At 47.3% G+C, this 206576-nt stretch overlaps 1 long non-coding RNA gene across 1 annotated transcript; it reads left to right on the top strand.

Moving 5' to 3' along the window:
- Nucleotides 1-10304: 10304 nt before the first annotated feature.
- LOC142065996 (uncharacterized) lies at nt 10305-157393 on the top strand. Its single transcript, XR_012663593.1, has 3 exons — nt 10305-10448; nt 149638-151255; nt 155955-157393. It is a non-coding gene; the product is annotated as an uncharacterized LOC142065996 (long non-coding RNA).
- Nucleotides 157394-206576: the final 49183 nt, after the last annotated feature.

The raw sequence follows: 206576 nt of genomic DNA, 5'->3' as shown, positions 1-206576 counted from the left end.
GGAGACTGAATCAACCTCTGCTTGTGGTGGGGACAGGTAGAGAAATGGGCTCTGTCATGGTTTAACCCCAGCTGGCAACTAAGCACCATGCAGCCGCTTGCTTACTCTCCCCCTGCCCCGGTGGGATGGGGGAGAGAATAGGAAAAAAAAAGTAAAACCCATGGGTTGAGGTAAAGACAGTTTAATAGGACAGCAGAGGAAGAAATAATAATAACAATAACAACAACAACGATAATAATGTTAAAAAATATACAAAGCAAGTGATGCACAATGCAATTACACACCACCCGCCAACCAACGCCCAGCCCGTCCCCGAGCCGTGGTCACTTCTCCCTGGCAAAATCCCCCCAGTTTATACGCCGAGTATGACGCCATATGGTATGGAATACCCCTCTGGCCAGTTGGGGTCAGCTCTCCCATCTGTGCCCCCTCCCAGCTTCTTATCCATCTCCATCCTTCTCAGTCAGTAGAGCCTGAGAAGCTGAAAAGTCCTTGACTAGTGTAAGCACCACTTAGCCACAACTAAAACATCAGTGTGTTATCAGCATTATTTTCATACTAAATCCAAAACACAGCCCTGTACCTGCTACTAGGAAGAAAATTAACTCTATCCCAGCTGAAACCAGGACAGGCTCTCAGCCCCTGGGCCTAGCCGAGGCAGAATCCCGTTAGTGCCAGAAAACTCCTCTGAAGACAATGCTTTTCCCTCCCTCCTCCTGTCTATGGGCAGATACAAATTGTCCCACCATGCTCTGTGGGTTTAACTTCATTACAAAAAGTGTCCCTGCTGAAAGCCAATGCCCTTCACAGGTGCTAAAGGAGAAAAATGTGTCTGAAATAGCCCATCTGGTACGTGTATTTTGATTACTTCCCCCCTTCCATCTCACTGCCCTCATTACTAAGAAATGCCCAAATGCTGTTAACAGTCCATTCCCTAATAACGGTGCTGCTTCATCAAGTGCAGCCTCCATTAAAGGAGAAAGCGAAGAAGCTTTTTTCTTCTTGTGATGGGGAAGGAGGAAATCGCGTTGGGAAATCGTGTTTGGACCCAGAGGAGGGTAGGGATGGGAAGAACAGCCCCAGGGCAGTGGATAGCAGAGTTGCTGTTCTGTCAGTGCGATGGACCAGCAGGTTTAGAGCAGGCAGTGCAAAAATGCTGAGATAACACATACTGGGTTTGGTTGTTCACATGTCACGGGCATGTTGTGCTATGCAGCAGCAATTTCCTCTGCTCTTACAGGACTGTAAAACTACCCTGTTGTTTTGGGAGCACACACGATCTCTCCCTCAATAAAATGTAGTGCTGCGCTTAAGAAAAAACACTTATGTTTGTATCAGGAACTGTAGATGTTTGAATGCCAGTTAGATGGGCCAGTGATTTTGTAACTAGCAGAAGAAAAGTTATCACTAAGAGTTAGAGCTAGCTAAATGAGGAAATTAGTTGCTTATGTAGTCCAAAGCCCTACAAAACATTTGTGCTACCAAATCAGATGTCAATTTAGTCGCTGCCTTGTCTGGTTGTGTTCCAAAGTTTCTGTTTCTTCCTGCTCATTCCTCATGCTCCCAATATGACCATATCATAACCCTTTGTCTTGGCAGTTAAAAAAAAATCTAGGTGTAGCGACCTATCATCTCTGGCCTTTGTCTTGAAACAATAAATTGCACTGTCTGGACATCTGTGCTGAGCAATAAATTTGCCTCTCGGGTTAAGCAGAACTGCAGTTTTGGGGGAAGGAGGGAAGGAAACAGTGAGTGTGTGAGTTTGTGAATTGTGGGGAGATCTTTCTATTTATCTCCTCCTGATTTGCTGCTCTTCTCTACATCTCCCTGCCTGGCTTTTGGGTTGTCACTGGACAGCTTAGCCTCTTCTTCCCTGTGTGAATTACCAATAAACCAAAAGTGACTTTTTCCTGTGTCCTGACTGTCTGGAGGTGGCTGTAGCCAGCACCTGATGCTTGGGAGGGGAAAGATGTGACTGTATTTCAGTCTCTGTACTACATTTGCTCATGCCACGCACACACATCTGGTACGTACCTTCCACACCTGCGTGTGCTTTCCGTCGGCACAGAGCAACAGGCTGCCCATTAACTGTGGGTTTCCCACATGAAGTGTGGCCCTGCAGCCTCTGCAGAAGTTAGAGAAGCATTTTCCTAACTGGGCACTGAGCAGATCTTTCTACCAGCCATATCAGGCCTTAGTGTTACCCAGTAATAAAGCTGGTGAAAAATATCATATAGCTGTGGCTGAATGGAAGTTGGGACTGTACTAGGTCTGTGTCCCGTAAGGCATACATCCTTGTTCTGTAGGTTGCAGGTCTTGGTTGCTTTTGTTAAATGTTTTGGTATTTCCGTGGCATCTTCTGTTCTTACTCCATAGCAGAAGTGAGCCTCTTTCAGGACCTTGTTTCTCTTACAGGAAAGTTCGGTTACACTTGCATCTAAAGCAGCCAGCAGCATGAACAATGGCATCATATTGTTGTAAATAACTAAAGGGTTAAACTTGCAGCTTGAGCCATTATTAACCTAAACCCACATCCTGAGAAATACAAATGACTCAATGACCCAACTTGTGAAAGGAATTCATGGTTCACAAGCTGAGAAACTCCAAGGACTGATAACAGAAGGAAACATTCTCCTGCAAGGATGATCGAGGAATGGCACAACCATGAAACAATGAAACCAGTGAGAGTCACAGTAACTGAGGGAAAGGTAGTTCTGCAGGGGGAGATTGTGACCACTGACTCAGTTGAGGGACGAAAGGACTAACCCCCCCACTCCTTTTGAGCATGCACAGTGAATTAAAATCACACTGTAGCTCTAAATTTAAGCGCAGAAGATACAGACCAGTGGAAGAAAGGGATGCTCAGTCAGGTCAATAATTACGTATTAGATAGGCGTGGTGTGTTAACTTTCATGTATAAATGTCAAAAAGGAGTTATAGTACGTGTGCATGCTAGCAGGAGAGATCCCCATGCACCCAGCGCCGAATAAAGTAATGCCTGCTCTTTAGTACATCCAGTGTTATGGAGTTTTATTCCTGGTTTTTGGTGACAATATCATTAGTTGGAAAAGAAGCTTCAACATTTGATTTAATGCCTTTATGGAGGAAGAGACAGAACTAGTGTGGTGCGGGACCATTGGAGTCAACTTGCACTTGCCAGGAAAACATGCTAAATTTCTCTCCCCGTGTCATAATTTTTTGGTGTATTAAAAGCATTCTGAGTTTGTTCTCTCTTGCCTGGCTAGCAGGAATCCTCATTTCACCTTTTTCCTGGTTCTCCCCCTTTGGTGTTAATGCTCTGCAACCTCCTTTAGGACTGTGTGCCCCCTCACACTTTGACTTCAGCACAGACTTTGTTTTTCAGCTCTATCTGCCAGATGTGGCACACAGAGCTGGACTGTAGGTGCTGTGCTGCCTTGGAAATAGTGCAAAGCTACAGTTACCTCTGACAGCCCTCTCATTCTTCATTCCCTTACAGCAAAGGGGTTCTCAGTTCAGCCTGGACAGCCCAAGTGTGGGTAGCCACCTCCCCACTTCAGACCTCTCACTCAACTGCAATGCAAGAAGCCTAAGGTATCTGGTTGTTTTGCTCACAAACCCACCAGGAGCCATCCTCAAAGTCTAGGTCCTGCTTTGGATGCCCAGACTTCTGGGCAGTCCACCACCATCTGCTGTTGTCTCCATCACTGTTGCTGCTGTTTCATTCATTGGGCCTGATGAACCTTCTTCCAAACAGACTTTAGGAGCTAGCAGTTTCCACTTGAGATGCAAGGACCATTATGCAACACAAGCACTTTTTACATGGAGGATTAGTGCCTATTAGGCAGTGCTGGAAGAGGAGCAGCTATCGATCTCAGTAAATGTCCATGATGATGCAGAGCCCGGCCCTGGCACAGGCAATGCCATTCTGCAGGAGACAGCTTGGTTACTGCTGCCTGTGTGCTGCTGCCAGAAAATGGTTTGCCTCTACTTTCAGCCTGTGCTGTAGATTACATGCTCTCAGTATTCCCCCAGCCAGGCGAAGGCAGGTCCGAGAAGAGGTGTTTGTTGGTGTGGATGAGGAAGGACAACGAAGTTGGAGGGGAAGATGCTGTGATGCACTTGATACAACTCCCGGCATATTCAGCTCTTTACTATTCACAGAACAGGCAGGATGAAGGTACAACACCAGGAATACCACTGGCGGGTCTCTTGACGCATTCAGGGACACTGTCAGGGGGATTTCCTGCACTTCTTGCAGATGGGAATCATTTCGGGTGTTCTCTTCATGGGCATTGCTAGGCTGAGCCAGATGCACAGACAGCAAGAGGAAATCTCATATTTCGAAGTGGTGTGATACCATTACACAGTGAGTAGGTCAGCAGGCAAATGATGGCTGTGGACAGCAGCCTAGATGTAGTGGAAGGGAGAGCAGAGCAAATATTTGAGAGATTTGTGCCCTAACACAGCTTTTCAGGGCCAGGGTTGGCACTTACATTGGGTACAGTGGGGTTCATCCCCAAAGAGCTTTATAAAGCTTGCTGAAATCTTTGTAATTCTGTCTTAATAGTGATGTGCACTAGTGGCATGATGGAGGTTATTGTACAAAACAAGAATTAGCAGAGTTTATTCATTATCAAGATAATATAACCAAGATGAGACTAGCCAGGACACGTGAAAATAGAAAAATTAGCCATTATCTTCTAAACGACCCTGTAAACTTGTTACATGCATACCAAAATATTCGCTGAGATCTTTACCAGCTAAAAACCAGTAGAGCCACCACTTACCAGGGTAGAAAACTTTATCTGATTCCTGCTCTGCTTCCCACAAGTCCTGCTGTCCTGTAGCCAACCAGTGACAAAAGCTGGGTCCTAGCCTGCCTGGTGGGCTGATGAGCCTAGCACCAGGCCACCTCCCACAGTAAGCATCTGAGTCCACATAATGTGTCTTGGTTCTTTGGTCACCCCAGTAGCTCCTGGCTACTCTGTGAGAGGTTGGTGGGGATGGAGGGAAGGAATACAGTAAAAGAAGTTGAGGCAAAGGAGCTTGTCTTCTTAGAGTTGTAGAACTGACAGGAACCACCAGAAAGTCCCAAATTCCTCCAAGTTAGCTCTTGCCCAGCCACCTTGGAGCTCTGCTCACTGCCCCTAACACTCCTCTGTCCCCCCCGCCCCTGCCCTCCCCAAGCACAGCTCAGGGGTTTCCCATGGGGGTGCTGCTCAGAAGGGACTTGGAGCATGACCTCCCTGTTCAGTGTGCTGTCACTGTGCCACTGCAGTGAAACTAATATCCTTGTTTCAGTTCCCTGACCTTCACCAGCCAAATCATTTACTGTCATTTCCTATTCTCCCCTCTTCTCTACCCTGGCAATAATGGTGTGTGCACATAAAAGCTTAGTGAATGCTGATCAGGAAGAATGTAACAGCATTTCTAGCCCTGTGAACACGTTTTATGACTATTGTGGGCTTTGGGGTTTTTTGTGTGTTTTTTTGTTTTGTTAAAAAAAAAATCACACATTTTTTGTTAACATAATTCTGTTAAGCAAATTTGAAATATTTGAAAACTTTTAAGTGCCTGTTACATATACATCCAAGGTTTGTCTTGGAACATGCTAGGTTGCAACAGACATTTTCCAATTAAGTGAAACAGCAGTGAGGATAATGGGTTTATGGAAATGGAAGAGCCATGCTGGAGGGAGTTGGAGAGCCAAAAAGCATTAATCTTAATAGGATCCTTTTTCTTTTTCTTCTTCTTTTTTTAGCTTTGCTTTTCCTTTAAACTTTTAAAAATTTTCCCTAGGCGTGTCCCTGTTTCTGCAGTGGCATGTTTGGTATCTAAAGAATCTCTTCCCTTTTTTTCCTTCATTTACGTCAAATTTCTCTCCTTTTTTTTTTTTTTAACTTCTCATTTCTCTCTAAGACATCATCTGCACTATCCTTTCCACAGTGATGGAGGCTCGTGCACACATACAGTCATCTGTCACTTTAACTGAGCGTGCAGTATGGGAAATGGGGAATTCACAGCCTTCTGCTCTGGAAGGCAGAGTAACCCTCCAGAGAGCTAATCTCCCCCTCCCTCTGCCTCTGGTAGAGGAATACCTCTGGGAGAGGTCTGGGCTCTGGTCCAGTTCTGCATGCAGCCCAGTCACCTTGGGCCAGGCTCCTCCCTTCTGCTCGCTCGGTGAGTAAATATCTTTTCCAGGACGCTTCCCAGTGAATGAAGCAGAATCCAGGGTGGAATCAGTGCCTAGGAGTGGCATCTTTTTATGCTACTATGATTTTCATGTTGTGCCCTGCTGGGTCAGTGCTTTGCTGAGAAGTCTCTGTGGACTGAAGCAGCCAGGTGGGTAGCGAGTCTGGCCTAGGAAGGTAGCAGTGAGCTCTGCTGTGGGGGGGCATTGTCTTTGGGAGGAGGCTTTTTGAGGTCAAGGTGGGACCAAAGGGGAATTTGATACAACCAGAAATTGGGACTCTGAGGCCTTGGCCAAATTTCCTAGGAGTAACTGGAGCTTGAAGAAAGTAGGGAACTTGTGGGTTGCACATGGCTATGCAGAGGGAGCACTGTGCCATCTCCCAGAGGGGATGCTGGGCTTAACCCACCGCTTTCCTCTACCTGTCACCTCTTCCACCATTTCTAAATTGATCTGCAAAGCATTCCCACTCCCAACTCTCATGCCTGCTTTACCTTGATTGTGTGACTACCAGCACGGATTTCTGTCAGATGCTTAACTGACCTGCATCTCTATAGAAAAGATCACCTTGAGCCTGGCATGGACTTTTTCAGTTTCCTTCCTATCCCTGGCTGTAAAAGTGGATTGTGTTTCTTTAAATCCACTCACTTCTTTACAGTTGCTGTTTTGCAGGAAACAGTGCTTAGATCTTTAATCTGAAAACAAAACAGCTCAGAATCCCTGACTGTATTTATCTTTGCCCAAATCAGAAGGGCTGGAGGCTTAGACACCAGGAACCTCTCCCTAGAGGTAGGTGCATTTCACCAGTGGATGAAGGGATCTATATATAACATTCAGGTGAGATAGGCTTTTGCATGTGAAGGGCCCCGAAGGTACTACATAATTCCACTCTATTGAGGTTCTAATACTGCACCTGTCACTGCGGTGTCAGTGTGATATTAGAGCGAGTCACTGGGGAGAGCATATTGATCCCATCTGTATACAGTTTACAGCATCCTTTGCATCCTTTATGTCCAATGCATCAGTCCTTGCCCAGTTCTCCCCCTCCTCTAACAGCAAAATCTTTCAGCCATGAGCCAAAGCAAAACGCCTTCACCGGCTCTGATGTCCTCAGGAAACGTGTTGGGCTTCTGCCACGAGTACAGAGACTACTTCCACACCCAGAAGCTTTCAAGCAGTAAGCAGGATTAAGACACACAGCCGTAGGCTTTTCTGTGACCTTTGGGTATTTAAACAATCTTGGCTTGGCTTCATGAATATGAGTAGACTTCTATCTGGTTTCCAACCCAGCACTCTCCCTGCACGGAAATACTTGAAAAAGCTGTTTTGACTATGTTTTTAGATGGCTTTCTTGGCAAAGTAAAAAATAACACTGTAAGTGATAACCAGACTTTATACCTTTACTTCCCCACGATGTTTCCCTCTGTTTTCAAGCCCATTCTGTTTGTCTTATGCTCACTCTCAGTGCATTTTTTTTTGAGATTGAAAATCCTGCGTTTGTGTGTGTATGTAATGATTTTAAAGGCTTTCTCCAAGCTATTCTCCCACTAGAGGGTACTCCTGCTACATCAGAAATAGACATTGAGGGCTGGACTTAGTTCGCAATGCGTCCCTCTTCTTTCGGAGCAGGCTGTTCATTGACAGCCCAACCTGGATGTGTTCCGTTGTGCTGCTTCCCTGCTTCAGCAGCCATGGAGCTGCCTTGTTGCTGGTTGTGCAGGAGCCCAGAAATGCTGCAGGCCCACTTTGGCCTTTCCTGTTTCCACCCTGTTGGCTACACAACACTGCTCCCCTGTCAGCAGAGGCAGTTTGTCTGACCCACTGGCCCTCAGGCTGGGGGCCTGAGGTTAGTGCCAGGTCCAGCGAGCATGTGGAGAGCCCCGTAACTCACACCACCAGATTCTGAGTTGAAAATGCTCTAATGGCTACGTGGTCTTGCAGAGGCAGGGCTGCTGCTGAGCTGAGGGGTAGGGTTTGTGTGCTCTTGATTTTGGGGCATGTTACTGGGGTCAGGAAAGAGAAATTTTGCTGGCCACCCTTTTTTAGACAGGAGATCAGACCACATGGTCTATGCGGGCCTTGAACTCTGTGCTGTGTTGGCTGTGGTTGGATGGGAGGTTCCCTTAGGAGCAGATTTATTTGGCTTTCATGTTGCAAGACTGCAAAAGTAGCTTTGGGAATGGCTGGACCCCATCCTTTCTCCTCCATGCCCGATCGACCCTACTGTTTATGGCAGGTAGGCTGCCTGTGGACAGGCTGGCAGGACACGGCACATGCTGTGGTTTATGCTACTCTGGGGGCTGTTCTTTCATTGCAGCACAGTTTCAGCCTCTGAAACCGCACAGCTAGTGGAGGTGATTTTTTGTTTTCAGCTCTCATCCAAGGAAAAGCCCCAGGTTTCTTCCCTGTGGTCCTTCATATCCTGCCAGTATCTCCCCTTGATACCTCCCTGGTCAGTAGAGCTTCTGGGATTTCCACTACTGCCTGCTGCTTTTTCATTTGAGCATGCTCATGCTTCTGTCTGTTCACGCTCATTAAATGAGTAGGCAGGAATTACAGTCAACCATCTATCACCAGAGCCAGTGTTTCCTTGACCCAGTCAAGATGAAAGAGGTCAAAATCCTTCTTTCCCAAGCTCTTGCTAGCAGCGAGATAGCCAGCTATGGTTTTCTGGCAGTGCAGATCTGAGACTATGCTGGGGGTGGTTCTCCATCCTAAAAGAAGCCCAAGTGGGCTCTGTCACCAGCTACACAAAGTGATACCTTTAGAACATCATCTTTTGCAAAAGAGAGGGCCTGTGGCATATGCTGGCATTTGGAGCAGTAAATCCCAAAGGTGGACCATGAAAGGGAATGACACTGTCTCATCAAGTCTATCTTAGGCCTCTCCGGAGCAGCTCTTATTTATACGTGCTGCCTATAGGTGGGTCTTCTAAGGGTGTGCTGCCAAACACAGGTGAGAAGATAATCCAAGACACTAAATGCTCTGCCTGAGTATTTGGTCTTCTTTGGCTGAATCCATAGGCTGTGGGATCTCGCAAGAAGCCTAGTGGTGGTTGGGATGTAGTTGTTCCTGGAAGCATCAGTAGAGCTGGCTCCTCTTCCGATACCTGTGTAGCTGCCAGAGTAGGGGTAAGGAATGACATTGATGAAGCTGGAGAGTAAGTTATACTCTGAAAACCAACAAAGCCTTCTCTCTTCCTGGAGACTGAGCACTGAGGTAGCAGAGGCCATGCTGGGAGGCTGGAATAGCACTCTTTGCTCCCCAGGACTGGAAAGGAAGTCGGGGTGACAATCAGGAAGGGGAAAAATGGAAAACAGAGCCTATAAAGGGGAGTAACTCACCACTGTGACTAACTATTTCTCTTGGAAAACCTGAAGAAAGTAATCTAGCAGCTCAGAATTACAGTAAATTACAGACCTGGCTTAGTCTGTCTGCTGAGTGCTCTCAGCCTCTATTGATTTCAGAACCAGGCTATGAATTGCTGCCAGGTAATGAGCTGGCTGGTGGCTGAACTCTTATATACTCCCCTGGACCCAGTCCTTCTCTTTGTCCTAGTTCCTATCAGTGGCTGTAGATGCTATCAGTCAGTCCAGCTGAGTGGAGTATCTACTCCATTTTACCCCCATGTAAATCCAGAGGAATTTCACAGATGCTGTAACAGCCCTTTCAAGCTTGCATCAGTGTAACGGAGCCCCTTTTTCTCTTGAGTACATCCGATTTCTGGTCATTATCCAATATGCTCCTGAAGGCAGCAGGACATCTTGAAGCTCTGTTGGAAGGAGGAGTCTCTATTTCTTTCTGCCACCCTCAGCCACACACACTGAGGGCAGCCTGCTGAGCGTCCCCATACCGTGCGCTTCTGATTCCTTCCCAGCTGAGACAATCAGTCTGGGAGGTGGAGAAGAACATCTCACCCCACCTTGTGCACACAGAACTGCCAAGGCTGCTCTGGAGAGTTGTCCAAACAAACATCTCTTTGTGCAACCCATAGCAATTATGACATGCTGAACTCTGTATTTTTTGAAGCAGGGGCATGCTGCTTCTGAGGACAGAGGACCATTTGAAACATCCCCAGCTGGGGGACATGAGTCAGCTCCCGCTGGCCGGCCTCATCTGTTGGTGCTGACAGGTCTCTGACAAGCTGCTGCTTCTCAGACAAAGGGGGAGTCTATTGAGCCAGAGCTCCCTAATGGAGAGGTTGCGAGAGGGTGGATGAGACTTGCTAATCAGGAGGTGTCTGGTGCCCTGTGTTGGGACAGCTTTATTTATAATGGTGAGTCATGCGTGCTCAGGTTAGCAGCCTTGGGGGTAGGCAGATGTAAACAGAGGGAAGACTTTCCCTTAATAAGAGCTGCAGCCCTATAATCGAGGCAGCTCCAGTCCACAAGATGTTCCCAGCCTCCAGCTGCACTTTGTTCAGCTAAAAATCTGCTGGATTTGGTCTGTTCTCCAGCTTTTCTTCTCTTATTCTCTTCTGACCTTTTCACATCATGCCGTGGCATGCAGCTCTTCCTCTCCCCTGTTTTATGTGCCTTTGCTTAATCTGTGATGCCTATTTTGAGGCTTTTGGTGTGGTGATCTCCGAGTTGGGAGGCACGTTGCTCTGTGTTTCAAAGTAAATGATAAAATACATGGTGAGGTACAGAGCAAAACTAGCAGGGAACCTTTGTGAAAGAGCTGCTCTCTTGGGTGATCAGACAGTGAGGGATTCAGGATGTGTTCTCCAGGGCTCAGAAGCTTGGAGACCATGGGTGGCTGGGCTTTGCTGGAGGTCTGTACGAGCTGTGTTGGAGGTCTGGAGTGGGAACAAGGCTGGTGTTATGGCTGGGGAGTGGGGCTGGCAAGGAGAGATGGGAGGAGGGAGAGAGGCAGAATAAAGCCAAGCTGCTGCTCCATTGAGGTTGGCCCATGAGGCTTTGGAGGGGGGACATCGAAGAAGTCTATGGCTAGGGGAGAAGTGTGGAAGAGCACCATTTTGGGGTCTAAATCTAAATTGCAGAGGATGGACCAGCATGTGAACACATCGCATGAGGAAATCCTCAGTACCAGCCTACAGTGTGTGGGGGAAGGGGAGGCGAAACTAATGAAGATAGATGTTGTACCTGGAGGGATGTTTGCTCTTGCTTCCATTAGGTATTCAGACATATGAGAAGAGTGAAGAGCCTCAAAGACCCAGAATAACCTTGGGAGCTTTATCAGGACCTGTGCCTGTGGTTCCCTCCCTATGGGCTGACACAAATGAAGTGACTAATGATGGTTACCCTTAATTACCACAAAACAGCTTAAAAATTGAGCACCTTTAAAAAATGGAGCTATGTCAAATCCTTACTCCAGCATGTGCTGTCTGTTGCTGTGCCTGCTGAGCTGTTTGTTTGTCTGATGAAGGGGGAAAAATAACATGAAGCTGGAGACAACCAGGCTGAGAAAAGGGGCTTTTTTGTTTGTTTGCAGTCTCAGCCTTTCCAGGAGGGTTCCAGTAGGTGCCAGTCTCACCTTGTGGAGCAGGAGAGAATGGAAACTGCTAGCAATTCTTCACAGAAGTATGAAAAAATACAGCACAAGAGGGGGTAGGAGAAAAATGAAAGCCTATAGGAAAGAGCTCTGTTCTCTGGGATGCTCACTTCATTACTTTTTCCCTACTCAGCAAAGTTTGTCTAGGGCTCGGCAGCACAGACCGGTCCCCCTCCCGCTCTTTAATTAGTGTGTAGTAAAGGAAGAAGGCATTGGGGGAAGGAAAGGGAAATGGGATATTGGGTTTTGATGCCCCAATGGGTAGAAAAATGCATGATTTCCAAATATGATAGTTAATACTTAATCTGAAAGACTGTCTCTTATCAACAGGCTGTATGTGACACCCCATTACGTGATAATGGAATCCTATATGGAGACCACAGGAGACCCAGTTCCATTCAATTAACTTAGAAAACAGCAAACCTCTGAAAGTATCTTTGTCTTCTCTTTTCCCCACCTTTCTCTCGTTTTTTTTACCCTGAGAAAATGAGAGAGTGAATATTTCTATTTTGTTTTGCAGAGGATTAGTACCAACTAATAGGATTAATATCCCGAGTTGTGTGGCAAATGGAACATTGTTAATAGGGTGATTATTAGAGAATTATATGGAGGGGCAAAAAATTTATAACAGTTGAAATGAAAGCATCACTGTGTTGGGGAGACTGCCATTTCTGTGCAATATCCCAGCTGCTGGCCTGCCTGTTCTGGCTCATACTTCTTTGTTTCTCAGGCTTGCTTTGCCTCTGGGATTGACTTCAACATCAACACAGGGCAGGAAGCAATTTCAGAGGCTGGAAGTGCTGGATGCAGAGAGCTGGCATCTCCTCCAGGGCTAGCTACCAGGACCCTAAAAGTAAAAGGAAGGTAAAGGATTTACAAGTACCAGATAGTCAAAATTCCAGCTGGCATCCCAGGGAAGCCGTCCAGCTGTCAGGTGGACTTATGATGAATAGCTCCCATCTCTCCCTCCTGCTTCCTTCCTTTCTGGTCGGTGTGGCTTTGCCCATGGGTTCTGACTGCAGGCAGGCAGCAGTGAGAATCGCAGGGTGTGTCTGTGCCCATGTCCTCTGGGAATGTTTAGCACTTGAACACTGGTGGCTGCATAACACATGCAGGAGAACTTTACTCTGTATGAGTTTGCAGGGCCAAATACAGCTGGCAAACATTTTGTAGTGGTTGTGTGCCATTTCCAGCAGGTGTAAATAGGCAACTTCTGCAAACCAGTGGGTAGAAAGGCCTGGAGTCCTGGTTCACAGCTGGGAAGGCATATAGCTACATTCTGCTCAGAGCTTCCATAGTCCTTAGCAAATTAAAGGACACTTAGTTGTTTCCCAAAGTCCATATGTGTGTGTGGGTCACATTTCCCTAAAAGAACGTGTGAGTGTGAGGTCCTCAGGGTGGGACTTTGGGGAGGGAGGTTTCAGCAGCAGCTGACCAGAGTTGATGCATGGAGATTTTTTCTGACATCTGTCTGGGAGTGTCCTGATGCACTGCATAAATCCTTCTGTTCCAGGCCACAAACCAAAGCCGTCCACAGCAGTGGATGGTTAGTAGACAGGGGACTGGCACAAAGGGCTTTCTGCCTGAGAGGTATTATCCCAACCTCTGTATTTCCAGATTCCTAGAGGCCTGCACCATTCAGAGGTGTTTGGTGTAGAGGGCTTTGCCTGAGCAACTGTTAGGGAATTGTTTCTCTGAACTGGATCGCCATTACACCATGAGTCACTACTATTTATATCAGCTGTCGATCTCTCCCAGTGGCAGCTATTTCTGGCTACCTGCCTTGTATTCAGCAGAGATTTAGCACTTTTTTTTAATTGAACCTCCTTTTAATTCTTTTCCAAACATTTCTTTTGTTAGATTGTTTTTCAGCAGCTGACGAGCTGTCTGGAGTTGAGTTGCCCTCACCTGCTGCATGTTGTTCTGCTGAAAATGGGATATCCAGTGCTACTTTTCAGCAGATTCAGCTTTGTCTAAAAGAGTACTTTGCCACAGAGTAAGACTGTCATGCCATCTAGAAATGAAAGGCTACAATACGAAACAAAGCACTTTGCATCAAACATGCATTTTAAACACTGTAGAACTGCAATCCAAAGTAGAAGGTTTGCTTTGTTTATGGCTCTTGTTACCCAAGGAACTCTGCAAGGAAACAGTAAATAATCGATTCTTGCAAATAGATAAAAAAAGACCGACCCAGTTTATTGAAAAGAGAAAAGAAATGGGCCATGTGAAGGGCTATGTCTCAGCCATACTGAGGAAAGTATGTAGCAGAGCTGAGGGTCTGACCAAAATCTCCTGAGGTCCATTTGGATGCTCTGCCCATGAGGCTGTGCTTTCTGCTGTGGTCTGGTTTCCCTCCCTGACCTTCCTGTGCATACTCAGAATTTCCAACCTATCATCATCGGTTAATAAAGCACAGTCATTCTCCTGTCTTTTATCAGGACCAGGATTTTCCTTTTACTCCCCACATCCCAGTCAACCAAGGGATCTCCTGCCTGCCTTGGGCTCTCCCTGTAGCAGAGCAAAGACCTAAACTGGAAGAAATTGTGTAGGATCTGTGTGCACTTCCAAGAAGGAGGAGGTCCTCTGGGACCTGCTGGGACACTTCTATAGCATAGCTGATTTTCTGTGTTGTGTGAGGCGGGGGCACAGTTGTTGTGGCACCTGGCCACACCTGCAGACTCAGTGTGAGTGGTGCGTTACCCATTTTACAGCTAGGTCAGTTGAGGGCAGGTAAGACAGGAGTGTCCTGAGGAGCTCAGACTGTTGGATCATGTACCCTGACCCTCTCGCAGAGAGGTCTGAGGAGCCATCTCTGCTCATGCATGAAGCCAGCTGCTCTAAGGCAGGACATGTAGGAGCAGCAGGATGGTGTTCTACCTTCACCTCCGTGGAAGGTAAAAGTCTGTGTAATTTAAAGATGAGTTCCCTTATGCCAGGCTATGAAAACAGTCTTCAGAACACCCCCAAGGTTTCCATTTAATTACCAATTGCAGCTGATTTCACACAGCAATTTCTAAGCCTCCAGCAAGGCCTTGTGGCAGTTCTTTCATCTCTCAGGCTTATTGGGAAAAGCTGTATTAAATGTCTTTTAATCCTGCCTTGGATACACTACCTTTGATCACCTACAATTTTATACATCTGTGCTCAGGCTCACGTTCCTACATACGTGCTTCCCCATCCAAAATGCTTTAAACTGTGTCCGTTGATTAGAAAGTCTCTCCTGACTGATATAAAGCATCCTGCAAACTTGACTGAAATACCCTGATAGCTAATGATGATCCAGGGTGTCTGGGCGATCCACCCGTAAGTTTTGGCATTGCTGGGTAGACTGATGAATGTCCATTCCTCATTGTGTTTTATTCCATGTTTTCTTCGTAGAGAACAAGTTTCTGCAGGGAGAAAAAACACAGTAAAGGTCCTTTCATGAAAAGAGTGAGCTTTAGTTGGATCTGGGATGAGACACTTTTATGTGTTAATGTAACTTCAGTCTCAGTTGAATGTGGGACGTGAGAAGGTAGGATGTTCCCAGAGATGATGCAGAAGTCTATACCCTAAAAACCAAGGGTGCTCCAGTTCATTGAGGACAAGGTCAGTGTGAGGAGCTGGAGCTCTGAGCTCCTAGTCTCATGTTCAGGGTACAGGACACTGTGCCCCTTATGATGCTTCCTGTCTGAGGAGAACCTGATCTCTTTTTCGGGAGGATCATAGTGGTAACAATAAGGGATTGTATTTGGGATCCAGCTGGACTCCCAGTGCTCCTGAGCACTGCAGATGTGCCATGGGAGTTGTGCCACTTCACATCAGCTGGAAGGCTCTCCCTTGTGCATGTCATGGGGGCCTCTGTGAGAGCACTGTCATTCAGAAGAGTCCCAATGTCCATCAGGGAAGGAAAAGAAAAGCCAGGAAAAGGCGTTCTGGGGAGGATACCGGCAAAAGTTCCGTGACATACAGACAAGCTCTATATCACAGCCATGAGAGCAGCCAGAAATCCACACGAAGCACTGATGGGATTACCTGTCTGAAAAAGGCAAACAAGCCATGCCCTAAAACTGCTGTTATATAAATGGGGACATCTGCCTACACCAGCAGCTCTGTGTGACCACCTGGACTTAGACTTGCATCAGTGCTGTTGGAACATATGTTTATTTCAACTACGACAAGAAAACTGAGTGTGGGGTCATGTTGTGGAGGCCTTGGGTTTGCGTACTGGAACAGGAACAATCTTTTTCCCAGAAAGTCATTATCTTGATACTCAAAGAGAGAACAGCCGGAGAGGTTTGCGATCTAAACAGCCAATCTGAAAATAGCTTAGCTCTCTAGGAAACGCAAGGTCAACTGCCAGATGGGTCAACTCCAACCCTGAGCTCTGCCAAGACCAGTATGTTTTGCACTCTGCAGCTTTTACACGGGATCTTCAGGATGTGACATTACCAGGCAGAGGCCCTTCTACTGAGGTGTGCCCACTAGAACCCTAAGAGCCTGCCTCTTTATAAGCATCATGCTTATAAAGAAAACATGATATGTTTTCTTCTCTGCATGTGACACTGCTTTTTGTACAGTGGGAATGTCATGAGATCCTCCATAAACTTCTCTTTCTACACAGCAGACGAACCTGTGGTTTTGGCTGGGGCGGGTAGGGGATAAACTAGGCTAATTTCCTTTTGCTTGCTCTATCAGACAAGAGAGTGAATCCTAAAGGAGTCTGATCCAAGAGTTAGATGTGAAGATCCAGCACGGGCACGCTTGCCAGGTCTGATACAACTGTGATCTGATGTGTCAAATGCATTTTAGGGTCTCAGCTATGTGACAGCTTGCTAATGACTCTGAGCTTCAGGAAGCTTTGACTGATCCCACTGGGAGCTGGCAGAAAAAACTGTGGGAAAACTTTTTTTTTCCCTAAAACATTTTTGTCAAAATCAAAACATTGAATGGAAGCATGTCTCTTCCAGCATCATTTTAAACTGGAATGTGTCAAAACAAATGCTTTTATTTTGATATGAGTGAGACACAATTTTTACTTTACATTGCAATAAGGAAACAACACATTTACCATATTTTTATTTATATCTCTGCTTTTTGGATAATTATCAGGAACGAGGAACTACATGCTTCCAAAGTGAATTCTTGGCATTTCTATTCAGAGATTTTCAATTTTTTGTTCATGATGAGAGCAGACAAAGATGTTCAGCCAGTACTACCTACAGGAGGGAATTCCCTTTCAGACTCTCACCTCTGGCCGTGATGTTTTTTCTTTAGCTGCAGTCTCATTGTGCAGACATTTGAAGGGGTCATCTTACAATCTGGGTTCTCTGGCTATTTAATGGTCGTGCAATTGAAACCAAAAGCCAAAATAAGTGGAGAGTATTTGGTAATATTTAAGTGTGCTCTGGGCAACCAAATACCGAGCTGAAGGCATAAGTGACGATCAAAATAGAAGGCAGAGGGATGCACTTCTGCCTTCAGAAAAGAGTCAGGCAATGACCCTGGAATCTCGGTGTAGCACATTAATCCTCTGGTTCCACCTCGAGCTGTCTCTTTCCTTGAGACAGGAGGAAGACTTTTCCTTCTCTTCTGCCTGGCAGCCCTACAAGGGCTGGTTTAAGTTGCAGTCAAACATGGCTGCAGAATATAATCATAACCTTAACCACCGTTTTAATTTCTTTCCAGCCAAGCATAGCAGCTGCTGTGAAAATACCGCTGAAATTAATGTAGGACATTTTACTTTGCTCTTCCTTTTGCTGCTGGTTTGCTAGGTGAGTCTGGGTGGGTGGTGCAATGGCTGTACCTCAGTTTCCCTTTGTGTCTGGTGGTCTGCAATCTCATGCTGTAAAATGGGTAACGCATCACTCATGTGTACTGTCTCTGTCTAAAAGAGATTCCTGTCCATACAGTTTGGGAGTGCAGCTCCAGCAACTGAAGTAGTTTTGGTGCAAAAGCTTGGAGTGAGATAAGCTGTACCAGCTGAAGGATCTTTTTCTTTTTTTGTGAACAGAAGGGTGCTTACCCCACTGGCCTTCTGTTTGAACACCCAGGCTGTGAACTGGTGCTCAGGACTGTTTGGATGGGTGGATGATGGGGAGCTGAGACAGGTCACTTGGGAAATCTCTCTTTCCAGACTGGTCTGACAATTTTTCTGCCTACTTTGAAGTTCCCACCTGGAGGAAAAAGAGCAGCAAAGGTGAAAGGGTGTGAGTGGAAAGCAGGAAAGACATGAAAGGAAACAAAAATATTATCTTCTTTCCACCTGCTAAACAGCCCTGTTTAGCCCCAAAGGGGGCAATCAGCATGGTGCTTGCCCTGTTGCTTGGGTCCCTGCTGATGGAAGCAGTATCATCTGTGAAGATCCATTCCTATTTCTGGACTGGAGCCACAGAAAAGCCTTCCTTGGCCCCACTGAGACAGGGCTGACATGCCCATCCCTTCCTGGTAGATGAATCAGGGAGCTGGAGACATCCAATGAGCCTGGTAGAGGAAGGATGCCCTGCCGCTTGCCTGCTTGTTTCATGCAACCTGTTCTCTGAATTCAGTTGTTTTAGGCCCCAGAATTTCAAAACTGTGTAAATAAATCATGGTCCTGTCACACATCAAACTGAGCTGCCCACAGATAGCAGAGCATGACTGAGCTTGATCAGAAAAAGCCAGTCCGTGTTCGCTTTCCTGTGCGTTGAACAGCTCTGCTTTGGAGGACAGACTCAGCCTGGGCTTCGAGGCGGAGGATGCTCTGGTAGCCATGCTGACCACAGGGCTTGGGGTGGCATTGCCCCCAATTTTCTTGCCTGCAGGCTGAAAACAGCTTGTGGGTTTTTTTTCATGCGTTTGCCCCTAGGCTAATGGTGATTCTTGTCTTAATTGCTTTTTAAAGCATGCAAAGCTCAGTGTCTACCTCAGATAGTACTGAGCTCTGTGATGCACTTTTCATTTTCCCAAATACCTTTTTAATTAAATTGGAGCAGAACACTCCATTTTCTAGAGCTATCCGTCTTGGCACGTTTCTTGTTTCTGCTGGGCAGGCATTATCCTGTTTATCACTGGCAAAATCTGGTGAGTTTTTCATAGGCTTTGGGATTTGCAAGGAAATTTTCCTGCGGTAAGCAGATAGCTGCTCACACAAAAGTTACTCTGGCTGGCTGATGTGGGTTAAGCATGTGCTGCATCAGTCCAGGGAGGGTTTGTTGTAGGGCTTAGCAAGAAAAATGTGGTGCCTGTGATATAAAGGAATGAGGTTTTGCACTACATTACGCCTTCTCTGTCCCTGAACTCTGCAAATCTGTGTAGGACAAAAAAAGACATTTTCTTCTGGCAAAGATAATGGCTTGGAATTTGGTTAAAAGGATAAACCCAACCCTGTGACTTTGGGAAACAGGCAGCTATTCTGCTCCATCACAGGCACCTGCGATACTGGTGACCTCTTCTACTCAACATGGAAAATTTGTTCTCTGCAGCACGTGTTGGCTTGACAGACCCTTTGTTGCACTATGCCATTTCAGATCTCCCTCCTTGCTCTGGGATTCAATGGTCGAGCACCTGTCCTGCCCCAGCACACGCAGCATCGCTTTAAAAACCCAAACCCAGATCACGCTGTTGGAGAGATGAAGGTCAGCAGAGTGACTCTGTAGAAATGACCCTTTCTTCCTCTGAAAGCAAACAGCGAGCATCTGAGTCACATTTGCTTTTCTGGAGGAAAAAAACAGAGGCTCTTTTCACTATCTTTACCACTGTTATCCCTGCAGAATCAGCTCCGCTGTGGGAGAGCACAGCAGTCTTCTCTGCCTTGTGAACCAACAGAATTACGAACTTTCGTCCAAATGAAGGCTGTCTACATACCCTGATTGACTTTGTGCCTATGCCTTGAGCTACAGCTGTGCTATCCTTTTATGGGAAAGGGGTTGTGGAGGTGTCTGACATGGCCCAGGGAATCTTTTTATGGCTGGTGATGATGACTGAGCCGAAGAGAAAATTATTTGATCTCCCCAGCTGAGTTCATGGGCATTTTCTCTTGGCAGAGGGGTTTGAGGAGTCATTTTTAACATGTGAATTGAGCAGATTTGTTGCTGACCTTGAGAAAATGCAGGTGGTGCCCCACAGTGAAGCTTTGGAATCACAGCCTTTAAAAACTCCAACACTGTGTGAGAGCTCTGGATTTTCCTCTGATGAATTAATTTCATTTGATAGAGACAATGCAGCTGTTTACTTAGCTGGGCACTCCTCACTTCGAGTTGAAGTGATCAGGTGGGAACTGAGAGTTAGTGCCTGGCAAGGGCTAACACTGCCAGCACGAGAGCAGACAGGAACCCAGAGATTTAAGTGCAAGTTGCTCCAACACCCATGGAAGGAGCTGTAACACCAAATCCTGCATCAGTGTGGAACAGAGAGGTCAGTGCACACCTCCAGAGAGGGACACTGACACGGTGTCACTGTTCTTGTTCCTGCATTTTAAGGTTGGAACTTGGAATCTCCTCTGTTAAAGTGGGGAAGTTGCTGTAAGAACTGCAGTCTCGGGAAGTCTCTGCTTGGCTCTGAACATATTTGAATGTATCTCTGGCCTCTGGGGTTCAGGTTGTTTTCATTTCTCTTTTGTGGTTACCTAAGAGGAACTTACATGCTCAACCTTGATGTGTCGTACCAATGTTCTGGGACTCACCCAAAGAAAGGTTTTGCATCTTTGAGACATCTCTTTTGTCAAAGACAATTGGATCAGAGATGTTCAGGTTTGAGTTTTGGTTTGGATTTTTTTTTTGTCACAATAGTTTTGTCTTGAAAAATGTCATTTTGATGAAACAGAAATTGCTCAGGAAATCTTACTGATTTTGACAATTCTGCTTGGAAGGGAGCTGGGGAGGAATATCTTGAAAGTGCTGGAGCTCCCAGTTATGACATTTTCTGAACGGAAAGAAGTTTTGATTTATTTCTTTTTCTCTTTTCAAAATGTTTCAAAAATACTGTTTTGTGGGGGGAAAAAAAAGCTGAGCCTGAATGAAGTACCTGAAAAAAAGAAATCAAATATTTTGACTGATCCAAGACAGTTCTTCAGCATTTCGTTTTGCAGCTTCGTTGGCTTTTTGGACAACATAGGTTGATTTAAAAATTGTTGGTTGTTAAGCTCTGCTATCCATACTCACAGATGTGTTTCTAGGTTGAGCCAGTGATGTATGAACGTGCTTCTTTTTGTGGTGATAAATTACCTGGTTTCATAGCTGAAAAAAACTGTTTTAATCCATTAACTATAGAGAACAAAATACGCCAAGACTCTCAATTCATGGAACCATGCAAGGATCTTCCACTTTATGAATTATTCAGGAGCAGTGGTGAAAATGAAGTACCCATTACATTTACAAATATTCCACAAAGAGTTCAAGGCTGAGCAGGAATAGATCAGACAGCATTTATTGTAAAGCCTTGCTGAGTATTACAGTAGATGTAATTTCCCGTAGTAATTAACGCAGGATCTGCAATCCAGCTTTGAAAAGGCGATTGAACCTTTCCCTGTGAATTTAGGAATCATCTGCATTATTACACGGTATAGGTGACTTGGAGCGTTGAGCCTTTGTCTAAAATTAGTCCTCAGTGTGGTGGATGATTAAAGAGGGATTGTTCCTTCGGGCTACTTGGGATTGATGTTTCCTATTAAAAAATGCATTGCTAAGGATTTGTGAAATATAGAGAGCTCCTCTGGTTGCGTGTAACTTATGCAGATATGCTTAAGCTATCAGATAAATGATAAATGATTTCTATAAGTTGGATGGGTAGCATGACCCAAGGGTAGGGTTTTTTTTTTTATTATTTTTCTTCCACTCTAAGAATCGGAGAGCGCCATTTGTCAAGGCAACCAAGTGAGGTGCCCGGAGATTGTATGTCAAAGACTGTTCTGTCTGGAGTGGGCACAACAGGAGTTAATAAAGTTGCACCTCCTCAGACCTCTTCATTTCTACTAAATTTCCCTGCCCTTTTCCTTGTTTTTGAACTGTGCTTTCTTCTGGTTTCTGATGGTGTGACTGCCTCTGAGTGCTGCCTGCTGGGAAACTTGCCAGCAGCACTGGAAATGAGCAAAAGCACCATCTAATGGTGTCTGAACGACCTCCTCTCTGCCCCCGAACCAAAGCTGAGCTGACAACAACCGGGAACTAGGAGACAAAGTAATCCCTTCATCTCCCATTCCTCTGAGAGCAGTCAGTGCTTTCTTCTTGATCATCTGTCTCTCTCATGTGTGTCCTAAGCACCTTTCCAACCTGAGGAAACAGCTGCTTAACAGGACCTGGTTAAATAAAAGCCTCCTGAACGCTGGCGGCTGTCCTGCCTTGAGCACAGCACCTTCCATTTCCACCGGGGAGCACAGGTTGTGTTTCAACTGATGCAAGACCCTCTCTGAAGGGGGAAGCCAGAGGAGTGGGGTGGGTGGAACATGGAAAGAGCAATGTCCTGTGTGGGTCTCATACTTGTGTTGGAGATAAGTGTAGATCTTTGTGATTTGCATTTAACTTCCTTCTCCACAGCTGCAGAAAGTAGGGGGCTAACAGTGCCCTTAGGCAGAATTAAGGCTGCTTGGGATGTGTTAGGTTGTGTTAGCTGTATCATTCGATGGTTTGTGGGGTTTGGATTTGGTTTGTTTTTGTTTTTGTTTTTTTTTAATACTAAGAGAGTCATTGACCTTGGGTTGGAGAAAACGTTGTGTTGGAGTGTTTTTGGAGGAATGAGACTCAGAGTTTGTTCTTGATGGAGTTCAAACATCTCTAGCACCACACAATCCTAAATCAGGATTTTAAAAAACAAGACTTTTTCTAATTACTTCCAGAACATTAATTCACTGTTGGAAATTGGGATTCTGTTGTGTATAAGTCCGTACATAGACTATAAGAGTCACTGGCTTGAAGAATTATCTACTTAACAAAATAGAGTAGGGGAAAAGTTATTAAAACTCCTCCCAGCTTTGAAATATGTGAAAACTTTTAAAAATCAAAATTTCAGTGGAAGAAAGGCTAAATCGTTTGGAAAGGCAGTTCTTACCTTTCAGTTACCTTGGACTCTTCTTATCTCATTGGTGAAAAGATTGACAAGAGATAGTGAGTTCTGAAGGAATGTGGAATTTCTCAATGGAGAAAAATGACAGTTCTGCAAAAATGACCCTTTTCTCTAGTTATCTATTGGACTGGATGTTTCGCTGGACTCTTTCATGTTGGCAAAATAATAGTTAAATCACTTCCCAACAGTTTTACTCTTTGAAAATTGGTGTTCTTTTGCAAACTTGAAATATCTTAAGCCGGTTCAACAAACAATTTAGCAGTATTTCCTCAGTAGTAGAATACTTTATAGGAGCTATTTGGGCCTTTCCTTTACTGTTGCTGGCTAGACCCCTCTGCAAGACTTTAAATCATAGGCCTTCCAGTCAAGCTGCACCATGTCTCATCAAAGAGAGGATTAGAAGGCCTAAGAGACGTCTGTGTCATTAGGGCAAGGGATGTCTTACTCCACATTTTTATAGCACCTAGCACAACAGGGCTGTGATCAAGGCCAGGGCACACTGATACTACTATAAAACTTCTTGTTTGTGTTTTTAACCTAATCTTGGAATTATGGTACAGTTTAATTTTATTTGGCTTTCCCAAGAACATTTTCTTTTCCTAAACAAAATGTAAATAGCCCAGGATATGCTAAGAAGAGAAGGTCTGGGGATTTGAACAAATTGTGCTGGATTTGGGTAGTAGGAGATAATCCCCACTCCGTAAAAAGCACCTTTCATCTTGTTGTATTAGTCTTGTAGACAGCAATCACTTGACTCTAGGCTGAACTGTATGGGACAGCAGCTCTGTACCTTGCTACCTACTCCAGCAAAGAGTGTGGCAGGCTTTTTAATTACTGTAATCCACTGTGCGTGATACTGGTGTGATACAGTGATGACTGCATCCAAAGGGTAAAGCATCTTGGGAGGGGAGTGAGCAACAGGCACTGATAAGCTCTGCAGAAGTTCAGACGCTGCCCACCCTGAAACTGCACTGACTTCAGGAGCAGTTCAGCTCCCTTCTCAGGGGGCTTCGTTGCTTTCTGTTCTCCAGGGACATCAGCTGCTTTTCTTGGCGTCAGCTGCTTCAGAGCTTCCCTTGCTAATGCTGAAGGACAAGGGAGACTCTGCTGCCAGGGCTGATATAAATATGTAATAACTTGTTTTCAATCACTAATAACAGTGCTGGGATTACAAAGTCAGATCTACTCATATCACAGTATTGGGGTAACAAGAAACAGTCAGTGGCATGTTGGTTGAGTTCCTTCTTTCTAACAAAGCATATAGATGAGTATAGATCATAAATGCAAAATCAAAGACAGTGTGCACAGCTTCTTTGGGAAACTCCTATTCCAACATCTTTGTCAACAGTGTGAGTTTAATTGTACACACAAGTCTCTGAAGGCTCAGAGAGCCCAGCATTTAATTTGTTTGCAAAGGAAACTTTGGGCTTGTGTGTGTTGAAAATTTGCCTTCATTAAAAGAAAAAAAAGCACCTAATAAAACAAAGCAATGTATTGTTTTCTTAACTCTGGCAGGTACCTATCTGATTGCACAGGTGGACTCAGTGTTGCTGTTTATCCCTTAATGGCTTTGACAAGTTTCCAAATCAAATCAGGATGGACAGGAATGCACAAAGATGCCTTTTGCATTTGTGCTTCCTTCCCCGCTTCAGGCGCAGCAGTGAGGCATGCTGCAAGGGAGCTCCAGCCTTGCTCCTGAGCACAGATTCCTGCGTGGTTTCCAGGTACTCTTGCTATGAGTTTAGTAGTTTGGTGCCCATCTTCTGGCTGTAACTCCTATTTTGACTGTGATTTTGTCTTTTCTGCTAATTTATTTCTTTTTTTGGGGTGGGAGGAAGTGGATGGGTGACCTCACTGCACATCCATTGCCAATATCTTCTTCCTGCTGAGACACCCTGAAACCTGAGTGTCTGTAAATGCTGGCAGCCAAACTGTGGTGCAACTGCTGGCTGAGTGGAGCTGGTTGACCATTTGCTGCTTCATCATTATAGTCCAGAGCATCCACGTACTGAGTGAGCCAGTGTGTAATGGGGGGGACAGGAAACCTGCAGCCCTTTCTCCCATGCTTTCCACTCTTTGATTACCTCTACAGCTGGAGCCAGCAGGGACATGCAATTTGTTGGCCATCACAAAGATGGGTCTTGCTCAAAATCACGTGAGGCCTGTTACTAAGCACACAAAGTAGAGGGAGCTAAAGAAAACCCCTTGTAGGTACCTCAAGCCCCTTTCTTCTTCCCCGAAGGCTGCTCTGCCTATTGTTTCTCTGCAGAAGTGTGTGATGGGCACAGATTTCCCTGCATGCACGTCTTCCTGGTCACGCTCAGCAGCTGGGGCTCTGGCTGCACTCTTCAATAAATGGAATTAAATTAATAGTTTTGAGGGCCAGGGAAGGAGCTTGGGCTCCAAGCATTTGGCCTTTGAAAACCTTTCTTCAATGTCTGTTCCATTATCCACAAAACAAAAGCGAATCAGCTGAGGAACCCTGGCCAACAGTCCCTGCAGCGCCTCTGCACGCCCCGCTGTTTGTAGCAGTGCCCTCCGTGGGGTCAGCACTGTGGCCCAGCCAGGATTCCCTGCAGGTTTCAGGGCTGGTTACTGCAAGGGGGGGCTGCAGCAGGCTTCTCCAAGGTATGAGTCTCACTTTTACCTGTGGACTTGCTGAGCAGCTGGGAAGGAGCAGCTGAAGCAGGGCTGCAATTTCTCCCCTTGTCTCCTCTCAGAGCTTGTACCTTCCTAGCTTGGTTTAGTAGCCATCTATCTCAGGATCTGCTTCTTTTAAAATTATTGGTGCTTCAGGCTGGGCAAGGGCCTGTGGCATGCTGAGTGTGGACTAGGTCTCCATTCCCTTCCTTCACTTTCCCTGCATTCATTGCTATATAGAGAAACTGGCCTGTCTTCGTCTCTTGCCCTGACAGTGGGTAACTTCTCAGTGGTTTCTGCTCCACTGTTGGATGAACAGGGAGAGTGAACAGGCCCTCGTGTTCAGGGGCCTCACAGATTACACTGTAAAAATATCCTTGTTGAAGAAATCCTGTCTTTCCACATGTCTCTACATTTTTAGAATTTCACAGGCTGCTTTTCTTCTTTTACTGCTAAATTTTGCTTGGCTTTAGCTAAGTTCTTTTATTCTTTTACAAAAATAACTATTTTCTTCCTGGGACTTGTCTGTCTTTCTTTGGGAAAAATTCCTTATCTTCAGAAATAACCAAACAGGATTTTTTTTAAAAAGCTGGGCCCACACTGTCTCCCAGGAATGGTGACCCCATGGTGCCATGGGAGGGGTTGGCTGCAGCCATGTGGGGCTGCTGCTCTTTGGACCATGCGTGGCGCCAGCACTGTGTCTCCTGTCCTGGGCACCAGATTGGGCTCATCACAAACAGCTCTGGGCCCAGCCGCTCTGCCCTCTTTACTTAATAAGTAGCAAGACATCTCAGCAAGGCATTGAAATCTGCGCTGCGTGTTCAGACTTCAAATCCCTGCCAATAATGCAGAGTTAAAGAAGGGGATTATAATGGTGCATGACAAATAACAAATGTTGACACCATCTTTGGAACACTGTACTCAGAAAAAGAGGGATTGTTTGGATGGTGAAGCCCGCAGGTGTTAAGAAAGTCTTTTATTTCATGTACCCTGCTGTGTGATATAGGTTGTTATCATGAACTTATCCTGAACTTATGCATTCCTCTTGCTCTAATACATGTGGCTGTGGTCACTTTCTGCTTCCTTCAAAGCTGCTCAGTCTTATTCAGGAGCAAAAATAAGAAGAACAAGCAGATACCATGGGCGAAAGGCAATGTGGAAATCTGCCCTTCCTGACCTTCTTCCCATCCTTTTCCCTTGGTTCATGCCCAAGCAGATGGACTTTCAGCAGAGCTCACCTCTTCTGGTTTGCATCTCCCTCACAGCACGTGTGAACTGCTTTCTACCGAGCCCATCCTGCCTCGACTGAGGCAGTAGATCCCAAATGACCTGTCTGTGGTGAGCTGCTCTATGCAGGACCTCGGGGCTCTTTGAAAAGCCTGGGAGCCATGCACACTTGTGTCTCTTCATGCGGGGGAAGGCCTGAGTGATTTAAATCTCAGTGTAAAACAAGACTGTCACATGGGAGACAGAAGTGAGGGTGTCAGAACATGTTAGTGCTGCTTTGAGCATCTGCCTACCTTGTAAATCCCCTCTTCTGAAATCCCACACAGACGTTGGTTTGTACAAAGGGAACTGGCAACTGCAGATGCTTGTTTGTTTTGTGTTGAACAAAGCTGCTTTTTCCCCTCATCTTTTTGAGTAGTTGCCACATGTGGCAAGAGAAGATGGGGAGGAGGAACCTTGTTTCTGAAATAAGAAAACCATCTTAAAAAGCAAAAAATGTGTAGATCTGAGGCATATAAGAGAAGTGTTTATTTAAGCCAGTGTGTGGTTTGCTTTGTGTGTTCCCTTTTTACAATGCTGAAACATCTGGATTTTTCTCATTTGCCAAATTAGAATGGCAGGCAGCAGAGGTGACAGGGATTATATACAGGCTTAAAGTAAACAAGCAAAACAAACCAGTTGCTATTTAAGTGCTGTTTCAAAGCCAAAGGTATCCCTGCCTTAACCACCCATTACTGTGGCGCAGACTCTGATACTTGCTCTCTTCTGGTATAAATCAAGCATTGCTCTCCTGCAGTTTATGTGGATCTTTTTTGATGGAATCTGACTTTTCCTTGCTGGCTTCAAAGAGAAGTGATTCCCCTCCCCAACCCAGTACTAAATTAACTCCTGCAGGTTGATCTCTTCCTATTTTTAGGGGCATGTACACTGAGGTCTAGGTTGGCTCCTCTATCATACGTTGCATGTGCCTACTAGTTCTGCTGGGTGCCGCATTATAGTGGTACCCACCCACTGGTACGCCGTAACCGTGACGCTATCCCAGAGGTGCCCAATTATGGATGAAAGTGGTCCAGCTGGTGCATAGATTAGACAGAAGAAAACGTGATTTGCCATCCTTGTAGATCTTCTGACATGCAGTGTTCACAAAGGGCAGGGTGTTGAAATGCTTTGACTTGGAAAAAAGGAAGAAAAAAGCTAGAAAATGGGCCATAATGAAAAGAATTAGGTTGGAGAGGGAAAATGCATTAGAGATGCTGCAAAGTTCTGTGCTGCTCTGCTGCTTATTAGCTTGTCTTGTGGAAATTGGGAAGTTTTTGAACACTCTTAAATACCCAGAAGGGCAACTTTTTTGTATAATTCTACCTCTTGAAGTGTGTATATTTCCACTGAGTGTGGAAATAATTTTTTGTGCCCTGCACAGGATGTCTCAGAGGGAAATTCCCAAGTAGATGTGTATGCAAGTTTATTGGTAGCAGGACTCAAACTTGCCTTCCTAAGTCCATAACAACTTTCCATCCTGAAGAAGTGCAGAATACATCACTTACTAGATATGCACAGAATACAGTTGAAAAGCAGCTAGATCTGTGAAGAAGATGGCACAATCCTTTGTATGTTGAAGGTTTTCACTGGAGAAAGAGGCTAAACAAGGCACAGCCCTCCCAGGGCCTCTTGGGACTCCACGCGGCACGGAAAAACGTTCAGGGACTTGGGAAACCCTGGGAAGTGCTTTATTTATGCCTCATAAGCTCAGACACATGCAGCATAAGGCATTTCCAAGACTTATCCAGATTATGTGACCACTTGGCCCCAAAGATGGAGATGCAGGATGAACTGAACTATAATCAATAAAGGGCACACTGAGTACCCATGTCCTCCTTTCTCTCTATGTCTCTCACTGTGTATAGTGCTGACAGGCTTCTTAGTAGCTTCCAGGCATTAGGATGCCAACTAACGTTGCCCAGAGAAGCAGCTGCAGTGGTTGTTTTTGTGTGTTGCTGTTGAATGGCCCACATGCTGGTCTCTAGCAGGCTCTGTAGGGGAGGGGAGGAAAGACTCCCTCACCTATTTCTCCAGCTTCTTTACTCCCAGCCTTCCTTCCTGTTTAGGCTTCTCGCTTTACTCTAAAGCTGTCCTTTTTCTTGCAGAAAAGCAGTTCAGCTGGCAGGAGATCTCTCCAGGCATTTTGAGGATTGTCATCACTCTGTGTTCAACCCAGGGAGCTTTTGGCCATTGTTAGCTAGATTCACAGTTCAGCTCATTTTCATCTTCATCCAAAATAGGGAGCTAAATACAGAAGTGCAGCTCCTCTATTAATATCCTCTGCGTTATGGTAGGACGAAGCTGCCAGGTGCTGTACGTTGTGCATAGGGAGGGAGACTATTGTTCCATTGAGCTTGAAGCAAAAGCACAGAGAGAAGCCAGATTACTCAGGAGAGCCGAAAAATCAGCTTTGGTTTCCTAAGCCTCAATCCAATCTTTGATCCATCAGGCTATGCTGTGTGTTATTTTGAAATTGCTCACTTCCATGAAGGCTGAATCTGCCCCCCTGCAATAAAATGTGAAGCTCTTGATGTCTGACTCCAAACTTTCACTGCCTCAGGCCTCTCCTGAGGGTGCTTTCTATTCTAGCAGCCCAGAGCCACTAGTTTTTAATTTTTTGCACACATTTTATACATGTCAGAGCATCTACGTGACTGTATGCTCTCAGATTCATGATCCAAGGGCAAATATCCTAATTACTGTCAGGCTTCATGGAAGGGTAGGACTTCATGGAAGTGTCTAAATCACAGATTTATTTCCTGATGATGTGACCAATCCCCTTCCTTACCCCTAGTGTTTGTATCTTACTGGATTTGGGTTGGTTTAAATTTGGTGGCATTGTTATGTTCCATGAAAAGGCAGCTGATAGGCAGCAAGTTCTCACCTGGCATGAATCACACTAGACGTGGGCCTGGCTTGCTCTGGTGGCGAATGGCCACAAATTTCCTGACTAATTCCCGAAACAGAGAACCTCTTAGAGATGCACAACATACCCATAATGCCCTTGGCAACCTCTCTTGCCATGATCTTCTCGTGGGCTCCCAGTTTGTGGTGTTGTAGGCTGGACTATATAGTCTTACCAGTTGGACTTTCCTGTATGTCCCCAGGCGACACCTGGACCCTGTCTTCTGATATGGTTAATTGATGCTTCAGACGGAATGGGTTTCCTCCACTAGCAGCAATTTCAGTCTGTTGATTGCAGCTCACAAAGGTGTCTGAGAGGGATTAAAGAAGGTATCACTCAGAAAAGAGACCAGACTTAGTCCTTTAAGGAAGGGTGAGGGTGATGTAGGCATCAGAACAGCTCCTGATGGCCTACCAGCTGCACAGTTTTGCTGGCTGAAAAATTACCTTTTCCCTTGATAAGGTTAGAAACAAACAAACAGAAAAACACCCCAAGCATTAACAGTCATAATCCTGAATTCACTCTGAGAGCACACTCAGATTTGAACACACTGGAATAATTCTAGAACTTTTTAAGGTTAATAATTGTGTGTTTTTAATTAGAAATTGCTGTTGCATCTGCATGGAGTTCTAGCACATTGCATCTTATTAAAGCTGTAATTGGAATGTGTTATTTATTTGTTTCTTTTGTCAATGTTCATATTCCTGGCTCCTCAGGTCACTAGAGCTGCAAAATAAGCTTGTTTAAAATGAAATGCACCAAACTCCCAACAGTAAATATTCCTATATGATAGTAATTGTTCCTGTTTCTCCATGTTCTGGCTTGGTACTTTGAGATGCAGGAGATAGTTATGTGGTGTCTCTGCTTGTGGCTGAGGGTCTAATACGGCATAGATTCAGCTGCTCACTAGGTGCTCACTATGTACTTCACGAGTCCATGGTTAACCCCTGGTTCTCTCCCATGGAGAACTGAGCAGGCTTTGCTGTACCTGGCTATCAGACAGCAATGTAGACATAAGCCAGATGATGACTATGTTGCCAGGATGGAAGTATTTCAAGCACTCCCAGAAGCCATTCTGATAGCTGGGAGTGCCGCTGAATGGGTCTGAGTTCAGCCCTGTCCCCACTTCCAGGTGAGAGATGTGTAGATCTTACTCATTCCTGTAAACCCAGTAGGAAGATTTCTTGTGCTCATCAGCTCCACTGTTCCTTCTGGCCCTTCTGCATCCTCTCCTCTTATTTCAGTTACTGGAGGCAAGCCCAGATGAAGAGCAGAGACTCATTGCTGGGAAAGCTCTGCTTCACGTCCAGTCCAGGCAATCTGGACAGCTCTTGTGCTGGCTGCAGGGAATTGAATAGGCTGGGAAGAACGGCTGGTGTGGCTCAAAGCAACTGCTGAGGTCAGACCTAAATAGCAGGTAGATACAGCATGACAACTATGCTAAGGAACAAAGCTGGAGACCTGCATAGGCTTTGTAAAACTGTAAAGAAGTAAATCAGCATAAGCATAGCCGGAGCAGTCACAGCCGAGCAGAAGGGAAAGAGAAAACAAAGGCACAGATGCTTCTTAAAAATGGCACAAGCGGTCAGTGGTAGAGCTGGCATTACAGCCACTGCCTCCCAAGGCCACTTGGCCTTTCTGGATATCACGCAACAGGATGCAGCTGAGAAGTGCTGAGACCTCTCAAGTTTTCAGCAACACAACTAGAAGTCCTGTTTTCCCTTGTGACTGCAGGGCAATGTATCCCAGGTACGAGTCCTTGCAGCTCGGTGCTGAGCAGAGCCGATATGACAGGCCTTCCCCGGTGGAGGTGAATTCCAGCTGGCAAGCCTTTACATTTGTTTCACACGGTGCCTTGGATCAGCTGCCAAGAGCAACACAAAGTCTGAGATGGCGAAGTCCACAGCATGTTGCCTGTCTGACTACATTTCTTCCCTCTGGGATTTAGTGCCCAAATGAGACTGTGGCCCTGTCGCAGGTGAGGGTGGATGTGAATGGTGTGATGGTGAGAATCCAGAGCAGGGCTCTGGGAAGGTCTCAGTGAGGGGGAGCACAGTCCTCCAGGGAGTGCTGTGCTGGAAACTCCTTTGGGTCAGTCCAGTAAAGGCCTGTGGAAGAAATAACAGAGATCATAAGAAAGAACAGGTGCTCTTTCAGTTACAAACAAAATTACATTTTGTTCCACTTATTCCATTTGTTTCATTATCCGCTGAGAGAATTGACTCAGAAATCCTATGTTGTGTAGAGAGAAATGAGATAATCTAAGGACCCGTTGTAGCCTTCTAAGCAAAAGTGTGTGTGTGAAAGCTGACACCTAAAACCTGCCTTCATTAAGACAGTTGAGAGATTACGCGTTGCAGGCCACCCAATTTGCCTGTAAATATTCAAGAAGTTGAAGTAAACTCTGCAGATGTGAAAAGCCAGCATGTCAAAGCAACAGCAAAACCTTTGGCACGCGTTCAAATAATCTTTCGAACACCAGGATTTGGGTTGATTAGAAGAGAAAACCAAAGCAATTTTAGGAAGGGTTCGGGGCGGGGGGGAGAAAGAAGTAAATTTAGACAAGAAAAAGCAATTACAGGCTTAAAAGGAATAATAAGCATCAATTAGCAGCAAGTATCTCTGCCTACAATGAAAGCATTTTCAAGTACATACACGGTGGAATAGAGAAAGTGAAAAGACGGCTCTGTCAATGAATTGCAGCAGGGATTCCAAGATAAAGGGGAGCAAATGCTGCGGAGATATGAGACAATTACTTAGCATTAGCCTTTTAGAAATTAAAAAGGTGGAGGTTGCCCTGAGTTGAGGAGCTTTCCAAAGAGACTAGATAAGACTGTGGATGTCAGCTGATAATGCTGCGTGGCTGATTCGCTTCCGAGGGCTTCCTGCATTTGGCCAAACACCAGCTTTCCGCAAAGCGCCGCGGAGGCGGTACGGCGATAGCTGAAGATGGTGGGCTACACAGGAGATGGGTAACGAAGTGCCTGCTTTGCACTGGTGTTGCTGGCCACCTGTCAGGATGTGTGCAATTGCCTCCTGTGGAAAGGGGTTGGGGGAAAGGTTTGGGTTTGTCCATCTGCTTCTTGCTGCTTGTGGTCCTTGGTGAATGACTGCTTCCCATTCCCCTAGCCAGGATTTTACGCTCAGTTGTGCCTGGTGGGGAGCTAAGCGACGGACAGCTGTGCTGAGGAGTCCAGGCTTGGCATCTGTTATGAAAGGAGAGCGATGACAGGATTCAATTGGCTTCACTTCTCCTTTGCTGTGGCCATGTTCCTAGAACAGGCCACTAATTGGATCACACCAGTTACTCTGTGGAGCATAGCTAATCCTTTTCTGTCTCTCTCCTTCTCTCCTGCCCTAAAATAATGGAGGCTGGGGGTGGACCCAAGATTGCAGGGAGGTGTTTTGTGTCTGGGGCACTGACTTTTTAGCCTTTGCTTAGGAAGATCTTGCTCAGCCCCTTTTTCTGTATAGCAACAATTGCAGAGATCAAATATGTCTTCTACTTTCCACCCTTCTCTTCTTAGCAAAGACGCATCAGGAGCTGTAGCACTGCCCTAGAGATAATCACAGTATACAACAGGGATGTGGGAACTACTGCCAAGTGAGTTAATTTTGGCAGCCCACCGGCATCGTGCATTTCTGGTCTTCTCATTTCATAAAGGATCTAGGAAAACTGGGAGAGGTTCAGAGGATGGTGACAAAAGCGATCAGCAGTCTGTAATAGCCTCTGTGCAAGGGGTGAGCCGGTAGCTCTGACAACTCCAATTGTAAGAGTACTGGTTGCAGGTGTGTATGAGAAAGGTCTACAGGGTCGTGAGTGGTCTGCGGGGGTTGGTTGTGCACTATGGCTTCCAGCACAAGAACTAGAAAGGACCAGGTGAAGCATCCCATTGTAGGTGGCAGGATCAGAAGAAACAACAGGAAGTTGGTGCATGCAGTGGTGGTTTAGCTGAGGAACTCCTTGCTGCAGGATGGTTTATACAATATCAAGGGGGCGCTAGCCTGATTAATGGAAATCTGCTCGGGGATACTATGTGCAGGGAAGCACTGTCCAACTATGAATGTCCCTGAGACACAAAGGAGACTGTTTGGGGTAAGACTATATGTTTGCTATTCATTCCTGTGCTTTTCCCAGGTGTCTATTTCTGGCCACTGTCAGAGATAGTTACACAGATGTTTGGGCTGACCCAACTGCTCTTTATGCTGTATGTTTTTCTGTTCCTCTGTTCTAGTGGTAATAGTCTCACTGCAGCAGCAGCAGGATTACAGAGCTGTTTGGAAAAGCAAGATCAGTTTTAGTCTGTGTGGCTTTCTCTGCTGCCGCAGCTGGGATGGTACAGGTACACATGACAGACAATAAAAGCCACCATGGATCTTCCTTTCCAACACACTGCAGTCATTTCTGTGACCTCAATGCAAGCATGATCCTGCTAAGCATTAAATGGAGCTGAAAAATATTGGTAATACTCCTAAACAGTAGCTATTTCAAGAGTGAAACAAGTGAAGGAAATCACTGATGCTTCAGTTGGTAAATGAGCAGTGTAACCCTTTGTTCCCTCCTTCCCCAAGATCCAGTGGGTCTCTACAGCAATCCAGAATTAGGCAAAGAAAGCAATTAGTAATGTAGACTCTTTCTGCATTTTTCTGTAACTACCTGGAAAATTTAAAAAATCGTATCGTGAGATGACTCATTCTAATGTGATCGGGGAGCAACTCCCTTGACATCAGTAGCATTTCCCAGATTTGTGCCAGTTTCATTTGCAGCTACTGGCATCTCGGCTTGCACATGTTTTCATGAGGCATTTGCACTCTCCCTTCTGCAAACAGTCTCTGCAGCAACGCTTAAGGCCATGTCAAGAGTAGGTGTGAAACTGGGTCTCATTAGGATCTTAGCAAATGCCAAGTGAGCCATCCTGACAATGATTTCTTTCCTTTCCTCCCAGTCATCTAAAACGCTGTACCAGGGCAGAATGGGTAGTGGAAACAGGAAGGCTCATACCTCCTCTTAAAATTGTTCCTCTGCAAAATATAAAGGGTCTGATCCTGTCTAATCCTGCAGAGGTGAGAATGCCTTAAAAGCGTGAAGTGCTCATTTCGTTGCATGTTGAACGTATTTACTCAAACGCACTACAGCTCCCGCTCCCTCTGGGACAATACCTGGGGCAGGTTCATAGCCAAAGCAGGGTTTCTCTGGGAGGGACCAGTGTGACACACCTGTGCGCTGAGAGGATCTGCTTGGAAGTCAGTCAGCAGTTGACATCCCGGGCGAATCTGGATCAACTTTTCCATGCTGAAGGCTTGCTATTGTGATGGCAGTGTGCTGAGATGGCAGAAGGATCCTGCAGGATTATTGTGGGAGGAGCTCTCTGGAGGGAGAGGAAGATGGGGAAAGGAATGCTTCAGCGAACTAATTCAAAGCTGGTTTTTAATTAAAAAAAAAAAGGAGTGAAGACAGAATGAGATAAAAGTCAAAGACAAGAAAAATCTGCTTAAGGCTGGACAGAGCTATCATGCAAATAAGGACTTTAAGTGGAAAATTAAAACCAAAATAGCAATAAAGAGAAGAGAAGCAAAAAAGTAGCCAGCATAAAAATTAAATTGCTGAGTCAGTTCTGGAAAGAGTTCAGAAGAGAGGGCTTTTTTTTTTTCCCAGATTGATCTTTTCCTGTAAATAATAGATGAAATAGGAACCAATAACACAAAAGCACTGGAGTTTGTGAATGCTGAGCGTGCTTTCCCTCACTAAACCTGATTTTTTTAAAAGACATTTATGGGGGACCCACCCTGTCCCAGCAGCTGGCAAGTTCTAGAGCACCTTGCAGCCACCTGTGGCCCAAGGGTTTTGCTGAGCTCTCTTTGCTTTCTCAAGTTAGTGATTATGAGGCGTAAGGGAGAGGGATGGAACCAGTAGGGATGAAGTTCTCATGCCCTTTGGCATGTCAAAGCCAATGCGCTAGGTGTATTAAAGCATCATCTCAGTGAGACATGGAGTGGGACTGATCTGTAGCATCAATCCCAACTAAGCCAAGGAAACGCTGAGAAAAGTCTAGTCTCCCAGTTGGAGTTGTAAGTCTGAGTTTGGCAGCGAACAGCTTGGAGAGTTGCCACTTAGTTGTGTCTGTACAGCTCCATGAGGGGTCCAACCCCTATCCACGGCTGCTGGGTACTATCGCCGACAAGCAACGCAACCCAGCAGCGGTTCAGCTGAGAGAGCCCAGACCCCGCTGCATCCTGAGGGTCGGGCAGGAGACAAACTTTGCTACATTTCCTCAAGGTTGACTTCTTCCATGCAGAAGCACTGTCCCCCAGTGCTTCTCTTTTCAGCCAAGAGTGTATTGGCTCTGGGCTAAGGAGATGTGGCAGGCTTTGGTCATAGGTGTGATGTGTCCCCTGGGAGAATTGCCCTGTGAGGCACCATGGAGACTGGGGTGGTGGTGTAGTCCATCAGTCCATAATCTCTTGCTTCTGATGGCAGAGAACTGAAGCTGCTGTGTAAACAGGGAAACAGCTTAGCCTGATTCTACCTTTCGTCTTCCTCCTGGAAGTCTCCAGTAGCAATCCTAAAAGCTGTTAGCCTTTCACAAAGCATCCACTGCAGGAGATAAGCAAATCTTCTGAGAAGCCAATCTGGCAGCAGCATTAATAACCAGCTGCGTATAGGTACTAAGCAAGTGGAAGAAGCCTTGCAGATTCACAGCTTGCTGTGCCAATAGAAATGTCACATAAAACCACCCTACCATCTGGCCAGTGCTGCCTTTTTCACACCTCTTCTCCTACCATCATCTCTGTCCTGTCTCCAGGTGTGATAACCAGGGTGCCAAGGATTGAACTTGTGATCTTCAGCACTGAAAAAGATGTAATATTGCTAAATCCTGCTCTGAAGCCATCTAGCAGAGCAACTAAAACCAACTCGTGTTTGTGATTGGGTTTGGTGCCATCTGAAGACTCACTGTATTGTGTCCAGTTGGCTGGGAGATTCTGCTCCAGCCTGCCAGATGATGACCTGACCTTGGTTATTGGTGTCTTTGTCCCGTTTGGGCTGAGCAGTGCAGTGATGTTCCTGGGCATGGAGCCCTTCATAATTTTGGAAATTCCAAGTAAAGGATGCTGTAATGTGTCTCCTTAGCAACACAGGCTACTCGGAGTTCATTGGCTCTGTAGCTTTCTCTCCCTCTACTTCCCAGGATGACTTCCCATGTGATTTGAATTAAGCTCATGTTAGTCCTGATCTTCTTGCTGTTGTCTGAGCTCACATCTGGGGTATCTAGGACACATCTAACACTTTCAGGAAGACCCTGAGAAGTGGCTGTGGTCCTCTGGCACCAGAGGAGTCTGTGCAATAGATTCACCCTGTCTATAGTTTATACTCATGCTAAGCAGGTTTTAGCTTTTAAGAACCTTCTGATGAGACAGGCTGAAGTGCCTGTCCCCTCAGTGTCCAAATAATACGTGTGTTAACATCCAGCTTTTCTATTTCACACTGCACTACAGATGTCCCTCTGTCTGCCCTGCCAGTACAGGCTGTAGCCTGCTGTTCTCTTGTACTTTCAAAATACGGGTATGTGTCACTTCTCCCTATGTCCTGCTGTTTGATCTTGTGTATCCCCAACGTGACATTGCTCCCTTCATGGAAAACATCTTCTGACTCTTCAACATCCCAGACTGGCCTTGGGTTGAGGCTGCCCAGAAGCTTTGTTTGGGCTTTGCATTTCCTTGTGCTTGCTGTGGTCACTGGGAAAAGGACAAATCATCCTTTTCCAGTTACGTTCTTCTCTGCAATACTGGGACTACAGCAAGAGAGAAGACACAAGGCCAAGAAAAGCAACTGGCAATAAATCTATTTCCTAGAAGCTGATATGAAGGTCTGATTTTCTTTCTGTTTTCCTAAAAGTTACCTAGGCTGAGGACTCAGTTCAGAGGGTGATCCCCTGACAGCACTGTGCCAGAGGAGAGGGGCTCATCCTGGGACATCTGTCCCTTGCTTGAGCTTGGTGGTTTGTTTGTTGTTAGTGTCAACACACAGCTATTCCTGAGTACCCCCACATTCCTCTGCTGGCTTTGCAAGCCATGTTGTGGTGTCACCTTATGGTAACTGTGAAGATCCTCAGGGAGAGATTTAAAGAATTTCACCTCTCCCCTCTGGCAGGGTGAGTGGATTGTAGCTATAATTATGTGATTATTAGAATGCATTGCAAGTCACGTACCAGCAAATGTCTGTTTCTTGCAAACGTACAGCAATTTCAAATGTCCTTTACTTCTTAGTAGCCATTTACGAAGACATGCAGGATGTGTTAATGTGCACATTAAGGTCACAGTGTCACATGCAGTGCTGGCCTTGGGGTGAAACTTCTTGTAGTTCATGTCATAAGATGGGATTTATGATGAACTCCCCCATGACCAAAAGATTGATGTAAACTTTTCCCCCTTCTGGGCTGAGTGGTGGGATATACGTGCCAAAAAAAAAATCTCTGTCATAAAATAAATGCACAGATCACCTATTTTTCCCACTGGGAAAAGAACCAGAGGTTTAACAACCTTTGTAATGGTGGCCATCTAGATGGAAGGGTTTTTGGATTTCAGGGGACTCAGGCAAACCATGAAGTCTCTGCCCTGTATTGTCAAGGATTATGGACTCTCAGAACCTCCTGAGATTGTCTTGGATGGTGCAGAAAGTGTAGTTGAGATCAACTTATGGTCTGGAGCATCCTTATAGGTAGTACGTGGCTACTGGGATTCTATTAACAAGATAGGGGAAACAGAGGGAACGCATGTAGAGCTAAAGACAAGGAAGTTGATTTCTGTTCCTCCACGTCTGTATTTTAACTTTCTGAAGTAGGTGATGGGGACAGGAATTTTGTTAACTCTGTACATGGGCCACTTGCTTGCAGGATAATGGAAGCATATGTGAAGCCCAAAGTGCCTCTCTCATGCTGGAGTGGCGTGGAAGTCGCTCTGGGTACCTGCCATACTACAGGACTGATGGGAGCTAGAGCAGCCATAATGCCTTAACCAACACCAGTGCTTGATCACGTCCCTGGGTGTACAACTGTAAAAAGAAACTAGTGCCCTTCCAGACTTTTCTCCCTAATATAAATCACCTATTTTTAATTTAAATGAAAAAAGCATCCCAGAATATTATATTTTAACTGTTTTCCTGTTGGGAGACAAATCTGAGTGGAAAGCAATCCATTGAGTTGTGACATGAGCTATACTGCAGAAGCAGGCCATCTGGGACTGTTTGTTATCCCAGGGTGTCCTGTTTGTGTCCAAATACCATGAGTTAGTGGTGTACCACTGGGATGCAGGGGGTAAATCCATTGCTGAAGACACAACGAATGTAATTTTCTTCTTCCCCCTATCTGTGCAGTAAAGGCAACTCACTTTAATATTTTTTTTCCAAGCACAAATTAATCTTCTAGTGACAATATTTGGCCTGGCATGGTGGGTGGTTACTCATGCAAATGAGATGTGTCTCCCTTCTCCCTTTCTTCCATCAACAGAGGACAGGACTGAGCCCCGCCGTCTCAGACCACAGGCCAGTGTCAAGACAATGACACAAAGGAACTGACTTTGCCTTGTGCGGAGACACTGTTGGACAGGTCTGAGACCAAAAGCTTAATTCCAGATGACTGGGCAATTAGTAGACCGTTTTGTTGCAGCACTAACATCAGCTGCAGAGTATCTGCTTTGATAAAATCCTTAGCATTAGAAAACCTTAAACCCAAAGAAGCAAAGATGGAAGCAATAAAGTGAGAGTTAGGTACTGCTCGGTTAATGAAGTGAGTTTCAGTAAGAAGAAATGTGTGTCAGGTCAGAGGCCCTCAGAGAGGAGCGACAGAGTTCCCTGTGAAGAAGCGGGCGGCGGAGTCCAAGACCTAAGGATTTGGTAATTGAGTGAGTTTCATACTGCCAGGGGAACTAGCTGCAAATACAGGCATCCACCCTGGCAGCTGAGGAGGAAAAATAGCTGAGCAAGATGTTGACTTATCCCTGAAAGAACAGAATTAGTTGTCTGGGAAGGCAGAGCATAATAGAGGGGGGTGAAAGGTCGGTGAACACTGCCCTTTCTCTTCACTTAAATTCCTCCCCTATCACTGCAGCATTTGGATGTAAGATTAGACCATTCCTATTCAGGCCTTACCCACTCTATTATAAAGTTAAGCACTACCATATATCCTCTCCCAGGCCAATGCTCGTGGCCACAATTAGAGAGCAGGATCCAGAGCTGGCCAGACCGGTCGGAGCCATTGCTGTGCTTCTCTGCTTATGGCTTCGTTGCAGATAAATTGAAGCTAATCAGCTCCATCACCGTGTAGGGCCTCGGGCTTATAGGTCCGAGGGCAAGGAAGGCCACCCTGGTTGTCTCAGGGGCTGTAAGAGTGTGGTCAGAGATGTCTGACTCCTGCTGTTTAACGTGGGCTTGCAGCTCTTCCAGTCAGGAGTTTGGTGGGCAGGGGTAGGAGGGGTAGGCTGCACTGGCACTGTGCCCAGCCGGCCGTGCTCCAGCAGCAGGAAAGCTGGGTGGCTGCTGAGCTGGTCAAGCCTCCTGCAACAGCATAAAATGTCATCCTGGCAGCTGCATCTCTTTCACAAGGATGTCCAGCCTTGATTTAAAGGCTGCAGGGAACGGCAAAACTAGCTTGTGCTGATGGTAACCTTCACTGGTTAACATTTTTCACTATTTCTCAGTGAACGTGCCCAGCTTCCACCCACTAGTTCCTGCCCTATTCTGCTTTCTCAGCCTGAGCAACTTGAACCTGTTGCCAGCAGCCCACAAGACCTTGGCTCCCTTGGTCTTCTCTCAGAGGCAGCTACTCTTCTTGCTCCAGGGAGTGCTTTTTTAAATGCTTCTGTCTTTTCTGCATCAATTGTGGGGCTGGATGAAGCTTTTTCACTTCTTCTGTGCTCTGATATTAACAATACTTTTTACAATGACTCCCTGGTTTGCTGCCCTAGCTCCCAGTATATGCCAGTGGCCTTCCATCCAGATCATTTAGTGGGCACAGGATGATCTAGTGGGATCAGGCGTATTCAGTCTGTAAGGGTATTGCATACTCACTGCCCATAAACCTGTTGAATGCCATCCCCATTAAGCCTTGGCTTCAACATGGAAAAAGCTGTGATATAGTTCCACTCTGTAACAAGTGGCTAGTTCTAAATTAGGATAATCATTTAGTTAATAAACACCCATTAAAGGTTAGATTAAACTATGATTTCTTCCTTTCCTGATCTGTCATTGTTTCTTATTTAGTAGCTGCATTCAGGAATATTCACACATGACTGCTTATGATGTTTTAATTGTCTTTGAAATGTTGTTTCACAGCTTAGGTTGAAACCTGGGTAAAGTGATGCACACAGTGATCCTGAAAAGCAATGCGTCTAATTGGTATCTGGCTGCTTAACAGTGATGCAGGGTTATCTTTTCTTCCTTTTGACCATTTAATTGCTGGTAATAGTCAAACTTAGTTTTCTGCTTGCTGAGACTGGAGTCCTTCATCTTGTTAGGAGCAATGAGGAATCACCAGGAAAAAGCTCTGCCGTTAATATCCAAGGAATATGGCTAACCAGCTGCTATTAATCTTAATGCAAACCAGACATTCAGGCTTAAATCATATCATCCTTAATGGAGTGATGCAGTCAAAGCAAGCATCAAGTGGCCTCGGGGCAAAGATGTTTTGGTTTCATTGAGCTTTTTTTTGATCTGGCAAGGGACAAGTCTTTGGTTTGATAATTTTGAGTCCTACAGAAAGTGATGCTACAGGCAAACCTCGAGGAGTGGATGGGGTTGCACGTGTGTGCGGGTTACAAATGGCTTGTGTGACCTTGGGGGAGGGAGATGGCTGGACTTCGCATAAAGCTCCCCAGAGCACCTGAGGAGTTCTCCCATTGCTGGATCAGTATTTCTGCTCTCTTGGGCCCTTCCTCTTGCTCTGCGTGGAGGCCGTCTTGGCGAGAGTAGCAAAAGTGACAGTTTCATGTGGTTCCTCATAGTCACTGTCAAGCAGGGGGGAGTTTCTAGCCTTGATGCTTTGATGAAGGGACTCGGCATCACCGTTTTGCTCAGAACAGCTTGTCTGGCATTCCTAGTGCAAACAGGGCCCCTTCTCCCTGCAGGACGATTATAACTAACTAGGGAAACAAGGGATCCCTCTGAGCAGCCCTGACTGCACTGGGGAAAGAAAAATCAGTCTGTGAAAAACCCAGCTGAAGCATGGAAGAGAGTATCTAAATTTAGCTACAGCCTGGCTGGGGCTCCCGAGGTTTGTGACTGCTGGGACAGTTGCTCACAGAATTGTGCAGCTTACAAGCTGAGTCTGCATCCAAAGGCTGCAGGCAACACAGGAGAGCAACACACTTGCTCTGTTGTATTTCCAGGTACCTCTCTTTAAGTCTTTGGGGCTCACGGATTCATGTGGTGCATTTGGTGGTTGTTTTTTTTTTTTTTAAAAAAAGGTGTTCTACATACGTGGGAAGAGTGAGAGTCTGTGCTCCACGGGGCTTGCAGTCTGTACAGGAAAGTTGAACAAGGGCCTAGATGAACAAAGCTCTTCATAGCCTTGCTTCACAGCTGGGTAACTGGAGTTTGGTGAGATGAAGTGATTTGCCTGTGGTTGTATGGGAGGTGGGGAGGCTGAGTATGGAGCTGGGTCTCAGGAGATCTGAGTTCTTTCTGTAGCTTCAGATAAACCAGGTGATTTTTCAGTGACCTGTTATTTTGCCCTTGGCATTCCCCAGCAAAAGAATCAGTGGGTTAGCATCTCTGTGAAAACCAGATGCAGTACAGCCACTGCTTGTGACTGAGAAATGTTGGGTCTTTTTAAGTAAAAAAAAAATAAAAACCCCACACTTCCTTTAGACATTGCTCGTTACCTTTTCTCAATACACAATTTGTAGATGCCACATTTAGGCCTGGAAGCTAAAGGCTAGGAAACTAGAAACTATCATATGTCTCACAACTGCAAATTATAGGAGAATATGCTTACTGTGGCTGATAAAAGCTTACTTGGACTCACTTTTTTGAAAGCTAGCAGCACTGAAAATTGAATTCCTGGAGAAAAGAAACCAAGTAGTTGTGACCAGAGAAAATTGCTACTGTTGGGTGAAGATGGAACAGCTATTGCTGTGAAAATGTAACCCTAGATTTGGCGGGATCAGTGCCAAAACCAGCACATTGCTCCCAGCATTAGGACCAAACTCCTGCATATTTTGTTCAGTGAGTGCAGCGGTTGCATGATGCAAAGCAATCATACCCTCAGTGCTCACAGAGTGGTGCAAAGGACTGCTAAATGAATGAGAGGCAGAAATGAAAAGTACTTTGAGTGATCTACTTGCCTGTTAAATGTTCTCTGGAAGGGGTCGTTGTTAATGGTGCTGCTTCCCACCTAAACAGAAACACACTGCCTCCTTGACAGGGAATTTAGCAGAAGCTGAAGGGATTACTGGGTGTTACAATATCTCACTTCTAAAAAGTTAATGTATTAGTAACGTGTGAGTCTAGACACGTATTGCAAGACTGATTTAGGATCTTAAAGAGGATTCTGCCTTTCATTCTGGCTTTTATTAAAAGCTTTGTAGTACATCTTTAAAGAGCCACTAAAGCCACACTGAAAACATAAAGGAGGAAAGAATAGAAGCAGAAAGGTTTTAAAATTTATTTCTTCCCCTATTTTCTCTCTTACCCCTACCCAAAGTTTAAGGCTATTTGCATAAAAACCTGATGTTCATTTTTTTCCCTCTAAAAATACAGCTACACTTCTTCTTCACTTTCTTCCCCTGAAAGCTGTGGGCCAGTGTGTAAGACTAATGGCAGACTGTGGAGAAGCAGAATGCCTCAGATCCGGAAGTTCATCCAAACTTCATCTAACTGCAGACTGGTTGAGATAGGAGCAAGCGTGATTACACTACTGGTGGCATTTGGGACAGGGTAACTGGTCCTCAGTAGGAGTTGGAGTAGCTTCCAAGAAATTGGGAAAGAGGTGATGGACAAGGGAGCTATATAGATTTATGGAAGATGTGGGTTTTACTGCATATGCCTGTATGAACGTACTGCTTTCTGCAAAACCTTGGGGAATATAGTAGATTGTATGGGCAGATCCTGCTGAGTTCCTGCTGTATTTCACCTCTAATTTTGGAAAGAAGAATAGTGTGGCACACTGTTGTTGGGATGCTTGAGGCCGCCTTCTGCAGGGAACCATCCTGACCTGGCTGTGGGATGGAAGAACATCCACCATTCACTTTTGCTTTATTTTTTTTCTCCCAGTCTCTTAGGTCCTTTCAACTCACAGGCACCCCAAACACTGCAAGTGGGACTGCCTGCCTTCAGGTGAGGAGGGAACAGCAGGAACAGATGGATTCCTCAGCACCAGAGGCTGGTTTCCATGCAAATACAGCCTGATGGCAAAGAACAAGGAGGCAAACTCCTGCTGACAAAGGGTGTAGGAGCTGATGTCTGAAAGTTTTCCTGAGGCTTTGGTGATTCTGTAACAGGTGGTAGCCAAATGGAGCTGCTTTCTAATCAGAAGGGATTTTTTTTTTTTTAAATACAACCTAAGTCACTGAACAAAGCAGAGAGAAGTTCCTAACAGCTTCTGGTGGAATACAAATCCACTGCTGTTATCGTGCACGTTATAGCCAGCTCACCTGCCTTCAAAGAGGAGGAAGGAGGCTCCCACAATTTGCATATAGATAAGGTCAGATTGTGTTCCTCTGTAGGCATTAAGGTGGGTTTATTATCCTGTTTGTTCTTTGCAAAGCTGTTCACCCCATCACCCCACTCCGACCTGCTCCTGACAACCCAGTTGTCCTTGGCTGGTGAAAAATTTGCCCAGAAGGTCTAACATGTGGCAATCTGCCCAGCATCCTGCCATGCCTCTCAACTTTGGCTCTAAGGAGAAATGGGGAAAGAGGCCCTGGAGCCTGTGGTTCAGCTCTGGACCTCAGCCACACCAGGGAGCTGTATCAATGCTTAACTATTAGGGTTAGGGCAGAGAAGGAAACTGAGGCACAGCGTGAAAGAAAAGGTGGCTAAGTTCGAAGAGTGGAAGCAGGACCGACACCCACCTTTTGATGCAGAGAAGCTGGTCCTTACTTTCACTGTGGAAAACTTGCTTTACTGAACCGCAGTTGGAGGCCGTGCAACCGCAGAGTCTGAATCAAATGTCTTCTTTCTTCATTCCTCAGTAGATCTGTACTAGCTCTGATGACTTTGAAATTACTCTGACTTCACATCAGCAGAATCAGGCCTAGTGCGTGGCACAGGATAAAACGCTAGTGAGTGAAGGTTTTATGTTGTTTGACCCTCTGAAGGGGGTCTAGGAGCCAGCTGGATCAGGTGGGAACAGGTCTGCTAAAAGCTAGTTAAAAGACTTCGAGTGGTTTTCTGTCTCGCTTTCTCTTTGGAACAATCACTGAGCCATATCAAAATGCTCTGCCACAGCATTTCAGAGCATTTAGTGTTCAGAAATTACAGGTGACTGTGCTTTGCTCTAATAAATGCAGTAGGAGTGGGGGTGTCCCTCCCCCCATTATTTATAATAAAAGGTAGCTTGAAGCCAAACCTCAAAGTTCCCAGATTTGTTTTGATTTTTACAAAATGCCTCCATTCAGCAGACTTCTCTTAAAACATGGAATTTTTATCAAAATCAAGTTGACATTTTCTGTTGTAAAAAGTGTAGTAGGGAAATTTAACTATAGCTAACGCAACAGAAGCACTCACAGACACAGTAGGATTAGAACAAAAATGTATAGAATGAGGGGAAATGCATTCAAATCCGCCTGCTGGTGGCTACTAAACCTTTTCAACAGACTTTGTGGCCCTCTAATTCACACCAAATGCTCTACCTGCAGCAAGCTACGTACATACCAGTACAGCATCTCTGTATCCTAGCTAGCACTGGGGAACGCCTGGCGTTAGACTGAAATAAAACTGTGCTTGCAAAGTGTCTGCTCTTTTTAATAAAATACAGGCTTTCATTTTAACAAGTGCTAAGTATTGTAAACAGTTTTCAGCAAGACATTTCAGGTGCTAAAAACTGACTACTTTAGGTAGCTGCAGTTGACAAAAAGCAAATGTAAAAGCAGAAGCCTTCTCACTGAGGTCAGTGAAGGCAATATTCCGCTTTCTGTGGAGTTTTCTGCTCAGATACCTCTGGCTGACCACAGTCAGCTGTGTGACTGGTGACTCCAGCTCGTCATCTGTCCATGAGTTATGTCTAAAGTTAACAGCTGTCTTTTGAGCGTTCAATCCTAGGCATGGGGTCTCTTTGTTTAGCCTGCTTTGTTGGCAGTCTGGGCTTCGATGAATTTCTGCTGTTCATTGAGGAGTAACAAGAGTTTGTTCCGTGTTTGCCATGGACTAGGAGCATTTCTGTAGATGATTAGTGTGCCTGGGATAATGCCGGGTAACTGATTGGTTAAGTTTCCACAGCTTGCGCGTCTGACCCCCACAGTGTCACACTTCAACGTATTTAATTTTCCACACCTTTAAAAGGAGGAGATTAATTTCTGTTCACAGAGTCACAGAATCCCAGACTGGTGGGGGTTGGAAGGGACCTCTGGAGATCATCCCATCCAACCCCCTGCTTGAGCAGGCACACCCAGAGCAGGGGGCACAGGACCGTGTTGTCATGGTTTAGCCATACCAGTACAGCATCTCTGTATCCTAGCTAGCACTGGGGAGCGCCTGGCGTTAGACTGAATTAAAATTGTGCTTGCAAAGTGTTTGCTCTTTTTAATAAAATACAGGCTGGGCTTTATATACTGAGCATGACGCCATATGGTATGGGATATCCCGTGGGTCAGTTTGGGTCAGCTGTCCTGGCTGTGTCCCCTCCCAGCTTCTTGTGTACCTGCAGAGCACGGGGAGCAGAAAAAGTCCTTGACCAGTGTAAGCGCTACTTAGCAACAACTAAAACATCTCCACATTATCCCCGCTGTTTCCAGCAAAAATCCAAAACATAGCCCCATACTGGCTACTACTCTACCCCAGCTGAAACCAGGACACATGTCCAGATGGGTTTTGAATGTCTCCAGGGAAGGGACCCCACAGCCTCTCTGGGCAGCCTGTGCCCCTGCTCTGGCACCCGCACAGGAAAGAAGTTTTTTCTCATGTTCAGCTGGAACTTCCTGTGTTCCAACTTGTGCCCGTTGCCCCTTGGCCTGGCGTTGGGCACTATTGAAAATAGTCCCATCCTCCTGATACCGGCCCTTCAGATATTTATAGGTATTGATGAAATCCCCCCTCAGTCTTCTCCAGGCTGAACAAACCCAGCTCTCTCAGCCTTTCCTCATAAGGGAGATGCTCCAGTCCCCTGATCTTCTTGGTAGCTCTCCGCTGAACTTGCTCCAGCAGTTCCCTGTCCTTAAAGTGGGGGGCCCAGAACTGGACACAGTACTCCAAATGTGGTCCCACTCTACACTGGCTCCCGTTCTTCCTTTTCTCTTATTGAAACGGTATGTAGCACAGAGGGAAAATATCAGGGACTGACCTAGGACTAGCTGTTCTGGCTGTAGCAGGTATTTGCTATACAGCTATGTGATGTACAATTTGGGCTGTTGATATGAAGCAATGACCACCGTTGCCCTTAATTTCACTGTATGACCAGATTCCTAAAGTGTTAATCCTTTGAATGCTAAGGTCAAATGGGTGACTGAAAGACAACAGGATGTGTCAGAGAAGAATCCAGATTTTCACAAAGTCTCAGCACTAAATTAGTGGTTGTTCTTGCTCACGTCTGCTCTCGTGGGACTGGCTGGGGCAGGGTAAGTGTGCACAGTCTTGCACCTTTCATTTATGTGCTGGAAGTGGGAAGCTCAGAAGGGCAACAGAGGTTACGATCATGGTCATATGAGCAGGATCACTTGTGGCAAATCAAGCCACCCCGAATTCCAGCAATAGCTGAAATTTCAGCAATAGCTGAAAGAGAGTTCAGCTACTTTAACCAAGGGAACCCCTGCATTCACAGCTGGTTAAATTCAGAACATACTTTCAGTCATGGGGCCAAGCTGCTTTAGAGCAATTTTACTCCAGGTTTATGCTTAAACTTGCCCCCTCCTCCCCACCCCATTGTACTGCTACTGGCCAAAGAGGTGAATGCAACACAACTGCCAAGGCCTCTGAGGTGCTGACATTGATGTTCTGTTGGGAGTTGTTCTGTACAAACTGCTTAAGGTCTCCCATCCTCATGATCTCCTGGGTTGTGCTAGCCATAAAAAGAGATCCCAGCTAGGCATGAGTGACTTGGCTCAGGATGTTTTAGGGGCTCTCTTGCAATTAGATGCAAGGCAGAGCAGAGCATGGGCTTGAAGACAGTCCTTCCCTGGGTGGCAGGGGTGCTGGGGCTCTCAGATGCTTTTCTTCACTGCTGTTTGTTACCCTCCTCACCTAATTGTCATGCCATTATCTCCTGTTCTGTCCATCTGTTTGACATATTTGCCAGCTTTTTCCTTACAGGCTTGAAGTGCAACAGAGACAGGGGTTGTCCTGCTGGACTTGTGCAGAGGCAGCTTCAGATACACAGGGAAGCATCAAGTGAAAAGAGGTGATGGCAGGTTCAAACCAAGCAAAAGGAAATACTTCTTAGGCAACATTTAATTTAAGCTGTGGTACTCCTGGCTGTCAGGGCACTGTGGTACAAAAAAGCCTATGTGGATTTGAGGAGGGATTGGACACAGTCAAGGAATAAAGATCTCTTGAGGGCTATTAAAGACAGACACAAAGCTCTCACATGGAAAGTTCCTGTGAGGCAAATTGCTGGGAGCAGGGGCAGTACTCTGGGGAAGGGTTGCTATGTGTTTGTCCTGTTCTAATGTTGTTTCTTGGGTATCTGTTATTAGACATTGAATAGTGGACTGGCTTGATCTGTGGTCTGGCCAGCTGCTTCACTCCTGTGCTGTGAGACCCCCAGACCGTCGTCTTTCCAGTGATCAGAATTCAGTAATGCCTCTGTTCCTTGCTTGTTTCTGCCCTCTGGGTCCTTTCAAACATCATCTTCCACCTAATGAGAACAAGAGGAAATTGAGCTTACTTGTCCAGTCCTGTGGAAGTGACAAGGCTGAGAGGCTGCCCTAAAACACACCCCTGGGTGACGTACTGTGAGGGCACAACCAGAGCGTGGGAGTGAAGTGGTTAAACAGAGAGGGTTCTACCAGGCAGTGAGTAAAACGTGGCTGATTCTCGCCCTAAAGTTGAAGTGCTAAAACTACCCGCAAATACTTCAATAAATAGCAAGCTCATAAATAACTTGCAACATTGCGCTTCATAATAAACCAGTGACAAATGTTACATCTTTCTACAACATGGATTAATGGTAATGGGGGTGGGAAGAAGGAGTGATGTCTGTGAGGTGGTATTAAAAATCACTTACATTTCACAGGTTCCCATAAAAGGGAGACTTGTGCAAAATAATTAATCATGCATTATAAATGCAGCTTTTATTAAAGACAAGCAAAAGCATAAATACAGCCAAGCCCTTAAGCACTTGTTCTTTGCAATGGTTAGAAAGTGTTTGGAAATATGAGCCAACACTTTGGATCCAGTTTAGCTCTGTTGCTGGTGCTGGAAGAAAAAGCTGGGATGCAGAGGTGGCTTTGCTGCCTTATTCTTGTCTTTCTTACATTCTGAAATGGACTACACTGGATATCCACAGATTTTCCTATACCTTGCAGTACGTGAGGTCTAAGAGCAGCCCAGAAAGATCCTTCCAAGGACTTGTCCTGGACGTGAGCTCTGCAGAGCACTGTCACACAGCTCTCTATGCTGCCCTTGTGCTGGCTGGAGATTCCTCCAGTCACAGAAGACTAAAACCTTTGCCAAAGCCAGTGCAAAATAACCCCAGAGTGTCCCACCAAAGCAGCAGAGAGTGTTAGGAGGAGGAGAGGGAGTTGTTTCCCCTAAATGTTCCCCGTGGAGAGCTGTCACAGAAGTTTCCCCATTGCATTAGGAAAGATGAGTTTGTTGATTAGAGTTGTGGTGCTATTTTGCTCCTCCAAATCCTGGACCTGAGGAATGGAAACTTTGGGGGATGTTTTTTATTCTCCTTGGGTTAGATCTGCTCTTTCAAGTTAAGTCTAAGCTTTGAAAGAGAAAAGGTGGCAGAACTAGAAGGTGATGCAAGAAGAATATTAAGGGGAAGGGGGATTTTATGACAGCACAGTAAGAGAGATGATTTATTTTGTCCTTCAAGCACTTTCTCTTGAAGGCTGCTAAAGCCCATTAAAACTTCTCTCTGAAGCTATGGTGAGATTCACTCCCTGGAAAGGACAGAGGTTTTACCATGGGGAGCCAAAAGTGGTGATGGCTCTGATTTCATTAGCAGAGCAGTTATCTGAGCTAAAAAGGTTTCTGCTAAATTAGCAGGGGCCCTTGTTGCAATTAAAGTGCTACTGTTTTGTTACCAAAGTCACTGTCGTTTGTTCGATTTTTGAGGGTGAGCCAGAAGACCATATTCAGAGTCACAGAGCTGTCAAACAGCAGGTACCAAAGGGATTTCAGGAGATCATCATATTCACAAATCCTCCCCAGCTCCACCTGTGCTAGTCCTTTCCTTGGACTTCTCTGATATTCAGCACCCCAGGGTTCAATGTCTAAGGTTCAACAACAGACATATCCAGCCTACAGAGTGCATATGGTACAGAGTTAGGATGCAGTGTATAAACAGGACCATTCCTTGCACGTACAAAGCAGAGTATTTTCTTGCTTGTTCAATGCAGCATTTCTTTGTGTGTGAGTAGGGAATTAGTCACCATGCTAGCTCTTCTGTGTGACTTGCAGCCTCTGAGTTGTTTCTCATGGCCCTGAGCTCTCATGGTACAGGAATGTATGGAGACATACACAATGGAATAGACACTGGGTAAGTCTTGCAAGAACCCCCTTTGTAAAGTGGTGTCATCCCAGAAAATACTGTACATTCTGGAAAAGCACGAATCCTGGTGTTAAAATCCTCCCCTTCTGCTCAGATCCATCCTTTTGGCTGCCAGGTCCTGGTTCTTCCAACTGTAGAGCCTGTGGCTCCAGTTCTTCTCTGGACATCAGCCAAAGATGCTGCTAACTCTCACCATTGCTGCATTCCTGTGTCTGCTGACTGCTCCGAGGTATGTGGGGGCCTTTCAGGACTGTTTTGACACAGCAGCTGTCCTGAGCTGTCACATAGGCTATTAAATATTTAATTCATCCATGACTTGAGGACCAGCATGATCAAAGGGACAAAGTAGCTGGTGTTCAGTAATGCTTGTTAATCACGGCAGTTCTGATGAGCAGCTCTGACAAGATCTTGAGAGTATTTTTTTAAATTTCCATTGGGGTCCTTGGATCTGTCACCCTGGGAAGAGGATACCTGTCAGCTCAGAGCTGAGCAGAGCGTCCTCCTCTTCATCCAAGTCCCTAAAGACCAGATCTCATCTGGCCTAACAGTGGGGATGCCACATATATCATGCCTTTTGTCTGGCTACCAGAACTGTTGCTAAGCTTTGAAGAATGGGTCAACTTTGAACGATTCTGGTGAAGATGAGTTGACAAGAAACTCCTGCATCACCCAAGCCTAAACTTGATGTTCCCCCTTTCATTTGGAGACAAGCCATGATGTGGAGTGAAACCACAACTCATGCTCTGCTTTCACTTAATGTTCAAGTAAAGTGAATTTTCAGCAACTTGTGAAATGGGATATTAGTTTTCCTGTTGTTCTCACTAAATATGGGGTACCACAGAACAACTCTCTCTCTGTGTCTTATCTGTGGCCTTGGATCTGCAGTCAATTCTCAACTGTCCCAAGTCTTTCTTCCCCTTCAATCTGAAAACTGGTTTCTCCGTCCATGCTGGACTATCTCCAAACATTGCCACTGCCTGAAGGGTCCCCAGGCTCCAGCATCAAATCCAGCTCTAATTGCCTTTTCCTGGTCTTCATCACCTTGGAATGAAAGAGGTCCGAAATGCTTTCCTGCCCATCTGTTTCCTCCAGCCCCTGGATGAAGCTGTCTTCTTTGTCACTGCACAGTTTGACATGAGTAAGGCTACGAGCATATGCATGGAATACAAGTCACTGAAGTTACAGCACCTGGGGCACACAGGGAAGAGCAGGAATGGTGCAGAAATCCCTTGTTCTCAATCTCTTTAGGTGGTGAGAGATCTTACAGCTGTCACCTCTTTTATTTCTTGCCATAAATGATGTCTAGGCTTCTCTTGCCTGTCAAGTTGCTTTGCCAACATTGTAAATACTTTCCATTACCCATTCAAACACCATTCAGCCAGCTGTTTCTTGTATCTCTCTTGCTTACAAATCCTACCCTTAGTTCATATATTTATTTAGGGCAATTAGTTCTACAGCTCCAAACACTGCTTCCTAGGTCAGCCTGAGTTAACAGTGCTTTTCATTCTCTTTCCCCCTTCTTTTCTTTTTGCATTCCCTCTCCATGCTGTCTTGCCTGATTTTCTTTCTGGGCTGTTTTACTGTTGCTAAATTCAGAATCCTCTTTTTCCTACACCTCAGTTTCTCTTTGAAATGCCACCTCCGCTCACCAGCCCACCTTGAACCCTAGATGTTAGCTAGCTTGTTTGCTCGTGGGTAAGATGGCCACCAAAACCACAGCCTGTCGAATACAAACCATCCCCTTTCCTTGCTGGATGTGCTGCGTGTCCCCAGACCTCCGCACTGCCTGGCCTCCAGCTTCCTTTGTGAGCATCTTGTGCATTTGAGTTCTAAAAAGCCTTATGCCCGTGACAAGCGAAGGCTCCCAGTTTGACTGTTGTCCTTTATACCTCTGGATCTTTTCCAGGTCCTGGAACACCATCCCATAAGCTTCTAATTAAAATCTTCAAAGAAGCAGAGAGGACGTATGGGGAGCTGAGAACAGCCGAGTGAACTCTGGACGCCTATTCCCTGCTGCCTTCTTTGTCCTTAGCTTCTGTGGGCTGGGGTGTTTGCTAGATAGTCAGTTCTGATCACAGGAAGAACATTTTATACAACCACCGCTATTAGTGATAATGAGAATAAATGATACAATAATGAAATCTTATAATACACTTTTCGATGAGGGCCTTTCATCTGAAAGACTTCCAAGTGCTTTACAGGCTACTGAACATAGAAATCATTTTACTCACCAGGGAAATTCAGCCAGTGCACGAATGGTAAGTGGGGAACTGTTGGAAAACATACACTGAGCACGCAGGACAGTTCAGTAGGGGGAGCAAACATACTGGATTCAAACAGAATTGCTGCCTAAAATTAGGGGAAGCAGCAGGCTAGAATGCCTTTTACATGGAGGATTAAACAGCTACCCCTTGGCTAATACTTGTCGTTGGAGTGAGACACATATGAGATTTTATGATCAAGGCTGGTATTTTCTTAAAGGAACTCAAATGCTTGACTGTAATTTAATTCTGGTTTGTAACTCCCTTTGGATCATTCAAAGATGCTAGCCTACCCCAGTTTTACATTCCATAGTGGGAAGGAACCTTCTGAAGCTGTGATTGCCTTTTAAACCCTGCCTGCAATGGGGATTTAGGGCTGGCTCAGAAGAGCATTACTCCCTAAAAAAGCCAAGTCACAAGTATTTCTCTTCCTCCTCTGCTGTGGATTTTGTTTTCCCTTAAGACTTCCCAACGAAGTACTGACCAATGCTTGACCCTGCTTAGTTTATGAGAGGTCAACAAGATGAAAATCCATAGCAGAAAATTTCCTGAGCATGTTTATCTTTTGTAAAGGGGAAAAAAATCAACACAACCCCCTAACCTCTAAAGACACCAGCTACCTCCTGCTTATTAAATGGTCCTTGTTTCTGTTTACAGAAGTAGATTGAACAGGGCTAGCCTCGGTGCTCCCTGTGAATGGGAGCTGTGTGCATTCCCCTGTGATATATGAGGTTAATAATATTCGCAGTACAAGCATTATGCAAAGCAGGACATCCGTTCTGCTGGTTGGCAACCAAGGAGCGGTAGGCAAAGGTGACAATGCAATCAATCTCCAGGCTCTCTGCACTCCGTAGCTGCCTGGGCTGACACTGGCCCTGCTGAACACTGGAGTGTGGCTGAGCACGCTAGCCATCTCCCGGGACTCTGTGCATGTGTTGAAAGCTGGATCTGTCATTGGGAACCCAGTATCTTGAGCTCAATGTTGCAGACAGTTGGCGTTGGTGAAAAGATGGGCCTGCTAATAACGCATGAACCTCTTGCAAAACCTGTTGCTTCATGGGGCTGGGTGTGAGGCCTTTGGAAGGAGGAGAGAAAGGAATTCCCTGCCTTTGCTGCTTTGATGGTCTGAAGAGGAACATAATGGTCGCTCCAGGGCTCTATAAAAGCCCTGAAAGTCTGGAGGGAAACAGAAGTGGGTATTTGGGATGCAGTCTATGATGCCCCGTGGTGGACATGGTTGGCCTGTGAGAGCTCTTAACCTGGAGGAAATCACAGAGGGAGCAGCATTTGCAGACAGTTTGAGTATGGCCTTTCCTGACACACCAGAGGACTGAAAACCCCATCATGGATTGACTCATTCAGCAGGAAAAACACCATTAGTCTTACAGGACTCTGGCAGCAGGTGACCATATGAACGACAGGAAGAGGGTACGTAATGGCAGTGTAGCAGCTCTGTCACCAGAGGTATTTAAGAACAGATTAGACAGCTCTGACAAATGTGTGAGGTGTTAAGACTCCTGCCTTAGAGCAAGTGGAATGGACAAGAGGTCTCTCAAGTCCTTCCCAGCCCTGCCTGCTACTGCCTGTGATCGACGCTGGAGGAGTGGACACTTACACACCAAGGCCCTTACTCATCCTGCTGGAGAGCAGGATTCATCTGGGGCAATAAATTATTCAGGGTAATTTGTCTGCCTGGAGAGAGCAGAGCCTAGCTCCGTATACTGATGGCTGTCTGAGGGTGATCCCACATCCACTGAGGGGATGTGAGCTGCTCTGCTGGCTATTTCAGAGGCAGAGGTGGGTAAGGAGCTGCTGAAGCCATTATATGAGCTGTTTGGAACTGCCATCTGCTTTCAGAGAGTCAAGTTTGAACCCGTGATTCAGAGCAGGGACTGGTTACACACAGAGCTCCCTCCCTTTCCTCCACAGAGGCTGTGATGGGGAGAGCTGGCAGTATGGATAATTAACAGCAGTTGTTGTTGGGGAGAAGTATTTGGGGAGCATTTGAGTCAGGGGTCATTCTGAGGAGTTCCTGCCTTTAAACAGCCAAGGGCAAGAGGGAAAAGGAGCCATGAGAAACTATCATGAAAATTACGTCTTGACCAAATTTCATCTAGGATCAGTGCTGAGCTATCTGAGGGAGCAGTTAGTTGTGTTAGGAGTCAGGAGACTTATAAACAAGCAAAGGTGAGTTTTAAGAAACGAACGCATCTGGTCTGGATTTTCTGGCAGCTGTTGCAGGAGTGGGGCTCATCAGCAACCCAGTTCCACTGCACTTGGAGGACTATAGCATTTCCAAACACTTTATTCCTGTGATGAATCTCAGAAAAATCGGCCAGGAGATTCAGGAGCTATTAGGAGGAAATGACTAATGCAGAGCAATAACAGCCCTTTTTTTTCTTTTCCTTGGGAAACCTAGGCTAAAAAGAAGCATGAATAAATGCACATAGTAGATTATTTACTGTAAGCTATTCACCTACCTCAACTTTAAACTAACTAGTTGAATGACTTGCCTGTGCTTAAAATAAATGTTTATTTTAACCTAAGCACATTGTAGAAAGCCTCAAACCCCCAGTGCTGCTATCGGCTAAATATATTTTCTCAGAGTATATACAAGACTCTAATTAAGGTTTTGTCAGACATTCCATTATATGTCTCTCATCTCCATCTCTTAATATTTATCACCCATTTTCACATCACTACAGCCTTACTCTAGGCAATCATTCAGACCTGGCATGATATTGCCCCCTGAAATGGATTTAATCCACCAGTGATGGTTTCAGACCATGCTCTGAAGAGCATGAGTAAAGGTTGTTTCCAGTTGGCTTTAAAACAGCTCTTCAGCCGTCGGCTGCCTGCTGCCTGCCCCTGCCACATGCAGTTTGCTGTGGGCTGGGCTCATTTCCCAGCATGGGGTCTCTCATTTGTCTCCAGCCATGCAGGGACAGGAGGGAGTGCTTCCCATCACACCCTTGCCCACGGTGCCTACACAGAGATGGTCTTGGGATGGAGCCGTTGCTGACAGAGGTTGCGTGTCACATCTTGGCCCCAGTGTTGGTCAAAAGTGTCTGCCCCATTGCAGCTACAGCTGAGTCCGTGTTGACTGGAGCCGGTTTCCATCACAAAATAGCAGTGTTTCCATGCTAACCTTCATGGCAGGTGCTGGTTTGGGTTTCCTAGGATAAACCTGGCTTCCCATAACTCTCCTGCTACAGCCCAAGGTCTTGAATGTCCTTCCAGCCTGGCGTCAGGGCTGCAGTTTGTCTGTGATTGGTGTGAAGGACTCCCTGTGAGTTGCGTGAGGGTGACTGCTCCATGACTGTACATTCACCATTCTCTGGGCTGTCTTGGACCTGTGTATTGTGGTACCAAGCGAGTGGCTCATCCTCATATCTTGAATCTTGCAAAGTAGGGTGCTGGTGAGACATTTCTGTCTGGGCTCTGAAACACCCTAGTGGGGCTCAGAAATGCCGTTTCCAGTTCTGCTGCTCACCTGCCAGCTCCCGTCCTCAGGGAGGAAATGGTGATTAGCATCTCTCATGGAGGTGGCAGGAAAGAAGGCTTCAGAGAGCAAAGAGCAGAGTAATCTGTGGGCATTGGTATGTAAGCGTGCTGTGTCGACTATGCTAATTCATTTTAGCTGAATGAGAAGCATTTATTATATGGCAGGGGGAGTGTGATGAATGGGAAGTCAGGTTTTCCCCTGTATTATTTCAGCTCTCTGGTCTGTGGGTGATTTATTCAGTAGCGTTTATGGTGTTACTAGTCTAAAACCAAAGGGGAAATTTATTCAACCCTTTCCTGCCTTTCTTTTTTTTCCCCTTTCTGTTTTATTACATTTCTGCCCTTTTTTTTCTTTTTTCTTTTTTTTTTTCCCCTCTGGTTTAAAGTCTTCCTTGCTTTTTGGGTAGATGGATCACACTCCTACACCAGGCAGCTTGCTTTTCTGCTGTTCAGCTCTCCCAGACAAGTGCAGCTTTTCCAGGGACTTCAATGCCCAGCTTGGGTGATGGGCTCTTTCGGGAAGTCCCATGTGTCACCAGAGGAGCCGCTGTGCATCAAGCTTTTCTGGAAGGCTTTCCCCAGTGGTGAGTGGCTGAGCTTTTAAAAAACAAACCATATGCTCTTTGAAAATAAAAAAAATACTGTAGCCTTTGTCGCATAAAATCTGATCATGAAGCAGATGGGATAGTTTGGGGCAATTGGCTTGCCCCTGTGTTTTGTGTTTTAATCTTGTTTGACAGGAAAAAAACACTTTTAAATATCTTAAAATAAAAATTACTGTGTTCAACCACAGACCTATGTATGGGGAAGCTGGAAAGGCTCCGGAGATTTTGGGTACCTTTTCCCCTTACTGTTCAGAGATCAGTGCATATTGCAGGACCTGCCTGTATTTGCACGCTAGCTTAAAGCAGCATGCAAATCAGTTCAGCTCCTCCAATTTAATCACAAATGAAGGACGAAACCTTTATCTATAAGGCTGCAAACCACACCGGCATTCTTCACGTCCCTCAGGCACAGCAGCCTCTGAACGTGCCCACTGAATCAAATCACGGAGTGATGCAACACCCGTTTACCGCATTGATACCAATGTCTCTTTCTATCTACAGAAAACCTGCTTCCCTTCATGCATAGCCTATAGGGAAGCATCATTCATGTCTTGCAGTTTATAAATTGTGCATGCTGGGTTCGATCTTCTTCTGGTGTAATTGTACTTGGTTTAGTGTGGCTGCCCGGGAGACAGCAGTGGAGGGTCAGACCCTATCCCGGGACCAGTAACCCCCCTGTCTCTGGGGGTACTGGCAGGGTGTGTGGGTAGCACTCGCTAGTCACACTGAGACACGATTCTTTTGCTTTTGAGTCAGAGCACACAGAAACTTGTTGAAGGAAGTTTGCTGCTAGTAATAGGTTGGTTTTAAGTGGCACATAAACCTGCCGGCTCTTTATGGAGGCTGTCGGGCAATAAGGACACGGGGAATTATGACAGTGGAGGCATCGTACGATAGTGCTTTGCAGATGATGTCTCACAGGGGATGTGCTATTTATTTGTCTAAAGGAGCAGGTTTGCAGTGCTTTTTCAGAAGAATGGCTTCCAGGCCAGGATGTCTCAGTGCCTGTACCCACTTCTTCATGTTAGCTTTGACAGGCTCTAAATCTGGGGCAAAGAGGGGTTGGAGGGGCAAGGGAGCGCCCCAGGAGAGCTCAGAATGATGTCGAGGGGAGCAATTTCTCGCTGGAGACCTGTGGCATTTTGCAAAGAAATCTGGGCTGCTTTTGCTGAGGGCTGCATTTTTTTGTTGCTATTGTTTACAATCCAAGCCGTTCATTTAGGAGTGAAACATTTAATTGCAATTGGCTTTTCTCAGTCTTGTAGAGTCTTGTGCTAGCCAGGGAAGGAGGGGAGAGGATGAGAGGCTGTAAAAAAAGAGAAAAATTAGTTTCTGTCTGGCTTTAACAATTGCAAAGGACTTTTACTGCCGCTGCAGCAGGAGACAGTTTCTTTCCTCACGTCTGTCCTGAGCTCGGATGTGGTGTGGCTCTGCCTTGTTGAGCAGCTGCAGTGGTCCCCTTCGGAGACTGCTGCATGTCAGCAGTAGTGAGCAGATTCCTGCCTGCAGCGCGGAGGGCAGGACTGGGGGTGGACACGAGGATGGCGCTGGTCCTGTGCATGTGCAGGGCCTCTGTGCTGCCCTGTAATGCTGACACAGCTGGGCAGTGGCTGAAGTCTCACCCGTTTCAGGGGACTTGCCTTTAATTGTAATTGCCAGAGCCCTATAGTGCTTGTAAAGAAAAATCTCGGTCCAAGCTGGCAACGCTGATTCTCGTTTCCTACTGGATGGTGTGCCTGCTTTCATAGCTTTTGTCTTGGAAAAAATCATCCTTTTGTGCTCCCGAGTGGGAGTTGGTGAAACCCATCCAATCTGCCATGCAGTGTGGGTCTGCAAAATAGCTCTGCATTTCTACGTGGCGTTCTCCTTCCATCTGAAACAGGGCCGCAGATGGGTGGCACATAGAAGGAAGGGGTGTTTGTACCACTTACCATAGGTGTTTGACATCCTGGACTAGAAGGAGAGAGGTTTCTTCAGAGAATGATGCAAAGCTCCTAAATTCAGCTCCTGCTGATCAATCTAATGGATTAAAAGGAGCCTAGAGCAAACCCCCACCCTTTTCATGGCAAGTTTTGCAGTGTGAATACCACTCTGCACTGGCTTTTGCAGGGCAGAACACCCTCTGTACAGGGTGGGGTATAAAAGCATGGACTGAAACCAATTCCACTAACATGATGCAGATAGATTTCCCATAACATCCCTGTAAAGCAGGAGAATTACCATTCCCCTTCCTTTACTGAGGAGGAAACAGAGGCCCAGAGGAATGGCCTTTACCAGGTTCTCTGGTGAGAGGTGAGATGCGCTTGAGTTGTCTTCCTTCCTTCACTTCTCCCTTGTTATATGCTGCATTTGACCCATGACAATCTGATCTGCCTCCTATCTCCTCTATCTCCTTGACTTCTGGGTAGTGGCTCATCCTAGACTCCTCTCCACCTGGTCCCACAGGCACAGCCTCTTAGCTGTCTCCTTTGAGAAGCTCTTTCTGCACACCGAGCGGGCTGCAGGGATTTTTGTCCACACAGAAGAGCTGGCTCTGGTTCTGCAGGCAAAGATGAGCCAGTCTGCAGTCCCTGCCTGCTCCTAATGCTCCATTTACAGCTGCTGCTTTCTAATAGAGATTCAGTACAACCGTTTTAAGATGGACACGAAAGAGTAGCGCCGCAGTGCATAAAAGCCAAAGAAGGACAAAGTAACAAGTCAGGATGTGACCAGTTCCTCAAATAGCTCATGTTATTGCTTTGTCTTTCTGTGTTTCTCAAGTGAATAAACTGAGGTCATGATTATAAAAAGAACAAATAAATTAAATCCCAGGATCCTGAAGGCTGCCGAGGTGGGTTGGTTTAACTGACTCCCATGTGAGGGCTCTGTCACCCTTCCCTAGGGGTGCAGGACCTCCAGCATTAGGCTAGGGGCTGGCTCCAGAAGTGCAGCAAGTGGAGGGCAATGAAGAGGGGATGGTTACAGCAGAAGGAGTTATGTGTAGGGAGGCAGTGAAATTTCAGCCCTTCTGAGATTAGTGATGCTATTTGTTATCCACCTGGCTTGAGAGCTCAGCTGGTGTCCCTCATTGCATGCACGACTTGCAGTGGAGGCCAATGAGCCAAGTTTCCCCCAAAGCTTGGTCTCTGGTTTTGTTTGTGTTTTTGCAATAGGATTTGAAGGTACTTTACGAGTCAGACAAAAAAACCCAAGGAACAGGCTCTTCTTAGAGCCAAGAAGAGCAAAGCTTTTTGCTTGGGGTGCAAGCCAAAAACCTTTCATCTGAATCAAAATTGAAAACTGGAAAAATTTTGCTCCATGCAACTTTCCTTCGGCCATTCAGTAAACCTGAAAATGGCAGCCTCGAAGTGAAGTGCTGAATCGCTCTTAGGAACTGTTGCAATAAAATGGTTTGGTATTTCTGAAACAAAATAAAAGACCTTTCCCACATCTGGGAGAGGAATAGTACCACAAAAAAGCTGTCATTCAACATATTTGTTCTTTTTCTGAAAAATATGGTCTCTTTCTGCTTTCTACTTGCTGAGATCTGATTAAAGGCCCTTCACATCCCTCTGTCAGACCCTGCATTGAGTCCTAATGCTCCCTCAGCACCAGACAGACCTTTGTGAAATTATGATGTCCTCAGGTCACTAAAATGTGCATGATTTCCAGCCTCTGCAGTCAAGATGCAATGGCTGCTCATGTCCCATTGCAAATCCTGGGCACTGGGGTCTTTAGGCTCCTTCCTGCTGAGTTCATTTGGGTCTTTCCTGGCTGGTATCTGCCAGCTTTAGCCCCAAGGCACATGTGGATGGTACTTACAATAAACTGCTGCTCGGTGTCCTCATAGCAGGGAATGCCAAGGAAATGTAGGAATATGAATCTAGGGAAGATGCACAATGTGGGAGGCTGGAGCCTTGCACGTGGGACAGGTCTCCTCAGCTGCCCCTGGAGTCAGCAGGCAAGGCAGAAGGGATGTTTGGCACACAGCGTTGGGCTGTGGGATGGTCTGGAAGGCTGGAGGAGGGAAATTCTTTTTCCATCCCACAAAACAGCTGAGATTTTTAGAGTTGATCTCCATATGGCTGTAACTATGATACTGTGATAGCTTTTGTAAAAATGAGAGACAGCAAGCCTGGGAGATCCTGGGTAAGAAATTGTGGCATGGAGGAGGGGGAAGGCTCTTAAATCCCTCCTTAGCTTTTCTCCTACCTGAAAGGGAGTAGGCAAATATCCTTATGACAGGATTGCTGACTATGCTAGAGCCTCATCTTTCCTGCAAAATAAATAGAAAAATGAAATTAAGCTGCGAGGGATTGGCATATTTTGTAATAATGATTTAGAGGCAAATCCTTTTAGCTAGGCATTTCTAATTGTCTCCTTTCTGTGTACAGCTGCGTTACCTTGCTGCTGAGCAATTCTCTTGCAGATACGCAGGGGCGTGTGTCTGTGTCTGTGTACATGGCTGGGGGATCCTGGCATCCCCTTCCCAGGGTAACACTTGTGTGAGGGGCAGGCACAGAGGGCTGCCTCATGCATCCAGTACATTGGGATGCTCATCCAGCCTGTCTGAATGCCTGTGCATATCAGGCATTGGAACAGGCTGCCCAGAGAGGTGGTGGAGTCACCATCCCTGGAGGTATTTAAAAGATGTGTAGACATGGCACTTCAGGGCATGGTTTAGGAGGCCTGGGAGTGTTGGGTTGACAGTTGGACTTGATGGTCCTAGAGGTCTTTTCCAACCTTAATGATTCTTTGATTCTACCTCTCCTAGAAAGGTTGGACTGGATGATCTCTGAGGTCCCTTCCAACCTGTGATTCTGTAGCAGAGGTGGTGGAACAAGACATGTGTCCCCTCCTGAGCTGTTGCAGGTCACCGTTCAGGAGATGGGGAGGAGATGAGCAGAGCTCTGTGTCATGTGCACCTTCAGGCAGGCTGGTACTTGGCATGCTTCATTCACCCCGGTAGGAGTTTCCAGCCACAGCGAGCACAAGGGCAGCTCTCCATTAGCATTGCTTCTCTGGCATGGAGAAGACTCAGCCTACACCTCTGCAGAGAAGTCTCACAGGTGCAAAGCAAGGTAAGAAGTCTCATCCCAAGTTCATGTAGGCAAGAGACCTCAGAGCTCATTGCAAGGGTTGAAAGACAAATACACTCACCACCTCCCTCATCAGGCCCATCCTGTGTATAATTTACAATACATCGTGTTACGTTTTTATTACTACACCATTTCTCAGGCTCCTGGCTGGCATGATTCCCAGAAGGCAATGCAGGAAGGCTTTTGTGTTGAGACCTTAAACAGGAGGAGCGATACTTCGTGAGTCTTTGTATCTATATGTGGATTTAACACGCAGTTCCTAAAATAAGCTTTAATAAAATGTGGTTTTGTGTGTTAATAATTATTTCCAAGACTTTTTTTTTCAATGGAATTGATACCAGAAAAAAAGGCTTAGAAGAAATCATAGAGGAAATGAGAGTCACCCCAGTCATCTGTGTATAATCGCTTCCAGTATAGATTGCAATTGTGTTTGAATTATAGGGCAATTAGTCTGTCAGGCTGGTAAGTATTATACAAGACCCCTGGAATTTCCTTGGAAGCTCTCAGTACCTCTTAGCCTTGAAATCTAGAGAGGTTTTAATATGAAAAGATGTGGTACTGGGCTGTGCTAATGCTGTGTATTGATTTACTACCCATAGCAGATGTTACAGGGCAGCTGACAAATTGGTGACATATAAATATTGAGGCCCCTGAAACATGGCTGTGAAGTGAGACTTGTGCAGGTGACAGAAATAGTCCTTCTCAGGAACAGGAGCTTCCCTCGCAGTAGCACATGCTGTGTACATGTGCGTGCAGGAAACTTCCCCTTGCTTCGGAGGCAGGAGTCTGGTGGCAGTGCAGGACTGAGACATTTGTTCTTGAGTGCTCCCCTAAGTGTGGTACGCATCACACTAGAATGCCTAAATTAACGAAATCTGGGAAGTTTTGGTGGAAAGTTATATTTGATGTCTGGCCTCATTCTGACATGAACGATAACATAAGTGCCAAGGCAGGTTAAAAATAGGCTGCATCTCCAGCAAAGTTCAGGAGACCTGGAGCTGCAGGAAGAAAAATCCAGCACAGAAACAGACTCTGAGGGCAGGGACTGAGTTGATTTCTTCTCAAAAATTATATTTTGCATCTTCTAACACCTCTGTCTCAAAGGTCATCTAATGAGTTAATAGCAATTGATGAGTTTCTTCTTAAAGGTTTCTCTTCCTGGTAATGGGCTAGATTAAATCCTGCTTGGGCCTGTGAGTAACCCTGTGTGCCTGGCTGTAGTGGATCAGTCAGAGGCTTGTGATACACTTTGCAGCGCCTAAGTGACCTTCCTGATTTCTGTGGTTTCCTATTGCTTGTCCCCCTGCCCTGTCTCAACTGTTTTGATTGCAAGCTCTTCAGAGCAGAGCTTGCCCTTTTTACAGCTCCTAGCACAGTGGAAGTGCCTTCACTTCAGCTGGGTTATTTCTAAGACACACACTTTATTTGCTTCTGGAGCTCCTGTTCCCTGTCCTTTGCTTTATCAAACTTAATGTCCCGCTCTAAGTGGGATTCAAACTTTGCTCTGAGTCCTTAGCAGGACTGTGGAAGGCTCATTCCCCCCAGCCTGAACAAAGGTTTTGGGAGGCTTCATGTGAGTCAACATAAATAGCCAATTCTCCCTCTCTACCTCTCTCTCCTGCTGTCCTTGGGAAGAGACCTCCTAAAAGCAAGGCAGAGAGAAGCGGGTTCTCTGCTCTCAAGCAACAATTACACTCGCAAAGGGAGGAGAAGTGAAACATCCAGCCAGGATCTCAAGGAAAGCCTGCCCCATGTGCTAGCAGGCTCCCAGAGATTTGTCTCTGCTTCCTCCAAGATACGGACATGAGGGATCTTTAATAAGAGTCTTGTTGCTGGCAATGTTCCCTATTCATTTTCTGCTCTAGGATTCACAAGGTGCTGGGCTCTGCACAACATGAAGAGCTTTAGAGATAAGGGTAGGAGGGACAGGAGAGAGAAATTCTGCTGTAGCCTTTAAACCCCACCATTGATGCTGAAATATCTCTGGGTTTCTCTTTGCCTCCGTTGGCATTTCTCAGAAGGATGTTGCCAACCTTGACTCCTAGGGAGGGAGATGCAAACTCTGAAAAAATCCACGTTAATGTGAGACACAGAAATATTTGGTAGATAAAGTGCTGTGGTTGTTCCTCACTTTCCTCTCTCTGTCTGGAATTGAAGGATCTCCCTCTCTGCTGTGAACCAGTCTGAGCTTTCACATTGCTCCTGTATGGATGGATCCTCTGTTTCTTCACACGGAGGTTCACCTAAGGTACTGCCTTCCCAAATTTGACTGGCCTGCAGGCAGTGAATCTAAGGAATGTATGCACTGTGGGTTGTAGTTCATGTCCTTGTTCCTCATCAAAGTGAAAAACACAAAACAAAGCAAAATAAAGGGCTGTGAGCAACAGCAGGGCTGTTGGGGAGCCAGGATCTTGGAACATCTGCAGTGAATCTGCATGGATTTGTAGCATCTCCTGCTTTCCTGGATCGGTTTTCATAGGGTACCAGTGTGCACCTCACTCTGCAGCAGATGATCACACACATGAAGCTATGTGTTTAGTTTGACTCATGATGTTGTCCTAAATCTATTTCTCCCTTCTGTCCTGACACTAAATAGACTTTTCTCTGCTCTCGCTACCTAGCTCCCAAACTCCCCCCAGATTTCATGGCAGGTATGAAGAAAACACCTTCTCCACAACCTAGTGCTCTGTTTGCATCGTTATTCCAATCCAGATTGTGAATGAAAAATCGTATTGCGTTTGAGGGTGTGCTTGTAGCTGGTAATTAACAGCCGGCACACTCTGCCAATGCATCTCATACTTGCTTTACAGAAACCTAGTGCTGGAACAGAAGCCACCCGGAAAAACAATGTCTGCCAATTGAGTTAAACCTTAAGTAAAATCCCCAGCCAAATGTCTGCAAAGTAAATCTGGTAAGTATGTTGGCTCCTGCACTGAGCTCAGGAGGTGTTTTCCAACTACAGGGCCCAGGAGATAACGAACATTAAGTGCTAATGGGACTTATGCAGATGTATCTCCCCCTCTTGTATGCTGTGTTCCAGCTGGGAGCGGATGCTTTATGGCGAGTTAACTCCTCGAAACTTGTAGTGGAAGTGCTGACAGAGCTGAGTTTTAAACGCTGCTAATGGAAATGTTTTCTTTCCAGATGAACCTGGGGACAGGGGTTAGACACAGTATACACAAAGGCAGAGAGTAAGTCCTGTACTAACAAATTAAGTTTGCAGCTTTCAACTGAAGAACTAATCTGTACATTAAATACGCCTGCCGGCCATGTGGCCTGGCTCCAGCATTATGGTTGCTCTCACCCACATGCTTTTTCCCCCTCTTTGTCATCCTTTCTGAACATGAGCTTAACAGAAAGGCTAAAACCCTTGTCCAAATGCCTCCCTAGCAAACATGCCTAAACCTGAGCCAAAGTGGCTGTCAGAGTCGAGAGTGTAAATTTTCACTGCCCTGAACTCCCTATACTTTTTGGCATGTACAGAGCTGGGGGAGAGGAGTTAAATGGAGTTGATATCATGGAGAGCAGCCTTGTCCCCAGTGGCCAGATTGCCCTGTGCTTCTCTGATGTGACACCACTTCCACTAAGGATGTGATCTCCAAATGTGTGGGATTTCTGGCAGTTATAAATTAAATGCCTGTCTGCAAGGGAATTGAGCAGCTGGTTCATGAACCCCTTCTGACAGCCACCGTCCTTACTGTGGGTTGTGTGTGGGGGTTTGTTTCTCCCAGTTCAGGGCTGAAGAGGTTACAGGCTGGTTTGCCTCCCCTCCATCTGCTTGCACTTCTGTGTGACTTTAGCTCCTGAGAAGTGTCTGCTGGCCAAGAGCACTCAGTAACCCTTCTAGATAGTCAGCAACCGCCAGGCCATCAGCACGGCTGTGCCCAGCTCCTGTCTGCTGCCAGGCAGGAACAGGCAAGGCCCCATGTGGACTGGGTGCAAAGTGGGAAGAGAATCAGATCCACAGTTTTGTAGCTAAAATGCAGTATTGCACCTGCAGTAGGAATCTGCAAGGTGGCCACAGGCCTGAGACTCCTGGGAGACAGCTTTTCGGTTTAGACCTCTGTAGCTCTTTGGTTACTTGTGCTGCACCGCAAGCCAGCAATGTGCATGTGCGTGCATACACAGACACTTATGTTTATATAGACAGTTATAGTAAGAGACAATTCGCTGCCCTGAAGAGTCTAAGGGCCAGATTTGGAAAGGCATTTGGATGCCCAAGGCTGCACTGAAATGGGACAAGACCCAAGTGAGTTAGGCACATAATTGCTTAGAACAATGTTAAATACTTCTGGGCACACACATGCAACTCAGGGGTCTATGTTGTCTTACAAAACCTGGTCCTTAAGCAGTAAGCAGCAGGGAGAGACACAGGAAGACCACAATGCTCATTTGCCACATGGGAATTTTGGCAGAGGAAGTACGTGTGACTTTCCCAAGGTTATATGAGAAGGCAGTGGCAGAACCTCCTCTTTCTTCCATTACGCTCCTCCCCAGCGCCAGCTCTTCCCTCTCCTGTTAGCACCAGGGCTGAAAGACATGAGACACACTCATGCAGCTCCCCAGCTCTCTCCTTCTTGTTCATTGCTGCTGGGTCTGCCTATAGCCACCATATGTGAACCTCAGACCAGCTCAAATAAGTTTCTCAGGAATCCTTGAGCTCTCAGAAGGGGCAGCTACAGTTGCAGGCTGTGAGTTTGCTTATATTCTCCAGTTTGGTCCCCTCCATCCCTCCTTCCATCTCCCCTCTTTGTTTGTCTGCTATTTTCGTTTGATTTGCAGCTTTACCGAGCACTGAGTTTGCAGCAGCATGTGATTACCCTGTATGGAGCCTTTCCCACTGACAGCATGATGAGCGGAGACAGTGTTCGGTGTGTATACAATTTAAGCCAAGCAGGAGGCTAGTCCAACACCTCACTTGCCAATTAACTGAGTCGATATTGTGCACAGGATAATGTTTGTTGTTTGCCTCTGTTGCTAAAACACTTCCAGAGTGTTCAGAGCAATATAGCAATATCCTCACTTCCCCCCTGTAGGGATGAGCTCTTCAGCTAAACCAGGACGCTATCGCTCTGAGAGGAACAGCCGGGGATGGGAAGAGGGAACCAGGGACCTCCACGACTCTGTGGTCCATCAGGGTTTTGTGTGAATACATCAGCAGCTGCTACAGGCTTCTTCAGGGTGTGGGAAGATGAGTCTTTTCCATTGATCAGCTGATAAAGTTTGTAGATGCCATGAACTGAAAAGGAAATTGCATCTATGTAGATAAAAAGGCCTTCAAGAAGATGTGAGGCAGTGGATAGACTGTCTGCAAAGCAACCACATAAAAGCACCACAGGCAAATCTAGTTCCCACCAGTATCCCTTGCTCTATATGTCATAGTAAACCATGCCTCACTGTCCGATTTACAAAGGCTGGTGTCTGTGCTGTTTCCACTGACAGCTCAAGGCAAAGGGAACCCAACAGAGAGGAACTACAAGTGGATGCAGGCTTCTCCCATGTACCAAGCACCTGTCCTGAGAGCAAACCTTCCATCAGCCCCGCGGCACATGGGCGGCGTGGGAGCTCACCTCAGAGGCGGCTGCGAGCCGGGGGAGCCAGGCTGCGAGCAAACAGCTCCTGCCAGAGATACTTGCTGGCTTACTTCCCATTCCCTGAAGGTGAGCTCCCACTTCTTTCTGGGGCTAGGTGGGATTTGGAGGCACCAGGATCTGATCCCTGCCCAGATCTCAGGTTGCATATCAGCGGGAATTGCTTATGCCTGCAGGGGAAGCAGAGACATGTTCTTGGCAAGGCTAGCCCGTCTGCTGGAGGACTTTGAGAGATGCCCCAGGCAAATTGCCGTTGGTTCTCTCGGGGCAAGTTTCTGCCTCAGGTTTATTTCCTTTCCCGAAGAACACAGACAACATTTTTCTGCCTCTCTACAGCGACATGATGATGTATGTCCATGGGGCACTTCCATCCATACCCAAGCAGAGGTGGCTGCAGCAGTAGGTTTGCACACAGGGCCATCAGCACACGGACTGTGGGATGCACCAGCCCTCCATGTGTGGTGGCAGCAGGGTCATGGCAGCACAAGAGAGGAGGAAGCACCACATACTATTTTGCTTTGGTATTTGCACCCTTCATCCATCATTATCAGTATTATACAACGTCAGTGTGCACAGGGGCCTTGCCTGAGCTCAGAAGGGACCTCTTTATAATGGTTACGGACAAAAAAAATCCCTGACTGGAGGGAGAAGCTGAGGCCTCATCACTCCATTCCTCTAACAGGTCCCAGGCCTGTGTTTCCTGGTTGGTCTCACCATCCTTCACCATGTGCCATGTTCTCTGAAAGTACCTGGTGACCACAAGCATGGGATGTCCCCCACCCTCCTTCTCTTTCTCTTTCCTGGGCTGCACCAGGAAGTATTTATTAAGTGTCAGAGTGATAAATGAAAAGTCATATTTTATTGTGAATTATTCCAGCCCTGCAGTGGAGCCCAGATCTATAGCCTCAGAGAGTTATTAACTGCTTTCCGCAGAGAGCTATAAAATCCTCATCATTTTCACCAGTCTGTGCTCTGTCAGGGTGAAGGAAAGAGAGCTGGATTATCACACAAAATTTTTGGGAAGCTGCTTCCAAAATTCCCCTTTGATTGGAGCCCAGTGGAATGATTTAATTAAAGCAAGACAGGTCTCTTGAGAAACACCTTTGCTGGGGTTGGTTCTTTCCGGCTCACTCTTCTCCTTTTCAGGTTGCACCACTCAAACTTCTTATGAGACGACAGCCCTTGGGAATCTCTCTCTGGAAGTGCTCAGTGGTGGTCGTATTTCTTCCCATGGTCGTTTTTATTTAGAGGCACAAAAGTAAATAAATGCCACTTAAAGGCGTAGTCAGTGATGTCTTTTGAATTTCTCTCATTGTCTTTCTCCAAAGACACTCCAAAGCTTTCCAAATAGGTCATGGTATTTGCACGTCCTTCACTGCTGCACTTGGGACTTAAATATGTCCGTCTGCTCCTTGCCCAGGCTGCAAAGCAAATTCCTGGTGCAGTTTCACCACTTCAAATGCCTGAATAGGAGCTGAATTCCTGTTGACACCAATTGAATTAGGAACATGCTCTTCCCTTCTTTTAGTTGATGAGAAATGATCTTGGGTCCTTGTGTCCTCCAGTCATCTCAGAACAAAGACTCTTCTGGGTTTTTCCATAGCCTGACTGCTGCCATTTCCCATCGGAGTTGCCTCAGCACTTTTGAGCCCTGTGCTGGCACGTGTTGGTTCCTAGGCAGCTGTAGACAGCTGAGTTGTGTTGGCTTCTCTGCCCAGAGAGGAACTGGGTCCCAGGGCCTGGCTGGCACAACAGCCTGGTGATGAGTATATTCCTTCTAACACTTACCGGTGGTGCTGCCGAAAGGACTCGCTGTTGTTTCCCTGGTGGTGCCAGAGTCATTGCTGCTCTTGTCCCAGTGGCCAGCGAGGGCTCACATCTCAGTCATCGTAGGGCTTGTTACTGGCTCCTGCAGCAGAAAGGCCAAAGATTGACTACACACAAAAGGCTGCTGAGGCCTTTCACTACGCCCTGGTGATGCAGGGCTGTGTACAGGGTGGTGCAGTGTGAAAGAAATATACGCTGACTAGGTTGGTTTGTTGTCACCTTTCTCACAGGTACTTTTTTTCTTTTCTGCTTTGGATTTTGCTCCTGCACTGTGGTAATGACTTCTTTTTGTAGTGCTGATAGTCCAGAAAAGATTGGCTTTAGAATCTACCAGGACATTAAAGGTTTAGGTTGATCAAGAGATGAAGACTGCACTCCATCTTTCTAAAGACATTTTACAGCTAAATTCGTAGGCACCCTGAATCTTCTCCAGAATTTGTTTGCTACTGGAGGATTGTCAAGAGGTAGAACAAACCTCTCAACAGAGTAAATATAACAAAGACTGGACCATCTTCTATGCCTTCATCTACAGGGGACTCTTCTCTACTGCCATATTCATTTCTACTTGAATTTGTGATGTGGAAGGGAGTAAAAGTGCATGCACTGAGTGTGCATTGGGTTTGGGCAGGCTTGCTTGGAAAAGGGAGGGATCTTAATATGGGAATAGTTGAAAGCCAGCATATTCAATCCATTGGCCTGTAAGGTCTGTTGCTGTCTTGTAAGATCTGTAATCATGTAAGATCATGTAAGATAGGCATAACGATGAGCTAAATTAATGTTTAGAGCTTTACTTCTTAGCTGGAGATGCAACATCCGAAGCAAAATCATCAGCATCATCTAGGTCATCCTCAGTACAACAGGCATTTTATGTGCTCCAAAACAGCAGCAGCAGCAGAGGGGAGTGAGGAGGAATCATAGCTTGCAGCTTGGTGGACTCTTGGGGCGCTTGACATGTTGCTGCCTCCATTAAATGAAACTCCACTTCTAATTATATCCCATAATTATAGCCTTCAACCAACGTGATTTGTAAAGAGAGGGGTCATAGATACTGAGATCACTCTGTGATTGACTGTGCAGTGGATATCAGTAAACATCCTTGACTGCCTACCAGAGTCTGACAGAGATGTAAAGGACTAATGCAATAAGGCAGGGCACGCAGCTGGATTGATAGAAGCAGTGGTGTGGCCTCTGGCCCCTGAAGATATTACGTGACAAGGCAGTGAAAGCTGCAAACACGAGGGCAAAACATCTATTCAGCGTGACAGTATTAGACAGAGGTTAAGAATCTTGTGGACTGCTATCAACATGGATGAATGGTCTCCAGCAGGGATCTACATTAACACATTGAGTGCCAGGCTCCCTTGTGTGCACAGCAGCTGTGTGAGACCAAACATCCCCATGTCAGAGACAGAGCCCATCGCCCTGAGACTGCGGCCAGGGCAGCAGGGCTTCTGTATCCCTGGAAGTGGGCATCCCATCTGAGGAGGCAGCTTGGGGAAGCTGGGCAGCCTGCGGAAGTTGGGCAGCCTGTGGGGGGATTCAGTTGCAGATGACTCGAGGGAATGGCAGGGAGATGTGCCAGGGGAGGTTTAGGTTGGGTATTAGGAAAATGTTCTTCCCCCAGAGGGTGGTGGAGCCCTGGAACAGCTCACCAGGGAGGCATCACGGCACCAGCCTGACGCTATTCAAGAAGCACTTGGACAAGTCCTTCAGAGACATGGTGTGAATTTGGGGTGTCCTGTGCAGGGACAGGAGTTGGACTTGATGATCCTTGTGGGTCCCTTCCAACTCAGGACATTCTATGATTCTGTGACATTCTATGAACTCTTTGAGAGAATGGGATGACAAAGAGATTTTTTTTGTTATCTAGAAAACCCTGCGGTCAGACTGGTTGTGTAGCCATGAATGATGCAGTTTTGGCTTGAAATCCTAGCCATGAGTCTCATGCTTTTTTACTGTGTATTTCTTTAGTTGCCTCCATCAGTGGTGCAAGTTAATCTCCCATGGTTGGTACTAGTGCAACAGAGACTCTGTATGAGTAAGAGTCAGTTGTCTAGGTTATCCGGTCAGGAAGGATGTGTGTGTTGCTCTGCTTTGGCCTCTGGCACCCATGAGGCTCAGAAAAGCTCAATGACCGACCTCTGCACTGAGTCTAGTAAGTTGTGGTTCCTCCTGTGCTCTTCTGGTTTGGATCTAAGTGATGGAGAATTAGCAATGCTCTTTGGTCATCTCTTCCAGGAAATAGTTACTCTCCCTGTTACTGTTTGTGTTTCAGATGCCATTTAAATATTTCAGTCTCCACTTGCAGTCACTGCGTCCTCGGTGTGTTAAGACAGCTAAGGTGATGGAGACAATGAAAATCAAAACCAGATTGTATTCTCATGTGCCTGGTGATGCAATTCCCCTTAGACTTAAATTGTATGGGAAAGGAGACAGGACTGTTTAGAGGACATAAACCGATCTGCTGATTGAGATGGCAGAGTTGGTTTGGCTTTGCTCCAGCCGGCTTGATTTTGAGTTTGTTTTCCCTGGAAATAGGTTGTGCAGCTGCATGTCCTTTGACTCACCAACTTCTGCACATCCCAGCAATTTCAGCCCTGTTGGATGGAGGGGTAATGGTCTTAAAAGGGATGATGCCCATGCAAGTTTCACAGAAGTGGGTTAAGGAAGAGGAAAGGGATTTTGTAAGGCTCAAAGGCCCTAGCTTCAATTTCATCAGTGTGTCTCATGGGAAAAAGAGGTCCAGAATATCTCCCCAGTTGAAAAAGCTTCAGTAAGAGCTCACATGTAGTTAACAGTGAGACACAAAATCATTTAGAAATTGGATTTAACTGTTCTGGTGTTCAAGAATTTCTTCTTTATTTACCTTCATAGAAATATGAGATTCTCTTGGCTAGGAAGTGGGCAGACATATAATGAGAGGCCATCTCTGACCCCACCCTCCCATAGACTAAACGGATAAGGTGACCAAGAGCCATTTCAGGGATGGGGAACTGAAGCAAAGAGAGATTAAATTGTGTTCTCAAAGTCCTGCAAAGCGTCTGGTTGACTGTCAGCCAGTTCTCTCTTCCTTTCTTGTCTCTAATTCGATTCTTTGATCAGAGGGTTTGGCTTTTGTTTCTAAAACTCTTCCAACCTTCTTCTTGTTTTCCAGAAGCCTCGTTACAGATTTTAGCAGGCTCTGTTGCGCTGGCACAAGCATTGTTCTTCTCTGCAGGGTGGGATGTACGTCTGAGTCATTCTTTGCATGAGTTGTCTTTCTTTCAGAGACGTTTCTCTGGTTTCTGTGATACAGAATAAATTGCAGTACATAACTTCTTAGAAAAACGACAAAAAATCCCCAAACCAACCTTCAAAATCAAGGTGGTTCAAAGAAGCAAGCAGTGAAGCCCAACATAAACAAGCTGTAGGAATACAATTAGAAACTCTCCAACTAGTTTCCAGGATAGACTTACCAACAGCCTCTGCTTCCTAGGTCATCAAATGCTGAAGTCTGGGTTTACATTCACGTTTTCACACTCTGAATCAAGTAGCAAAGGACATCTTGTCCTGCAAGGTAGAATCTGGGTGGGAATGCTCAGCTTGTAAGATGCTTCCCACGGGTGCCTGTGGCGAAATCCAGGCCAGCCGCCTTCCTCTTGCGGAGAGGAAACCAGTGTACAGATGCTTCTCTAGGAGACCAGCAGATCCCCTGGAGCGTGCACACTGACAGGGCTTACGTGCAGAGGCCTCTGTTGCATTAATGCAGCCAAGGCAAGAAGTTTGGAAAGCAGGACCTGGGTGCTGCACCAGTGTTAAAGCAGCCTGGCTTGAGCTACAGCTGTGAGTGGGTCAGACTCCTCAGCACAGAGTGATGAAACTCAGTGCTGCCGTTAAGAGAAGTTCAGGCAAACTCAGAAGTATGTTCTGGAAAGATTCCCCTGCTTCTGGTGCTTCTCACTGCACGCTGCTGCCTCCGAACACCGTGGGGGTTTGACAACCCGTGGGAAGATATTCCAGACCAGGAGACTTCCCATCTCTTGACACCTGAAGCGGAAAGCACTTCTCTCTGTGCCATGCTCTTTCTTAATTTTTGGAAAAAAACAGCTTCCCCCCCCCTGCACCTCTTAGCGATGCAGCTAAAATCTTTCCCAGCTAAAAATCAGATTTACCAAGAATGTCTTTATTGATTTACAAGGTTCACCTTTATGAACAACTCCAGTATTTCTCTTTGGACAAAATGAAGCAATATTAAACATTGTAACAATAAATCCAGGGGACCCTCTTCTCTCCAGGGTGTAAGGTTATCCAAATGTATGCTCTTGTATTTATCATTTACCAACAGAGCTATTTAAACTACAATATTTGACAGGATTGGTTGTGTCAGGTGTGATGGAGTGTGTGTTATAAAAGGCCAGTAAGAGAGTCTTTGCATTTGTCCTTCAAACACAAAGTCGATTTTTGCATGACTGGTATTTCAAAGATCATCTTCAGCACAAGATTAACTGGGGACAATATTCAATGAAGTCAGGTGACTGAGACCCAGTGGCTTTCGCTGTGTGCTGCAGTCTCCCGGAGGGCTGTGTACTTCTGCAGCGTACATGAAAGGTGCTTCAGAAGAGCAAGTTCGCCTGTGCTGTACTGCAACCTCCAGATGAGACATTTTCAGAAGAGTTCACGCCCTTCCTGGAAGATTTTGAGTTGGGGGCAAAAAGTTTAACTCCACCAGGAAATCATGCTTTTAATACATTCTGCAGGAGTGACCAGGGTCTGTAAACAGGTCCAAATCTGGCTAGTTTGAATTCTGCTTTCAGTCTGAGAGTTACTCTGGTGAGCACACATGTCTGCTTCGGTCCCGGGAGCCCTTCGGGGCACCACCGCTAGACAGCGGTGTTAATGCCTCATCACATGGCGGGTGGCTAAGGTCAGATGGGTCAGGAACTGACCCTTGCAGAAAGTATGATTGATAAGGGTTTCCTCCTGAGTTGGAGAAAAGATGTAGGGAAACTGTAGGGAAACCATAGGGAAACCATAAGCTCAGCGTGAGGTACAAGGTATCACACATGCACAGTTCACCAGTCTCTGCAGCATGCGGAGGCGTAACCTCTGACTGAGCACAGGACATGTGGAAAATACCCCCTGGATACAGTGCAGAGAATAAGGAAAATATGGTGTGATACTGGCTGGCAGAAGGGCAATGAAAAATGTTTCCATAGAGAGGCTTTTGCTAGAAACTTACAATTTCATTTGAAGAAATGGGGGAAAATGTAGCCCCTGGATAAACTGGTGTGGGCTTATACATGTCCACCCGGTTGTCACAACTTGCTCCGTATTTTGCACTTCTGGTTTTTGTCCTGGAAGAGAGACTGTCTGGCCAGAGAGGTGCACCCTGGCTGCTGAGCTGACAGATGATGTGCTGAGCCTGGAGCCAGGGAGCCATGGGCTGTAGCTAATTACTAGCATGCTTGCAGCTGCAGGCACCTTTTGACAGTGCTCTACCCCCTGCACTACATGTTGTACAAACAGAGAGCAAGAGCTCCGGGGTGCTACACAGCTAGGCAGACACAGTTAAGTGTTTTTCTCAAGTCTGGCAAGGCAACTGGTGGCAGAGGCAGGAATAGACAAGGTCTTCTCTGTTATTCTCCTGCAGGTTCCTTGCAGCTATACGGAAGAAGATGCAGTTCCAGGCTATAGGTAGGGTGGAGAGACAGAAATATTTAAAATCAAGACTGGAAAAAAGGAACAGTGCACTCAGGTGTTTCATTATTCCTTGGGTAACTCTGAGCTAAAGTGCCTAGATCATAGCAGGAAGAAGGTGTGTTTTGTAAGCCCCTGTTTGCAAAAATGCGAGCCTCTCTGTATGCTCAGCTGTTGAGCTGGGATCTTAAATGACTCTCATAATGTATTTACCAGCGCTGTGAAGTTCACCCTTTTATACTAGATTATGGTAATAATGGTATTGTGCAGCAGATGAAATTAGTTTTTCTACACAGTTTTGTTTCATCTCAGTGGCTAAATGTGTGAAATAAAAGGTGCAATTGGCAATATTTTCGTGGGTAAGCCAGTTTCCTCCCACACCCACCCTACAAACACAGATGCTTCCTCGTATCCTGGGGACAAGCTGACTGCCAAGCAATGCATGAAAGGACTGTGAGAAGCAAGGGCTTTTTAAAGACTTATTGCCATTAGGATAATTTTGGAGATTTATGAATTTTCAGACGACTGGGGACCATTAAGTGCATCTCACATGGGCTGGCATCTATCATGGACTGTAGCAGCCCCCAAGGGATACTGGTGTCACGATCACTTTCTTTCCCGCTTGGACACACCAGCAAAAAGTGCCCCACATAGACACAAAGGCTTGTATGTAGCACAGGAGACTCTGCTGTACCTCTGCATCCTCTTTAAATGAGCTCTGGGTGGTCGCAGCAAGCTAGTTGCCTCAGAATGGAACATGGGCAACCCTGCAGTGCTAACAGCACTCCTAAAACCTTCCCCAGGCATGGGCTCAAAACACTGAGGGAGCAGCACGCTGTGCGGGAGAGTGGCACATGTCCAGCGCTGGCCTGTGCACCAATGTGCGAGACTTCAACCAGGAACGTGACGGATGGATGAGGAGGAGCGTCGGAACGGTCTCAAGCATCTTGGGCCCCATTATATCAACAGTTGCACTATGTGAATGTTTAAGGGACTCACCTGTTGATTTCTCAACTCAAAGCCCTTTGTCCTGTGGGAAGTGTTTGCAGGAACCCTCTAGTATGAAAACCGACCTCTTTTCCCATCAGTTTCTGAACCTGAGGTTTGCTGTGAGAAGATGTCAAAAAACATCAAGAGGGAGGATATCCCTCAGCAAAAGTTCACATCTTGGTTCCAAAGACCAACTGAAACAAACCTGACCATGTGCCCATAATTTTGTTTGGGAAATATCAGTTTCCACTGGTTGGTCACATTGAGTCAATGCACCAGAGAGAATTAAGACTCCTGCCATGCAAACTTTACGTCCTGTGATGCATTTTGGTAACTTCCTGAGCTGCTAGAGTAGGTAAAAATTTAGGCTGTGGGTTTTTAGCACACATCCCAGATTTGCCTGGCTGAACATCCAAGGCAGGAGTCAGCTTAGAAATTTCCTAAGAAGGTTTTGTTGTTTTCATGTTCTAAGATATAAGCAAGCTTTAACTTATATTTTGCACGGAGTGGTCCAGTCCCGGCCCCCCACCTTAATCAGGGATATCTACAATCACCAGTGTCCCAACAATGAGACCAAGGTAGAGCAAAGTCTTTTCTTAGCTTCACTAGCAAGTTCTTTAAGTTTAATCTGAAGAAGCTTCATATCAGGAAACCAAGAGAGACAGGAAGGAAGTGCTGCTGCTCATTTTGGAGGGGGGGAGAAAGTAGGTGAAACAGAATTCTGTATTATTATTACCAATACGTTGCATGTCCTCCAGTAAAAAAGCTAGGCTTCACTGTGATGAGTACTACTTGCACTTGTGAACATTTCACAGTAAAAAGCCTTCAGAACTACACAAGCGAGTCCAGCCTGAGCTGAAACTCAGCCACCTCGAGGGCTGAACACAAAGGTGCTTTAACAGCTGAGCGCTGACCATTGGTGACCAAAGAGGTGGATGTAGCCTTAAAATAACGGGTTGGGAAGAAGTGAGTCTGAATATCTTACGCACACAGTGGCCTTAAAAGCCCCTTCCAGCACCCCTGTGAAGAGTGCTTATGAATTTCATCAGAGGAGCTGATACAGCTGTGAGAAGCAGCAGGCTGATTTCTCCATATCTGCCTCACGTGCCTGTAAGCTTGTTAGCTTTCTCACTAGGTTAATGAAAGATAACTGCTTCGCTCACCAGTCCTTGCCTTGCTGATACCCTCAGCCCCCCGCAGCACTGAGCCTGTAATGAGCTGATGCAGTCTGGCCTTGTTTTTTTGGTTTCCATTGAAAAGTAGCACCTGCAACAACACGCACGCCCTAACAGCACACAGGGGAGCTACTTCATCACAGCCTGGAAGGGAAGAGGGACACCCGCTGTGCTGCCAGTGCTGCACGGAGAGTTGGATAAACCATGTTTAACTTGTGAGATGTGACAAGATTATTACTCTGTGGTGATGGTGGGGAAGGAACCAGCTGCAGCGTGACAAACAACTTCTTTCACACCCGCATTGACAAGCTCACCCCATCATGTGTGAAGAGGGTGCATGAGTCCAGCCCAGGGATAAACACACGACACTCAGCGGCCTGGTACAGTACGAACCCACCTCCACTTGTATTCAGAGCTGTTGGTGGGTTTCAGATCAACCTTGGTGTTCAAACAGGATGGGGAGGTGTGTACATGTTTGTTTTCTTTCAATCTAATTTTTGGCAATAATCATACATAATTTTCCTGCACTGCCTTGCATCTCAGCTTCATTCATCACCAAATGATGGCCAATTAGTCATCTCTCACTATTAAGCAGTGCTAACAGCTACTTTAAATGCAAGCAGAGCCTTAATCTAGTTCTAACTCAGATGGACGGTGATACTTGTAATTAGGACATCAAACAGAGGAGAAATGTGATATGTTTATCGCTGAGGGAACTTTTGCATTGAACAATTTCAGCAATAATTATGTATTATCTTTATTAACATGGCCCGAGTTAGTAAATAATGGGTCATGCTTTTGCATTTGGGGTGTTAAAGATATATATTTTAGATTCAGGCTAAATTCCAGATTTCAATGCTGTCTGATTTGCTGTGAGATGCTGCCTTGCCAGAGCATCCATTACAGGTGCAGGTTTAGTAGGAAAGGGGTGTCAGGGCTTCCCCATGCCCCACCCTCGGTGGGTACAGTTGCTAGGGCATACGATGTAGTTGTGTGTTTCCTTTCCACATGCTCTAGCCCTTTCTGGTGCATCTTCCCAATGCAGCTGATCTGATCATGCCTTGATGTCTCATGCCAGGGGATGTTTGGATGCTGCATGCCAGATGCACACCGCTACCTGTTAAGACATGTGGTACCATTTGCAGATGGCAAGTTAACAAGTGCAGCACCAATCTCCCATTGGGGTATGTGTGTGTGTTTCTGTCTGAGAGATACAGATGCAGGGCAAAGTAATGGCATTTGTAGTTTTGCAGTGCGCCTCTCCAGCAACAAATAGAAACTACATTCCCCTCTGTTTTTCCTTTGCCCAACAGCCTACATGACCCTGCATCAGTGTTCAAGCGCTGCCCTTTGGGGAGCTGCCTGGCACATCCTCTCCTTCTGCTTTGGGCCTGGCTGGAGGCACCAGACTTGCTTTGCCAGCACCGCTCCTTTGCAGCACCAAACTGGGATGCTCCCAGTCAGGTACTAGGTACCTCGGGTGTTTGGTGCCATGGGGGTCCCTCTCAGCTCCCTTGTAGCCAGTTCCTATTACACATCTGTGCTACTCTGATTTGAACCTGGGGTTGATACAGTGCTTTCAATGCGGGGTGAAGCTGAATAAAGTTATTCCAGAGAGAAGAGCAAAGTAATAAAGGGTGAGGAAGCCATTACAATAAACATATATCGATATACACCATGAATATGCCTCCTCAGATATGCTTTGGCCTAAGTAGTGTGTGTGACAAAACCCAGATAAACACCTACAAGGTTTTGGTGAGAAAATTAAAACTGAACATTTCCCTCACTGGAGGAGCTGAGAACTTGCATACTCCCTTGTTCTGAGATTAATAAAAAGGAGAGGGGGAAAATGGAGAGAAGGCAGAAAGTTTCTATTTAAAGCAATAAATAGGAAAAGGCAAAAAGATCAGTGTCAAAATTCATTGGGTGGCAAAAAAAAATAGGGAAATGAATTTAAACAAAATGTATTTCTTTCTCTGGAGATGGTTCTCTGTTTTTCTGTAGCCTTATTTATCTGCCTGTTCCTCTCCCTCCTTTTAAAAGAGGTAAGGGAGAACAGAAACCTGGTGCGTGAGAATGTGAGAGTGACGCTAGAGGACCACTTTGCACATATATTTATAACAGTAGTATTGCAGTTCTTTGATTCCAGCTTTAATCGGCCTTCTTTTCTTCTAATGAGCCACTCAGAGAGATGTTTCCCTCTTGCAGTGAAGTGTTATACTCTCCTTCTCTTTCTGCCACTGGAAATCCACATTTAGGATCTCACTGAAAGAATCCCTTATCCCCTCAGTTCTCACATCTGGGCTGACGTACCCAGGAAACTCTTTGCTGAACGAAGAAGAGCCTTGGCTGTGCTGGGCATAAGAATTCTTTGAGAAACACAATCAATTCAATGCAATGGCCTCCGTCAGGGTCCTGAAATCTCAGGACAGCGTCAGCCACATGGCCTCCACTCCATCCTTGAAGCCAGACCAGAGACACCAGGCTAATGGTACCAAATTCCCTGATGCTCATTCATGCATCTTCTGTTTGGCGTTCGATGTGAGACTCCATGTTTTCAGGGTTACCTCAGATGACTACCTCTCCAAAGGAAATCCTTCAGTGGTGTATGTAGCAAATCAATAATGACTTTGGTGCGGTGCTCTCTCTGTTGGAAGGCACTAATAAGCCATCAGGTGGAAGGCCCATCTGATGTTCATTAAACCCAGGAAATGCCCTGCAGCACAGTAACAATTGCAACAGTAAAATAGAAGTGGAAAGACAAGGCCGGGTATCCATTCACTGGGCGAACTGTGCCTCCAGCCAGCCTATTCTGGACTCTGTCCAGAAGCATTGCCAATCAAGGGCAGCGTCTGGGCTGCAGGCGGCTTTTAGGGGTTTGGGAAAACATGGGTGAACTGTTTCCCTCTTCAAGTCCTGGACTAGACTCCTCTAAAGTGATGGAGAGGTTTTTCAGTGCCAATCAGTTTGTTGAAAGACAAAATAGGCAGAAGAAATTAAAGTTGATATAACGGTCGCTTAGGTTGCCATCTTAGGTCCTCTTAGGTCAACTCCTAGTTGGAGCCAGCTCCATGGTTTCACTCAGAAGTATGATATATAGACTGAGGGCTGTTATGGGTCCATGTCACGTACAGCAGCTTTGCTGTGACATCTGAAGTCTTGTCCTACACCGTTCAGCCATCCCTCAAGTTCTGTCCATGCTGCATTAAGGTCCATGTTGGATCCATGACCATATCGGGCTAAGATCCATCTAAGTTGCCCTCAGGTCTGATGCAGTATTTCAGCAGAGCAACTGGTTTATCCTGGTTGACAATTTGGACCATGCTGTTTCTCAGCTCAGGCCATTTCAGCTGGTAGAAGGTCTGCTTGCATGAGTGATGTGCAAGGCGCTGCTTTCCAGATGTGGCTGAACTCTCTTGTCATACCCTGTGTCCACTGCATATAAATTAAAGGGAACAATTTCCACTCTCCCTCAACCAAAGAAGGAAGCAAAAAGCATCCAATAAACTGTAATGGGACTTTCACAAGCATATTTCCTCAATGCACATAAACTGCTGCTGAATTTTATTGCGTATCAGTGATCACATGGACAAAGGCAGTTACCACTGTGAAACAGACTTTGAAGGACTAAGTGCTCTTAGAGTCTAAGTGCATCATCTTCACTTTAAAGAAATCAAAGAATTGAAAGACAAGGTGACAGAGAAGGCAGATTTTCAAACAAGCGTTTGCTGGGTGTCAGAGGCACCAGTAGTAAAACCAGAGCCACATTTTCAGCCTCCCATATTAACATTTTGATCAGAGCTATATTTTCTGGTGTCCTCAGCAGCTCCTTGTGGGATGGTTGAAGATCAGCCACTGCAATGATCCCAGTTGAATGGGTCGTATGGGTCCAATGCATGGATCGGTGGGTTGTACAGATAGTTGCTTCACCGAAGACCATCCATGAGACTGGGGATTGTTGCCAGTGTCTGTACAGCACTGCACTGGAAAGGAGCATCTGAACTACTGGATCTGCCCGTTTCTGTCCTAGGGAGCCTGTCAGACAAGGCTGCATCGCTGACAGATGGACCCCAGACTCAGCAGCTGTATCCCACCTGATGGCTGCTGATGTGGTGGTTGCTCTTTGCCCGGGTGGGTGCACAAGGACCTGAGATGTAGGAGGTCAGGCTGTTCTCTCCCCAGCCAGGCATCCCCTCCTCCTCCTGCCTTGTGCTCTTTTTCAAACACAGATCCACTCTCCTGGGCTCTTAAGACAATTATCTTGTCTGTAAAGAAGAAACCTTCTCCCTTCTTATGTTCGACACAGCAGAGCTGTGTATTTTGGATTGTTTGGGTTCTGCCTTTCATCCTGATCTCATTGCATTTGCTTTTACCTTTTCAGGAATGAATATCACATTTATCTCCATCTCCTCTTTTACGTATTATTTCTTCTTCTGTACTTTCTTTTATTCTGTTCCTCACTTCTCTTTCTGTTTACCAGCCCCTCCCCACCTTCTTTTCTATGTATCTTACAGGGCTGCTTTATCACAGCTTTCCAGTTTAGTGGATTAACTTTATTAGTTTCTTTTGTATGTGTCTAATTGACATGCAGTCTCAAAATCTATTTAATTTCAGAAGAACTGACCTTTATTCCCTTGCAGGCAGACTTTATTTTTTCCAGCTAATACCTTTGCTATGTTGCTGAGGAGCACAGAGAGGTGCAGCACTGTTTTGCTCAGAGGGAGCGGAGAGTTTAGGGCAGCAGCAGGAATCACGCAGCAATTGGACTGGAGAATAGATCTGAGCTTTCTACCCCGCGTAACTATGAATGAGTGAGCTTAAGGGGTTTTATTTTTCTTTCCACTTTTGTTTCTAACAAAATCTCTTTCCTCCCCTGAGAATGGCTTGCTGCAGAAGGAACACAGGGATATATGGGAGCACCTGAGCCTGGGCCCGGCGGTACAAGCTGTCTCTGACAACAGGAAGAGCAATTTGTTTCAAAGAAAAGTGCAAAACCTTCCTAAATGAGGCTTTAGGGATACTCCTTGCTTCCAGTTCCCTGTCTGCCAGGGCTTGTGCTTGTTCTCCAGCACAAAATTTTCTCCCTTCCCTGAGACCCCAGGGTGCTGCAGTTCCAGCGCACACTGCCATCGCTTCAAGCCTCGCTGGGGCTTTGCAGGAGGGAAATCCAAGCAGAAATTGCCTGCTTGTTTCTGCTGTCTGGCTGGTCAGAAGGACGTGAGACCAAACGTGAATGTAGGACAATGCTCCTTTTTTGTCTTAGCTCATTTGAAAGACCTGAAATAGGCATTTTGATGGAAAAAAATCGGTCAGCCCCCAGCAGCCCTTTAGCTCCCCCCGAGAGAGGCTCCTGTTCCAGAGCACCTGGCAGACAGATCCCGTTTGCTGTCCCTGCTCAGAGATGATGCATTTCTCTCTCCTCCTTATTTCCCCACCCAGCAGAGCAGAAATGGCAGTTGACAGCCTTTTTTATAATATGTTTTCATTGTAATTTTAATGGGCTAATTTCTTTCCCTGAATTGCCATAATTCAGATTTAATGAAACATGTCTTATAAAATTAAAAAAAAATACAATAATAAAGTGGAACGCCCCATTAAGCTGAAGAACAAGGAAATAACATATGTAGAGATCTGATCACACTGACCCTGCCATCCCAGCAATGCTAGCAGCCAACATGCACGTGCTTTACATCAACCCATATAACTGCTTCCCACCAGGAGAAAATATATAACAAAATAATATTAAATAAATGGAACTGGGAGGGGAACTGGCACCTCCTTTCTTTGTGCCCCTGCCCAAGAGCACTGTTCGGTCATTAGTCATTGCTACATAGCAGCACTGTCTAAATGGTCTCTTCCTTCTGTCTTCTGTGCATCCTGCTCTGAGATCACACACTTCTGTGTTCCAGGTGACCAGTGATCTGCACTGCAAGCAGCCCCCGGTGGGCACTGATCCTGCTGCCTGCAGTGCTCACTCCCAATGGCTCCTCTGGGCAGCAGAGCCCTGGGGGTGCTGCACGTCAGCAGCACGTGCCCAAGGTGTGAGATGACCCGAAAGGGGGTTTAGGCAGATCTTCCTCTTGTTGCTTGACACCTGCTAAGAATGATCTTCTGCCTTTGGCCTCCTTAAGATCCGCACAGGTAGAGAGGTGGTTTTTAAGGCAGATGTTATATGGTATTTGATGGTTTATTCTGAATCCCATTAACCGGGACCTCAGCGTGGCATGGGTGAGGAAGGCTGGGATGCTTATGAGACTGCTCTGTCTGTGATGGCTCCGGGATGCCTCACGCTGCATTAAGAGGGGAGAGCTGCAGCATTCGGCAATCCCTCAGAGCCGGGAGCCGGGAGAGGCCTGGCTGGGTCCGTGCCCGAGTTGCACCTGCCCAGGAATGCCATGTGTGAGCCTTGCGTATTGCAGCAGCCAGTTTCAGATAGCTTGTGGCAAAGATGCTTAAAAGAATAGCTCCTTGTAAAGACAGACATAATAATGAGGAATTTGGGATTTGCAGCCTCGGTTTGTGGAAGGCTTGCTCCGGACCCTGTGGGATGTCTCCCAAGTGTCTCTGCACTGGTATGGGAAGAAGTCTTGCACTACCAGGCAGGATACAGGTTTGGGCAGTGGTATGTTAGTGCTCTCGTACCAGTACAATGTCTTTTTTTGGGAGAATGCTGAAAATGCTGACCTCCAGCCAAGAGCAAAAGCAATCAGGGGATGAAATTTATTGTGATACTGAGGCAACATGAGAGATTAATGCTTCCCTTTCATCTCACGACCCTTCATCTGTGTGTTTCAAATCAGGTACCGTGTAAAATATAGCTCCTAGCACGCTACCTGTGCAAAAAAAATATCAACGAAAATAACCTGTCTGCAAGTGAAGGGCTGCACACTGGATCAGCTTGGGGAGAGTTATTAATTTTCCCTCCGTCCTTTGTAGTTGCATGGGCGGTCATGCCAGGGTGGCCTAGAGTTACATCCGAGAGCAGTGCAGTTCAGAGAAGGGATGTATCAGCTGATGGAGATACAGCTCGGCTCCTGAGCGTCTGTGCTTCTGTAAGGGCGAAGGGGGACCTTTGCTACTGAAAAAGCTCAAACATGCAATTGGGAAAGATCCAATGAAAGAAGGGAGGGATATTTTCAGATTTCTAACATGCTCAACCAAATCAGACTCTCAGAGGGCAGACAGCGAGCTGGAAAGAAACCTCCTGTTTCTGTGCAATTAATACCTCTTGCAGCTGAATTCAGCTGATCCGGGAAGGAGGTAGTTGTGAGTCTATCCAGCAGGTGAGTGAGGCATAGACACAAATTTAGACCAGCACTCCTTTTCGTCAGCCGCTGGAAAGCTTCCATTGCCCCATGAGCAAACTGGTGTCTGTTAGCCACGGAAGGAGAGGTATTCTTACGTATGACCATGTCCATACAGTTCATGTGGGAAGGCAACATGCTTTGGCCCTACAGATTTCTGAGACACTGTGAAAAGCAAAATGGAAACAGATAAGTTAGAAATTTCTTTAAAAATAAAGCCAAAGAAGGGAGAAGGAATCTTTATTCAAGCTTTAACGAGGTAGTTATTGCTGCGTAATTACGTACTAGCAACTTATTTACAGGAGAGGAAGGCTGCTAAAGTTCAGTTTACTTGTCTTGGTTAATTAGGTCCCATTCCTTGGGGATGAGCTAATTGGATGGTGACATTCAGTGAGATAATGAAATAAATGTCATGTCATATAAAGAGTTAATTAATGATAAAGAAATGTTCACCCTTGTAGAGGCGCAGAGCTGGAGTTGATGCAATATTTTGGATGCAGTGCTTTTCTGTTGAGACACACTGCTTGGCATAAGTGTGACTTGGCATAAATGTTTGTGGGAGCACATCTATTTGGATGGAAATTTTGCCAGGAAGATTTATGAGGTCAGAGAACAAGAAAGAAGAATGCAGGCTGTTACCTGGGCTGTAGGATGCTGTTTTTCAAATACTGGTTTAGGAGATGGCAGCACTCCCACTGCAAATGAAGACCTTGAACAGTAAAAGTGTTTTCATCCCTGGTAGTTGCTGGTTCCTATGTCCATTGCAGCCAAGTTGGGTGATGTGATTAAAACATCATTACCTTGTGTCCATGAACAGATAGGTTGCCCATGCAAGACTGAAAGGTCAACAATGTGGTGCCAGCCGACTCTTCCATTTTCCTTTATGAGTGCCATAGAAAACTTGCAGGAAAATGCTCAGATGGCCCATGTAGAAGAATATAATTTCTGGACAGATGCAGTAGGACAAAAACTTGCAAATCCACTGAGAAATTAATGGTAAGACTTGCATCTGATTGAAAGAGTGTTGCTTATGTGTGGACCTTATGCTGGGAATTGTGGAGGAAAAATCTATCACTGGAAAGCCTCTTGTCCATCTGCTTGTTCCTCTTGAGGGACAAATGGACTCTGGAAAGCCCAGCAGCAGTGTTGGAGATGCTGACCGCTCAGCTGGGAGGCACGGTGTCTGTCTGGGCAGAGGCTAGTGTCAGTGAGGGGGCGAATGGGACATGCAGCTTGTGTAGATGTGTCTGGAAGGCAAATCTTGCTGAGCACATCTGCTAGCACAGAGTTTATGGGTGAGAGCTCTGGCCTTACTATTGAAATGTAGCTAGTTCATTCCTAGTGAGTTCTTATTTCCTCAGCCTCATTGCATGAGCCACTGTTTTCTGCTGGAGCGAGGCTCTCATAAAGGTGTTTGCTGCATGGGGTCTGGTGCTAACTCATCAGCTAGTGAGGTTATTTAAATGGGCATATTACTGTATTTCTGGCACCATCTGCTCCTCTCTCTGATTACTGATGCAAGGAGGGATTAAGAGAAAGTCTTTTCCCTCTTTCAGCAGGAAGGGAGTTATTAGTGCTTTAAACACACGCATTGAATCTGTTCTGCGTGCCCAGCAGCATCTGGCATTTCCTCTTCGTCTTTCCCCATACAAATTGGTGGGGGAAATCTAATTGGTGAGTGGAGACCTCTGGCTGAGAGCTGAGCTGCTGTTTGCTTTTGTTTTCCCCGGGAGCATGTTATGTGTCCCAGATCCAAGGCTGTTTCTGCAGGTTATATCACCGGTCAACAGAGCTGACCCTGCCTCTGCATGTGCATTCCATGCTGCAAATGGTGTGGGAGCCATACACCGATGGGCAGAGTGGAGAGGAGGAGGCAGAGGGGGGTCTCTCTAAGTTCATATCCACCCTTTGCGGAAATCAGCTTGCTCTCAGGAGAGCCTCCTAACCCTGTGTAATTGTTATTCCATCCCACATGGGGAAGGTCAGGACTAACCGTGAGAGGGAAGCTGCGTGAGATCGCTCATGGGCTAAGGGGTGCCTGGCATAACGATGAGATGGCACAGCATCCATCAGGGCCAGCAAGGAGGAGATGCTGACACTCGTCAATAAAACATTATCTGCGACAAATTGCAGGGAACAGCAACAGGTGTCTGGGAAGCCACAAAGAGGTCATATGGGCAAATGGGGGAGCCATCTCCCCAAGGCTAATCCCCAGCTTTGGTCCTGTTTTCTGTTTTCTAGCCTACCTGATTGCACAAGGCATAGAAATTAGCGTGCACAACTGGGAAAAAAAGACTAACTAGAGTTTTGAAAAGCTGCAGCAAAATTCAGTGCCAATTCTACTCTGAGTGGGCTTGTTTTAATTGTGGATGCCAAGCCCACAGCAGAGGGAACAGGCGTGGATAGAAATGACACCTGGTATATAGCATGGCATGGGTATAACACAACATGGCATATCATGCAGGTCTGGAAGAGACCTGCAGGTGTCCTGGGGTGGACTGTGACTCTGTAGTGAGGATAGATCCTGTTATAATGACTTCCACATGGGAGAATTGTCTAAAGCTCTCAAAGTACAAGAGTTGGGAAAATGTGTTCTGCAAAGTTCTCTCCTCTGTGATGCTGTGGAATTTGTGTTGGTCCTTATTAACCTAATTCTCTGCTGCATTGATGGGAAAATGCAATGAAGATTTTGGGCAGCCATTGAAGGTTTTTCCAGGAAAGAGAGTAGAGGCCTGGACCTTACGGCAAGTCTTGGACAGCTACATGATGTCGAGTGACATTGGACAATACAGATGGGGTCTCCTGGGGGTTTCATGCTGCTAGTGGCTGTTCTGCACTGTTCACCACTGTGGTGGAACTGGTGACAGTTGTGACAGGAGTCTATTCAGAAAGTCGCTGCATCAGGGCTGGACAAACCCCTGAAGTCCAACATGAAAGAGAAGTATAAGAAATGGCAGGTCATTGCATATGCAGGGCTGGACTCAAGATGCAGTCTGAAGGACTTTGGGGTAATAGGAAATGCAGGGCTGACTGTAGCTTGTTTAATATTCGAGAGGCTGGCTGGTATTTACTAGCATGCATATTGTCTGAAAGGTCAGTACACAATCTTACGGTTTCTCTGCACGTTTTCTTTGGGCCTGGAATGAGCAGTTGTGCTCACTCACCCATAGCAAGCAGAGAAACCATTTATCAGCAGTAAGCAGTTAAAACAAATATGCTCAGCTGGTTGGAGGACTAAACCCAGACAGTAGAGGTGCGATCAAAGGAGCTACTTCTGGTTTTGTACCTGGCTTGAAATCGGCTTTTCCCTTGAGGGTTCAGCAGAAAATGGAGTGAAGATAACCCACCACTCAACACTGTAAGCATATGTCTCTAGTGGGTCTTAGTTAGGGGAAAGGGGGGCAAAGAAGGGAAGAAAGGACTTGCAGAGACCTGAGAGAGATAACGAACAGGAAGAAGGAACACAGACCTGGGATTTTACTTGCCCATAGCTTCTTTTGCATAACCTTAGCTCTCTAATTCTTCCTCTTGTCCATCATTTCCTTGTTGACTGTCCTGGTAATGTAAGAGCAAACTTGTCAGACTTCTAGGATACATGGGACTCCTTTGACTTGGCCGGAGCTGGGTCAGCCCTCATGGTACTTTATCTAATCTGGGTAGGGACGATCCCTATGTCTAGAGGCTTTGTGCAGCTCTCCACGTTGCTCGTTTCCTAAAGCCAGCACTAAGCAGGTTACACGTGCCTTCCCTGTCTGTAGGGGAATAGACAGGGATCGGCGACCAGAAGATCACAGGCTGTGACGGAAAGATAGACTTCTCCCCATAGGAGTGGCAGGAACAGGAAGCGCAAGAGCTATATAAGAGTGTGACGCAGCTAAATAAACGGACATTTTGTATCCATCATATTGATGTCTGTGCATCACTGTCCCCAGGGTGGGTAGAGCCCTGTGTCCCGGAGATATGCGGCCCAAGATAAGTTCTCCCGTAGAAGCATACAGCTACATCTGTCCCAGGGTGTGAGGAGCGTTTCGTCCAGAGGAGCTTCTCTGCATTGCTGCTGCGCTGGTGCTGGCGCCCGATCCTAGCCTGAGAGATCCCCTGTATTTCATGGAGGGATCCTGAACTCTTCCCAGAACTGCACAAGGTTTGAAGGCTGCATGGAACAATGTTCGTTTTATACAGTTGGTGTGCCTGAAACCTGCCCTCACGGTGTTTGAACACAGTGTGTGGGGGCTAGGGAACAGTTCTGAGACTTGTGCTTTACACAAAAAAAGGGAAGAAGGAAAGGGGCTGGGCGTGGGGAGAGATGGGTGTAGTTCTGAGGAGGCAGGCACAGATCACTGGGTGAACCAGGGGATCTGCATGGCAGAGCAGGAGAAGGGACCTACTGAGTCCCACCACATGCTCTTCCTGCCCGTGGCCAGCAGCAGCTGCTCTGGGGAGAGCACAGAAGGGAGCAGTCCGCCCAGGAGGCTCTCCCAGGCTCCAGTGATTTGCAGGACATGCTGAGATGGAGATGCTGCCCCAGTTCTTGGTACCCCATAATGGATTTTGTCTTCCAAGGCTATGTCCAGTTGCTTTTTGACAAGCTGCTGGTGGCAGACAGGACAGTAGAGATGGGAGTAGATAAGGGCAGAAGGTGGGATATATCACACATAACCTCAGACCCTTGCAGTGTCAGCATCTCCCTCTGATCCATCTGCTCACACTGCCTGGGTACTCTGAAGAGAAAAATGGGCACTTTGAGGGTCTGATTCATGTGCCTAGCTGCAGATGCCCACTTTAGAGGAGAGCAATCACTCTCCTGTCCCCGCTAGCAATGACAGGTGCTTTTGTGACTCCCAAGGTGACTCAAGCAGGGTAAACATTTACCCTGTAGAAACCTGTGTTTAGCCTGATAACTCCCATCCAGCTGGGAGAAGAGATGGATGGTTGAAGGGACAGGGAGATGTCACAGATGGAAATTCTTTGTATTTCCTTATAAACTGTGTCCTGCAGCACAGATAGATGGTGTGTCTGTGTATCTGACAGAGCACTGTAAGACAAAAAGTGAGAGATCTAGAGAGCCACTTACCCAACCGTGACGTGTAAGCTGTGGTGAGCTGCAGGAAGCCAGCTGGGCAGCGTGTCCCTCGCGGTGGATGGCTTGTCCCTGGCAGAGCCAGCTCTGTGTGAGCAACACACATCCAGCCCAACAGCAGCCCTGTTCAGCTGGTGTCTGCTTTCCCCTGGCTCCCTCGAGTGGGGCAGCTGGGTTCACCGTCATCCCTTTGAGGCAAGTCTTCATTGCTGCGTGGATATTTTTTAGCAGGCAGTTAGGGGAGGATGGGGCAATCTGCGCCTAGCTCCTGTGAATGAGATGAGAGGCAAACTCAGCCTGAGCAGAGGTTTGCTCAGAGACAGAGAGACCTCAGCTCACTGTGCTGCAATTTGATGTCTCAGCTGCCTAATGGAAAGAAGATGGAGTGAGGTCAGCTGAAGCCCAGCACTCACCATGATCTGCACAGGCATGGGGCTGGCATGAGGGTGTCTGGAGCTCAGTTTTGACCTTTCAAGTGTCCCATTCCGGTGGAGACCTCAGCCTACAGCACCCTCGCGGCCCTCATCAGCAGGGATCACCCCGGAGCTTCCCAATGGAGATCTGAGCAGCTGATCTTTGCCAGCAGGCAGCCAGTACTAACCAGGCTGGTGGGCTGTGACATCCGCACACCAACCATCCTCTTAACTCTGCCTGGCTTGGCTGCCTGGCATTTGGATGACTACTCTACCAGCACTGTGCTGCGAATCGGCTAAGGGAGCCACGCTCGTTAAATGATCTCCAGGGCAAAAGAGACAAGTCAGCTCAGGAGGTGATTAATTAGGAGCAGCAGAACTCTCTAACGTCTAGGTGTCTGATTTGAATCAGGCAAAGCTGAACAGAGGCTGGAAGCAATGCTAGAAGAGCAGGGAAGGCAGGACCAAAGTGTGTGAGTTATTTCTCACAAATAATTATCAGCTGTGATTTTTCTCTGCCTGACAAGGTACTTGTGACCTCTAGGGAAGGCTGTCCCTGAGATGCCTCCCTGGTCCCCACACCACCGGGAGTCTGCAGACAGCACAGAACTGCTGAAATCTGCCTTGGAAACCACCTCTCAACTTTGTGCTCCCTTTGGGGCTGGGCATTGATGTGAGGAGCTGAGCCATTCCCAATTGCTGTGGATCTTTGTCTGGATTTCTAAAATGGAGATCACCGCACATGCTCGTCTCAAGCAAGGTAGCTAAGAGCTGAGTGAAGTTTTCATTCAAAAGTTTCTTAAACTGAAAATTGCAAGCTGCTGCCCAATAAAGAACATAGGAAAAAAAGGATCAGAGAGATTTTCCCCTTGATTTCCACCTACCAGCCTCCCAGTTTTGAAATTTGATCAAAATACTGAAAGTTGAGAAAAATGCCATCACATAGGGACTTCAGTAAAATGTTTGATTCCATGCTGAATCATTCTTTTCAGAGTGTTGCGGAAATGAAACATGAGACAAAAATCAAAGCATCTGATATTTGTGAAGTGAAACATTTCCACTCATCAGTTTGGAACAACATTTGTATTTGAAGGCTTGCTAAGTTTCCCATTAAGAAAACCACACCCACATCTTAAAATATATCACTCAGAAATAATAACCACTTTCATTCTGGGTCAAAGAAATGTCTCAGTAAGAAAACACAGAGGCAAAATGCTTTAATTTTATTAGCAGAAAAGTCTTAGTCCAGCTATCAAAACATTTCTTCCAACGGCTTGTTTGAAACCCTTGCTTGTGGGTGCCCGAGCAGGGGCACAGGCTGCCCAGAGAGGCTGTGGGGTCCCTTCCCTGGAGACATTCACCCCCCGCCTGGACCCGGCCCTGTGCCCCTGCTCTGGGGGTGCCTGCTCCAGCAGGGGGTGGGACGGGATGAGCTCCAGAGGTCCCTTCCAACCCCTACAAATCTGTGATCGGGTGATTCTGTGATTCTGTGAAACCCTGACTGCACAGGTCTGCCTCTAAAATCACCTTTTTCCCCAGCTTTTAAACCCAGCTGAGGCAGCCTTGGTTCCTGCCGCGCCTCCAGACAACTGTCAGTGAGGTGACACATCTCTGGGTAAGACTGACAGCGAGCTCAAGTTGGTGGTTTGATTTACGGAAATAGTTTCAAATCAATTGTTCTGCTATTCAACTAATTCTTGATTGCAGTGTTACATGGATAAGAAAGACCCAGAATAAATTATGAGCTTTGCTACATGTTCCAGGTGCTCCATTTCAGTAATCACATTGCAGCTGGCCACACATCATATAAGAGTGAAGATCAAACAATGATACTGGACGCGAAATATCATCTCACATTTAATACCATAATTGCTCTGGTTTTGGAGCCTGAAATGCCTCTTTGGTGGGCAGATCCGCATCATCTGCCCCTGGGTGTTGGTAGCCTGATACATTTCAGCAGTACTTTTGAAGAAAAGATCAATTTAAAAGGGATATTGTAACCTGGGAAGCAGCCAAGATACTTCTTCTAACTGTGATTGTGCTTGACACTCGTAATGAAACAAAATTCAGATCACCGCAATAAATTTCCAAACTGTGAGTCTTCAAAAAAAAATGCTTAGCATTTCCCACAAGGCCCTACAAATTCAATCTGCATAAGCTCCAAAATAAGTATATTTTCTACCTTAAACTAATACTTGGCAGCAACTTTCAATTGGCTCATTTAATTAAGTTGGTGTGCAGATCCTATTTTAATGTTTTTAGTGCCACTAAATGACAGGCATACTGATCAAGGGGATTGTATTTTATTATTTTTATTTTTTTTTTCATTTAGACTCACTCAGATTTCTTTTCCTCCTCACAGTACTTGCTGCTGCAAGCACATGCCTCCGGTAGGTGACACAGCAGATCACCCAAAGCCAACCTGGGGGATAGAAAGGAGCAGGGCATGAAGCGAGGGAATAAAATTAATGCCAGTTAATCAGAGCATTTCATATCACAAGGATCTTCTGGATCAGGAAGGAGCAGCACACGATGACACTTACTTAATGAACCTTCTCTGCTGCTCAGCAAGAAATAAGGGGATTTGGGAGCGTTGGCCTAAAAGTAAGACAGCCCCTGGAGCCTGTGGGCAGGCTGTAGGTTTTGCCCAAAGGAAAAGAGGGTATAAAATCAACTTTGTGTGCATGTGTTTCTGCTTGGCACACTCCTGGTATACAAATTTTTAGAACCTCCTGGTTTTCAGACAAATTTGAAAAGCGCTGGAGAGCTCAGAGAGGTGAAATTCCTACACGTTTGGTGAAAATGGGCAGGGGGGAAAGGTCTAAATTAGTGTCCTGTTGAAGAAAAGGCAGTCTTTGGCGCTAAACCACATTATTAGATTCTGGAAAATTTGCACATGGGGAGCATGTGAAAGCAGGTGCAATGCTTTCTTCTACCCCTCAGTTGCTTTTTCTGTGTCACTGCCTTTCCTGAGGCTTCTTCAGTACTCCAGTTGCACTGAGCAGTCCCAGCTTGGTTTGGTTGTGCGGCGCTAGGTGCTGTACAAAGATGTAACAAGAAACAGCCAAGAGGTGATAGCTGGCTGCAGGCAGACAGGCAAAAAGAGGCCAGACACAGCAGTCCTACAGCCCAGGTGTTGCTTAAAGCCTTATCACTGGGGCTATTTGGATAAATTACCTGATTCAACCTGCAGCCGCTGGCTCTGTCCCCTCTGGACTGCCTCCACAGGCGTGGGGTGGGAGAAGGATTTCCACAGCGTGGTTGTGAGCAGGTGGTGAGATAGTTGAGGTGAATCCTGTTGTAACACATTGTGTAGAGGTTTGCACTGGAAGTGGTTAAAAATGGGTTGTTGTAAGTAATTGCAGTTGTAAGTAATTGGAAAGAGAGTTTAATGGCAGCCTCTAGCTGTCAGCTCTGGGGATCTAGTGACAAAGCAGAGGCAGCTTCTCGTAGCTCCAACTAACCTGGTATGATCTTGTGAATACATATATATTTTTATAAAAATTGGTCCTATCTGAGGGGAGAAATCTGTGACTTTTGTGTTACCAATTCTATTGCTCATACTTGCTTTGTGTCAGAGCATCTTTTGATTTTACTGTGATTACTTGGAACGATTTTCAGTTATTTTCACCTACCTGTGGTCCATTTGCTTCAATCCTCTGTCCTTACAGATACGCTATTTTTTTCCTTTCCTTGCTTTAAGCCTTGAAGTTAATACCTCCCTCTCTCTCTGTGAGGATTTTCTTCCTGAAGCTTTTGTGTGTGTGACTATTTCATCTTTTCTGAACACCACTTTGACATCATCTGAACCACAAAGCTATCAGCTGGCCTTGCCATTCCCGCTGTCCTCTCAGATCCCGCAGAAGGTGGCGAATTACCCGTAGCCCAGCAGTGCTGCAAAGACTTAGTTTTTGGCTCAGATCATGTCTCTTCTTGACTAATACTTCCCTAAACCCCCAGAAAGTGTGATGCTCGTGGACCGCAGAAGGAAAAGGATCTCATGGTTTGTATTATGCTTTCATTTGCAAGTGGCTTATAAAAGATTAATAAATGATTAATAGGCATTATAGACATGAGTAGCATAATTTAGCAGGTTATTATAAGCATGTCAGGAGAAGGTATTACAGAATATTATAAGCAACCTATTGACTGTTTGGGCTTTATAGTAATCTGTAAGCATTGATTAGTCGTTCATTAAAACACCTATTAATCATTTACGAACCTTCTATCACCTGTTTTGTGAATCCTTGACAGAAACCACAAGCAGAAATAGTCCTGTAAAAAGTGTTTTCTTCCATAGTAAGTCCTGAGAGATTCCAGAGCCAGAAGTGCCAAAATACAACCCTAATCCTGACAAGACCACTGCAGACACCTCGCTATTCTGCACGATGGCAGTAAGTTATGCGTAGGCAGAATCAGGGTCCCCGCAAACCTGCCATTTTATTCACACGAGAGATGCTGGTTCTGCACATCTACATGGGACAGAGGGCAGTGGGAGCTGACTCTCAGTCTGTTTTGCACTTTTCAGATAATTTTATACTGAAAATAAACAAGTGATAAAGGATTTTTTTTTCCTTAGGCCCATGACTGTAATCTGGCCCAGGCCTTCAGCTGTAAACCGAGCCAGTGTTACCTGTGGACCCATGGAGACAGATGAAGCCACTTTCCAGAGTGCAGCTTTCTCATCTCTGTCCCATCTTATTCAAAAGTTTGTCCACTGAGGTTAGCTGGAAGCAGTCAGGAGCTGCTTTTAATGAACCTTCCCCCCTGACTCACATGGGGTTTTTTTAGTAATACATTTTAAAAAACTGGATTTGGCCATTTCAGATGCTTTTTTCCTCTCCTGGTCTGAGTTTTCATTTCTCTTCTAAAAAGAGGGAAATATAAAAACAGGGACAAGTGTTTTGTTTGCTTTTCCTGGGGGAAGAAATCAGAAATACCTTGGTGCAAGAGAAACATGCAGAATTTCAGTGACAATCTCTATCTGATGCTTTCGGAGGCCTTGTGTGCTGTCTGTTTCCCTCTGGACCTACTTTCATCCTGGCCACAATTTTGCATTCTGCATTCTGTTTGTGCCAGCGTCCCTCCCTTGTCTGCAGAGAGTTCGTGTGCCGTGTTTCCTTGCCGCACCCTGGGGACACGAACCCTCCTCCTCTACCACATTTTGAACATAAAGACAGTTTCCATCCCAAAGAGCTTAGTTTGAGATGACAGGCAAGTCAACACAAAGAACACATGGACTTGCACGTGGGAACAGTGATACCCAATATCTGATTACGGTGATAAGCTTTGGTCCTGCAGCACTAGCTGCCTAGGCTCTGTCAGTGTTTTATAGGCATTGCAGTAGCAGTGATTTTTAAGGAGGGATGTGAAGAATGATAAGGGAGGCTTCATAGGTTTGTGCAGAGGATTAGCATAGGAGAAACTTTTCTCTCCATGGTCTCTTCTGGCCTCTGACCGAAGGAAACATGTCAGCCGCATGCTTACTTTCCAGCATGCATTTTGAGTGCTTTTCTCTGTTGGGACTTGCGTGGACCAATTACCGGCACCATCCCTGTGGAATGCTGCCCCTTTACATTTCCCACTTAATCGATTTGGATAAAATCTCCCTGAAAATCCTGTTTTCTTGCTGTTTTTTTTTCCCCTAATGCAGTCTGCTCTAATACCTCAACAATCCTCCTTCAGATCCCTGTGTAGCCCATTAGTGTGTTTGTACTGTAAGATTTTCTTCCCCTCCCATAATGCAGAGGAAATAATGTTTTCCCCTTTCTGAATATTGACATAGATGCTGCTGAAAGTGGCTCTCTCTGTTCCTGCTTGTACCCATTCACACTTGAGCTCACACTTTTGTTATTTGGCGCTTAACGGTTCCTCTCTTCCTCGGATGAGTGCTAATTGGCTAAAATTAAGCAGAGAGAGGTGAAATATTCTTCACACCCCATACTCATGCCCCCTTCCCAGCTTTTCAGCCTGCTGGTGCTTCAGTTAATCCTGTTCAACATGCTACATGGCTCCGCATCACTCCTGACCCCATCTGCAGTGTTCCAGGCTCTCAGAGATGTGCTTTAGCAACCCCCTGTCATTTTTGTTTATTCAATAGTCCCTAAATGCTGCCACTTCTTTCTGGTCCTGGGGTGAAGTGATTTGATCCTTGCTCCTCTGTTCTGGTTGCTCCTGTTCAGGGCTGGGTGAGCTGCTGCATTTGGAGGTCAACCTGCATCCTTCTGCCAGCTGCTGTCTGCCCTAGCATGAAACCTGCTCTGATGCACAGTACAAATTTGAAGCCTCTCCTGTGATTTCCTGGCTGTTTTCAGCAGGCCCCACAGGTGCTCAGGGGATATCCAGGGACTTGGCTGGAGCTGAGATGCTAATCTAGCATGTGTGGCTGGAAAAGCTCAAGGTGTCCATTCATTTGGTGACCGTACTCACTGTCCCACAGGGATGTTGTTTCCCAGGGCTGAGCACAGCCCACATGGTGTCCCTCAGTGAGAGGCGGCACAGCTGAATGCCATAGGTATCTGCTGGCTGACAGCCCTATAAGGTGGGAACAGGGCACCTGTGTCCCATTAGCTCCCAGCTGACCCAGGCCTATCTACAGAGCTGAGGATGAATCAACTACTTTCCTCCATCCGCTCCCTACTGTCCCATCCCTCAGCAAGAAGTGTGGCTCTGTGGTTGGCTGGGCTGCCAGGCTGATGGGGAGGGCAGGCTGAAAGAGAGCTAGAGAGGCTGGAGGGTCTGAAAGCTTGCTGGATGCTGGATCTGCTGCCTGACAGGTTGTTGCAGTTGACATTGCTTGATGTGGAGGAGGTGAAATGCACCAACTTCCCAATTAGTGTTTTGGGGGAGACATCATAGTAAGAGAGATCTTCCTGGCTTTTGAGTCTCCAAGTCCAATGTGGATTGCGGGGCTTGATGCTACCTGTACCCTCATACCTGATGTTCCCTTATGCAGACCTTACCTCCCCAAATTTCACTGTGTGCATGAGCCTCCTCCAGGGATGTGTTTGCAGGTAAACTCTTGCTGCCTGAGCTTTGCATCTAAATTTCTTCCTCTCTTACAGAAGGACTCTAAGCAAATAATCTGTGTGCAAAATGCGATCATGGGGGAATGCGGAGTTAGCTGCACTGAGTGATTTGGACAGTAAAGAGCCATAACCAAAGATGATTTCGTGCCCTGACCTAGATTCCTCTGGGAACCATGTCTACATCCAGTAGGTTCCCAACATTAAACAGGCAAAAGAGCACTGAGGATATATTCACTGCAGAGTATCAGCCATTCGGAGACCACAGTGATTCACGAGTGCCGTGTAAGTCAGACATGCACTGTATTTAGAGTCAAATTGAAGAGAAACACCACCCGGCCTCCTTTGTAGTTCTGCATTGGCTCAGACCAGCAGTCTCCACACTGATGGGACTGTTCTGAGAGATGGGGACTCTGATCCTGAATGTAACAGGGGAGTTATGTGGGAGTGTCCCCTGATTCTCTGCACAGCGCAGCTCGCTTCAGGCTTATCTGAAAGCAGATCTCATCTTTTTTCATACGTATTACGAGTGGTTTGTCCAGCAGGGAGGACCATTCCTCACGCAGATGATGGCACTGTCAGACATGCCACAGAGCACTCCCTGTCTCATATTTCACTTCTCTTGTTTGGCTGCGTTGCATCAGGAAGAGTTGCTCTCTAAGCCAGGCTGCTGGGAAGCCTTTTTTTGCCTCTGTTGAGCAGTCAATAATCTACTAAAATCAAAACTATCCATTTGCCTTGTTCCTATCAATATAACTCTCTGCTTTTATTGAATGTCTCTGTTGAGCTAGCTGGTGATTTGATCTTTGTCGCTGTAGCATCTGACTGTCGCACAAATATATATGGAGGACGTGGTCTCCTTGGCTTGAGAGATTTATCTGTCTTTGTTGGGCTGGTCAGTAGAGGTTAAAAAAAAGGAAGGCAGAAAGGAAAGAGACAGATGGTATGAGATAAAGAGAAACTGAAAAGTCAGATCAAAGATTGATGGGGAAGAAAGGAGGAGGAGAAGAAGGACTGAGCGAGGAAAGCAGCTGGAGGGAAAACTGGTCTCGGGAATAATGGGGTCGGAGGGGCAGAAGGGCTGATGCCACGGCAGTGACAGAATGCCCTGGTCAGGGTTAGGTCCTGCAGAGCTGGGCACTGTGCGGTGGTAAGGAGGGCCTTGCCCTGCTCTACCCTGAAAAGCTTGTTTACAGGAGGAAGGAAAAGAGGAATTTAAGACGCCGTCAGATGGTGTCTAAGGGGACCGCTAATGAGATCACATGGGGTCAGAGAGAGTGCGAGTGGTTTAAGGCAGCAGCTCCTTCCTAGGAAGCTGTTTAATCAAAAATATTGTATCTTGTCAGGAGTCAATGAAGCAAAGTTAAAATAGGCACGTTATTATGTAAATCCCTTCACAGCCTGCTGGGAGAAGACAGGCCTAAGAAAACCCAGGCTGGGGCTGCCGCTGTGCTCGCTGACAAACACAAGAAGCCGCACTATCATTACCCCATTCTCCAGTGCAGCAAGAGCAAAAAGCGTTGTGCAGCCCCTCGCTGCTCTGAGATCATTGAGCTTCCCACAGCACTAATCCTTCACCTTGCAGACCTCCAGCCCTTTGACAAGCAGGCAGTGAATTGCCTTTTTGTCTCCCTCAAAGCCAGCCTTGCTTGGCTGTGCAGGAGCTGGGAAGGCTTGGGAGTTCCTGGGGGAAGGATGTCCTCCTACCTTCTGCTATTAGTATGTGGGAGGTTCTGCTAAGCCATCTCCTCCCATCTGAGGTGGATTTGTCCTGTGATAGTATCAGCATCCCTATTCTACTAGCAGAACACGGGTTGTGCCAGGAGTTGAACTCAGAGGTTTATGTCCCATGTGAGAAGCTCAGCCTCTGGATTATTCCTGCTTTCTCATCTCTCAGCGTCTTTTGCTTCTGACATGCCCTTACATCTCTTTTCTTCCTTGATTTGGGGGAAATCCTCAGAAATAGGCTTCTTTTCCCCTTCCAAATGACTGAAGATGTGTTAGGGAATTTGTGGGTCAGAGGGTTTTTTTTAGGCTTAAGCTTTTTTCAGTCTGTCACTTTTCAGGCCCTGCCATCCTATGGAAAAGCAGCATGCACACAATTAGCAGGCACATCTCAGCCTTTGTCACCTGCTCCGAGTCCTCTTGCTTAGCTGAGCTGCTGAGATAAAACGTTGTCAGCTCAGGTGGTGGGATTCAGCCTCTAAGAAGTCTCAGCATAAAGCATCCACAGCAGGGATGAGAGACAGCATCATCAGAAGGATGTAAATGACAGGGGAAGCCAGTCAGCCCAAGCTTCAGTGCTTTTTACCCAATTCTAGAACTCCAAAGCTATTCTAATTGAAGAATTTCCAGACCACTCCTAATCCTTTTACAGCCTCTGTCTGCTCTTAGCGAGAGGGAGCTCCAGTCCTGGTGGCCTTTGTCAGACTAGTTGGGGGAGAGGTGGAGAGGGGCACATGTGGGTCAAAATTTTCTCAGCAGATGCCAACAGCCTCCTAATAGGGAATCACAGCCAGATCTTATTCAGCTGAAATCTCACTCACTGTCTCAATGCAGAGGTTTCACATTAGGTTTGGTGGTTCTTGGCCCAAGCCTGCTCCTATGTAGAGCAGTGGGCAGATTTTGCCCCATGACAGCAAGAAAGAGGTTAACCCAGGCAGCAGTTATGGAGCAGCTGGGAAGGATCAAGGAAAAGCTATTTGTAGAGGGCAGTTTGAGAGAGAGGGGAGCTGAGGAGCCTGTTTTTCAAAGGATACAGCTTTGGAAAGTCTAGGAGATTAGTCAGGACAGGTTTCCAGAAACAAATTCTCAGCGGGGAGCAAACTGAACTACTTTCTCAGGCAATGCCAATGCAATAGCGCACAGAGGAGTTAAACTTGCATACAAAATCTCTGCGTGCCTTTCATTTCCTATCCTTGTATATCCCTTCTTCTGCCAACTGGGTTCTCAGTTAATAACTTGATCTGTGTGATCTGTGGTAGGAGGGAGGTAGCAGGGCACTGAGCTGGCAGAAAAGATCTCTGTCATCTTCAACAGAGCCTTGGAGGACTTCAGAGCCAGAAGATGATCAGAAGGGATCTGGGGATTGTAGAGGGGAAAAGATTAGATGTGCTACGGCTGCAGAGAAAGACTGATGGCACTACATGCATAGAGGCAGGGGTCACACTCCCTTTCTGTGAGAGACAGTTGTAATATTGCATTCAGTTCTGCACACCTCATTATGAGATGGGTATTGACAAACTTGGGAAGTTCAAAAAAGAGCAACAAAATTATTGGGGGTAGGGGGAGTGCAAAGGGTCTGATTAATAAGGAAAGATTAAAAAAATCTAATTATGTACAGCTCGGCAAAGTGACAACTAGGAGGGACATGATAAGCGTCTGTGTCTTGAAATAGAATAAATACCACAGATGGGTAATATTAATGCTCAGTGACCTAAGGGAAAGTCTTAATAAGAGGAGGAATCTCTGTGGTTATCAGGAAAATATTCTTACATCTGTTTCATTAGGCAGTAGGGTAGTTTACTATGGGGAGAGGTGAAATCAGCTGGGAATTGTAGATCTGGCAAAGCTGCAGCAGTATAAAATATAACAAGGGAAACCATCCTGCGGTGGCCTGCTAGAGAACAAGGTGATGTGTATGTTCTCCTCCATCACTGTGACAGTGTGATTCTTTTGCCATTTCGGTTCAATTTCAGTAACACAATCTGTGTGACAGGGGAGTTGGCTTCATGTCAGATTTCCACTGGATGTCAAACAATTCCATAGATTTATGCCAGTCAAGTATTTGTTCCTGTTCCTCCAACTTTTCTCCCTCAAATCCCCGAGTGGATCCATCATTAAAATCATTCTAGTGTATTCTGTGTTCTAGCAAGCTGGGAGGTTCAATGGAGGTCCAGACTTTAACATAAGAGCACGGTTTAATGAATCCCAGTGCTAGAAATAGCCTGGGACATTTTTCAAAGGTCTAGGCTCTCCAGGTATAGAAGAGCTTTCAAAGGGGACTTGCATGAGACTTGTCCCGTGGGCACTTGGCCAAGCCGTGCATAATTGCAGTCAGTTTGAGATTGTGGCAAGACCATGAGTGGTCTGTGTAATGTGGAGGCCATTAAGACTGCTGGTCCCTTTCTCCGCTGAGCTGTGGAATGTATGATCTCTAATGGCCTCTGTTCTTCCCCTTCCTGCAAAGGAGGTTGATATTTTAGCTCCTGCTGGAGCACTCTGTGCCCTTAGTGGTAGAAGCCTCAGGCCTGGCTAAGATGACATCCATCGCACTTAGAAAGGAAGAGAATACTGGGGCAACCGTATCATGGCTTTTCAGCTCCTTTAAAGAAGGCTGGGCAGCTGGAAGTGCAGAAGAAAAGTCACATGAGCGGCAAGTGCTCCGTGAAGCAGAGCAGGTCTGCGGACCAGAATTTAGCACCAGCTGGTATGAGAAGCTATGAACTACACGCTTTTGTTCTGCATTGCATGGAAATTGGCAGCGGTGAATTTGGATTTCTAGCCCTCAACCACAGTGTGAGGAGTCTGTAGCACATATTAAAACTAATTGGGGGGGGAGAGGGGGGATATCAAATCAGGGCCTTATCAGCATGAAAGAACATGGAATACAAAGATACAAAGTTAAACTCAAAGACTAAGGGGCTGATTCTAATTCATCAAATATCCCCGCTGCTCACAGTCCCTAATGAAAACATGTGTAACAAGCCTGCAGGGTTAATTTTACAGGGGAAAAAATTCCAATAAAGCTCCATGAGATTTTCACATTAAATTAACGTAACGGATGCTTAAAAGCCTTTCTAATTAGGCATTGTTATTAACAGGAATGTCAGGTGAATGAAATCAACCCCTGAGCTGACATTTCACTCATGTGAACTTCGAAGTTGGTGTTTAATCTGTAGCACATTGCAGCTGCATTATAATATGATCACGAGTTCAGCACCGTAGCTGCAAAGCGTGGGTGTTTCTAAGACACTCGAGTGTTTTGTAGTCTTTTGCCGTACCATCCCTCCCTGCCACGAAGCATTCGCTGTTCTGTCAACCTGTTGAGGGAAAAATGGTGTAAATAAAGTAAAGCAAAAAAGAAAAAAAAAGGGAGAGAAGTGGTGACTTTGGGAGCTGAGATGAGCAGCTGTGTGATTCTTTTTCTGGAGGTGTGTCCTCAAGGGCCTGCCGCAAGACGTCAGCTGTGCAGCCTTGTGGTGGGTGGAATCGGTCTGGCTTCAGCTAGATGTGTCTTCCAGAGGAAGCAGGATTGCAGCTAATCGTGAATCAACACAGTTCCACGCAAGCTGGGTTTTCTGTCAGAAAAGCACTCACCCACATGAATGTTATAGGGAGGCAGAGACAAAATCTCTACCCTCCTGTGTCATTGCAGCAGGTGGAGCAATAAATTTGGCGCCAGAAATCTTTCAGGTGTAGTAAGCCCTGTTTGCCTCAGCATAGGGTCCGGAGGCTTCCTGGCACTGTGCATATACCAACTAAGAGACAAAGAATATTTGGTATGAAAGAAGATTAATAGGACGAAGGGTAGGAGAAGGGCACTTTTATTTCCTTAGGAAAGGAAACTAGGGCAAACAACTTACCCCAAGTCCTTCCTTCTACCTGGCAACTATGGGAGAATCAGGAGGCTTCTCAGGATGTGCTGATCCCCGAGCTCATACCTTAATCACAAGGTTATTCCTCCTCTCATGTCTCTCTGGCTGTGTGGCCGTGGGGTAGCACTGCCTTGAGATGTCCTCAGGTCTGTGGGACATCTGCTCCGCGCTTGGCCAACTATGCACAAAGCACGCACTGGTTCCTTACAGCCAATTTTATAAGCAGGTGAGAATTCGTAACCAGAGATTTGTTCTCCTTTCTCCTGAGCTCTGCACACACAGAGCTGTGTGACCAATCTCAGCAGGTTCCTGTTCTTATGTTTCAGCTATAATCACACCATGTTTGTGCCTTCCTCCATCTCTTCCCCAAAAGGAGCTGCGTACCAGGAGATGGTTTGCTGAACTCTTTTGTCTTGGGAATCTCATACCCTGGCTGCTGAAATCTTTAGGATTTCACTGCATTTTCTACATTCACATGTTTGTAGGCTGCCCAGAGTGGTCAGCTGCTTCTCGTCTTTCTTCATTACTGTTTCACCACCACCAGATTAATCCCAATATGATTTTTGTCTCAGTTAGTTTGTTGCCCTTATCCTTTCATGATGTGTTTCCACATCTCCCATCTGCATCTCACACCTTACACCCACAAGCTTTTTTCCCCCCACAGCACTTATTTGGAGCTAAACATTCTCTGAAAAAGAAAAACAACAGTTATTTCTGCTCAGTGTTTGGGCCTTAATTTCTCTCCTCATCAAACTTCTTTTAATTAATGCCTGCAGGAATTTAATCTGTCTACCTTGTTGATACCTCTGGCTATCAGCTGCTGAAAGAAGTGTTCAGAATCTTATCGGCTCACAAACATGCATTTGGCTTTATTTTGGCTGGTCTTCGCACCTGTATTTTCCTAATGGCTTCTTTTAAGATTTCAGACCTTATTCCTTATCTCTTTCCATAGCTGGTTCATTGGCAAATTAAGCAATGTTGGTACAGGCCACTTCAATTTCCTTTAGTTATAGATAAATTATCTAAGCTAACCAGAGAGCATGCCCTGCTCCTGGAGCCTCTTCCCCCTTGTTCCCAGGAAAGCATTTATGCTGCTGACCCACAGGCCAGATCTCACATCAACCTGTGGTTTGACCAGAGAGTTTCTGCTGTTTCTCCTGCAAATTCCTCAAGGAGTATCTGCAGACTCCCAGGGTGCCGGTCCCCGTCAGCCCCTTGCAGAAGCCTGAGACAAAGGGCAGAGCTGGGGTGGGAGGATGCTATATTGTTTCACAGTTGTTGGGAGGGGAGAGCGCACGGGCATGAATTACTATTTCATTCCTGGAGGAAGCTAGAGCATGTTGTCAGGGAGAAGGGGGAGGCAGAAATGCCAAATGAATTTTCTAGAGAAAGAAGGTAGATAAATCTGCCCTCATGGAGGAGTCCGACATGAAAACTTTGTATCACTTGTTTAACCTCTCATTTTTCTCTCCCACACCTGTACATCTATCTTTTTTCCCCCTGTGTACACCTCAGGGTCCCTTTGCACCATCCCATCACACCAATTGTTTTTCCTTCATGCATCTGCCAGTCTCAATTCAGCATTTCTCCAAGGAACTGCTGAATCCAAGAGAGGAGCATGGAATTCCCAATGCTGGATGATTTGGCATTGGTAAAGATTTTACCAGTAGCAAGACAATGCTGTGTGGCTTTTGAACGGGAGGCTTTGAAAAGCACCCCTGTCCTCATGCAGAGTGCCAGGTAGGGTCCAGGGACTCCTGAGGTGGTTTTGGCTTAACCCAGCGCTATAGGGAGGTGGGCTCCCTGGTAAGATGGGCTGTACGCTCAGATGAATGTGATCTGATGTCGTTCCTGCAGTATCTCCAGGTACACACTGATTTACACCGGCTGATGATGAGGCTCATATCTCCCACATCTTCACTGAGTCATTAGCGGTGGAAAAGGCCTATTAATTTGGATCTACTCCCCTTGGGGCACAAGGGCAGGAGAATTCCCTGCCTAGTCCTGTCTACTTATTTTCTCATTTCATTTTTTGATGAGGTCTGCATGAGAAAACGGTTTTCAGAGCCAGCTGGCTTGTTGCTATGCACAAGGTATCGTATTGCTCAGAATCCGATTGCTTTTCTTATTGAAGGTGTTCTGTGAAGCTGTCGGCACACACCTAATAAAGTTCATTGCCATTCTTAAATACAGCTTTTGAATAAGATACTGCTCTGTGCTGGGTCCAAAGGAAATTCAAGGCAAACATTTCACAGATCATCGACACTGAAAATCTCCCCTGACTAAGAAATAATATTAGTTCCCCAAGTGGCCTCCTGCTTATGACTAACCATGGGTGGATTGTTAAATCTCTTTCTGCCCAAGTTTTCCAGCTTGAGAGGTGGGAAAATTTCTCCTCCCACCTTCACAGGGGTGTCAGGAAAACAAAAAATGTGATGCATTCAGATGCTTCCAGCAAGGGGCACAGCCGCCCATTTGTGCTCAGCTTGGGCTGTATGGTCACTGCTGCTGGTCTATCTTTTTATGTGCACATGAGAAAACTCACAGAGGAGGAAATGGCTTCTATTAGATCAGCCAGCAGGTCCAAGCACAACAAATAAGCATTTGAGCCCTACGTGCTTCTTCAGAGCTTGGAGTTAGCAGAGTCTGTTCCAGCCAAGCTGCTCCTTTTTAAGTGTATGTTATGAACTGGACAATGCAGCAGAGGGGCACTTGGCATTTTTAGAGCAGAGGAGGTTGCAAACAAGGGGACAGACAATATGTGACCTCAGCCTTCATTCACCTGGAGTCTGATGTTCCTGTTCCTAATGCAAAGATTTGTATAATAAAAGATGACTCTTCCTTTGTCTTACCCATATCCATAGAGGCTCTCATCTGCAGCTGTTCTGCTGCTACCTGTTGTACGTAGAAATGTGAACCCATTAGGAGAAGTATCAGCAGACAGGCTGGCAGGTAACCCACTCAGCAGATCCTGACGGTTGGTTTAGGCGTCCATTTGAGCGGCTATTTCCTAAGTCTTTGGTTGAGTTTTGAAGTCTTTGCTTTTGCTTGCAGTGCTCATAGGTTTTGGTACCTCGGCCAAGCTGGACAGGGATGTTGCAATACCATGCAAGGACTTAGTATGGACTGAGGTTTGCATGCAGAGAGAGCAGCCCAAGCAGTGGTTCTGCAACCATAGCAGTATGTTTCCTGGTGTTCAGTACATTGTTTGCGTATGTGCATGCTTCAAAGAAGCAGCCTGTGTCTCAGCTTGTGAAAATGTCCCTCACAGGGGCTACATTTTGCTTTTAAGTGTTGCAGAGCAAGGTGAGACAGAAATAGATCCAAGGGAAACATTCAACCTGGCAAGGTTCAAGCCGAAATTCAGGGCCATCTTACTACACTCCATGTTTTCCAAGGGACCTTAGCAATCTCTCTATTTCTCTCAAAATGATTTTGACAAATGGGAGAAATGGTTTGGAAGAAAGAGAATGCAATTTAATAGAGGTAACTACTGGATTCTACATCTGGGCAGGAATAATGAACTGTTCACATGCAGGGTGCAGAAATACAGAGTTGACTAGGCAGCAATCCTGCAGAAAAGGCTGGGGCTCATATTTGATCACTCTGTCAGTCAGAAATGTCAAGTTGCTGTGAAAAATGACAAACAGGAGAGTCTAGACAGAATTATCACTGGCAAGACACACAAAATAGTGTTCCTGCTCTGCCCAGCATTACAGAGATCGCAGCAGGATGCCTGGGTCCAGTTTTGGGCACAACTGATCCAGAAAGATGCAAAGCAACAGAAGAGAGTCCAGAGCAAGGAGGACTGACTGAAGACTAGCAGACCTGATCTGCAAAGAAAGGGTGAGTAAATTGGGATGGTTTAGTCCAAAGAAGAGGAATGCAGGCAAGACAGGAGTAGTTCTTAAATGTGAAAGAGGCTGATGCAAACAGAATGGGAATAATCACTTTTCCATGTCCACGGGGAGCAGCACAGCTAGTGCTGTGCAACTGCAGTTCCAATGAAACACTTAGAGAAGCCTTCCTGAGCATAAAGAAAGCAAAATGTCAGACATAATGTCTCAGGAGGGGCACAGCTTCCATTGGTGCAGACCATCAAGAATGGCCTAGAGAGACAGCAGATAAAATTATGCAGTTGCATCCATCCTGTACGGAGACAGCAGGCTGGGTGAGGTGACTTCTTGAGTTCCTTTCCAGCCCTGTAATTCCAGGACCCTCAAAGTGCCGCCATGTAGATAGTGGCATCACTTCATGCTTATTCAGCATCTGAGTTTTGCAGCAAGCAATACCATTGAGTTGGCTTGCAAAGACGTCACCATCAATTTGGAGCACCGCTGCTCTTCTCTTGACCTCCCTCTCTAGCCTATGAGCCCTTGAAAGCAGTTTTTTTGAGTGACCACAAAACATCCAGCAGCCAGGAGACTTTTCCATAAATAGTAGTATCTGTTTTGGCTTTATTGTATCATGGCTGGTGGTGTGAGCCTTGCTCCCAACTCCTGGGTTTAGACCCTCTTAGAAATTTCTGTCAACAGTCATTCTAACGCACCAGCAGCTGAGGAGAGAGGTTTCCCTCCAGTCCAGTGGCTACTCACCGCAGCCATCAGCTTGTGTTTTGCAACATGTGATGATGATTTTCTTCAGCAACGTGTAATGTGTTCTTGCAAGGCCTTGCATTAGTGGCTTGAATTTAAACTCTCCTTTTCCCCGCTGTATTAGCTGAAATTGAATAATCCAATGCAACCCTTGAAGAAACAGTGCTGCAAACGGAGAATGTTACTGCATCTGCTCCAAGAACAACCTTCTCTGCATCTTCCCTTTAAATGCTTGCTTTCCCCTGTTTAACAGAACGAGTAATTAACAATGTTAATTTTAATCTCATTTGCTAATGAAGGCAGCCTAATTGCACAATAATTGGCAGCAGCTATAGCAGAAAACAGAAAATAAACCCTGCATATGTAATTCACTCTAACTTCTTTCTAATTGCCTCTCCAGTGGTTCTCCATCATCAATGGTGTCTTCGGGGGGTTTTGGTAATGAAGAGAAGCATGGGAGACAGAAGGAGATATTGCCACTAAAAGGAAGGAGCTGGCATGGCAGGCCAGTACCTGCCTTTTCCCAGCTGTCTAAGCTGGGAGGTGATGAATTTCTCGATGAGCCAGATAAAGAGCCAAGTCATGGCTGGATTCAATCACGGTAGTTCCCATGAACTGGGAGGGCTATGGTTTGGCCAAAAACTCACCTAAAGGATCTCTCAGGCTCCTTATCCTTCTCCCAGCTGTCTGTTCTCCTGCACACCTTCCCAGGGTCCCAAACAGCACTTTGCAAGAAGACTTGTTCTTCTGGAGTCTCTTTTGTCTCAACATCTCAAGATGTTTCTGAGTCCGTCACTGATCATTCCTGAACACAAGCAGAAATGGAATTTGATTTTTACAGAAGGCGGAAACTCAGGCCCGAAGGGCATCAGCAGCTTGCCCTGGAGTTCCGAGGGCACCTGGCTAGAAAGGCAGGCACAACCAAGAGATGGGTGGCAACCCTTGCTTTACTGTAAGGGTTAAGAGATGATTTACAAACTGTTAGCTCACGTACATCTTTGCTTTTCCTCTCCTCACTGTGGGGTTTTGCTGGTGCCACATGTCACTAACCTGCACTCCAAGGAATTGCTCAGTGTTGCTTTTTTAAACCCTGATGCTACACTCTACATCTCTCCCATTGTCCTGTCCCATGCTGCAGAAATCCAGGTGTCTGGAGCATTAGCAGCACATGATCCAGAACAGCTTTTTTCTTTCTTTTATTTTTTTTTAATACAATCCTGCTTCTTTGTTTGATGTCCTTTCAAAAACAGTTTTCCTGTGTACCATGGGAACTTCCCACAGTCACACAAGCACCAGAGGAAGTTAGGTTTCCCATTGAAATTGTGGTGAGCTGTTTCTTAACTTTCTAGCAATGCTGGCAGGTGCACCTGGCAGTTAGGTGCTCCTTATCTTCATTTAAGAATTAGGTTGTATTTGTGATTGAAAAGATGTGGCTCAAGGCCAGTTTAGCCAGCAGGAGCGGGACAGCATTTAGCCAGCCAGCCATAGCCTCTGTTAGCACAAACTGCAGTCAGAGATATCTGGGTTATCTGCAGATCTCATCTGCAACACAATGGATCGAAGGCTCGGGAGATCTCCATTTATCTATTGTAGAGCAGGAGCTGGTGCAGCACAGCTCTACAGCTCTGCCCAGAGCAGGTCAAGCCTTGGTCTTCTGGGAAAGCCGTAAAAATGTCTTTTCCAAAAAGGGCCCACCAACCTGGTCATGGCTTCTCCAAGGCAGCACAGGCTCCATTCCAGTGCGGGTGAAGTGATGCAGCTGGGTGGCGCAGGCCACATGGCAGGATCTGAACCAGCACTGCAGTCTAGGCATCTCTCCACTGGCAGCATGCGGAGTGCATGGCCCTGAGTCCTGGTGGCTCCGGGCCAGCTTGAGTCAGCCACCAGCCATGTACTCTGCTTTCCTCGTCATTCACCACATGGTCCATGTATTTGCTGCTCCTTTCAAGACTGATTTCCATTCCCTTCTCTACCATCCACTGTCTCCTTTCCCAGTTCCACCTCAGTTAATCTGCTTCCATTGTCTTCCTCTAATTAGCTCCTTCCCCGAGTTGTTTTTCATCTGTGCAATTGAATAACAGTTGAAGCAAACATATGAAGAGGGAACAAAAGAAGGACGTTCATTTAATTGGAAACAGCTATCATTTCATCCCTCAGAGAGGTCTGCTGGAGAACGGAGGGAATGGGGGTCTGTCTGGCAAGCTGGAGACCTTCCTGTCCATTTCTGGCCAAGGTCTCATTCTGGGGAGAGAGGTGGGAGAGGAGACATTTGCTACAAGACTCGTCAGTGGGCAGCTTGGAGGAATTAGGCTGGCTGGAAATCCCCTGATTCACATCTCTTTTAGCCTGCTGGCCTTTGAATTAAAACAATCTAATTAGTGGAGCTCATTATAATCAGCGTCTCAGGCTGCTGAAGATCTGGAACAGAGGCACATTCCTGAGCTTCCTAACAAGGGGTCTGAATTCAGATGGTGTTAGCGGGGTTTCTGGAGATCTCTGAGGACACAGGATGCTTTGTTGTCATCACAGTGTCACCCTGCTTGGACAGTCTCCCTTGGAAAGGCAGGCTTCCTCAGAAGGGATGCCATTGACTCAGCCTGGCTGTGAAATGGGGGATTCAGAGGAAGCCCCTTGGCTTTGAGACAGCTTAAGGACCAGTTGTCCACCCATCACAGATCCTCCATCCTAGGGAGCAGGGCTCTTTGGACTAAGCCAGGAGGGGAGGCTGGTTTTGACTTCTGTTTTGGTAGAGGAAAGGCAGAGTTTGTGCATACCCTGCTCAGAAGGCACATGATGTCTTCTCCTCCTTGAACCTGCTGGAAAGGATTGCTAAATCACTCATCTTCTCCCACCACTCCCTGCAGGATCTGCCCCAGCAGCTCTCTGTTGCTCCAGAAAGCCAAGCCTGCAAGGAACATGGTTATAGCATCGCTGTTGCCATCAGTGATTATCGCGGCACTCCCCCTTGCTGGCAGTGATTCCTGACAGCCTGCTAAGCACAACGAAACTCAAGACTTGCCGGCTGAGCTGATCCAAACCCAGCCTGCAGGATCAACACCTTCCTGCAGGAGGCCTGTGAATTGGGAAATCCACCGCTGACAGCTTCTGTGCTTGGCTTCGGGGTCCTCAGCTTGCCGCTCAAGCCAGAAGCAGCATCCATCCCTCCATCACCACCCACCTGCCCCAGGATGAGCAGAGCTCAAAAGGGGAGCGCAGGGGCTCCAGCGTTGGCTGATGCTGGATAGCACAGGTGGCAGCTTCGCATCAGGCATCAACTCCTACATAATTTAGCAAAAGCACAGGGCCTGATGCAAGTGCATCTGAAATGCCAAGCCCCCTCCAAGCAGTAGGATCTATTCTTTTTCTGACAGGCCTGTAACACTCGCTAACGTTTGTGGCTGACATGTGAGAAGGAAGGCCAAGCAGCAGGCAGCATAGGCAGATGCAAACTGGGAATGCCCTGAGGCTTGGGGTTTTTTTTGTTCTCAAGGGATTCTTCAGCCTGCCAGCTTGCAGGCAGGACAGGATGTGGGGACACAGGCTGGGACTGTTTGTCATTATCAGAAGGGGTCACTGCTGACAGATGTCCTCAGAGCTTTTAGAGCCGGCAAAGCTGCTAAACACTAATTTTTTAAATGAAGTTGTCAACTGATCTGTGATTTGATTGCGCAATTGCAGCGTTCAGGATAAACCATGCAGAAAATCATCTAATTAAATTAATAAGGAGTCCAAGGCGGGAGATGTTCTCCGATTGTTGCCTTGGTCACAGGAGGAGGAGAAAAGGCCCTTTTGGACAATTTTTCTTTCAAGGCAGGGATCGAAATGAGAGTAATATGTAATTTCACCTGGACCTTCCTGCAGCACGGGAGCCCCTGGACGCTGTGGTATACGTGGATCCTTGCAGCAGTGCAGCTAGTGCAGAAACTTGGCTCCCCATCTCTCATCACTGGGTACCTCACATACCGAGGCCAGGCCAGGGTGTGGGTAAGGGCAGGGAACGTTATTTCAAGGGCTTGCCTGCCCTGCTGACCTGCTGTGATCAAGGAAATACCATCCTCTGCATTTTCACCGTCTTGTATCGTGGCCATTTTCCACTGTGTTTTCCCTGGCAGGAATGTCTCTGTAGCTAGGTGAGGGATGGTGTGGGGCAACTTGTTCCATGTACTCAGCCGCCCCTGCTCTCCTCCTTAGAAGATGGCAGGAGCCGTATGTATTGATATGCGAGGTTCTGAAGCAGGATTTAGGCAGCAGCTGATTACCCCAACCCAGAATATGGACAGGATGGCAGTTCTAGCACTTTGACTCCTGTAAAAATGCAGCAGGAGCTTTACCGACAACAGCTCCTTGGGACCTGGTTTTTAAGTCATACATGAAAAAAAGGCACCCAGGAGCCCTGTGCTATCCGTGTTCAGTGCTCATGAAGAGAAACACCATTACTTTCCCCAGCTGCTAATTGCCCATTCCCAGGAGTGGGGGTTAATAGGTTCCCAGTGCTGAACATCACCTCCTGAATTACCATGTAGCCCCCTGGCACAATGGCACCAGCTATATATGTTGGTTTTTGAGCTCCCCTGGAGCAGTCTAGAAATGCAAGGGGTATTCAAGGCAGCTCGTAACTGTTTCATTCTCAGCCTACCCTCTGAGGGTCATGCATTTCCATAACTGCTGGGAAATACAGGGACACATCTGGAGGCGCCCTCAAAACATCTGGAGATTCACCAGTCTTCCCAGATGTTTTGTCTCTTTTTAAACGACCCATATGCTGAGAGTTGATCACTTTGGGGTTTTATTTTTAAATTTGCTGGAAAGTGCATTTTCATAGCTGTGGGATGGACTGACCCAGTTTGGGTTCAGTTCAGCAAGTGCAATAGTTTTCGCTCAGGAGCAGAAGGGGATGGGGAAGTGAAGCAGCGAGCTGAACAGCTTGTGCCACTGTTACACAAATCTGATGTTTCATTCTGAAGTAACACCTTTCCTCCACTGCTGCTTTTAACACACGAATAAAAATAAAGGAGTGGGAGTCAGCAGCTGTTAAATCGCCCCAAATGAAAAAGATAATATTTTGATTTTGCCTTACATAAAGCATGTAGGGTGGCCTGTAGCACATTTCTCTCTTTTTCTCATCTTTCTTGATTATTTTTGGTTTGGTCACTGAACTGAAAAATCCATCCTTTGCACTGCTTTAAGTAGAATTCCATGTCAAAGATTTTCTCAAGTAACGGCAGCAGCGGGGATGTTGGCGGAAAAGGCGGCAAGAACAGCGTTAATATGAGCTCCGTGCTTTGGGCCTAAGAGAGCTGTTAACTCACAATAACACCTTGGGGTATTATTGATTTTCAAAGCGACTGTCTTATTTTTGACAGCATAATTTTGTCACTCCCTGGGTCATTTTACTTTCTAATGGGAAAAAAGTCAGAGGATCAGACTGCTCTTTGATGGAAAAATAACATCCTGGTTATCCGGCTATTTTGTGACACTGGGAAAGAGGTGTACTTACGAAAGTTGGGAAGTTGGTTGAAAGTCATTTGTTATTTGTTTCCCACTTGTGCCAAACAGGCTTGGGTAAAGCTGAATCTTTCTACTAGAAAACTTTATTATAATTGTCAGTGTCCTCTGAAACTACATGGACTCTCCACTGAAATATCCAAAATGTACTTAATGGCAGTGGGAGGTAGGTAAATGACTGCCTGGAAGGCGAGGAAAATCTTTTTCTCCACTGTGGCCTAGCTTTTCAGCTCTCCACTGGGAAATCAAGGAAAGCAGAATACTCTTGCAAAACTGTCCATTAGTTCTTCTCATCAAGGAAAGGGTCTGACCCATTTGTGTGCTGGGAGGGGTCTCCCCGGGCTGGCAGAGAGAACAGGGTAAGCCAGCATCGCTGCCGTCTGCATCTCTTCCCTCTTGGTCCATCTGACCTCTGTGCTGCTCCACGTATTTTATCCAGCTCTACCAGCGTGTGTATGAAGGGAATGCGCAGAGCAGCCCCCCTCACCCACACATACCCATCGATACATGAATGTGTCTCCACTCCTGCACCCATTCATTTCTCTGGCATTGGGGCCTGGCATGGTGAGGAGCTGGAGAGTGAGGGATATCCCCTGCTCTTGGGCATATGCTGCTTATTGGGAAGATCACCTCCCTTTCTCATTATCACCCCTAGCAAGGCTCAAACTGTATCTAATCTCTTGTGAAGCAGATTGGCTTCTCATGTTACTGATGCCTTCAGCTGAGTGAAGGTAATCATCTCGGGAGCCTCTCCAGGGGAACGGCTGCTCAGGCCTGGTGTAGAGAATTCAAGTATTCCCCATGCAATGCTACAGGCTTGGGGAAGAGTGGCTGGAGAGCTGCCTGGCAAAAAAAGGTCCTGGGGGTGCTGGTCAACAGCCGGCTGAACATGAGCCAGCAGTGTGCCCTGGTAGCCAAGGGGTCCAACAGCATCCTGGCTTGTGTCAGCAATAGTGTGGCCAGCAGGAGCAGGGTAGGGATGGGGCCCCTGTGCTCGGCACTGGTGAGGCCACACCTCGAGTACTCTGTTCAGTTTTGAGCCCCTCAGGACAAGCAGGAACTCGAGGTGCTGGAGCATGTCCAGAGAAGGGCAGCGGGGCTGGGGCAGGGTCTGGAGCACAAGTGTGCTGGGGGGCGGCTGAGGGAGCTGGGGGGGTTTAGCCTGGAGAAGAGGAGGCTGAGGGGAGCCCTTCTCGCTCTCTGCAGCTGCCTGAAAAGAGGTTGTAGTGAGGTGGGTGCTGGTCTCTCCTCCCATGTAACAACTGATAAGATGAGAGGAAATGGCCTCAAGCTGCATCATAGGAGATTTAGGCTGGGTATTAGGAAATATTACTCCACTGAAAGAGTTGTCAAGCACTCGAACAGGTTGCCCAGGGAAGGGGTTTAGTCACCATCCCTGGAGGTATTTAAAAGATGGTTGGATGTGGTGCTCAGGGACATGGTTTAGTGGTGGACTGGCAGTGTTAGGTTTACAGTTGGACTCAATGGTCTTAAAGGACTTTCCAACCTATATGATTCTGTGTATCTTTGTATCGGTTTTAGTAACCTAAACATTGTTCTGTGTAAGTACTCACTGGTCCAGCTTCAAAATACACCTTCCTTCCTAAGAACCCCATCAGAGGATATTTCTTCACTTCTGTTTGACTTTGGCTACTACCAGAGTTCAAGACCCTGGACTGAGAAGCAACAAGGTCCTTTTTAATTTCGTTTAAGCATATAGTGTCAGTTTGACCTTCAGGTTGACTTTATTTGTTGGTTTAATTTGCCTATAGGCATTTCCTACTGACCACTTCAAAGTCAGATCTATCGGCATATTTTTTGTTCAAATCCAGCTAACAATCTCCATTGGAAGAACAATTTACACTGCAGGAGCTTCTTCAGGGTTTGTAGCTGTGCATCTTTGCCCATGCTGCATGGGGAAACCAGGAGGAAAATATGTACATGTAGACTTCTCCAGCAGTGCACGATGACTCGTCCTTTTGCTCTGCTGCTTCTCCACCCCTTCATCTGCGACTTCCAAGTATTGCAGAAACCTCTAATTTATCTAGCCTGTTATCTGAGCATGTGTGGCAGAAGGAAATACTCCACCCAGATTGGGGATCTTATCTAATCCAGTAACAGCAATGCCAGGGAGTTGCTTGGGACTGCTATAGGATGCTCCTACGGATAATGGCACTTCATAACCACTCAGATGTGTGGGATGGGAGTCTGGGCCAGCTGAATGGAGAGACACCGTCTTCAGGCATGGGGTTAGGTTCTTATGGCTAACAGAAAATGTGCCTCTACCAAAGTGGCCCTGTGAGAATGAGAAGGGATTTGTCACATTTGTATTGCCGAATTGCTGAAAGGCAACCCAGTTACCACAGATGCTGTGCAATTGCAGGCTGCATCATAAACAGGTGCCCTGGTGGGGTCATCCAGGCAGAATCCCTGTCTCTGAACTTGCTGGTGGGATCCTCTGCCCTGATGTTAAATCTGGCAGCAGGAACATACCTGGGGCCCTTGCTGATGCCCAGGGAGGTTTTGCTGCTGTGCCCCACGGTGACCAGAGTCTCACGCAGCTCATGAAAGAAGCCTTTTCCTGTGGCTCAGCTCCCAAACCAGGGAAGCAGAGATCCTGCATGATGATATGAGTTTGCCCATTTTCCATGGAAATGGAGATCGAGGCATCTCTCCATCCTGCTCTGCAGGGCATGAAGATGCTCACGAGGGCTGAAAAACCTTTTGTGCCTTCTCAGTACAGCTCCCCCACAGTGGAGGAGTTGTTTAGAAATGTTGGCCTGAGTTACTGTCCCTTTTAAGGACTTAAACCATAACTCTCGAGTTATCAACTTGCCTAGCGTTTACTTGAGGATCCCGGAGGGGAAAGGGGATAGGTGTGGCTGGGGAGAGACCTTTGGCAGATAAGTTTCCAGCAGCTCATTATCTGTTGGTGAGATTTCAATGCCTGTGAAATATGAAGCTGCTAATTTGTATTTTAATATTCCTCTTGTGTCCCATCGTCTGTATAAATTAAGTAAATTCAATCAAAGGCTATCCCTTATCTATTGCATGCGCGTGCCTTGCTGGGGAGCCGGATCGGTTACAAAGTGAGAGAGGACAGGAATAGAAATCTGAGATCTCTCCTGATATATCAAAGTCAGACAGAGGGAGAGCATTGATCGCAAGCAGCTAGACAACAGCCTGTGCAATAAAAAAAAAAAAAAAAAAAAAAGAAAGAAAAAAAGAGGAGGAAGAAGAAGCAGGCAGAACAATCTCTCTTTTCTCTTCCCTATCAGCATCCTGAGCTTTGAATTACAAGTGAATGAGAGCTGACTTATTCCTTTTTTGAGGGAGAAACGCACGCACAGGAGTCAGGGTAGCTAGAATTATGGCTCCCCTGGCCATCGTAGATTGGCCCCCTTGTGTGCGTGTAGTATTTTGTATTACTGTTTATGGGGCTAACTTTAATGTCTTAATATATATGTGCAGTGTGCCAGAATTACAGCTGGAGGGGGAACCATAACTTTGAACTTCCTGACTTTTGTGCGTGTAAAACCTCAGCTGTAGTGTTAATTTACTTGGAGATTTTTGGTTGTTGTTGTTGGTCGTTCCCTGCCCCATTTCTTTATAGATACAAGAAGGATGAGAAAGGAAAGTGGCAGTGTGCTTATTTGATGCTGCAAATGATAAATTAGCCCTGGGAATTCCCAGGCAGGCTCTGGCTTTTCGTGCTGCTGGTGGGGAGGTGGAAGTTCAAAGGCTATGCTGTGGCTCAGAGGAAGAAAAGCGAGGCCCGAAGCTATTGCAATAGCAAGGTGTAACAGTGCTTGTGGGGGCAGGAGCAGGACAGCTTAGGAGGGTTTGGTGTTGCTGTAACACTCATGTATATGTAAGGATGTGGGAAACAGCACTGTAAAGCTGAGGGGCAGCTCATCTTCCTTGTGGGACCAGGAAGGCAGAGCCAGGGAGGCAAGCCCAAGGGTGGCAGATCTTGTGCTAGCCTTAATATTAAAATATGGAGCGCCTGACTTTATTTACCACTTCCAGCACAGTTTTATGGCTCCACATTGGTTAGTCTGGAGTAGTCCGAGCCTTCTTGCTAAAGGAAGGGGTACCAACAGTACGTGGATGGTGAGGATGGTGAGGGCTTCCCCAGCTAACCAGAGATGGGCTGTTTGTCCAGGAGTGCAAAGCTTTGTTTAGTTTGCAGGTTGCGTAACTTTTTAAAGGCTTTTCTCTTCCTTTTCTTCATGAAAAAGCTTAGAAAGCCATCAAGTTGTAAGTGAAGAAATTGTTCCGTTGAATGATGTGTCCAGTTCCCTGCATCTCTAGCCCATGCTGGTTCCCTAATGACTTGATCAGAGAAGGCACATGGGGAGTGGCTCTCCTCCACTCAGCTGTGTCTCTTCACCTCACTCTTTGGCACCTCTGAGTTTTAAGGTCCCTAATTCTGTGTTGCATGCACTTGAAATCAGCTCAAAAGCTTCGAGGGAGGAAGGGCAGACAGACTGACAGATGGATGGACTTACACACTGAAACAGTTTGATTGCTCCAGTGTTATTTCCATCAGCAACTTGATTGGAAAATAAATTAAGGCAAATATGATTTTGAAGGGGGAAAAACCTATAAATTCTAGTTTAAGGAAAGTTGAAGTGAAAAATTTCAGCCCTCCTGAAAACACATTGTTCCTTCAGGTGCCAGAACCTGTCTCAGTTGGAGACTCTCATGTAGGCAGACCATGGAGGAGGCACGGAAAGAGTGGGTGCATGGCAGGTCTAACTGGGCTAGCTGTGGGTGGTTTCTTCTGGGTGTCTGGTGCAAGAGCTGTGCTTTCATTGCCTGCCAGGCACAGCCTGTGCTGTCAAACCAGGAGAATCTAACCCTCAAAGCAGGGCACTCGAGTGCTGCTGCAGGGCCATCATGCTGAAGAGCCTACAAGAACATTGTTTCTCTCCCTTTCCTCCTAAAAGTACCCCCTTTGCCATCCCTGCCCAAATCCCTCCCCTAAATAACCAAGAGCTCCAAAGTCCTGATAACCTCAGGTGGAAATCTTGAAAGCAACAGAGGTAGCCCAAGAGATTCTTTGGCCCTGATACAACCAGAAATGCAGAGAGAAGGAAACCCCAGGAAAACCATGCTGTCTGCCAGGAAAAAAAGCCATGCTCCCTCTGTCTCCACTCCCCTCTCCAAACTGCTTAGCAATGCTGAGTGTTTGCTGGCTGCTTCTGACTCCCCCTCTAGATAAAGCTGCAGCATAATGAGACATAGAAGGAGCGAGCCACTTGCCTAGAGGCACTTCTTTCCTCCCCTTCTCACTGTGCAAGGAGGGGGAAGGCTCAGAGGTGCCTGCACTGTCCCAGAGCCTTTCGCTTAAGCAGCGTGCAGCAAACACCGCACAGCCCTCCCAAAGATTTCAGCTCATTTTCCCCAAGGCTGGTGTAGCATTAAGTTCTTATATCCGAAAACAGCCTTTCAAACTGCTGCCTGGTGTGTTACATAAATCCTCACCAGGATCCTCAGAGACTGCAAGCAATTACACTAGGTGCTGAAGAAGCAAGCGTCAAAGAAAGGTTAAAAGAAGGAGAAAAAAAAAAGAAACAACAAAGATCCCAGCCCTGGTAGCAGCTTGGAGTGGGAGGGAAGCCCACATGCTCAAGACAAGACTGTGTGACTTTTGTGGAAATTGGTACATCTTGGCCCATTCCAGCCAGGGCCCAAGGAAATTTCACCCATTTCTTCACTGTGACACTATTTAGTAAAGGTCTGGAACATTCATTTAGGCCCTAAAAGAGGAGAAACAGTTGTCAGCAGAGCCCTGAGAGTCTGTAGATGGTTCCTTGAATTCCATGCTTATGTAGGCATTATCTGGGTGCTCTCCAGTCAAGGACATTCACCTCTGTACAGACCTCCCCGTCTCCTCTACCCACTCAGCTGGACATGCACAGGTGCTCTGGGAAGGGGTGTTCACACCATCTGACCTTGCTCTCCAACAATAAATGGCAAAGAGCTGAAGTCTGTCTCCTTACAGCCAGCAGAAAGCGTGAGAGGTTTCTCTGGAGACCAGTTCAAAGCTGAGAGTGGCTTGTGCCAGGCACACGTTGGAGGCCTTCCAAGGTCTGCCTGCAGCCTGAGATCAAGAGAGGAACCAGAACCCAGAAACCAAGCTTAAAGACCTGGAATTCGCCAGGGCAGGTCCATAGTGCAGATGACGTCTCCAGTCATGGGCTGAGGTCCCCTGTGATCTGAGCAGGCTTCTCAGCTCTGCCAATGCAGCAACTCCACTTTGGGTCTGGCTCAGTCAGAGCCAACTTGGGACTCTCCTCCGGTGCCTTAAAATCAGCTGCAAATTTAAGCCGTTACCTTCCTTGCCTTCCCATTTCCCCTCAGGGCAATAATCTCCATCAACGAACATCTCCAAAGTGCTTCCAGATCAGTGTGTGGAGCCTGATGTCTCAAAAGCTTCCCCCGCGCTTGATGCAGAAGTGCTGTTTTCCCAGAGCTGCCCTGTGCCTAATGCAAGCAGTGTGAAGCAAGCCTGCTTTCCCTGGTGTTTTGCTCTCTGTTAGCCCCATAATGTTGTTATCCTTCATGACCTGACAGCTCTAGTGCCTGGCCGATAGCTAACTTTTGGGGAAAGGCGGGGTTAGGGTTGAAGTGAATACATCAAATAGATTTAACAGGGGTGCCTGAATTCATGGTGCTCATAACACATGCATTTCCCTAATAGACATAGGCATGGATTTAACTGTCAGGCAGTTGCATTAAGAGAATGGATAGCAGATCCTGGAGACATCTGAGCTCTGGGTGGAGAGGAGGTTTAATCCAGGTACACTGTTCTGGCAAATGTGTCACTGACTGGTTGGAGGATTCAATAATAACTATCGTTTTTAGCTGTTCCCTGGCGGCAAGGCAGATCCTGTTAACCTGCATTTATCAGAGGTGAAAGCAAAGCGCAGAGAAGCTAGAACAGTAAGTCGGTAGCAAGAAAGGAGCCCACGTGCTAACCCACTGGAGTGCTCACGCAAGCCTGCTGTACAGTCGTGGACTCTGAGTGATCTTTGGGAGGGAGCACAGTCTATGGACTGTTGTCCATGGACAACTGAACGAGCAAAATGTCCAGACTTCTTCAGGAGGGGTGCTAGGGAGCTGCAAGACAAGTTGGTGATGCATAGCCATCGGTCAGTCCAGAGAGGGTGGCTGATGCTCCCCAAAGCATCCCACGGAGCAGCACTGATCAGCACTGGTATCAGGTCCTTTCCCTGTTTCTTTCCCAGGTGGGTGTAGCACGCAGAACTGCCTTGCTTCTCCTCAGCACAAGCTGACAGAGACAAGGAGCTGAAGAAGCTAAAGAAAATCTAAGAAAAGTAGGAGGAAAAAGAGGATCTGTGGGCCACTGACATTTTCCCTGGTATCTCGAAGCATCTTTGAAAGACTTGTCTATTCCTTTGACAGAGCCAGCTAGCCCTTCATCTGGGAACTGCACGAGTCTCAGACATCTTCAAAGCAGGATGGCCGCATTCGCATTCACATTCCCAGCTGCGGGGACTTTCAGAGTCTATATTTAGGTTTTTCTATAGGATAAGGGACAGACAGCATGGTTTCTGCTGAAGAAAATTCTGTTTCTCCGACCCGCTTAAATCCTTTGGATGAGTTAAGAGACCAGTGGATAAAAGAGAATGAGAGAGTACATATACACACACTCCTCCTTTTGAATTTCAAAAGCATTTTTTGATAAAGACCCTGACAGAGAGCCATCAAGGCATGATGGTGACCAGGGGGTGCAAGTTAAAATCCCTGTGGTAGATTAATGCTGTTGGAGAGAATAAGAAGAAATGGGCAATTCTCAGCAGGGGAAATTGTGATTGTCAAGGGGTTCTTGCAGGTCAGCATTGGATGGGAATATTGCTCAGTCTATTTACTAATGGCTGTGGCCAGGGCTGACTAGAGAGGTAGGTAAGTTTGCTGATGGCACGTTTTTGTATTTGTTTTCAAGACTAAAAGGGAGTGGAGAGTAGCTTTAACAGAGCTGGGAGTCTGGTGTCCTGATTCCCACCTCTGACTTAAGCTGGCCCAGCTCCGCTGCCAAGAAGTGCCTCTGGTTTGCACTCAAGGCCCTTTTGTTTGCAGGCGGCAAGGGAAGCAGACTGGAGAGGGCTTGTGACTGAGCTGGACTGCTCATTCCCAGCTGCCAGCATTTTCTGACAAGCCATGCTGCTTTGTCTGGCACATTCAGCTGCCATATGTCCCCAATCGGAGGGCTGAGGCCATGAATGCCCAAGTCAGGATAGCTTCCCAGCATAGGAGCGGGGTTTCTAATTAGTCTGCAACCCTGCCAGGATGTTGTGAGAAGGAAGTTAATTAGCAGAATCCGTTTGGGCAGCTTGCCATGGAAGTCGGACTTGCACTTCACCTCTTACAGTTTCTCTGTTCCTCTGTCCACCCTACCCATGCACATCAGTCAATCAGCCCCTCTGCATCGCTGTCTGCCTGTTAACTGTTCATCCAACCATCCATCATCATTGTCCTTCTCTCCATCTCTTGTACTTAGATCTTACTGCTCCTCCCATGGGAGCACTGCTTAGGATCACAGTTTTCCCTGCTAGCCAAGTCCTGCTTCTCAGGCTCTGGGAATTGTAGCTAAATTGGAGTAATTAAAAAAGAAGGGAAGTTAATTGAGATGAAAGGAGATGACATCAACCAACGAACTCTGGTTAATACGTGTTGGTGAAGCCCAGGCAAGTGTTGCAGTGTTTGCAGTGGTCATCGAAAACCTCTGACGCCTTATTTGTAGACCGTGTGTCATACAGTGCTCTGTATTTGGGGATGGGGAGGGATTCTCCTTTCTGGAAGGGGCTGTTGGTATTGAATTATCTTGTCATTTTTCTTCCCAAAATATTCTTTGCACCATGTTGATAATTACGCAATTTACATCTACACTGTGTGAATTCTAATTGGACAAGTTGTTTTGGCTTGATAGGCTCCAAACACTACCATAAACTCAAACATATGGGTGCTGTGCTGGTTTGAGAAGGCCTTGTGGAGCTGTTCCCTTTCCCTGTAAACAAGGATGTTAACCTCACCTCCCATCGCAGCTTCAAGACCCTCTGACATTTTGATCTGCTCCAGGATTTATGTGAGGGAAGATTTTGTCTCATCTGTTAAATGAAGTGCCTCAGATAAGGCATTCCTATTTATTAAGACAGTTATTATATAATAATTAAGCACCAGTTGCTGACAGAAAACATATTTATGGAGGTTTAACAACGCAGCCTGGGAGAGATAAATAGTTGCTGTGGAAGTGATTGGGGTTTCACACATTGCAGCTATCCATTAAAAATCAGAGAGGCAGAACCTAATACTTAGGACACTTTCATGACCAACAGTTGGATGAGAGCTGTTGAAAATGGAAATATTTTTCTGGAAGAGGAACTAGAGCTGCTCTGTTGAGAAAAGGCACTTTCCAAAGCCGGGGCAACCTTGTTCATGAGGGGTCACACTGAGAGTCAGGTGCCCTCTGCACCCCCCTGCTCCTGCTGAGAGCCTTGAGGTCCTGGGTGGTGTTAGCAGCTGGGCTGCATGATGGAAAGCTTCACATCTTCTTCCAAGAGTCATGCTGGGCATGAAGCGCAGGATCCCTGGAGCAGACCAGCTGCAGACACCGGTGTCATCTTTTGCTTCCACCATCCCCATGGCAGCCTACTCCTCCTGCCCATCAAAAAAATTTGCCCCAACCTTGTGCATGCATTGCTCCCCGTGATCACCAGTGTCAGCATGCCAGGGCAGGGAGTCCAGCATGCCACAGCAAGGACTCCTACTGGTGGGAGAGGAAGGAGGCTGCATTTCAGAATAGCTGGTTTTCATACAGGAGATTTTGGAAGGCATCTCAATTTCAGTGCCTGCTTGGCCTAATCTCAGTGCTCACAGGCTGAGATGTGCTCCTGGAGGGGGAAGAGGACAGTAAAGGGTGCAGGATCTCTCTACTCTCTAAAAGCTCCTTTAATTAAGATTTGCTACTCTTTATACATGTTAGAAAATATGCTGCAAGCAAGGAGATGAAGAACAACTCACTGCCTTCCACGAGATCTCAGGAGCCCGAACTCAGGTGGCCTGAGTTTCTCTGCATGACCCTGGCAAAAACCTTTGCTTTCAGTATGGCATGAGCAACCCCCAAAGATGCACACTGCAGCCCCTCCTAATCTGGAACCAGCAACATCAAACACTACCAGATACCAAGGTGATGCCGTGATGCAGTGTGTAGAAATACCTGCCCTTCCTTCAAGCCGTCATTGGTGACTCTTCGCAGGGCTGCATGGCTGCGCTGGCGTTCGCTTCTCTGACAGCCCAGCTCTGCTGCAGCAGCCGAAAGGGAGGGGGGTAAAGGGGAGCATGGGGAAATCAGGGGAAATGTGAAAAAGAAAGCCCTCTGAAGCTTGGTATTAGGCGGGGATTTGGGAAGGTTGGGAAGATATAAAAAGAACTTGAGGGTTGCGTTTTTTCTGGGATTAAGACCAGAGTCCATCTCACTGTGGCTTTTATCTGCCTTGAGGCTGTGTAACACAGCAGCTTCAAAGAGGAAGTCTGGAGAAACAGAAAATTAATGGTTTCCTCTCCCTTTGCCCCACCTGTCCTGCTGCCCTCAAAAGGGCGAACTTTGTAAAAACTAGGATGAGCAACTAATTTTAGGGCTGTGGTCCTGTTTGGAGGTCACAGGGAGCTTCACTCCTATTGGCATGTTTGGGCACAAGCTCCCTGTACATCCGTTACATATTCAACCAGACAAGCTTTCACGTGTTCCCTCCCATCCACATGCATCACCCAGGCATCCCCCCATGTCTGCCCGCCTGTGTGCAAACAGGAGGGTATAAGACCTTGCACACACACTCAGAGCATCTTTTCTCCTTCTCCCTTTCTTGGCGTGTCATTGCTGCAGCATCTCCTTTTTTTTAGAACGTAGTTAAACGCAATAAAATAATCATTATTGCTGCAATTATTTTCAAACAGATTAAATATCTGCCATGCTCCCAGTTACAGTATAAAACAGGAGGAACCATAAACCATCTCAGTGCATAAAAATGGGGAGGGGAGAAGGGAGGGATGACATTTCATCTGGCTTCCTCACAGGCCTGTGTAGTTACTGGGAACATTTGCATATTTTTAATGCAGTGCCTCTTTAATAAATTCCTCCCTCCAGACACATTAAAAATGGTGCGCTTGCCTGAACATCACTGAAGGGTAGGGAGTGTTAGCGATTCAGACTCTTATTTTAGCCGCAGAACAAACAAGAAGGGGTATGTGAGTGGTATTTGATGGTAGAGGAGGAGTGTAGGTATGGAAAAGGAAGGCAGATCACTTTTTATTTTGTACACACCGTCAGAGACCGCCATCTGTTTAATTTTTGACCTTTTTGTTGTCTGACCTCCTTTGAACTTCACCAGAATTCTCCAGGGTAATATATTTTCTTTGCGTTCAGGGGCAGGATTATTTGCTATTAAATTGGAATTCAGGAAAGAAGGAGACTTAAATTCTTCTCCTGACCTGTTAATCTTCTGCGGAGTAAAAATATTGCCTGTAATTACAGGGTTTGCTTTATTTTCTTTTTGGCTTGAGTTCAGGCCAGACCCCAAACTTCCACTTTAAGCTTCTTAAGGCAAATACCTCTTTTCCGAGAACAGGCTGTGCTGTTACATTCCCCTATCAGCTAGATATCTCAGCACAGAGGCACCGTGTCCTGTCCACTGTCACCAGCAATGCTGCTCTCTGCCTGCAGCTGTGGGCCCAGCAGCGAATATGAAGAGAAAGAGGCAAACCAGCGCTAGGCTTAAATGTGCTCCGGGAACTAGAGCTTGACAGTGACTGCCACACAAGCCCAAGAAGGTTGGAATAATCCAAGTCCATCAGGATGGTGTTTGAGGGATTCACACATGTAGTAATGATGAGTAGACAAGATCCCTTGTCCTGCCGCTGGCTCCCACTTTGACTTCAATAGGACCTCCTCATCTTATCTGTTTCCCTGGTGTCACAGATGCCTCTTTTCTTCTACCCTTTCACTCTCTTGTTCACTTCTGCTCACCCCGGTGGGGCTACCTGGGGAGAGGTTTATGTCGGTATGAGGGTGGGATGGCAGATGTGGTCTATAGCGGTAACTCTGGCCAATGCAGAGGGTGCTCCTCTGCAGTTCCTAATTGATGAGGATGGTTCATCTAAAACTTTTGGTGATTTTTTTTCTCAGAAATAGCTTATTTCCTGAACATTGTCATTTCTCCCCAGAAAAGTTGCTTTCACTTTTCTCCCAGGACACCTGAAAAGTGGAAGATGTCCAGTCCACAACTGCTGTAATTCCGGCAAAATGGAACAATGTCTATCTAGGTGGACTGGCATGATGCTGGGCAAGACCTGTAATTTGGAGGCAGTTGATTCTTCATGTCCTCTTTGGGCTCCCAAGTAGACGGCAATCTCAAATGATGCATTGCAGCTGCCATTTCTATTCCACTCCTGGCTACTGAGTGGGCTCCAAAGAGAGGGTGTCCACAGTGAACTCCACCTCTCATGGAGCGTTACAGCAGCCTCATGAAATTTAAACGCCTTGAGGTTGCTTGAAAACCCAGCATTCTCTTTGAGTTTCTTTCCCCACCCTCCTGTTGCCCGTGGTCCCTGGTCAGCTTAAATGCCACTATCAGACAGATGTTAATAAATCAAGAGAGCTACATTCTAGAGTCCTTTCTGCACCGTACACATACCGGGTCTAATTCTGCCTGGCAGGCCAAAGGCACACAGAATGCGTATCAAATCAAGAATAAGAAGAGTTTTAGTTAATGCACTCCAGGAAGTTGCTTTCCACAGCACCTCGACTGACTATTTTAGCAGCAGAACAGAGCACAAGAGAAATTGTAGATGAAACAAATACAGAAAATACATTAAGAGAGTAAGTAATGAGATCTGGGTGAAATTGCATCTTATGAAAAAGTAATCTGCAGCTTAGTGTGCAAGGAGGAGGAATTTGATGGAATAGAGGGACTCTCAAGAAAGGAATGAAGGAGCACATTACAAACAGACAAAGACAGCCAGGTGTGTCGTGCAACACGGGGAAGTAGTTAAATTAGGATGTAATGGAAAAGGTTATTTTAATATTCTCCTTTATGGATATTGGTGTCAATATTATCTCAGGGAAGGAGAGAGTGAGGGAGGAGGAAAGGGGTGTGTATTTGTAAAAAAGGCAAATAAATTGCATCATGTGCAAATTCAAAAGTCCTTTCATCAGGAAGAACAAAGATGCAAGCGGCAGATATTGCTGGTGGTATCGTGGTAATACGCAGAGGTCGCAGGGTTTGCAGCACTACCGTGCTCACAGCAGCACAGCCACAAACACACGCATTTCCCTGCACACACATGATGGGGTGGCAGCTCCTGCTTAGGAAGGTAGAGCCTGAGCTTCCCAAATCCAGGGCTTTTGTCTGGCTGTGATGGGAGGAAAGTGACCCCACATAGAACAGCATGGTTTAGAGATGTCCCATGGCACAGCAATACCTTCTTACTGCTTCAGTCTGTAGTTTGGTTATTTAACCTTTCCCTGCAGCAGGATTTCTGTGTGTTTATCCCAGTGCCACACAACAGGGTGGGAGAAGGGGAGGGCAAGGGCTGTGGGATACAGAGACCTGCTCTTAAAAGAGATTTTCCCACTCAAGGCTGCTGTATGGAAGGGCTTAGCTGGAAGTGCTTTTTCTTTAACCATCCCAATCTCAAACACAAGGTAGCCCCCCTGGGCTTCCTCTGCAGGCAGTGGAGAGGCAGAAGCAGCTTCCCCAGACGTTTTTTCACCCCCTTCATCTATAGCAAATGTCCACTGCGAGCAAGTGTCTCTGCTTTAGCTGCAGAGGGAGCCCATATGCATGGATTTTGGGCCGAGAGGTGGGTCTGTCCTTAAACAACAGTTCCTGGGCACAAAGGAAATGGATCCATGGCACGGAGCAGTTCTTGAGGCAGAGGCAGCCAAAATTCGCCCTTGTACCTCCTACCTTTTCCTCCTCCTTTCCTCCCGCTTGCATCCCTCAACCTCCAATGCAAGTGCAACCTCTCCCATCCTGTGGCAGAGGCCTTCCACTGGCTGGTGACACTTCATATACCTGGGACGTATTAGCCTCTCCCTGAGACAGCTGTAATTATGTAGTTGACTCATTAGACAGACAAGCTGAGTTCATGTTGACTTACCAAGGTCAGTCAGGCATATCTGTGAACTGTACCTTTTGTTTATTCCTCCCCTCTTCTTCCAGAAACCTGGAGGTGTAATAAAAAGGAGCAGAGCTGTTTAGGACACTCAGTGGTTAAGAGGTGCCACTTGTGTTTCTCATTAATGAGCCCAGGATTTGAGTTGAAGTCTGGTGCATGCATGATTTATTGGGGGGATTTGTCATTCCTGTGTATTGAGCTCATCCCCCTTCTCCAAAAACCTTGGAGGGGGAGTATCTCCTGCTATTGGGGATCTCTGGTGCAACAAGGAGTCCCAGGTTCAAGCCTTCCAGCTAGCAGCCAAAGCACTCTGCTCAGAGCTGTTGTTCTCAGGGTTGCCCCTGCTCTCAGCTGACTACAGGAAGAGTCAAGACTGGATTCATTTAGTCCAGAGTGGAATTTTTTCTAAGTAAAGTTTGATGAGCTCATTTACTACCTGCATTGCAATCTGGCTCTAACACCTGCCGTTTCCAAACAAGCCGGCAAATGAATTCATTTCAGACCAAGCCAGAGTGGGTAGTTTTCTTTTGTAGTTTTGAATTTTTAGTGGATGGAGAAATCAGCAATGATTTCATTTGGGACTAAAGGAAATGCTTTGTTCAACCCCAAATGAGAAGTGGGAGGGTTTTACCCTTTCGAGTATGGTCAAATATAACGGGAGTCTGTGTGAAAAGAGAATGAGCCCTGTGTGCTGAGAAATTAGAGTGGTCCCTATGAAAAATGTCACAGTAAAGTATTTCAGACTTGGGGTGGAGGGGAATGTTGCTTTCTGCTTTGGCTTTTTCAGTTGACTATTGCCAATGCAGATAAATCTGATTTTTTTAAAATCCCAGCCAACATGCAGATGTCACCCAGCTCTGGTGGGGTCAAAGGACTGAATCACAGGCCCCTGACTCAAGCACCCTTGACTCAACCCAGACAGGGGGTTTGTGCACACTCCTGTTGGTGTCTGCTCCTCCGAAAGCACAGCCTCCTGCTCTGCTTTAGCCATCATCTCCAAACCTTTAGCTGGGAGGCAAGACACCCTACTGAGCTGTACCAGTTTGTTCTCTCACCTGGTCTTTGCACAGCTTCATCCTCAACAGCTCCGCCTATTTCTTACCTGAAATGAACCCCACTGCATCCTCTCAACACTGCTGAAACAAAAGACAGAGATAAATTAAAAGGAAGCCTTTTAAAAAAGGCTTCTCACATGGGCACCTTTGTTCCTGTCTCAGTGAAAAAGAGAACAGTGTTTTCATAGTCAGGGCTGCTGAAATGAATGTATATGAAAAGGTACGGTGTATTTAATTAAATTATCTCCAAGACCTGAGGAGTATTGCCAATGTACAGAAGACATAATTGGGTACACAGTGTCTGAATAGATCATTACACACACGTACACATGTGTAGACTGTGTGCCAAGTCCAGCCACTGCAGTCTGAAGGATTACAGATAGACAGTGCTGTAAAACTACTCCAAGCAGTGTCAGTGAGAGCCCAAGGCAGGGATGCCTTCTCTGGGATTTCCCCAAGGGAAGGGTGTCCTACGCAACATACCACTCATGCTGTGAACCTGGTACTTCTAGAAATCACAAGATCTGCTGCACGTGGAACACATACTTTATGGGACGCTTTCAGATATGCCAGACTTTACTGTACCTGCATGAATCAACCGTGCAGCAGCTCATGCAAGAGTATTCTTTGCTAGTTTTGGAGTCGTTTCTCTCTGTGGTGATAGTAATACATATCAAAGCAGAGTTATTTCTTATTTTTCCTTCTTTCTTTTATTTTTTAACTCCTTCTGGGTTAGAAGGAATTTAGTGTAGGCAGGACAGTGAAGTCAGCAGTCTGAAGGACTAAGCAGTCTCAGCCTGCTTAGTTCTGCATGCCGTGGTTTGGGCTGATATCAAGTTCTGGCTTCTCAGGGAGTTTGACCCAAAACCTGCTGCCACTAAAAGATGTGTCGGCTGATTTAATTGAATTTTAGACAGGGCCATGCAGAGTCAAGGCAGATCACAAAAAGCAGAGTTGCGAGGGAGGAGAGCCAGGGATTCACAAAGAAAAGGTTCTTTAAACATTCAAGAAGAAAAGTGGTCAAGAAAAATGATTTTTAAAGCTCACTGCATGAAACTGTGTTAAGGAAAGAACACAATGCGCAACGTGTCTTGCACCATAGAAGATGCTCTGTGAGAAAGCAGAATGAGCTACCTAGTGATTAAACTTTCCAAATGAGCCACTGTTGGAGGAGCAAACAATAACTGGAAATAAATCGGTATCAAATTTCCTTTTTCTTTATTGCCACAGGGAAGAAGGAAAATAACTTGCCATTAGCAGCTGCGGGAGCTCTGCGGAGAGCTCGGTGTTGCAGTGCACTGCGATGGGCAGAGGCACGAGGTGGAGGCCATGAAGACGAGGGGAGGAGAAGAAAGAGCAGGGTTAGGGCCACAGCACAGTGAAGGAAAGGGGCAAGGCTGGAAGAGAGGAGAGACCAGAAGCTGGTAATGAAGCACAGCAGCAATGCTGGTTCATAACCCTGAATCCTGCATGGCTATTGTCCTGGTTAGATGTCAATTCACTTGCAGAGGATGCTGGTGCCCTTTGCTCCCTTTACGCATAGGGAAACAGAGGCACGGAAAGGCCAGGCGCCTGCCTGCTGCATGGATGGCTCTGCCAAGGTCTGGCCTCAGAGGGAGCACCTGGAGGAGCACAGCTTCTGCCCTGCCTGCTGTGTGGATCCTGGCCTGGGAGGCCGATGCTGGGGTGAGCTGCCAGCAAGCAGAGTCCCCATGGACAGAAGCACCTAAGGCAGCTGTTCAGGCCGGAAAAGTCAACAGGACAGTCCTGTTGTGCACTGCTGTTGGGGAGTTCCTTACAGCTACCAGCAGCCCAGATTTGCAAAGGTATTTTTTTTCAGGGAGTTTTTGCTTGGCAGGTATGAGTGCAGCTTATGAGAGACCCTGGTGTTCAGTAAGTGCCCTCCTCCTACCTGCATTCCCAGGGCATGCTTTGATCTGCCATGTGGACAGTTGGGTTGTATGTCTGGACAGGTTTTGTGCCTCTCTGTCCCTCCACACCTCAGCCTCGGGTGTTCCTATCCTGATGACAAATTCACTGATCTTATTTAAAAGGTGCTTTTGGGGTGCTGGAAAACACTGCCCAAGGCAGGCTTGATTTCAGCCAAGTCAGAATCACCCTGAGTACATCACTCCAGGGTGGGCTGCCACCTCTCAGAAATGCTGCAGCAGTTGGTCTTGCCCACATCCCAAGGCAGGTCTCTAGAGGGTTTCCAACCCTCTTCAGATGAGGTGCCGGGATCTGTAAATCTGGGCTTGATGGCAGCGAGGGGACAGGAATGACCCATGTGGCGATTCACCAGCACACAGCCTCCAAGGCCACGTGGTTAGAAAAACCCAGCTGTTTTGTAGGCCTGATCTAGGAAGCTTTGAAAGGACATGCTTTTCAAAGACATTTCCTGAAAACCAGGTCCCTGGGGAGTACCACTCAATAAGACAACCCTCTTGGCAACTTCTGCTTTGGGAAAAGTTGGCTTTTCTTCCTCTCCCACCTGTTCTGTGACCCTCTCCTTTCCCTGACCCTCACCTTTCTCCTGCTGTCCAGTGATTCAGTTCCTTCAGTTCCATCTCCAAGGTACTCTGTGCATGTCACAAAATCCACAAGATTTGAAGAGGGGGAGGAAGGGGAAAAATACAACTTTATAGCACAGGCAGTAAGAACCCAGTTTATTATTTATAATGCTCAGCTGTAAGCAATAAACACAGGCACCAAATGTAAATTCTGCCACTTCCCTTACCCTCTCTGTATAATTCCCCGGTAAATTCACATCACTCACTGTCGGCGTTAATGTGCTTCTATTTGTCTGAGCTACAGATTTCTCTGTGTGATTTTTTTTCTGATGAAATAATATCTCCATGGATAGTTCTCTTCCTCTCTCCTTAGTCTTGTAAATTAAATTCATTTAAAATTCAAAGGGATAATACTCTGCTAAAATGATCTGCTGTATCATTGCAGGTCATGGTGTTGGACTGTAAAATAAAAGCCTGTTTATAACCTATCATTTACAAGGCTTTCTTCTGCCAGAAGCTAGCAATGCAGTGGGTAGAGCCATCTGAGGAGTTAGATAGATGCCCGTTTTCTGTATAACCAGAGGGACGTGGTCACATATCCTGGGTCTTTGGCATCCAAAAGATTATCTAAGTGGACTTTTAAAACCCAAGGCACCGTTTTTTCAGCATCGCCCTCCCCAAGGCCTTAACTTTGCTCTTTAGTATGGTGCTTTGGGGAGTTCAAGGAAATCCAACAGTGAGAATCCCACTGTTCCTTTCCCCTCAGTTTTCTTCACTTGAACGCTGTGGTCCCAAATGGAGGCAAAGCCAGGAGGAAAGACAAAACATCCCATTTTCATATTAGGGATCTACTCCTCAATACACCTCATTTTAGGAGGGCAAAATTTGAATATTTTTGGATGGGGGAAGAAATCTTGTTATTTCAAATTTCCTCACATCTCAGAAACAGCGAAAAAATTCTGTCAGAATTATCCAAGATAATTTTCTTCAATATTTCATTTTCCTGTTATATATCAGAATGAAGTGAAAAGAAAAGATTGAGGAGAACAACTTCACTTAGGTTTGTAATGAGGTAGAAATTTTACTGCTGTCAAAAACGACTCCACTCCCACAAAATCTGTTCAGCTAGCAATACAAGGGAGTCTTTAGTTACTGCGGCTCTAGAAACACTAAAGCTTCTGCAAAATGTTTCTGGACTTTCCCATCCTTAGCATTGGGCAGTTTAGTAAACCTGAGTGAGCGACACAGAAGTGCCACCTCCTTTTGATGGAGAGATTATGGAGAAAAGTCTCGGTTTTGCCACCCTCTCCCACGCCCAAGCCACATTTGTAGCTACCGCTCCAGTGGTGCAATTTTTTCCTGCTGAAGTACCCTTACCCCCAGTATCAAGAAATGGAATCGGCAGCCATTCCAGGCGCTGCGGATGCTGCGTTCCTCAGCGAGACAAGGCCAGTTCCAGCCTCCCTCTCTCAGCTGTGAACAGGAGCGTGGCCGAACAGCAGCAAAACATGTCTCATTAGTGATGCAGTGTGACTGACTTTAAGGTTTCTTCACAGCGCGACCAAACCCCATAATGGTTTTCTTTCAGTCGCTTAATGAAGACTGTTCGCTCACACTCCTCATACATCATATTTGCAATGGTTCCTTCGGTGTGGTTGGTGCTTCAGTGGTAGTTTTGTAATTTATGAGACTCTTAGTGGCTTAATTATGCCGTCAGCTCCATCTGTCACTTAACTGATATGAGGAATGATGGGATGCCATTAGCCAGCTAATAGTTGCTGTAAAGAGTATTGTTTTATGCCATTAAATAGCAAGAACATAAACAGTTTTTGCTCCCCGATATCCATGCTTGCTTTGGTAATGATATTTAAGAGGCTGGTCTTGACATCTGTCCTTCTGCCTGAAAATGTGCTGGAGGAAATAAAAGGAAACTATGAGCAACAAGTCTAATTATATTTACCATCAAGATGACAATCGTTTGGCTTAATTTTTTTCCATGCTGATGCAACTTCTTATTTGAATCTTGGGGCCTTCCTTGCTTCTTATCTTGATCTCTCGTGATCAAGGCAAGAATGTGGTGTCTTCATCCTCATGAGGTAATCACTGGGCTTGCAAAATTTGCATCCAAGCCCCTAAGCTTCTTCAGCATCTGCCCTCTTTGCATGTCTGTGAAGTATAATTCATTTAATAGATGAGGAGCTGAAGTACAGGAGACTATGAATTAGATCTGCTGGAGGACAGAGGCGCTTGGTTTCCATTTTAGATGGAAATGTTGAGAATTTAAAGCCTATAAGCACCTTTCAATTATTGTTAAACCCTCGAGCTACCTAAAATCTAGTTCTCAGCATTAAAGCTTCCCAGGCACCAACATTCCTGCTTCTGAGCTCACCAAAGATGGTTTCCGCCTCGGCAGGACTTTGCAGCTCTGAGCCTTGCCTGAACCCCTGCACAGCTGGAAATTTTTGGCAAGGAGTTTCGCTGCCAATCTCGGTGCTGTTCGGTGGTGGGCATTTGTGGAGGATGAGGGCATGGTAACTGGGAGGGAACTGGAACCACAGAAGCGTGTGCAGCTTTCTCAGTTCTATTTTAATCCCAGGCAGAGCTGTCTCACCCACCCTTGTTCTTCTGCGCCTGCTCATCCCATGTTTGATTTGGTTTCTGCAAACCACCTGACAGCACCCAACCTGACAGCAAGTGCTGCACCAAGCCAGGAGAAATCCTCGTGGTTCAGCCATGCAGTGTTTTCAGCTTTTTCATTTCCAGAAGGTGCATGTGGAATGCCCAGTGTGAGGCGTGAAACCCAGCACCCGATGGGTTAAGGAGGCAGCGCCCTGCCTGCAACAAGTCTGTAAGCCCCATTCCCAGCATACATCAGGTCCTGAAAAGAGGCAAATTGCTGAGAACACACCGTTCCAGTCATCTTGGACAGTGCCCAGATTTCCATTAAACTGCTGTGACTCCTTGACGTGACCTACATCCTTGTAAGCGAGGGGTTAATGCACGTTGGCTGCTGGTCACTCTCCCGCTCAGATAAGTAGCCATCAATCAGCAGGCGATCTGCTGTAGTCACACAGTAATAAAACTGGAGAGATTATTTGCTACTGTGTCATTCATAATAAATGGATCCCAAAGTGCTTTGTAGAATTAATTAATAGACAAAGAGAGAGAAATTAAGAGCTGAAGGCTAGGAATAAAAGCTAAGGCTTTAAATGAGCTGTGGAAGGATCTTCTGGAGCAAATGGCTACGGTGGGGCAGCAGCGGTGCCAGGGAGGGGGTGGTGCTCAGGGACACTATACCACCGGGTGGCAAGGTGGAGAAAAGCAGATGCAGATTTGGCCCATAAAATGTGTCATCCCCCACGTTGCTGACGGCAGTTGAGGTTGCAGGTCAATACAGGATCTTAGAGCAGGATGTGGGTCCTCCTGCCAGCCCCTTTCCTGTCTGGCTGTGCATCCTTCATGGAGCTGCGTTTCCTCCATGCCTCAGTTTTCTCCATAACAGGCAGAGACCGCTGTATTTTGCAGGACACTGCACAGCTTCATTCATCAGTGGCTATAAAGTACATGGCAGCGTCTCAGTGAAAGGCACTCCATAAATCCCAGATTTTATGGCTTATTATTATTTATGGGAATATGACACTTAGGGCCTCCCTTTCCATAAAAATGGTGTAACGCATCAGGGTCAGCCCAAGAACACAGGAAAAGCTTCCTGTTTTTCTAATGAGCACCTGTTTGCTTGCAGTCCCCTCCCACACAGTGCTGAGCACCGTGGCAGGTCACTACCATTTTCAGATTCTGCACAATTCGTGGAAGGAGATGGAGGAGAATGTGGGTGGCTGTGTTAGTACTGCTGCTGAAGAACAGGCTGCAGGCATGCTCAACCTTTATCAGACACTGAAGAACCCGCTTGGGAGCAAGACATTTGATTGCCCTAAGTGGTAGAAAAGGCTCAGTCAGCATCTCCACCTTGCTGGGGCCAGGCAGTGGGAAAATCACCTCCACCAGCGTTACCACTCACCAAATGAGTTACTGTAGGATGTGACACGCCTCACCCCAGGGGAAGGCACAGGTTTTGGTTAGTGGGACAGACTGAGAGCTGCTGTTCATCAGCAGAGCGGTAGGTTGGGATGCTGCTGCAAAGCCTTGAGCTGCTGCTGAGCCTGTGCTGGAGATAACCTTTGTGCCCACAGCATGACCTTCGTCCCCGGAATCCTGGTGGACACTGGTCTCCAAAGTCAGGGGACGTTGCTTGGGGCTGGGAACAGGCCAAGTCTCACACAGCCCTGCTGAGCAGCCATGTGAGGAGACATGGGTCCTGCAGCCCTCATTCCCATTCGTTAAATTGCAGTGCTATAGAACAAAATGTCAATTTTCTTTTTAAACGTCTTTTATGGCGTATTTGATGCGGCTTGGCAGATTGATAGCCCGGTGACTGACAGCTCCCATTTATCCTCACCACACAGGCGTCAGGCGTGCAGGATTCCCTGGCACAGGCAGCCCTGATGAGGAAGGAGCACTGTGAGAGGGCAGCGGGCCGAGGAGGTGGTCATGGCCCTCTCAGTCAGTCCAGATACTGTCTGCATTACCAGACTGCTGGGCCAGTTCATGGTGTCTGCTTGCTATCAGGCTGAATTATCCAATGCAGCGTTAGAGCCGTCCTTTGCAGTCGGGAGAATGCACTGAATGAACCCATGCTACCATGGCAGAGGGGAGAAGCTGGGAAAATTAACAAGGCCGCTAACGAATGTTGGAAGTGGGCTGTGTCTGAGATCATCCTTCTCGTAGACCCGCTGAGCCCTGTCCTAACCCCTGTCCTTCTCTTTGTGAAGGCTTCCGTGCCTGCAGACTCCCCCTTATCTGATGGAGTTATGTCCCCCCGATGACATCCATCTAGCTTCCCCAGCAGCTAAATGCTGCCGGGCTTTGGGTGAGCAGCCAGAAATGTCTCACTGCATGGGGCAGGAGGGTGGTGGGCAGAGCTGCACAAGCACATCCATTTCCACCCAGATGCTCTGCTGTGGGTTGTTATGGAGCATTTTCTGTGTTTGTGTGGAGGATTTCTGTGCAAGTGGGGGGATTTCATCCTTCTACAACCTCATACAGCCCTGTGGAGTTGATAGCCCAAATAGACCCCGCACCCTGCCAGATGACACATGGGGTGAATGTCCTCCCGTTCCAACCCATCAGGTCAGGAGATCAGTCAACGCTGCCTGTAGGGACTGGGCAATGCTGCAGCACCAGAGCTACCTCCCAGCCTTCCCTGCCATGTGTGCGCCTTCCTTTGAACTCCTCCTTTCATTTTTCCCCGCATTGGTTCAAAGGGAGAAGAAGAAAGAGGGAAGCTGCAATACCAGACAAAAAGTCCCTGCAGTCGCAGGCTGTGCGGGTAGAGATTGCCCCGTCTGTTCTGCTGACTCAGTGCTTCCACTCAAGTCAGAAGGCGCTGTCGGGAGCGGGTGGTGGGAAGGGTGGGAACGGTTACGCCGTTTGTGCTGACAAGAGCAATATTAGCATAACAAAGGCTAAATTTTTCAGTATCCAGTAGATAAGCGAAGAGATGCAGAAACAGCAAAAGCAGCCCCAAGTAAATAGACTCTTTTCTTCCTGTCCTCATCTGTTCTTTCCTCTTTCCCTCCCCCACTTGATCGCCAGACTTCATCGCACCTCCAACACACTCCAGCTGCCAGCAGTATCCAAAATAATCCAAGCAAGTTTATCTGAGCTGCTGTGTTTCCCCCTCACCGAGAGGATGGTCATGGAAAGGCAGAGCTCCTCCGAGCGAGAGTGCCAGCTGGAGAGCAGAAACGCACCATATGGTGCGAACGCTCCCAGCACCAGCACTCGGGTGAAGGAGGGGGGGGAAGGTGGACGCGTAAGGGCTAGTGAGGATGGGACGAAGGACGTCTTGGCAAGGGAGCCCAGGTTGTTGGCCAAATTGGCCCACTCTTTGACTGATGCAGCACAGTTGGAGTCAAGGACGTGATGACACCAAGACAACCTGCCAGCAGATCGCTCTACACAAGGTTCGCCAGCCCGTGGAGATATTGCTTCAAACTAGGGGATTCTGCATCCAGCAGCTCCTCTTGCCATCCGCCTTGGCTGTCTTTTATCGTGGTGCTTCGCTCAGAGGGTGTGCTGTATACAAGAGGTGAGATTCTGCTCCTTGCTGCAGAAAACACAGCCGTGTCAATTATTCATTTAGCACGTTCTTTGGCGGCTGTTGCTCAATTCACTGTGAAACTGGGTGAGATTGCAGAAAACAAAGGACCTATTGTATAATTGAACTGCATCTTTTCAGTAGAACAGGCTTTAAAAATGGCTGAGAAAATTCTAACAGGATTATTTTTTCAAACAGCCTAATTAAAAAAAATTAAAACCTCAGCATCTTTCATTAAACACTTATCAGCGGTAAACCCTCAAGTTTTCATTTCTTGGCTTAAAAGCTTTTCTTGGGTGACTGAATGTGGTCTGTGTTTGACCTCAGACATCTCAGTCAAAATGTTCTCCAGGTTTTGGACCACAAGTCAACATCTCCCAGGTTTGCAGACACTGTGAAAAGTTGGTTTCATCTGCAGCCTTTCTACTGAAAAGCTCTCTCATTAGGATAGCGTCACCCATCCTTCCATATTAATACTAGAGGCTCTCAGGGTTAATTTTAGCAGCCTGCACAGTCAGCGGGAATCAGCAGAGGTGGTGTGTGGTGTCTGTACCAAATGAACTCCATTGGTTTTGGTCTTTCTTCTTTTCTAAAACAAAGTATAAATACCTACAACCACTGCCTCTTCAAAGGGGAGAAGGACAGGGTTGCCAGGTGAGCAAAACTACAAAAATATTCTATTCCTTGTTGGGCCTTTAATGAAGCATTTACAAGATCAAACAGGAAGAGGTGCCCTCCCACAGCCTTCTTAAAGCTGTAATTAATTGCAAAGTAACTAGCATATAATTGCTTTCCCAAGAGCACCCCAGAGAGCAGGGCAATACCTTGACAAGGGTGCTAGAGCAAGCGAAAGTTAATTAACATTAAGAATTAAGTGGCTAATTGCATTGTTCTGACAGTGCAGCTCACCCTCCCAGCGAGGTGGTGTTCGGAGAATGTTTCATCCCAGCAGCAACCAGGGGCTGTTCCTGGCTGCGTCCTTCCATGTGGGCTGAACCCATACAGGCGTGCAATGTCAGGAGATGCTGGAGGTGTCTCAGCGTTTGCAGTGACCCAACGGACCATCTTCCAAATGAGATTCTGCTGCGGCGGACAGGCTTGGCCTCTCGTGTCCCGCTGGATTTTGGTGGGTCGGTGCCAGCTCTTGGCCCCATGCCGGCTCCACAGGGGACACAGCAGAGCAGATGCTGTGGCTGCTTCTCAGCCAGCAGCAATGTTAATGCGAAGCAATAGCGGTGAAAGTGAAGAGTAGAGGGCACACCAGACACCCCACACACCCCTTGCGTTACTAGAGTTTCCCCATTTCCTTGTAAGCTTTCACCTATTCTATCTGAATTCAATGAGCCAGAGGGATCAGGAGGTCCAAACTATTAAAGGATTCAGCTGCCTGTTTTTAACGTGGTAGAGCTACTTCAGTCAGCATCATTGGGATGCTGAGAACTCATGTGTGAGGACCCAGTTAAGAACCCAGGGTTGGGACCATTACAGGGAGGTGGCTATCACTGCTATACTAAGATGAGCTATGGGGGTGCTCAGACCTAGAAGCAGCTCTTGAGTTCCAGAAAACATCTGCGTAGCCTTTGGAGAAGGGGCGAGTGAGCCCCTTCACGTAACAACAGCTCCCTGCACGGGCCCCCTGCGTGTGGCTGCCCGCCCCGCGGGGCAGTGAGCCTCTGTGTGAAAGATGCAGAGTCCAGAGGAGGGAGAGCAAGGCCCCTCTCCAGGATGTGCTTTTCCCTCTGGCCTCACCAAGCCACCCACCACAAACTTAATCGGTCATTTCTATTCCACCCAGGCTGCGGCTGGCACAGAGGGGCCTGGGGAGTGACAGGCAACAAGTGAGAATGAAATTGCTTATGTGTGGGCATGAAAATGTTGGAAAGGCCATCCTACTGAGGGTACCAGCAGATATGGCTTGTGCTGCCTTGTTCCAACCCTGTCACAGGCTCTGTGGTGGATGCACAAAAGCAAAAGGGCTTGTGGGTCAGGGAGTCCCAAGGTGGGCATGGTCTGGGACCATGGCTGGGATTATCATCTACAGTTCTTGGGGAGGGTGAGAAGAGGCTGCTGAGAGAAGCTATAAGGGAGCGAGTGCTGGGAATGGTCTTCTCTCTTCCAAGTGGGACATGCCTCAACCTCCCATCTTCAGATCAGTCTGTGCCATTGTGGATTGGTACCGCAATATCTGGAAATGGTTTTTCTGCTCTACCCCCACCATGGGGTCAGATCCTTCTTGGTGGAAGGAGGTCAGTGAGCAATTTAGTCCATAGCTCTTTGCAGGGGGACCCGTGTGGATATGGACACGGTGCCAGGGCCACTCTGTTTGCTACAGGGCTCGTGTGAATGCCCTGGCTAGGAGGAAGGTTTCAGTTTCCCTGAACTGAGGTACTCTCATCTGACAGCTCCTTCCTCGGAGGCACTTTAAAAGTAAATTGAAAACCTCCATATTTGCAGAGGATTAGCGCAGCACGGCCCTGAGCTGATTGGCTGTGGGAGCTGTACTGCGGAGGTGGCGAGCGTTTTGCTTTGCAGTTTTTTGTGAAATGTGTTAAGTGAGAGGCAGTTTGGAAGTGGTGTACCCTTTGGGGATGGACAGGAGCTAGCTACACCTGTGTCACTTCTGGCCTGTGCTGGGGTACGTTGCTGGGAGACCTGGGGGATGCAGAGTGGGCTGGGCTGAAATGTGGTCTTTGGTTGATCAAGGAGGAGCATGTGTTTTGGCTGAGGATATGTTGCCTGCTTCCTCCCCTGCTAGTCCATTCAGCAGAATTTGCATGGAGCAACTCCATGTGCATGGTGTTGTCACTTGGTTTTCTAGATAAAACAAAAGCTTGAGCTAGAAGATACCTGTGCAGGTGAGAAGCTCTTGGTTGGGAGATGTTGAAAAGGAAATTCATTCTGGTACCAAATGCAAATGACAGCTCAATCAGCTCAGCACTGCAGACTACTTTCTACTGTTTGTTGTATGTAAAGATGTGGCGAGACACCCCGCAGCTCCCTTCCAGTCTGTTTCATTCCCGTTTGTATTCAGGTCCCTTTGGAAGCAACAGTACACTGAGCCCCGGTGCTTTTTATAGCTTGGACTTGCATTCCTGCTGCTGCAGGGAGCCCACGAAGGCCTAAGCACAGTGCTTCACACTAACAGTACTGTGATTGCACAGCATGGCTCATAGCCCTCTCACAGCATCGCAGGGTCATGAACTGTAAAGGAGAGACTGTGAAGACTTCGTGGCTTTCCTCCCAGCTTTGAAAGGCCAAGGCAGCACTGGCTGCACAGGATCCTGGAAAACGGCAGCCGGATGGCTCTGAGAGCCTCTGAGAGCCTCGGAGTTTTTTCCACCTAAAATGGGTGTGTAGCTGTCAAGCAGCACACTCAACCTGTGCTGCTTCTAAAGCCCTCTCAAAAATAAGTGGAGGTGCCTTGCTGGCCACCAGAAAGCTCTTCATCCAAAGCTTGGAGACTTGATAGCTCCAGATCTGTGAACAACACTGGGTTTATTTTATTTAAGATCTTGTTTGCTTGACTGAGCTTATCCTGCCCTCTCTCTATGCTCCTGCCGCTCCCCACCAGACAGACCCCTCTCTGGAGGGCATATCATGCCTCAGCCAGCAAAAATGAAGGTTTTTCCAGTATCATCTTCCTGAGCTGTTCAGTTCTACATCCTTTGTCTTCAGTTCGACCCTTTCTGCTTTCCTGCAGTGTGTCCCCTGCACTTAGGTGCCTTCTGGATTGGGTGACATGTCCCTCAGCTCAGAGATTCAGCCTTTAGTCTGATGAGCTCTCTCCTGTCTGGCCCATAAATCACCCCAGTCTTTAATGTTTCTTGCTGCGAGTTTATAATCTGGTGCTGGGTGCTAACGAATTTCCGCCTCTCCCTGTGACTGGGCCACCTGAAATCCCTAACCTGGAGCATGGCTTGTTAAGTACTGCACGCACACAAAGACTGCTCAAGACTTCAAGGACCTAATGTTAAGTCTCTCTGGGAGTGCTCTTCATGGGACTAGACATATATTCATTGAACAGTAGCATCCATGAAGGCAAAGGTGATCAGGGAAGAAGCCTGGTTCTCCCCTGGTGCCTTGCACCCAGCCTGCTGTGTGTTCAGGGGCTGCAGCAGAGATGAGAAGCCACAGTTCCCCTCTCGGGTACCAGGAGGGGTGCTGCCATCTAAGCACAAGCCATTTTCAGTGAAGAGGGTTTATGATCCTATTTCTTAGATAACAGCACTTGCCTTAACCTCTCCCCTGGCTCTTCTCCCTCTGTTATGTTGCTGTTAATTCTGGGGATATTTCTTCATCTCCTGACAGTCCAAATGCAGCAGCGAAGGTAATAAACAGAACATTAGCTGTGCTTTGTCAGAGTGAACGAGGCTTCCCTGATAAAGAGTCGCTGGAGCCCGACAAGAGGAGTTGCTCTCCCGGGCAACATCTTCATTGTGTATGGCTCCGAGTCATTTCCTCCCGCTCAGGAGCCACAGTCGCCTCCCCAACGCTGGGTGAAATAGTGGTGGCCCCATTCCTCTGGCTTGCCACGGCAGAGGAAGAACAGTCCAATGCTGTGGCAGAGGCCTTGTCTGGGTCTGGGAGAGGAGGAGAAGGAGGAGATAGAGGAGGAAGAAGAAGAGGAGAAATTGGGTGTGATTCCCAGCGAGCCCCAGTGGGCATGTGGAGATCAGTTCCCACTGGATGGCTTTGGAGAGTTCTCTTCAGCCAGGTACCCAAAAAGGAACAGTTGGGTCTGTGCTGAGCCATGGTATCTCCCTGCACTGACAAACCCTCCACCACATGGTGCCCTGACCCTGAGACGGGTACAATGGGGGGCTTAGGGGGATAGCGGGGCATTAAGATTTGACTCACTGGTGGGAGAGCAAAATCTTGAAGCCCACGTCCCAGTTTTGCTCAACTGCACCTATAAATGTACACATACTTGTCTGAGCTGGAGCGATGGGGTGGCTGGATAGAATGGCAGCAGCCGTGCTCCTCGCTGTGCCCTCGGAGGTAGAAAGCAGCGGATGGGTGTTGCAAAAAAATCTCCATGTGGAACGATTCTGCTTGTACTGCCAGAAACCATCTGCCTGCCCTCAGACTGAGACAAATTCCCCATCTCCCTGCCTTTCCTCTTCCTAAACATCCTCTCTGAGCATCCTTCTGCTCTTGCTGTCTCTCAGCTGCGTCTTACCCGCCACCAGCGAGTTAATACTGAAACGAGGAAAATAAAGAGCATCAGGCAGGGAAGGGAGAGGAGGCTGCTCGTTCCTTTGGCCTCTCACATTCCTGTTTGTGTTTGGGTGTATGTGAAATATCTGCCTGAAGGAGCCTAATGTAGCAGAACACTGGAAATGCTTTCAGGCTGTTAGGTAGCTGCCCGACATGGCATTACCCCAACACCTAATTAAACTGGTGCCCGTCCCAAAGTGATGAGTTTGCAGGGAGGCTGCGAATCTGAGAGAGACTGATGTTGCATGGCTTATCAATTTTCAATCTCAACACAGCGAGATATTTATCAGGCTGCAGAGAACAAACACTTGTAATATTTAAAGGGGGAAGACTTTAATGGAATCCATTGCAGATCACCAATTTCTCTTCCCCTGGGCTCATTGCTTTCTTCTTCTTTCAGTCTTTTTTTTTTTAAATCTTATTTTCATTTTTTTAGCATACAATACTCAATGAGGGAAGGAGGTTTTCATTTAAAATGCTGGTTCCCTTCATCTCCACCACCCTCTTTCCCTTCCTAAAGGTTTATGCATTTATTTGGATAAAAGGTTTTAAACAATAAAGAACTGTCTGCAGTAATTTGTGAAGATAATAGATTATCCTGGGAGGAGGCCTAGGTTGAAAAATTTCCTACTGCAGAATTCAGTCTTGTCATTTAGTTATTTTATTAGGAAAGAAAAAGGAGGGCAAGAGAGTAGGAGAGAGAAGAATACAATTACTGGGCTGAATTATTTGTTAGAGTAAATCGTCCTGTTTTTATTGAGCAGAATCTGAATCTGGTCTTTTCATACACTCGCTCTCAGGTCAGGGCCATGCAATCTCACTGAGGGCTGCCAGGTAATTTTACCAAAGTCACCTCAATGGGAAATAGCATGATGGCACCATCCCTGGGAAGTCAATTGGATATGGTCCTGGATGAAAAATACTCTACAGCTTTTTCTGAGGAGGCCTAGAGAAAAATTGCCTGATCTCCAGGAGCAACCCGTGGTGTGGGATCAAGGCAAGGTCAAGCTAAAATTTGGAGTTGGACCCAAGTTTGCCATTTAAGAACTCAGCTTTAGATTACAAGTCTATTCGCAAGTGCTCATTAGTACACCACGAAGAGATATTGTAATGAATATGGGCTGGCTAAATCACTAATCAATAGCTGAAGGCTTTAGCTGATTCTTTTCAGCCACAGCTTATAACTGCCTTCAACACCTTTCACTGATGGTTTTAATAAACACATGCTGCTCCTGTCTAGGACATGCGTCTAAGATTGACTAATCACTTATAAACAACTTGTAAATGGATGGTTAATGAGAACTGCATGAATAATTGCCTTTTCATTTTACTGCCTAACCAGAAAAAATGCAAAATGAGATTTCTTTTTCAGAGTGGCCCAAAATAGAAAGTTTTTCAGCTTTGCTATAAAGCAGCTCATGCATGCGAGCCCTCTCCACCTTCACAAAGCCTTTGAGAAGAAACGGAAGAGTCTGTGTAATCCAAAGTAAAACAGATTTCTGTTTCTTTTGTTTTACACTCATTTTCCTTACTTTTGAAAGTATTTTAAAAATTAAGTTGAGGCAAATGTAATCTTACAGTAGTGTTTTGAATGGAAATGGCTTTATTTTCCTGTTCTGGGAATAAATGATCTTTTTGAAACCTGATGTTAAAATCTTCTGGCACAGAGGGAAGAAGGCCCTTCCTATCATTTATTAAAGATGGCTGAAAGAATCTCAGATCACTGCATTCTTCAAACACTCCTGTCATTCCTCCTGCAGCTCTGTCACTAGAAAGATGATATGATTGTAACCCACATATAAAGACTGACCTCCAGGAATATATACTTGTGGACAATTTGACATTTCCATGGGCTTTCTCGATTTATCGGGTTGGTGGCTGTCTCCTTCCACACATAGTTCCACTTTGGGAACTTGGAAAGTGGCACGGACTGAATGCAAATAGGATCTGGATCCAATTTATTTGCACTCGCTCAAACTTCTGTGAGGGTGTTTTATTCTTTTTTAATGGTAAATTTGCGTTTGGATTATAAAACCAGTCCCTAATTGAGCAAAAAAAATTCAAGAAGCTTCAAATACTCTAAAACAGACTAGTCCGCACCAGGTTATAAGCCCATTTTGCATTAAATCAGGTTTTCTCCATAAATGAGACCTTCACTATAATTGCTCTGGAGCAGCTTATTCTGATTTCTTTGCCTCTTTGGTTCTGGTAATTTGCCTTCAGCAAAACACTCGGGACAGACAAACTGCAGAGGAAGGCAGGCAATGCTCAATAGTAGGAGTCTCACCGGCACAAGCTTTTCCTCTCCTACTCCCATCTTACACCTGACCAGCTCCTCACCTAAGTCAGGAGGACCCTATGTGGGAAGACTGAGCCCAGCCCAGTATCTCCGATGAGTCATGAGATCTGCGTCTCAGTTTCAGGCGCCGGTTCTCTGGGCGGGGGCTCGTGCAGGGTGTCTGTGAGCCTGGCGAACCGCATGTCTCAACTACTGGCCCTTGTCGGGGTGATGGCAATCGGGTAAATGGCAGAAGGCTGGGCTAATGGGGTTGAAAAATGAGTGCTTTCTGATTACAGTAGATGGAAAAGTCCTGCCTTATTAACACAGTGGATTTTGCACAGCCAGACAAACCCAGTCTCACGTTACATACTGGGAATGGGTTGGCACAGCTCTTTACCCACAGCGAGGCAGCCCCACAGTGTCTCTCGCGCGCACTCCAGCCCTTCCTCTGTGTAGCCAAATGCATCCCACTGTGCTGGAGCACAGGGAGGAACCCAGCTCTGCTCACCCGGACACATCTGGGCACAGGCACATCTGGGTGGCCATATCCCACTCTTGCTCTCACACCCTCCTGCCAGCCCGAAGTCAGAGCACCTCCGGGACACGAGCCAGGCTGCGCGTTCTCGCGCCGTCTGCATCTATTGCCGTACAACCATGACAACTGCAGGGGGGGAGAGATTAAACACAGTAGCTGCTGGAGGTATTCCCTGTTGCAAGGATAAGAAGAAGAGCAAATACTGGAGACAGAGTAATCCGTGTGGTAAACATGACCAGTAAACATCCTCAGCAAGGATGCACTGGCAGGGTTTCCATGACCAGGCTGTGAATGGTGCCTCCATAACTGGACTTGGGGTGATGGCCGTGGTTACTCTTGTACCTGCACCCTGGTACAGACAATCAGGTGATCTGGTGGGTGCAATCTGTAACAATCTAGGGCGGCAAACCTCCTGGAAGCAGATAAATAAATAAGCCAGTGCAGCAACATCCACCACAGTTTAGTGAGCACAGCTGGTCTCTCAGAAGGAGTTCAGAGATAATTCCACCTCTGCATTGAAGACTTTCGATGACTGTTAATGAATTTAAATGATGGGGATTTTCTTTTCATGCTTCATTGCATATGCTCCTCACATTAAGATGCTAATTAAGAATACATCAGCCCAAGCTGGGAATGATGCGGACACTCAACAAAGTGGAACTGAGAGAGTGTCTTAGGGGGTATTCAGTGGGACCTTTTATTGGAGTCTGATAAATTATTTCCTTCTGCAGGTCTGCTAGGTGCAGGTCCCAGAGAGAGTTAAGATTTGCTGTGGCTCCCGTGTCATGACATCTGGTTTGATCCCACTGGGATATCTGTGGGTGGTGAGGGGGGCTCAGGCGGTGAGGGATGCTCGAGCAGCTGGGCTGTCAGCGCTAAGCATAGACATGTGCGTGAGGAGGGCAGTCGTTCTGGGGCCCTCTGTAGCTAGGGCACAGCTGGGTCATGGGCATAGAGGACAAATCGCTCAAGGGCTAATGAATAAAAACTCGCCATCGCTGACTCGGGAAGTCCCTGAGCTGCAAACTGTTGGAATTTGTGAGGTATTCTGGATAATACCACAGCACGTTCATGCTTTTCTGCTGGTTTTCCTAGGCAGCCAACTTTAAAGACAGCCAGTCTGGCCCAGTGGTGGTGATACTCTGATTTCAGGTGACTCAAAGCAAGGCCTTGACTTCTTGTGCTGGGTTTTGTTTGCTGGAAATGGCACACATTTGCAGTCTGGACAGTGCTTCCTAGAAGGCACTAGCCAGGGGCTAACACATCTCACCATCAAGCATCCTGTTTGTAAGGAGGGTTTGGTGTGGGATGTCTTGATGTTCTGGGTAGGAAATTTCCCCCTCTAATGTACCAAACCCTGCCAGAATATCTCAACAACTGTGATGATTGAGAAATTATTTCTAAAACCTGGACTGAGCTAAAGTCTGTGATTGCTTCTTAAAGTCAAGGGGAGGGTGAGAGAGAAGAAAAGGTTTATAAATCATGAAACCTATTAATCTAATCCTAGAACAAATTTACAAATTCTAAAATGGATTTGCAGAGCCGATGGAAAAAAAATGGATTTTGCAAATCTTAACAATTACTCCTTCCTAAAGAGCTTTTTGCTTTCCAGAGCCGCTTTGTGTTTGGGACAGTTTAGTGCGAGATTGTTCCGGCAGACTGCCCATGGCCTCTCATTACGAGAGGGATTGCAAATGCTAATTCTTGCTCTGAAACTCTGTGCTCCATCCAGGGAAGCTCTGTTGGCTGTGTGAGGAGACAATTTCTTACCCTTAACCACATAGCTGCTGCTCTACTTTCTAAAGATATCATGACAGAAAATACCTGTAAGTGCAAATGATTTTTGAAACAGTGGCAACAATCTTAATGGTGCTAATTGGCTTCCAAGCTTCACAGCACTGGGGCTCTATCCACATGCACAGCAAGACTGTGGCTGAAAGAGGCAAAGAGATGGATTGCCTAAAAATGTGCAGGATTGAAAACTTGGCTTTCATGCCTGTTAGGAAAGGGTACAGGGGAGTGGGGTTCATGCAGCTTGGGAGAGCCATGAGATGTGCACGGTCACCAGCCCAGCCATGAACATACACCCATTGAGCAGGGCAGAAAACCTTTAATGTCTCCTGAAGGATTCAGGGCAATGAAATCACTGAGTCACTGGGAAGAGGAATGAAGACCCCTTAATGTGGAGGGAGCAAACTAGGAGATGGAGAAGCAAGGAGGAGCACTGCTGAGATCTCAGATTTGGCCCAAGTGATCCCCGAGCCTCAGGAGGATACCAGACGAAAACACTACGCTCCCCAATTTATATCCAAATGTTGGGCATATTTGCAGTCTCACGTACACTCCTATAAAAGAGAAAAGGCTTGGTTGTGCTGCAGTCACTTAAGAGTAGTTTAAGGTTTTCACGACATGATCACTATTTTTGTGGCATCCATCCAAAAACAGGAATAGCAGAAAAAAAGGCTGGCCAGAGGAGCGACAAGCATGTTTTGCAGTGGAGACTCTTGGCTTATTAAGCTTAGCAAAACAGAAGTTGAGTGGGAACAGGATCACTCTCTCTGTATATATCACACTGAATAGCACTATGGAGGGAGAAGGATACAGATGCTTAAATAGAAAATTTCCATGGGAGAAATTGACATAAATACATTTAGGATGGAAATTTTAAAAAGATTTTACTGACAGAGGAGAAAGGTGGTTGTCTCTGGCCATGATGACCCACAAGAGAGATGCAATATCAGTTCTGAGCTCCTGAGCAACGTGTGGTACCGTATGGTGGCAGAAACTGGATATGGATGGAAGGAAACACACAGTACAGCAATATTGGCTTCTGCTGAGGAAGTTGTTTATCTCTGCAGTGATGGAAAATCCGGGACCTGGTTGGTGGGGGAGATGTGGAGAGACTGTATGCGTGCAGTTGTGCATATGACAAATCAAAAGGGACACGATAAATTAGGAAAGGGAAACGTTTATTTTCTAGCTTTTGAATGCGTGTCGCACCCAGTTGAGAATAAAATTAATTCATTCATTAAATCCACTCGCTGTGTCAGATGAAGCGGCGGCACCAGATTACGGGTGGCTGCTGCTTCACCAGGGGAGGCTGACAGCCTGGTGGGGAGTGGAGCGGGCTCTCGGTGGTGGGAACGGCCTGGCCCCGCCACGGGATGAAAGCGTGGGGGAAGCTCAGCTGGGAGATGCTCCCGCTGAGGAACCCCAAGAGGGAATTTTGTCTAAATCAAAGGGAAGTTTACACTGGGGTTTTTTTCTCCCTTTGCTACACAGCTGTATGTGTTATCTCAGATTTATGGCTCCTGTGATGTCTGTAGCAGCTTCCACCTTTTCCCTTCCTATTTTCAGGCTCAGAGAGAGACCACGCAGCGTGCTGACTGCTCGTGCCTGGGGGTTATTCCCTCTTCAAGGGAGGCTCTTCTAGTTGTGCTGACACAGCCAAGAGAACTGCTTTCCTAGGGGTTTTCAAACAATGGAGGTGCAAACTGTTTGGCCCGTCAAAGTGGCTGAGTCAGTGTGAGAAGCCCTGCCAGCTACCCAGGCTCAAAACAGGCCGTGTCCCTGTGCACCCCATTCAGGAGTGCAGGGTAGGCACTGTGGCACTGGTACAGCCCGTCTTGCATCAGCAGAAAATACCATGCCTCGGTGCGCTTTCAGCACTGTAATTTATGCACTGGGGTTCTGAGCACACCCCTCGCAGCCTGAAATAGGTGGTGCTCAGCAGCCCTGCCAGCTACCACGCGTCCCTCCTGCAGCCCCGCTCCCAGCACAGGCGGGTCCCACGTCCCTGTCTGGGTCCATGTGCCACAGCATTGCCCGCCTGGTGCTTGCTGTGATCTCAGGGCAATCCAAGCACAGTAGTGGATACCGGCATCTTTTTGGTTTTTATAGCTTTCTGGAGGTGAGGGATTGGGATTTGCTGGTGCACAGATTGCCCTGGGGTGTGATGCATATTGTGTTTATTTGGAGAGTAATGAACTGCACAGATGCCTGAAAACTGGTATCTCAAATGTTATTCAAAGGCCAGCTACAAGCTCGTCTGACTGCAGCCAATATCCCAGCCCTCTCAGCAGCTGGATCTGGGCCAGAGCATGAGCTGAAGCGGCCCAAGTGCCACCAGTGGATCCTCTCTTGCTGTCAGGAGGTGGCAGGTGCTCGTGTGCATCCTTGTGCATTGGTCTGCATTGGGCAGGACGGTGGCGCCTCACCTGGGAGCAGTGGCACCAGGCCAGGGCAACACGCTGGACAGGGCCAGCTCTCTGTGGTGACATGCATGTTGAGGAGTACACCTCCATGGCCAGCCCTTTGCCCCCACCTGCAGGCATGGCACAAGCTGCTCTGGCAGTGCAGCCTTGGGGTTAGCGGGATGAGAAGGTGGCACAGCTCCCTGCTAGCTAGAGACACCCACTCCTGGATGGATGACAGCTGTCTGGAGCTGAGCAGGGCAGCAGGGGGGCTGGATCTGTACAACACAGGGAAAAAAGCATTTTGGAGAGTTTGGAGCTTCCCCTGAGGAAGTCCCTTCTTGGTCTGAAGTTCACATCTACAAATGGTGACCTGTTTTTAGCTGTGCTTCTGGATTCCTCTCAGATGAAAACAGCCATGAATGATGTTTTCTGTCATCCCTAACTGGCAAGGAGATTCTACCTCATCCTGGCAGATAACGACCTGGCTTAAGTTATTCATGACTTCATCACCCCTTGGCCAGACTACAGCAATGCGGTCTCCTGGGCACAGTGCCCCGAGCCAGCCCCATGCTGTGCGTCAGCACTGAGCCCGGCGGCTGCTTCTGCCCTTCAGGTGTCCAGATCCACACAGGACACCTCTGTCCCCAGGGCTCCACATGCTGTGTGCACCCATGAGGGGACAGTCCCTGTGCTGGATGGGAGCCAGGCTGAGGGAATAAATAAGGACTCCGTAGCTGTTTAGAGCAGTGCGGAGACTTTGGTTTGTCTGCACTGGGGTTTGAAGCTGACCTTGAGTTTTCCCATAACAAGAGTCCAGGACCCACATGAGGAGGCTGATGCATAAGGCCTTTTACCTTTGTCCGTATGTCTTGTAGGGAGAGCACCATCCCAGAGCCACTGTCGACAGCCAGGTATCTCCAGGACCTTCTTCACTCCCATCTTGCTGCCACGGCTCCTTTGTGAATCTCCTCACTTTGCACCCAGACACTCATCACTGCCGGCAGGCAGAGAAGTGGGAGCAGAGAGCAGGGGACTGAGCACTCCTTCTCCCCGGCACCACTTGCTTATTCATTGCTGCCTCTCCCACGGCTCCGCAGGACATTTCACCTCTAAAGCAGGAGAGTCATTCCACACTACAGCCTCGAAATGATCCTCAGCCACGCTGCAAAGCAGCCGCTGCTGGTTGTTTTGTTCCCAGCATTGAATGTGCACTTGGAGAGAGGGAAAGTGGATGATCTGAGATGAGAAAGGGGCTGTGATTCTTCCGCTCTTCCTTCACCACTCTCCAGACAACGTATAAGAGAAAACCAATTTGTGCAGAAGAAACAGGAGCAAAGAGTTTCGACGCGCTTGCAGAGAACAAAACAAACTGAAGAAAATAAGGCTATTGAAGAAGTGTCAAGTTGGGAAGAGTGGGAAGATGGGGCAGAGCTATCTATTAATGCATGGAGCCAGAGACTGCAGAAGGTAGACAGGGCCAGCTGAAAGGTCAGTTCAGGATCTTTATGTTTTAATCCTTTAGGTGCAAGATGTTTACTGAGTCAGGCTAGGGAAGCATGGATGGGATGTGATGACAGCTGGGCAATAGAGGGGTTTCCTCCTCACCACCGGGGTACAGTCAGTGTGCTCGGGCATTGCTGAGGGTGGGAGATGCACACTTCTTGGGCCCTGAAGAGGTCTACCTTCTGCCAAGGGAGAGCTAAAGTCCTGCCATGAAGAAGACTCTTCTGATCAGGTCCCTACTGCTGACACACAAGCAGTCATACTTCTGGGGATGAAAAGTGGAGCCACACTTCCTTCCCTTCTCCATTTGGTCTGCAGTCCGGGAGCGAGGCACCCTGCACGCACAGGTCCCAGGAGATGGGGGAGGAGGCATCGCTGGAATGTCTGACACCTGATTTTGCCTTATTGAGTAGACATCGATCAGCTGTCTCTGCCCATAATAATGATAATAGAGTCAATGCTAATCAGTCCGTTTGTTTCCAGAGCTGGATGTGTGTGCATGTGAGTGTATGCCAACAAGGCTCATTTGGACTGAGAAATTACAGATGCAAATGATGCATTAATTCAGCCAGCGCATTCCTTTGCACTCCTTGGACACCCTAGAATCATCCCCCAGGTCGTGGCACATGGAGCATGATAAGGGGAGGCAACAAAGGCCTGGAGATAGGATACAGATATGAATTTCCAGACTTTGCCTGCTGTCCCTATTTGTAGCCCACATTTGGTGCTTTATCTTCAACCTGTGTTTCCTGATCCTGTAAGCAGAGAGCCACCAGCCCTCTCTGTAGGAGTACAAACAAAATCTGTGCGCTGTGCACAAAATCTGTGTACCATGTGCTGTGGCCACAATGATTTTCATTTATTGGTTCTGTTTCTTTTTCTCCACCCACAATTTGATTTATACACTTGCAGAGGAAGCATCCCTTCTTGCTCTGATCCCACAGGGATGATGGCTGGTCCACTATGAGACTCTGAGATAATCTTCCTTAGGTAAGTCACTGCCTTTGTGCAGTTGGTGCCTGCTCACACAGTCCCTGGCCGAAAGAGTTGTCTCTCTCCTGCGCTTAGTGCAATGGGCTTCTATTATCAGCAACTTCTGTCTGCAAAGCAATTGATAATAACAAATAATTAAAAATGCATTTGTTTCAGCAGCCTCTGGGTGCTCTCCCTAGGTAGAACAAGAGCTTGTCACTGTGAAGGGCCATAGGAAAGCGTGTTTTTCTCAGCTGTGAAGTGTTGCTCTTGAACCCTTTTTTATTCCATTCTGTGTCCATCTTATTTGCTGCTGTCTTCAGGTCAGAGGCTGTATCTTCTCTGGTTTTGCATTGTGGGGTGCCAAACGCAGGCAGTTTGTTATTATTTTTCCGTGCTCTTTCCTTGCTTGTTTGATTTTGGGGCTGGAATGACATGTGGAGTGGATTGAAAAGCTCTGTTGCTGCTCTTAAATAAGTCCCTGTGTAGATGGCCTTCTTCTGGAATGCAAACAGGGTTTCCTGATTTAGCTTAATCCACTTCCCATTCTAACCTGCTTCTTTGCCTGAGTCAAAATGTTTGTGAAGGGAGCTATCACAGGACAGCTCACCGCAGCAGCTGGCCCTTGGAGCTCCATCCTAAAATCCCAGCCTCCACCCCTGCAGTGTTTATGGTCTGCAGAGTTTGAATCTGACCACCCAGAGCTGGCAGGGAAATCTGGGGAGCAGCAACCAGAATGCCTCAGAGGAAACTAATGCCAGCCTCTGTCCTCCTCCCACCCTCCAGCATTTCTGTGGCAATTTAGGGCATTTGTTTATCTGGCGTATATAAGCTTTTAGAATAAAATAACATAGCAATTTGCAGAGGTGAATGTGGCTGTGATGTGGGTAAGGAGGCTGCACAGCATCTCCCTGGGCATGTGATATGAGGCAGACATTGCTGAGCTAAACATGGGGCCACAACCCTCCGAGGTGCACCTGCTTCCCCCCTGTGTCCCATTTGCCACCCTGCAAAACCATGTTGCCAGGGTCTCTCTGCCAGCCATGCCACAAGCACATGGTGACCCAGAGGCTCCAACCCCTACCCCCACAGACAAGTCCCCAAAGATACAGGTCCCCCCAGAAGGCCATGCCCCAGCTGTGGGGAGAGCATGGACACATCTCCACCAGTGAAGAAACCAGTCCCTGTCTGCAGGATGCAGGGAGCCACTGGGTGTCAGTAGCATCCCACTTCCCGGCTGCTCCTGGAGTGGAGGCAGGAGGTTGAGCCTTCCTCCATGGAGAGCAGAGCGCTCCCCAAACACCGGCTCCGGAGAGCAGGTCACGCTGCACACCCACTCGAGAAAGGCAGCTCGCTCCTCTGTTCAGGGGAGGGTGGTACCAGCCCCATCCCCCCAGAACTGCTGGTTGTTGGTTGTGTTTTCCCACCCCATGGAGCTACAAGGAGGGATGCTGCTGCTCCAGGAGGCGGCATGAACTCTGAGCAGTGGGATACCCTGTGCAGACTCCACTCCTTGTCAAGCATTGTTTGCTTTGGCCAAGATGGCTGGTTTTTCGCAAGCAGACTCAGAGCACAGGATTTTCTCCCCCTTCCCCCTGCAGCTCCTGGAGCCACCCAGTTCCAGCTGTCCCGATCATGACCCTACACTGTGTCACCCCGACCAGCCCCCATACTCCTTCTCACCCATTGCCCCAGTCTGCGACCCTGTGAGATGGTGCTGGCTGGTGATTTTCTAATCATATGGGGTTTTCTCCCCAGCCTTTAACAATTTACTAAACTGAAGAATTTTGCAGGGACTTCTCACATTTCTGGCCCAAAACAGAAGAAGCAAGAAGTCCTGTGCTCCAGGGCAGCCAGTAAATACATAATCTCAGCACCCACTTGAGCAGTAGTGTAGTTGCAGGACCATCCTCCTTCACAGGTAGGATCTGAGCCGCTGTCTTCCACGTAACCTGTGAAGACATGACTAAAGAGCTTTCCCCCGAGGTAGGGTAGAGTCCTCGCAGTTTCTCCTGGTGGAGATGTTCTGGCTGCTGTTAATAATTCAGCCTTCCTTAGGTTAAAGTGAGGCTGTCTCCGCAGCCTGCTGGTCTGGCTTTCATTGTCAAGATAAGATACACTTGTTCATGCTTTCCTCATCTCCCCACACAGCCCCATGAATCTCACATTCTGGCTGCATTCACCAGGCTGGCTGGGGACAAGAGATGTCTCTTCTGGGTGTACAAAATCCCTGAAGACCCCTCAGTTCTCTAAAAGAGAGAGGAAAACTTCCAAGGTCTCAGAAATGATGCTGGTGTGGGATGCCTGCCCGTTCCTGGCCAACTGGCTGGCTGCAGGTTCTGCAGCCTGTTGGGTTCATTGACTTGCCTGGTCACGGACGGTGTGATTTTCCCCAGACCTTTCACTCCCTGGGATGCATTTTCTTCATCAGACCCAGACAGGCTGTAACTTGCCCAAAATCATGCGGGGAAGTAGCGTTCATACCCAGCCCTCCACCCATGCACATGGGAGAGCAATGCCCACCCCCCATCTCCTCCTCCTGTTGGCAGGTCCTTGGTTTCCCCGGTGCACCTTGGGGTGAAAATGCCTATTTCTGCGACCCGCTGCTTCCCAGTGATCGCTCTGTAATGCACTTTCCAGGGCCATTATTTCTTGGCTGCCGATACCAGCCTGGGCCCTCAGCTTGGGGAGTTAATGGTGTAATCGGAGCCGTGGTGTGAGGCCATGAGGGAGACAAGCTCCATCAATCCTTTTCCGTGTACACAAGCCCTTGATTAAAGGTTATGGGGTTAACTCGCTCCCGCTCACTGTGCCGAGGCAGGGGAAGGGGAAGGTGGGAGGAAGGGAACTGGCTAAAAGCCCTGTTTTGAGATGACTGCTGGGCTGTAGGCACTCAGGCCTGACACGCAGCTGTTATCTGCCATCCCACTCGCCCTCCAAAACCCTCTTCACCTAATGAGAGCTGTTTGTACCTCTCCATGCTGGGAGGAAAGGAGCTTTGTGAGAAGTCAGGGTAGCAGCGGAGGAAGAGGCTGACTTCTCCCTTGCAACTCCCTCTCCCTGCTCCTTCTTTCCCCCTGCACCCTGAATGAAAGGTGAGTCCTCATCAGCTTGTCCCTCCTGCATGGGGACCCTGCCAGCCCCTCCATGCTGGATTACCTACCCTTAGGAGAGGGGTTGCCCCCCCAGGTCCCAGAATGGGATGGAGGAAAGGCAGGTGTATCCAGTTCAGGAGGGGACACAGCTATGTCACCCTGCGTGGGAAGGGGAGACGATAAGTCAGCACAGCCCCAAGGCTGTTCTAGGTGATGCTGAGCCCTGGGCACACACTGAGTGGTCCCAAGCTTCAGTCCCATCCATGTCCTCCATCTCTTTGCTTGCGTGCTGTAACAAAGCCTGGGCCAGTGGTTCAGGCTCAGCATGTGCCCTGCGAAGCCCAGGCTCGGCTGCAGCCCGCAGGACTTCATAAGTGCCTGGGTGACCTGTCAGGCACTGATAATCCCAGAGATGCAAAGCAGAGCTCCCATTTTATTTGATATCAGGTGGCAAACAAGGCTTACCCTGCACAGATAAGGACTGATTTGCTTTCACTTAGGCTTGATTGATAGCTGTCTTGTGTGGTTATCAGCAAGGAGATCTGTCATCCCCTGCCCAAAGGCTGAAGGTTTCATCACTGGAGGATTTGATTTAAGATGGGCACACTCAGCCTCAGGTCTGGCCGATGCACTGGGGCACTGGGGGCTGTGGGGTCAGCCAGCTCCTGACTTGCTGCTGACAGCTGAGGCCACCTTCACACCTTCCTGGCCCCGTCCCGCCTCATCTGGAGATGAGCAGTGCAAACCAGGGATTGCTTTTAGCCTGGCAAATGTAAGGCATTGGCCTGCTGGGAACATGCATCCCTGCGTGTCTCTGCCTGTGTGTGCCTTTCTGCCTGCCAAGTCAGAGAGTGGAGGGGAAGAAAACAGGAGGAGCAGTGTCCCAGGACAAGGAAAACCTTTAGCTCTTTCACTTCAGAAACTTTATCTTTCCTCTAGATGACAGGCTTCCGTACAAGAATTTTCATATTTGGGGTTATCTGGTAGGAGCAAAGTTGTGTTAAGATTAGAGAGGACTTAAGTGCTCTCCAGTTATGGCCAAAGGCTCATCGATTATGCAGCCTGGAAGCAATTTGATGGGAAGTGTGCTGAGGCGACACAATATCAGTTCATGTACTGAGCTTGGGAATGATGCGTTGTTCAGAGAGATAGAGCCGTGGTTTGATGCCACTGCATCCCACGCCATCCTGGTGGAGGACACCATAGGGAGCAAACTGTTGCTGAAAGAAGAGCTCTCTGCATCGCTCATCTCCTTATTTTTGTGCTTTGTACTTTCCTTTTGTTTCTTTGTTTTCTTTACTTAAGCAGCTTCAACAACCAGAATTGTTAACTCTTGGTGTTTTTTTTTCTTTTCTTTTCTTCCTTCTGGCCCAGAATATTTCAAACTTTATTGTTTTTCTGGAAATAGCTATTTATTTTCCTCTGCTGTTGCTTTCTGCTTTCATCTCTCTTCTGTTCAAGTCAGTAGCCCCCCTTCTTGTGAATCTGTTTTCCCCTGAGACATTCCTGATTTTTTATCCCCTTTTCCATACTGTCTCCTGTCAGCTCAATAGTTTCTCAGCCTTTCTCTCCTCATTTCCAGCCCTTTACATTTATTTTTCATTACGTCCTCTCTCTTAAAGCTCCCCCTCATCACCACAAAGCCTTCTGCAAAGCAGCCCTCCAGCCTGGAGAAGAGCAGGGAGCATCTGATGGAGGGCAGAGCCCGGAGCCAAGAGCAACAGCTTCTGCTCTACCTTTCCAGCTTTCGGCAGATACCCCTGTAACAGAGTCCCGCATGAGCCCCAGAGCCCTGTGTGTTTTCGAAGGAGCAAACACAGAAAGGTTTGTAGTTGATGCTTGGCCTGGAAATGCGTGTAGCTCCTGCAAAATCTAAAGAGCAACCAGGGTGTTTCTGTGTCACCGTGTCCCAGCCTGTCCCTGTCACTGTGCTGCAGATGGTTTCTCCTGATACGTGTGGCAAGGTGTTACAAGGGTATGCAGATCCCCATATGCTTTGGAAGATGTGCTTGAGTCCCTGCTTTCAGGCTTGCTCTCTCTATAGCTGCAGAGCCTGGTTCTGAAGATGACCCTGATGCCATCCTCCATGGCCCTTTTGGATATAACCTTGGTGTGCCTGAGGATGAAGGCTGTACTGGGGGGACTGGTGGTCTTCTGGGGCCTGTGTTGGGACAACTGGGTCATTGCTGCAAGTGGAGCTCTCTCTGTTGCATGGGAACACGCTCACAGCCCTGTTTCCGCACAGCCCTGCACGTCCCAGGATGGCATTTTAAATAGGCTGCTCTGGGCTCCTCTCTACCCTGCCCATCTCCCCACAGCCTTGGGGCTCTGCTTTCTGGCCTTGGTGGCCCTCACACCTCTCAGGGCTCCTGCCATCTCTCAGAGCCCAACCTCTCCCATGCATCAGCGGTGGTGGTGGTTCCTGCAACTCTCAGCAGTGTGTTGGACCTCTGGGTGAGGTGTTGCCCGGCATTAACCCCATCCTTGTCTTGGCACAGGCATAAGATAGGGCACAAGGCAGGACCTGCCCACCGCATGGCCCACAAGGGTGGCTCAGCCAACAGCAGGCATGATGGAGGGATGGAGTCACCTGGGATGGAGTCACCCATCAGCCCACATGGGTTCTCAAGGAGGAATTGATCACTGTCCTCCTGGATCTTAAGTCTCTGGGTGGTAGAGCCACCCCCTTGAGCTCTTTTAAGTGTTTGCTTTTTCTTTTCTTTTCTCTCCTCTGATTTTTATTTGTGAACCCCATTTCGGTGATTAACCTCAGGGCCGGCATGTCTCCTAAGAAAGATGCTCCCACTTCATTAAGAGATAATGGAAGCTGTCAGAGATTTGAAGGATTGCACTCATGATGGGAGCAGGAGGGGGAAGAAATATATTCACAGCAAAGTTACATTTTCATGTAAATTGTTTAAGGATTTAAATGGTTTCTATTAGGAAGGGTCACTGGGGCTGCGCAGAGGGCTAAATTAGTCCTTCTGTGCAGAAGCATAATATTGTCTATAAATGAAAAGGAATAAAGCAAGCTGTTAATTTTTTTTTTCACTCATTTCATCTCATGCTCTCTCCCTCTGCCTGTCCAGGAGCCTTCCCCCTGCCTTTCTCTGGTTCTTGGGCCTTGCTTCTAGTCTGTTGTCATCTACAGACTATACTTGGCAAGTTTGATTTGGCCTGGCCCTGCCCAACGCTGACTTCTGGCCAGCCAGCCCCAGCCTGCTACCGATGCACTGATGTTGTTGGCCCCATAAACCTCTGTTGCAAATGCAAATCTGCTGCTTTGGGTTTCAAGGCACACAGAGCCCCCACAGGGAGGGGGAGACCCTGGTGATCAGTTAATTTGTTAATGACTATCCCAAGTGGGTTGTTGGTTTGCTGGCTGACATGTTAGGTGGAGTCACTGCTCCACTTCTCTGCTCCAGGCTTGTTGGTAATTCATCCACAAACACATCTTCATATAAATAATCACAAGACAGTAATTTGCTCTGGTATTCACAGATGAACATGTTTTTGCACACACCATCGCCTCTCTAAATGTGATAGTACCTGTGGGGAATAGGTCTCCTCTCCCCGTATGGATCCCAGCCCTGCTCGGGATCCTGCCTGCTTGCAGGTGGATGCTGTTGAATAGGGAGAAGGTCATTTCCCTTTCCCTGGGAGCACTTGGCTGCTTGGGCATCCTGATAAAACACCTTCCAATATTCATACCCAGATGTCTGTCTCATGTTCACAGGTGAGACCACCTTTTCAGGACCATTTAGAGGCAAAACCACAGTCCCACATGTATGTACAAGCCAGCAGAGATTTGCAAAAGTGGCCCCTTGCTATCTATGCTCATTCTTGAAACTTTGTGGTTCACTGCAAAGGCTCAGGGGCCTTCCCTGTTCATGGCTGTGTGTCTGCACTGGTGTGTCAATGAAATGGTTAAACTGCACTGCAAAGACCAGTCCTGCACTGCGCACCAATGCCTTGCTGGCGTTCACATCATTGACAAAGGCTAAAGGAATCAAATAGCTTTAGAGCAATCAGTGGTTTTCATTTACAAGATGCTGGCCAGACATCCCCCCTTGGAGGGCAGGAGCAGAGCATGAGGTGCGAAGTGCAGACACCAAGGGAGAAGTGTGCGCCTGTGTCCTACACTGTCCCTAGTAGGATGTCCTGATCTCCGTGGTGTGCTTTAAAGCCTCCTAAACACCAAAGCACATTGCATTCAGCAGAATTCAGCCCCCTGGCTCATTCCTCACATGCAGAACAGCAGAGATCAAATTCATCTCTCAGCTCTGGAGGCTCAGCTCCAATTATTGGAGGTGAGGCACTGATTGCTCTTCACACACATGCATAAGGCACCTGTGGAGACCTTGAGAGCGGGAGGTGTTTGGGGAACAGCAGGAGGTAGAGGGTTTTGCATGCTGATGACTGGGAAGGGAGGAAAAGCAGAGGAAAAGAGGAAGACCTGCATGAGAAGAGCAGAGGCTAAAAAGCTGTGACTGGGAGGGAGAGACTGGGCTAGGTTCTGAAGGATTTTGGCAGCAAACTATTAAAATGGGGGGATTTCTTGGCAGATGAGGAAAGCTAGGCTTTTAGTTCCTTCATAGAGAGGAGAGGAGAAAACTCACTGTAGGTTGGGAGGTCTGCTGGGGGAGCAGGTTTGTGTGCCCAGACGCATGTGCATGTGCCCAGCAGAGAACAGGAGCAGAAATGCCCTCTGTTTCTTTGTCTTTCAAGGACCAGATTTTAACTGGAAACACAGGGATGGTGCAGTCACTTGATACCACACCGTGTAAAGCTGTGCAGCATGTATTTGTACCACCTAAACTTGGGGCGGGGGGATCATCTCTCTGTGCTCCTTCTACAGCTGAGAAAAGATTGGCAGCTCCAGAAGGAAACTCTTGTCCCCTAAATGAAGCTGTGAAGTGCGAGCAGGTCTCTGTCATTCATTTGTTTGGGGAAGGCTAACACTTCATGGAAGAGGCAATGCTAGGCTAGCCAGCTGGTGGAGAAACAGATCTCTGGTTTTGATCTTGGGAAAGAAAGAGATGTCTTTGCTCCTCCAGTTTGCACGATCTCAGGAACAGTCCTGCCTTTCAGGATGAGAAAATCTACAATACTGAGCAAATTTCAAACCAGTCAGTAGAGCACAGAGGGAGGCACACACCCAAATATATACACCAGCATGATAGCATTACAAAACAACATGATAGTAAAAAAAAAAAAAGGGATCTTGTGACTGGCAAGGGGTAGAGAGATTGTGTGCTGATCAGGACCTCCTGATCATCAAGCTGAAATTTCCCCCAATGAGAGATACCAGCTACATCCTCCCCTTCGTAAACATATCTACCTTCTTGCTCAGTTTCTTACCCCCTGCTCCTCTGAATTGGAGGGTGTCCCACAGCTTTGCTCCTTTCATGGTGAAGAATCCTCTAATTCCAGCTGAAACATGTCCTTGGGCTTTTTATCCCCATCTCTTCTAATGCCAACCTCAAATAACTCTTCACCCTGTCCCCACAAATGTTCCTCTCTCAGCTATTTGTTCAGGCAGCAGCTGCATCCCCTCCCTTTGCAGTCCACCTTTTGCCAGGCTGAATGAGCCAAACTCTTGCAAGTCCTCAAGGAAGGATCTTCATCCCACCCATTCTCCCACCTGTTCTGGTTTCAATTAATCTCTGTTGGACATGGTTGATTGGGAGTCATAACAGGACTCCGAACAAGGCCTCCTCAGGGCTTTGTGCAACGACAGAAGCGGTCTCCTTTCTCTAAAGGAGAAAGGTGCCCTGACACCTTCTACTATCATATTTGCCTTTTTTCAGAGCCACATTACATCAGAGATTTATCATCACCCTGTGATGGACAAGTTCATCTCTGCCTTTGTCCCGGTTGCATATTTCCAGTGGATGAGTTCCTATCTTAGAGCAGAAGCTTCTTTTACAGGAGATTTTGTGCAATTACTGTTCCTCAAGGTCACCTAATTTCTCCCACAGGAGAAAAAGATTCCTTCCAGCTTTGGGGGATCAGCAATCTTCCTAAAGCCGATATGTCTCTCTGTGCCAAATCCATCAATGGAAATGCCAAGGAGATGAGTCCCTTGGCCATTGTTTCAAGAACTCCACTTGTTCTCATTGAATCCATCTCCTGCACTGCAGAGCCAGCACAGATGCCCACATGGATTAGAAGTACCAGGTTTTTCATGCCTAAAAGAATTGGTCCTCTTTTCAAAGACGGGTGCCAGTTAGTGTCAGGCCGCTAGATTTGAACTGATGTCCTCATGGGTCAGCTCAAGGTCTGCCTTGAGAATGAGAGAAATCTCATTTTCATCACAGGAGTAGCCACCCTGAGTGCCTGTCTGCCAAGGGCATGCTGCCCACCTCTGTGAAGGTGGTTTTTGCCCCTTGGCTGCTCAGAGGAGAAAATTTTGGCTGTTGATTCAGGCCCTATCTAATTTTTGGCTTGTTATTGGGATCCTGTTTGCAGAGCATGGCCTTGGGTATGGGTTGTGGCCATTGGGTGACGTGTTTGCACAGCCAACATGGCATGACCTATCTTCCATAAAAGCATATTACATTGGATCCTGTTCTCTACTCACCTTCAAAATTGGCTAGAAATCGAGGCATACTATTGAGGTCAGAGTAAAGACTCTTTAGCTGTCACGATTACTCTTGCCCCATTTCCTCAAGCGTGGGTGCTGTGTTTGGTAAACTCCAGGCATATGGTTCCACTCCCAGTTTGTTACATGCAGTAAAATTCTTTGTTGCCATGTTGGTAATTTCGTATGCTAATTCATTGCAAATAGCCTCAGCTACTGACCTGTTTTAATATCTCCTTCCATTTAATTTAAATGGCATCAACTTCTGAGCACTGGACTCATGTTTATTTTCTAGGTCAGCCTCTTCTGTAATGTCTTCATATTCAGTGAAATACTACTAAAATAGCCTTGTGTCTTCCTGGATCAGTAACCATTTGGAGACAAAGTCTGTTTATTATCATGCTCAGGAATAAGTGGTGCCTGCAATAAGCAACATTTGCTCTGCAATCTGTGCCTCAAAAATTAAAGCCTCCGTGATGACTCAGTCCCATTCTGACTGGGGAGATCTAAACTCAGTCTCCAGTACGACCTACAAACTCACTGCAGAGTCCTTCTCCCAGACAACTTTTATTTTCATCAGTCTAGCCCATCCTTGTCCTTTGGTCTATCCTTGCTAGTCTGATTCCACTCCCCATGTTGTGGAGGTAGGTATGGTGATTTTGTGATTCTCCTGTCTCTGGGACCCTCTGTTTCTTACAGTGCTCTTCTGAGATTTGTCAGCCTTAATCTCAGCACGCCACACCCAAACCTAGCTGGGGGAATTTGCTCTCTGGAAATAATTCTACTCTCTTGAGTAGCTCAGCATGCTCAAATCTTTCTCATGGCCTCAGCATTTGGTGGTCCTGCTGGACTGCATCCTCTTGGTGTGCTTGGCTAACTGCAAGAACAACCTCTGACGATCACTCAAGCCTCTATTTTTTGAACACCTTCCAGTTTGGTGCTGACATCTGCAATAAATTCCTGTGGGATTCTGCCACTGTTACTGGCCCAAGGCAAAGGACCATCAATAGGTTTTAACTTAAGCCCATAATACCTTTCTTTTTTTATCTTTTTGCCCTTGGGAGACACCACAGCCTTCTGTTCTTTGGTCCCAAATAAGTGCTAGCTCATAATTTCTTCCTAACAAGTCCCCATTCACAGATACCTGCTTGTTTCCAAGCTTGAGCAGGTCTGCTTCTTCCTCCATCTGGTCTTCCTCCTCTTTTCTGATTGTCCTGTTTTCCCTGAAGTCCTCTGAGTAGCATCCTGTCCCTCCTTAGGCTTCAAACCATTGCATTCTCCATTGTCTCTTCGTTTTTTCTACTGAGACTGGTTTCACATGCCCATTCAGAAAGGCCCTGCTGGTCTGGGATCTTCCAGACATAAACAGTTTCTTTCAGAAACACATCTAAGCATGACACATATCCCCAAACTCCTGAATCCAGTTATGCTTATTACCTCTTTCTTTGTGGGGTGTTTCTTCTAATTGTCACCATCTTCCCAATATGTAGACTTAAACACTGAAAATCTCTCACATTCCCTCCTAGACACTCTTGCATGAGATTTCTTGTTTGCGTTCTTCTCCCTTTCATGGTTTTTGTTTTCCCTTGTAGTGTTTGGTACTTGCTCTGCCACAGCCTGTATTCAATGCTTTATTCAATGCGTTTTTCTACAGAGGAGCAGCTGGAGAGGATTCTTGGTGAAGGGGCTGTGGGTGTCAGTATAGGAGATGTTGCTGGGTTTTCAGGATGTAGAGAAGGAGGGTTTTCTTTATTTCTATCATGCTGGGGGGACTGAGTGAAAGGGATGGAGTTGGATGGCCATCTTTGTACAAACTGCCAGTCTGTTTGACTGGCAGTCTGCCGTGGCACCCAGAAGAGTGGAAGTGGTATCCCAGATAGATGATATCATACCTTTCCTTCCTCCCATTTTACCATCCCTCACCTGTCAGTGAATCTGAGCTCACACCATGTCTCCACTGACCTCCTGGTAATGTAAGGACACGAATAATCCTATATTTTATTCAGAAGCTATCTTTTGAGTCAGTTCATTCCTCGGCGCAAGGGGAGCACCCCACTGCCTGCCTCATCCTCTAGCCTTTTGTGTCCTCCCTCAATGCTTTGGTGTCAGGCAGCTCCTTCAGCTCTTGGCTTGAGTTTTGAAGATACGTGTCTCCAAGGTCCATGGCTGGCACAGCCTCCCCACACAGCTGCTGAAACACCAGCAGCCTTTTCCCTGAGGCAAGGAAGTGCTCCAAACCCTTGGCTTGCTTCTCCAGGTGCATGGGGAAAGTGGAGAAGTTGGGGAGATACTTGGGGAGGGCGAGGCAGGAGTCTGCAGCTGTGCTAGGGATGTGTTTCACCTTGGGGTGGGAGGAGACAGATCCTTTGTAGACCTTGTGAGTGCCTGCAGCGGCCACGGCGTTAGATGCAGTGATGTTCTTGCAGCCGTTGAGGAAGATGTATTTGATGACCCTGGGGGTGTGGGAGACCGTGTGCTTGGGCAAGGGGGTGAGGCTCTGAGCTGCACACTGGGGAGCTGGTGCTGACATTGTTGCTGGCCTTGCCTAGGGACAAATCACATGATTAGCAAGGTGATGGAGGTGGTCAGGAATTCTCTAAAGAAACGTTTTTCCCCTCTGAAAAGTCTCAGTCTCCTGAATCCTCTTTTCCCCTTCAGTCTCCAAACAGACCAACTTCGACAAAACTTACCTCAAGAACAGTAACACAGCTCCAGCATAGACTTTCCTGTCGAAATCAGAAGTAGGTATCCACCAAAATTAAGATTTTGCTGTGTTCATGATAAAGAAAAGTCTTGAATCTTAAGCTCCAGTTCATAGATGGCTACAGTTACCACCAGCCTGGGTGTGGGAGTGTGTTGTCAGAGACAGACAACTTCTCTCTGTCATTCTTGGAGCTATTCCTCTTTACAGGGAAGAATAACCTCTGAATGGATTTAGGATCTGCAACTGCATCTTTGGGGAAAGGCTGCCCCTGTGCACTCTGAAACAGCCTTCTGTGTTCTTCCATCAGGACCCACTGAATATTTAAGCCCTCTCCCAGGTTTTGTACATCACTGTGTAAAATGCAGGTTCTTTGCGGGAAAAGAAACAACTGATGAGGCCTACTCTGTGCTTTGATACCTGGCAGAAACCTACAAAGTTGACAGAGAGAGAAGGCGACCAACCCAGTTCATGGATAATTCATCTCATGCATAACTTATGCCCACACGTTTCATGGATAATTTAGGATAAGGGCTTAAAGGATCAGGATCTCACATGGAAGTGAAGGGTCTCTCATGAACAAAGCTGATGGGAAACTCTAGCTGTGGGACAGAGAGTTTCTGATTGTGGCGACATGCCAATGGCTGGGAGAGCAGAAAATGGTGTGGTTCCTTGAATGTTGGTATCTCCCAACATGGCCAAACTCAAAATACGTTTGGCACAGTCTCCTGTGTCTGAGAATGGCCAAAATCAGAGCAGTCAATGGAGATGCTTCCACTGTATGGAAGCAGGAGGTCTAATATCTCGGGGCTTGTCCGGAAATCAGAAAAAGCACCTTCCTCTGCAGTCCAAATGCCCAACTATAGCAAACAGAGATTACACTGCCAAAGGGACTGGACCTTCTCCCAGCAGATTACCACAGCAGCTGGGATGTTACCTTAGATGAAGCTCAGGGCCAATGCACAAGCAGCAGTCGCTCAGTGGGATCACTGCACTGGGAGGACCTGCTCGCAGACTCCAATATGCCTTCTGCTACCCTACAGCTGCTCAGACAGACCAGCATCCTCAGCTACAGCATGGTTTGATTGCAGCTGGTGGAGACTCACCCAAGGCCCCAGCAGCCCTTTCTGTGCCAGTGTGCTCATGATTGTTGCCTGGTTTCCATCCATTTTGCTACAGCAAAATGGTTGCTATCTCTAATATAAGCAGGATGTAATTAAGCATTTTTATCCTTATTCATCATTGCTACTTTTTCCTTTTTCTTCTCTTCAAAGTGCAAACCAGAATGGGATGGTTGATATTTATCCCATGGTGAGAGAGCACCAGATTTTCATGCAGTGAAGGAAGAAATCTGTGCTCTTACTTAGGCTTGCACCATACCATAGTAACATGTTTAAATCACGATGAGGATGGCAGGCAGCACCCAACCGGAGTCCAACTCCTTGGATTCATAGGAAGACGGATCTTAAAGCTCAACTCGCAGGCATCAAACATTTAAACAGACCAGTTGAAGACTGAATTATTAAAATCACCCTACGTGAAACGCTTCTCTGCAAGAAGATGAACACTCTCCTTCCCTGGCCCATTGTCTCTGCAGGGTGTCAGAAATAGTAAGGCTCATTCTGCCCTTCCCATCCCCCTTGAGATACTTGGAACAACTGAAGCACTCCCAGCTGCCAAGAAACATTGAATATTTATGAATCCCCTTAATCACAGAAGCAGGGACCATTCCAGCCAGCCTAGTTTGGCATGCTTTTGGCCTTGCCTCCTACAGAGGATCAGAACTTGGTCCCAGTAGGTTTTTTCACCACCCTGGAGCTGATCAACAGTCTGTTCAGTTTAGGTGGCAACCTCTAGCACTGATTTCAGGGACAGAGGTGCCTCATCCCTGCTCCTGCACCTCCTTTTGGGGTAAGAAATGCAGATGAAATTGCCTTAGGTTGTGCCTCCACAGCTTCAACCTTGCAAGCGGAGAAGCAGCAAAGCACATGGAGTCTCCTGACTTCCTTACCATTTTCTCACTACTGCTATCCCATTATTGCAGTGCATATGGTGTTTGCTTCCACCTCCAAAGGAAATACAAGACCAGTACAGCCATCAAAGCGAAACAAACAGTGATTTTTTTTTCTTGCTCGTTCTTCTATATTTTCCATTTCCCTAGCTAACAGTAACAGAGGGAATAGGGAGAATTAATCATGAGAAAAGAGGTTGTTCTTTGGTCAAAATTAAATCCAACTGGGAAGTGCAGGGTTTTTCTCTTTTATCTTCTTGTTTGTGTTCCAGCATGCACAGAAATAATTTTTGAAATTCTTCATAAGGATTTGGTATGAAAGGAAAAGTCCTTGGGTTTTTTTATTTGGGGGGGGATGGGGTGGGGTTGTGTGTATTATTTTTTGTTAAACATGCTTATTACCTTTTTTCAACTGGCTCTATCACGTAGTATGTTCAGAGACTCTGGTCTAAGAAAGCTTCTGAAACTGCATGTCTTTGACTGATCAAGGCACTTGTGTAAACTCTTTGTGGGTGCTTGTAGCCTTCACAGATAAGAGATTCGTCAGGGTAGAAGGCAAGTAATTTCTAGTTGTGTTCACCAAGAAAACATCTGGCTCTTAAACAAATTTCCAGGTAGAAAACAGGACGTGAGGCTTGTGCTATGGTGGAAGGCTGTAGGACGGCTGCTGGCTGACCTTGTGAGCAGAAGAGGAGTGCAGTAGGGTTTCATTGCTGCCAGGTAGGCTTGGCAGCAAAGCAAAGCACCATGCATGTCTGTGAGTTATCTCCAGTGCTCACCAGCATGGACCCAAACCCAAGATCTTTTGAACCCAAAATGCTTTAAGAAAAGCTACAGTGAGAGTGGTTCAGATCAAGCAGCAACCTGGAAAACTCTCGGCAAGGAATCTGTGTGCAGGGAAGCCTACATGGGTCGATGACAGTTGACTAATGCAAGTCAGCTCTCTCACTGCTCTCACTCCTGAGGTCGTCTGGTTTTATGGAGATTTCTCTGCACTCAGCATTGGCCTCCCTGGACTCATCAGGAATGGAAACACTGCTCAAATGTTTATTAAAGCATCTTGTGTCCTTGGAAGACTCACCGAAATCCTAGGTACTTTTCTGATGGTCCTCTCTGACAACATCTTCAAAACACTTCTGCAAGGGGCTGGATGCCACTACTCTGGCTTTGGGGATTCTGGCAGGGGCTGTGCATTGCCATTGTGACATCCTGTCAGAATTCTGAGCTCTGGATCATGAGAGACTGAGCTCTGACCTCATGTGGCACCAGTGCGAATGCAACATGCCTCCATCTCTCGAGATGTGCACAACTGGAACAACCCAGGACCGTATATATCGTGTGACTTCCCACCACCTGACTGGAGGTGTCACTATTCTCTGATTAAGACATGGGATTTGCAGGTCCCTTGGAGAACACATGCCTCATCAGATGTTGGAGGACACCTGTGTTGTGGTCACAGGATGGATGTAGCCCTGCTCACACCAAAGTTGTGATAGCTGCTGTCACCACGTGTCGTGGTTCTCTCTGTGACATGGCCAGACTTGCAACCATCACCCAAAGGACACCTGCATTTTGGTGGCATGATATATCTGCTACATGTGGCTGTAGGACACTTGTAAATGTGGGACTTGGGGGGATTTTTTGTGACTCTCTGGGTTTTTCAGTTCCCCTGAGTGGAGGTTGCTTGTCCTGTTGATAGCTCATGAGTGAGTGAGGATCTTTGTGATGACTTCACATGGTATGGTAATGCTCCTACCAGGCTGAGTGAAAAAAAATCTGGTACCTCATGTTGTATCAGAGCTACATAACTCTCCAGGCTTGCTGAAGATATAGCATAGCCTGGTACACTTCTGTAGGGCTCAGGTTTCCTGTCCTAAAACATTTCTTGCAGCTGTTAAACAGCTTGCTGCACTAAAACCCATGAATGAATTGAAGCCATTCTTGTAAAGAAATAGGTTGCAGGATTTTTAGCACTCTGGGAATTGGGAGCAACACTGCTTTGTAAATTAGATCTATTAAATACTTAGTAATATCAAAATTTCATGCGGTACTTTTCTTCAAAGAAGTCTGAGGTGTCTCTGTTCATCAAGCAATTTTCCCTTAGTCTGACCTGGCCTTTCAGAATCACCTGGGAGGTCATATTTGATCCCAAGTTGATTCCTAATGAGATTTCCTATTACCCCAAGGCATTCTACTGACATATATGAAAAGACAGACCAGAGCAGAGCCTTTTATCCACACATTTCTCAGATTTGAAGAAGTTTCTGCAATACCAAGCATTGCCAATCACATGTCTTTAACAGGTCAGAACGGAGTAGTTCTGGTCCTTGGGAACCATAAGCCTGGATCTGAGGGAGACAGTTCATTCCTGCAGGGGGTGATCCCCACTGTTGAGTGTATTTTATTGAAGAGGAGGCTGGGATAGGCCCGCTGATATTTGGCTTTGTGCAATGCTTGGATGGTGGTGACTTCAGACCTCCAGCTGTGACTAACAGGCCCTGGAATACCCAAGTAACACCAGGAAAGGGTAACCTTGCAATCAGCACATCCTTGTAATAAATGAGCCAATGATCCTCTGAATGTGAGTGTTTCTGGTGGTGCCAATCGTGTTTGCTGGTATTATCAGTTCATCCCAGGGTTGCTTAAGGCTGCCATTAGCTGCAGATCTCATGCGGTACAGCACACAAATCACCCTAGCCCCTGTAAAACACATCTTCTGTGGGACAGAGCTCTAGGAAATATTTAGCAGTGCACAACAGATTTATGAAACAGGCAGCCCAGATGCTGGACTGCTGGAGATTCAGTTTTGAAATCTCTCCAAACTGGAGATGGGCTAGTGGAGAGAGAATCCCTCCCACCTGGAGCTTATCTCACACACACCGAACCCACCAAAACCCTATAGCTGACAAACAGAGCCCTCCTCTTGCAGTCAGATCATTTCATAAGGTGCTTTTATTCCTCTGCATTCATTCACCTTGTTTATTCCTGCCATGCGTTGATACAACAGGTCATACGTTCGGAAGAGGCTGCCAAAGATAATATACATCCTGTCATAGTAACAAGATCATCAGAAGGAAAACTGAAGAGATAATAAACTGGCAGGAAAGCTGAAGAGTGAGAAACAAAAGAGGAACAGAGAAGAAGTGACAATGTTATCTTTGTTTAACGTTCCTCTGAGTCACCGTTAGTTATTTAAGATATTCATCTGCTAGCTCCCAGCCCTGTCAAATTAAAAGATCCAAGGGGTGGTGGTTTTTTTCCATTGCCAAACAAGTTGCTTTGGTCCAAAGGGAGAGGGAGCTTCCATGAATGATGGATGCATTTTATTGCAGCTCACTTTGGAGGCTAGAAGGAGACTGTTTACCATTGCACAGGGCTGTATGATGGCACATGGGCATTCTTCTGGGTATTAATGGTTCTATGGTGGCTGGTCCACGGATGCCATAATGCAGAGACAGTAAGGATAAGGAGGACATTAAGGATAAGGAGGACAGCAACACCTTGGAGATAAAGCGCCAGACCATTCCTACGGCTGGAAACCAGATGCTGCATGGATGAGGTGTGGCACTGGGAGCAGCCTGGGACACCTGTCCTTCGGAGAGGGGCTGTCAAATGGGGGAAGATAGCCCCAGATCAGCTGCTGCAGTTGTCCAGGGAGAATGAGTGTAATAAGCCCATCGTAGGGTGACCACAGGCATCCAGGAGAGGCAATGCTGTGGGAACTAAGTGGGTGACCAAGATGTTTTCAGAGAGAGCACCAAACCTGAACCCCAGCCCCTCCAGACACCTGGACGAGGTGACACCTCTGAGTCATCATTTCTGCCATCTCTCTTCTCCTTTGCTCCCAAAGACAGATCTCCAAGTCAAGTGGAGAGACCAGGAGCCATCTGTCCTGCTGCCAGGTGAGGCTGTGGTGTGCAGGAGCACATGTGCACCCACATGTGCCTCTGTGTTTGGGGAAGCGGCTCTTCCCTCTGCCTTTTGCTCCTGGCAGTTAACCCAGGATCCAGGAGAGTAGCAAGAACATTATTTAACATACAGGCACAAAATAGTCAAGACAGCCTTCCCCTGAGGGCTTTGCAGAGGGAAAGGAGGCACCTGGCAGGGACAAGTGGTGAAAAGGGAAGGAAAGAACGTAAACATGACTGGCTGCAGGCTGCCCAGCTTCCCTTGATTCATGTCTAGGGCAGAGGAGAGGGCAAAAAGGGTGATAGGAGGGATGGAGAGCACAGGCTGGGTGACTTCTCTTACAGTGGGGCAGCTCTACGGAGCACGTTGGACAGGCCTTGGAGCAGCATCTCCCTCCCAAGCCCTGCCGCAGAAAACCAGAGGCCTGCAAACTGGCGAGGCGTGGGATTAAATAAATTAATGATCTGAGGAAGGTGGATAGGAATCGTAGTCTTGCTGGTAAAAAGAAAAAAAACACAAGAATTGAGGATTTATGGCATGGGTCAAAGGCTCACAGTCCCCTCTGGATCCAGGCAGAAATCTTCATGGGGTCCTTCATCCCTGAGCAGCTGCACATTTGTTGCCAGCAGGAAGGGGCAGGACAAAAATTATCACAACCAAATAATTAGTAGCACAGCAGCCGGGAGGGCTGCATAGACAGATAATGTTGCAAAACTGTTAAACAGCAGATTTGAGCGTTGTCAGGGGTTTCCTGCTAAAGCCAAAATGAGCAGGGGGAGATCTGAGGCATTAGATGGGGGAACTCTCCATATAGCCCAGTTGTCAGTGACTGATTTGGACTCTGTGTAACTCCTTTTGCACACTATGCTTGCTATATAATCTGCTGTATGACACAATTTTGGCATAATCCTAGCAGAAACTTGCCTACCCTCTTCTTTAAAACCTCTGATAATGGAGGCTAAAAACCACCCTGGTCCTCACAGCAGCCAGTGTTGCTCTGAGCAGGTTTCCTTGTGCTGACTTGTGCAAATCCCTGCGGACCCTAAGCACAAGATATGCCACCAAATAACGGAGCTGCCAAGTGGCACCTCTTACCAGGGTGGGAAAAAAGATGTGAGAGCTGAACTGTCCCTTCTGTGGAGAGGATTTTGTTGATGCCAGGAGAGGCACCATTGCTTGTCCCCAGTGTGGGCTCGGTGCAGTGCCAGGCAGCCGTCCTTGCCCACTTGGCTGATGGGGTTAACAGGGTCTGCCCGCATGGATGCTGATTTGCGCCACGGCCACCTGCACACCGGAGCTGGCCCAAACCCCCCCAGCCCATTTCACATATGCTATCAAACATCTGCTCGGCCATAATGACTCTCCGTCACTGCCGACCAGGGCTGTATTCGAGGCAGTGACCTCGGGCTGGAAAGCACCGGAGCCCATCGCCAATCTGCCGGACCAGCTGTCAGCCACGTTAGCGAGCTGCCGCGGGCAGAGCGAGGCCAGCCAAAGCCTTCCTCCCGCCGCACACGAGGCTCAAACCGAGGGCCGGTGCGCCGGGAGCAACACGGGCTCTTGTGGCTCCAAACACCATCAATATGAGCCAACGGCTGCCAGGGGGGCCTTTGGAAAAGGTACTAAAGACCTCGATGCTCTTGCCTAGCAAAGCCCCAACCTTGTGTATGGTGAAAAGAACCAAACATAAAAACTGCAATGTCCTCTGCTTTTATTTTATGTGTTTATTTTATTTTGTGTGTTTATTTTCAAGGGGATTACCAATAAATTTAATTTCAATACGGTTAATCCACATATATATTTACTGAGGGCAATTAGCTGGCATTTATATTAAATATACACAATAGAGAGTTGAATATACAGTTTATATAGTATAATTAGATATATATATACATATAAATAGATGCATAACTCTGTCTGCAGTGTGTATTGGTGAGGAAGGACCAGGGTAATGTGCCGTGACAATATTTATCTCATACCATATTTATACTCTGACAACTGGAGAAGTACAGTGGGGCTCTGCAGGAGCGGTTCGGGGAGCAGCCACCATCAGAGAGAGTGCTGTGAGGCAGACAGACAGACAGGTGCAGAGCTAGGGCAATTCTGGGGCAATGAAGGGGTTTGGGGACTGGGGAGGCAGCAGCAAGGGAAGACTGAGCAGAGTAAAAGACCCAGCCCTGAGCGAAGGAGCTGCTAACCCAGAGCAGAGGCTGAAGAACTGCCCTGAAGCAAAGTGCACAAGAGGTGGTTTGGGTACATCTCCCCACTTTACTCACTGTGTTTCTGTGTGTTTTCGGGACAGACATATTCTAAGTCCTGCGTGTGAGCACTGTAGCTAGCACAGCACAGAGGAAGGCCTCCTGCCACTAGGCTGGTGCTGGGGCATCACTTTGCTGCGGTGTCAGCCCTGTGTAGCAAACAGGAGGAGTGGGTTCACTTCTGCACTGGGACAGGCTGCCCAAGCTCCAGCCTGGCTCCAGGTGTGGGAGCAGATGTTGGAGGGAATGCCGATCTCTGAAACATGAAAGCTGCCAATGTTCTTTGGCTTTTTCTCCAATATTTTTTCCTGAGGTGAAACTCTTCCTCGTTCCAGATGGAGCCTCGCTGGTTGGGACACAGTGGTGGGGAACGGGCTGGATGGTATCCCTTTCCAACCTGGCAGCGGGGCTCTGCTTGGAGGGTCCACCAGCCTTCCTGGCGCAGAGAGGATGAGGGAGACCTGGCACACCACAGTCCTGCAGCAGTTGGCTCATCTTGAAGAGCCAGAGAGCAGCTGAGAGGGGCAGCTGGGTTAGAGGACTGGGGAGATCTGCCTTTATTTCCTACCCCACATTAAGAAGTTCTGTGTGAGCTGGAGTCAGATGCCATCTGTAGACCTCATTCCACCGGGAAAAGAAAGGACTTTGGAGTTGGTTGGAGACACAGATGATTTATACCCAGAAAATCTGACCCCTGTGGAAAACTTCATGCACTTACCCTAGCATTAGAGCTGGGTACAAGTGTTTGACCAACGTGCCTCTTCCAAAAAGGCCATCAGTTATCCGGATATAGCAAAGCCTTGTACTGTGCAAACTTGCAAAAGCATGCAAGATTTGCTAAACATGCAAATCAGTAATTTATCACTAACAGTAATAAAAACTAACACTGCAGTTTTCCCTGTTCAATCATTCCCACTCCTGCTGCAACAGCACATCTGAGCGATGGGAGCTGCTCATGCACGTGCCTTCAACTGCATCATCCCAAACCCCTGCGAGAGCAAACAGCCTCCCTCTTTCTGCATCCAAAAGCTGTGGACCATCCTCATTTAGACCATCCCAGAGCTCAGTGCATGGTTGAGTCAGTCTCAAGTCTAAACCCTTGTTTACTTAAAAAAAAAAAGTCAATTTACTTCTTTGTATGCCTTCCACCTGTTCCTACTTGGCTGGCACCAGCCTGTTTTTTAATCATACACAGCTTTCACTCTGGATTGCACAGGCAGTGTTAAAATCCTGCCTGCAGCTAAATGTGGTGTGAAGCTGTGCTGCCTTTGGAAGACTCTCAAAGTTCCCAACATCCCTCCTTACCTATGGGCTCCTCCAGCCTTGGCCCAAAAATAAAGGACCAGCTGAATTCTTGAAGTGCGTTGCCTCTCGCCTCCCCTCAGCTCTGTCCTGCTCCTCCAGGGCAAAGTAAGTACTGTTCAGGGAATTTGATTCCCAACCGCTATTTATGGCTATTGATTACTGCACTTCTTATTACCGCGGTAAGTGACCTGTAACCGGAGCGGCAACTGGCGGGTTTATCAATCTCTTTCAGATAATTAGTAACACAGGAAGTCGGAGAAGGAAATAAATGGTGCGGTTGAGAAAAGTTCGCTTACCACCCAACAGGGGCTACCAGAGCCAGCAGAAGAGGCAATGCAGACCTGCATTTCATCATGCCCAGCCTGGAGGTGCCAGCCTTGGATGTAGCTCCTGGTGCCTGGTCATGACCTGCGCAGTGGAGGGGACAATATATGTCCTGGACTCTTGTCCCATCAGGAGCAGATGTGAACTCCTGCCTTACAAATGTCTCCTTGTCTTGGGTGAACCCACCCTCTGGTGAAAAGCCCCGTGCACAGGAGCCCAGCCCGGGGATGGAAGGGTTGGATGAGCGGAGCAAACACCAGCATCTCCGTGACCATTGGTGGGGCCAAAACACAGTAAAGCCCTTTCAGGGAGATCCCGTGAGTTATTCCCTGGAAACCAAATGAGCCCCATCCCCAGCGGCCTCCCAAGGTGAGGGCTGGTTGGTATGCTCAGAACCAGGGCGAGAGGGATAATTATCTCTTTGGCCTCTTTCCTGTTGAAACATTTCCTGCAATTAACTCCTATTGGAGGAGCCAGACAGATCGTGACCCTTGTTCAGTGCCAGGTGAACCAACCCACAGAGGAGGACTGGGTGCAGGGGTTTCCTGGGATCATCCAAGAGGCTGCCGATGAGCGAGTGCCCAGGGTTCGTTACACTGATCTCACACTATTTGTCATTAAATTGCTGTAAGCAAACTTGGCAGTCTGAAGACGATTAAATGAACTAGTCCTGCCAGAACAAACGCAGAGCTTTTATTAGCAAGATGGGAGCAGGAGGTTATCTGCAGGTATGTTTAAAGCCCTTGTGATGCCCCTGCACCCTTCTGCACTGGGCACTGCCCCCAAACATTAGAGCTGGAAACAAAGAGGTTTCAAGGGTACAGAGGGTGGCTGGAAATTGAGAGTTAAAGATGAGAATTAAGCCCATGTCTCCTCAAGGCTGGGACAGGGCCTACCCCCAAATAATCGCTTTGTTGCTCCTAGCTGACCTCTTTCCCATGCAAATAGCTTTTCAGTGGAAGGCTAATTCATTCTCACAGCTAAAAATGATCATTGCTGTGAGAAAGTGTTCTGGGCATGAATCCTTTCTGCAGCAAATAGCAGCATTAACAGGTTCATTTTCTCCCAGAAATGCTATCAAAATCTCTTTAAGCTGCTTCCAGAGCACACCACAGATGCACTAAACGAAGCCTGCAAAATGGGTGGGAGATGTGATTGCAGTCAGACCTCCCGCCTCAGCCTCAAAACCCAACTCAACCCCGTGCCGAGCAACATCTATGTGTGACGGCTGCAAGAGTCCATGTTCCCTCCTGAGGTGCCCCAGGAGCATGACCTAGAGATGGCTCCACTTCTAAGGAAATGAGCCTTTATCTCCTGGAGTTTTCCCAGAAACTGAAGGAATAAGTAGTTAAAGCCCTGAAAGCATTGGGTGGATCATTGCCAAAACCGGGAAAGAAACATGAGCTGCTGATCCTCTGCTTTATCCGTCAAGCAAAGTGCGGCTCACTGCCGCAGTGACAGGCTTGCAGGTGTAGTGCTCCGGCTCAGTTACAGGTTTAGGAGCCATGTTATAGGCTGTTACTGACTTGATTTGGGGCAAATTCCAGCAACTTATTAGACTTCTTGTCCAAAAGGGACGTTATTCCAGGGGATCGGTGACTTTTTTGCAATGCCAAGCGCTACCCCAGCTCTTGAGGATGGCAAGTTAGAGGTTTCTTCCAGCTCTGGAAGAAGCATGGAGATGCAGATTTGATAGTCAAGTTTTGAAGTGAGAGAGAAGACAGGGCTGAGCAGCATTTCACTCAAAGCAGCCACAGCCGCGAGGCTGTGGATTCACAAAGCCCAGGGATGTGCTGAATGCAGCAGCTGGCTCTGAGCAAGCGCTATCCAAAGGTCATCAGCGATGCTCCCTTTGCAAAAAAGCCCACACGCCTTCCCCATGACAACCTGTTACATGCTCCAAAGAAAAACAATATTGCTCTTTTTTTATTATTTACTTTGAGAATGAATTGCCTCTCTCATCCAGTGAAGCTGCTGCTTCTACCTCGTAAATCCAAATCATGACTTTCTGGGGTGATGCAAGACAATCCCTCCGTGGGCTGAACGGGTCATTTTTGTTGACCCTGAGGTGCTCTGCCAACGTACACTGGGGAGAGCTGGCTGAGTTTCCTCGGCATTGCTGGGGACGACCAGCAATGGGGAAAATGGAAAGGCTGGGACCAGATAACCCTTCTCTTGCTCCAGTTTCATATCCCAGTGATGCAAACCTCGACTAATATGCAAGGAAGCAGGAGCTGCAATTCTACATCCACGGGGAAAAAGAGTAAAAGAAGGTGGGGATCCCATCTCTGGAAAAGTATAGCACTCAGGGACCTTCCAGGGAGCCCTGGAAATTACTGTGTTTTGCCATGGCTATGCTTTCCTTCATCCATCTCTTTCCTTCTGCACTCCGTAGGACTTGGCTCCTTTGCCCTGCTCTGCTCTGAAGGGCACCCAAATAAAAAGTAAATGCCCCCAGGTTGGTCTTGCTAAGCACTCTGTTCACTTGATAAACGGCTCTGCCCCTATCCTTCCTCCAAGGTGGCTGAGATGTCGCTGCCCGGCAGGGTCCAGAAATGTGTGAATCACTCCCTGGAGTCAAGCACACCGGGTGCTCGATGGTGCTGTGGCAGGAGCTGTGCGAGCCCCCGGGCTGCGGCAGGGGCAGGCAGGGGCAGACTTGAAACTCCCAGGAAATTCAGGATAACTCACAGTGACCGTGAAAAGGCAGGATCTGAGCCAGAATTGTGGCACAAACACTTTGAAGCGGAGCTTGATAGAGATGTCACTCTGTCTTTAACAGTGTCCACCTGGCATGAAAAGCAGCTCCGAGGCAGAGGGCAGGAGCTCGAGCACCGACCTGGAGCTGCTGTGTGGGACAGCCAGTGCCCAAACCACTCCAGCACTGAACATGGCCCCTGGGGCCGAGGGGACATTTAATTGCCCTGATTTTAGGGTAAACCTGACTCAGAGTGAGCCAAGGAAGGGGGTAAACTAGAGACCCAGGTCATTCCTGAATACATCACACACCCCCTCAACTCCCTTGGGCAAACTGCTCTCTTGGTAGCAAAATAGCATTAACATTACTGTCCTACTTTGCAGTGATGTTTTGAAGATAAATTTGTGTTTCCCTGGGGAGAGGGACTAGAGGAAAACCTGTTCACTAACCAAAACAGGGTTTAGCCACACAGTCTTTAAATGACATGCTGGGGACCCTGAAACCCCTCTCTCCGGGGAGAAGCTGGCTTTTTTTTCCTCCTTTTTTTCCCATGGAGGAAAAACCATCACGATAAATTGATGGATATAAAATCAAAAGGCCTTTCGTAACCTCTTTGACTATTAAAGTAAAATAACGATAATAATGAGGACTGCAGTTTCACTCATCTCAGAAGATAAAAAAAAAAAAAATCAGGCCAATTTCTTTTTACTTGCTAGCAGATAAGAGCCTGACCCAGATTGGTGGAGCTCAGCTTCCTCTGCAGCTTTGATTTTTCTTGGGGGAGGCTTAGTTCTGGTGGTCAGACCCTGAAGCCCGAGGTTGCAAACCACAAGCAGAGCCGCCAGTGACTTACATGTCCCGGTGGGCCGGTGGTGTGGAAGGGGTGGAGGGCTTTCGGTCAGGTTTTCGATGGGGAGCACGACGCTTTGCTCTCCTGCTTTCGATGCAGCTGAATTTTTCTGCTAATCTGCCCATCAGGCTCACAATGAGAGCTGCTGGTTTCTGAACGCACAATCTGGCAATTTATTCAGGTGACTAAATAAAAGGGAGGGAAAAAAAAAATGCCCTGCTCCAAGATGTGAGCGCTGAGCCCTTGGGAATCGCAGCCCGAGGTATAGAGAAATAGCAAATAAATGCCGTGAAGAGGACGATGTTTGTGCTGTCCCTCCTGCAGACATAATGCCTTTACATTAATTATCTTTAGAAGTAATTTCTGCCAAGCCTTATAGTTTAGTATTATAAAAAGTTCCTTTTGTTACTTTTTTCCCTTTTTTTTGCACCACTGTGAAATGGCAAGTTAGATGGAATAGGCTAAAATAATGCGATCTGATTGAATGATGAATAAAGATTAATGAATTTTTGCTAATGTAAATTATTTCATGGTAATTGCTTTAATAATATTTAATTATTTTCTGCTGCAAAATATGATTAATGATACCAACTGAGCATTTGAATTGTGTACCTTGTTTTTTGTAAGTTCAGTGATTAAATAACTAATATAATAGTTTACTCTTAGTTTTTCTATAGGCATCGACCCTTGGCTGATTGATTTGGACACAAGGATTGAGCAAACCTATGGTTTTATGTATTACAACTCTTAGTCACTTCTTGACTCCTCAACAACAAAATTAAAATGAGCAATAGCTTCTTCTCCACATCATGGACTTGTTCATTAGTTATATTTTAAGGGGAGTGGGTTATTGGTGTCATGTGCAATGGTCCTCACAGAGACCAGGGCCATGTGCTGGGAGCAGAGCAGGGATCTGATACGAGGGGGAGATGGAGAAAGGCTGAGCAGGGTCCTGTCTCAAAGCCTCAGGGCTAAGGAAGGAAAGAAGGAAAAAGGGATTTCCCCCCCCCCCCATTTTGTGGGGAAACAGTCCTATTTTGCAGATGTTCCATGCTCATGAGACCTTCCAGGACAAGGGGACCTCACCACCCTGCACCCCAGTTTGCACCCCGCTTTTGGCAACCATTTTGACACCTCTGAACTATTTGTCTCTTTGGTGACAGAGATAAATAAGCCGTGGCCTCCCCTCCTTTGCAGGATGTTAATGAAGTGTTTAATCATTTGGTGTTTCTTTTGCTTTGGCTTCTTTTTATTTTAGTTTGCAGGAATCAGAGAAACACTCGAGCGTGGAAAAAGGCGGCTATTGAACGTCTGTATCTGTTGTTTGCCCCCATGATGGCGAATTAATTGCCTTTTGATTAATGAGCCCTTCAGAGTTGCGGCTGAGCTGGGACTGAGGGAAAGGAGGAGAGAGAAGCAGGGGAGAAAATCAGCTGCTCTGATCTAACCTTGATGTTTTCTGGGATGCCAAGAAAGGGTTAAAGAGCCAAAAGCTGGTGGTGCCTTGGAGTGGTAGCAGTGGTGGGAAGGCAGACGGGAAATCATAGTCTTGGTGTGTGTCAGAGGGGGAGAGAGAGAGAGAGAAATTCAAGCAGCAGTTTAATTTTATGAGTGCTTTCACGCCCCTTGAATGGAGAAGGGGAAAATGATTTAATTAAAAATATATTTACTTTTAATGCAACCATCAATATTTCCATCCGTGCTGATTGTTAAGAGGGTTTGTGTGTTTGCATGTTTAAACACTTCCAGGCTCTGCCTCTCACTTCCTCCTTCTCCACCAGCAGCTACTCGTGCACACTCGCCCGGATGCCCATGCACACTCACTGTGCCCCTGTGCGCACTCATCCAGCCCCCCGTGCCTTCCCAGGTTTGCAGCTTGGGTAGTTTTTGGTGATATCCCAAAAGGGGAATATTAGCAGTCTCCCGCCCTCCAGAGCTCTGACAGCTCTGGATTTCAGGCCCCCTGTGTCCTTTCCCCTGTGATCAGTGAGTTTTGCTGTGCAAGACCTTGCTGGGTTTCCCTTGGAGGTGCCAGCCAACCCCAGGGTCCTCAGCGCAGCCCAAACCCCAGCCCCACTGTGCTCATGGGATGGGAGGGATATCTGCAGCAGAAGGGGGCTGCGGGGCTGGCTGGGTCCGCTGCCCTGCCAAGTGAAGGTGCTTCAGGTGCAGAGACTGGGTGAGCAGGTAGGTATGAGCATCCCTAAATACGGGAGCTGGGAGCTGCCCCTGCTGCTATTTCCTAGATAATTTAGTCAATCGAAAATGGCAGGATTCAGGGATTTTGGTAACAACATGCAAAGAGTTGTACAGTAAAGCTCCAGCAACCCTTCTGATTTGTATTCCTTCCCAGCATCAAAATGCTTCCCAGTTACCCATTTGCCTTTCTTGTTCCTATACTACACCGATGGATTTAAAGGATTTCTCCACAATAGCCTTTAAATCTTCTTACCAGGTGCTGGCTGAATGGCGGCACAGTTTGATGCGCCTCTGCTGTCTCGGTCCTCCCCACGTTGCTTTGCAGCAGACTGCACGAGGACAGCAGCTTTGTGTGAAATACAGCTGGAGGAAGGTGCATTCAGGAAACAAGAAGTTTGGCTTTAGAGTGAAACAAATAGCCTTTGTCAGTCTGACCTTGAAGCTCAGCCACCACACCACTGGAAACGGCAATGCTTACTCGGTTATCATCTTTCTTTCTCTCTCCAGAGAAGCCCTTGTCTCCCAAGACTAGCAGTATCGTTCCTTATTTCTAAGGCTTAGACTGTATGCTGGGTTTGGTGGGTCTTATTTTGTTGTTTGTTGGCTTTTTAATATTTGCAAAGCCCCCAGGACCAAGCCCTACTTTCCACAAGGCTGAGTAGGATGCTCTGACCATTTTCAGCCCTGTCTTTCCTTTTTCACGGTTGTTGCAGCCTGGGACAAGGCTCTGGGTGGAGTTTGCCAGGGGTAAGATCATTTTAGGTCCAAGCTATGGCACCGGGTCCTGCAGGACCCACCCAGGTGATACTGGAGGGCTCTGAGCTTCTGTGCCCACTGGTGCTGCAGAGCTGAAGGCAAAGCAGCAGCTCTGCCTCTCTTTATTGATGCAGCTCACAGCTTCATTTCCGCTCTCATATTTCAAGTGGAAAATTTGGTGAAAACAAAAAATTAGCAGGACATTCTTAGTAGAGTAGCAACAAGCAGTACAATCTATTAGCAACAGCCTTTTTTGTGCATGCACAGTTATTGCTCGGCGTATGCTTACAGCAGAGTTGCTAAAGGATAGAGCCGTCACTGAGATCTGAGAGACTGTGAATCTTCCTCCTCCTGGCAGGTTTCTGGTCGCAGCCTGTCAGAGTACCCCATTACTCCACGTCTCCCCAGAGGAGAAGGCTGCGCTGGAGCCTGTATCCTCCAACGAGACACAAATGCAATTTGCTGATTTTTCTGAAAATGGTGTTGAAATGATATTAATCCCTGGCTCCACATGAAAGATCAAGAGCCAGAGAGGCAGTGTCGGGCACGGAATGGAAATCATGCTCTGCAGAAATAAGAGAGAGAATTGGAAACTTCCTGGAGGAAATACCCATGTATTTAAACCAAAGCCAGTGGTGGCCAAAGCTGCCTTTGCTGGACCCAAACCATTGAACAGAAATGAGGACAGAAGGCCCCAGAGGGCTTCTGTATTTCACTCCCCTGTCCAGAGAAGGCTCTTCCTGAGCCATTTCTAAGACAATGCTGCAGTCAACCCTTTGCCTTTTATTGCCACAGTCTGTTCAACTTCTCCTCAAATACAGCCCTGGATCTTTTTCTGCCAAGCTGCTGCCCAGCCCATTGTAACCCATCTGGTGTTTGTGTGACAACTCGCCGTTGAGCCGCACGCTGGTTCTCCCTGAATTTCATCAGCTTTATAGGATATCTCAGGCCCTTTCTCCAATTTCCTGTCATTGGGTCTCAGGTCTGGACTGAATTTGGTTTCATGTCCTCCGAAGTTCCAGTAGCCTTTCCTGGGGTGAGCCCTCTGCAGATCTAATAAACATCTCCCCTCTTCCATCATCTGGGAGGTTAATTGAAATATCGAATCGTACCAGATCAAGAGAGAACCCTGCTACATGCATCCCTCCTTTCTGACAGGCAACCATTGATAATCCCTCTCTAGGTACAGCCAAATTGCAATATAGAGCCGTTTTCCACTGTGCTGATGAGAATGTCATGGGAGACAGCTTGAAAAGCCTTCCTGAAGTAAAGATAGATGACATCTCCCGCATCTTCCCCCAGCACCAGCCATGCCACCCTGTCATGGGAGGAAATTAGATTGGTTTGACCCAATTTGGTCTTTACAAATTCATGTTGGCTGCTATGCATTTTCCTGCTTTCTTCCAGGTGCTCATGTAGGCTTTGTTTGCTCTCAGTATGCTTCTGAAAATTAGAGGTAAACTCATTTGCCTCCCTCCCCTTTTGAAAAGGCAGGTGTTGCATCTGCCCTTTTCTACATTTTTGCATCGTCATCTCAAATATCGACATGTTGGCTCCGAAATCACGGTTGGTGGTTCTCGGTGCGCCTGGGGATGGAGCTGGCACAGTGCAGCCGATTTGAAAACGCCTGCCTTAACTAAGTACACTCAAAACTCTTCTGTCCCTTCCTAGCCTGATATCTTACTCCTCGGTGTTAATTGTGTCAGACACCAACTCACAGTTGATCTGTTTAGTAAAGACTAAACTGAAAGAGGCTTTAGCCTTCTCAGCATTGTCTGTCGATAGCTCTCCCTCTTCATCCACACTGACATTTTCAAATGGGATTTTTTTTAAATTCAAAGTGACTTTTTCTGCTGTTTTAAAATGTAAATCAATTTCTTTAAAAAATAGAAGCATTTTAATAACAAGGCTGCAAATGTTGTAAAATAATGCTTTGAAATAGCTAAAACAAAATGTTCCTTGCTACTTGAGATAAATTCTCTTTGGAATAACTATTAATGGTTGGGCCAGAAATTGGATTTTTGTCCCCATTTAAGAAAAGGAAAAGATTCAGTTCCTCCCCTTCCCCCCGCCCCCTTTTGTTTCTCAGTAATCAGAAACACCATACTCGCTCTGCCATGCATTGGCTCAACCAGAGCACTCCGTACTGCTGCAGCTATTTCCCTGCAAGATTTCTCTGGGCCAGAAAACTCTGGATTCTCACGCAACTCCATCTGTATCGGTAGCAATTGGTGCCACCAGCCTGAATCCGCAACAGGGAAAAATTGGACGGGTATTGAGCAAAAATGTGTCTTGTCCCACGCACAGCATCTGAAAGCTAGTTTTAAATGCAAATAAGATGGGAAAGACTATGGAAATTCAATAGCGAATGTTCTTTAAGTTTCTTTCCATACAGCACGGATCATTAGGCAGAGCTCTAGCTGCCCAGAGACTTCTGGCATGAAACAGAAATGTGAAACCAGATCTTTCTGCTTTGCTCAGGTTGAAGTCAGCACCATCACGTGTGATACTACATGAACTTACTCACCTGGTTCAGCTCCATCTTAGAAAAGGGTGATATTTCTTATCCCCTTATCGCATCAGAAGATCATTCCAGGAGCCCGCTGCTCCGGTTAAAACCTTCTCCTGACTTCCAGTGTGAATTGATTTGTGGCCTAGCTCCTCTTATGCAAACATTGTCCTTTAACTTAAGTAGCTCTTCTTTCCTTGTGTCTGGGTGATGGATTGAGCGAGAGCATGTTTGCCATTTCAGCTGTCTCCCACAACAGCTGCTGCTTCAAGTGAGAGAAGGATGGCGGTTATCTATATAAACAGCTTTCTCTAAAAAGTGATTGTTTCCAAAAAGCAACGATCAACTTTCTAAAATTAATGCTTGAGCGCTTTTGGTGGGTTGGAGGTTTTCATTGGAGAACAGGGTCAGGGGATTCAGTGCAAAGAAAATCATAGCTTTTCTTCCAGAAGTCAAAGTTTCCATTTTTTACCCTTGAGTTTTGGCTGAAAAGCCATCTGAAATAGGAAAAAACCCAATTGTTTCATAGGAGAAATCTCCAGGCTGTGCAGCCCAGCTGGGATATAAAACTCTGACTCAGGGTCTCAGGGTCAATTCCTGCACCTACCACTGGTTTTCGATGGATGATGCTGAGGAAATCCTTTGCCCCCTGCCTACGTTTTCCCATCTGTAAAGCAGGAAAAGGGAATTCACCCAGTTCAGACGAAGCTGACTAGAAGAGACTGTGGGGTTGTTTGAACAGCCATCGGAAAGCCAAAGAGGTGGGAGTGACAGCCATGAGAAATCCTGTGCAGAGGAGAGGGACAAAGATGGGGTAGAAAAGCCCCAGCACCGTTCAGGACAGGGGATGGGAAGTTGCAGGGACCATTGAACCTGGTTGTCCTGGCCCACCATCTTGCTGGACTCAAATTTCACTGCAACAGTTGTTGGGGCAGGTGAAAGTGGAGCATTGCACTGGCAAACACAGCCATGGGGGCTCATTTTCATGACTCTTTGGCTGACACTGTTCCCCCCACAGCTCTGCTTTATCCACAGAAAGGGCACAGCACTGTTTCAGAGGTGACCAGTACCCTGCTGCTGCATTGTGCTGATGTGCCAGAGAGGGGGAAGAGCAGGGGAAGGACGTGCTTTGCCTCGACAACTGCAGCGTAGCCATTTCCAAAGAGCATCAAGAGAGCAAAGTCTGTTGTGGAGAGTACTTAAATGACTAATTAAAGCTGTTACCCTCTGGATGACACTAGTACAGCCTCTTCTGAGCCTGCTTGGAGGCTAGCAGGGTGGAAGAAGTGCATCATCATTTTGTTTTTCTGTCTCGCATCTTTCCCTTTGCTTTTTTCCCATTGTCCATGCTGCCTGGGATTCGCTCCTTTATCCTTACACACGTCTTGCCTAACTCCCATGGTTTAAAATTAATATAATATTGATTGGAAGGGTTTGGAGGGATTGCAGGTCATTTGCATTCTCCCGTCCCTCTTCATTTCTTCGCCCAAGCCCGTCTGGGTGAAGTTTGGCGGCTGGAGCAAAGGAGGTCTGGTTGCTATAGCTACCAGTGCTGCCTTCCTCCTGGCGAGGAGGAGGAAGAGACTGCAGGACTTCAGAGCAAAGCCATTTTGCACAAACTTCTGCCTTTGAAAGTCATCAAGTGGCCCTGCGGCACCCATGGGTCACCCGTCTCCTTGGCACTCCCCTGCGGTGGCAGCGCAGTGCCGGGGAGGCGGAACCACTGCCCGCTCCTCATGGGCACGGAGGTGTTGGCTGCAAAGCTGGGGATGGGCAGCATCTCTGAAAAAATCCTGCCTGTCCTGTCTTGGACTGGGCACCTAATTCAGAAGCCATGTACAGCCTCCTGGAGGATGTATGTACCGTGCTGGAGAAGGACAGGAGGGATAGTTCATAGGTACCTACATCCCTCCGGGACCCCGCAGGGTATTGCAGTCACCTTCCCAGGCCTGGCAGGTATGACCCAGCTCTCTGGGGTGGCCAGGGATGCCAGGGGAGCTATGCAACATCTCAGATGGCATTAAACCATGTGGGGGGCTGATCCCATTTTTCAGCTTTTCCTGTTGCATCCCCCAAATCAGTACAATGGACTGAGCACTGCACTAACTTCCCTGTGCCCCAACAGCTGGGGTTTCATCTCCCATTCCACTGTGGAGGGTACAGGGCACGTGAGGAGGAATAGACTGAGTAGGTCTTGTATAACACGGACTCCCTTTGTTTCCGGGTTACTCTGGATTGTCTGTAATTATGTCTAGGGATGCATGCCATGATAATTGTTGATTATTTGCAGCTCCTTTGGGACTGCTTCCTTGTGAAAGAAAGGCAAAGAGCCTGCACGTAGCATAGACAAGAAATTCAGATCAGCGGCATATTTCTGGAACGGGCTCAAGAACTGAATAAATACGTGAATAAATTAAATAAATAAAAGGTGTGGGGGAACGAGTGAGATGGCCTTGCCGTGTCAAGATAACCGTACCTTGTCTCCCTGCTCTGCAAACTCTGTTGAGCAGATTTATTAGTTTTAATTAACAGGAGGGGAAAAAAAAAGGAGCTGGGAATACATCCAAATTCCAACTCACAAAATCACTGCTCCTTCCTCAAGATTGAGAGAGAAAGAGGGTGAATGACCAGAATAATAATCAGAAAAGAGATCTGGATGCCAAGAAAGCCATTTCTCTGCCCAGCCTTTGCACTGGCTCCTAGGATGAGGAGGAACTTGTTCAAAGCTGAATGGGAAGTCCCAGCAGGGTCAGAGTTTAGGGCTGGAGCCTGGATAAAGTTTGGAGTGGGGCAGATGAAACCTCCTATCAAAACTGAGAAAATGAGAGCTGGATTTAAGCTTATGGCTGCATGTAAAGTACTGTTTTTCACAGAAAATGTGATTGTTTTTCATTGTAAGTCCTCCTCCCCAAGAATGAGTGGTTTGTGGTCAGCCAGTTGCTGCCGGACCCTCAGTGGGCAGGCCAGCATCCCTGGGCAGTGACGCTGCGCACATGCATGACTCCTCTGGACCAGGCTCCTTCAACAAGTGCCAGTGCGAAGGGCATGACAAGGGGAGACCGTAGTGATGTAGTGACATTCTGTGGCATTTCAGAACAGTGATATTTCCCTTTTTCCATTCTCCAGTCCTGGTTTACAGGCAAACCCTAGAGCTTGGGAAGGTTTGGGAGACTGTTGTGGAGGCCCAGCCTGGCTGAGGACTCCGCATTCCTGCTGGAGGCACTGCACATGGCTGGCTCTCCAAGGACTGACTGCAGGTGCCCATGGGGAGGATCTGGCTGCACAACATCCTGCTCTGTTGCAGAGATTAGCGTTGCTGGTGGGTCCTCTGCCCCTTGCCATGGTATGCCGGTGACACCACGGCCAGCCCCCATCACAGGGACATGTCCCCATACTGCCCTGGGCACAGGGGGATGCGATTTTCATGCCCAAACAATATCAAGCCTGCTACCCATGGGGTGCACTCATGGATGCTGGTAGAATGGTGTTTAACTGGGCTGTTGCTTAGTCCCAGTAACAGAAGAGAGTTAAAAAAATAATGATAAGTCAACTTTCAGCCCAGAAAACATTGGCAGTTCAAACCATCAGAAAGAAGACGGTGCTTCCTTTTATTTATTAGGGTTTTTTTCCTGTTGGCATCAAGCTGACATTTCCTGCCAAGGATTTGATGAGGATGAAATACATCTTCTCCCTGTCAAAATGGTCTGTGAGGGAGCCCTGTAAGCATCTCCCTCCCTCCCACACGGTGCAGCACAGGGAAGAGCCCCCTGAGCAACTGCTCACTCCAGGACCAGCAAGAGTGCAGCCTCGTTAGCCCAGCTCATATTAGCTCATTAGCCTGGATGAGCAACCGAGAGCTAAGCTGCCCCTGGCCTTCTGCAGATAGTATTGTTTCATGGCATGGTAGGTCCTGATCCAGGGAACTTGCCTCTTGCCTGGTGTAGAAATTACCTTTACAGCCTCTGCACCATCAGCTTGTCCCTCCAATGAGGCTGAACCTCCTCATGTGGCCCTGTGAGGGTCCTGAGATCTGCAGGGAGCTGGAAGACAGCCACAATGCATAGAGTGGGAAGGAAAACAGGCTTTGGTTTTTCTCCCACATTGAAGTTGTTCCCTTTCAAGTTTTCTTTCAGCCCATTAGGAACCATTTTGGAAGAAGATCTGGAAAGAATGGACTTGGATTTGGCTGCCAGCGTCTCTGGGGTTCAGAGGTACTTGGACCACAGATTGTGCCTTGGTCACATCTCTGCCCTTTGCAGGTGTTCATTAAAGGACTTTCATGAGAAAACAGCATCGCTCTCTGGGAAACAGCAGCTAGAACATTTTATCTTTGACTTTTGCAACTTCAACAAGTCCCTCGGGGAAGAGCACAAGCAAGTTTTATTAAAAATAAAAAACCCTCATGGAGAGGACTAATGCTTTGTCTTCAGACAGGCTCTTGGGGCAGAGCAGGACATGAATAAACTGTCCTAATAAAGGCTGGAGCAAACCAGCACGGTGATGAACGCACAGGGGCCCTAAGGCCACAGCCAGGTTTGATCCATCTTGTGGCCAAAGCACTGGGAACAGAAAGAGTTCCCAGGGGAGACACAGCATGATGTAGGATCACTGTGAAATCCGGCCCCATGGTGCCACTGTCAAAAAATCCAACTGAAAACCCAACAGAGACCTGCGTTCTGGCCCTGGGATGAAGATCGATCACTTGCTTTATCCTCATTTCATTGAGTTTTCAAGGCTGGTCTGGCAGACGACACACGTGGCAAGCTACCATGGGAAGTGCTGTCCTCAGGGTGACTCCACGGGCACGACAGGCAGACGACTTCAGATGAGGCAGGAGAGAAGTGTTGCTCCTGCTCAAAGTACATCTGAACTCCATTGGTTGACATGCAGACCAGAAAGGTGCAGAGTCCAACCGATACATGCCTGGCACCTGGGAAATTTTAAGGGCTTTCATCCACCTGAGATTCTTTTGTGTCTAATAAGAGCCAAACCCCTGCTGCCTACCAACTTTTCTTCAGTTAGAAAACCAAATATAATTGAATCTGGACTGCAATTTTTGAGAAGTTTGTCACAACCCAATTAGCTTCAAGATCTCGTCCCATCTGGGCTTGAAATCTGCCCAGGTATGGGAAAGTTTGATGGTGGAAAGGTGACAAATAGACACAGAGAAGGTGTGATTTTACAGCCTCGTTTCCACAGGGAAGCAGTCCAACAAGGGCTGCTGGAAGAGGTCAGATCTTGGGTCTGATGGCATATGTTCAGATTACTTCATCAGAGGCCTATTTGAAACATTTCCATGGATGCTGCTGGCAGAAAATTGGTCTTTTTTTTTTTTTTAAACTAAACTATGTCGGTTTTTTCCCACTTGAGAAATGTTGATGCTGTGTCAAAAAAAGACCCTAACCAAAAATACAGGCCAAAAATCAAAATAGATCTGTGGAAAATAGAAATATTTTCATACTAACAGTGCCGCTTGCAACTTAAGCTCACTTCAGTTGCTAATTACATAGCCAATCCACTGGCAGAAACTTGACAGGTAGCTTTGGATGAAACCTCAAATGAGCAGCTAAATCATATCACCGGCTTTGGGCTCCCTCCACGTGTGGCCTCTAGGTTTGCTTCATTGCTGCAGAAAATGGTTGCTGTGCTGCATTCAGGAATATGGCTGATTTTCTGGACACCAAATTTACCCTTTATTTTAGAGCAGTGATTTATTGACTGCATTAGAGGACAATCTTCAGAGTCAAGGAGGTGCCAGCGCTGAGCCTGATGTTCATGTTGCTCCTCTTCATTGTCCAGCTCTGAAAGTTGTGGTGGCCCCACAGCTGCACAGTGACTGGAGGGGATACACGTGCTTATATGTGTTACCCAATCTGTTGTGATACATACTGGTTTAGGAGGAGCAGGGCTCCTGCTTCCATGTTTGGGGTCGGCCTGAGCCAGCAAGCTCAGCACCATGAGGCTCTTCCCCTCCCTTTTCTCCTTGTCATCACATTTTGGCAAACAGGGTTCTGGGGTGAGCAGGCAAAGGATGGAAATCCCTGCTCTGCCAAGAGTGCTGGGGCAGCAGGGTCTCACCGGCTCCAAAGCCTTCTGCACCCAGTGCACCGAGGCAGTCAGGAGAGAGCTGAATTGTTTACACATAAACATCCTGGCATGAAGCCACCTCCACAAGGGAAAAGGGGGGAAAAAATCAAAACAGAAAGAACAAGAAAAATTAGTAGGGTTTTAGACTATTACATTTTCCAGGACTTGCTGGATTGTGGCTTTCAATCCTCAATCAATCACATTTCAATTGGACTGATTAATTTTCCAAAATACTTCTTTGGCTGGCTTGCACAAGCGCTCCACTTCTGTCTCTGGGGCGCAAAGCCAAGCCTGGGGCTGGCGGTGGGGTGCTCGTCCCGGGAGCCAGGCTACCCGCCTGCACTGACACCCACCCCTTGCAGTGCAGCTTCCCACGTTGCAACCCTCAGTTTCTGCATTTTTCTCCAGGATGGGGATAAGTCCCGAGATGCATTAACGCTGCTGCAGCCGGCTCTGCCCGGTGCGTGCTCAGCTCCCGCTTGCTCCACTCGTGTGTGCCAGTGGCCGCTGCTCCCAGCCCTTCCCTGCAGCTGCCTACTTCTGCCTTGGCCTGATTGCCCTGGCCTCCACGGATGGCCCGGGGTTAAGGAGAGCACTTTATTGTGCCTAACGAGGCGCTTTGCCCATCCAGCTAGAGAGCAGCCAGCTCAGCCGTGGATTGTCTTTCGCTTTTTATTGCCCAGCGGGAGGAGCACGGGGAAGGTCTTTATGTGATTTTAGAGAAAGACAAAATGCCTTAATAGCAGCCAGCGCTGCCTCTCTGGGACCCAGGGGACCCTGCAGCAGCCCGTAATAATCATCGTAAATAAAAGGGGACGTATCTAGTGTGCAGGATGGGCTGTTAAAACAAGCCCTAGGGTGGAAGGGATGTCTTAAAAACAAGCTTTAGAGGATGTTTCTCTCCGTTTCTCTCCTCATTGCCCCTCTAATTCTCCTTCCCTGCATGGCAGAGCAGTGGAAGGCTGGCACAGCTCTCCTTTCTCCCAGCCTCGATTAGCTTGACAAGCGCATATATATATATGTATCTTTATCTTTACTTTTCTGCTCATGTGGCCTTAGAGAGGGGAATTCCACATACTTAGGCTCATGCCTGGCTTTCTGGCCTAGGAAAAATGAGTAAAGGGTGTGCTTAGGCTTCTCAGTCCTCCTCCACTGAAGACAACCCAATGTTGTCTCCTCTGGCAACTTTACCACAAATCTTCTTGTAGCTTGGTTGTCCCAGGTGCACTTCTCTGGGAGTCGTGGGGCTCTGTAGGCATCCCTGCCTTGGGCGGGACGAGAAATCTGGATTTCTAGCCCTGTGGTCTAGGCTGAAAGGTAGAAATCACCAACTTTCACAAGAAAGAAAAGAAGAGGTAAATAGAGAGGGATGGAGATTTTACTAACCGGGAGGATGCAGGCCCTTTTGCAGCCACATCGCTCCCAGCACTGAGCAAGCAGGTAGCATTTAAGTCAAAAACAAGTTTTTGCAAAGCAGCCCCTCTGGCTTTAATAGCCCTGGGAGCAATGCTGGATGGGGAACAGTGTGGCATCGGAGCAGAGCTCCTCGGGAGAGTAGCCACTACCTGAGCCTGCAGGGAGCAAGGGACTGTGGCTTCAATAATCCAGGAAAACCTCCCAGGAGAGAGGAGGGCTGAGCCAGATTTTCAGGAGCACGTGGGGAGTCTGGGATGAGTCTGGTGTGGGCTGAAACTGCCTTCCTTAATGGCTCAGAGCATGTTGGGGACATGGGAGGTCTCAGGAAGGAAGGGGCCTAAAAAGACTTTTTAGCATAGACGATGCATGAAATCCTTTTCCTTTTTTATAATATACACTCATCACTCTCAGGGTGCTTTTCATGGCTTTGCAAGCAACAGATTGGCAGCTAAAACTTTTTTTCTCTCTTTCGTTTCTTTTTCCCTCTGCAAATGTTTGGCAGAAAGGAGAACCTGCAATAATAAAAAAAAAGTTGATTAAAAGCCCTGAGCCCTCGCTGCGAAAATGTTTTGAAGCAACTGTAACTACCTTTATTTTCTACATAATTCTTTTGTTCCATTGCATTCACACCCTTCACAGTTTCCGCACGCTATAACTCTGCTGTTGAGCTATCAGCGGCCAGAGGAGTTTTTCTTGCACATGCAGGGAACCACTGTGCCGCACTCTCCTTCAAAGCCCCCAGACTGTTAATGGCTGCAGGAGATCTTTGAGAAGCATCTGGGAAGAGCTCACGGGGGTTTTGCCACATGGGGAAGTGATCTGGGGTGCTCCCCATCCATCGACCTTCCAGCCAGCTGGGGTTGAGATGTCCCTGCCTGTGCTGATGGGGCTGATGTGAAGCCAGGGAGGGCTGCAAAGGTGGCGGCAGCTTTGGGGAGGGCTGACCACAATCCCAGTCGCCGCGGTGTTGTTCTCCATCCCGCATCCTGCTGCTTGGGCATGCCCTGCCAAATTTAGCTTTATGGGGTGTGTGCTCCATCTCAGGCTCCCCCTCCTCTTACACTGTGTGTGTTAAGCTTTCTCTTCTCCCCTGCATCCAACAGGGCATCACCTTGCACAAAACCTAATAGAATTGCTTGTGTTATCCTAATCAGGATTGGTTTGTGCTCCCGTAGCCCCTATGGGGTTGCAGCACAGAAAAAGGGAATCATAGAATCACAGAATCATAGAATGGCTTGGGTTGGAAGGGACCGTTAGAGGGCATCTAGTCCAACCCCCCTGCAGCGAGCAGGGACATCTTCAGCTAGGTGAGGTTGCTCAGAGCCCTGTCCAGCCCGACCTTGAATGTTTCCAGGGATGGGGCCTCCACAACCTTTCTGGGCAACCTCTGCCAGTGTTTGACCAGCTTCATTGTAAAAGACTTTTTCCTTCTATCCAGTCTAAATCTACCCTCCTTTAGTTTAAAACCATCACCCCTTGTCCTGTCACAGCAGGCCTTGCTAAAGAGATTGCTCCCATCTTTCCTATAGTCCCCTATTGTATTTACAGTTATGTTCTTTCTAAGTGAGAGGCAAGGCAGAGATGAATTTTGTGATAATCATGTGTCACTTGTGTATTAATCATGTGAAGGAGGAGCTCAGCCCTGCTTGCCACTGCTCAGCCAACACAAAGTAACTCCCATCTGAGTCATCATGGTATGAGGGTAAACCATGAGCAAACCTGAGGTGTTTGGCTCTTGCATGAAGGGCTGACATAGGTAACTACAATATTTTGATGTGCAGGCAAGAGGCCTTATGTGTTTGTGTCCCCGCCAATGTCTCCTCCACAACGCAGACTGCGTGGGGACAAACACATCTCCAGAACGTGGCTGCTTCCCAGCCACGCTGCACGACAAGAGTTCATCAAGCAATTAACATCCTTTGCAATAAAAGCACTTTACTTCCTCCTGCCACCTCTCCTATTAAGTCCTTCCCTCCCCCTGCATGGAACATTTTGACTTTGGAAACATGGCCTCTTCGGGAGAGCTTTAATGAGGGCCGGAGGATGCGGCTGTGCCCAGCCTCACAGACCATCTGCCCAGCTAGCTGGAGGCAAAGCCAGAATGTCCTGCTCTTGGGGGAGTTGTATGCTGACCGTATCCAGTAAATATACTCCCAAATCACACACCAGAAACTGCATTTAGTATTTGTGCTGGTCTGTGAGCCCGTGCAGAGGGTGTGTGAGGAAAGGCAGGGCTGGGCAGGAGAGGGCTGTCAGCCTTCGCAGAATGAATGAAAGGCTTTTCTACTGCACCTAAACAGCCCTGGAAAGGTGAAGAGAGCAGGAACCACGTCCCAGCTCCCTCCTCAAGCAGGATGGGATGGCCCGTATTTACTTGTGCCAATAAATGGAAGGACAAAAGGATGGAAAGGAAGGGAAAAGGAAGCATTTAAATGAGCTGTGGATTCAGGAGGGGGTCCTGCGGGCACCTCCAGACCAGCAAGAGCCGATGAGATGGAGCTGGCAGTGGTGGTAGAGCAGGGTTTCTTCCCTGCTTGCCTTTATTAGCTCCCCAGGATTTAGGGTCCCGTGCTCCCCTCCTCCTCTTCTTCTTCCTTCACATGATTAATCTCCGCTTTGCCTCTCACTTAGAAAAAGCATAACTATAAATGCAATCATACGCTTTATGGGCTGTGTAGATCTGCTGTGTCAGCTAAATCAATAAGGCACTTAGGGCATCAATGGCCTTTTTCCCTCTCATGTTCCTCTTGTGTCATGCATCAGTGGAATGAGTTGCATGTTCTCAGCTGCCAGAGCTTGATCCTCTCTGCTACCAAATTCAGGTCTCCACACCTTGCAGGTGCCTCAGAGGACGGTGACTGCCCAAAAATGTGGGATGCAGACGTGAGCATGAGGTGGGTGATCATCCACCAGTGCCCTCCCCAGCCCTCCTGAACTGCTGAGCTCAGCCCTGGCTTAGTTTGGGGAAGGGGAGATGACCAGGTTGAATTCTACCTGGTTTTAGTGACACAAAGTGCACAGAAAGCTTTCCCAGCCCTTGCTCAGCCTTGCAGGGCCCTGGCCGGTCCCTGTGCTCCTGCCTGTGTAATTCAGTGACACGCAACAGCCACCATCTGGGAAACAGGACGGGACTGACCCTGGACCGGCGGCGCTGAACAGAACAAGCTATTCCCGGTGAGCCTGGAGACCTGGAGCTGCCATGGGGTGACTGCGATGGATGTACATGGCACCGGGGCTTGCACACAAGCTGAGTTTTCCGCCTCCTGCAACATCTGGTCGTTTCCAATGTTAAAATCGGCTTAACAGAAATTTCCAGTCTTGGGGCAGAACAAAAGCCTCCCCTTGCGACTGCAAACAAACCAGCTATTTGCATTGATTCGCACAGTACGTTGCATTTATAAATGGAAACACAGTGTTTCAGCTTTGGCTGGGGGAAGGTTTTTTTTCTAAAGCCTGAAATTCATCCTGTGTGGCCATAGCCAGCCTTGCCTTCACATCAGCACTGCCACACTCCCCTGGCTTTGCTTCCTTTGGAGCCAGATTTCTTGGGATGTGGCATGTTATAAGGAAGGAGGGGAAGTCCAGGATCAGTCCCCTGCTTTACTCCACCTGATGCAAAACAAACCAGCCGAGAGCAATCCTTTTCATGGATTTAAGGATATTTTGTACCATCAGAGCAGCCAGGGGCCAGTAATGAATCTGGTCCCTTAACAATCTCATCCAGAGCTGGAGCCACATGTCCAAGATGTGTGTTGCTCAGCACAGCCGTCGGCTGCCTGGTAATGCAGTGGCACTGGCATGGCTGAGGTGAGCTGTCCCCCGGCATGTGCCGCCAGTCCTGTCCCAGCCCGGGCATCCAAACCTGGCTGGGGGGAGTGGGGCTGCCCCATGCCCGGCTGCCTCCAGCACCCTCCGTCCTGCCGCTGGCTGTAGGTAACTCATGTCGCTCATCAGTGACGTGCTGCCCCAGGCTGCCACGCTTGCTTCTTCTGCCCACATCAAGGAGCATGCTGTTTAAAAGTTATGTATTGTCTGGGGGCACTGCTCTTCTCCTCTGAGAGGTTTCCTGGAAATTCACTTCATATCCTGCAGCTAGAATGAAATAATTTTAATGCCGCTGTAGCTCACCATGCTCTGCCTTGGTTCAAGAGGCCGGCCCTGACTGCTCTGGGCTGTATTGCTGTGCTGGGCCATGGGGGTGGGAAAAACATTCCTCAGGATGGGAAATGCAATCCTCTTCCTCCTGGACAGCTACTCCAGGGCCTGGTGCCCATCCTGCAGGCACTGCTAGGGCCACAAAGGGCCAGAGCTGGGGGTGATGGGCTTGGTGATTGATCCCCTTGGGCTTTGCCTCCCTCTGGGGAGGGCTCGTCCCTCGGTCAGCTGCAGTGGTGGACGTGTCCCCAGCTGGTCTGAGCGGAAATCCTCCCCACCCCAGCCAGGTTTCCCAGCAACCCGTGTTTGTGAATGTCTTTGCCTGCAGCAAGAGGGGACAGGACTGGGTAGTGCAGGAGATGATCTCTGCTCTTCTGCACTGCAGGTGGTTGAGTTATTTAAAATAAATGCAGCCAAGGGGGGAAGGTGTCATGCGATAGGGGATGGCACTTTGCTGTATGGTATCACACACTGCCCTAGCAATTCCTTAGAGAAAATGGAGGCAAAATGAACACATTTCCCCATGACTTTTACAGCAGCTTTTTAGCCTTGGCTTGCCAGGGACCACTCGCTGCCTCCTTAAGATACACTCAGGCATCCAGCTCCTTAGCTGATAGACCAGGCTTGGGGTTAAAACACCTCTCTGTGCTGGCTGGAGGCCTGGGACATCGCAGCTCCCATCGCAGTCTCCAGCAGGACCTGGCTGTCCCCAGGGACGCACTGCACCAAAGCTACAAGGGGACCGACCATAGAGCCCTTTAAATGGCGCTGCAGCCACAAGGGGTCGAGGCAGAGGCATGGCAAGCTTTGCAGAGAGAGGCAAGGCTTTTATCAGACCAAATGATGCATTATCATGGATTAGAGAGAGATATAAAAGGCCAGTGGTCACAGCAGAGGAAGCCTGGCCTGGGAACTGGACACACAGAAGAAAATGTGGTTATCAGGTGCAAACAGCAACACCCGTGGGGCACTGCAGCGGTCCGAGATGGAGAAAAAGCTACACAAGCCATTTTTGTTTCAGTTTATAGCACTGAGTCAAATATTTTGACTCAGGGAAAAGTTTTTATATTTTTTCTGTTAATGTATTTTAGATTTTTTTTCTTTATTCCTTCCACAGAAAGTGGAAAATTTTTGCAAAAGGCTTTCTTTGTTAAAATCTCCAAATTTCAATTGAAAAACAACTTTTTTTTTTTTTTTTTTTTTTTCCTTTTTTCTGGGGTATATCTGGAGTTGGTAATGAGCACTAAGGAACTGCACTGATGCTTGTGCTCAGAATTCCCTGGGCTGCTACTCTGCGCCCAGCCACTGGTGTGCAGCTCAGGCCCCATGTGCTGGATGAGCCACATTTTCCTACAGCAGCAGGTTAAAGGGGATTTACAGGGAGACACCTCACTCACTCCCACCTCCAGAGGATTCCCCACATCCCCCAGGAGCCGTGGAAATGGTCTACACCACTAAACTGCCGTGGGTCCCAGCACCCCAGCACAGTTTCTGTGTGTTTAAGCCTGCTCTTAATCTCCCAGCCTAAATATCTCCCCCTTCAGCAGGGTGCAACCCAGAGGTTTTTCAGCTGCTCTTTGCTGTCTGAAAAATTTAGTGAGGTCAGCGGAGAAGGGGGTTCATGGGCCGGTGTCAGGGTGCAGGGGTGAGCACCCGGCAGCAGCCACTAAAAGGGGCAGAGTCTGGCCACAGCCACCTTATAAAGTGGGCATGGAGAGTGAGGAGGCTCCAGATCCTAAAATAAATCCTGTTTTTAAAAAAACCTAATGCTGAAACAGGATTTATTTTAGGATTTGCACCTGGAGATACCTCCCTCTCTCTGCTGGTGGAGAGCCAGTGCTGAATAGAGGTTTTAATGGCAAAGTTCAGCTTTGTGCATCCTTAGAGCTGTGTTTTGGGAAGGGATGCTGGGCTGTTCTGGGACAAGGGCTGTGCAGGGCAGGGACTTGGTAAGGGGATGGAGACAGGGCATTTCAGAGCACTCCGTCAGTAGAAGCCTCCCCCATGAATTTGGCTCCAATGAGCTTATTCCCAAAGCAGTTTTTGCTTGGCAGGAATATTCAGAGGATGACTGCAAATTAAAAACAAACAGAAGAGAGCCAAGAATCATTTATTTAGAGAACATTTTGCAGGTTTTGTTTAGGGTCTGGTTTTAGCCTGGCACTTGTTGATTGTATTTGCACTGGAAATAAGATAAATGTGACACCTGCTCCATTTAATCTTTCTCTCTCTTTCCCTCTCTCCTCTCCCCCCTCCTTTTAAGAATTCGCCAAAAGAGATAGAGAAGGAGCGAGAGATGTTAGATCATGTGCCTGATTAATGGTTCTCTGGGGGGAAAAGATCATTTAACCACAATATAGAGCACTTTTGATTGAAAAGAACTTTAAATTCCATGTTTAAGCCAGGAGCAAAAACTGGAATAACAAACTAAGGAAAGCTCGTGTCCACTGAGTTTATCACCACTGGCCCAGGGGGCTTTGTATTACTATTAAAACAAGCAATCAAATGAGTAAATATGCAAAGAGGCTTCCAAATAAAAAAGCAAAAAGGGAGATGATGAAGAGCCGCTAATGAAGGGAGGATTCAAGGAGTGAAAGCACTTGAAGGTTGGATTTAGTTTGGCACGAGGATGTCTTGGTCTCTGTTGCGTTGTGCTTCTTTTAAGCATGCTGCTGGCTCAGGCTCACCCCAAATCATCCCTCCCTGTCAGCACTGCAGGGTGCACCCCACACGCCTTGGAGCTGCCGGCCCCACCAACACCCCCTGCACCCAGGGAAATCCCGCTTCTCTGCCTCCTTTGCAGAGGTGGGAGATGCAATGCCGGCCAGGAGCGTTTTCTCTGGGGGAGAAGGGAGAACTGTGGGTGTGGGCAGCGAGGCTGGGCTGGGGGGATGCAGGTTAGGAAAAGAGGTTGGCCTTGAGCAAAGAGCCCAACGCAGGACCGAGCCCTGCCGGTGCCATGCCCCACTGGCCAGGGACAACTCTAATGGATGTATCGTGTTCCTCCCATCACTCGTTCTTTACTGGTATTAAAACCAGTAATGCAAAACTGTAGATTATTTTTCCTCCATCTTTTCACATGGTCTTTTAACATCCAAGGAAACAAATCAGCAATTTTCAGTTTCCTCCAAATAATCCATAGAGAATGAGTGAAGAAAATCCATCAGATTTCTGGAGAAGGGCTCCTGTTCGTCACCAAATGGAGTGGCCACTGCTACCCCGGTGGTGAGCATGAAGAAGGGGTGGCCTTGCGTCCCTGTGTTTTGGACTGATCCTCTCCCCATAATCAGCACCTTTTTTGTCCATTTTCTGCCTTTCTTTTGTAAAGGCAAAGGCAGGAACTGGCGGCAGAGGGAGGCATCAGCTGGGGACCCCATGGCTGGACCGGAGACTGCTGGGATTTGGGATTTGGGATTGGAGATTTGGGTTTGAGGGCAGTCTCTGTCCACGCACAGGGACGAGGGCTTCCCCATCACTTATGCTGACAAAGCCAAAGGGAAGTACCCCTCAGATGCACACCGACAAACTCCCTTGCGATAGGGAGCAGAACAGTCATAATTTCATCCACTTTTCAGGGCAGCTTAAACCATTACATGAAGGAGCTGACTTATACAACACAAACTGGAGATTTTTCCCAAACCCAGTAATTTGTGTTGGGCTATTGCACCTCATTACTAGTACTATATTATATCAACCAGCAAATAACTCATCCATGTGCTCCCAGCCGAGCAGAGCGATGGGGTGGACTTGGTGCTGCTGGGCTGGCAATGAGGACATTCTCTTTCCCTGCAGATGGCCCCAGCCACCCCCTTGGCTCCGTGCTCTGGCGCTTGTGGGGAAAATCCTGTCAAGGGCTGCAGGACTCCAGGGTCTCCCAGAGTCATGCACACTGGAGCAGTCCTTACTCTAATCTCTATTAAAATCCTGTGCTGGCAGCTTCTGACCTGCAGCGTCCAGACTAAATTTTCAGGTCATAGCTTTGTTTAGTCCCATTTCTATGAGATTTAATAAACCCTTTAATATTTCCTCCTGGTGAGGGTATTTGGCACTTTAACTTACAACTGTTGATGTCTTTGATAAATCAAACAGGTCAAATCCCTTTGGTCTGTCACTTCACAGCGTTTTCTCCAGGTTTGTTCCTGTAACTTGTTCCTGAATCCTCGGTAGCTTCAGACCTCTAAGACAGACTAGACATAAAGGTGCCCCAGCAGCCTCAGCAAAGCAATTCATTAGAAATGTTCTTTATTAAAAAAGTAAAACACCCACTGATCATTTTGCCGTATTCATGTTTTATTTTTCCATTCCTTGTTATGCTAAGAACAGAAAATAAATGATGCCATATACATACATCAGACTTATAACAAGCACTAATGATTCTACAATAAAAGCAGAATGATAACTGGTAAGGCAGAGATTAAGAAAAATAAGATAAATGCATGTGGTAAAATATTTTAAAAACATACCCCTAATTTCAGAGCATCAAGGCATGATCACAGCTAAAAATATGACCATACATCAAAATCCTGTCACATGGAGAGTTTGGGACTCATTTTAGACAATGAAGAGCTAAAAGAAATGCCGAGTTTCTCACAATATTAATACATAACTAAGCAATCCAAGAGGAGGATATTACATTAATGGCATAAATGGATCATAATAAAAGACTGTTCTGACATATCAATACTCTTACTCAGTTGTATTAGAGAAATCAGAAATGGAAAAGGCCTTTTAATAAGGGCTGGCGCCTGCATCCGTGATGAACCCCCCAGCAGCGCCCAGCCCAGGGAGCGGATCCAGCTGCCAAGGTGCGGGGCTGCGGGGGGAGCATCACAGTTCAGCCTCCGGCTCTGTCTCAGGTTATTTTAACCTGAGCTCTGCCTCCATTTACCTCCCAGATCAAAATTGCCTTTCCCTTGTCTGCCTGCCCCCATGTGCTTGCCATGCTGTTGGGGGATGCAACCCTCAGTAGGACCAGGGGATGCCATGCGACCGACACTACCCCGGCTGGGTGTTGGGAGCCCGACCTCCACCAGTGCCGGCACGCGAGCTTCCCCGACAGCCACTTGCTGGTGCCGCTTCCCCAAATCCAGTGCATCGCCTGCTTCTTTTGCTTGAATAATTGGTTATCCGAGCACCGAAGATTAATTACTGGCATTTGATCTCCTCAGAGAGCACTTAGCAACCATCACGCATTAGTCTGGCTTCTGCGGCAAGACAAATGCCGGGTGTCCCGCTCAGCCACAACAGCCCCTGCTCCCTGCGTTGGGGGCTGCTGCGTTCGGGGTGCCTTTGCACGGTGCTGCTGGGGTACGGCCACATCAGCGCCCGCACCACGACTGCACCAGCTCAGCATCCGGGCGTCACAGCAAAGCCCCGACACCACAAGCCATTGCTCTGCCACATCGCAGAGCACCGCATCCCACCCCAGCACCACACTCCCATGCCAGGCAGCGGGGATCGGCTGCTGGGGAAGGAAATGGGCTCTTCTGAGGGGAGAGTGCGGTGCCGTTTCTCTACAGCTCCCCTTGCATGTTATTATTATTGCCCACTCCACAATCAGTTTGTATTGTTTCTAGAAACGCGGTGTGAGCAATGCAGATTTGGGGAGAGGAAGGGATGCTGTATGTGCCAGGCTGGACGGTTTTCAACAGTGTTTTTTTGCTTTTTGGTCAAAAGCTGTCTCTTTCAAGTGACAGGAACTGTTTTTTTAATGAATTGGAGATTTGAAAGTTTGGGGAACGGGAGCCAAGGGGAAATGAGAAAATGTGGTATGGAGCTAATCCTGCTGCTTTGAATTTTCTGATCACTTCGTGAAATGAATCCAACCCTAAACTGTATCTTGAGTCTTCTCAAAAGAGAGAAGGACCAATTTGCTTCAAGCTGAATGGGACTGAAGGGCTTTTCCCTCTTCCTTTAATTAAAAGGGATTCCCATTTAAAATAAAATAAAACCAAATAGAGAAGCCAAATAGAGAAGTCTCCTATGGAGGGCAAGAAAAAATAAAAGAATATATTACAAAAACTGGAACCAGATAGAAAATGTTCGTTTGGGGGAACATTTTGACAAAGAGAAAGGTATTTTTCTTGTTTTCCAGCCAGGCTTAGCGGACAGAGGGAAAAGTAGAGGAGAGAAACAAATGCCCCAGGGCATTTTCTGGGGTGGCTGAGGGTCCCAGAAGACCAGGAGAGGGGGCTGTGGGCAGGGAGAATGTTGCTGTCTTCTCCTAAAATCCCCACGGCCTCTTGCCAAGGACTGGCTGGGCAAGGTGCCGGCAAAAGGGGCCGTAGGGGATGCCAAGGGGTTTGGCCGTGGCTGTTTTACCCAGACAAATGCCACCATGCGGAGGCTGTGCTAGCAGTGGGGCACAAGTCGGGGGCAGATGCTTTGGGTACTATCGCTGTTGTTTCCAGAGTGAAAACACTCCAAGGCAGGACGGAGTCCAGCTTGGGCTCTGCCATCCACGGAGGAGTGAGCCACAAGCAGGAATCTCCTCCAACAAAACTCAGAGCACATCCAGCAGTTGACAACCAATCTCCTCTTGGAAATGTCACCCATTAGCTCATGTCACAGTCCTCTTCAGGTGCCAGCAGCCCACTGGGGACTCAGACTGCAGAGCCACGGGTCTCCTCTCCTAGGGAGTCCGTTGGAGCCCCGTCATGTGCTGGTTCCATCCCATCCCCAGCCCCTTCCCTCCGGCCTCCCAGAGGGTGTCAAACTCCATCTCCATCGATCTAAGGCTGCTGGCTCCTCTGCGCTCTCCCCACACCCAGGGCAGAGGAACCCGGGGTCACCATCATGGCTGGGTGGCTGCCAGGTTGGGAGGGTGATGGCATGGGGGTGACAGCGCTGCCACCCTCAACCTGGGATGCATCACCTGAATGTGAACCATGGCTTTTCGCCTCTGTGGAGTGGAGGCATGGGGAGGGCTGAGAGCCCAGGAGGGGCTGGGGGAGCATCGGGGGGGTGGCTGAGCATCACACCAGGGCAAAGGTGTGCCACAGCCTCCCAGGTCCCCGCTCCACTCCCCTGCAGGCACTCTGTTGGGTATGAGGCAGCTGAGAGATGGTGCCCTGTGTTGAGACCTGACTGCCCCCCCCACTTCCAACCTCTTTTTCCCTTTTATTTTCCAAGACCCATCAATACTGTCCATCGGAGAGTTCCCAAAGCACCAAGCAGCTCACCTCACAGTGCTGCAAGCAAGGAAGGTCAAGGGGGGATGTTTTCACCAACATTAAGAAGGAGAGAGGAAGCAAAGGTGAGGGGCATAAAAGGACTGTGAGAATTTCTCTGACCCTGAAAAACCCCTGTCATTTGTAGCCATTTCCCTGAAGGACAGGACAACTCTGCTAGAAAATGTTTAATAACTTGAGTTTGTGGAACTGCAGCATTTCTAAAGAGAGAAGGTGTTTGTATTGTAGTGTCCTCAATCAACAATAGTTTCTTACTGCAAATTCAGTACAGTACGTACCCCAGCTGCACTAGCAGCCATGCTAAGCTCTGTAAGTGGTATCAGAAAGCAGGTCCTGCTCGTAAGCATCACCAACACCATGCAATAGCTCCTCTTCAGTGTTCACACCACAGCCCTCCTCTGTTTTCCAGGAAATCTGCCTAGAGCATTTCTGTATCCCAGCCCAGCCTTGCTGTCAGCGGGTTTGTTCTCCTTGACTAAAGATTAGCTCAGAGGGGATCCTGCCAGTTCAAATCACACTATGGACTATGTGTCTGGGCAAAACCACCCCCTTCTTAGCTGTGCTACTTCCCGCACCCGAGCCCGTTGTGACTTCCACCAGATTCACCTCCTGGCACAGATGTCATCCATGCACTGTGTAATGTAAGTGGGTTCAAAAGGTGATTAGGCGAATTAACTGAGGACAGGGTTATCGTGGGTGGGTAAGTCCCAGAATAATGACATGACTTCTGAGTCAGGAGTTTTTTAACCCCTGAAAGCAAGAGAAGTAGGACTGGATGCCTCCCTCTCCTTGTGATCAGTCTCCAGGCATCTGCTCTTGGCCACTGTCGCAGCCAGGATGCAAAGGATGATGGATTGGAGTGACCCAAATACAGCCCCTGCCTGCACAGCTGCCTGCTCGGGGACTCCCCACCTTCCCCACAAACCAGAGCATGGGCACAGTGGAGAACACATGGTTCTAGATTTTATACTTACTGACCCAAGCTCTTTCCCAGATTTCACTCCCTGTTTGGGAAATGGAAACATAAATGATCTGAGCAACTTCAGGCACATTAGTCCAGCCTCCAGAGTATACAAGGCTTTAGTACAAATTTGGAGGGAAAGAGTCATTAAAAACGCAGAGCTAAATAGAAGATGACATGAAATGCTGTACAGGAGATGTCGGGCTCATCTCATGTTAGGTGCCGGACGGAGTAAATGCTGTAGATCTCTTCTCTCCATGCTCCAGTAAGGTGTCTGATACAGTGCCTTGTGGGAAATTATTAATGAGGACAGGGATTAATGGGAGAGTGGAAAGTGTGCGAGGAACTTGCTAAAGAGGAGCTGACAGCTTGGTGTGCTGCACGCAGTGGTGTCTGGCTTACAGGAGATCGGCCCCGAGGACAATTGAGTAATTTGGTTCCTGACCTCAGCACAAATATTAGGAATGCATGAGTGACAGCGCGGGGAAACGCCATCAGTGTAGAGAAGGGAGGACGAATGCCTCTGATTGAATCACTGGTGGGATTTATCTGCAATACTCTTTACTCTTCCAGTCTTCTCCTGAAGGCAAATTCAATCAGGGAAAGGGCAGGAGAGGACTCTGCTGCTGCTGTAGGGAGTGGAGCACCCATTTGTTGAGAGGAGACACAGAAAATGGCTTCCTTGGCCTGTTAAAAAGGAGGTTAAGAATACGTCAGGGAAGGAGAAGAACCTTTAGGTGGAAAACTCAGTAGAAGCTAGGCAGTAATATATTTAAGCTCAAAATTAGATGTAAAAAAGGTTTAGGAACTAAAGAGGAAAGCAGCCTACAGTTTTAAGACAGATGCTGATAATGTTAATGTAAGAGATGACCTTGTTGCCTTCAGCAGCAGGCAATTGGATTGATCCAGGACATCCTTTCCAGAGATGGATGTAATTGATCCCCTTTATGGTCCCTTTGCCTCCATGGGATAGTCTCACAGGGGACCAAGCCAGTTTGCAATTCAGTTTTGTTGCATGATGCTCCAGGAACAACTCTCCAGCCACTTGCCCTGCTCTCCAACATGACCTCTGGCCACGGGGTGCCTTGCTACGATCAGCCAAGCAAGATGCACCTTCCAGTCATGTAGAAGAAAACACATCCTCCTGGCGTGTTCCCAGCAAGAGCCCCTGGCAGGGTCCATCCACCCCGCAGCAGCCTCATATGTGTCAGGCTCAGGCATATGAATAAAACATCTTCCCAAGAACCTCAATTTTCCACTGGCTGAGCCTAACCTTTGATAGCTGTCACCAGTTTCCCTCTCATATGCTCAGCAAACTCAGAGTTGGAAACATTAAGCAGATCAAGGCTGAAGACACCATTAAGGAAAGGAAACAAAGCCAGGAGAGAGGAAGAAAGCTCATATCTCCATCCCCAACTTTCTCCTCTTCCTTTTACTTGGGTTTCTGTTCCTGCTGAGGAATTTATACTCAGGCTCCCGTGGTCTGGCTGCTCCTTAGATAAAACAAACTACCATATCCCAGTGGCCTCTTGGTGGTGTGCAAAACAAATAAGTAAAGCCTTTGACATCAGGGAAAGTTGGGGAGCTCAGCAGCCCAATTTGCACAGCATTGAAGTGAGGCAAGGCTTCTGCCGAGGTGGTTGGGCAGAAGATGCTGCTGGTAGGAGGAGAGAGGAGCCAAGCCCAGTGTGCAAACAGGAGCCTGATGGGTTGGGAGCGACTGGGGTGGAAAGGAGTCTCAGTGTTGTGTCTTGTCCCCCTTGATACCCGGAACTGGGGAGAGCAGGAGAAGAGGCTGGGATGGTAGCAGGGACTTGGCAGGGAGCTGGGGATTGTCCTGAGCATGGGAAGGTGCCTCTGCCTGTCCCCTCCATCCCCAGAACGGTTGTGATCCCTTGAGCTGCTTTCCAGACCCTCCTGGTGTCATTCCTGGTAAGGAGTGACAAAAGCTGAAGTGAGGTTCATGCACACACAGAGTGCAGGGATGCAGAAGGGTGGGCTTGCTGGAGCGTGATTGATATTAGGGATAGAGCTATAGATCCCATAGCAAAAAATGAGGGAGAAAGAAGAAACAAAAGGGAAGGGCACGTCCACTCCCAGGTCCCAGCCTGGCTTGCAGTCTCCCACTTGACTTTAGGTCCCCTTTCTCACACCGTAGGGAGAAATCACCATCTAGTTTCCATTCTGCTGAGGGTGCTGCCTCTCTCCAGGCCAGGTCAGGGATGGCAGTGTGTGGGACTTCCCGTCAGGTCCCACCCCCCCCACTCAATGAGGGGTAACAGGTCTGTGACTGTGGTTGTGAGGACTGCTTGCAAGGAGAGTTTAGGGGATCCACACACATCCTAAATGATCACTGCCTCCCTCAACGCCGTGAGCTACTGTGGAGGTCAGGCTGTATGGGAATGCACTGTCAGCTGATCCTGTCATCCCTGGGAAAGCCAAAATATATTAGAAAAGACAAAAAAAGCCATTTACACACAGGTAAGCAGGCATGATGTGGAAGGGAACAGAGCAGAGGAGGTGCACGTGGCAGCAGCTGCCGTTTGGCTTAGCTTCCCATCACTGGATGTGGCAGCACCTCTTTATCATGTTTTCCAGCTCCTGAGTGTGTCACTCAGTGTTTGACACCCCTACGTATTGCTCCGGCGCGTAAACTGCTGACTAGGAGCCAGCCCAGGGAGGGAGCTGCAGCCCAGAACTGAGCTGGTTTTAGTTGCTTAGTAGTTGTCTGGGTTCTGAACAACGTCCTTGCTGAAAAGCAAAGCTTCAGCTGCTCCTAAGTGTGGGTTGAAGGGAGTGATGGCTTTCTGCTGGGTATTAATCCTCATGGCGGTAGCAGTATTCCCTCCACAGCTCTACCGATCATGCTGTTTGCTCAGATGCCTGCTGGGGAAGGGGAGATATAAGCGCAGATCTGGCTGCCAGGGAAACCTCTGGAGGGGAGACCAGCATAGGCACCCGCCTCGAGGGCAGCTGGGGGAGGTCTTCCAGCTGTGGCCACAGGTGGGTCCCCACAGTCTCCTTTGAAGCTGCTCCACTTAGTTTGAGCAGCTAAGTTTCGCTAGAGTTGGGATTTGAACCCAAATATATCCAGAGCCGGGGAACTTTTCCTCACCACTCCTCTTTTTGATCCGTGTTGTTTATATCTATACATATCTCCCGCAGGAAAGCCTGAGGCAGGGAGGGACCCCGAGAGCCCATCAGCCTTTCTTCTCCCTCCATTGCACAACTTCTCTCAAGAAGCTGTTGCTAAATGTATTTGGAGCTCAGCCTTTCCGGGAAGGTTCCGCTCAGGCTGAGGCAGAGCAGAGCCAATTCACATTGCACTTTTGTTTGTATCCCAGTGGTTTCAGATTGATCACTAAAGAGCGCTATTTTTTGGCCATTTTTTTGGTTTCTTTCCAGGATGCTGCCTGCCATCCCCCTCCATTTGCTATAGCTTTCGTAACCTTGAGATACGAGGAGATAAAACCACTCCTACCCTGGCACTGGAGCGAGGGCATGGTGGAGAAGGTGCTGCTCGTGCCTACAGCCATGCTACCACGGCTGGATGCTGCTGCCCAAAATATGGGTATGGGCAAGAAACATTTGCACAGCTGCCACTGTAATGCAAGCAGGCCTGCAGGGTCAAATCCAACCTTTTGCTTGATGCAAATGCAGTGCTTGCTGATCCCTTCTTCTGCTGGGCTTTATGAGGGCTGTGTGCTGCCAATCTCAGAGGGAGGAGAAGGAAGCCACCCTTCCACCCTGGCCATGTTTTGCACCCCCCCAGCTCACAGAAGCAAGCTTTGACCTCAGACCAGTCAGTGACAGGGCAGTGGGACCAATGACACCACTGCAAAGCCAGTGCCATCAAAAGACCTCAAAGATGACCATCAACAGCACCATGATGATGGGCATGAGGGTCACCAATGTCCCATGGAGCCACCACAGATTGACCCAACAGCAAACTTAGTGCTAGAACCTCTTGCAAAATGGGGCAGGACAAAGGTTTGGATAAATCTGGGCCTCACCTCATCCTTCAGATGGTTTTGCATTAGACTGGGACCCTAATGGATGGGGAACAGCTCTTGGTGACATGCTCCAAGGTACCCTCAGCCACCAGCACCACAACAAGGGTGGCAAAAGGGCTGTGGACATACTACAGCCTAGTGCCAGGGAAGGGAGCCCATTGGTCCTACCAGCTGTCAATCAGCCAGATGATCCACCTTCCTTGCAGTGGCTGCTGGGTGGGTGGGTAGGTATAAAAGCCAAGGGAGGTCCTGGGTGGTGTGTCTCTGCTCCTGGCATTCTGGAGGGGAAAGGTCTGCAAAGATTTGTATTTTTTTGGGG

This window comes from Phalacrocorax aristotelis, chromosome 18, assembly GCF_949628215.1.
Source record: "Phalacrocorax aristotelis chromosome 18, bGulAri2.1, whole genome shotgun sequence".
Taxonomy (NCBI): Eukaryota; Metazoa; Chordata; class Aves; order Suliformes; family Phalacrocoracidae; genus Phalacrocorax; species Phalacrocorax aristotelis.
Note: the sequence above shows the minus strand (reverse complement) of the source record. Positions and strands in the feature narration are given on the sequence as shown.